We start from the raw sequence: 242500 nt of genomic DNA, 5'->3' as shown, positions 1-242500 counted from the left end.
GTATGTTGAAAGGCTGGAGCGATTGGGCTTGTATACACTGGAATTTAGAAGGATGAGAGGGGATCTTATTGAAACATATAAGATAATTAGGGGATTGGACACATTAGAGGCAGGAAACATGTTCCCAATGTTGGGGGAGTCCAGAACAAGGGGCCACACACAGTTTAAGAATAAGGGGTCGGCCATTTAGAACGGAGATGAGGAAGAACTTTTTCAGTCAGAGAGTGGTGAAGGTGTGGAATTCTCTGCCTCAGAAGGCAGTGGAGGCCAGTTCGTTGGATGCTTTCAAGAGAGAGCTGGATGGAGCTCTTAAGGATAGCGGAGTGAGGGGGTATGGGGAGAAGGCAGGAACGGGGTACTGATTGAGAGTGATCAGCCATGATCGCATTGAATGGCGGTGCGTACAGGCTCGAAGGGCTGAATGGCCTCCTCCTGCACCTATTGTCTATTGTCTATTGTCAGACAGATGCTTGGATTGGACAGGTTTGGAGGGATATGGGCCTAAACGCAGGCAGGTGGGACTAGTGTAGCTGGGACACATGTTGGCCGGTGTGGGCAAGTTGGGTGGAAGGGCCTGTTTCCACACTGTGTCACTCTACGAGACTATGAGTCAGGAGGGGGAGAGAAGGTTGGAGATGGGAACTGAGGCCGGAGTTGATAAGAGGAGGTGACAAAAGGGTTTCCTGAATACTTCCTGAATACATCATCATCAGATCACATTAGTCTGGTCTGAAGATTAGGTCTCAATATCTTTCATTCACAGACGAGGTCACAGAAGCATCTTCCAAGATTCAGTCCAAGGAGAGTATTTTGTGTAGCAAGGAAACTCGTCAGATAACAGGAAGCATTAAACAAGGTCATGTATTTCTGCCTTAAGAATAAGGGGTGGGCCATTTAGAACTGAGATGAGGAAAAACGTTTTCAGTCAGAGAGTTGTGAATCTGTGGAATTCTCTGCCTCAGAAGGCAGTGGAGGCCAATTCTCTGAATGCATTCAAGAGAGAGCTAGATAGAGCTCTTAAGGATAGCGGAGTCAGGGGGTATGGGGAGAAGGCAGGAACGGGGTACTGATTGAGAATGATCAGCCATGATCACGGTGAATGGCGGTGCATACAGGCTCGAAGGGCCGAATGGCCTCCTCCTGCACCTGTTGTCTATTGTCTGTTGTCTAACACGCACACAAAAATATATATATTTCCTTCTCATCTCCTTTTATATAAGGCACTTCCTTTTATTCTGAGGCTGTTCCTTCAGGTGCTTGACTCCTCCACTGTTGGAAGGACATCTTCCTGCATCACTACAGGGTGTGCCTGGCCACGCCTGGAGTACGTGCGAAGCATTTAGAGCTCTGAGCTATGACGAGCATGCACTCAGTTCAGGATGGGACACACATGATGTTCCTCTTGAAGGCAGCCCAATGACACTCGCGCGTTGTTCGGAGGTTGCAGGGTGACTTGGACAGGTTGAGTGAGCGGGCAGATGCGTGGCAGATGCAGTATAGTGTGGATAAATGTGAGGTTAGACTGTATGTTGAAAGACTGGAGCGACTGGGCTTGTACACGCTGGAATTTAGAAGGACGAGAGGGGATCTTATCGAAAGGTACGAGATCATTAAGGGGTCGGACACGTTAGAGGCAGGAAACGTGTTCCCAATGTTGGGGGAGTCCAGAACCAGGGGCCACACACAGTTTAAGAATAAGGGGTCGGCCATTTGGAACGGAGATGAGGAAAAACTTTTTCAGTCAGAGAGTTGTGAATCTGTGGAATTCTCTGCCTCAGAAGGCAGTGGAGGCCAATTCTCTGAATGCATTCAAGAGAGAGCTAGATAGAGCTCTTAAGGATAGCGGAGTCAGGGGTTATGGGGAGAAGGCAGGAACGGGGTACTGATTGAGAATGATCGGCCATGATCACATTGAATGGCGGTGCGTACAGGCTCGAAGGGCCGAATGGCCTCCTCCTGCACCTATTGTCTATTGTATCAGATTTTTGGTTAGGCCCCAATTTGGAGCATTGTTTAGTTGAGAGACACAGCCCCTTCGGAAACAGGCCCTTCGGCCCACCGGGTCCGTGCCGACCAGCGATCCCGGCACACAAATACTATCCCACACACACACACACACACACACACACTGGGGGCAATTTTACAATTACGCCAAGTCAATTAACCTACAAACCTGCACGTCTTTGGAGCGTGGGGGGAAACGGAAGATCTCGGAGAAAACCCACGCAGGTCACGGGGAGAACGTGCAAACTCGAAATACGGTGGATGAATTGAATGCGCTGTTTGGTGGTTAAGGGATGTGATATACACGGTACGCTGGAATTTAGAAGGATGAGAGGGGATCTTATCGAAACGTATAAGATTAAGGGGTTGGACACGTTAGAGGCAGGAAACATGTTCCCAATGTTGGGGGAGTCCAGAACCAGGGGCCACACACAGTTTAAGAATAAGGGGTCGGCCATTTAGAACAGAGATGAGGAAAAACTTTTTCAGTCAGAGAGTTGTGAATCTGTGGAATTCTCTGCCTCAGAAGGCAGTGGAGGCCGATTCTCTGAATGCATTCAAGAGAGAGTTAGATAGAGCTAGATAGGCAGTGTGGGCCCGGACATTATAGGCCCGGACTGTGTAGGCCCGGACGCTGTAGGCCGGATACTGTAGGCCCGGACAGTGTAGGCCCGGACACTGTTGGCCCGGACAGTGTAGGCCCGGACACTGTTGGCCCGGACAGTGTAGGCCCGGACACTGTTGGCCCGGACAGTGTAGGCCCGGACACTGTTGGCCCGGACTGTGTAGGCCCGGACGCTGTAGGCCGGATACTGTAGGCCCGGACAGTGTAGGCCCGGACAGTGTAGGCCCGGACAGTGTAGGCCCGGACACTGTAGGCCCGGACACTGTAGGCCCGGATAGTGTAGGCCCGGACACTGTTGGCCCGGACAGTGTAGGCCCGGACAGTGTAGGCCCGGACAGTGTAGGCCCGGACACTGTAGGCCCGGACACTGTAGGCCCGGACAGTGTAGGCCCGGACAGTGTAGGCCGGATACTGTAGGCCCAGACACTTTAGGCCAGGACGCTGTAGGCCGGACAGTGTAGGCCTTGACAGTGTAGGCCCAGACAGTGTAGGCCCGGCCACTGTAGGCCCGGAGAGTGTAGGCCAGATATTGTAGGCCTGGCCACTGTAGGCCCGGACAGTGTAGGCCCGGATACTGTAGGCCCGGACAGTGTAGGCCCAGAGAGTGTAGGCCCGGACAGTGTAGGCCCAGACAGTGTAGGCCCGGATGCTGTAGGCCGGACACTGTAGGCCCGGACAGTGTAGGCCAGGACAGTGTTGGCCCGGCCACTGTAGGCCCGGACAGTGTAGGCCCGGACACTGTAGGCCCGTACAGTGTAGGCCCGGCCACTGTAGGCCCGGACAGTTTAGCCCCGGCCACTGTAGGCCCGGAGAGTGTAGGCCCGGCCACTGTAGACCCGGACAGTGTAGCCCCGGACAGTGTAGGCCCGGCCACTGTAGGCCCGGACAGTGTAGACCCGGACAGTTTAGGCCCGGACAGTGTAGGCCCGGAGAGTGTAGGCCCCGACAGTGTAGGCCCGGACACTATAGGCCCGGACAGTGTAGGCTAACAGAGTGTGTTGGGGGAGCGGTGGCCGAGTGTGATCGCCTCCCGGAGGTTGCGTAGCAACCCGCCTCCCGGCCCGGGCGGCCGCCATGGCTGGAGCGGGAGCACGTGGCCGCTAGGCCGGGTGGGGTCACGCGGGGCGGTGACGTCACCTTTGGTCCCTTACTTGGGAGTGGAAAAGTTGGCAACTCTAGGAGAAACCGGTCCCTGAATCTGCAGGTGTGCGCTGTCAAACCTCTGCCCCCTCTTGCCCCGATGGGAGAGGGGAGAAGGGGGAGTGACCGGGGGTGAGACTGGTCCGTGATGATGCTGCTGGCCTTGCCGAGGCAGCGTGAGGTGGAGGTGGAGTCAATGGAAGGGGGAAGTGTGGTTTGCCTGACGGTCTGGGCTGTGTCAATACGCTGCAATTTCTTTCGCGGTATCGGATGGGACTGTTCCCAGCCCATGCTGTGGTGCGTGCCACTAAAACGCTAAGTGGGACGCGTCTTTAGAAGTTGGCGTGAGTCGATGGTATTTTTTTCTTGCATTTGTGGCGGATCCTTTTCTCTGGCCTCCGCCAGGCCACTACACATTAATCAAATTGCTCCACAATCTTGCTCGTCAGGGCTTTGATGTTTTTATTTATCACCCCGGTCTGTTTACTGTTCATTGCCAACGAGGAATTTCATTGCGTACGCACGACTGAGATCCTTCACCATTTCCTGACGATGACTACAAAGTGAATTAACCTCTTCACTGCCTCGTTTCAACCATCGAAAGGGAAGCCGATGAGGGACACGGAAACAGGACCTTCGGCCCACCGAGTCCATGCCGACCAAATTTGAGGAAGGATATTCTTGCTATGGAGGGCGTGCAGCGTAGGTTCACTAGGTTAATTCACGGAATGGCGGGACTGTCGTATGTTGAAAGGCCGGAGCGATTGGGCTTGTATACACTGGGATTTAGAAGGATGAGGGGGGGATCTTATTGAAACATATAAGATAATTAGGGGATTGGACACGCTAGAGGCAGGAAACATGTTCCCAATGTTGGGGGAGTCCAGAACGAAGGGGCCACAGTTTAAGACTAAGGGGTCGGCCATTTAGAACGGAGATGAGGAAGAACTTTTTCAGTCAGAGAGTGGCGAAGGTGTGGAATTCTCTGCCTCAGAGGGCAGCGGAGGCCAGTTCGTTGGATGCTTTCAAGAGAGAGCTGGATAGAGCTCTTAAGGATAGCGGAGTGAGGGGGTATGGGGAGAAGGCAGGAACGGGGTACTGATTGAGAGTGATCAGCCATGATCGCATTGAATGGCGGTGCTGGCTCGAAGGGCTGAATGGCCTCCTCCTGCACCTATTGTCTATTGACCGCCGATCACACTAGTTCGTTGTGATCCCACTTTCTCAGCCCAACTCCCCGCACACAGGGGGCAATATTACACAAGACCAATTCACCGACACACCCGCACGTCTTTTGGAAAGTGGGAGGAGACCGGAGCACCAGGAGGAAACCCACGCGGTCACAGGAGAAAGTACTGAGCTGCCAATCCGGGTATTTTTGAGAGCGCAGGTTGGCTAGTTCTTGATTAGTACGGGCGTCAAAGGTTAAGGGGGGAAGGGGTGGAGAATGGGTTGAGGGGGTAAGATGGACAATAGGTGCAGGAGGAGGAGGCCATTCGGCCCTTCGAGCCTGTACGCACCGCCATTCAATGTGATCATGGCTGATCATTCTCAATCAGTACCCCGTTCCTGCCTTCTCCCCATACCCCCTGACTCCGCTATCCTTAAGAGCTCTATCTAGCTCTCTCTTGAATGCATTCAGAGAATTGGCCTCCACTTCCCTCTGAGGCAGAGAATTCCACAGATTCACAACTCTCTGACTGAAAAAGTTCTTCCTCGTCTCCGTTCTAAATGGCCTACTACCCCTTATTCTTAAACTGTGTGAGGCCCCTGGTTCTGGACTCCCCCCAACATTGGGAACATGTTTCCTGCCTCTAACGTGTCCAACCCCTTAATAATCTTATACGTTTAATAAATGGCCGACCCCTTATTCTTAAACTGTGTGAGGCCCCTGGTTCTGGACTCCCCCAACATCGGGAACATGTTTCCTGCCTCTAACGTGTCCAACCCCTTAATAATCTTATACGTTTCGATAAGATCCCCTCTCATCCTTCTAAATTCCAATGTATCAGCCACAATCGAATGGTGGAGCATACGCCGATCAACCATAACATTCTGCCCACCTGCCCAACATGCTGCTGGTCCTCCGTGTGCAGCCCCACACGCAGCAGGGTGCGATGCACTGTGTATTGTGACACATTCCTCCCGTCACCACCATTAACGTTTTCAGTGACTTGTGCCACAGTCGACCCTCTGTCGGTTCGGACCAGACGGGATCGCCTTCGTTGCCCTCGCGCGTCGACGAGCCTCGGGCACCGACTCCTTGTGTCGAGACCCTTCTTCAGGCCGAGAGTCAGGGGAAAGGGAACCGAGAGTTGCAGACGGCATGGACGTTATATAAGACATCGAGATATATATCTCACTCGTTTCCCTTTCTCCAGAGTCTGTCTGAAGAAGGGTCTCGACCTGAAACGTCTCCACGCTGTGTCTCTGAAGTCTAAAGGTGCTTGATAGTATGGATTCAGTGGGCTGAAGGGCCTGGTTCCAGTCTGGGTGAGTCCGTGACTAATAATGGGACTGAACTCCCCCACTGGAGTGTGTCAGCCCGTGTAGAAGGTAAACACATTGCAAGGACAAGCATCCAGCTCTTGGTAATGTCTCGCTTTGTAAGGTTAACTCCAAGCCTCTGTGTTAAACACTTCCCAAATTGCATTGCCTTTTATAGTGAGGTCTGTTTACGTGATCAATGCCAAGTGAGGAGCAGCTCTCTCTGTGAGCCCGGCATCAGGCAGAACAGCAGAATGTTACTTAACTGGCCCGTCTCGCAAGTAGGAGAATGCAAGAGCATTGAGCTTAGGGTTGGCAACTGTCCCGTATTAGCCGGGACATCCCGTATTTTGGGCTAAATTTGTTTGTCCCGTACGGGACCGCCCTTGTCCCGTGTCGGGCCCGGGGGGCGCTGTAGACCTGGACAGTGCAGGCCCAGACAGTGTAGGCCCTGACGCTGTAGGCCCGGACAGTGCAGGCCCGGACAATGTAAGCCCGGACAGTGCAAGCCCGGACAGTGCAGGCCCGGACAATGTAAGCCCGGACAGTGCAAGCCCGGACAGTGCAGGCCCGGACAATGTAAGCCCGGACAGTGCAAGCCCGGACTCTGGAGGCCCGGACAGTGCAGGCCCAGACACTGTAGGCCTGGACACTGTAGGCCCCGACAATGTAGACCCGGACAGTGTAGGCCCGGACCGTGTAGGCCCGGACCGTGTAGGCCCGGACAGTGTAGGCCCGGACGCTGTAGGCCCAGACAGTGTAGGCCTGGACGCTTCAGGCCCGGAGGCTGTAGGCCCGGACGCTGGAGGCCCAGACAGTGCAGGCCCGGACAGCGTAGGCCCGGTTTGTGTAGGTCCGGGCACCGCCTAACGGAGGTTGCGTACAACCCGCCTCCCGGCCCGGGCAGCTGCCATTGTTAGAGCAGGAGCACATGGTCGCTGGCTGGGTGAGGTCACGCGGGGCGCGTACGACACCTTGTCCTGTATTTGGGAGTGAGATAGTTGGCAACCTCTAATTGACCTAAACCAGATCAAGAGGCCCAGCGGGTCGAGCCGCTGCCTCACAGCGCCAGAGACCCGGGTTCCATCCTGACCTCGGCTGCTGCCCCTGTCCATGGAGTTTGCACCTTCTCCCTGCGACCGCGTGGGTCTCGCCGGTTTCCTCCCACACTTCAAAGACGTGCAGATTTGTAGGTTAAAAAACTGCAGACGCTGGTTTAAATCAAAGGTTGACACAAAATGCTGGAGTGTCTCAGCGGGTCAGGCAGCATCTCGGGAGAGAAGGAATGGGCGACGTTTTGGGTCGAGACCCTTCTTCAGACCGGGAAAGGTCTCAACCTGAAACGCCACCCGTTCCTTCTCTCCCGAGATGCTGCCTGACCTGCTGAGAAACTCCAGCATTCTGTGCCAACGTTCAGTCGTCTTGTCGAGTCTCATTGTCTGTAACTCGTTTTCACCTAGCCCACAGTCTCCTTTATCATCGTTACTTTTTTTTGCATTTCTTTCAGTCATTTCATTCAGAGTATTACCTGAATGGTGACCGATTAGGAGAAGGGGAGATGCAACGTGACCTGGGTGTCGTGGTGCACCAGTCATTGAAAGCAAGCGTGCAGGTGCAGCGGGCAGTGAAGAAAGCGAATGGTATGTTGGCATTCATAGCAAGAGGATTTGAGTTTAGGAGCAGGGAGGTTCTGCTGCAGTTGTACAGGGTCTTGGTGAGACCGCACCTGGAGTATTGTGTACAGTTTTGGTCTCCTAATCTGAGGAAAGACATTCTAGCCTTAGAGGGAGTACAGAGAAGGTTCACCAGATTGATCCCTGGGATGGCGGGACTTTCATATGAGGAAAGACTGGATAGACTGGGCTTGTACTCGCTGGAATTTTAGAAGACTGAGGGGGGATCTTATAGAAACATATAAAATTCTTAAGGGGTTGGAGAGGCTAGATGCGGGAAGATTGTTCCCGATGTTGGGGGAGTCCAGAACAAGGGGTCACAGCTTAAGGATAAGGGGGAAGTCTTTTAGGACCGAGATGAGAAAACATTTCTTCACACAGAGTGGTGAGTCTGTGGAATTCTCTGCCACAGAAGGTAGTTGAGGCCAGTTCATTGGCTATATTTAAGAGGGAGTTAGATGTGGCCCTTGTGGCTAAAGGGATCAGGGGGGTATGGAGAGAAGGCAGGTACGGGATACTGAGCTGGATGATCAGCCATGATCATATTGAATGGCGGTGCGTACAGGCTCGAAGGGCCCAATGGCCTTCTCCTGCACCTATTTTCTATGTTTTTCTGTTTCTATTTGCTCCGTACCGACCGTCTGTATCTCTCGTTTTCCCTTTCCCCCTCACCCAGTCCGAAGAAGGGTCTCGACCCGAAACGCCACCCGTTCCTTCTCTCCCGAGATGCTGCCTGACCCGCTGAGTCACACCAGCATTTTGTGTCTACCTTCGATTTAAACCAGCATCTGCAGTTTTTTAACGGAGTTTGTACGTTCTCCCCGTGACCTGCGTGGGTTTTCTCCGAGATCTTCGGTTTCCTCCCACACTCCAAAGACGTACAGGTTTGTAGGTTAATTGACTGGGTAAATGTAAAAATAATTGTCCCGTGTGTGTAGGATAGTGTTAGTGTGCGGGGATCGCTGGGCGGCGCGGACTCGGTGGGCCGAAGGGCCTGTTTCCGCGCTGTATCTCTAAATCTAAAAACGCAGACGCTGCCTGATCCGCTGAGTCGCTCCAGCCCCTGAAGTTCACGCTTGCTTTGTGCCGAGATTCGCAGGGTTGCCGATGAGATGCCATCTGCACATTCCTGGCATGCGTCTCTTGTAGTTTGTAACGCCTCACCCAGCGGTTGTGTTGTGTAAACATGTCTCCCTTGCCAAGTGCTTCCAAAATGGATGAGGGCGAGATTTCCCGACTGGGTAAAAGACTCTGTGCGTCTACCCGATCTATTCCCCTCATGATTTTGTACACCTCTATAGGATCACCCCTCATCCTCCTGCGCTCTAAGGAATAGAGACCCAGCCTGCTCAACCTCTCCCTGTAGCTCACACCCTCTAGTCCTGGCAACATCTTCCAATCGTTTGCTCCACATCCCTCTATATCATCTGTGGAATTCTCTGCCTCAGAAGGCAGTGGAGGCCAATTCTCCGAATGCATTCAAGAGAGAGCTGGATCGAGCTCTTAAGGACAGCGGAGTCAGGGGGTATGGGGAGAAGGAAGGAACGGGATACTGATTGAGAATGATCAGCCATGATCACATTGAATGGCGGTGCTGGCTCAAAGGGCCGAATGGCCTCCTCCTGCACCTATTGTCTATTGTCTACATCTCTCATAGAAACATAGAAAATAGGTGCAGGAGGAGGCCATTTGAGCCAGCACAGCCATTCATTGTGATCGTGGCTGATCGTCCCCAATCAGTAACCCGTGCCTGCCTTCTCCCCTGATATCCCCTGATTTCAATACCCCCTTGAGCTCTATCTAACTCTCTCTTAAATCCATCCAGTATTTGGCCTCCACTGCCCTCTGTGCCAGAGAATCCCACAAATTCACAAATTCTCTGGGTGAAAAAAGTTCCTTCCCACCTCAGTTTTAAATGCCCTCCCCTTTATTCTAAGACTGTGGCCCCTGGTTCTGGACTCCCCCAACACCGGGAACATTTTTCCTGCATCTAGCTTGTCCAGTCCTTTTATAATTTTATACGTCTCTATAAGATCCCCCTCTCGTCCTTCTAAACTCCAGTGAATACAAGCCCAGTCTTTTCAATCTTTCCTCGTATGACAGTCCCGCCATCCCGGGGATCAATCTCGTGAATCTACGCCTCAATTGCAAGGATGTCCTTCCTCAAATTAGGGGACCAAAACTGTGCACAATACTCCAGACGTGGTCTCACCGGGGCCCTCCCGATACAATCGTTTTCCACATTCCCCCCTAACTCCCAGTCTGAAGAAGGGTCTCGACCCGAAACATCACCCTGCTGCTCCTCTCCAGAGGATGCTGCCTGTCCCTCTGAGTCACTCCGGCTTTTCGTGTGGACCTTCCGTTTAAACCAGCATCTGCAGTTCCTTCCTACACCTGACAGGGCCGTCAGTCGGCAGGGCCGGAGAACAGCGAGGAGCAACTAATTTGGGCCGTGGATTTCCGTTTTGCAATAAACTAACCAAGCAGAGATTTAGTTTCGTTTGGAGATACGGCGCGGAAACAGGCCCTTACGGCCCACCGGGTCCGTCCGCGCCGACCAGCGATCCCCGCACACTAACGCCGCCCTACACCCACTAGGGACAATGTTTACATTTACCAAGCCAATTAACCTACAAACCTGTACGTCTTTGGAGTGTGGGAGGAGACCAAAGTTGCTGCCTTACAGCGAATGCAGCGCCGGAGACTCAGGTTCGATCCAGACCACGGGCGCCGTCTGTACGGAGTTTGTACGTTCTCCCCGTGACCTGCGTGGGTTTTCTCCGAGATCTTCGGTTTCCTCCCACACTCCAAAGACAATAGGTGCAGGAGGAGGCCATTCGGCCCTTCGAGCCAGTACCGCCATTCAATGTGATCATGGCTGATCATTCTCAATCAGTACCACGTTCCTGCCTTCTCCCCAAAGACGTGCAGGTACGTAGGTTAATTGACTGGGTAAATGTAAAAACTGTCCCTAGTGTGTGTAGGATAGTGTTAGTGTGCGGGGGTCGCTGGGCGGTGCGGACCCGGTGGGCCGAAGGGCCTGTTTCCGCGCTGTATCTCTAAATCTAAATCTAAAAAATCTCGGAGAAAGCCCACGCAGGTCACGGGGAGAACATACAAACTCCGCTGGTGGTCGGGATGGGACCCGGGTCTCCGGCGCTGCATTCGCTGTGAGGCAGCAACTCTACCGCCGCGCCACCGCGACCGCCCCTGTAGGAATTGAGTCGGAAGGAGCCGAGAGGTTTAAGAGTGAAGTTTGGACCCGTTGAAAGGTGAGATGGGAGTCCCTGGACTGTGGTACTTTATTTAAGGTTCAGAACAAAACAACAGAAAGTGCGATGGCCAGAGTCCAGCGGGTGGTTAAAAGTGGCGGGGAGCGAGGGGGGAGGGGGCTTCACGGCACGGCGGAGGCTGCTCCACCTGCCGACCCTCCGCTCGCTGGCTGTCGCCGCCACTAGGAGCGCTCCTCAAAGGCGGTGTGCGTGTTGGGGAACCGCTGTGGGCTGTACTCGGGGTCTTCTCTGATCCGCTTCTGGATGTCCGACTGGATCTGGAAGGCAGGGGGGAAGACAATCGGCAACGGACACCAGTCAACGGACAACAGGTGCAGGAGGAGGCCACTCGGCCCCTCCAGCCAGCACCGCCACTCACCGCGATCATAGACAATAATAGACAATAGGTGCAGGAGGAGGCCACTCGGCCCCTCCAGCCAGCACCGCCACTCACCGTGATCATAGACAATAATAGACAACAGGTGCAGGAGGAGGCCACTCGGCCCCTCGAGCCAGCACCGCCGTTCACCGTGATCATAGACAATAATAGACAATAGGTGCAGGAGGAGGCCATTCGACCCTTCGAGCCAGCACCGCCATTCAATGTGATCATGGCTGATCATTCTCAATCAGTACCCCGTTCCTGCCTTCTCCCCATACCCCCTGACTCTGCTATCCTTATAGAGGGAGCTCTATCTAGCTCTCTCCTGAATGCATTCAGAGAATTGGCCTCCACTGCCTTCTGAGGCAGAGAATTCCACAGATCCACAACTCTCTGACTGAAAAAGTTTTTCCTCATCTCCGTTCTAAATGGCCGACCCCTTATTCTTAAACTGTGGCCGCTGGTTCTGGACTCCCCCAACATTGGGAACATGTTTCCTGCCTCTAACGTGTCCAACCCCATAATAATCTTATACGTTTCCATAAGATCCCCTCTCATCCTTCTGAATTCCAGTGTATACAAGCCTAGTCGCTCCAGTCTTTCAACATACGACAGTCCCACCATTCCGGGGGTTAACCACAGAGTGACGCAGCGTGGGAACAGGCCCTGCGGCCCAACTCGCCCACACCGGCCAACGTGCCAGCTACACTAGTCCCACCTACCCTTGGCCCATATCCCCCCAAACCTGTCCTATCCATGTACCTGTCCAACTGTTAAACTACCTCCTCCGGCAGCTCGTTCCACACACCCACCACCCTCTGTGTGAAAACGTTACCCCTCAGATTCCAATTATATCTTTTCCCCTTCACCTTAATCAATAAATTAACGTGACATAATTCATTAATTTAGAGTCACAGAGTGACACAGTGTGGAAACAGGTCCTTCGGACCAACTCGCCCACACCGGCCAACATGTCCCAGCTATACTAGTCCCGCCTGCCTGCGTTTGGCCCATATCCCTCCAAACCTGTCCTATCCATGTACCTGTCTAACTGTTTCTTAAACGTTGGGATAGTCCCAGCCTCAACTACCTCCTCCGGCAGCTCGTTCCACACACCCACCACCCTCTGTGTGAAAACGCTATCCCTCAGATTCCTATGAAATCTTTTCCCATTCACCTTGAACCTATGTCCTCTGGTCCTCGATTCCCCTACTCTGGGCAAGAGATTCTGTGCGTCTATCTCTCATAATTGTATACACAATTAATTGAGATTTTAAAATTATTATTAGTCAGTGTGGAAACAGGCCCCTTGGCCCAACTTGCCCACACCGGCCAACATGTCCCAGCTACGCTAGTCCCACCTGCCTGCGTTTGGTCCATATCCCTCCAAACCTGTCCTGTCCATGTACCTGTCTGACTGTTTCTTAAACGATGGGATAGTCCCAGTCTCAACTACTTCCTTGTTCCACACACCCACCACCCTTTGTGTGAAAACGTTACCCCACAGATCCCTATTAAATCTTTTCCCCTTCACCTTGAACCCATGTCCTCTGGTCCTCGATTCCCCTACTCTAGGCAAGAGACTCTGTGCGTCTACCCGATCTATTCCTCTCATGATTTTGTACACCTCTATAAGGTCACCCCTCGTCCTCCTGCGCTCCATGGAATAGAGACCCAGCCTGCTCAACCTCTCCCTGTAGCTCACACCCTCTAGTCCTGGCCACACCGGCCCCTACCCGAGAAGGGCCCCGACCCGAAGCTTCGCCTGTCCACGTTCCCCAGAGATGCTGCCTGACGGAGGCGCGGCGGTAGAGTTGCTGCCTCACAGCGCCAGAGACCCGGGTTCCATCCTGACTTCGGACGCTGTCTGTACTGAGTTTGTACGTTCTCCCCCTTCCATCACAGTGAGGAACGTGGAATCCGCTGTGGTGGATGTTTGTGTCAAATTTTACTTTATGTGGCTGTTGCTTTTCACTTAGTACAGCTGTATGTATGGCAACTCAAATTTGACTGTACCTTAATTGGTACACGTGACAATATATTGATCTTGAAATCTTGACCTGTGTGGGTTATCTCCGGGCGCTCCGGTTTCCCCCCACGCTCCAAAGACCTACAGGTTTGTGGGTTTAATTGGCTTCTGGAAATTGTCCCCAGTGTGTGCAGGAGAGAGCTAGTGTACTGCTGTGCTGGTTCTGTCTCTACCCTAACAGTAAAGCCTGGGTCACCCATTACACGAGATGGGAAAAGGGGACGTACAACGAGATCTGGGTGTCCTAGTGCATCAGTCACTGAAAGGAAGCATGCAGGTACAGCAGGCAGTGAAGAAAGCCAATGGAATGTTGGCCTTCATAACAAGAGGAGTTGAGTATAGGAGCAAAGAGGTCCTTCTACAGTTGTACAGGGCCCTGGTGAGACCGCACCTGGAGTACTGTGTGCAGTTTTGGTCTCCAAATTTGAGGAAGGATATTCTTGCTATTGAGGACGTGCAGCGTAGGTTTACTAGGTTAATTCCCGGAATGGCGGGACTGTCATATGTTGAAAGACTGGAGCGGCTAGGCTTGTATACACTGGAATTTAGAAGGATGAGAGGGGACCTTATCGAAACATATAAGGTTATTAAGGGGTTGGACACGTTAGAGGCAGGAAACATGTTCCCAATGTTGGGGGAGTCCAGAACCAGGGACCACAGTTTAAGAATAAGGGGTAGGCCATTTAGAACAGAGATGAGGAAAAACGTTTTCAGTCAGAGAGTTGTGAATCTGTGGAATTCTCTGCCTCAGAGGGCAGTGGAGGCCAATTCTCTGAATGCATTCAAGAGAGAGCTGGATAGAGCTCTTAAGGATAGCGGAGTCAGGGGGTATGGGGGGAAGGCAGGAATGGGGTACTGATTGAGAATGATCAGCCATGATCACATTGAATGGCGGTGCTGGCTGGAAGGGCCGAATGGCCTCCTCCTGCACCTATTTTCTATGTTTCTATGAAACCGAAGATCCCGGAGTAAACCCGCCGCGCAGGTGACGGGGAGAAGGTACAAACTCTGTACAGTCAGGATGGAACCCGGGTCTCTGGCGCTGTGAGGCAGCAACTCTACCGCCGCGCCGCCCCACTGGCCACCCCCCCCCCCCCCCCACCGCCCCACTGTCTGACTGCTGCCCGGCCCCTACCTGTCCACCCCACCCCCCCCCGCCCCACTGTCTGACCGCTGCCCGGCCCCTACCTGTCCACCCCACCCCACCCCCCCCCCGCCCCACTGTCTGACCGCTGCCCGGCCCCTACCTGTTGTCGGTAGGCCTCCTGAGCCTCTGTCCTCTCCAGGTCCCTGGCCAGACTGTCCGCGCTGGTGACCGGCTTCACGCCCACGGCCTTGGCGGCCTTGCCCACGGCGTCGGCCAGCGAGAGCGGCGGCCCCTCACACTGCATGGTCTGTAACACACGGACAACGCGGCGCACCAAGCTTTCATTTGGTTCGGTTTGGTTTGGTTTAGACATACAGTTCCGAGTTCCAAGATGGCTGTGCTGCCATGGGGCTGCGGCTCACCGGCAGTCTGTTTGTCCTCTTTCTTTTTGTGTCTATGTGTTAGTGTTAGATGTGGGTAGTAGTTTATTTTTAGCTGTGTATATGTGGGGGGGGGGGGTGGGGAAACCTTTCTTTTTTAATAAATCTCTTCCATCGCCCGGCACGGATCGGCCGTGGGACTTTCCATCGCCCGGCGTGGCTCGGCCGTGGGGCCTTCCATCGCCTGGTGTGGCTCGGCCGCGGGACTTTCCATCGTCCGGCGTGGCTCGGCCGTGGGGACTTCCATCGCCTGGTGTGGCTCGGCCGCGGGGCCTTCCATCGCCTGGCGTGGCTCGGCCGTGGGGCCTTCCATCGCCCGGTACGGCTCGGTCGCGGGACTTTCCATCGCCCGGCATGGATCGACCGCGGGACTTTCCATCGCCTGGCGTGGATCAGCCGCGGGACTTTCCATCACCCGGCATGGATCGGCCGCGGGACTTTCCATCGCCCGGTATGGATTGGCCGCGGGGCCTTCCATCGCCCGGTACGGCTCGGTCGCGGGACTTTCCATCGCCCGGCGTGGATCGGCCACGGGGCCTTCCATCGCCCGGTATGGCTCGGCCGTGGGACTTTCCATCGCCCGGCGTGGCTCGGCCGCGGGGCCTTCCATCGCCTGGTACGGCTCGGTCGCGGGACTTTCCATCGCCCAGCATGGATCGGCCGCGGGGCCTTCCATCGCCTGGTACGGCTCGGTCGCGGGACTTTCCATCGCCCAGCATGGATCGGCCGCGGGGCCTTCCATCGCCTGGCATGGATCGGCCGCGGGGCCTTCCATCGCACGGTACGGCTCGGTCGCGGGACTTTCCATCGCCCGGCGTGGATCGGCCGCGGGGCCTTCCATCGCCCGGTACGGCTCGGCCGTGGGACTTTCCATCGCCCGGCGTGGCTCGGCCGCGGGGCCTTCCATCGCCTGGTACGGCTCGGTCGCGGGACTTTCCATCGCCCAGCATGGATCGGCCGCGGGGCCTTCCATCGCCCGGCATGGATCGGCCGCGGGGCCTTCCAGCTCCTTCCATCGACTTCTGCGCGAGTCGGGTGCCTCGGCAGAAGTCGAAACATGTTCCCAATGTTGGGCGAGTCCAGAACCAGGAGCCACAGTTTGAGAATAAGGGGTCGGCCATTTAGAACGGAGATGAGGAAAAACTTTTTCAGTCAGAGAGTTGTGAATCTGTAGAATTCTCTGCCTCAGAAGGCAGTGGAGGCCAATTGTCTGAATGCATTCAAGAGAGAGCGAGATAGAGCTCTTGGGGCTAACGGAATCAAACGATATGGGGTAAAGGGGGTATTTATTTTGGGTGAGCAGCATGATCATATTGAATAGCTGTATCTATTTCACAAAATGGTGGAGAAACTCAGCAGGTCAGGCAGCATCTTAGCAGTGAAGGAATGGGCGATGTTTCGGGTCGAGACCCTTCTTCAGACTGATGTCAGGGGGGCGGGACAACCGTGGAAACAGGCCCTTCGGCCCACCGAGCCCGCGCTGACCAGCAATGCCCGCACACTAACAATCTACACACACTAGGGACAATTTACACTTATACCAAGCCAATTGGTACAAACCTGAGGTATTTATTCACAAAATGCTGGAGTAACTCAGCAGGTCAGGCAGCATCTCAGGAGAGAAGGAATGGGTGACGTTTCGGGTCGAGACCCTTCTTCAGACTGATGTCAGGGGGGCGGGACAGAGGAAGGATATAGGTGGAGACAGGAAGATAGAGGGAGATCTGGGATGGAGGAGGGGAAGAGAGGGACAGAGGAACTATCTAAAGTTGGAGAAGTCAATGTTCATGCCACTGGGCTGCAAGCTGCCCAGGCGAAATATGAGGTGCTGTTCCTCCAATTTGCGGTGGGCCTCACTATGGCACTGGAGGAGGCCCATGACAGAAAGGTCAGACTGGGAGTGGGAGGGGGAGTTGAAGTGCTGAGCCACCGGGAGATCAGGTTGGTTAAGGCGGACTGAGCGCAGGTGTTGAGCGAAACAATCGCCGAGCCTGCGTTTGGTTTCGCCGATGTGGAGAAGTTGACATCTAGAGCAGCGGATGCAATAGATGATGTTGGAGGAGGTGCAGGTGAACCTCTGTCTCACCTGGAAAGACTATTGAATGGCGGTGTTGGCTCGAAGGGCCGAATGGCCTAATCCTGCACCAATTTTCTATGTTTCTATGAGGGGCCTGTTTCCACGCTGTACGACTCTGTGACTTTTAAGGTCTAGGATGCCTAAAATCCATGACCTCCAGGTACAGGAACAGCTTATAGACACAAAACACTGGAGTAACTCAGTGGGTCAGGCAGCATCTGTGGGGATGAGGGTGAGCAGCCATGATCGTATTGAATGGCAGTGCTAGCTCGGAGGGCTGAATGGCCTACGCCTGCAGCTATCTGTCTGTGTTTCGGAGTTGGCTAATCTGCTGCATGGTGGACTGGGCAGCCGGGGGAGGACGGGGAGGGCGAGATGGGGGGGTTCTTACCTTTCTACGCTTGGCTGGCATTCCACTGAGGTAGGCGTCGCTGAGGGGGGGCTGAGGCTTCATCTTCCTCTGGTTCTGAATGTCTTGTCGAATGACCGGCACCCACTCCTGAAACACAAACATCGCACTGTCTCTCTTTCTCACGCGGGGGTTGCCAACTTTTCCACTCCCAAATAAAGGACAAAAGGCGACGCCCAGCCAGCGGCCACGTGCTCCCTCTCCACCAATGGCGGCCGCCCGAGCTGGGAGGCGGGTTGCTAGGCAACCTCCGTTAGGCGGCACCCGGGACTCCGGGCCTACACTGTCCGGGCCTACAAAGTCCGGGCCTACAGAGTCAGGGCCTACAGAGTCCGAGCCTACACTGTCCGGGCGACAGTCCAGGCAAGGTAGCGCCCCCTGGGCCTAATACGGGACAAGGGCAGTCCCATATGGGACAAACCAGTTTAGCCCAATATATGGGATGTCCCGGCTAATACGGGACAGTTGGCTACCCTGGTCACACGTGTCGAACCCGGTGCCCTGTACAACACACGGGCAGGTGGGGTTCAGTTGAGTTCAGTTTCAGTTCACGTGCAGCAAAAAGCTCTTGTTGCGTGCTAACCAGTCAGCGGAAAGACAACACACGATTACAATCGAACCGTCCACAGCGCGCAGATACACGATAAGGGAATAACGTTTAGTGCAAGGTAAAGCCAGCAAAGTCCCATCAAGGATAGTCCGAGGGGTCACCAATGAGGCGGATCGTAGTTCAGCGCTGCTCTCTGGTTGTGGTGGGATGGTTCAGTCGCCTGATAACAGCCGGGAAGAAACTGACCCTGAATCTGGAGGTGTGCGTCTCCACACTTCTGTACATCTTGCCCCGATGGGAGAGGGGAGAAGAGGGAGTGGCCGGGGGGGGCGAGACTGGTCCGTGATTGTGCTGCTGGCCTTGTCGAGGTAGAAGTAGGCCATTCGGCCCGTCAAGTCTAGTCCGCCACACAGTCGTGGCTGATCCATCTCCGTACCCTGTTCCTTCTCCCCGTGACACCCGTCCTGACCAGGAAGGAGGGCGGGATGGGAGGGACAGGGGTGGGGACGGGAGGGACAGGGGTGGGGACGGGAGGGACAGGGGTGGGGACGGGAGGGACAGGGGTGGGGACGGGAGGGACAGGGGTGGGGACGGGAGGGGAGGGGTGGGGACGGGAGGGGAGGGGTGGGGACGGGAGGGACAGGGGTGGGGACGGGAGGGACAGGGGTGGGGACGGGAGGGACAGGGGTGGGGACGGGAGGGACAGGGGTGGGGACGGGAGGGACAGGGGTGGGGGCGGGAGGGACAGGGGTGGGGGCGGGAGGGACAGGGGTGGGGACGGGAGGGACAGGGGTGGGGACGGGAGGGACAGGGGTGGGGACGGGAGGGACAGGGGTGGGGACGGGAGGGACAGGGGTGGGGACGGGAGGGACAGGGGTGGGGACGGGAGGGACAGGGGTGGGGACGGGAGGGACAGGGGTGGGGACGGGAGGGACAGGGGTGGGGACGGGAGGGACAGGGGTGGGGACGGGAGGGGAGGTGGGGACGGGAGGGACAGGGGTGGGGGCGGGAGGGACAGGGGTGGGGACGGGAGGGACAGGGGTGGGGACGGGAGGGACAGGGGTGGGGACGGGAGGGACAGGGGTGGGGACGGGAGGGGAGGTGGGGTGGGACAGGGGTGGGGACGGGAGGGACAGGGGTGGGGGACGGGAGGGACAGGGGTGGGGACGGGAGGGACAGGGGTGGGGACGGGAGGGACAGGGGTGGGGACGGGAGGGACAGGGGTGGGGACGGGATGGACAGGGGTGGGGACGGGAGGGACAGGGGTGGGGACGGGAGGGGAGGTGGGGACGGGAGGGACAGGGGTGGGGGCGGGAGGGACAGGGGTGGGGACGGGAGGGACAGGGGTGGGGACGGGAGGGACAGGGGTGGGGACGGGAGGGACAGGGGTGGGGACGGGAGGGGAGGTGGGGTGGGACAGGGGTGGGGACGGGAGGGACAGGGGTGGGGACGGGAGGGACAGGGGTGGGGACGGGAGGGACAGGGGTGGGGACGGGAGGGACAGGGGTGGGGACGGGAGGGACAGGGGTGGGGACGGGAGGGACAGGGGTGGGGACGGGAGGGACAGGGGTGGGGACGGAGGGGAGGTGGGGACGGGAGGGACAGGGGTGGGGGCGGGAGGGACAGGGGTGGGGACGGGAGGGACAGGGGTGGGGACGGGAGGGACAGGGGTGGGGACGGGAGGGACAGGGGTGGGGACGGGAGGGGAGGTGGGGTGGGACAGGGGTGGGGACGGGAGGGACAGGGGTGGGGACGGGAGGGGAGGGGTGGGGACGGGAGGGACAGGGGTGGGGACGGGAGGGGAGGGGACGGGAGGGACAGGGGTGGGGACGGGAGGGACAGGGGTGGGGACGGGAGGGGCAGGGGTGGGGTGGGACAGGGGTGGGGACGGGAGGGACAGGGGTGGGGACGGGAGGGACAGGGGTGGGGACAGGAGGGGAGGTGGGGACGGGAGGGACAGGGGTGGGGACGGGAGGGACAGGGGTGGGGACGGGAGGGGAGGTGGGGTGGGACAGGGGTGGGGACGGGAGGGACAGGGGTGGGGAGGGGAGGGACAGGGGTGGGGACAGGAGGGGAGGTGGGGACGGGAGGGACAGGGGTGGGGGCGGGAGGGGAGGTGGGGTGGGACAGGGGTGGGGACGGGAGGGACAGGGGTGGGGAGGGGAGGGACAGGAGTGGGGACAGGAGGGACAGGGGTGGGGGTGGGAGGGACAGGGGTGGGGACGGAAGGGACAGGGGTGGGGACAGGAGGGGCAGGGGTGGGGTGGGACAGGGGTGGGGACGGGAGGGACAGGGGTGGGGACGGGAGGGACAGGGGTGGGGACGGAAGGGACAGGGGTGGGGACGGGAGGGACAGGGGTGGGGGCGGGAGGGACAGGGGTGGGGTGGGACAGGGGTGGGGGCGGGAGGGACAGGGGTGGGGGCGGGAGGGACAGGGGTGGGGACAGGAGGGACAGGGGTGGGGTGGGACAGGGGTGGGGGCGGGAGGGACAGGGGTGGGGGCGGGAGGGACAGGGGTGGGGACGGAAGGGACAGGGGTGGGGACGGGAGGGGCAGGGGTGGGGTGGGACAGGGGTGGGGACGGGAGGGACAGGGGTGGGGGCGGGAGGGACAGGGGTGGGGACAGGAGGGGAGGTGGGGACGGGAGGGATGGCGGTGTTGCCGTGCGGCAGGGTGAGGAGGGGCATGGACTCACCGGTGGGACAGCAGCCACCCACGTCTCGGTCTCTGCCTCGGCACCTTCCCTGTGCGCGACGTTGGCGTCGGCTCCGAGCGTCACGGCCGGCTCGCTGGACATCACCTCCTCGGCGGTGGTAGCCGGGGATGGAGAGGCCGTCGATTCCTTCCTCTGTCCCGGGGAGAGGGAAAGACCAGCGGTCACAAAGACGGGCACAACGGGCGGGGAAGGTTCCACGGGACGATCGACACATAATGCCGGAGTAACTCAGCGTGTCGGGCGGCATCTCGGGAGTCAGCCTGAAGAAGGGTCTCGGCCCGAAACGTCACCCCATTCCTTCTCTCCTGAGATGCTGCCTGACCCGCTGAGTTACTCCAGCACTTTGTGTAAGAAAATAACTGCGGATGCTGGTACAAAATCAAAGGTATTTATTCACAAAGTGCTGGAGTAACTCAGGGGGTCAGGCAGCATCTCAGGAGAGAAGGAATGGGTGACGTTTCGGGTCGAGACCCTTCTCTCCAGAGATGCTGCCTGACCCGCTGAGTTTCTCCGGCACTCTGTGTAAGAAAATAACTGCAGATGCTGGTACAAATCAACGGTATTTATTCACAAAATGCTGGAGTAACTCAGCGGGTCAGGCAGCATCTCGGGAGAGAAGGGTCTCGACCCGAAACGTCACCCGTTCCTTCTCTCCAGAGACGCTGCCTGACCCGCTGAGTTACTCCAGCATTTTGTGAATAAATACCAGCACTTTGTGTCTGTCTCTGATTCAAACCAGCGTCTGAGGATCTCGGTGAAAGACACAAAAAGTTGGGGGCAACTCAGCGGGACAGTCAGGCAGCATCTCGGGAGTGAAGGAACGGGTGACGTTTCTGGGCCGAGACCCTTCTTCAGACCCTTGATGGGTCTCGGAGGGTCTGAGCCACAGGGAGAGGTTGGGCAGGCTGTGTCTCTATTCCTTGGAGCGCAGGAGGATGAGGGGCGATCTTATAGATGTGACCGTGCTTTTGCGGTTGCAGCTCCTAGACTGTGGAACAGCATCCCTCTCCCCATCAGAACTGCCCCCTCCATCCACTCCTTCAAGTCCAGGCTCAAAACCTATTTCTACTCCCTAGCTTTTGAGGCCCATCTGAGGGGGCGCTGTGAACTGTTTATGTATGTGCTGTTATGTTTGTGTGCCATTGTATGTTCGTTTTTCTTACCACCTGAACTTAGTACAGCACTTTGGTCAACGTGGGTTGTTTTTAAATGTGCTGTACAAATAAAATTGACTTGACTTGATTTGACTCTGGAGGTGTATAAAATCATGAGAGGAATAGATCGGGCAGAGTCTCTTGCCCAGAGTAGGGGAATCGAGGACCAGGGGACCAGAGGCTCAAGGTGAAGGGGAAAGGATTTAATAGGAATCTGAGGGGTAACATTTCCCACACAGAGGGTGGTGGGTGTGTGGAACGAGCTGCCGGAGGAGGCAGTTGAGGCTGGGACTATCCCAACGTTTAAGAAACAATCAAGTACATGGAGAGGACAAATTTGGAGGGTTATGGGCCAAGCGCGGGCAGGTGGGACTAGTGGGACATTGTTGCCAGAGGAGGTAGTTGAGGCTGGGACTATCCCAACGTTTAAGAAACAGTTACGACAGGAACGTGGATAGGATGGGTTTGGAGGGATATGGACCAAATGCGGGCAGGTGGGACAGGTGTAGCTGGGACACGTTGGTCCGTGTGGGCAAGTTGGGCCTGTTTCCTTGCTGTACGATTCTTTGAGCCTGTACCCCCCATAGTCATCCAGATCCCAAGCGTTCCCGTTACCTGCGGCACTTCCTGCTCGGTCTCTTCAGCGTCCGTGGGACGATCCTCAGTGTGTTCCTCTGAGATGTCCTGGGTTGGTGAGATCAGAGTCAACATCACCGCCGTGACCCGAGATTTGCCCCATGGCCCTGCCCCTGAAACGGTCACTCCAGCTCGGGGCGCCAACTACCTCACTCCCAAATACGGGACAAGGTGAGGTCACCGCCCCGCGCCCCATGTCACCTCACCCAGCCAACGGCCACGTGCTCCCGCTCCACCAATGGCAGCTGCCCAGGCCGGGAGGAGGTTTATCACGCCACTTGCGTTAGGCGAACACACTCGGCCCTGGTCCCCGAACACACTCCGTTAGCCGACACTGTTCCGGCCTACAGTGGCCCCCGGGCCTACAGTGTTCCGGCCTACTGCGCCCCCCGGGCCTACAGCGTCCAGGCCTACAGCAGCCCCCTGGTCTACAGTGTTCGGGCCTACTGAGGCCCCCGGGCCTACTGAGGCCCCCGGGCCTACAGCGTCCAGGCCTACACTGTCCCGGCCTACAGCAGCCCCCTGGTCTACAGTGTTCGGGCCTACTGCGTCCAGGCCTACACTGTCCCGGACTACAGCGGCCCCCGGGTCTACAGTGTTCGGGCCTACTGCGGCCCCCGGGCCTACACTGTCCCGGCCTACCGTGGCCCCCGGGCCTACACTGTCCCGGCCTACAGCGGCCCCCGGGTCTACAGTGTTCGGGCCTACTGCGGCCCCCGGGCCTAGTGTCTGGGCCTACACTGTCCCGGTCTACAGCGGCCCCCGGGCCTAAGCGTCTGGGATTATAGCGGCCCCCGGGCCTACAGTATTTGGGCCTACAGCGCCCCCCTGGCCTACACTGTCCCGGCCTATAGCGGCCCCCGGGCCTACAGTGTTCGGGCCTACTGTGGCCCCTGGGTCTACAGCGTCCGGGCCTACAGTGTCCCGGTCTACAACGGCCCCCGGGCCTACAGTGTCCCATGACAGAAAGGTCAGACTGGGAGTGGGAGAGGGAGTTGAAGTGCTCAGCCACCGGGAGATCAGGTTGGTCAAGGCGGACTGAGCGCAGGTGTTGAGCGAAGCGATCGCCGAGCCTGCGCTTGGTTTCGCCGATGTAAATAAGTTGACATCTGGAGCAGGGGATGCAATAGATGAGGTTGGAGGAGGTGCAGGTGAACCTTTGTCTCACCTGTTTGGGTCCTTGGATGGAGTTGAGGGGGGAGGTAAAGGGACAGGTGTTGCATCTCGTGCGGTTGCAGGGGAAAGTGCCCGGGAAGGGGGTGGTTTGGGTAGGAAGGGACGAGCGGACCAGGGAGTTACGGAGGGAACGGTCTCTGCGGAACGCAGAGAGGGGAGGGGATGGGAAGATATGGCCAGTGGTGGGGTCCCGTTGTAGTTGACGGAAACGTTGGGAGGATGATTTGTTGGATCCGCTGGCTGGTGGGGTGGAAGGTGAGAACGAGGGGGATTCTGTCCTTGTTACGAGTGGGGGGAGGGGGAGCAAGAGCGGAGCTGCGGGATGTAGAAGTGGGATGACGTGCAAATGGTGGACGAAACCCAGGCGGGTCACGGGGAGAAGGTACAAACTCCGTACAGACAGGCACACGTAGTCGGGGTGGAGTATAAGAAGATAACTGCAGATGCCGGTACAAATCGAAAGTATTTGTTCACAAAACGCTGGAGTAAATCAGCAGGTCAGGCGGCATCTCGGGAGAGAAGGAATGGGTGACGTTTCGGGTCGAGACCCTTCTTCAGACTGATGTCAGGGGGGCGGGACAGAGGAAGGATATAGGTGGAGACAGGAAGATAGAGGGAGATCTGGGAGGGAGGAAGGGAAGAGAGGGACAGAGGAACTATCTAAAGTTGGAGAAGTCGATGTTCATACCGCTGGGCTGCAAGCTGCCCAGGCGAAATATGAGGTGCTGTTCCTCCAATTTCCGGTGGGCCTCTCGATGGCACTGGAGGACGCCCTTGACAGAAAGGTCAGACTGGGAGTGGGAGTGCTCAGCCACTGGGAGATCAGGTTGGTTAAGGTGGACTGAGCGATTGGGTTCGCCGATGTAAATAAGTTGACAGAGGCCCATGACAGAAAGGTCAGACTGGGTGTGGGAGGGGGAGTTGAAGTGCTCAGCCACCGGGAGATCAGTTTGGTTAACGCTGACCGAGCGCAGGTGTTGAGCGAAGCGATCGCCGAGCCTGCGCTTGGTCTCGCCGATGTGGATGCCGTAGTCGGGGTGGAGCCCGGGGTCTCCGGCGCTGCGAGGCAGCGACTCTACCGCCGCGCCCGAGGCTTGACCGAGCGTCGTTGTCCCACCGCCCTCTCACCTGCGGAGGCTGAGTGGCCTCCTGTGCGCGAGGCTCCCTCCTCCGGACGTAGTGCAGGATCTGCTCCTCGGTCACCGGCATGTGCTCCATGATCACCTGCAGCCGCATGGCCATCATGGTGGTCAGCCAGTTCACCAGCGAGGCGTTCACGTCCGCGGACATCCGGCGCTGCGGGGCGACAGACGTTCCACGTCAGCGGTGCGTCCTCAGCGCGGCGCCGCGGGGAGGGGAGGCGGCCTAGCGTCGGGAAGCTGGCGGCTGGGACTGCCTCCGGCCTAACGTCGCGCGAGGCCTTGCTCGGGACTGGCTTTGAGCCCCACCACGGACTTGCCTGCGATCCCTCGCCTGGGATCGGCGCTCAAACCGCGCGGCCCGCGGATTCCAACATCGGGGAGCTCGCAGTCTCGGGTGGAGTCCGATGTCGGGAAGCTCCAAAGTGGCAGAAGGTTCGACCAGCCCGGACAGGGGCTCTGATCACCACTGGTGAGCGGGACTGGTGACCGGGGGCACCCCACAGCCAGAGAACCGACCTCCACTGCCTTCCGAGTCATAAACGGCCGACCCCTTATTCTTAAATAGACAATAGACAATAGGTGCAGGAAGAGGCCATCCGGCCCTTCGAGCCAGCACCGCCATTCAATGTGATCATGGCTGATCATTCTCAATCAGTACCCCGTTCCTGCCTTCTCCCCATACCCCCTGACTCCGCTATCCTTAAGAGCTCTATCCAGCTCTCTCTCGAAAGCATCCAGAGAATTGGCCTCCACTGCCTTCTGAGGCAGAGAATTCCACAGATTTACAAATCTCTGACTGAAAAAGTTTTTCCTCATCTTCGTTCTAAATGGCCGACCCCTTATTCTTAAACTGTGGCCCCTGGTTCTGGACTCCCCCAACATTGGGAACATGTTTCCTGCCTCTAATGTGGCCAATCCCTTCATAATGATATATGTTTCCCCTCTCATCCTTCTAAATTCCAGTGTATACAAGCCCAGTCGCTCCAGTCTTTCAACATATGACAGTCCCGCCATTCCGGGAATTAACCTCGTAAACCTATGCTGCACGCCCTCAATAGCAAGAATATCCTTCCTCAAATTTGGAGACCAAAACTGCACACAGTACTCCAGGTGCGGTCTCACTAGGGCCCGGTACAACTGCAGAAGGACCTCTTTGCTCCTATACTCAACTCCTCTTGTTATGAAGGCCAACATTCCATTGGCTTTCTTCACTGCCTGCTGTACCTGCATGCTTCCTTTCAGTGACTGATTTAGATTTATATTAGATTGAGTTTAGTTGAATTTGTTGCCAGGTGTACCGAGGTACGGGGGGGGGGAGGGGGGAGGGGCGGTCACTTACGATCCTGTCGTTGATCACGTTGGTCAGGGCGCTCTGCTCCCCCCGCAAACAGTAGAGGTTCAGCGCCAGGCACTCGAACAACGCACCGTTACACAGCTCCAGCAACCCGTGGCCAAACGTGGCGTCTGTGGCACAGCGAGGGAGGGAGAGGGCAGGGGGGGAGAGAGAGAGGGGGCGAGAGGGAGGGGGAGAGAAGAGGGCGGAAAGAGAGGGAGGGGGAGAGGGAGGGGGAGAGAGAGAGAGAGGGGGAGAGAGAGGGGGGTGGGGAGAGAAGGGGGGGAGAGAGAGAGGGAAGAGAGAGTGAGAGGGGGGAGAGAGATGGGGAGAGCGAGGGGGGAGAGAGAGGGGGAGAGAGAGGGGGGGAGAGGGGGTGAGAGAGGGTGTGAGAGAGGGTGTGAGAGAGGGGGGGAAAGAGAGGGGGAGAGAGAGGGGGGTGAGAGATGGGGGGAGAGAGAGAGAGAAGGGGGATAGAGTGGGGGGACAAGAGAGAGTGAGGGGAGAGAGAGAGGGGGGGGGGAGAGAGAGAGAGAGAGCATCGGTAAGTGGTGGGAGGTCACAAATGAGCAGGTGATGGAGTGGATCGTCACTGGGTCAAGCCGTCCACAGGCTGCCGTTGACTCCACAGGGGCTAGAGGGGCTTTGAGCCCCCAGGTCCACGCTGACCACCGATGCCCTGTACACTTCTGCATCCACTCCCTGCACACGGGGAGGGAGGGAGGGAGGGAGGGAGGGGGGCAATTTTACACAAGAAGCCAATTAACCGACCAACCTGCACGCGTGTGGAGTGCAGGAGGAAACCGGAGCACCCGGACGGAGACAACGCCACGCGGGTCACGGGGAGAACGTGCAAACTCGTGAGGTCAAAGCCGGGTCTCTGGCGCCGTGAGGTGGCAGCAGCTGTTCTACCCGCTGCGCCGCTCGAAAGGCGGAGCAGACTCGATGGGCCGAACGGCCCAACTCTGCTCCGAGAAGGCGGACACAAAATGCTGGAGTAACTCGGCGGGACGGGCAGCATCTGGGAGAGAGGGAACGGGTGACGTTTCGGGTCGAGACCCTTCTTCAGACTGGTGTCGGGGGGAGGGACAGTGATAGGATGCAGTCAGAGGCGGGAAGACTGGCGGGAGAACTGGGAAGGGGGAGGGGATGGAGAGAGAGAGAGGGAAGCGGGGACTATCTGAAGTTGGAGAGGTCAATGTTCATAACGCTGGGGTGTAAGCTACCCAAGCGAAATACGAGTAGGAAAATAACTGCAGACGCTGGTGCAAATCGAAGGTATCACGAAAATGCTGGAGTAACTCAGCGGGTCAGGCAGCATCTAGGGGAGAGGGAATGGGTGACGTTTCGGGTCGAGACCCTTCTTCAGACTTCACCCCCCCCCCCCACCTCAATAGCGAAATATGAGCTGCTGTTCCTCCAATTTGCGCTGGGCCTCACTCTGACAATGGAGGAGGCCCAGAACAGAGAGGTCAGGCTGGGAGTGGGAGGGGGAAGTTGAAGTGCTGAGCCACCGGGAGATCAGGCGGGCTGAGGCGGACTGAGCGGAGGCGTTGGGCGAATCGGTCGCCGAGCCTGCGCTCGGTCTCGCAGACGTGGAGGGGACTCATGAACCGGGGAGTGAAGACGGCAGAACTTGAGGCGGAAGTTACCAGTGCACTGGAGGATGTGGGTGGCTATCCGGTTGAACTGCTCCCGCAGGAAGTCGAGGTTGGTCCTCGTGATGTCCACGTCGTCTCGCACCGCCACCGACGCCTGGGCAGGACAACAGGAAAACACACGGTCAAGCAGCCTCAACCACTGAGAGAGAACCTCCCGTTTACACCGGACCTTCCAGTTTATACTGGACCTTCCAGTTTATACTGGACCTTCCAGTTTATACCGGACCTGTGCGGAACACCACATCAAACAACCGCCACCTCCGGTTTAAATCCCATTTGGAATATTTCGAAGGACCAAGAACCGATAAAAAAAAGGGGAGGCCGTTTAAAACCGAAGTGAGAAAAAAAAACATTTTCCCCCCCAGAGAATTTGTTGTGAATTTGTGGAATTCTCTGCCACAGAGGGCAGTGGAGGACGATTCACTGGGTGGATTTAAAAGAGAGTTAGATCGAGCTCTGGGGGCTAGTGGAATGAAGGGGTATGGGGAGAAGGCAGGCACGGGTTACTGATTGTGGACGATCAGCCGCGATCACAAATGAATGGCGGTGCTGGCTCGAAGGGCCGAATGGCCTCCTCCTGCACCTATTGCCTGTTGGTTTAGTTCAGCATTCAACACAATAGTCCCCAGCAGACTGGCTGAGAAGCTGCTGGAACTGGGGCTTAACACTCCCTGTGTGCCTGGGTCCAGGACTTTCTCACCGCCAGGCCCCAAGTCAAGTCAAGTCAAGTCAATTTTATTTGTATAGCACATTTAAAAACAACCCACGTTGACCAAAGTGCTGTACATCTGATTAGGTACTAAGGAAAAACATGAAACATACAGTAGCATGCAAACAGTTCACAGCGCCTCCTCAATGAGCCTCAAACGCTAGGGAGTAGAAATAGGTTTTGAGCCTGGACTTGAAGGAGTCGATGGAGGGGGCAGTTCTGATGGGGAGAGGGATGCTGTTCCACAGTCTAGGAGCTGCAACCGCAAAAGCGCGGTCACCCCTGAGCTTAAGCCTAGACCGCGGGATAGTGAGTAGCCCCAAGTCGGCCGACCTGAGGGACCTGGAGTTAGAGAGGTGGGTTAGAAGATTTTTGATGTAGGGGGGGGGGAGTGTCCATTTAGGGCTTTATACGTGAATAGGAGGAGCTTGAAGTTGATTCTGTACCGTACAGGGAGCCAGTGGAGAGAGGCCAGAATCGGGGTGATGTGGTCCCTTTTACGGGTACCCGTCAGGAGTCTCGCTGCGGCGTTTTGGACCAGTTGCAGGCGGGACAGGGAAGAATGGCTGATCCCAGTGTATAGGGAGTTGCATTAGTCTAGGCGGGAGGAAATGAAAGCGTGAATGATTTTTTCTGTGTCGTCGAATTGGAGGAAAGGTTTGATTTTAGCTATGGTTCGAAGTTGGAAGAAGCTGGCTTTTACCACAGCGTTGACTTGCTTATCAAATTTTAATGCAGAGTCAAATATCATGCCGAGGTTTTTGACATGCGGTTTGACTAGGCAGGATAGACTTCCAAGACTGCCTGCTATCGATTTGATGGAGTCGGGGGGGGCCGAATAGGATGACCTCAGACTTGCTCTCGTTTAATTGGAGGAAGTTCTGTGCCATCCAACATTTTATGTCCTCAAGGCAGTGTAAGAGGCTGTTTAAATTTGACTGGTTGTTGGATTTCAGGGGGAGGTAAAGCTGAGTGTCATCGGCATAGCAGTGGAAAGAAATGCCGTGCCTTTGAATGATTTGGCCAAGGGGGAGCATGTATAGAGAGAAGAGAATGGGGCCTAGGATGGAGCCTTGTGGAACTCCGCAGGAGAGGCTAGCTGGAGAAGTTGAATAATTGCCTATGTTGATGGCGAAACTCCTATCTTTGAGGTAGGAAGCGAACCAGCTCAGGGCAGTGCCATCAATGCCAACCGCGTACCGGAGACGGTCAATAAGGATGGTGTGGTCCACTGTATTGAACGCTGCGCTGAGGTCGAGAAGGAGCAGGATTGCACAGTCGCCGGTGTCGATGGCGAGAAGCAGGTCGTTGTGTACCTTCAACAAGGCAGACTCTGTGCTGTGGTGGGCTCTGAAACCTGACTGGAAACTTTCCAGGATGGTGTATTGGTGTAGGTAGGGCACTAATTGGTTTAGAATTGCCTTTTCAAGGACTTTTGACAGGAATGGCAGTTTGGAAATGGGTCTGTAGTTGCTAGGCAAGGTGGGGTCTAGGTTAGGTTTTTTCAGTAGGGGCTGGACCACCGCGTGCTTGAAACAGGTTGGAGAAACTAGTGGCCAGGATGGGGGAACACACATCTAGCTCCCTCACCCTGAACATAGGATCCCCCAGGGTTGCGTCCTTAGCCCCCTACTGTACTCCCTGTACACACATGACTGTGTGGCCAGGTTCAGCTCAAACTCCATCATCAAGTTTGCTGATGACACTGTGGTGGTGGGCCGGATCTCCAACAACGATGAGAAGGCCTACCCTACCGGGAGGAGGTGGCTAATCTGGCACTCTGGTGTCAGGACAATAGCCTCCTCTTGAATGTCACTAAAACTAAGGAGCTGATTGTGGACTTTCGAAGGGCTCAACATCCGAGGACGTACACGCCACTGGAGATAAATGGGTCTACTGTGGATAGGGTGAGCAGTTTTAAATACCTGGGAGTCCACATCACAGAGGATCTGACGTGGGCAACGCACATTGCCGCACTAGTGGGTAAGGCAAAGCAGCGCCTTTACCACCTCAGACAGTTGAGGAAATTCAGAGTGTCTCTGAGGATCTTTCATTGCTTCTACTCTGGGACTGTAGAGAGCATCCTGTCCGGGAACATCACAGTCTGGTTTGGGAACAGCTCTGCCCAGGACAGGATGGCCCTGCAGAGAGTAGTGCGTTCGGCAGAACGCACCATGGGAACTACACTCGTCCCCCTGCAGAACCTATACATCAGGAGGTGCAGATCCAGAGCCAGCAACATTATGGGGGACCACTACCACCCCAGCAACGGACTGTTCCAGCTGTTAAGGTCAGGCAAACGCCTCCGCTGTCACGCTGTGAAAACAGAGAGGATGAGACGGAGTTTCTTCCCACAGGCCATCAGGACTGTTAACTCTCATATCACCAGGGACTAAATTGTGTCTTCTCTGTATTAATAGACAATAGACAATAGACAATAGGTGCAGGAGGCCATTCAGCCCTTCGAGCCAGCACCGCCATTCAATGCGATCATGGCTGATCACTCTCAATCAGTACCCCGTTCCTGCCTTCTCCCCATACCCCCTCACTCCGCTATCCTTAAGAGCTCTATCCAGCTCTCTCTTGAAAGCATCCAACGAACTGGCCTCCACTGCCTTCTGAGGCAGAGAATTCCACACCTTCACCACTCTCTGACTGAAAAAGTTCTTCCTCATCTCCGTTCTAAATGGCCTACCCCTTATTCTTAAACTGTGGCCCCTTGTTCTGGACTCCCCCAACATTGGGAACATGTTTCCTGCCTCTAATGTGTCCAATCCCCTAATTATCTTATATGTTTCAATAAGATCCCCCCTCATCCTTCTAAATTCCAGTGTATACAAGCCCAATCGCTCCAGCCTTTCAACATACGACAGTCCCGCTATTCCGGGAATTAACCTAGTGAACCTACGCTGCACGCCCTCCATAGCAAGAATATCCTTCCTCAAATTAACTTTATTTATATGCTGTAACTGTAATTTTTTTTGTGCACAATCCGCAGGCGTTGCCACTTTCATTTCACTGCACATCGTGTATGTGTACGTGACAAATAAACTTGACTTGACTTGTCTAACAGACGAAACTAAGCGGAGCTAAACTGGAGGGCAGGTGGCTGTGTTTCTCGGAGGGCTGGCCATCGTGAAGGACGAAGAGTTGCTGTGGAAGGACTGCCCGCACACGTTGTGGTGGGCACCCCGGGCAGGACCCTGGCGCCAGCTCGCAGCAAGCCCCTCAACCTGACGCACGCCAAGCACTCCATCTTGCGACAAGATGCTCCAGCAGCTGGGTGAGTTCCCACCGCCGCGGCCCGCCGGAGTAGATGGTGCGTTCATAATGCTCTACAACCCACACTCTCGACCCACCTCCAGGCCACGAGAATTGGCTGGCCTCACATCATGGGCCAATGACCACCTCTCACCCACTTAGTTTAGAGACACAGCGCGGAAACAGGCCCCTTCGGCCCACCGGGTCCGCGCCGACCAGCGATCCCCGCACACTAACACTATCCTACACCCACTGCGGACATTTAAAAAAAAACATTTACCAAGCCAATTAACCTACAAACCTGCACGTCTTTGGAGTGCGGGAGGATGAGAGGGATTTTAGAAGGATGAGAGGACATCTTATAGAAACATATAAGGTTATTAAGGGGTTGGACACGTTAGAGGCAGGAAACATGTTCCCAATGTTGGGGGAGTCCAGAACAAGGGGCCACAGTTTAAGAATAAGGGGTAGGCCATTTAGAACGGAAATGAGGAAAAACTCAGTGAATTCCACAGATTTACAACTCTGACTGAAAAAGTTTTTCCTCATCTCCGTTCTAAATGACCGACCCCTTATTCTTAAACTGTGTGTGGCCCCTGGTTCTGGACTCCCCCGACATTGGGAACATGTTTCCTGCCTCTAACGTGTCCAACCCCTTAATAATCTTATATGTTTCGATAAGATTCCACACAGAGATGCCCTATGTCAGAGAGTTGTGAATCTGTGGGATTCTTTGCCTCAGAAGGCAGTGGAGGCCAATTCTCTGAATGCATTCAAGAGAGAGCTAGATAGAGCTCTTAAGGATAGCGGAGTCAGGGGGTATGGAGAGAAGGCAGGAACGGGGTACTGATTTAGAATGATCAGCCATGATCACATTGAATGGTGGTGCTGGCTCGAAGGGCCGAATGGCCTCCTCCTGCACCTATTGTCTATTGTCTATTGAAACCGAAGATCTTGGAGAAAACCGACGCAGGTCACGGGGAGAACGTACAAACTCCGTACAGACAGCACCCGTGGTCGGGATGGAACCCGGGTCTCCGGCGCTGTAAGCACTGCGAGGCAGCAACTCTACCGCCGCGCCACCCCGTGACTGCACGCCTGCTGCGGTTGGTTCTTAAATACTTACAAAACTTTCACGGATGTATTCCTCCAAACCAGATATCAGGATGTCAGTTGATGCCTGAAGAAAAAAGAGAGGAGGTTTCATGAACACTGATCTCCATATTTAGATTCCACCCTGCAACGCAACCCCAGAGTATTCATTATCTGTATACTAAAACTCCCGTTTGTTTGTTTGTTTGTTCCTGAGCTACAGCCAAAACGGTGCGCGATAGCGGGACAATTTTAGGCCCACCTTACTCACCGTCGTCCCTTTGGTGCTAATGGAAGAAGCTTCATTGAAATTGGTGTCATATTTTTAAAGTTATTCACATTTTGAAGTTTAAATCTATCTCCTAGAGAGGGAGGGGGAGGGGTGGAGGATGAGGGGGATGGAGTGGGGGGGGGGGGAAGGGGAGGGAGGAGAGAGGGAGAAGGGGGGAGGGGAGGGGGAGGGGAGAGGGTGCTGCACTAATGCAGGAGAGGTTTGGGCCCAACGGGTCCACTTGGCTTAGTTCGAGACATAGGCTGGCCAAGTCCCTCGATAGACACAAAGTGCTGGAGTAACTCAGCGGGACAGGCAGCATCTCTGGAGAGAAGGAATGGGTGACGTATCGTGGTCGAGACCCTCGATTACATGAGTCTGCTACTTTCTATTTAATATACACCGATCAGCCAAAACATTATGACCCGATGACCCAAAACATTCTGCCCACCCGCCTAACATGCTGCTGGTCCTCCGTGTGCAGCCCCATACGCAGCAGGGTGCGATGCACTGTGTATTGTGACACATTCCTCCCGTCACCACCATTAACATTTTCCTGTGACTTGTGCCACAGTCGACCTTCTGTCGGTTCGGACCAGACAGGATCGCCTTCGTTGCCCTCGCGCATCGATGAGCCTTGTGCGCCCAACACCCTGTCTGTCGCCGGTTTGTGGGTTTTGCCCTCCTCGGACCACTGTCGGTCGGTACTCACCACTGCTGACCGGGAGCATCCCACAAGCCTTGCCGTTTCAGAGATGCTCTGACCCAGTCATCTGGCCACAACAACTTGGCCCTTGTCAAAGTGGCTCAGGTCTTTACTCCTGCCCATTTCTCCTGCATCCAACACGTCAACTTCAAGAACTGACTGTTCACTTGCTGCCTAATATATCCCACCCCTCGACAGGTGCCATTGTAACAAGATAACCAATGTTACTCACTTCGCCTGGCAGTGGTGATAATGTTTTGGCTGATGGGTGTATAAGCCTCCTGAGCCCACCATTACATTACAGCACAGAGCTGGCACCCAGTAGCTCATTAACTCAGCTGAAGCTCAAATAAGATTCCAACCTGTGGGTGATTCTGAGATTAGCCGCTGTCAGACATTGAAGCAGGGTGGTGGAGGGGAGGGAGACGGAGCAGGGTGGGCAGGCAGCAGAGGATGGGGAGAGGGAGAGAGAGAGTGAGGCAGGAGGGAGGGAAGGAGGGAGAGAGAGGGAGGGAGGGAGAGAGAGAGAGAGAGAGAGGGGGATGAAGGGGGAGGAGAGAGGGGGATGGAGGGGGAGGGATGGAGGGGGAGGGAGTGGTAGAGAGAGAGGGAGGAAGGGAGGGGGAGGGAGGGAGGGTGGGGTGGGAGGGGGGGAGGAGAGAGGGAGGGGGAAGGGAAGCAGTGAGTGGGAAGGGGGGAGGGAGAAAGGGAGTGGGAGACGGAGGGAGAGAGGGAGGGGGAAGGAGGGGGTAGGGAGGGAGGGAGTGGGAGAGGGAGAGAGAGGGGGCAGAGGGGGCAGAGGGGGAGGGAGGGGGGGGGAGTGGGACAGGGATGGCGGGCGAGTGCTTACCTGGATGTTGTGCGGGGTGGGATCCTGGTTGTTGAGGTGGTGCTGCTGGGAGGGAGGGAGGGGGACAGGGAGGGAGGGAGGGGGACAGGGATGGCGGGCGAGTGCTTACCTGGATGTTGTGCGGGGTGGGATCCTGGTTGTTGAGGTGGTGCTGCTGGGAGGGAGGGAGGGGGACAGGGAGGGAGGGAGGGGGACAGGGAGGGAGGGAGGGGGACAGGGAGGGAGGGAGGGGGACAGGGAGGGAGGGAGGGGGACAGGGAGGGAGGGCCTGTGCTCACCTGGATGTTGTGCGCTGTAGGCTCCCTGTTGTTGAGGTAGTGTTGCTGGAAGAAGCGGTGGAGCTGGGGCTGGATGCGTTGCAGAGGTTGGAACTGCCCGTGCAGGAGCATGATCATGTCCACCATGGAGAAGTTCTGGCAGATGAGCGACAGGAGGTCCCCGAAGAACCCTAGCGAGGGGGGGGAAGAGGGAGCGGCTCGTTTAGAGAGAGAGGCGGGCGCGGAAACACGCACGAGGCCGAGCGGTGACGGAGCAGGGAGCACGTGGCCACGGACGAGCGAGACCCAGCACGACTAAAAGACAACAGATGGACACAAAACGACGGAGTAACTCAGCCTGTCAGGCAGCAACTCTGGAGAGAAGGAACTGGCGACGTTTCGGGTCTTCAGTCTGAAGAAGGGTCACGACCAGAAACGTCGCCCGTTCCTTCTCTCCAGAGACGCTGCCCGACCCGCTGAGTTACTCCAGCGCATTGTGCCTGTCTTCGGTTTAAACCGGCGCCTGCAGTTCCTTCCGGCACATTAAAAAACAGCAGTTCCGTTTAGTTTTTTGGTCACAGGGATGTAATGCTGAGGCTCTATAAGGCGCTGGACAGGCCAAAGTTGGGAGTGTTGTCAGCGATTCTGAGCCCCATATCTGAGGAAGGGTGTGCTGGCTCTGGAGAGGGTCCAGAGGGGGTTTACCAGAACGATCCCAGGAATGAGTGGGTTAACGTACGATGAGCGTTCGTCGGCACTGGGCCTGTACTCGCTGGAGTTTAGAAAGATGAGGGGGGGGATCTCATTGAAACGTGCAGAATAGACAATAGACAATAGGTGCAGGAGGAGGCCATTCGGCCCTTCGAGCCAGCACCGCCATTCAATGTGATCATGGCTTATCATTCAATAGTGAGCGGCCTGGATAGAGTGGATGTGGAGAGGATGTTTCCACTAGTGGGAGAGTCTAAGACCAGAGGTCACGGGCCTCAGAATTAAAGGACGTTCTTTTAGGAAGGAGATGAGGAGGAATTTCTTTAATCAGAGGGTGGTGAATCTGTGGGATTCTTTGCCAACAGAAAGCTGTGGAGGCCACAAGTCAGTGGATAATTTTAAGGCAGAGATGGATAGATTGTTGATCAGTGCGGGTGTCAGGGGTTATGGGGAGAAGGCAGGAGAATGGGGTTAGGAGGGAGAGATAGATCAGCAATGATTGAACGGCGGAGTGGACTTGATGGGCAAATGGCTTAATTCTGCTCCTACAACCTATGAATCCAGAACAAGGGACCACAGTTTAAGAATAAGGGGTCGGCCATTTAGAACTGAGATGAGGAAAAACTTTTTCAGTCAGAGAGTTGTGAATCTGTGGAATTCTCTGTCTCAGAAGGCAGTGGAGGCCAATTCTCTGAATGCTTTCAAGAGAGAGCTAGATAGAGCTCTTAAGGATAGCGGAGTCAGGGGGTATGGGTAGAAGGCAGGAACGGGGTACTGATTGAGAATGATCAGCCATGATCACGTTGAATGACGGTGCTGGCTCGAAGGGCTGAATGGCCTCCTCCTGCACGTATTCTCTATTGTCTATTGAATGGCGGTGCTGGCTCAAAGGGCCGAATGGCCTATTCCTGCACCTGTTATTTATTGAATGGCGGTGCTGGCTCGATGGGCCAAATGGCCTTCTCCTGCACCTATTCTCTTGTCTATTGAATGGCGGTGCTGGCTCGAAGGGCCGAATGGCCTTCTCCTGCACGTATTGTCTATTGTCGAAGAAGGGTCTCGACTGGAAACGTCACCCATTCCCTCTCCCCAGAGACGCCAGAGTATCTGTGCGGGATAGGGGGCGTCTCTGGGGAGAAGGAATGGGTGACGTTTCCAGTCGAGACCCTCCTTCGACAATAGACAATACGTGCAGGAGTAGGCCTTTTGGCCCTTCGAACCAGCACCGCCATTCAATAGACAATACGTGCAGGAGGAGGCCATTCGGCCCTTCGAACCAGCACCGCCATTCAATGCGATCATGCTGATCATTCTCAATCAGTACCCCGTTCCTGCCTTCTCCCCATACCCCCTGACTCCGCTATCCTTAAGAGCTCTATCTAGCTCTCTCTTGAATGCATTCAGAGAATTGGCCTCCACTGCCTTCTGAGGCAGAGAATTCCACAGATTCACAACTCTCTGACTGAAAAAGGTTTTCCTCGTCTCCGTTCTAAATGGCCTACCCCTTATTCTTAAACTGTGTGTGGCCCTTGGTTCTGGACCCCCCCAACATCGGGAACATGTTTCCTGCCTCTAACGTGTCCAACCCCTTAGTAATCTTATACGTTTCGATAAGATCCCCTCTCATCCTTCTAAATTCCAGCGTATACAAGCCTAGTCGCTCCAGTCTTTCAACATACGACAGTCCCGCCATTCCGGGAATTAACCTGGGAAACCTACGCTGCAAGCCCTCAATAGCAAGAATATCCTTCCTCAAATTTGGAGACCAAAACTGCACACAGTACTCCAGGTGCGGTCTCACTAGGGCCCTGTACAACTGCAGAAACATTTAGACAGGTACATTCAATAGACATTAGGTGCAGGAGGAGGCCGTTGGATGGGAACCAGCGCCCCGCGCGGTCGGTCGGATCTTTCGGGGCCGTGACTCACCGATCGCCCCGTCGGCGCCGGGCTCGAAGATGTTGCTGGTGCCGCTGAGCCTCTGGATGAAGTCGGCGATGCTCTCGGTGCTGCCCTGCTGGGCGTGCAGCGAGCCCATCATGGAGGACAGGACGCCCTGGACCACGCTGGTGAAGAACTCTGGCGTCAGGGTGTCAGCCCCCGACTGCTGCCGGTCCTGGCTGGGCGCTGGCGGCGGCGGCTGTGCATGGGAAGCCGCCGTCGGCGGGGCCTGAGGAGGGACCGTCGTCTGGGCCGCGGCGGGCTGGGCTGCGGCGGTCTGGGCTGCGGCGGGCTGGGCCGTGCCCGGTGGGATTGTCGACGCTCCCTGCGCCGCCTGGCGGGAGAAGAAGCCCCCAAAGAGTTAATCTGCAAGTAGGTGGTTATCAAACTTCAAAACTCCCCACCCTTGTGTCGTGGCCTAGACTGACCGGACAAAAACCGCGCGCATGCTGATTAAAATCGAAGGCAGACACACGACGACGGATTAACTCATATTTTGTAATCTGGGTTTTTAAGTTTAGTTTAGAGACACAGCGCGGAAACAGGCCCTTCGGCCCACCGGGCCCAGCGATCCCCGCGCACTAACACTATCCTACACCCACACACCCACTGGGGACAATGTTTACATTTACCGAGCCGATTAACCTACGAACCCGCACGTCTTTGGAGTGTGGGAGGAAACCCAAGATCTCGGAGAAAACCCACGCGGGTCACGGAGAGAACGTGCAAACTCCGTACAGACGGCGCCCGTAGTCGGGATGGAACCCGGGTCTCCGGCGCTGCATTCGCTGTAAGGCGGCAACTCTACCGCCTCGCCACCGTGACCGCCCAGTTATTTTTTTTAATGACTTTTGGCAGATCAATTTCCCTCCTGGGATAAATAAAGTTCTATCGTATCGAAGGTGGACACAAAATGCTGGAGTAACACAGCGGGTCGGGCAGCATCTGTGGAGAACATGGATAGGTGACAATAGACAATAGACAATAGGTGCAGGAGTAGGCCATTCGGCCCTTCGAGCCAGCACCGCCATTCAATGTGATCATGGCTGATCATTCTCAATCAGTACCCCGTTCCTGCCTTCTCCCCATCCGCCCAGGATATAGACGGAGACAGGAAGACTGGTGGGATATCGATAGAACTTTATTTATCGCAGGTGGGAAATTGATCTGCCAACAGTCATAAAAACGCGAGATACATGAAGGTCGCTTCAGATTTTTGTGTCTCTCTTCGGTTTATAGACAATAGACAATAGGTGCAGGAGGAGGCCATTCGGCCCTTCGAGCCAGCACCGCCATTCAATGTGATCATGGCTGATCATTCTCAATCAGTACCCCGTTCCTGCCTTCTCCCCATACCCCCTCACTCCGCTATCCTTAAGAGCTCTATCCAGCTCTTTCTTGAATGCATTCAGAGAATTGGCCTCCACTTCCCTCTGAGGCAGAGAATTCCACAGATTCACAACTCTCTGACTAAAAAAGTCTTTCCTCATCTCCGTTCTAAATGGCCTACCCCTTATTCTTAAACTGTGTGTGGCCCCTGGTTCTGGACTCCCCCAACATTGGGAACATGTTTCCTGCCTCTAACGTGTCCAACCCCTTAATAATCTTATACGTTTCGATGAAGCAGCATCTGCAGTTGCTTGCTTCGCAGCTACGGTTGAATGGCACAGTGCGGACTGGATGGGCTGAACGGCCCCCGGTCCTGGTGCACTGCCTCAATAGCAAGGACGTCCTTCCTCAAATTAGTTCAGTTTAGGAAACAACGTATAAGATTATTAAGGGGTTGGACACGTTAGAGTTGGTTTAAATCGAAGATAAGACACAAAATGCTGGAGCAACTCAGCGGGTCAGGCAGCGCCTCTGGGGAGAAGGAACGTGCGGCGTTTCCGGTCAAGACCCTTAAGAATTTAGAGATACAGTGTGGAAACAGGTCCTTTTCGGCCCACCGGGTCGGCGCCGACCAGCGATCCCCGCACACTGACACTACCTGCGCCGCACTCACCTGCAGGAACTCGGTCATGCCCTGCACGAAGGCCGGCATCCCCGGCAGGGTGACGGTGATGGTGGGCGAGCCCACGCTGGCCACTCCGCCCACGTTGGTGCCCGCAGCCCCCAGCAGGGTGCCCAGCAGCTGGGAGAGCTGCACGTCGGGCTGGCCAGGGGGCTGGGGGCCGGGGGGCTGGGGGCCGGGGCCGGGCTCGGCCGTGGCGGTGGCAGAGGTCCCGGTGGAGCTGGAGGTGGAGCTGGACGTGGAGCTGGAGGTGGTGCGGGTGGTGGTGGTGAAGCTGCCGTCGGCGGCCGTGACAGTGGTGCTGCTCGCTGTGGTGGGCTGGGCTGCAGAGAGAGAGAGAGAGCGGGCAGGGAAAGGAGAGGCAAGGTTAGCGTCATAGACAACACACAACAGGTGCAGGAGGAGGCCATTCAGCCCCTCGAGCCAGCACCGCCATTCAATGTGATCATGGCTGATCATTCTCAATCAGTAGCCCGTTCCTGCCTTCTCCCCGTACCCCCTGACTCCGCTATCCTTAAGAGCTCTATCCAGCTCTCTCTTGAATGCATTCAGAGAATTGGCCCCCACTGCCTTCTGAGGCAGAGAATTCCAGATTCACAACTCTCTGACTGAAAAAGATTCTCCTCATCTCCATTCTAAATGACCTACCCCTTATTCTTAAACTGTGGCCCCTGGATCTGGACTCCCCCAACATTGGGAACATGTTTCCTGCCTCTAACGTGTCCCATCCCTTAATAATCTTATATATGTTTCTATATGTTTCTATAAGATCCCCTCTCATCCTTCTAAATTCCAGTGTATACAAGCCTAGTCGCTCCAGTCTTTCAACATACGACAGTCCCGCCTTTCCGGGAATTAACCTAGTAAACCTACGTTGCACGCCCTGAATAGCAAGAATGTACTTCCTCAAATTTGGAGACCAAAACTGCACACAGTACTCCAGGTGCGGTCTCACCAGGGCCCGGTACAACTGTAGAAGGACCTCTTTGCTCCTATACTCAACTCCTCTTGTTATGAAGGCCAACATTCCATTGGCTTTCTTCACTGCCTGCTGTACCTGCATGCTTCCTTTTGGTGACTGATGCACTAGGACACCCAGGTCTCGTTGTACGTCCCCTTTTCCTAATTTGACACCATTCAGATAATAATCTGCCTTCTTATTCTTACCACCAAAGTGGATAACCTCACATTTATCCACCTGCCATGCATCCGCCCACTCACACAACCTGTCCAAGTCACCCTGCAACCTCATAGCATCTTCCTTTCAGTTCACGCTGCCACCCATCTTTGTAATATCTGCAAATTTGCGAATGGTACTTTAAATCCATTCATCCAAGTCATTATAATGTATATTGTAAATAGCTGCGGTCCCAGCACCGAGCCTTGCGGTACCCCACTGGTCACTGCCTACCATTCTGAAAGGGACCCATTTATCCCCACTCTTTGCTTTCCGTCTGTCAACCAATTTTCTATCCATGTCAGTACCCTACCCCCAATACCATGCGCTCTAATTTTGCCCACTAATCTCCTATGTTTTCATTCCAATTTGACCGCAATTGTTCAGTTTACAAGAATCAAGATTTAGTTTATCATCTCCTGTCCACTCCTCTACGTCGGCGAGACCAAGCGCAGGCTCGGCCATCGTCTAGAGAGACCGTTCCCTCCATAACTCCCTGGTCAACTCATCCCTTCCAAGTTAAGTCCAGTCAAGTTGTCACACACACATACACGATGTGCAGTGAAATGAAAGTGGCAATGCCTGCGGATTGTGCTAAACTACAAAACACAATAGATTTTTTTTTTAACACAAACAATAAATGAATACAGTAAATTAAATGAGTCCCTGGTGATATGAGAGTTAACAGTCCTGATGGCCTGTGGGAAGAAACTCTGTCTCATCCTCTCTGTTTTCACAGCGTGACAGCGGAGGCGTTTGCCTGACCGTAGCAGCTGGAACAGTCCGTTGCTGGGGTGGTAGGGGTCCCCCATAATGTTGCTGGCTCTGGATCTGCACCTCCTGATGTATAGGTCCTGCAGGGGGGCGAGTGTAGTTCCCATAATGCGTTCAGACTCTCCGCAGAGCCTTCCTGTCCTGTTCCCAAACCAGATTCCCCACCCAAACCACCCCCTCCCCGGGCACTTTCTCCTGCAACCGCAGGAAATGCAACACCTGTCCATTTACCTCCCCCCTCGACTCCATCCAAGGACCCCGACAGTCTTTCCAGGTGAGGCAGAGGTTCACCTGCACCTCTTCCCACCTCATCTACTGTGTCCGCTGTTCCAGGTGTCAACTTCTCCACTTCGGCGAGACCGAGCGCAGGCGCGGCGATCGTTTCGCTCAACACCTCCGCTCAGTCCGTCTCAACCAACCTGATCTCCCGGTGGCTCAGCACTTCAACTCCCCCTCCCACTCCCAGTCTGACCTTTCCGTCCTGGGCCTCCTCCATTGTCAGAGTGAGGCCCAGCGCAAATTGGAGGAACAGCAGCTCATATTTCGCTTGGTCAGCTTACACCCCAGCGGCATGAACATTGACTTCTCCAACTTCAGATAGTCCCTGCTTTCCCCTCTCCATCCCCTCCCCCTTCCCATTTCTCCCACTAGTCTTCCAGTCTCCGACTACATCCTATCTTTGTCCCGCCCCACCCCCTCCCCTGACATCAGTCTGAAGAAGGTTCTCGACCCGAAACGTCACCCATTCCTTCTCTCCCGAGATGCTGCCTGACCCGCTGAGTTACTCCAGCATTTTGTGTCCACCTTCGATTGAAACTAGCACCTGCAGTTTTTTTCCTGCTGATCAAGAACGTATTGTGTTGTCTCATATTTATTCACAAAATGCTCAGCGGGTCAGGCAGCATCTCAGGAGAGAAGGAACGGGTGACGTTTCGGGTCGAGACCTTTCTTCAGACTGATGTCAGGGAAGGGGGCGGGACAAAGGAAGGATATAGGTGGAGACAGGAAGACAGTGGGAGATCTGGGAAGGAGGGGGGGGGAAGAGGATCTGGGAATGAGGGGGGGGGGAGAGGATCTGGGAATGAGGGGGGGGGAAAGAGGATCTGGGAAGGGGGGGGGGGAAGAGGATCTGGGAATGAGGGGGGGGGGAAGAGGATCTGGGAAGGAGGGGGGGGGGAAGAGAGGGGCAGAGGAACTATCTCACTGACTGGTTAGCACGAAACAGAAGCTTTTCACCGTACCTCGGTTGGAGGTGACAGTGGACAAGAGAAACGAAGCTCGAAACGGCGGACGGAGCGCGAGGCAAGAGCTGCACCGTGCGGACTGAGCCACTCACCGAACACCACAGGCTGCATGAGGAGTTGTCCGACCAGCCCGGTAATCATCTGTGCCAGGGTGGCTGGGCCTGGGGCGGGAGGCGCAGCGGAGGTGGGGCCGGGAGGGGCAGCCGGGGCCGGTGCGGGAGTGGGAGCTGAGCCGGGAGGAACCTGCAATGCAAGAGAGAAACACGAGCTGCCGGTTAGTAAAACAACAACAGCTGCCGCCGAGTGTACAGCTTTGGGACCGGTCGGGAGCTCCGAGCCGCACGAGGTTCGACAAGCCCTGAGATCCCCCCCCCCCCCTCCACACATGCAGGAGCTTGATCACCCCGCCGAGCTCTGGCCTTACCTGTGCCCCCTGCGTCGGTGTCCCGTCTGGCGGTTGAGTCTGCCGTGGGGGTGGTGGGGGCGGCCTAGTTATCACCACACGGGCCGGGGAAGGCTGGAACCCGGACACCGGCTGCCCTGCAGGGGAACGCACACAACAGGAGCAAGGGGTGAAGCACAGGGTCTCACGTGCGCAGACAAAGATGTCTCACCCCGAGCAGTAACACACCCCCACCCCACTCCTTCACACACAATATCCTTCACAGACAGCCTGACGCCACAGCACCCACACAACGACCAGCGACAAACCCAAACCCCACAGCACGACGGGAGGTCAGGACCGCACTCCAGCCGGTGAGAGGACCATTCAGTTTGCACGACACTCTTTTGCTGTTTACACTATTATAATCACCTGGTATTAAGATGATTAATTTATTGTATTTTTAATTATGCAGTATCTGTGTGTTATGTTGTTTACAGGCCTGTTGAGCTGCAGCGTGTAAGAATTTCACTGTTCCGTTATCAGTGCACAGGAGAATTAAAACGCTCTAAGCTTAGTTTTAGTTTAGTGATACAGCGCGGAAACAGGCCCTTCGGCCCACCGAGTCCGCGCCGCCCAGCGATCCCCGCACATTTGCGCCACCGTATACGCACGCAAGGGACAACGCACACTTGTACCAAGCCAAAGAATTGGAGGCCAATTCTCTGGATGCTTTCAAGAGAGAGCTAGAGCTCTTAATGGTAGCGGAGTCAGGGGGTATGGGGAGAAGGCAGGAACGGGGTACTGATTGTGAATGATCAGCCATGATCACATGGAATGGCAGTGCTGGCTCGAAGGGCCGAATGGCCTCCTCCTGCACCTATTGTCTACTGTCTAATTGACCTACAAACCTGTACGTCTTTGGAGTGTGGGAGGCAACGAAGACCTCGGAGAAAAACACACGCGGGTCACGGGGAGAACGTACAAACTCCGTACAGACAGCGCCCGCAGTCGGGATCGAACCCGGGTCTCTGGCGCTGTGAGGCGGCAACTCTACCGCTGCGCCACCCTGAGCACTGCACACTAACACCATCCTGCACACACAATACACAATAGACAATAGACAATAGGTGCAGGAGTAGGCCATTCAGCCCTTCAATCATGGCTGATCACTCTCAATCAGTACCCCGTTCCTGCCTTCTCCCCATACCCCCTCACTCCGCTATCCTTAAGAGCTCTATCCAGCTCTCTCTTGAAAGCATCCAACGAATTGGCCTCCACTGCCCTCTGAGGCAGAGAATTCCACACCTTCACCACTCTCTGACTGAAAAAGTTCTTCCTCATATCATATCATATCATATATATACAGCCGGAAACAGGCCTTTTCGGCCCTCCAAGTCCGTGCCGCCCAGCGATCCCCGTACACTAACACTATCCTACACCCACTAGGGACAATTTTTACATTTACCCAGCCAATTAACCTACATACCTGTACGTCTTTGGAGTGTGGGAGGAAACTGAAGATCTCGGAGAAAACCCACGTAGGTCACGGGGAGAACGTACAAACTCCTTACAGTGCAGCACCCGTAGTCAGGATCGAACCTGAGTCTCCGGCGCTGCATTCGCTGTAAAGCAGCAACTCTACCGCTGCGCTACCGTGCCGCCCTTCATCTCCGTTCTAAATGGCCTACCCCTTATTCTTAAACTGTGACCCCTTGTTCTGGACTCCCCCAACATTGGGAACATGTTTCCTGCCTCTAATGTGTCCAATCCCCTAATTATCTTATATGTTTCAATAAGATCCCCCCTCATCCTTCTAAATTCTAGTGTATACAAGCCCAATCGCTCCAGCCTTTCAACATACGACAGTCCCGCCATTCCGGGAATTAACCTAGTTACACACACTGGGGGCAATTTACAATTTTACAGACACCAATTAACCTGCAAACCTGTGCGTCTTTAGAGTGTGGGAAGAAACTGAAGGTAGGGTTTTAAAAAGCAATCAATGGAGAGATCCTGGGTGGGACACTCAATGCCAAATGCAGGAAATGGGCCTAGTCTCTTATTTGTACCCAAGCATAAATCTTCACGTCCAAACCCTCAAAGTGGCTTTTGAACAAAAAACACTCACCGCTTCTCAACAAATGCCAGCATGCCCAGTAATTATTTCCTGTCTCATCCTGCAGGATTATGCAACACAGATTTGCGGCTTCTGTTCCTGCAAACCACGTCCCACTCTCTGGAACCCCTGGAGCTTAGTTAGGGCGGCACAGTGGCAGAGTTGTTTTTTTAAAAACTCATTGAACTTTTGAAATTTCTTGTGTTGTCTGTGAGCACTCGTTTTCAGACGTGTCGCGCTGCTGCAGGTAAGAATTTAATTGTTCTGCTTTCAGTCGTCACTGATTGGCACGGTGTGGAAACAGGCCCCATCGGCCCAACTCGCCCACACCGGCCGACGTGTCCCAACTACACTAGTCCCACCTGCCTGCACTTGGTCCATAACCCTCCAAACCAATAATGTTTCGGCTGATCGGTGCAGATGACAAATAGTAACGGGCCCAGCACCGAATCCTGAGGAACACCACTAGTCACAGGTCTCCAGTCCGAGAAGCAACCTTCCACCATCACCCTCTGCTTCCTTCCATGATTCCAGTCTCCTGTCTATTCCACATCTACAACTCTGCCCCCATCAACCTTTTTGGTCACGTCTTCATAAAAACTCGTTCAGATCCGTGAGACACGACCTCCCACGTTCAAAACCATGCTCAACCATCCCTGACCAGCCAGAGTCCATCTAAATGCATGTATATCCTATCATAGGGCGATACAACAGTGGAAACAACAGGCCCTTCGACCCAACTTCGACCCAACTTGCCCACATGTCCCAGCTGCACACGTCCCGCCTGCCAGCATTTGGCCCACGTCCCTCCAAACCTGTGCAGCGTAGGTGTAGGAGCCATTTATGCTTAATTCAGTTATTGTCATTGTGTTATGGCTATGTTTTAATGTTTCTAGTTTATGTCTTTTTTGCCTGCTTGTGGGTGTAGAAACATAGAAAAATAGAAAATAGGTGCAGGAGTAGGCCATTCGGTCCTTCGAGCCTGTACGCACCGCCATTCAATATGATCATGGCTGATCATCCAGCTCAGTAACCTGTACCTGCCTTCTCTCCATACCCCCTGATCCCTTTAGCCACAAGGGCCACATCTAACTCCCTCTTAAATATAGCCAATGAACTGGCCTCAACTACCTCCTGTGGCAGAGAATTCCACAGACTCACCACTCTCTGTGTGAAGAAATGTTTTCTCATCTCGGTCCTAAAAGCTTATCCATAAGCTGTGACCCCTGGTTCTGGACTCCCCCAACATCGGGAACAATCTTCCCGCATCTAGCCTCTCCAACCCCTTAAGAATTTTATATGTTTCTATAAGATCCCCCCTCAGTCTTCTAAATTCCAGCGAGTACAAGCCCAGTCTATCCAGTCTTTCTTCATATGAAAGTCCCGCCATCCCAGGGATCAATCTAGTGAACCTTCTCTGTACTCCCTCGAAGGCAAGAACGTCTTTCCTCAGATTAGGAGACCAAAACTGCACACAATACTCCAGGTGCAGTCTCACCAAGGCCCTGTACAACTGCAGTAGAACCTCCCTGCTCCTAAACTCAAATCCTCTTGCTATGAATGCCAACATACCATTCGCTTTCTTCACTGCCTGCTGCACCTGCACGCTTGCTTTCAATGACTGGTGCACCATGACACCCAGGTCACGTTGCATCTCCCCTTCTCCTCCTAATCGTTCACCATTCAGGTAATACTCTGCTTTCCTGTTCTTGCCGCCAAAGTGGATAACCTCACATTTATCCACATTATATTGCATCTGCCATGCATTTGCCCACTCGCCTAATCTATCCAAGTCACTCTGCAGCCTCCTAGCATCTTCCTCGCAGCTAACACTGCCACCCAGCTTCGTGTCATCCGCAAACTTAGAGATGTTGCATTCAATTCCCTCGTCCAAATCATTAATATACACTGTAAATAACTGGGGTCCCAGCACTGAGCCTTGCGGTACCCCACTAGTCACTGCCTGCCATTCCGAAAAGGACCCGTTTATTCCTACTCTTTGCTTCCTGTCCGCCAACCAATTTTCTATCCACCTCAACACTGAACCCTCAATACCGTGTGCTTTAAGTTTGTACACCAATCTCCTATGTGGGACCTTGTCGAAGGCCTTCTGAAAGTCCAGATATAACACATCGACTGGTTCTCCCTTATCCACTCTACTAGTTACATCCTCGAAAAATTCTATAAGATTCGTCAGACATGATTTGCCTTTTGTAAATCCATGCTGACTTTGTCCGATGACTTTGTGTGACTTAATGCGTAATGGGGAGTGTCTAGATGGGGGAGGCTAGTGTGTCGACAGAGGTTGTGGGTCAGTTTAGGCTCGGAGGATGGTGAGCGTACAGATCTTTACCACACCCGCTCTCGTACCATACGCTCACACCAGCTATATTTGTAAGAACCACACGGTAATAACTGCAAGATTTCTAAGATATTGTTTGAAGAAGAAACAGTTGATAAAGTACGGAAAGTGATGAATTACTCTTTGACTCGTGCTACTTTAATAAAACCAATTAATTAAGAAAGGACGTTTGAAGATTCGTTTTGTCATATCAGGGTGTGACGTGTGCGTAAGCTATAAACTACATTTCATCCCCGAGTGGTAATGGCTATCGAAGTGGGACTTTGAGATGGTAAAGAAACTGCCATTACAGTAGGTTTACTAGGTTAATTCCCGGAATGGCGGGACTGTCATATGTTGAAAGACTGGAGCGACTAGGCTTGTATACACTGGAATTTAGAAGGGTGAGAGGGGATCTTATCGAAACGTATAAGATTATTAAGGGGTTGGACACGTTAGAGGCAGGAAACATGTTCCCAATGTTGGGGGAGTCCAGAACAAGGGGCCACACACAGTTTAAGAATAAGGGGTAGGCCATTTAGAACTGAGACGAGGAAAAACTTTTTTCAGTCAGAGAGTTGTGAATCTGTGGAATTCTCTGCCTCAGAAGGCAGTGGAGGCCAATTCTCTGAATGCATTCAAGAGAGAGCTGGATAGAGCTCTTAAGGATAGCGGAGTCAGGGGGTATGGGGAGAGGGCAGGAACGGGGTACTGATTGAGAATGATCAGCCATGATCACGTTGAATGGCGGTGCGTACAGGCTGGAAGGGCCGAATGGCCTCCTCCTGCACCTATTGTCTATTGTCTATCCATGCACCCAACTCCTTCTCTCCCGAGATGCTGCCTGACCCGCTGAGTTACACCGGCGTTTTGTGTCCACCTTCGAGTTAAACAGGAGTGCAGTGTGCTGCCAGAGCTAACAGGAGCGGCGCTCTGACACCTCTGTAAAAATAAAACACCAAAATAAACAGCGGGGAATTTTAACGAGCGGTGAATTTAACAGCGGGCCCTCTGGCACCAGTAGCAGTTCCGGCTCCTAAAAGATTACCACGGCAACACTGGATTTAAACCAGCATCTGCAGTTTTTTTTCCTATCCACGTACCTGTCTAACTTAGTTTTAGTTTAGAGATACAGCGCGGAAACAGGCCCTTACAGCGAATGCAGCGCCAGAGACTCAGGTTCGATCCTGACTACGGGCGCCGTCTGTACGGAGTTTGTACGTTCTCCCCGTGACCTGTGTGAGTTTTCTCCGAGATCTTCGGTTTCCCCCCACGCTCCAAAGACGTACAGGTATGTAGGTTAATTGACTGGGTAAATGTAAAAATTGTCCCCAGTGTGTGTAGGATAGTGTTAATGTGCGGGCGAAGGGCCTGCTTCCGCGCTGTATCTCTAAATCTTAAAAAAAATTAAAATCCCTCTGGTAACTTTCCAACGGCAGACGTTGAGCTGTGACCGGCCCTACCTGTGCTTGCTCCGGCAGCGGCCATGGCTTGCTGGGTAATCTGGTGCATTATGGTCTGCAGGAACTCTGGGGACACCCCTGGGATCTGAATGTGAGGCATCCCACCTGAGAAGAAAGAGCAAAGAGAAAGACACGGGGGTTAGAGGTTGCGGGTAAACCACACAGATGCAAACAAGCGCACCGGAGAGGCACGGTCACTGCCTTACCCGGCAGAGTCAAAGACAATAAGTGCAGGAGGAGGCCACTCGGCCCTTCGAGCCTGTACGCACCGCCATTCACTGTGATCATGGCTGATCATCCACAATCAGTACCCCGTTCCTGCCCTCTCCCCACACCGCCTGATTGTGCACCTGGAGTACTGTGTGCAGTTTTGGTCTCAAAATTTGAGGAAGGATATTCTTGCTATTGAGGGACATTTAGAACGGAGATGAGGGAAATCTTTTTCAGTCAGAGAGTTGTGAATCTGTGGAATTCTCTGCCTCAGAAGGCAGTAGAGGCTAATTCTCTGAATGCATTCAAGAGAGAGCTGGATAGAGCTCTTAAGTCTATTGACTCCGTTATCGTTAAGAGCTCGATCTAGCTCTCTCTTGAATGCATCCAGAGAATTGGCCTCCACTGCCTTCTGAGGCAGAGAATTCCACAGATTCACAACTCTTTGGGTGAAAAGGTTTTTCCTCATCTCCATTCTGAATGGTCTACCCCTTATTCTTAAACTGTGTGGCCCCTGGTTCTGCACTCCCCCAACATCGGGAACATGTTTCCTGCCTCTAACGTGTCCGATCTCTGAATAATCTTATATGTTTCGATAAGATCCCCTATCATCCTTGCATATTGTGCTCCCACATCCCACTTTCTCGACAACCCCTGGAGCTAACTTAGGGTGGCACGGTGGCGCAGCGGTAGAGTTGCTACCTTACAACGCTGGAGACCCGTGTTCAGTCCCGACTACGGAGTTTGTAAGTTCTCCCCGTGACCTGCGTGGGTTTTCTCCGAGATCTTCGGTTTCCCTCCACACTCCAAAGACGTACAGGTTTGTAGGTTAATTGGCTTGGTATAAGTGTAAATTGTCCCCAGTGTGTGTGTGTGATAGTTTAGAGATACAGCGCAGAAACAGGCCCTTCGGCCCACCGGGTCCGCGCTGACCAGCTATCCCCGCACACTAACACCATCCTACACCAACGAGGGACAATTCTTACGTTTACCAAGCCAATTAACCTACAAACCTGCCCGTCATAGAAACATAGAAAATAGGTGCAGGAGTAGGCCATTCGGCCCTTCGAGCCTGCACCGCCATTCAATATGATCATGGCTGATCATCTAGCTCAGTAACCTGTACCTGCCTTCTCTCCATACCCCCTGATCCCTTTAGCCACAAGGGCCACATCGAACTCCCTCTTAAATATAGCCAATGAACTGGCCTCAACTACCTTCTGTGGCAGAGAATTCCACAGACTCACCACTCTCTGTGTGAAGAAATGTTTTCACATCTCGGTCCTAAAAGACTTCCCCCTTATCCTTAAGCTGTGACCCCTGGTTCCGGACTCCAACTTTGGAGTGTGGGAGGAAGCCGAAGATCTCGGAGAGAACCCACGCAGGTCACGGGGAGAACGTACAAACTCCGTACAGACGGCACCCGTGGTCGGGATGGAACCCGGGTCTCGGGCGCTGCATTCGCTGCAAGGCGGCAACTCTGCCGCCGCGCCACCGTGGCCGCCTGAGAGCGGGGAAAGCCGGTCGGTGGGGACTCGGCGGGCTGAGAGGCCTGTTTCCCCACTGCGTCTCCAAACTAAAAACACACAGCGACTGTACCTGGTCCAGTGCTCCCTGCTGTAGAAGACGCCGTTGCAGAAACATTCCCAGGTGCGGCAGAATCTGTCGGAGAATCAATAAAGAGGCTTTAGGATCAACGGCACGGTAGCGTAGAGGTAGAGTTGCTGCTTTACAGCGAATGCAGCGCCAGAGACTCAGGTTCGATCCTGACTACGGGTGCTGCACTGTAAGGAGTTTGTACGTTCTCCCCGTGACCTGCGTGGGTTTTCTCCGAGATCTTCGGTTTCCTCCCACAATCCAAAGACGTACAGGTATGTAGGTTAATTGACTGGGTAAATGTAAAAATTGTCCCTAGTGTGTGTAGGATAGTGTTAATGTGCGGGGATCGCTGGGCGGTGCGGACTTGGTGGGCCGAAAAGGCCTGTTTCCGCGCTGTATCTGAAATATATATATATTTTTTAAACGTTGGGGGAGTCCAGAACCAGGGGCCACACAGTCTTTGCACCAGCATCTGCAGTTATTTTCTTATGCCACACAGTCTAAGTTTATAGGGGAGGCCATTTAGAACTGAGGTGAGAAAAAACTTTTCCACCCAGAGAATTTGTTGTGAATTTGTGGAATTCTCTGCCACAGAGGGCAGTGGAGGCCAAATCAATGGATGAATTTAAAAGAGAGTTAGATAGAGCTCTAGGGGCTAGTGGAATCAAGGGATATGGGGAGAGGGCAGGCACGGGTTACTGATTGTGGATGGTGAGCCGTGATCACATTGAATGGCGGTGCTGGCTCGAAGGGCCAAATGGGCTCCTCCTGCACCTATTTTCTATTTTTCTATATCTCCAGATTCTCTCTCCCCTGAATCTCCGAAATAGACAATAGGTGCAGGAGGAGGCCATTCAGCCCTTCGAGCCAGCAACGCCATCCAATGCGACCATGGCTGATCACTCTCAATCAGTACCCCGTTCCTGCCTTCTCCCCATACCCCCTCACTCCGCTATCCTTAAGAGCTCTATCCAGCTCTCTCTTGAAAGCATCCAACGAACTGGCCTCCACTGCCTTCTGAGGCAGAGAATTCCACACCTTCACCACTCTCTGACTGAAAAAGTTCTTCCTCATCTCCGTTCTAAATGGCCTACCCCTTATTCTTAAACTGTGGCCCCTTGTTCTGGACTCCCCCAACATTGGGAACATGTTTCCTGCCTCTAATGTGTCCAATCCCCTAATTATCTTATACGTTTCGATAAGATCCCCCCTCATCCTTCTAAATTCCAGTGTATACAAGCCCAATCGCTCCAGCCTTTCAACATACGGCAGTCCCGCCATTCCGGGAATTAACCTAGTGAACCTACGCTGCACGCCCTCCATTCCAAGAATATCCTTCCTCAAATAGAGTCAATCTTCTGTTGGAACTATGTTTCTATGGTCCAAGCGATGGCTCCCGCTCCACAGATGGTCGCCGGAGGCTTGCGGACGGACGATGAACGGCGGTCAACACCTGAGGCGTGGTTGAGGATGGGACCCACCTGCTTGCAGGTTCATCTGCATCATGACGACAGGCTCCATGGTCTGGTGGGTGATGCGGATCACCCTGGGATGGGAGGCCTGTCCGGGGCCCGGGCCCTGCTGCTGTCCCTGGCCCTGCTGCTGACCCTGGCCCTCGGGCGGCTCCTGTGTCTCGCCGACCGGTTGCTGGCCGTTGGGGGCCGCCCCTGCGGCGTTGGGGGCCGCCCCGGCGGTGGCGGTGGGGCCCGGCGGAGGCGGCTGGCCCTCGGCCCCGTGCTGCGGCTGGTTGCCGTTGGTGGTCATGGTGACCGTGGTCCCCACGTTGATCTGCTGGAAGGGCGGAGAGGAGCAATTTTAGTTTTCGGAGGAGGAGGGAGGGAGGGGGAAGAGGAACGTTCTTGACCCGAAACGTCGCCCGTTCCTTCTCTCCAGAGATGCTGCCCGACCCGCTGAGTTACCCCACCATTTTGTGTCTACCGTCACCGGGAAGAATAAGGGTCTCCACCCGAAACATGTCTGGAGAAGGGTCTCGACCCGAAACTTGTGTGAGTGGGCGGATGCATGGCAGATGCAGTTTAATGTGGATAAGTGTGAGGTTGTCCACTTTGGTGGTAAGAATAGGAAGGCAGATTATTATCTGAATGGTGTCAAGTTAGGAAAAGGGGACGTACAACGTGATCTGGGTGTCCCAGTGCATCAGTCGCTGAAAGGAAGCATGCAGGTACAGCAGGCAGTGAAGCCAATGGCATGTTGGCCTTCATAACAAGAGGAGTTGAGTATAGGAGCAAAGAGGTCCTTCTACAGTTGTACAGGGCCCTAGTGAGACCGCACCTGGAGTACTGTGTGCAGTTTTGGTCTCCAAATTTGAGGAAGGATATTCTTGCTATTGAGGGCGTGCAGTGTAGGTTTACTAGGTTAATTCCCGGAATGGCGGGACTGTCATATGTTGAAAGACATTGAATGGTGGTGCTGGCTCGAAGGGTCGAATGGCCTCCTCCTGCGCCTATTGTCTATTGTCTGTCAATATGAAGGGTCTCGACCCAAAACGTCGCCCGTTCCTTCTCTCCCTAGATGCTGCCTGACCCGCTGAGATACTCCAGCAATTTGTGTCTACTTTCCACATCCACTCTATCTATGCCTTTCGTTGTTCTGTAAGTTTCAATGAGGTCCCCCCTCAACCTTGTAAACCCCAGCGAGTACAGGCCCAGCGCTAATCCTACGCTAACCCACTCAACCCTGGGATCAGTCTTGTAAACCTCCTCTGGACCCTCTCCAGAGCCAGCACATCCTTCTTAATAGACAACAGACAATATACGCAGGAGTAGGCCATTCGGCCCTTCGAGCCAGCACCACCATTCAATGTGATCATGGCTGATCATTCTCAATCAGTACCCCGTTCCTGCCTTCTCCCCATACCCCCTGACTCCACTATCCTTAAGAGCTCTATCTAGCTCTCTCTTGAATGCATTCAGAGAATTGGCCTCCACTGCCTTCTGTGGCACAGAATTCCACAGATTCACAACTCTCTGACTGAAAAAGCTTTTCCTCATCTCTGTTCTAAATGGCCTACCCCTTATTCTTAAACTGTGGCCCCTGGTTCTGGACTCCCCCAACATTGGGAACGTGTTTCCTGCCTCTAACGTGTCCAACCCCTTAATAATCTTATATGTTTCGATAAGATCCCCTCTCATCCTTCTAAATTCCAGTGTATACAAGCCTAGTCGCTCCAGTCTTTCAACATATGATAGTCCCGCTATTCCGGGAATTAACCTGGTGAACCTACGCTGCACACCCTCAATAGCAAGAATATCCTAGTAAACTTAGTATCTTCCTGAGATACGGGGCAGAAATTTCCTCACGGCGCTCAAAAGTCCGGCCTTAGCATTTTATCTCTCCATCTAAGGTAGACACAACATGCTGGCGTAACTCAGCGGGTCAGGCATCTTGGGAGAGAAGGATCGGGTGACGTTTGCGGGCTGAGACCCTTCTTCAGACTGAGGATCAGACATCTCTCCATCTGCTCTGCACCTGAACCAACGCCCTGACCCACTGAACTACTCCCCCCCCCCCTCCCCCAACGCTCTGGTAACCAAAGATACGAGAGGAGCAAGATAGACCACTCGACCCGAAAAACCATAGTGCGTCGCGGCGCCATTTTAGGATGCAGAAACCTGCAGAAACATTCACAAAGAAAAATAACACAATCTGTGAGTTGATAGATGAGATATATTCTGCATATTAACAGCATCATCACACCTCCAATCGGTCCAAAACGCCGCAGCGAGACTCCTGACGGGTGCCCGTAAAAGGGACCACATCACCCCGATTCTGGCCTCTCTCCACTGGCTCCCAGTACGGTACAGAATCAACTTCAAGCTCCTCCTATTCACATACAAAGCCCTAATCGGGCTTGCCCCCCCCCCCCCCCCCCCCACCCCCACCACCACATCAAAAAAATTCTGACCCACCACTCTACCTCCAGGTCCCTCGGGTCGGCCGACTTGGGGCTACTCACTATCCCGCGGTCTAGGCTTAAGCTCAGGGGTGACCGCGCTTTTGCGGTTGCAGCTCCGAGACTGTGGAACAGAATCCCTCTCCCCATCAGAACTGCCCCCTCCATCCACTCCTTTATGTCCAGGCTCGAAACCTATTTCTACTCCCTAGCGTTTGAGGCCCTCTGAGGGGGCGCTGTGAACTGTAAACTGTTTATGTCCGTGTTGTTAGGTCTGTGTGCTATTTATTTTATGTTCTTTTTTATAGTACCTGCACTGATGTACAGCACTTTAGTCAACGTGGGTTGTGTTTAAATGTGCTATACTAATAAAATTGACATGACTTGACTTGACATACTGTTCCCACTGATTACACTGCGAGAGGCGGGCTTTGCTTACTAAAATGGCGGCCGCCAGGCCCCGTACGGACCGGCCCACCTTGGCCCCTGTGGTATCGTTGCTGGTAAACTCACCTGAATGGGCAGGGCCTGCTGCAGCACCACGGGCGAGGCGTAGTGGGACATGGGCCGCACCACGTGCAGGTGGCGCGGGGCGTTGGCCGCCAGGTTGCACCGGAGGTCGGACAGCGCCACGAAGGTGTTGCCCAGGAAGCGGAGTGCCTCCCCAACGAGGTTGATGATCCTCTGGTCCTCCTCTCTGCTCTCCGTCTGTTGGATGGGAAGACGGGTGTGTGGGAGTGGGGGGGGGAAAGACCCGGTAAACGAGAGACGACACAACTAGCAGTACATTCTCAGGCGGACACTAAAATGCTGGAGTAACTCGGCGGGTCAGGCGGCATCTCGGGGGAGAAGGAATGGGCGACGTTTTGGGTCGAGACCCTTCATATTGACATAGACAATAGGTGCAGGAGGAGGCCATTCGGCACTTCGAGCCAGCACCACCATTCAATGTGATCATGGCTGATCATTCTCAATCAGTACCCCGTTCCTGCCTTCTCCCCATACCCCCTGACTCCGCTATCCTTAAGAGCTCTATCTAGCTCTCTCTTGAATGCATTCAGAGAATTGGCCTCCACTGCCTTCTGAGGCAGAGAATTCCACAGATTCACAACTTTCTGACATAGGGCATCTCTGCGTGGTATCTTATCGAAGCATACAAGATTATTAAGGGTTGGACACGTTAGACGCAGGAAACATGTTCCCGATGTCGGGGGAGTCCAGAACCAGGGGCCACACACAGTTTAAGAATAAGGGGTAGGCCATTTAGAACTGAGACGAGGAAAAACTTTTTTCAGTCAGAGAGTTGTGAATCTGATGAATTCTCTACCTCAGAGGCCAATTCTCTGGATGCATTCAAGAGAGAGCTAGATAGAGCTCTTAAAGATAGCGGAGTCAGGGGGTATGGGGAGAGGGCAGGAACGGGGTATTGATTGTGGATGATCAGCCATGATCACATTGAATGGCGGTGCGTACAGGCTCGGAGGGCCGAGTGGCCTCCTCCTGCACCTATTGTCTATCGTCTATCTCAGCTGCACGGCGGCGGACAGGAGAGCTCTTCAGCGGGTGGTCTGCAGAGCACAAAGGATCATGGGACACGGGTGCCAGCCCTGGAGGACGTCTACAATGCACGCTGCCCCAGGAAAGCCACCAGCATCTACAAGGACCCCACACACCCATGCCACCCTCTGTTTGAACCACATCCACCTGGCAGACGGTACAAGGCCTTCTGCGCCCGCACCTCCAGACTAAGGAACAGCGTTATCTCTTGAGCTATCGCTGCTCTGAATCGGACCTGTGGAGAGCCTCTGTCTCTGCCCCCCAGGCCCATCTGGCACAACTCACCCCTGCATGAACCGTCTTTGCACTTTACCTTGGTTTCCTCCCCCACCCCCCTTTGCTGTTTTCGTTTTCACCGTGATTTATTTAGTATAAGAAAACAACTGCAGATGCTGGTACAAGTCGCAGGTATTTATTTCACAAAATGCCGGAGTAACTCAGCGGGTCAGGCAGCATCTCAGGAGAGAAGGAATGGGTGACGTTTCGGGTCGAGACCCTTCTTCAGACTGATTTATTTATATATTTTATAGCATGGATATGGAAATGGCATTCTTAATCTCGTTGCGCTTGTGCCATGACAATAAAGATATTGTATTGTTCTGCAGACTGATGCCATGGGAGAGGGGTGGTACAGAGATAAAATATAGTCGGAGACAGCAAGACTGGTAGGAGAATTTAAAAGAGAATTAGATAAGTGCTCTAGCGGAATAGACAATAGGTGCAGGAGGAGGCCATTCGGCCCTTCGAGCCTGTACGCACCGCCATTCAGCGTGATCATGGCTGATCATCCACAATCAGTACCCCGTTCCTGCCCTCTCCCCATACCCCCTGACTCCGCTATCCTTAAGAGCTCCATCTGACTCAAGGGATATGGGGAGAAGGCAGGCACGGGTTACTGATTGTTCACACCCCGGCGGTATGAACATTGACTTCTCCAACTTCAGGTAGTCCCTGCTTCCCCTCCCCCTTCCCAGTTCTCCCACCAGTCTTCCTGTCTCCGACTACATCCTATCTCTGTCCCGCCCCCTCCCCTGACATCAGTCTGAAGAAGGGTCTCGACCCAAAACGTCACCCGTTCCTTCTGCCCCGGGATGCTGCCTGACCCGCTGAGTTACTCCAGCATTTTGCGTCAACCTTTGATTTCAACCGGAATCTGCAGTTTTTTTTCCATTGCGGTAATTCTCCCAGCTTTCTACGTCCGCCCTAATCCATCCCCCCCACCCCCCGCCCCTCCCACTTTATAGTACAAATGGCGAAGTCCATAGAAGATCATCGATGGACACAGAATGCTGGAGTAACTCAGCGGGTTGGGCAGCATCTCTGGAGAGAAGGAAGGGGTGATGTTTTGGGTCGGGGCCCTTCTTCAGAACTGAAAGTAGAGGGGGAGGAAACTGGAGGTTGGGAAAGGCCAGAATAAAGCAGGGCCCGGCAACTAATGACCAAAGAAGAGGGGGATCTTATTGAAACATATAAAATTCTTAAGGGGTTGGAGAGGCTAGATGCGGGAAGATTGTTCCCGATGTTGGGGAAGTCCAGAACCAGGGGTCACAGCTTAAGGATAAGGGGAAGTCTTTTAGGACCGAGATGAGAAAATATTTCTTCACACAGAGAGTGGTGAGTCTGTGGAATTCTCTGCCACAGAAGGTAGTTGAGGCCAGTTCATTTGCTATATTTAAGAGGGAGTTAGATGTGGCCCTTGTGGCTAAAGGGATCAGGGGGTATGGAGAGAAGGCAGGTACAGGTTACTGAGCTGGATGATCAGCCATGATCATATTGAATGGCGGTGCAGGCTCGAAGGGCCGAATGGCCTACTCCTGCACCTATTTGCTATGTTTCTATGTTTCTAAGAGTGGAGGCCAGGGTAGACACAAAATGCTGGAGTAACTCAGCGGGACAGGCAGCATCTCTGGAGAGAAGGAATGGGTGACGTTTCGGGTCGAGACCCTTCACAAGAGTGGAGCCCGTCCGGTTTATCCGGAGATGCTGCCTGACCCGCTGAGTTACCTCAGCGCTTTGTGTCCATCTTCGGTGTAAACCAGCATCTGCAGTTCCTTTCCACGCATGTTTTCCACAGATGCTGCCTGACCCATTGAGTTACTCCAGCATTTGGTGCCTTTGGCAGAAACCAGCATCTGCAGTTTCTAGTGTTCAGTTCTGGGCACCATGTTCATGGAAAGATATTGTCAAGCTTGAAAGGCTTGAGAGAAAATTGACGATGATGTTGCCAGGACTAGAGGGTGTGAGCTACAGGGAGAGGTTGAGGAGGCTGGGTTTCTGTTCCTTGGAGCGCAGAAGGATGAGGGGCGATCTTAAAGAGGTGTAGAAAATCGTGAGAGGAATAAATCGGGTTGATACACAGAATCTCTTGCCCAGAGTAGGGGAATCGAGGACCAGAGGACCTAGGTTCAAGGTGAAGGGGAAAAGATATAATAGGAATCCGAGGGGTAACTTTTTCACACAGCGGGTGGTGGGTGTGTGGAACAAGCTGCCAGAGGAGGTAGTTGAGGCTGGGACTATCCCAATGTTTAAGAAACAGTTAGACAGGTACATGGATAGGATAGGTTGGGAGGGATATGGACCAAACACAGGCAGGTGGGACTGGTGTAGCTGGGACATGCAGGCCGGTGTGAGCAAGTTGGGCCGAAGGGCCTGTTTCCACGCTGTATCTATGACTCCATGACGTCTGACCCATTGAGTTACTCCAGCATTTGTTGTCTTTGGTCTAAACCAGCATCTGCAGTTCATTTTGTAGGGAAAACAAAACACAGATGCTGGTTAAAATAAAAGGCAGACACACAATGCTGGAATGTCTCAGTGGGTCAGGCAGCATCTCGGGAGAGAAGGAATGGGTGACGTTTTGGGTCGAGACCCTTGACCCTTGACATCACCCATTCCTTCTCTCCCGAGATGTTGCCTGACCCGCTGAGTTACGCCAGCGTTTGTGCGCCTAACCGCAGTTCCTTTCCCCGGAGATGCTCCCTGGCCCGTTGAGTTACTCCAGCATTTGGTGTCTTCGATGCTTTGTTCCGGCATCTGCGGTTCCTTTTTTTATTGCATTTAATCTTCACCTTGGGGAAGCTGAGAGAGTGAGGGCTTGCAAGTGAAGCTACAGAGAGAGAGGGGGGGGGTTGATGGGGGGGGGAGGGTTGTGAATGGGAGGACGTACGTTGTTGTTGTAGTCTGCAGTACTGGCCGTGCTCAGTATCTCCTGGTACCTCTGCACAAAGGGTTGCAGCCTTGCCTCCACCCGCTGTAGTTCCATCAGGACCTCGAGGTACTCTGTGGGAGATGGGTGACTGGGACAGAGACAGAGCACAGAACACAAGTTCACTTTCCATTTTTAGTTTGGAGGTACAGCGTGGAAACAGGCCCCTTTTTCGGCCCACCAGGTCCGCGCCGACCAGCGATCCCCGCGCACATTAACACCATCCTCCGCCCACGAGGGACAATTTATTTTACACATTTACCAAAGCCGATTAACCTACATACCTGCACGTCTTAGAATATAGGGGAGGCCGTTTAAAACTGAGGTGAGAAAAAAACTTTTCACCCAGAGAATCTGTTGTGAATTTGTGGAATTCTCTGCCACAGAGGGCAGTGGAGGCCAAATCACTGGATGGATTTAAGAGAGAGTTAGTTGGAGCTCCAGGGGCTAGTGGAATCAAGGGATATGGGGAGAAGGCAGGCAGGGGTTATTGAGTGGGGACGATCAGCCATGATCACAATGAGTGGCGGTGCTGGCTCGAAGGGCCGAATGGCCTCCTCCCACTCCACTGATTGTTGCCTGTACCTATTTTCTATGTTTCTATGTCTTTGGAGTATGGGAGGAAACCGAAGATCTCGGAGAAAGCCCCACGCACGGTCATGGGGGGAATGGACAAACTCCGTACGGACAGCGCCCGTGGTCGGGATCGAACCCGGGTCTCTGGCGCCGTGAGGCGGCACCTTTACCAGCGTGTAGCACGTCGTTGGCTTACGGGGTGATCGTTGGTCGGTGCGGACTCGGTAGGCCGAAGGGCCTATTTCCACACTGCATCTCTAAAGTGTAAAGCCACAGAGCTAACATTAATCCTCAACTATTCAGCTTAAATGCTTCACCTCCAATTGGTCTGTTTACATTTCCATTGGAGCGTTCAAGATAAAGATCGCGCTGTGGGTCTGGCTAGATGCGTCGCTGGTTTTCCAAAGCATTTTAAAACATGAACCACTTTAATAATATCACTTTCAACAAGAAGAACGAACAAAGATTTGCATTCTTTTGTGACTGAAAGATCATTGATCTAAAACATCAACTGTTTGGAGATGCAGCGCGGAAACAGGCCCTTCGAACGCGCCGCCCAGCGATCCCCACACATTAACACTATCCTACACATACCCAGGGCAATTTTACACTTAAATTTGGAGCACCGTCAAATTTGGACATCCTTGATATTGAGGCAGTGCAGCGTAGGTTCACCAGGCTAATCCCTCGGGATGGCGGGACTGTCATGTGAGGAAAGATCGGAAAGACTGGGCTTGTATTCACTGGAGTTTAGAAGGATGAGAGGGGGATCGCACAGAAACGTGCAAAATTATAAAAGGACTGGACAAGTTAGATGCAGGAGAAATGTTCCATATGCTGGAGGAGTCCAGAACCAGGGGCCACACAGTCTAAGAAGGGGAGGCCGTTTAAAACTGAGGTGAGAAAAAAAAAATTCACCCAGAGTTGTGAATTTGTGGAATTCTCTGCCACAGAAGGCAATGGAGGCCAAATCACAGGATGAATTTAAAAGGGAGTTAGATAGAGCTCTAGGGGCTAGTGGGATCGAGGTGATATGGGGAGAAGGCAGGCACGGGTTACTGAATGTGGATGATCAGCCATGATCACAATGAATGGCGGTGCTGGCTCGAAGGGCCAAATGGCCTCCCCCTCCTGCACCTATTTTCGTTGTTTCTCTGTTTCCCTGCGGCTGTCAAACTGTACAACTTATCCCCCTTATGTCGTGGGGTAGACCAAAGATACTAGAGGAGCAAGATAGACCACTGGACTCTACAAAAACCGTAGCGCGTCACGGCGCCATTTTAGTAGGCAGAAACGAGCAGAAACATTTTAAAAGAAAAATAACAAAAATCTGTGAGTTGATGGATCAGATATATTCTGCATTTTAATGGTATCATCACACATACTGTCCCCCAAAACACTGATTACACTGCGAGAAGCATAACAACGGGCGCGTTTTGCTTACTAAAATGGCTCCTTTGCGTACTGCACTTCAGTGTCGGCACGGCGGGTTTTGCTTACTAAAATGGCTCCTTGGCGTACTAAAGTATCGGCACGGCGGGTTTTGCTTACTAAAATGGCTCCTTTGTGGACTACACTTCAGTATCGGCACGGCGGGTTCTGCTTACTAAAATGGCTCCTTTGTGGACTATCATATCATATCATATCATATATATACAGCCGGAAACAGGCCTTTTCGGCCCTCCAAGTCCGTGCCGCCCAGTGATCCCCGCACATTAACACTATCCTACACCCACTAGGGACAATTTTTACATTTACCCAGCCAATTAACCTACATACATTTGAGTATTGGCATGGCGGGTTCTGCTTACTAAAATGGCTCCATTGCGGACTACACTTCAGTATCTTATGGCGGGTTTTGCTTACTAAAATGGCTCCTTTGCGTACTACACTCCAGTAACAGGCCATCAGGACTGTTAACTATTATAACTCCAGGGACTAAATTTTATTTTCTGTATTAATTTTAATTTATATGCTGTAATTGTAACTTTTTTTTGCACAATCCGCAGGCGTTGCCACTTTCATTTCACTGCACATCGTGTGCGTGTATGTGACAAATAAACTTGACTTGACTTTCAACGGAGTGGTCCATCTTGTTCCTCTCGTATCTTTGGGGTAGATTGACCGACCGGTGTGAGGCAGCGACTCCGCCGCTGCGCTGCCGCGCCCGTGAGTGAGCGGGAGGAGGCAAGGGGACGATGGCAACTTACTTGGGTCCGGGCGCCGCTTCCTCGGTCTGCGTTGTGGCTGACGACAGGCTCGGCTCGCTGCCCTCCGAGGTGTTGGTGCTCTGGTCGGCCGCGCTGTCCGCTGGCGGGTCTGGCGCCGCCGGCGTGGCTGCCTGCGGCTCTGGGCCGGACGCCTCCATGGGCTCCCCGGCTGCCGGAGGAGCTGTCGGTGGTGCCGGCTCGGCCGCTGAGCTCGCGGCGTCCGCAGGGCCCGGCGCGGCCTCCTGCGTGCTGCCATTGCCGTGGCCCTGGCAAAGGTGGGACAGAATGGACGGGGTTACTTGCAGGAAACGTGCAGCACAAGATCGGCACTAAATGCCCCACTAACTCAGCGGGTCAGGCAGCATCTCTGGAGACAAGGAACGGGTGACGTTTCGGGTCGAGACCCTTCGTCAGACTGACAGACAGGGGAGAGAGAGATACATAGAAAAGGTAATAAAAGGTGTGAAAACAGGTCAAAGGGGGTGGGGATCCAGCAAATAGACAATAGACAATAGATGCAGGAGGAGGCCATTCGGCTCTTCGAGCCAGCACCATCTATCTTCGATTTAAACCAGCATCTGCAGTTCTTCCCTTGACATTGCCGGCTCATGCCGTGAAACTCTGCAAGCGTTTGTTTCTGTTCAACCAGTTGGTCCTATCTTGCAGATGGACACAGAGTGCTGGAGTATCTGCAGGTCAGACAGCATCTCTGGGGAAAAACGATGGGTGACGTTTCAGGCCGTCAGAAATTTTGCCGATCCAATCAGCCTAGAAACCTGTACGTCTTTGGGGAGTGGGAGGAAACCGGAGCTCCCGGAGAAAACCAGCGGGAAAATCACGGGGAGAACGTAAAAACTCCGTAGACAGCGGCCGTAGCCAGGATCGAACCCGGGTCTCTGGCGCTGTTGGACAACAGCTCTACCGCTGTGCTGCCCTTAAAAATGGGGAGTTCAACATTCATACCGCTGGGTTGTAAGGTGGCGCAGCGGTAGAGTTGCTGCCAGCGAATGCAGCGCCGGAGACCCGGGTTCCACCCCGATTACGGGTGCGTACGAAAATAACTGCAGATGCTGGTACAAATCGAAGGAACAATCAAAGTGCTGGAGTAACTCAGCAGGTCAGGCAGCATCTCAGGAGAGATGTACGGAGTTTGTACGTTCTCCCCCCGTGACCTGCGTGGGTTTTCTCCGAGATCTTCGAGCTTCCTCCCATACTCCCAAAGACGTGCGGGTTTTGTAGGTTAATTGGCTTGGTACAAACATAAAAAGAATTGGCCCCAGTGTGCGCTGGGTAGTGTCAGTGTGCGGGGATCGCTGGTCGGCGCGGACCCGGCGGGCCGAAAGGGCCTGTTTCCGCGCTGTATCTCTAAACTAAACTAAAATTAACCTAAGCTAAATACGAGGTGCTGTTCCTCAGATGCTGTGTTGGCATTCATAGCGATGGGATTTGAGTATAGGAGCAGGGAGGTTCTGCTGCAGTTGTACAGGGCATTGGTGAGACCACACCTGGAGTATTGCGTACAGTTTTGGTCTCCTAATCTGAGGAAAGACATTCTTGCCATAGAGGGAGTACAGAGAAGGTTCGCCAGATTGATTCCTGGGATGGCAGGACTTTCATATGAAGAAAGACTGGATAGACTGGGCTTGTACTCGCTGGAATTTAGAAGATTGAGGGGGGATCTTATAGAAACGTACAAAATTCTTAAGGGGTTGGACAGGCTAGATGCAGGAAGATTGTTCCCGATGTTGGGGAAGTCCAGAACAAGGGGTCACAGGTTAAGGATAAGGGGGAAGTCTTTTAGGACCGAGATGAGAACGTTTTTTTTCACACAGAGAGTGGTGAATCTGTGGAATTCTCTGCCACAGAAGGTAGTTGAGGCCAGTTCATTGGCTATATTTAAGAGGGAGTTAGATGTGGCCCTTGTGGCTAAAGGGATCAGGGGGTATGGAGAGAAGGCAGGTACGGGATACTGAGTTGAATGATCAGCCATGATCACATTGAATGGCGGTGCGTACAGGCTCGAAGGGCCGAATGGCCTACTCCTGCACCTATTTTCTATGTTTCTATGTGTTCTATGCGCGTGTCTCCACCACTTTGCTTTCGTTACGATGCCCCGACGGTGGGGTTGTCTTGAGACGGGAGCTTGGTCCTCACCTCCAGCCTGTTCAAGATGCCCTGGATATCCCTCAGCATGTGCTGTGCCAACACCAGTCGCACCCGCGGCTCGCTCTGAGGAAACAAAGACACGTGTCGTCAGTAACCGGGTTCATGTTCATCACTTCCAGGAGCAGAATTGGGCCATTCGGCCCATCAAGTCTAGTCTGCCATTCAAGGTCTATCTTTCCCTCTCAACCCCATTCTCCCCATAACCCCTGACACCCGTACTAATCAAGAACCTGTTAATCTCTGCCTTGAAAACATCCACTGACTTGGCCTCCACAGCCACCCATGGCAACAAATTCCACAGATTCACCACTCTCTGACTAAAGAAACTCTTCCTCATCTCCTTTCTAAAGGTACGTCCTTTTATTCCGAGGCTTCAGACTTGTGGTCTGAAGAAGGGCCTCGACCCGAAATGTCACCCATTCCTTCTCTCCAGAGATGCTGCCTGGCCTGCTGAGTTACTCCAACATTTTGTGAATAAATACCTTCTCTGGAGAACATGGATAGCTGACGTTTCACAGAGTGCTGGAGTAACTCAGCGGGTCAGGCAGCATCTCTGGAGAACATGGATAGGTGACGTTTCACAGAGTGCTGGAGTAACTCAGTGGGTCAGGCAGCATCTGTGGAGAACATGGATCGGTGACGTTTCACAGAGTGCTGGAGTAACTCAGCGAGTCAGGCAGCATCTGTGGAGAACATGGATAGGTGACGTTTCACAGAGTGCTGGAGTAACTCAGCGGGTCAGGCAGCATCTGTGGAGAACATGGATAGGTGACGTTTCACAGGGTGCTGGAGTAACTCAGCGGGTCAGGCAGCATCTGTGGAGAACATGGATAGGCGACGTTTCGGGTTTGGACCCTTCTTCAGAACGTTCCCGACCCAAAACTCCACCTGTCCATATTGTCCAAAACATAGACACACAATGCTGGAGTAACTCAGCGGGTCAGGCAGCATCTCTGGAGAACATGGATAGGTGACGTTTCACAGAGTGCTGGAGTAACTCAGCGAGTCAGGCAGCATCTGTGGAGAACATGGATAGGTGACGTTTCACAGAGTGCTGGAGTAACTCAGCAAGTCAGGCAGCATCTCTGGAGAACGTGGATAGGTGACGTTTCGGGTCACAGCCGTTCTTCAGAACGTCCCGACCCAAAACTCCACCTGTCGATATTGTCCAAAACGTAGACACACAATGCTGGAGTAACTCAGCGGGTCAGGCAGCATCCATGGAGAAAAAGGATGGGTGACGTTTCGGGTCGAGACCCTTCTTTGGACGTTTCCTGCCGAGTTACTCCAGCATTTTGCGTCTTTCTTCGGTAAACCGGCCTCTGCAGTTCCTTATAGTTTTTCTACAGTCTTCTAGACCAAGGTGTTTCGGAGAGTGCAGCAGCATTAGCAGAGGCACCAAGCTGAGAACCAGCGCCCAAAACTGAACGTTTAAACAAGTCATTCAGCAACCTGGTATTTCAAACTTTTTAAATGGACCCTTCGTGAGGAAAGACAAGTGTTCGTGCAGTACCTTACAGGTGTCTCGGAGCACATTGGAGCCAAAGGCAAACGGTTACACTGACATTGATGCAGCAAGCACTACGTACAGAACATGCACCTAGTCACGCCAGGGTGAAAATGTAGGTAGCAACGTCAGACGACCAATACACTTTGGGCAAGAAATTAAGAAGAAAACCCCGTTTTTCATCAAAATTTGTTAAAAGTCATAGTGATACAGCGCGGAAACAGGCCCTTCGGCCCAACTCGCCCAGACCGGCCAACAATGTCCCAGCTACACTAGTCCCACCTGCCTGCGCTTGGTCCATAACCCTCCAACTCTACTATCCATGAACCTGTCCAGCTGCTTCTTAAACATTGGGATAGTCCCAGCCTCAACCACCTCCTCCGGCAGCTCGTTCCACGCACCCACTGTGTGAAAAAGTTACCCCTCGGATTCCTATTAAATCTTTTCCCCTTCACCTTGAGCCTATGTCCTCTGGTCCTCGATTCCCCTACTCTGGGCAAGAGACAATAGACAATAGGTGCAGGAGGAGGCCATTCGGCCCTTCGAGCCAGCACCACCATTCAATGTGATCATGGCCGATCATTCTCAATCAGTACCCCGTTCCTGCCTTCTCCCCATACCCCCTGACTCCGCTATCCTTAAGAGCTCTATCTAGCTCTCTCTTGAATGCATTCAGAGAATTGGCCTCCACTGCCTTCTGAGGCAGAGAATTCCACAGATTCACAACTCTCTGACTGAACAAGTTTTTCCTCGTCTCAGTTCTAAATGGCCGACCCCGATCTATTCCTCTCGTGATTTTGTGTAACACAATTGTGATCTTCTACTTCCAGCCGAGTGAGCAGACTTAGTTTCTCACCAACAAGTGAGCAATCGACGGCACTGTACACCTGTGGCATTTTATTGCATCCTTGAGAAGAGAGTGAACAGAGTGAAGGAGCCGGGGCGAGTAAACATTTTGGCCCATCCTTTATAGGATAGACTGGCACTGGAACCTCTGATTCAGAATACAAACACTCTGTACTTTGCGATTAGATTTTACTTTAGTCTGTAGAGATTCAGCGAGGAAAGGTCCCTTTGGCCCAATGAGCGATGGGGAATCGCCGACCAGCGATTAGCGCTATCCCACACGCTCAGACTGTTTACAATTTTACTGAAGCCAATTCGACCAGCGGCATAGTGGCGTGCTACTGCCTTACAGCGCCAGAGACCCAGGTCCAATCCCGACCACAATACAATACAATACAATATATCTTTATTGTCATTGTACAACGAGATTGGGAATGCGCCTCCCATACGATGCAATAATTTAAGTAATTTAGACAACAGCAACCCAACGAAACAATTGTAACAGTTTTTGTTTTAGACAGGGTAAAGTGCAAGTTGATCTATGCGTTGTGACCATCCGGCTCAGCAGGACCGGTTCATAGCAGCTATGGCCCTGGGGATGAAGCTGTTCCTGAGTCTGGAGGTGCGGGCGTAGAAGGCCTTGTATCGTCTGCCCGATGGAAGGAGTTCGAACAGACTGTTGCAGGGGTGTGAAGAGTCTTTGTGGATGCTGGTGGCTTTTCTGAGGCATCGTGCTTGTCTGTACGGAGTTTGTACGTCTGTACGGGTTTTCATTAGAGATCTTCGCTTTCCCCCCCACACTCCACAGACGTGCAGGTTTGTAGGTTAATTGGCTTGGTATAAATGTAAAAATTGTCCCCGGTGCGTGTAGGATAGTGTTAGCGTGCGGGGATCGCAGCACGGTGTGGACTCAGTAGGCGAGGGGCCTGTTTCCGCGCTGTATCTCTGAACCAAATCCACAAACCCGAACAAGCATGAAAAAGGCACCAATGAAATGGATCTGAAATACCACGAGAATGACGCCAACGTACAAAGCAATTCTTTTGATCAACCCACTTCTCCATTCAGGATGTACAAAGCAAGGTGAAGCCACAACACAACCATTTCCACAGTACTTTGACTCCACAGTCAAAAAGGCCCAACAGAGGATGTACTTCCTGCAGCAGCTGAGGAAACACAATCTGCCACAGGCAGTGATGGTCCAATTCTACACTGCCATCGTAGAGTCCGTCCTCACCTTCTCCATCATGGTCTGGTTTGGCTCAGCCACCAAGCACGACATCCGGAGGCTGCAACGCATCATTCAATCAGCTGAGAAGGTTGTTGGCTGCAACCTTCCCCCCCATCGACGAACTGCGAACTGCCAGCAAGCGAGCGGGCAAGATCATCTCTGACCCCTCTCACCCTGGCCACAAACTCTTCGAAGCACTTCCCTCTGGAAGGCCACTCCGGACTGTCAAAGCAGCCACAGTCAGACATAAACACAGCTTGTTTCCCCGCATGTAGTAGCTCTACTCAACAGCCAAAAGTCTGTAGTCTCTTTTTGCTCTGGTTTATTTCACTCACATGTTTAAACTATCATGTTGTATTCTTAATGTTTGAATGTTTTATGCTTTATTGCTTACTGTATGTTCGTGTTGTTACTTGCGAGCGGAGCACCAAGGCACATTCCTTGTATGTGTAAGAAAATAACCGCAGATGCTGGTGCAAATCGAAGGTATCTATTTCACAAAATGCTGGAGTAACTCAGCAGGTCAGGCAGCATCTCAGGAGAGAAGGAATGGGTGACGTTTCGGGTCGAGACCCTTCTTCAGTCTGAAGAAGGGTCTTGACCCGAAACGTCACCCATTCCCTGTATGTGTACATACTTGGCCAATAAACGTATTCAATTCAATTCTCAATGGTGAAGACTTTTGAGGCGTTCCAGCGCTTCCAGTCTCTCTCAGTATTCCACGACTCGCAACTCCATCTTCCCAAATCCAAAGGAGTTTGGGCCACATTCAGAAGTAGCGCAATTAAATCCCACTCGGCTAAAGTCTCCAGGTAACCAACGCACCCCCCCAAAAAAAAAAGCACAAAGTGCTGGAGTAACTCCGCGGTCAGGCAGCATCCCTGGAGAATGCATCTAAGCCATGCTTCAGGTCAGAACGCTTTTGCAGGGTCGCTACACTGGAATTTAGAAGGATGAGAGGAGATCTTATCGAAACGTATAAGATTATTAAGGGGTTGGACACGTTAGAGGCAGGAAACATGTTCCCAATGTTGGGGGAGTCCAGAACCAGGGGCCACACACAGTTTAAGAATAAGGGGTAGGCCATTTAGAACGGAGATGGGGAAAAACTTTTTCAGTCAGAGAGTTGTAAATCTGTGGAATTCTCTGCCTCAGAAGGCAGTGGAGGCCAATTCTCTGAATGTATTCAAGAGAGAGCTGGATAGAGCTCTTAAGGATAGCGGAGTCATGGGGTATTGGGAGAAGGCATGGGGAGAAGGCACGAACAGGATACTGATTGAGAATGATCAGCCATGATCACATTGAATGGCGATGCTGGCTCGAAGGGCCGAATGGTCTCCTCCTGCTGCACCTATTTTCTATGTTTCTATGTTTCTACGTAACTCAGCGGGACGGGCAGCATCTCTGGAGAGAAGGAACGGGCGACGTTTTCAGGTCGAGACCCTTCTTCAGGATAAACCTATGTCTTCCAACATCCCCTTGGTTGAAATGAAAGGGGGGCAATTGGGAGGGAACAAAAATTGGTGCGGTTGTTAATTGGGGAGTTGAAATGCAAATGCTTTGCAGGAAGCTCTCGCCATGGCCTTGAAGTGGATACTGCATCAGATACATATATAGTATGCAGGACTTTTCAAGGCTACGGAGAATTGGCAGGGGTGGGGTTGTCCGTGGGTGGAATTGGTGAGTTATTGCTGGTGGGAGAGCTCGGACACAGAGGAGCCCGCGCGTACGCTGAGTGGCAGTGGAGGCCAATTCTCTGAATGCTTTCAAGAGAGAGCTAGATAGAGCTCTTAAGGATAGCGGAGTCAGGGGGTATGGGGAGAGGGCAGGAACGGGGTACTGATTGAGAATGATCAGCCATGATCACATTGAATGGTGGTGCTGGCTCGAAGGGCCGAATGGCCTCCTCCTGCACCTATTGTCTATTTGCCCGCTGAGTTACTCCAGCACGTTGTGCCTTGTGGTTTTTTTTTTTGTAAACCAGCATCTGCAGTTGCTTCTTTCAACAAGCAACGCATCGACTGCACTAGGCCAACTACAACCACTCACGAAGACAGAAGCACAGTTGGAGAATCCAGAGGAGATTTACGAGAATGATCCTGGCCACGATTTGGTTGTTGTCGTAAGACGACTTCGGGCCTGTCCTCGCTGGAGTTTAGAAGATTTGAGGGGGGACCTGATTGAAACCTACGAATAATGAAAGGCCTAGATAGCGTTGTGGACAGGATGTTTAGGTAGATAGCCTAGATAGCGTAGTGGGAGGATCTAGAACCACAGCCTCAGATTAAAAGGACATATCTTTAGAAGGAGGAGGAATGTATTTAGTCAGATGGTGGTGAATTTGTAGAAGTCATTGCCACAGATGGTGGTGGAGGCCAAGGCACTGGGTATTTGTAAATTGGAGACCGATGGGTTCTTTACGAGTCAGGGCGTCAAGGGACACTGAGAGACGTCAGAAGAATGGGGTTGAGAGGGCAAAGTCACATCAGCCACGATTGAGTGGCGGAGCAAACGTGACGGGCCGAATGGCCTGATTCTGCTCCTGAGTCTTATGGTCTTCCAGGTGGGAATGGACGAGCAAGATGGAAGAGGGTGGGGGGGGGGGGAAATAGATGGAAAGAAAGTAATAAAGGAGAGAAAGCGAAGTTACCTGGATGGGACTCTGTTCCACATTGATGTGCATATCCACCGAAGATCCGTCACCCTTTCGGAGTGTGAGGGGGGGGGGGGGGGGGGGGGGAGGGGGGAAGGGGAGAAAGCACCAATCATGAAATAAATAGCTGCTCCCAGCCTCAGGTGACAGTCTGCAACCGCAGGAGATGCAACGCCTGTCGCTATACCTCCTCCCTCGACTCTGTCCTCCCAGGTGAGGCAGAGGTTCACCTGCAACCTCCTCCAACCTCACCCACTGTATCTGTTGTTCAAGGTGTGGACTCCTCTACATCGGCGAGGCCGGGCGATCGTTCCACTTAAACACCTTTGCCCAGTCCGCCTGCACCTGTCTGATTCCCCGGCCCATTCCCACACGGAACGATCAATCCTGGGCCACTACAGAGAGTGGTGAAGACGGCACTGGCAACTGTCTCCCGGCCATTCAGGACATTTTAGACAATAGACAATGGGGGCAGGAGCCAGCACTGCCATTCATTGTGATCATGGCTGATCCCCATATCCCTCGATTCCACTAGCCCCTAGAGCTCTATCTAACTCTCTCATAAATCCATCCAGTGATTTGGCCTCCACTGCCCCCTGTGGCATAGAATTCCACAAATTCACAACTCTCGGGGTGAAAAATTTCCTTCTCACCTCAGTTTTAAATGCCCTCCCCTTTATTCTAAGACTGTGTGGCCCCTGGTTCTGGACTCGTCCAACATTGGGAACATTTTTCCTGCATCATGTTTCTATAAGATCCCCTCCCATCCTTCTAAACTCCAGTGAATACAAGCCTAGTCTTTCCAATCTTTCCTCATATGACAGTCCCGCCATCCCAGGGATCAATCTCGTGAACCTACGCTGCACTGCCTCAATTACAAGGATGTCCTTCCTCAAATTAGGAGACCAAAACTGTACACAATACTCCAGATGCGGTCTCACCAGGGCCCGGTACAACTGCAGAAGAACCTCTTTACTCCTATACTGAAATCCTCTTGTTATGAAGGCCAACATTCCATTAGCATCGGCGAGACCGGGCGATCGTTCCACTTAAACACCTTTGCCCAGTCCGCCTGCACCTGTCTGATCTCCCGGTCGCCAAACACTTCAATTCCCCGGCCCATTCCCACACTGAACGTTCAATCCTGGGCCACTACAGAGAGTGGTGAAGACGGCACTGGCAAATGTCTCCTGGCCTTTCAGGACATTTTAGACAATAGACAATAGGTGCAGGAGGAGGCCATTCGGCCCTTCGAGCCAGCACCGCCATTCAATGTGATTATGGCTGATCATTCTCAATCAGTGCCCCGTTCCTGCCTTCTCCCCATACCCCCTGACTCCGCTATCCTTAAGAGCTCTATCTAGCTCTCTCTTGAATGCATTCAGAGAATTGGCTTCCACTGCCTTCCAAGGCAGAGAATTCCACAGATTCACAACTCTCTGCCTGAAAAGGTTTTTCCTCATCTCCGTTCTAAATGGCCTACCCCTTATTCTTAAACTGTGTGTGGCCCCTGGTTCTGGACTCCCCCAACATTGGGAACATGTTTCCTGCCTCTAACATGTCCAACCCCTTAATAATCTTATACGTTTCGATAAGATCCCCTCTCATCCTTCTAAATTCCAGTGTATACAAGCCTAGCCGCTCCAGTCTTTCAACATATGACAGTCCCGCCATTCCGGGAATTAACCTAGTGAACCTAAGCTGCACGCCCTCAATAGCAAGAATATCCTTCCTCAAATTTGGAGACCAAAACTGCACACAGTACTCCAGGTGCGGTCTCACTAGGGCCCTGTACAACTGCAGAAGGACCTCTTTGCTCCTATACTCAACTCCCCTTGTTATGAAGGCCAACATGCCACTTTCTACCGGCGGTGCCTGCGGAAGGCACGCAGCATCGTAAAGGACCACAGCCACCCAGCACGCAGGATGTTCTCCTTGTTACCGTCAGGCAGATGATACAGGAGTATGGCTGCGCGTACCACCAGACTTAAGAACAGTATCCACCATCAGGCTTCTGAACTCATAAACACATTTCAAATCATATATGTTGATTCTTTTTAATATTGTCTTTTTACCTATTTTTTAATATTGTCTTTTTACCTTACTAATATCATTTTTTAAATCTTATTTATCCTTGGAATATTACTGTAAGAAAATAACTGCAGATGCTGGTACAAATCGAAGATATTTATTTCACAAAATGCTTGAGTAACTCAGCAGGTCAGGCAGCATCTCAGGAGAGAAGGAATGGGTGACGTTTCGGGTCGAGACCCTTCTTCAGACTGATGTCAGGGGGGCGGGACAAAGGAAGGATATAGGTGGAGACAGGAAGATAGAGGGAGATCTGGGAAGGGGGAGGGGAAGAGAGGGACAGAGGAACTATCTAAAGTTGGAGAAGTCGATGTTCATACCGCTGGGCTGCAAGCTGCCCAGGCGAAATATGAGGTGCTGTTCCTCCAATTTCCGGTGGGCCTCACTATGGCACTGGAGGAGGCCCATGACATAAAGGTCAGACTGGGAGGGGGAGTTGAAGTGCTCGGCCACCGGGAGATCAGATTGGCCAACGCGGACCGAGCGCAGATGGTGAGCGAAGCGATCGCCGAGCCTGCGTTTGGTTTCGCCGATGTGGAATATTACACCCCAGCAGTATGAACATTGATTTCTCTAACTTCATGTAACCCTCTCATCCCCTCTCTCTCTCCCACCCAAGTCGTATTAGCTTCAAAGCCGTCTTGTTGAGTCCCATTGTCTGTAACTCATTTTCACCTAGCCCCTTTATTAGCGTTACTTTTTTGCAAATCTTTCATTTATTTGTTCTGTATCCCTCTATGTCACCGTCGATATCTCTCGTTTCCCTTTCCCCTGACTCTCAGTCTGAAGAAGGTCTCGATGCAAAACGTCACCTATTCCTTTTCTCAAGAGACCTACTGAGTCTCCAAATTTGAGGAAGGATATTCTTGCTATTGAGGGCTTGCAGCGTAGGTTCACTAGGTTAATTCCCGGAATGGCGGGACTGTCGTATGTTGAAAAACTGGAGCTACTGGGCTTGTATATGCTGGAATTTAGAAAGATGAAGGGAGATCTTATTGATACGTATAAGATTATTAAGGGATTGGACACGTTAGAGGCAGGAAACATGTTCCCGATGTTGGGGGAGTCCAGAACCAGGGGGCACACACAGTTTAAGAATAAGGGGTCGGCCATTTAGAACGGAGATGAGGAAAAACTTTCTCAGTCAGAGTTGTGAATCTGTGGAATTCTCTGCCTCAGAAGGCAGTGGAGGCCAATTCTCTGGATGCTTTCAAGAGAGAGCTAGATAGAGCTCTTAAAGTTAGCGGAGTCAGGGAGTATGGGGAGAAGGCAGGAACGGGGTACTGATTGTGAATGATCAGCCATGATCGCATTGAACGGTGGTGCAGCCATGATCATGGTGAATGGCGGCGCTGGCTCGAAGGGCCGAATGGCCTACTCCTGCACCTATGGTCTATTGTCTATTACTCCAGTTTTCTGTGCCTGCTATTTTTGACTCCTTGTGCACCAGGCTGTGTGACACAAGATGCCCATTGCACTTAAACGTGGCTTCCGATGGAAACAGAAAGCAAGCTCGGATACTCGTGAGACCCTTGGCTTGTACCTCCTCGCCAACTCCAGCCAGGGGGAAAAACTCCAGCGTCAATTAATCAAGTGGACACCCCCTGTCAAGCAGCGGCGTCCTGGAACAGGAACAATCAAGACACAAACGACTACCAAGATCTCCGGCTCCAGTATAAAAGCACTCGTGATGCTGCGCGGCACGGTGGCGCGGCGGTACAGTTGCTGCCCTACAGCGCCAGAGACCCGGGTTCTATCCTGAATACGGGTGCTGTCTGTACGGAGTTTGCACGTTCTGCCGTGACTGCGTGGGTTTTCTTCGGTTTCCTCCTACACTCCAAAGACGTGCAGGTTTGTAGGTTAAATAATATAAGAAAATAACTGCAGATGCTGGTACAAATCGAAGGTATTTATTCACAAAATGCTGGAGTAACTCAGCAGGTCAGGCAGCATCTCGGGAGAGAAGGAATGGGTAGGTACCCATTCCTTCTCTCCCGAGATGCTGCCTGACCTGCTGAGTTACTCCAGCATTTTGTGAATAAATACCTCAGGTTTGTAGGTTAATTGGCTTTGGTAAAAAATTGTAGATTATCCCCAGTGCAATTAGGATTGCATGTCTCGACCCAAAACGTCACTCATTCCTGCTCTTCTCGATGCTGCCTGACCTGTTGAGTTACTCCAGCATTTTATCATACTTACTATACGGGAGGGATCACTGGTTGGCGTGGACTCGAGGGGGGGGGGGGGGGGGTTGGAGGGCCTGCTTCCACACGGTATCTCCAAACTAAACTAAGTTGAGAGGTCCATGTTACAGTTGCACAAGACACTGGTCAGGCCACTTTTAGAGCATTGTATTCAGTTTTAGTCACCCTGTTACAGGAATGATGTCATTAAGCTGGAACGGGTACAGAGAAGATTCACGAGGATGTTGCCAGGACTCGAGGGCCTGAGCTGGAGGGAGCGGGTGAAAGGAAGAGAAATGTTAGTCCAGATGTAGCCCAGTAACTTCAAGGTATTTATTTCACAAAATGCTGGGGTAACTCAGCAGGTCAGGCAGCATCTCAGGAGAGAAGGAATAGTGAGAAAGATTGGGAAGCTCAAGGTGTCTGTGTGTGCGTGTGTGTGTGTGTTTGTGTTTGTGTGTGCGGGTTTTTGTGTGTTTGTGTGTCTGCGTGTGTTTGTGTGTGTGTGCGTGTGTGTGTTTGCGTGTGTGTGTTTGCGTGTGTGTGTGTGCGTGTGTTTGTGTGTGCGTGTGTGTGTTTGCGTGTGTGCGGGTTTGTGTGTCTGTGTGTGTGTGTTTGTGTGTCTGCGTGTGTATGTGTGTGTGTGTGTCTGCGTGTGTGTGTCTGCGCGCGTGTGTCTGCGTGTGTGTGCGTGCACGCGTGTGTGTGTGTGTGTGTGCGCGTGTTGTTTAGTTTAGAGATGCAGCTTGCAAACCGGCCCTTCGACCCACCGAATCCACAGCAACCAGCGATCCCTGCACACCAACACTATCCTACACACACACACACCAAGGACAATTGACAATTTAACCAAGCCAATCAGCCTACAAACCTGCACGTCTTTGGAGCGCGGGAGGAAACCAGAGCACCCGGGGAAAACCCACGCAGGTCACGGGAAGAACGTACAAACTCCGTACAGACAGCACCCGTAGTCAGGATCGAACCCGTGTCTCTGGCGCTGGAAGGCGCGTGTGCGAGTGATTTCCCTCGTCAGACTATCTTACATGGATGGCACCAGGCGATAATGAACTACAGATTCATTCACAATAAATTGTAAGCAATTTTGCACACAGCTTTGGCTCCGACTGCAGTGCACAGCCACTAAGCTATAGAACATTAGCAATAACAGCCACTACCAGCAGTGTCCAGTCACAGGTACACACCGATCAGCCAAACATTATGACCTGATGAGCCAAAACATTATGACCACCTGCCTAACATGCTGCTGGTCCTCCGTGTGCAGCCCCATACGCAGCAGGGTGCGATGCACTGTGTATTGTGACACATTCCTCCCGTCACCACCATTAACATTTTCTGTGACTTGTGCCACAGTCGACCTTCTGTCGGTTCGGACCAGACGGGATAGCCTTCGTTGCCCTCGCGCATCGATGAGCCTTGGGCGCCCAACTCCCTGCCTGCCGCCGGTTTGTGGGTTTTGCCCTCCTCGGACCACCGTCGGTCGGTACTCACCACTGCTGACCGGGAGCATCCCACAAGCCTTGCCGTTTCACAGATGCTCTGACCTAGTCGTCTGGCCATAACAACTTGGCCCTTGTCAAAGTCGCTCAGGTCTTTACTCCTGCCCATTTCCCCTGCATCCAACACGTCAACCTCAAGAACTGACTGTTCACTTGCTGCCCAATATATCCCACCCCTTGACAGGTGCCATTGTAACAAGATCATCAATGTTATTCGCTTCGCCCGTCAGTGGTCATAATGTTTTGGCTGATCGGTGTATGAACCCATGGTGCAGAATCTGCACTAATTGAAGGAAATTAGCCAGGAGCCACTTCAAAAGGTGGAGGACTTCGCCACGTCAAGAGCCAGGTATCACGCCACATCGTGCGTGGTATAAATCTATTGCTTGGGTCCCATCAACTCCTGACATCCATTATCCGATGCAGAACTTTCCCAACTAACCTCCGGTGTGTGACTCACTCCTGATTGTTCCACACCTCAGACGTCTGCACCCACAGAGTTGGCCTGTGGCTTGTTCTGACAGCGCACAGACACATCTACAAGCTCAGCAAAGTGGAGTTGCAGAGTTTAAATCGGCAGATGTGAAATCATGCACTCCAGTAGACGGCGGTGGTTGAAGCACCATCTATTGGCACGCTCATTTATCGCACGATATACTTGGTGGAAACAGGCCCAGCTTGCCCACACCGACCAACATGCCCCATCGACACTAGTTTAGACATACAGCGCGGCAATAGGTCCTTTCGCCCCACTATGTCCGCGCCGACCAGCGATCCCCGCACACTAACACCATCCTACACCGAGGGACAATTTTCACATTTACCAAGCCAATTAACCGACAGACGTGCACGTCTTTGGAGTGTGGGAGGAAACCGAAGATCTCGGAGAAACCCCATGCAGGTCACGGGGAGAACGTGCAAACTCAGTGCAGACAGAGACCGTAGTCGGGGTGGAACCCGGGTCTCCGGCGCTGCATTCGCTGTAAGGCGGCAACTCTACCGCCGCGCCACTAGGGCTATTGAGGGCGTGCAGCGTAGGTTCACCAGGTTAATTCCCAGAGTGGCGGGACTGTCATATGTTGAAAGACTGGAGCGACTAGGCTTGTATACGCTGGAATTTAGACGGATGAGAGGAAATCTTATCGAAACGTATAGGATTATTAAGGGGTTGGACACGTTAGAGGCAGGAAACATGTTCCCAATGTTGGGGGAGTCCAGAACCAGGTGCCACAGTTTAAGAATATGGGGTAGGCCATTTAGGACGGAGATGAGGAAAAACTTTTTCAGTCAGAGAGTTGTAAATCTGTGGAATTCTCTGCCTCAGAAGGCAGTGGAGGCCAATTCTCTGAATGCATTCAAGGGAGAGCTAGATAGAGCTCTTAAGGATAGTGGAGTCAGGGGGTATGGGGAGAAGGCAGGAACGGGGTACTGATTGAGAATGATCAGCCATGATCACATTGAATGGTGGTGCTGGATCGAAGGGCCGAATGGCCTCCTCCTGCACCTATTGTCTATAGTCCCGCCTGTCTACGTTTGGCCCATATCCCTCTAAATCTGACCTAGCCATGCCCCATCCATCCAGTGCTGAACTACCATCTATCAGCCATGATCACATTGAATGGCGGTGCTGGCTCAAAGGGCCGAATGGCCTCCTCCTGCATCTAGTCTATTGTCTATCTCTCTGGTGACCTTCAGACTATCCTTGATCGGACTTTGCTTCCTTTACCTTACCATAACGTGTTATTCCCTTATCACGTATCTTTCCACTGTGGACAGCTCGATGGTAATCATGCTATCTTTCCGCTGGCTGGTTAGCACGCAACAAAAGCTTTTCACTGTACCTCGGTACACGTGGCAATAAACTAAACTGTCTGCCTACCCGTTTAAATGTTTCAGAAACGTCGCCATAGTACCTGCTTCAACTACCCCCTCCGATTTCTCGTCCAAACACACACCACCCTTTGTGTAAAAGTCACCCCTCAGGTTCCTATGAAATCTTTCCCCCCCCCCCCCCCCCTCTGTTGAAATTTATGTTCTCTGGTTCTCAATTCCCCTACTCTGGACAAGAGACTCTGGAAAATGGGGTTGAGAGGGAAGGATAGATCGGCCATGACAGAATAGATTTGATGGGCCGAACGGCTTAATTCAGCTCCTAGAACTTATGAACTTTCCATTCACCACTTTCACAAGCTTATTGGCAGTTCGCATTCTGGCCCCTGCCTACACAGGTAGGAAGTAGGTCTTACAACCAGGTAAAGTGATTGGAGTTGCAAAGACAAACGAGTCTTAATGAAACATCAGGGGCTAATTTTCAAAACAAGAAGTTGCAGACACATTAGGGCCCTGGTGAGACCACATCTGGAGTATTGTGCGTAGTTTTGGTCTCCTAATTTGAGGAAGGACGTCCTTGCTATTGAGGCAGTGCGGCCTAGGTTCACCAGGTTAATCCCCGGGATGGCGGGACTGTCATATGGGGAAAGATTGGACTTGTATTCATCGGAGTTTAGAAAGATGAGAGGGGATCTTATAGAGGGGTATAAAATTATACAAGGACTGGACAAGTTAGATGCAGGAAAAATGTTCCCAATGTTGGGGGAGTCCAGAACCAGGGGCCACACACACAGTCTAAGAATAAAGGGGAAGCCATTTAAAACTGAGGTGAGAAAAGACTTTTTCAGTCAGAGAGTTGTGAATTTGTGGAATTCTCTGCCACAGAGGCCAATTCACTGGATGAATTTAAAAGAGAGTTAAATAGAGCTCTGGGGGCAAACGGAATCAAGGGATATGGGGAGAAGGCAGGCACGGGTTACTGATTGTGGATGATCAGCCATGATCACAATGAATGGCGGTGCTGGCACGAAAGGGCCAAATGGCCTCCTCCTGTACCTTTTATTTATGTCTATGTCTGCAAATCGACAGCTTGGGTTGTGCAAGGACCTGACCTGCATCTCAACTCCAATTATTTATACATTTCATCACAGTGTCTTCTGATGAAAAAATGAACAGGTCGTGTTTCACACGCTCTTGTTCAGAAGCACTTTTACCCGCAATAAATTTCACAACAGTGGATTTTACAAACTGGCATCAGCTTCAGGAAGTGACGGGGTTTTGTTTTGCGTAGGGAAGGAACTGCAGATGCCGGTTTAAAATCGAAGGGAGACACACAAAATGCCGGAGTGGCTCAGCGGGACATCCCTGGAGCGAAGGAACGGGCGACGTTTCGGGTCGAGACCCTTCCTCAGTGTTTTTCTTTCCCGTGTAAAAAGCTTTCCTTCGCACATGGTCACACCCCCTGTGACCGCGTGGGATTTCTCCGAGACCTTCCCTTTCCTCCCACACTCCAAAGGTACAGGACTGTAGCTTAATGAGCTTGGTATAGAAAATGCACATTGTCCCCGGTGAGTGTAGGATTGTGTTAACGCGCGGGGACCGCTGGTTCTTGATCAGCACGGTTGTCAGGGGTAATGGGGAGAAGGGAGGAGAATGGGTTTAAGAGGGAAAGATAGATCAGACATGATAGACAATAGGTGCAGGAGGAGGCCATTCGGTCCTTCGAGCCAGCACCGCCATTCAAAGTGATCATGGCTGATCATTCTCAATCAGTACCCCGCTCCTGCCTTCTCCCCATACCCCCTGACTCCGCTATCCTTAAGGGCTCTATCTAGCTCTCTCTTGAATGCATTCGGAGAATGGGCCTCCACTGCCCTCTGAGGCAGAGAATTCCACAGATTCACAACTCTCTGACTGAAAAACGTTTTTCCTCATCTCAGTTCTAAATGGCCTACCCCTTATTCTTAAACTGTGTGTGGCCCCTTGTTCTGGACTCCCCCAACATTGGGAACATGTTTCCTGCCTCTAACGTGTCCAACCCTTTAATAATCTTATACGTTTCGATAAGATCTCCTCTCATCCTTCTAAATTCCAGTGTATACAAGCCTAGTCGCTCCAGTCTTTCAACATATGACAGTCCCGCCATTCCGGGAATTAACCTAGTAAACCTACGCTGCACGCCCTCAATAGCAAGAATATCATTCCTCAAATTTGGAGACCAAAACTGCACACAGTACTCCAGGTGCGGTCTCACCAGGGCCCTGAATGTCGGAGTAGACTTGATGGGCCGAATGGTCTAATTCTGTTCCTTTCACTAATGAACACGATACAGAAGAACACACAGATGGAAGTGATATCAGCCAAAACATTATGACCTGATGAGCCATTACATTCTGCCCACCCGCCTAAAATGCTGCTGGTCCTCCGTGTGCAGCCCCATACGCAGCAGGGTGCGATGCACTGTGTATTGTGACACATTCCTCCCGTCACCACCATTAACATTTTCTGTGACTTGTGCCACAGTCGACCTTCTGTCGGTTCGTTGCCCTCGCGCATCGATGAGCCTTGGGCGCCCAACAACTCTCTGTCGCCGTTTGTGGTTTAGATTTAGATTTTTAGATTTAGAGATACAGCACGGAAACAGGCCCTTCGGCCCACCGAGTCCGTGCCGCCCAGCGATCCCCGCACATTAACACTATCCTACACACACTGGGGACAATTTTTACATTTACCCAGTCAATTAACTTACAAACCCGCACGTCTTTGGAGTGTGGGAGGAAACCGAAGATCTCGGAGAAAACCCACGCAGGTCACGGGGAGAACGTACAAACTCCGTACAGACGGCGCCCGTAGCCAGGATCGAACCTGAGTCTCCGGCGCTGCATTCGCTGTAAGGCAGCAACTCTACCGCTGCACCACCGTGCCGCCCTCCTCGGACCACTGTCGGTCGGTACTCACCACTGCTGACCGGGAGCACCCCACAAGCCTTGCCGTTTCACAGATGCTCTGACCCCGTCGTCTGGCCATAACAATTTGGCCCTTGTCAAAGTCGCTCAGATCTTTACTCCTGCCCATTTCTCCTGCATCCAACACGTCAACTTCAAGAACTGACTGTTCACTTGCTGCCTAATATATCCCACCCCTTGACAGGTGCCATTGTAACAAGATAATCAATGTTATTCACTTCGCCTGTCAGTGGTCATAATGTTTTGGCTGATCGGTGTATTTTCTACCTATCATTGCTGCTACTCTTACAAACTAGCGTTTTAAGGTGATTCACCTAATCTGAATGGGTTTGCGTGTCATGACAAAATGTGGCTTCTAACAGGGTAAATGAGTTGATTTCCGTGAAGTGCTTAGTCTAGGTGGAACTGCCTTAAAATAACACACTGAATGGATGATTAGATGGAAGATTCCCAACCACAAGCTAATGTTGAAGCATAATAGATTAATTCTGAAGAAGGTCTCCTAATCTGGGGAAGGACGTCCTTGCTATTGAGGCAGTGCAGGGTGGGTTCACCAGGTTAATCCCCGGGATGGCGGGACTGTCATATGAGGAAAGATTGGAAAGACTGGGAGTTTAAAAGGATGAGAGGGGATCTTATGGAGATGTACAAAATTACAAAGGGACTGGACAAGCTAGATGCAGGAAAAATGTTCCCAATGTTGGGGGAGTCCAGAACCAGGGGCCACAATCTAAGAATAAAGGGGAGGCCATTTAAAACTGAGATAAGAAACAACTTTTCCACCCAGAGAGCTGTGAATTTGTGGAATTCTCTGCCTCAGAGGGCAGTGGAGGCAAATTCACTGGATGAATTTAAAAGAGAGTTAGATAGAGCTCTAAGGGCGAGCGGAATCAGGGGGTATGGGGAGAAGGCAGGCACGGGTTACTGATTGTAGATGATCAGCCATGATCACGATGAATGCCGGTGCTGGCTTGAAGGGCCGAATGGCCTCCTGCTGCACCTATGTTTTTACAATAGGTTCAATCTGAGACAGAGTCTGAAGAGAAGGGCCCACACCCAAAATGTCACCTATCCACCTTCGCCAGAGATGCTGCCTGACCCGCTAAGTTACTCCGGCACTTTGTGTCCCTTCTTGTGAAGCAGCATCTGCAGTTTGTTCTATCCACATTCATTATTTTAAATGGGGGAGAAGCTAAATATTTATTTTCTCCTCATACATTAAACCTGAGAGGAATAGCAAAAAAGCTCCAAATTTTGCAATGAGGCTAGAATCTAATTTTGCACAACACGTATCCATAATCCCTATGGGCGGCACGGTGGCGCAGAGGTAGAGTTGCTGCCTTACAGCGAATGCAGCGCCGGAGACTCAGGTTCGATCCCGACTACGGGCGCCGTCTGCACGGAGTTTGTACGTTCTCCCCGTGACCTGCGTGGGTTTTCTCCGAGATCTTCGGTTTCCTCCCACACTCCAAAGACATACATGTATGTAGGTTAATTGGCTGGGCAAATGTAAAAATTGTCCCTAGTGTGTAGTGCAGGGATCGCTGGGCGGCGCGGACGCGGTGGGCCGAAGGGCCTGTTTCCTCGCTGTATCTCTATATAAAAAAAAAAATTTAAATTAAAAAAATTAAAAATCCTTGGATGTTTCGACTGTGAAGAATACAATATATCCTCTCATTAGTTGGCGCGTTTTTTGCCTTCAGTTAAGGCGGCCTGGTGGCGCAGCGGTAGAGTTGCTGCCTTGCAGCGCCAGAGACCTGGGTTCGATCCCGACTACGGGTGCTGTCTGCTCGGAGTTTGCACGTTCTCCCCGTGACCTGCATGGGTTTCCTCCCCCACTCCAAAGTCGTGCAGGTAGGTTAATCGACTTGGTGTGAATGTAAAACTGTCCCCAGTGCGTGTCGGGATAGTGCTAGTGTGCGGGGATCGCTGGTCGGCGCAGACTCGGTGGGTGGAAGGGGCCTGTTTCCGCGCTGTACCTCGAAACTAAACTCAAGTTTAGCAGGTTGTCAAAAGGCTTTTGATTGTGCGCTAACCAGAAAGTCTATACATGATTACAATCGAGCCAAAAGTAAAAGTAGTGGGTCTTTTTAAGGTACTAAAACTGAACCTAGTGTGAAATTTCATTCACACTCCAGGTTCGGGCCAAAGGAATGGTGTTTTTAGCTTCGTTTATAGATATAGCATGGAAACAGGCCCGCCACGTCCACCTCAACCAGCGATCCCCGCACACCAACAATATCCTGCACACACTCGGGACAAGTGTTGTGTACCAAAGCCAATTAGCCGAAAAACAATAGACAATAGGTGCAGGAGGAGGCCATTCGGCCCTTTGAGCCAGCACCGCCATTCAATGTGATCATGGCTGATCATTCTCAATCAGTACCCCGTTCCTGCCTTCTCCCCATACCCCCTGACTCCACTATCCTTAAGAGCTCTATCTAGCTCTCTCTTGAATTCATTCAGAGAATTGGCCTCCACTGCCTCCTGAGGCAGAGAATTCCACAGATTCACAACTCTCTGACTGAAAAAGTTTTTGCTCATCTCAGTTCTAAATGGCCTACCCATTATTCTTAAACTGTGGCCCCTTGTTCTGGACTCCCACAACATTGGGAACATGTTTCCTGCCTCTAACGTGTCCAACCCCTTAATAATCTTATACGTTTCGATAAGATTTCCTCTCATCCTTCTAAATTCCAGTGTATACAAGCCTAGTCGCTCCAGTCTTTCAACATACGACAGTCCCGCCATTCCGGGGATTAACCTGGTGAACCTACGCTGCACGCCCTCAATAGCAAGAATATCCTTCCTCAAATTTGGAGACCAAAACTGCACACAGTACTCCAGGTGCGGTCTCACTAGGGCCCTAGTGGCCCTGACTGAAAAAGTTTTTCCTCATCTCCGTTCTAAATGGCCTACCCCTTATTTTTAAACTGTGTGCGGCCCCTGGTTCTGGACTTCCCCCAACCTTTGGGAAGTGGGAGGAAACCGGAGAACCAGATGTGTGGAATATAGTTTAGAGATACAGGGCCTTCAGCCCACACCGACCAGAAACCCCTGCACACTAAAACTATCCTACACACACTGGAGACAATCAACAATGTTACCAAACCAAGGAGCCTACCAAACCCGTCCGTCTTTGGAGCGCGGGAGGAAATCGGAGCACCTGGGAAAACCTCATGCGGGTCATGGGGAGAGCGTACAAACTCCGTGCAGAAGGCGCCCGTGGTCAGGATCAAACGCGGGTCTCTGGCGCCGCGAGGCAGCAGTTCTACTGCTGCGCCATCGTGCCGCCAACCAGTCCGCTTTTAAACGTGACACCGGGTCTACAAAGGACCGCCTGTCTCCAGCGTGGTTTTGCCAGCACATTCCAATGCTTGTTGTTCTCCCCCCCCCCCCCCCCCCCCACCAGCATCAGATGAAGATCTGAACGCAACACTTAAAGTGTGATGGCACGGAAAGACAAGGCAGGATGTACAGGTGGAGGCAAGTGCGCGGATTATAAACTGCAATCCAAAGTAGGATCTCGTTCGAGGTCATCCCAAGTGCGATGCAGCCCACGGCAATGAGATCAGATATGGCCGCAATCGTGCCCGCAAGCTGACGTGCTGCCAGGCCCGACAATGCAAGGCGGCCTCGGAGAGAGAGAGAGAGAGAGAGAGAGAGAGAGAGAGAGAGAGAGAGAGAGAGAGAGAGAGAGAGAGAGAGAGCGAGACAGAGAGACATTGTGGAAATTCACGACACTGGAGAACACTTGACTCACTGTGTTCATGCTGGACATATCCCGATGAGCCAAAACATTGTGACCACCTGCCCGATATGCTGTTGGTCCTCCGTGTGCCGCCAAGACAGCACCGAGGCGTGGACTCTACAAGACCCCTGAAGGTCTCCTGTGGTATCTGGCACCAAAACATTAGCAACAGATCCTTTAGCAGAGCACCCCACAAGCCTTGCCGTTTCACAGATGCTCTGACCCAGTCGTCTGGCCATAACAACTTGGCCCTTGTCAAAGTGGCTCATGTCTTTACTCCTGCCCATTTCTCCAGCATCCAACACGTCAACTTCAAGAACAGACTTGCTGCCTAATATATCCCACCCCTTGACAGGTGCCATTGTAACAACATAATCAATGTTATTCACTTCGCCTGTCAGTGGTCATAATGTTTTGGCTGATCGGTGTGGAAGGGTGATAGCGAATTGCAGCACTTAATCTGTATCCATCTAACGCACAGTGGCGCAGCGGTAGAGTTGCCGCCTTACAGTGTCAGTGTTGCCGCCTTACAGTGCCAGTGTTGCCGCCTTACAGTGCCAGTGTTGTAGCCTCAGTGCCAGTGTTGCTGCCTTACAGTGCCAGTGTCGCCGCCTTAGTGCCAGTGTCGCCGCCTTACAGTGCCAGTGTCGCCGCCTCACAGTGCCAGTGTCGCCGCCTTACAGTGCCAGTGTTGCCACCTTACAATGCCAGAGTAGCCGCCTTACAGTGCCAGTGTCGGCGCCTTACAGTGCCAGTGTCACCGCCATACAGTGCCAGTGTTGCTGCCTTACAGTGCCAGTGTTGCCGCCTTACAGTGCCAGTGTTGCCGCCTTACAGTGCCAGAGTTGCCACCTTAGTGCCAGTGTTTCCGCCTTGCAGCGCCAGAGACCTGGGTTCAATCATGACTACGGGTGCTGTCTGCATGGAGTTTGTACGTTCTCCCCGAGACCGCGTTGGATTTTCTCCCTTCAGCCCACCGAGTCCGTGCCGACGGGCGATCATCCCGTACGCCAAATCTATCCTGCACACTGGGGACAATTTTGAACCAAAAGCCAATTAACCTACTAACATGCACGTGTTTGGAGTGTGGGTGGAAACTGGAGCACCTGGAGAAAACCCACATGGTCACAGGGAGAACGCACAAACTCCGTTAAAAAAGCACTCAGGTCAGGATCGAAGCTGGTTTTCTGGCGCTGTAAGGCAGCAACTCTACCCACCGTACCACTCGATATCTAGACAAAAACTATACATGAATACAATCAAGCCATCCACAGTGGATATTTAGAGAACGATAAAGTCCAATAAAAGATAGTTCAAATGTCTCCAAGGAGGTCGATATGAGGTCAGGACTGGGGTTTTGCAAATGTTCCATTAAGCTAACATTATATTACGATGTTTAATCAGAAGCAAATAGGAATAGACAATAAATTCTAGCATTGCCAGTAAGATCTCACCCCATAAACAAACAGGTGCGAAGTCATATGAAAATATATAACCATTTTTGGGTAACACACTTCAAATTCACTTAAAGGACAAATCTAAATTTGTATTTTACCACAATGTTAATAGACTGAAATGAACAAGACAGAAAATTTCACATTGCAACCATTTTAATCTCCTTTCTCAGTAGAGTTAGCCAGCAAAATCGCCTCTTGAATAAAGTCTATATCCCACAAGTCAATGAGATGATGTTCTAACAAGGAATGCACAGGTCTCTTGCCCAGAGTAAGGGAGCCGGGGACGAGAGGACATAGGTTTATGGTGAAGGGGAAAAGATTTCATAGGAACCTAAGGGGTAACTTTTTCGCACAAAGGGGTGGCGGGTGTGTGGAACGAGCTGCCGGAGGAGGTAGTTGAGGCTGGGACTACCCCAATGTTTAAAAAACAGTTAGACAGGCACATGGATAGGACAGGTTTGGAGGGACATGGACCCAGCGCAGGCAGGTGGGACTAGCGTAGCTGGGACATGTTGGCCGGTGTGGGCGAGTTGGGCTGAAGGGGCCCGTTTCCACGCTGTATCTCTCTATGACTAATCACAGATGCTGGTTTATACCAAAGATAGGCACAAAGTGCTGGAGTAACTCAGCGGATCAGGCAGCATCTCTGGAGAAAATAGATAGGTGACGTTTTGGGTCGGGACTCTTCTCGAAGTTAACGAAGCTGGTGCAGATGGTATTTTCCAACACAATTGTAATGCACGTCAATTATTTCCAGAAGATGATTGTTCAAACTGACTATAACGGAGCAGAGAATGGTCTCTTCCTCTTCTTCTTGTGTTTGAGGCGGCAGGAGTTATGTAACGGCTTCCAGGCGCTGTAGCCAGTGCAATGTGCTGTTGTCGAGGGCCGTGAGGTCTACCCCTCCACCAGGGGGACGGAGGACAGTGCAGTCGAGAATGCTGTGCTGCGCTGTTTGCCGGTCTGCTCCACACACGCAGGCTGCTGATGGACGCAACCCCCAGCGATGCATGTTGGCGTTGAACCGGCCGACCCCTGTGCGGAGCCTGTTCAGGGCGGCCCACTCTTTGCGGGGCGTGTCCGAGCCGGGGTGGGGCTGTGGTGTTCGGTGCGACAGTGAATTGAGGAGGTCACGATGTCTGTTCCCAGCTGGTTCTCCATGCTCCTAGTATGTTGAAACCGGAGCCAGAGGGTCGCTGCGTGACGGGAGAAGGGGCAACGAGAGGACAGGAGTAGAGGTCCCAGTTGCTGTGAATCCTGGGCAAGGTGGTGCAAAGGATGTTTGGCATCCGATGGGGCCTTGCACACCAGCCTATGAGCGAAGAACTCTCTGCAAAGCTTGGCGGCTGCGATACCTGTGAGCACCGGCAGGAGATCCGTCGTAGTAGGGCGTAGGCAGCCAGTGATGATCCGCATGGTGTCGTTGAGGGTGGCGTCTAGCTTGCTACTATGAGCGCTGTGGCACCATGCTGGGGTGGCGTACTCAGCGGCGCTGTACACGAGTGCAAGAGCACTGGTTCGAAGAGTAGATGTCCTGGCGCTCCAGACGATCCGGCCAAGCAATGCAGGAGGTTGTTCCGTGCCGAGACTTTAGCACGAAGAGCTTCCAGTTGTTGCTTCTATGTCAGCTGCCGATCTAGTTTTACCCCGAGGTATGTGGGAAATGGGTTGTAGGGTAGGGATGACCCATTGAGGGTGATGGTTAGCTGGCGTTGAGCTTCCTTGTTGTTCAGGTTTTTGGTGTTGTGGTGGTTTTTGCCACACTCGGTTTTAGTCTCCAGGTCTCAAGGTAGCCCACGACAAGTTCCATATCCGCCGAGAGCACATCCTCAACATTTGACCAACTCCTGTCCGAGTGCAGTAGGGTCAAGTCATCTGCGTATCCATCCATAGTAGGGGCTCACGTTGTCGACCTCCTCGTGGCGAGCCCTGTCAACTGACCCCCAGTCAGGCAAACGACAACAAACAGAGACAGCAGAAGCAGAGAACGGTGCCCTTTGTAAATGTTTTCAACGATCACAACCTCGAAATGTCGTCCATCCGTTTTCTCCAGAGATGCTGCCCGACTCTCTGAGTTACCCCAGCATTTTGTGCCTTACCAAAGAGATGATGCTGCTCGTCACCGTTACAAAGTGAAACGCGTGTTTTAAAAACATAACTGGGGAATCTCTGCTGGCAAAGTGCTCCATCTACTGGCATTAAGTTGGTTCTGCAACCAAATGCCTAAAAGGACCATGAAAACAGTCAACACAGAAAAAACAATCGATACCAACCCAAGAATCTATCATTCAGTCATGGCTGATCTATCGTTCCCTCTCAACTCCATTCTCCTGCCCTCACCCAGTAACATAGACAATAGGTGCAGGAGGAGGCCATTCGGCCCGTCGAGCCAACACCGCCTTTCATTGTGATCATGGCTGATCATCCCCAATCAGTACCCCGCGCCTGCCTTCTCCCCATACCCCTTGATTCCACTAGCCCCTAGAGCTCTGTCTGACTCTCTTTTAAATCCATCCGGTGAATCGGCCTCCAATGCCCTCTGTGGCAGAGAATTCCACAAATTCACAACAAATTCTCTGGGTGAAAAAGGTTTTTCTCGCCTCAGTTTTTAAAGGGCCTCCCCTTTATTCTTGGACTGTGTGTGTGGCCCCCTGGTTCTGGACTCCCCCAACATTGGGAACATTTTTCCTGCATCGAGCTTGTCCGGTCCTTTTATTTCCGGTGACATTTGACACCCATATTCATCATGAATACATCAATCTCCACTTTTGAAAATACCCAATGACTTGGCCACCACAGCCGTCAGCGGCAATGAGGTCCACGACATTTCATCTACATTGGGGAAGCCTAATGTGGACGGGAGATCGTTTCGCAGGAACAAACCGAGCTTCCTGGAACCTGCTGCTTTAATTCTCTGTCCCACTCAGATATAATGCCCACGGGGCTCCCGCACTGTTACAACTTCGCAAGTCATAGGCGCAGAATTAAGCCACTTGGCCCATCGAGTCCACTCCGCCATTCAATCATGTGTAGGAAAATAACTGCAGATGCCGGTACAAATCGAAGGCGTCACAAAATACTGGAGTAACCCAGCGGTAACTCTAGGAGGGGGAATGGGTGACGTTTCGGGTCGAGACCCTTCTTCAGACTGATGTCAGGGGGGCGGGACAAAGGATATAGGTGGAGACAGGAAGACAGTGGGAGAACTGGGAAGGGGGAGAAGAGAGGGACAGAGGAACTATCTAAAGTCGGAGAAGTCAATGTTCAACCTGATCTTCCGGAGGCTGAGCACTTCAACTCCCCCTCCCAGTCCGACCTTTCTGTCATGGGCCTCCTCCAGTGCCATAGTGAGGCCCACCGGAAATTGGAGGAACAGCACCTCATATTTCGCTTGGGCAGCTTGCAGCCCAGCGGTATGAACTTTGACTTCTCCAACTTTAGATAGTTCCTCTGTCCCTCTCTTCCCCCCCCCCCCCTTCCCAGTTCTCCCACTGTCTCCCTGTCTCCACCTATATCCTTTCTTTGTCCCGCCCCTGACATCAGTCTGAAGAAGGGGCTCGACCCGAAACGTCACCCATTCCCTCTCTCCTAGATGCTGCCTGACCTGCTGAGTTACTCCAGCATTTTGTGATACCGCCATTCAATCCTGGCTGATCTCGGCCTCCTAATCCCATTTTCCTGCCTTCTCCCCGTAACCCTTGACACCCGTTCTGATCATGAATTTGTCAATCTCTGCCTTAAAAATATCCACTGATTTGGCCCCCACGGCCTCTGTGGCAATGAGTTCCACAGTTTCACCACCCTTTGACTAAAGAAGTTCCTCCTCACCTCCTTTATAAAAGAGGCCCCTTTAATTCTGAGGCCTTGACCTCTGGTTCTGGACTCTCCCACCAGGGGAAACATCCTCTGAAACATGTTTAGACCGTAATGTTGTATCCGTATTGTTTTGATGTGGTTATGCTTTATTCTTGATTGTTAACTGTATGTTTGCGTTGTCATTTGTGAGCGGAGCACCAAGGCACATTCCTTGTACGTGCACATATACTTGGCCAATAAACGTATTAATTAATTCATCCTCTCCACATCCACTCTGTCTACGATTGTTGCTTTGTAAGGGCCTATTAAATCCTTTCCCCTTCGCCTTGAGCCTACGTCCTCTGGTCCTCGATTCCCCGACTCTGAAGCTGGGACTATCCCATCGTTTAAAGGAACAGTTGGACAGGTACATGGATAGGAGGGTTATGGAGACAAGCGGGACTAGGGCAGCTGGGACACTGTTGGCCGGTGTGGGCGAGTTGGGCCTGTTTCCACACGGTATCACTCCATGACTCGAAGGGCACTTTATGGGCGACTATTTGCATACCTTGGCAAGATAAGAATTTCACTGTGACTTGCCACAATAAAGTATTCAATTCAATTCAAAAGGGAGCACCCAGTGCACCCGAGAAGTCCACAAGCCCGAATGAAACGCAGTCACAAAAGGACACACACACTCGCACTTACCCCAGTGGATGTTGTAACCCGTGCACTGCGACCGGCCTCGCCCAAACCCGCCATCACCTGTTGCACTGATTGCTGGAACAACACGGAAAGGAAACATCGGTTTCAGTCCAGTTCATTGTCACGTGCGCCAAGGTACAGTGAACAGCTTTTGCTGCGTGCTGACCAGTCAGCGGAAAGACAATACACGATTACAATCCAGCCGTTCGCAGTGTGCAGATGCGTGATAAAGGGAATAACGTTTAGTGCTTCAATAGACAATAGGTGCAGGAGGAGGCCATTCGGCCCTTCGAGCCAGCACCGCCATTCAATGTGATCATGGCTGATCATTCTCAATCAGTACCCCGTTCCTGCCTTCTCCCCATACCCCCTGACTCCGCTATCCTTAAGAGCTCTATCTAACTCTCTCTTGAATTCATTCAGAGAATTGGCCTCCACTGCCTTCTGAGGCAGAGAATTCCACAGATTCACCACTCTCTGACTGAAAAAGTTTTTCCTCATCTCAGTTCTAAATGGCCTACCCCTTATTCTTAAACTGTGGCCCCTGGTTCTGGACTCCCCCAACATTGGAAACATGTTTCCTGCCTCTAACGTGTCCAACCCCTTAATAATCTTATACGTTTCAGTCAGAGGGTGGCTAATCTGTGGAACTCATTGCCACAGAGGCCGTTGCAGGCCAAATCAGTGGATATTTTGTTACGGCAGAGATTGACAAATTCTTGATTAGAACGGGTGTCAAGGTTTATGGGATGAAGGCAGGAAAATGGGATTCGGAGGCCGAGATCAGCCAGGATTGAATGGTGGAGTGGACTCGATGGGCCGAATGGCCTAATTCTGCGCCTATGATGTGAAGATAAAGCCAGACGCTGCCTGACCCGCTGAGTTACTCCAGCAATTTGTGCCTGGCCACGGTTGAACGTTGGAGTCGACTTGATGGGCCGAGTGGCCAGATTCCTATCTCTTCGGACGTGGTTATGCTTTATTCTTAATTGTTAACTGTATGTTTGCGTTGTCATTTGTGAGCGGAGCAACCAAGGCACATTCCTTGTACGTGCATATACTTGTCCAATAAACGTATTCATTCGTTCATCCCCTCCACATCCACTCTTGCCTATGTAGAAAGGAACTGCAGATTGTTGCTTTGGAAGGGCCTATTAAATCTTTTCCCCTTCACCTTGAGCCTATGTCCTCTGGTCCTCGATTCCCCGACTCTGAAGCTGGGACTATCCCATCGTTTAAAGAAACAGTTGGGCAGGCGGGTGGTCAAAACGTTGTCTTTTTGATTGGGGGGGGGGGGCAGGACGGGGGAGAGGAGTGCGGAGCAGCGAATGGGCACGAAGGGTGTGGGGGGCGGACAGGCGGGGGAGAGGGGTGAGGGGCAGCGAATGGGCACCACGGGTGGGGGGGGGAGAGTTGGCACCGTATCTGAAGTGCCCGGCTCCACTTGCTGCCCAATTCCCCCTCTGCTCCCCAACCACTGACCTGTATCTGCTGAGGGTCCAGTAGGTTGACTGGCAAGTTGAAGGTGCCCACCATCACGTAGCTGTTGGCGTTGCGGTCGTGGGGCCCGGCCTGTGTCCCTCGCGGACCCCCGGGGTGGGGCATGGAGGTGCCCGCTGAAGACGAGCCTCCCGTGGCGGGCTGGGCCTGGGGCGGTGCCCGCTCCACCAGGTGGATGACCTTGTGGTGCACGTCTGCAGGGCGAAGATGGAAACATGGAGACACAGACAACAGGTGCAGCAGGAGGGCATTCGGCCCTTCGAGCCAGCGCCGCCATTCATTGTGATCATGGCTGACCATCCACAATCAGTAACCCGTGCCTGCCTTCTCCCCATATCCCTTGATTCCACCAGCCCCTAGAGCTCTATCTAACTCTCTTTTAAATTCATCCAGTGATTTGGCCTCCACTGCCCTCTGTGGCAGAGAATTCCACAAATTCACAACAAATTCTCTGGGTGAAAAAGTTCCTTCTCATCTCAGTTTTAAATGGCCTCCCCTTTATTCTTAGACTGTGTGTGGCCCCTGGTTCTGGACTCCCCCAACATTGGGAACATTTTTCCTGCATCTAGCTTGTCCAGTCCTTTTATAATTTTATACGTCACTATAAGATCCCCTCTCATCCTTCTAAACTCCAGTGAATACAAGGCCCGGTCTATCCCATCTTTCCTCATATGACAGTCCCGCCATCCCAGGGATTAATCTGGTGAACCTGTGCTGTTAACATAGAAACATAGAAAATAGGTGCAGGAGTAGGCCATTCGGCCCTTCGAGCCTGCACCGCCATTCAATATGATCATGGCTGGTCATCCAACTCAGTATCCCGTACCTGCCTTCTCTCCATACCCCCTGATCCCTTTAGCCACAAGGGCCACATCTAACTCCGTCTTAAATATAGCCAATGAACTGGCCTCAACTACCTTCTGTGGCAGAGAATTCCACAGATTCACCACTCTCTGTGTGAAAAAAAACTTTCTCATCTCGGTCCTAAAAGACTTCCCCCTTATTCTTAAACTGTGACCCCTTGTTCTGGACCTCCCCAACATCGGGAACAATCTTCCTGCATCTAGCCTGTCCAACCCCTTAAGAATTTTGTAAGTTTCTATTCCTCAATCTTCTAAATTCCAGCGAGTACAAGCCGAGTCTATCCAGTCTTTCTTCATATGAAAGTCCTGCCATCCCAGGAATCAATCTGGTGAACCTTCTCTGTACTCCCGCTATGGCAAGAATGTCATATGTTATGGCCTGGTGAACCTGCGCTCACATAGGATTGCGTAGGAGAGCAGTGAACGCGGCCTGGGAGCCGGGAGTACGGGCGCCATGGTCAGTAACGGACTTTGCCATGTGCTATTGGTGCTGTGGAGTACCAAGTCGGAGACAGCAGGAGAGGAGCTCCGGCGCGGAGAGCACGGGGTGAGTTCCGACAAGGAGGGAGGTCCGATGCGGAAGGTGCACAGACCCGGAGACCACGGGGAGAGCTCCGAGGTGGGGACCAAGGGGGGAGCTCCGATTTGGAGACCTTTGAGGTGGAGACCGCGGGGGGAGCCCCAGCGTTGAGATCGCGGGGGGAGTCCCAGCGTGGAGATCGCGCGAGAGAGCACCGGCGCAGAGGGAACTCCGGCGTGGAGACTGTGGGAGGGAGCTCCAGCGTGGGGATCACAGGGGGGGGGAGCTCCAGCATGGAGATCGCCGGGGGGGGGGGGGGGGGGGGGTGAGAGCTCCACGGGGGGGGGAGCTCCAGCGTGGGCATGGCAAGGGGGAGAGCTCCAGCGCGGAGATGTGAGATTAACACTTGCCATAATCTTTCAATTTCTTTTCATCTTGCAGCACTCGGCCCTGGTAAATGAGCCGCTGTTTGTCAGCAGGGATGCTCACTGAGCTGGAGATGTGGTCTTTGAATTCTTTCACTGTAATCTGAAAATGGAACAAGCATTAGTAACAGAGCCAAAACAGAGCCCAATGAATGAACACGTGGCCCTCACAGGTCTAACAGCTACAGTGAATACCATGTCCATGCCTTTAAATCTGGTGACACTTCAGCATAGTGTTGCCAGATCAAACCTGAACAAAGGTATTCAAAGGGCCAAAGACACCCACAGGCAACGGGTGGAAGACCACTTCAACACCACGGACACCAGAAGCATGTGGCAGGGTGTCAGGGTGCCTGCCCCCACAGCGATATGGCACTGATCAACGAGCTAAACACCTTTTTTGCCTGCTTCGAAACTGGCAAAACCACCTTGAGTGGAAGAACCCCAGCCGAGGCGGAGGGACAGGTCTTGCAACTGAGCACACAGGAGGTACAACGCGCTCTGCAAAGTGTCAACCCACGCAAGGCTGCAGGACTGGATGGAGTTCAAGGAAGGGTACTGAAGGACTGTGCTGAACAGCTGGCTGAGGTATTCACCAGGATCTTTAACCTGTCATTATCTTTGGCTACGGTCCCCAAGTGCCTGAAGTCGGCTACCATAGTTCCGGTGCCGAAAAAAGCAAAGATCTCCAACCTGAACGACTACCGCCCGGTTGCCCTAACGCCCGATAGTCATGAAGTGCTTTGAGAGGCTGGTCCTCTCACACATCAAATCCAGCATCCCTGACTCACTGGACCCATATCAATTTGCATACAGGGCAAATAGATCCACAGAGGACGCCATCTCTCTGGCTCTTCACACTGTCCTGACTCACCTAGAGAGACAGGGCACGTACGTGAGGATGCTATTCATAGATTATAGCTCCGCCTTCAACACGGTCATCCCCACCAAGCTCATCACCAAACTCCACCAGCTAGGCCTCAGCTCGTCATTATGCGACTGGATCCTGGACTTCCTGCTGGAACGACCGCAGGCAGTGAGAATGGGCCCGCACCTGTCCTCCACTATCACCCTGAGTACCGGCACACCACAGGGCTGTGTTCTGAGCCCCATGCTCTACTCCCTCTTCACACACGACTGTGTTCCTGCATTCGACACCAACACCATTGTCAAGTTTGCAGACGACACAACGGTGATCGGGCTTATCACCAACGGTGATGAAACAAACTACAGAGCGGAGGTTCAGAACCTGGCGGACTGGTGCTCGGATAACAACCTGTCCCTAAATACCACCAAGACCAAGGAGTTGATCATCAACTTCCGTAGGTCACATAACGGGGAATATGCCCCGATCTCTATCAACGGGGACAGTGTGGAGAGAGTGTCCAGCTTCAAGTTTCTGGGCACTCACATTTCGGAGGACCTAACATAGTCCAATAACACTGCTGCGCTGGTCAAGAAGGCACAGCAAAGACTGTTCTACCTAAGAACACTGAAAAAGTCTGGTCTTCCCCAACAGCTGCTGACGACCTTCTACCGCTGCACCATAGAGAGCATCCTAACGCATGGCATCCCTGTGTGGTACCTCAGCTGCACGGAGGCAGAAAGGAAAGCTCTTCAGCGGGTAGTCCATAGAGCTCAGAGGGCCATCGGAACACAGCTACCAGACTTGGAGGGCATCTACAACACACGATGCCTCAGAAAAGCCACCAGCATCCACAAAGACTCTTCACACCCCTGCAACAGTCTGTTCGAACTCCTTCCATCGGGCAGACGATACAAGGCCTTCTACGCCCGCACCTCCAGACTCAGGAACAGCTTCATCCCCAGGGCCATAGCTGCTATGAACCGGTCCTGCTGAGCCGGATGGTCACAACGCATAGATCAACTTGCACTTTATCCTGTCTAAAACTGTTACAATTGTTTCGTTGGGTTGCTGTTGTCTAAATTAATTAAATTATTGCATCGTATGTGAGGCGCATTCCCAATCTCGTTGTACCCCTGGGTACAATGACAATAAAGATATATTGTATTGTATGTTACATGCCCACATCTGAGCGTTCAGGGGCTAGGCATTCAAGAGAGAGCTAGATAGAGCTCTTAAAGATAGCGGAGTCGGGGGGTATGGGGAGAAGGCAGGAACGGGGTACTGATTGAGAATGATCAGCCATGATCACATTGAATGGCGGTGCGTACAGGCTCGAAGGGCCGAATCGCCTACTCCTGCACCTACTGTCTATTGTCTATAATACACACCCGACCTGGATAGAGGAGTGGAGGAAAATAACTGCAGATGCTGGTACAAATCGAATGTGTCACAAAATGCTGGAGTAACTCAGCAGGTCAGGCAGCATCTAGGAGAGAAGGAATGGGTGACGTTTCGGGTCGAGACCCTTCTTCAGACCCGACTCAGCCTGACCCGCTATTTAGTGTCTATCTTTGATCTGCTAATTGGCTAATTGTTCTTAGTGCGTAGAACAATTGAGTTAGTGCGTTAGAACAACAGCCTGACCCGCTGAGTTACTCCAGCATTTTGTGTCTACCTTTGATCTGCTAATTGTTCTTAGTGCGTAGAACAATTGAGTTAGTGCGTTAGAACAACAGCCTGACCCGCTGAGTTACTCCAGCATTTTGTGATACCTTCGACCTGGATAGAGTGGGGTGTTCCTCTCTTCCCACTCCCATTGACACACGATTCATCTCTCTCCCATGTCTGGAGTCGACGAGCTTAAATGTCCCCCCGCCACGCAATTAATAATTAGTCCAAGGATCCGTAAAATAAAATCTATATATAAACGGAAAGATGTTTTGAGTGTGTTATGGAAAGTGCAAATGCCCTCACAACCAGGTCTCCAAGGAGTGGAATGCGATGAAGGAGATGGACCGCATTTTGCTCAGGATAGATGATTTCATAAAATCTGGACTGGATTCAATCTGATTTTGGAATCCAGCCCCAGTTTTTAATGGGTGTGGTTCTTTTTTTCCCCTGAAGATAAAATTCTCACCTTTCAGTGTTTCGTAAAAGAGATTAACAAGCCTTTTGCAGTGCAACGAGAAGCTTGCACCGGCAAAGATCTAACGTGGGCAAGATGATCAAACCCTCTCCTCGATTAATACAGGTGTCAGGGATTACGGGGAGAAGGCAGGAGAATGGGGTTGGGAGGGAGAGATGGATCAGCCATGATTGAATGGCGGAGTAGACTTGATGGGCCCAATGGCCTAATTCTGCTCCTGTCACTTATGAACAATGGTGAGCGCATAAACTTTACAATAATGACCAGCGGCGAGATTGAGGTTACAGAGTGGGTACTTACCTCTTCATCCACTTCATACGTTCGACTCTGAGAGTCGAGCGTCTTCACTGTGACCTCGATCATGGCCATCCCTGGCTTTTACTTCTCTGCAAAACACAAAGGGTTCAGAGTTGAAAACGGCCCCGTACAACCTGTCCATATTAGCATGTCATCCATATACTAACACTCTCGTTTGTTTGTTCCTAGCACGACAATCTTAGGCCCACCTTACTCACTGTCGTCCCTTTGGTGCTAATGGACGAAGTTTCATTGAAACCGGTGTTATATTTTTTAAGTTATTCACATTTTAAAGTTTAAATCCATCTCCGAGGGAGGGAGGGGGGAGGGAGGGAGAAGTTTGAGGATAAGGGGGGTTGAGGGGGATGGAGTCGGGGGGGAGGAGGAGAGGGTGTTGCACCAATGCAGGTGAGGTTTGGGCCCCACGGGACCACTTGGCCTGGTACATTTTTAAGAATGGGATGACTTTGGAGGCGAGTGTAATGCTGTGTTGGATGCAGAGGCTCGTGAAGAAGGGACCCAATAGACAATAGGTGCAGGAGGAGGCCATTTGGCCCTTCGAGCCAGCACCGCCATTCAATGTGATCATGGCTGATCATTCTCAATCAGTACCCCGTTCCTGCCTTCTCCCCATACCCCCTGACCCGACCCAGAACGTCACCTATCCATGTTCACCAGAGATGCCGCCTGACCCGCTGAGTTAGACTTTAGACTTTGAAAACACAGCGTGGAAACAGGCCCATCAGCCCATCGAGTCCACGCCGACCAGCATCACCTCGTACACTCGCGCTATCCTACGCACTAAGAACAATTAGCCACAAAATGCTGGAGTAACTCAGCAGGTCAGGCAGCGTCTCAGGAGAGAAGGAATGGGTGACGTTTCGGGTCGAGACCCTTCTTCAGACTGATGTCAGGGGGGCGGGACAAAGGAAGGACATAGGTGTAGACAGGAAGATAGAGGGAGAACTGGGAAGGGGGAGGGGAAGAGAGGGACAGAGGAACTATCTAAAGTTGGAGAAGTCAATGTTCATACCGCTGGGCTGCAAGCTGCCCAGGCGAAATATGAGGTGCTGTTCCTCCAATTTCCGGTGGGCCTCACTATGGCACTGGAGGAGGCCCATGACAGAAAGGACAGACTGGGAGTGGGAGAGGGATTTGAAGTGCTCAGCCACCGGGAGATCAAGTTGGTTGAGGCGGACTGAGCGAAGATATTGAGCGAAACGATCGCCGAGCCTGTGTTTGGTTTCGCCGATGTAAATAAGTTAACACCTATATCCTTCCTTTGTCCCGTCCCCTGACATCAGTCTGAAGAAGGGTCTCGACCCGAAACGTCACCCATTCCTTCTCTCCTGAGATGCTGCCTGACCTGCTGAGTTACTCCAGCATTTTGTGAATAAATGCCTTCGATTTGTACCAGCATCTGCAGTTAATTTCTTACAAGAACAATTAGCCAATTAGCCTACAAACCCGCACGTCTTTGGAGTGTGGGAGGAAACCGGAGCACCCGGAGGAAACTCACACGGTCACCGGGAGAACGTACAAACTCCGTGCAGACAGCACCCGTAGTCAGGATCGAACTCGAGTCTCGGGCGCTGTGAGGCAGCCACTCTACCGCAGCGCCGCCCCAGCACTTTGTGTCTTTTCTTCAACCTGCACCTGCAGTTCCTTGTATCTGCAAGGCGCTTCTCTGCCCGGTTCCCACAACCCGTAACTCTTGTGCTGTCCAGAAATCGTTCGTGCTCCATGACAGTGTTTCAAGCCTGAAGGGTTCCGACCGGAAACGTCACCTATTCCTTCTCTCTGGAGATGCTGCCTGACCCGCTGATTTACTCCAGAGTTTTGCGTCTGTCTGCCGGGGTGAGGTGTTGTTAGCAGCAAGGCTGTGGGATGGCTCACGAGAGCAAGTGGCATTTACAGGCATGCAGGTGCAGCAGGCAATGAAGAAAGCGAATGGTATGTTGGCATTCATAGCGAGGGGATTTGAGTATAGGAGCAGGGAGGTTCTGCTGCAGTTGTACAGGGCATTGGTGAGACCACACCTGGAGTATTGCGTACAGTTTTGGTCTCCTAATCTGAGGAAGGACATTCTTGCCATAGAGGGAGTACAGAGAAGGTTCGCCAGATTGATTCCTGGGATGGCAGGACTTTCATATGAAGAAAGACTGGATAGACTGGGCTTGTACTCGCTGGAATTTAGAAGATTGAGGGGGGATCTTATAGAAACTTACATAATTCTACAGGGGTTGGACAGGCTAGATGCAGGAAGATTGTTCCCCATGTTGGGGAAGTCCAGAACAAGGGGTCACAGTTTAAGGATAAGGGGGAAGTCTTTTAGGACCGAGATGAGAAAGTTTTTTTTCACACAGAGTGGTGAATCTGTGGAATTCTCTGCCACAGAAGGTAGTTGAGGCCAGTTCATTGGCTATATTTAAGAGGGAGTTACATGTGGTCCTTGTGGCTAAAGGGATCAGGGAGTATGGAGAGAAGGCAGGTACGGGATACTGAGTTGGATGATCAGCCATGATCATATTGAATGGCGGTGCAGGCTCGAAGGGCCAAATGGCCTACTCCTGCACCTATTTTCTATCTTTCTATGAGATGAAGCATCGCCTCAGCTTAGAATCGCTGGTCTCAACAAGATTACCTCTCATTTTCTAACAATTCCAATGGTTGTCATGGCATCGTTCAGAATCATTTCTCACCGACGAACCACTTCATCCCAGGAATCAGCATATTTATTCAAGCCCCTTCAGCCTGCAGTGGCCCGGCTGCAAGCCCCTTACCCTCTCATGTCACAAAGTGACTGTGGATGAGGTCGGCTGTGCATTCAGAAGCAAAGCTGAACCAGCTGCTGCTGCTCCTGTAAGTCAGAGCCATGCAGCAAGCAAACAGGCCTTTCAGTTTATTGTCACGTGTACCGAGGTACAGCGACAAGCTTTTGCTGCGTGCCAACCAGCCAGCGGAAAGACAACGCACGATTACAATCGTGCCATTTACAGTGTACAGATATACGAGAAGAGAATAACGTTTAGTGTAAGGTAAAACCAGTAAAGCCCGATGAAAGATTGTCCGAGGCAGATAGTTCAGCACTCTCTCTGGTTGCAGAGCACCACTTGCCAGAGTACTGCAGAGGGAAGAGACATAGAAACATAGAAAATAGGAGGCTATTCGGCCCTTCAAGCCAGCACCGCCATTCAATATGATCGTGGCTGATCATCCAAAGTCAGTACCCCGTTCCTGCTTTCTCCCCATGTCCCTTGATTCCGTTAGCCCTAAGAGATATATCTTTTTTTTTTGAGTTTGTGTATAAAATCCATGAGAGGAATAGATCGGCTAGATGCACAGTGTCTTTTGCCCAGAGTTGGGGAAATCGAGGACCAGAGGACATAGGTTCAAGGTAATGGGAAAAAGATCTAATGGGAATCCGAGGGATAACGTTTTCACACGGAGGATGGTGGGTGTGTGGAACAAGCTGCTAGAGGAGGTAGTTGAGGATGGGACATGGATAGGACAGGTTTGGAGGGATAAGGGTCAATTGCAGGCATGTGGGATTAGTGTAGCTGGGACATGTGGGCCGGTGTGGGCAAGTTGGGCCGAAGGGCCTGTTTCCACACTGTATCACTCTATGGTGCTGCACTGTAAGGAGTTTGTACGTTCTCCCCGTGACCTGCGTGGGTTTTCTCCGAGATCTTCGGTTTCCTCCCACACTCCAAAGACGTACAGGTATGTAGGTTAATTGGCTGGGTAGATGTAAAAAAAAAAATTGTCCCTAGTGGGTGTAGGATAGTGTTAATGTACGGGGATCACTGGGCGGCACGGACTTGGAGGGCCGAAAAGGCCTGTTTCCGGCTGTATATATATGATATGATATGATATGACATGATAAGGGAATATCATTTAGTGCAAGGTAAAGCCAGCAAAGTCCGATCAAGATGTGTAGGAAAAGAAAAACTGCAAATGCTGGTTTAAATCGAAGGTGGACACAAAATGCAGGATTAACAGCGGGTCAGGCAGCATCTCAGGAGAGAAGGAATGGGTGACGCTTCGGGTCGAGACCCTCCTTCTGAAGAAGGATCTCAACCCGAAACGCCACACGTTCCTTCTCTCCCGAGATGCTGCCTGACCCGCTGAGTTACTCCAGCATTTTGTGCCTACTAAAGTCCGATCAAGGATAGTCCGAGGGTCACCAAAGAGGTAGATAGTAGTTCAGCACTGCTCTCTGGTTGTGGTAGGACGGTTCAGTTGCCTGACACGCGGCCGGGAATAAACTGTCCCTGAATCTGGAGGTGTGCGTTTACACACTTCTGCACCTCTTGCCCCGATGGGAGAGGGGAGAAGAGGGAGTGGGCAGGGTGCGACTCGTACTTGACTGCTGGGCCTTGGTGATGGTCTTGCCGAGCTTGGGCCATTCAGCCCATCATGCCTGTGCCGACCATGATGTACTGTCAACAGTGATTCCATTTCCCCCAACATTCAGAACATTGCTTTCTGCAGCACGATAAGTCAAGCATCTGTCTGGATACTTCATGAATGCTCTGAGTGTCTCTGTCTCCAACGCCCACTCCAGCAGTGCACCTCAGCTTCCAACCACCCTCTGGATGAAAATGTTTAAGTCGGCACAGTGGCGCAGCAGTAGAGTTGCCGCCTCACAGCGCCAGAGTTTCCGCCTCACAGCGCCAGAGTTGCTGCCTCACAGCGCCAGAGACCCGGGTTCAATCCTAACCACGGGTGCTGTCTGTCCGGAGTTTTAAATTTTATTTTTTTTTAGATTTTAGAGATACAGCGCGGAATCAGGCCCCTCGGCCCACCGGGTCCACACCGCCCAGCGATCCCCGCATATTAACACACACAAGGGACAATTTTTTATTTATTTTTACATTTGCCCAGCCAATTAACCTACATACCGATCTCGGAGAAAACCCACGCAGGTCACGGGGAGAACGTACAAACTCCGTAGTCAGGATCGAACCCGGGTCTCCTGCGCTGCATTCGCTGTAAGGCAGCAACTCTACCGCTGTGCCACCCAATGGTGTTGTCCGTACGGAGTTTGTATTTTCTTCCTGTGACTGCGTGAGTTTTCTCCGTGTGCTCTGGTTTCCTCCCACACTCCAAAGACGTGCAAGTTTCTAGGCCAATGGGCATTGGTGTAAATTGGCGTGTCAGGAAGTACGAGTGTACGCGGTGATTGTTTGTCGGTGGGGACTCAGTGGGCTAAAGGGCAAGTTATCGTGCTGTATCAGTAAAGTCTAAAGTAAAGAAGGGACTCTGCATTCTCACATGCAAACACGTCCTCCCATTCTCTGGCAATCAGGACCGCACACAACCCTCCAGTCTTGGCCGAAGCAATAGTTTATAAACTGCATCCAAACCTCCCTGTTGGTATGTTTAGTTTTGTTTTAGTTTTCAAGATACTGCAAGGAAACAGGCCCACTGAGTCCACGCCAACCATCGATCACCGTTCACACTAGTTCTACGTTATCCCACTTTCTCATTCACTCCCGACACCAGGGGCTGCTTTACAGAGCCCAATTAACCTACAAACCCACACGTCTTTGGAGTGTGGGAGGAAACTAGAGCACTCGGAGGAAATTGTACAGGGCCCTAGTGAGTTTACAGGGCCCTAGTGAGACCGCACCTGGAGTACTGTGTGCAGTTTTGGTCTCCAAATTTGAGGAAGGATATTCTTGCTATTGAGGGCGTGCAGCGTAGGTTTACTAGGGTTAATTCCCGGAATGGCGGGACTGTCGTATGTTGAAAGACTGGAGCGACTAGGCTTGTATACACGGGAATTTAGAAGGATGAGAGGGGATCTTATCGAAACATATAAGATTATTAAGGGGTTGGACACGTTAGAGGCAGGAAACACGTTCCCAATGTTGGGGGTGTCCAGAACAAGGGGCCAAAGTTTAAGAATAAGGGGTAGGCCATTTAGAACGGAGATGAGGAAAAACTTTTTCAGTCAGAGAGTTGTGAATCTGTGGAATTCTCTGCTTCAGAAGGAAGTGGAGGCCAATTCTCTGAATGCATTCAAGAGAGAGCTAGATAGAGTTCTTAAGGATAGCAAAGTCAGGGGGTATGGGGAGAAGGCAGGAACGGGGTACTGATTGAGAATGATCAGCCATGATCACATTGAATGGCGGTGCTGGCTCGAAGGGCCGAATGGCCTACTCCTGCACCTATTGTCTATTGAAATACATGCGGTCACAGGGAGAACGTTCGAACTCCACAACCAACACCAGAGGTCCCGACCCAAAACGTCGGCCGCCCATGTTCTCCAGAAATGCTGCCAACCGTCCAGCCATTGCGCAGCCACAACCACTACCTGTTCCCTCTTGGTCAATTAATCCGCCGTCATGGTCTCAACTTCCACTGCTTCGCCGATGATATCCAGCTCCTCATCTCCACCAAGTCAATCTACACCACCACACACTGACAAACTGCATCACTGAAATAAAATCTTGGCTTCAATCAAATTTCCTCAAACTCAACTGCAACAAATCTGAAATAATCATCATTGGTCCAAAAACGCTCACCAAATCCACCCAAAACTTCATCCTCAATATTGATGGTCTCCCAGTATCCACCTCCCCTCACATCCGGAATCTTGGAATCATCTTTGATCAAACCCTCTCTTTCGACAAACACATCACAAAGACAGCCTTCTTCCACCTCAAAAACATTGCCCGTCTCCGTCCATCCCTCTCCTCCACAGCTGCAGAAACCCTCATCCACGCCTTCATCACCTCCCGTCTGGACTACTGCAACAGCCTCCTCTATGGCTCACCCTCTATGGCTCACCCTCAAAAATCATCAGTAAACTTCAATACATTGCCCGTCTACTCACCCACTCCCCGATCCGTGACCATATCACCCCCGTCCTTTACAAACTCCACTGGCTCCCCATCCCCCAGAGAATCCAATACAAAATCCTCCTCATGACCTACAAAGCCCTCCATAACCTGGCCCCATCCTACCTGACTGACCTCCTCCACAGGCACACTCCCACCTGCACCCTCCGCTCTGCTGCTGCCAATCTCCTGTCCCCCCCCCCCATCCGGACCAGATCCTGGGGGGACAGGGCTTTCTCCATCGCTGCTCCCACCCTCTGGAACTCACTACCCCAAACCGTCAGAGACTCCTCCTCACTCACCACATTCAAAACATCACTGAAGTCTCACCTGTTCAGCACTGCCTTCAACCACTGAAGGTCACCTCACCTTCTGTCTCCTTTTTCTGTACGTTTACTTATTTATCTATTTATTCAATTCTCTATGTTCTAGAAATCCCTGTAAAGCGTCTTTGAGTGTTTGAAAAGCACTATATAAATGTAATGCATTATTATTATTATTATTATTATAACCTTCTACCGTTAAGTGTCGGTAGGCATCAAGGACAACAAAAGACCCACAATTTCTGCCACAAGTGGCTCTGGACAGGGATGTGTAGAAAGGAACTGAAGACGCTGGTTTAAACCGAAGATAGACACAAAAAGCTGGAGTGACTCAGCGGGTTAGACAGCATCTGTGGAGAAAAGGAATAGGTGATGTTTCGGGCCGAGACACTTCTTCAGACTGAGAATCAGGGGAAAGGGAGTTGGGTAGATAGGTAGTGCTGAGCGTTTAGAGAGAAACCTCTGGTCCCACTTAACCCGAGGGGTTAAAAAAATGACCTGCTTGTCAAAGGCAGACCTGAGATCAGAAAACCTTCAATGACCCGGGCTCCCCGGACAAACACACAGTGGTTCCCCCTCCACCCATAACTGGCACAGTAGCCGACCACGGTGCCTGAGAGACCTCCGTTATCACAGTACTAACCCCAATGCAAAGCTCTTCCATCTATCACAATACCCCAGTCCACCACCCCGAATAACACTCACACCCCTCTTTAGGGCGGCACCACCCCCCCCCCCTCCTCCCCCCAACCCTTCCTCCTCTTTATCTTCTCCACCCCTCTCCTCTCTCTCCCCCACCCATCACCCCTCCCCCATCCCTCCTCCACCCTCTCACCCTTTTCCCCATCACCCTCTCCTCCACATCCCCCCCTACCCCTCTAACCGAACCATCGCCACTCCCTCTTCTCCCTCTCCCCCAACCATCAATCCCCCCACCCCATCCCTCCACCCTCACCCATCCCCCTCTCCTCCCCATCCCCCACCCATCCCTCCTCCCCCTCTGCACCATCCCCCCACCCCTCCCCACCATCCCCCCTACCCCTTATCTCATCCCACTCCCCCACCCATCACCTCCCACCCATCACCCCTCCCCAAGCATCACCCCTCCTTCTTCTCCCCACCCATTACCCTTCCCCCTCATCCCTCCACATATCACCCTCCCCCTCTCCACCATCCACCCTCTCCTCCACATCCCTCTCCCCCACAACCACCTTTTCCTCCACATTCCCCTCGCCCCCACCCACCCCCTCTCACACCCCTCCCCCACATCCCCCTCTCATCCATCCCTCCTCCCCCTCTCTACACCATCACCCCTCTCCTCCACATCACCACTCCCCATCACCCCCTCCCCCCACCCCTCACACTCCCCCAAACCCCCACCCATCACCCTCCCCCTCCCCCCATCACCCTTCCCTCCCGTCACCCCTCCCTCTTTCCTCCACAACTCCTTCCCTTCCACCATCTCCCTCCCTCCCTCCACCCCCCCTCCCCACCTCCCCCTCCCCCACCCTCCCCCTCTCCCCCATCACCCCTCCCCATCCATCACCCCTCCCCCTCTCCCCATCACCACTCTTCCACCCCTCACCACCCCCTCCCCCATCACCCTCTCCCCCCCACCCTCCCCCTCTCCCCCCACCCCTCCCCATCCATCACCCCTCCCCATCCATCACCCCTCCCCCTCCCTCCATCACCACCCTTCCCCCCCTCACCCCCCCCTCCCCTCTCCCCCTCCCCCACCCTCCCCCTCTCCCCCACCCTCCCCCTCTCCCCCTCCCTCCCCATCCATCACCCCTCCCCCTCCCCCCATCACCACCCTCCCCCCTTCACCACCCCCTCCCCCATCACCCTCCCCCTCTCCCCCACCCTCCCCCTCCCTCCCCATCCATCACCCCTCCCCCCATCACCACCCTCCCCCCTTCACCACCCCCTCCCCCATCACCCTCCCCCTCTCCCCCACCCTCCCCCTCTCACCCCTCTCCCTCCCCCCCCACCCTCTCTCCCCCTCCCCCCCCACCCTCTCCCCCTCCCCCCCCACCCTCTCCCCCTCCCCCCCCTCCCCCATCACCCTCCCCCTCTCCCCCACCCTCCCCCTCTCACCCCTCTCCCTCCCCCCCCACCCTCTCTCTCCCTCCCCCCCCACCCTCTCTCTCCCTCCCCCCCCACCCTCTCTCTCCCTCCCCCCCCACCCTCTCCCCCCTCCCCCCCCACCCTCTCTCTCCCTCCCCCCCCACCCTCTCCCCCCTCCCCCCCCCCCCCATCATCCACCCCTCTCCCCCAAACCTTCTCCCCCCGGTCGGCAGCTCCCCTGGCGCGCATGCGCACTCACCCGCGGCCTTCTCTCCTCTTCTCCTCCTCTCCGTCTCTCTCTTTCTCTCCGTCTCCGCCCGTTCGCCTCCCTCCTCTGTGTCCCTTCTCCTCCTCTCCGTCTCTCCGTGTCTCTCTCCGCCTCCCTCTCCCTCTCTCCGTTTGTCTGTGTCTCGAGCCGCCGCCTGGAGCCGAGGCCGCGCCGCTCCTCCCCCGCCGCTGCCGCGCCTGCGCACTACTCTCCCCCTCCGCCGCCGCGCCTGCGCACTCGCTCCCCCCGGCGCCGCGCCTGCGCACTCTCCCCCCCCCCGCCGCTGCGCCTGCGCACTCTCTACCCACCGCCGCCGCGCCTGCGCACTCTCTCCCCCCCGCCGCCGCCTGGAGCCGAGACCGTGCCGCTCCTCCCCCGCCGCCGCCGCGCCTGCGCACTCTCTCCCAGCCCGGCGCCGCGCCTGCGCACTCTCTACCGCTCGCCGTTGCCGCCTGGAGCCGAGGCCGTGCCGCTCCTCCCCCGCCGCCGCCGCGCCTGCGCACTCTCTCCCCCCGCCGCCGCCGCTGCCGCGCCTGCGCACTCTCTCCCCCCGCCGCCGCCGCTGCCGCGCCTGCGCACTCTCTCCCCCCCCCCCGCCGCCGCTGCGCCTGCGCACTCTCTCCCCCGCACAGCACAGCAGGCAGGCAGGACCCCGCGCTGCCTGGAGACCACGGCTGCCCCGGCGCCCGCCTGCGCCCACACTCACACACATACTCATACACAGATACACACGCACACACTCTCACACAGATACAAACACACACTTTCTCACTCACACACACTCACACACTCACAGACACACACTCACACACTAACAGGCACACACTCACTCACGATACAGACACAGACACACACTCACTCACAGACACACACACTAACAGACACACACACACTCACTGATACACACTCACTCACGATACAGACACAGACACACTCACTCACAGACACACACACACACACAGATACACACACACACACACACCGATACACACTCACACACACACCGATACACACTCACACACTGATACAGACACACACACTAACAGAAACATACACTAACAGACACACACACACACACACAGATACACACTCACACACCGATACACACTCACACACTGATACAGACACACTCACTCACGATACAGACACACACACACTCACGATACAGACACACACACACTAACAGATACACACACAGATACACACACACACACTAACAGACTCACACACACACACTCACACACACACACTCACACATTAACAGACACACTCACACACTCACACACTCACGATACAGACACACTCACACACTAACAGACACTCACACACAGATACACACACAGATACACACACAGATACACACACAGATACACACACAGATAGACACACACAGATACAGACACACAGACACACACTTACACAGATACAGATATACACACACTCACACACAGATACAGACACACACACTCACACACAGATACAGACACACACACCTCACTCACACACAGATAGACACACACACACAGATAGACACACACACTCACAGACACACACACACTCACAGATACAGATACACACACTCACAGATACAGATACACACACACTCATACACGCACAGATACACACACACAGATACACACTCACATACACACACACACACAGACACACAGATACACACACACACAGACACTCACACAGATACACACTCACCACACTCATACCCACATATACACACACACACAGATACAGACTACTGGCAACTACAAGTTCAGGAGAGAGAGAAAGAGTGTGGGGAAGAGGGAGAGGGGGGAGAGAGGGAGCGTGGGCAGAGAGTGAGAGTGCCCCCCCCCCACACACGCACACACACACACAGAGACACACGCAGACAGAGACACACACACACACACACAGACAGAGACACAGACACACCCCCCCACACGCACACACAGACAGAGATACACACACTCACACCCCCCACACACACACACATGGAGACAGAGACACACACACTCACACCCCATACAGACTACTGACCACAAGTACAGGAGAGAGCATGGGGAGAGAGAGAGTGTGAAGAGAGTGGCACTGCCTGCACCCCCACACACTCACAGAGACACAGGGAAGGAGGTGGAGGGAGGGAGGGGTGTGTGGGAGGGAGGGGGTAGTGGGAGGGAGGGGGAGGGAGGGGGTGGAGGGAGGGAGGGAGGGGGTGGTGGGAGGGAGCGGGGAGGGGAGAGGGTGCTGCACTAATGCAGGAGAGGTTTGGGCCCAACGGGTCCACTTGGTCTAGTTCCCTCTAAATGGCTCGATTGTAATCATGTGGTGGACACAAAATGCTGGAGTAACTCAGCGGGTCAGGCAGCATCTCTGGAGAGAAGGAAATGGGTGACGTTTCGGGTCGAAACCCTTCTTCAGACTGATGTCAGGGGAGTGGCGGGACAGAGATAGGATGTAGTCGGAGACAGTAAAACTGGTGGGAGAACGGGGAGGGGATGGAGAGAGAGAGGGAAAGCAGGGACTACCTGAAGTTGGAGAAGTCAATGTTGATACCCGCTGGGGGGTAAACTACCCAAGCGAAATATGAGGTGCTGTTCCTCCAGTTTGCGCTGGGTCTCACCCTGACAACGGAGGAGGCCCAGGACAGAGAGGTCAGTGTGGGAATGGGGGAGGGGGAGTTGAAGTGCTGAGCCACCGGGAGATCAGGTGGGTTTAGGCGGACCGTTCAGCGAAACGATCGCCATGTGTTGTCTTTCCGCTGACTGGATAGCACGCAATAATAATAATAATAATAATACATTTTATTTATATAGCGCTTTTCATATACTCAAAGACGCTTTAACAGAGATTTTGAGAACATAGGGAAATTAATAAATAGATAAATAAGTAAATAAATAAATGAACAGAGAAAGGGAGACAGTAGGTGAGGTGACCTTCAGTGGTTGAAGGCAGTACTGAACAGGTGAGACTTCAGCGATGTTTTGAATGTGGTGAGTGTGGAGGAGTCTCTAACGGTTTGGGGTAGTGAGTTCCATAGGGTGGGAGCAGCGATGGAGAAAGCCCTGTCCCCCCAGGATCTGAGTTTAGTCCGGATGTGGGGGATAGGAGATTGGCAGCGGCAGAGCGGAGGGTGCAGGTGGGAGTGTGCCTGTGAGGAGGTCAGTCAGGTAGGACGGGGCCAGGTTATGGAGGGCTTTGTAGGTTATGAGGAGGATTTTGTACTGGATTTCTCTGGGGGATGGGGAGCCAGTGGAGTTTATAAAGGACGGGGGTGATATGGTCACGGATCGAGGTGTGTGTGAGTAGACGGGCAGCGGAGTTTTGAATGTATTGAAGTTTATTGATGATTTTTGAGGGTGCGCCATAGAGGAGGCTGTTGCAGTAGTCCAGACGGGAGGTGATGAAGGCGTGGATGAGGGTTTCTGCAGCTATGGAGGAGAGGGATGGACGGAGACGGGCAATGTTTTTGAGGTGGAAGAAGGCTGTCTTTGTGATGTGTTTGATGTGTTTGTCGAAGGAGAGGGTTTGATCAAGGATGATTCAAGATTCCGGATGTGAGGTGAGGTGGATACTGGGAGAACCATCAATGTTGAGGATGAAGTTTTGGGTGGATTTGGTGAGCATTTTTGGACCAATGATGATGATTTCAGATTTGTTGCAATTGAGTTTGAGGAAGTTTGATTGAAGCCAAGATTTTATTTCAGTAATGCAGTTTGTCAGTGTAGAGTGTGTGGTGGAGGAGATTGACTTGGTGGAGATGAGGAGCTGGATATCATCGGCGAAGCAGTGGAAGTTGAGACCATGACGGCGGATTAATTGACCAAGGGGGAACAGGTAGAGGATGAAGAGGAGGGGGCCAAGGACTGAGCCTTGGGGGACACCTTGGGGGAGGGGAGCGGTGGGGGATTTACAGTTGTTAATGGAGATGAACTGGTGTCTGTCAGAGAGGTAAGATTTAAACCAGGATAGGGCTGTGCCGGTGATGTTAAGGGAGGTTTCAAGTCGGGTGAGGAGAATGGAGTGATTTATGGTGTCAAAGGCGGCGCTGAGGTCAAGTAGGATGAGGATGTTGAGGTTGCCAGCGTCGGAGGAGAGGAGAATGTCGTTTGTGATTTTGAGGAGCGCAGTTTCAGTACAGTGGTTGGAGCGGAATCCGGATTGGAAAGTTTCATACAGGTTATTGGTAGAGAGGTGGTATTTTAGTTGGGAAGCTACAGCACGTTCCAAAACTTTGGACAGAAAGGGTAGGTTGGAGATTGGTCTGAAGTTGTTTGGGGTGTCAGGGTTGAGACCAGGTTTTTTCAGAATGGGGGTGACAGCAGCGATTTTGAGGGATGGCGGGACGATGCCAGTGGACAGGGAGGAGTTTATTGTTGCAGTGATAAGTGGAGAGAGAGCAGGAAGGCAGGCCTTGACAAAGCTGGAGGGGATGGGGTCCAGAGAGCAGGTGGCAGTTTTTATTCCTGTGAAGAGCTCAGAGAGGTCGGTGGTGGAGATTGGGGAGAACTGAGGCAGGGGTTGACAGGATGAGGGGGGGCAGGTGGTTTGAGGGGGAGCAGGTGCGTTGGTGGTTAAGGTGCTGTAGATGTTGTCTATTTTGCTTTGGAAGAATGAAAGGAAAGTGGTGCATTTGTCAACTGTGAATGATTGGGAGATGGTGTCCAGGGGGCTGAGGAGTTTGTTTATTGTAGAGAAGAGTGTTTTGGGGTTTCCGGAGCCAGAGTGAATTATTTGAGAGTAGTAGGTGGAGTGGGCATGGGAGAGGGCATCTTTATAGTGCTGTATGTGGTCTTTGTAGGCTTGGGAGTGAATTGTGAGACCTGTTTTGTTGCGGAGTCTTTCAAGTTGACGGGCGTGAGTTTTCATCACGCCGAGTTCAGGGGTAAACCAGGGAGCAGAGTGGGTGAAGGAAACTGTTTTGGTTTTTATAGGTGCAAGCTGGTCGAGGCAGGAGGAGAGGCAATGAAAAGCTTTTCACTGTACCTCGGTTCACGTGACAATAAGCTAAACCAAACCAATCCAACCTCGCCCCACTGAAAAATTCCATCGCTGAACTCTTTGTCGCCAATCTTATTACATTAGCTAGACACAGAGTGCTGGAGTAACTCAGCGGGTCAGGCAGCATCTGTGGAGAACATGGATAGGGTGACGTTTCACAGAGTGCTGGAGTAACTCAGCGGGACAGGCAGCATCTGTGGAGAACATGGATAGGTGACGTTTCACAGAGTGCTGGAGTAACTCAGCGGGACAGGCAGCATCTGTGGAGAACGTGGATAGGTGACGTTTCACAGAGTGCCGGAGTAACTCAGCGGGTCAGGCAGCATCTGTGGAGAACGTGGATAGGTGACGTTTCACAGAGTGCCGGAGTAACTCAGCGGGTCGGGCAGCATCTCTGGAGAGAAGGAATGGGTGACGTTTCGGCCCGAGGACCCCTCTTTGGAGATGCTGCCTGTCCCGCCGAGTTACTCCAGCGGTTTTGTGCCTATCTTTGGTTTAAACCAGCTTCTGCAGTTCCTTCCGACTTATTGCATTCGTTGCTGTACAAGAAATGAGAGTTACAGACAATAGGTGCAGGGGGGGACCATTCGGCCCTTCGAGCCAGCACCACAATTCAATATGATCATGGCTGATCATTCTCAATCAGTACCCCGTTCCTGCCTTCTCCCCATACCCCCCCTGACTCCACTATCATTAAGAACTCTATCTAGCTCTCTCTTGAATGCATTCAGAGAATCGGCCTCCACTGCCTTCTGAGGCAGAGAGTTCCACAGATTGACAACTCTCTGACTGAAAAAGTTTTTCCTCATCTCCGTTCTAAATGGTCGACCCCTTATTCTTAACCTGTGTGCGGCCCCTGGTTCTGGACTCCCCCAACATCGGGAACATGTTTCCTGCCTCTAAGCGTGTCCAACCCCTTAATAATCGTATATGTCTCAATAAGATCCACTCTCATCCTTCTAAATCCCAGCGTGTACAAGCCAAGTCGCTCCAGTCTTTCAGCGTAAGACAGTCCCGCCACCCCGGGAGTTAACCTAAGCTGCACGCCCTCGATGGCAAGAATGTCGTTCCATGTTGCCTTATTCCGTTTATCTTCTGCCAAAGAACAGTACGTAACTTCTGAAGGATGTCCGGTGGGAAATGGAAACATGAATCCCGGCAGGTTGTTTCTTTCCGTTCTGAATAATATTTAGCCTCTGAATCCACCGCCCACCCCTAGTCTTGTTTCCAAGGTTTGTTCTTGTTGGGAAACGCAGTTAATGATTGCATCGTGGTTTCGTAACGCGACATTCGGAGTTTGGAACAGTTGCCATTATTCCCTTCAAAGGCTCAACTCCTGGGATTGGCTCGGAACGTTCCTGGCTCCGGACTGTGGGGGGTTTTTTTTTTTTTCCCCCAAAGGTTTCCCGACGATGTACCAAAGAATATGGTTGTGGATGGTGTACCTCTTCGGGCTAACCATGCAGGCTCTCTGGTACTGCGATTATAACGACAAGGTAACGGCAGGAAATCTCAACAAGACCCAGGTCAGTAAGAAGTGCTCCTGAACAGATTTTCTCTTGCAGAGTCAGAGACTCGTACAGAGTTGAAACAGGCCCTTTTGGCCCAAGTTCCCAACATGCCCCATCTACACTTCCCACCTGCCTGCGTTTGGCCCATATCCTCCTAAATCAGTAGGGGGAGAAAAAAGTGCAGACGCTATTTAAAGTCGAAGGTAGACACAAAATGCCGGAGTAACTCAGCGGGTCAGGCAGCATCTCGGGAGAGAAGGAACGGGCGACGTTTCGGGTCGAGACCCTCTCTTCGGTCTGAAGAAGGGTCTCGACCCGAAACGTCACCCATTTTGTGTCTACCTTCCTTCCAAATCAGGACAGGCTAGATGAAGGAAATATGTTCCCCATGTTGGTGGAGTCCAGAACCAGGGGTCACACAGTTTATAGCGGAGTGAGGGGGTATGGGGAGAAGGCAGGAAGGGGGTACTGATTGAGAGTGATCAGCCATGATCGCATTGAATGGCGGTGCTGGCTCGAAGGGCTGAATGGCCTCCTCCTGCACCTATTGTCTATTGTCTATTGTCTATAAAACCTTTTCACCCGGAGAGTTGTGAATCTGTGGAATTCTCAGCCACAGAAGGCAGTGGAGGCCAATTCACTGGATGTATTCAAGAGAGAGTTAGATAGAGTTCTTCGGGCTAACGGATTCAGGGGGTATGGGGAGAAGGCAGGAACAGGATACTGATTCTGGATGATCAGCCATGATCATATTGAATGGCGGTGCTGGCTCGAAAGGCCGAATGGCCTAATCCTACACCTGTTTTCTATGTTTCTATGTTATCCATCTCCCTGTAGAAATGTTTTTTAAACGTCGTGATAGTACCTGCCACAACAGCAATATATAGACACAAAAAGCTGGAATAACTCAGCGGGTCAGGCAGCATCTGTGGAGAACATGGATAGGTGACGTTTCACAGAGTGCTGGAGTAACTCAGTGGGTCAGGCAGCATCTGTGGAGAACATGGATAGGTGACGTTTCACAGAGTGCTGGAGTAACTCAGCGGGTCGGGCAGCATCTGTGGAGAACATGGATAGGTGACGTTTCACAGAGTGCTGGAGTAACTCAGCGGGTCGGGCAGCATCTCTGGAGAACATGGATAGGTGATGTTTACCGAACTCAACTAGAGAGCAGTCCTGAACTACATTGGTGACTCTCGGACTATCGGCAATCAGACTTTGCTGGCTTTACCTTGCACTAAACGTTATTCCCTTATCAGGTATCTATACACTGTAAACGGCTCGATTGTAATCATGCACGTAACTCAGTGGGTAAAGGTATTTCTACGAAAGCACTTTGCATTCCTCGGGAAAGATATCTGGGCAGAAAGCAGAGGGTAGACACGAAATGCTGGAGTAACTCAGCGGGACAGGCAGCATCTCGGATTAATCAGTCTGAAGAAGGGTCCCGACCTGAAACGTCACCCATTCCTTCTCTCGAGAGATGCCGCCTGTCCTGCTGAGTTGCTCCGGCGTTTTGTGTCCAGCCTCAATAGACAATAGACAATAGGTGCAGGAGGAGGCCATTCAGCCCTTCGAGCCAGCACCGCCATTCAATGTGATCATGGCTTCTCCCCATACCCCCTGACTCCGCTATCCTTAAGAGCTCTATCCAGCTCTCTCTTGAATGCAATCAGAGAATTGGCCTCCACTGCCTTCAGAGGCAGTGAATTCCACACCTTCACCACTCTCTGACTGAAAAAGTTTTTCCTCATCTCAGTTCTAAATGGCCTACCCCTTATTCTTAAACTGTGTGTGGCCCCTGGTTCTGGACTCCCCCAACATTGGGAACATGTTTCCTGCCTCTAACGTGTCCAACCCTTTAATAATCTTATACGTTTCGATGAGATCTCCTCTCATCCTTCTAAATTCCAGTGTATACAAGCCTAGCCGCTCCAGTCTTTCAACATATGACAGTCCCGCCATTCCGGGGAAAAACCTAGTCGGTTTTAAACCAGTTCTTTCGGACACAGGGAGCAGAGGGGTTTGAGTTGTGGGTTTAATCAGTTGCCGCGCTGCCTCTCAGGCGGAGATTCCACGTGGGCTATCATCAGACATCTGTCCCAAGGTCTTTGGCTGCGTACATGGCAGGTCAGAGCGAGCTACTGATTATGGTAAGTGTTGCAATGGCTTACTGATAAACACTGCAGGTAAACAGCCCGCTGTAAAAGAAAATATGCAGGACTCCCAAAAAGTTAAATCTGCAAATCGGACCGGTAACTAGTAAATAAAACAAATGCATTTAGTTTAATTTTGGTTAGAGTTACAGCGTGGAAACAGGCCCTTCAGCCCACCGGGTCCGCGCCGACCAGCGATCCCCGCACACTAACACTATCCCACACATGCTCAGGACAATGTTTACATTTACCAAGCCGATTAACCTACACTAGACCAAGGGGACCCATTGGGTCCAAACCTCTCCTGCATTGGTGCAGCACCCTCTCCTCCCCCCCCTCCATCTTCCCCCTCCCCCCCTCTTCCCCTCCCACTCCCCCTCCCACTCGCCCCTTCCCCTCTCCCCATTCCCCTCCCCCCACTCCAACCCCCCTCACCCCCCTTTATCCTCCCTCCTCTTCCCCTCCCCCCACTCCGTCCCCCTCCCCTCCTCTTATCCTCCCCCCTCCTCCCCTTCCCCTCCCCCCCGCCATTCCCCTCCCCCTCCCCCCACTCGCCCCCTTCCCCTCCCGCCATTCCCCTCCTCCCACTCCAACCCCCTCACCCCCCCTTATCCTCCCCCCTCCCCCTCCTCCCCTTCCCCTCCCGCCATTCCCCTCCCCCTCCCCCCCACTCGCCCCCTTCCCCTCTCCCCATTCCGCTCCCCCCCCCCACTCCATCCCCCTCACCCCCCCCCTCTTATCCTCCCCCTCCCCTTCCCCCCCTCCTCTTCTTCCCCTCCCCCCACTCCATTCCCCTCAACCTTCCTTATCCTCCCCCCCATCCTCTTCCCCTCCCCCCCCACTCTATCCCCCTCAATCCCTCTTATTCTCCCCCCCTCCCTCCCTAGGAGATAGATTTAAACTTTAAAATGTGAATAACTTTAAAAATATAACACCGATTTCAATGAACCAAAGGGACGACGGTGAGTAAGGTGGGCCGAAAATTGCCGCGCTATCGTGTACCGTTTTGGCTGTAGTTCAGGAACAAACAAACAAACAAACGAGAGTTCTAGTTATATAGACGCCTGTGCGTCTTTGGCGTGCGGGAGGAGACTGAAGATTTCTGATCTAGGCCACGGGGAGAACGTACAAACCCCGTGCAGACAGCACCCGTGGCCGGGATCGAACCTGGATCTCCTGCACTGTAAGTGCTGTAAAGGCAGCAACTCTTACCGCTAAACTCCTGTTGTTCCTGAAGGAAAAGTGGATTCGGTTCAAGGTGAAGTTGCGCAAACCGTTCCCTGCTCTCTTTCTAAAGGGGTTGGACAGGCTAGATGCAGGAGAAACGTTCCCTGTGTCGGGGGGAGTCCAGAATCAGGCGTCACACAGTTTAAGAATAAGGGGTCGGCCATTTAGGACTGAGATGAGGAAAAACCTGTTCACCCAGAGAGTTGTGAATCTGTGGATTTTTCTGCATCAGAAGGCAGTGGAAGCCAATTCGATGGATATATTCAAGAGGGAGTTAGATTTAGCTCTTAGGGCTAACGTACTCAAGGGATATGGGGGAAAAAGTAGATAGAGTCATCGAGTGATACTGTTTGGAAACAGGCCCTTCGGCCCAACTTGCCCACACTAGCCAACAATGTCATATCATATCATATCATATATATACAGCCGGAAACAGGCCTTTTCGGCCCACCAAGACCGTGCCGCCCAGCGATCCCCGTACATTAACACTATCCTACACCCACTAGGGACAATTTTTACATTTACCCAGCCAATTAACCTACAAACCTGTACGTCTTTGGAGTGTGGGAGGAAACCGAAGATCTCGGAGAAAACCCACGCAGGTCACGGGGAGAACGTACAAACTCCTTACAGTGCAGCACCCGTAGTCAGGATCGAACCTGAGTCTCCGGCGCTGCATTCGCTGTAAAGCAGCAACTCTACCGCTGCGCTACCGTGCCGCCCTAGTTACACTAGTCCCACCTGCCTGCATTTGGTCCATATCCCTCCAAACCTGTCTATCCATGTACCTGTCTGTTTCTTAAACGTTAGGATATTCCAGCCTCAACTACCTCCTCCGGCAGCTCGTTCCATAAACCCACCACCCTCTGTGTGAAAACGTTACCCCTCAGATTCCTATTAAATCTTTTCCCCCTTCACCTTGAACCCATGTCCTCTGGTCCTCAATTCCCCTACTCTGGGCAAGAGACTCTGTGCATCTACCCGATCAATTCCACTCATGGATTTTATACACAAAAAAGATATATCTCTTAGGGCTAACGGAATCAAGGGATATGGGGAGAAGGCAGGAACGGGGGTACTGATAGAGAATGATCAGCCATGATCATATTGAATGGCGGTGCTGGCTCGAAGGGCCGAATGGCCTCCTCCTGCACCTATTTTCCATGTTTCTATGTTTCTATACCGATCAGCCAAAAACATTATGACCACTGACAGGCGAAGTGAATAACATTGGTTATCTAAGGTATTTATTCACAAAATGCTGGAGTAACTCAGCAGGTCAGGCAGCATCTCAGGAGAGAAGGAATGGGTGACGTTTCGGGTCAAGAAGGGTCTGAAGAAGGGTTTCGACCCGAAACATCGCCCATTCCCTTCTCTCCTGAGATGCTGCCTGACCTGCTGAGTAACTCCAGCATTTTGTGAATAAATACCTTCGATTTGTACCAGCATCTGCAGTTATTTTCTTACAACATTGGTTATCTTGTTACAATGGCACCTGTCAAGGGGTGGGATATATTAGGCAGCAAGTGAACAGTCAGTTCTTGAAGTTGACGTGTCGGATGCAGGAGAAATGGGCAGGAGTAAAGACCTGAGCCACTTTGACAAGGGCCAAATTTGTTTCTGGCCAGACGACTGGGTCAGAGCATCTGTGAAACGGCAAGGCTTGTGGGGTGCTCCTGGTCAGCAGTGGTGAGTACCGACCGACGGTGGTCCGAGGAGGGTAAAACCCACAAACCGGCGACAGGCAGGGAGTTGGGCGCCCAAGGCTCATCGATGCGCGAGGGCAACGAAGGCTATCCCGTCTGGTCCGAACCGACAGAAAGTCGACTGTGGCACAATTCACAGAAAATGTTAATGGTGGTGACGGGAGGAATGTGTCACAATACACAGTGCATCGCACCCTACTGCGTATGGGGCTGCACACGGAGGACCAACAGCATGTTAGGCAGGTGGGCAGAATGATTTGGCTGATGGGTGTGCGTGTCTTCTCCCCCGCAGTATTCCGGCAAGTGGTACTTCGTGATGATGGCGGCCGATTCGGACAACTCCTTGCTCAAGTTTGGAGCCATGGACAGCGCTGTCTTCCGCCTGACGCCCATGCAAGACAAAGGGAAGCTTCTGCTGAGGGGAGAGTTCCGACTCAGCGAGTAGGTCCCTCACCGACCACTGGTGCTGCCGAACGCGGTCCCACCAAGCCTGCACCCCGCGACCCCTGCACCCATCAACCATGCACCCAGCAACCCTGCACCCAGCAACCCTGCACCCACCAACCCAGCACCCATCACCAACCCAGCACCCATCACCAACCCAGCACCCAACACTAACCCACCACCCATCACCAACCCTGCACCCAACATCAACCCAACACCCAGCAACCCAGCACCCAACAACCCTGCACCCACCAACCCAGCACCCAACACCAGCCAGGCACCCATCAACACAGCACCCAACATCAACCCAGAACCCAACATCAACCCAGCACCCATCACCAACCCAGCACCCATCAACCCAGCACCCATCACCAACCCAACACCCAACATCAACCCAACACCCACCAACCCAGCACCCATCAACCCCGCACCCAACACCAACCCAGCACCCAACACCAACCCAGCACCCAACATTAACCTGCACCCAACATCAACCCAGCACCCAACATCAACCCAGCACCCATCAACTCAGCACCCACCAACCCAGCACCCAACATCAACCCAGCACCCACCAACCCAGCACCCATCACCAACCCAGCACCCATCAACCCAGCACCCATCACCAGCCCAGCACAAAACACCAACCAGCACCCACCACCAACCCAGCACCCATCACCAACCCAGCACCCAACACCAACCCAGCACCCAACATCAACCCAGTACCCATCACCAACCCAGCACCCAACATCAACCCAGCACCCAACACCAACCCAGCACCCATCACTAACCCAGCACACACCAACCCAGCACCCAACATCAACCCAACATCAACCCAGCACCCAACATCAACCCAGCACCCACCAACCCAGCACCCACCAACCCTGCCCCAACATCAACCCTGCACCCAACATCAACCCAGCACCCACCAACCCAGCACCCATCAACCCAGCACCCAACATCAACCCAGCACCCATCACCAACCCTGCACCCATCAACCCAGCACCCAACATCAACTCAACACCCAACATCAACCCAGCACCCATCACCAACCCAGCACCCAACATCAACCCAGCACCCAACACCAACCCAACACCCATCAACCCAGCACCCATCACCAACCCAGCACCCAACATCAAACCAGCACCCAACACCAACCCAGCACCCAACATCAACCCAGCACCCAACATCAACCCAGCACCCAACATCAACCCAGCACCCATCAACCCAACACCCACTAACCCAGCACCCATCAACCCAGCACCCATCAACCCAGCACCCATCAACCCAGCACCCAACATCAACCCAGCACCCATCACCAACCCAGCACCCAACATCAACCCAGCACCCATCACCAACCCAGCACCCAACATCAACCCAGCACCCAACATCAACCCAGCACCCATCAACCCAGCACCCACCAACCCAGCACCCAACCCTGCACCCAACACCAACCCAGCACCCAACACCAACCCAGCATCCATCACCAACCCAGCACCCACCACCAACCCAGCACCCAACATCAACCCAGCACCCACCACCAACCCAGCACCCAACACCAACCCAGCACCCACCAACCCAGCACCCGCCAACCCAGCACCCAACATCAACCCAGCACCCATCACCAACCCAGCACCCATCACTAACCCAGCACCCATCACCAACCCAACACCCAACACCAACCCAGCACCCAACACCAACCAGGCACACATCACCAACCCAACACCCAACACCAACCCAGCACCCAACATTAACCCAACATCAACCCAGTACCCAACATCAACCCAGCACCCAACATCAACCCAGCACCCAACACCAACCCAGCACCCAACATTAACCCAACATCAACCCAGTACCCATCACCAACCCAGCACCCAACACCAACCCAGCACCCAACACCAACCCAGCACCCACCAACCCAGCACCCACCAACCCAGCACCCAACATTAACCCTGCACCCACCAACCCAGCACCCAACATCAACCCAGCACCCAACATCAACCCAGCACCCAACACCAACCCAGCACCCAACATTAACCCAACATCAACCCAGTACCCATCACCAACCCAGCACCCAACACCAACCCAGCACCCAACACCAACCCAGCACCCACCAACCCAGCACCCACCAACCCAGCACCCAACATTAACCCTGCACCCACCAACCCAGCACCCAACATCAACCCAGCACCCAACACCAACCCAGCACCCATCACCAACCCAGCACCCAACACCAACCCAGCACCCAACACCAACCCAGCACCCACCAACCCAGCACACACCAACCCAGCACCCACCAACCCAGCACCCAACATTAACCCTGCACCCACCAACCCAGCACCCAACATCAACCCAGCACCCAACACCAACCCAGCACCCATCACCAACCCAGCACCCAACATCAACCCAGCACCCAACACCAACCCAGCACCCATCACCAACCCAGCACACATCAACCCAGCACCCAACACCAACCCAGCACCCAACACCAACCCAGCACCCAACACCAACCCAGCACCCAACACCAACCCAGCACCCACCAACCCAGCACCCAACATTAACCCAGCACCCAACACCAACCCAGCACCCATCACCAACCCAGCACCCAACATTAACCCAACATCAACCCAGTACCCATCACCAACCCAGCACCCAACACCAACCCAGCACCCACCAACCCAGCACCCACCAACCCAGCACCCAACATTAACCCTGCACCCACCAACCCAGCACCCAACATCAACCCAGCACCCAACATCAACCCAGCACCCAACACCAACCCAGCACCCAACATTAACCCAACATCAACCCAGTACCCATCACCAACCCAGCACCCAACACCAACCCAGCACCCAACACCAACCCAGCACCCACCAACCCAGCACCCACCAACCCAGCACCCAACATTAACCCTGCACCCACCAAACCAGCACCCAACACCAACCCAGCACCCAACACCAACCCAGCACCCATCACCAACCCAGCACCCAACACCAACCCAGCACCCAACACCAACCCAGCACCCACCAACCCAGCACACACCAACCCAGCACCCACCAACCCAGCACCCAACATTAACCCTGCACCCACCAACCCAGCACCCAACATCAACCCAGCACCCAACACCAACCCAGCACCCATCACCAACCCAGCACCCAACATCAACCCAGCACCCAACACCAACCCAGCACCCATCACCAACCCAGCACACATCAACCCAGCACCCAACACCAACCCAGCACCCAACACCAACCCAGCACCCAACACCAACCCAGCACCCAACACCAACCCAGCACCCACCAACCCAGCACCCACCAACCCAGCACCCAACATTAACCCTGCACCCACCAACCCAGCACCCAACATCAACCCAGCACCCAACACCAACCCAGCACCCATCACCAACCCAGCACCCAACATCAACCCAGCACCCAACACCAACCCAGCACCCATCACCAACCCAGCACACATCAACCCAGCACCCAACACCAACCCAGCACCCAACACCAACCCAGCACCCAACACCAACCCAGCACCCAACATCAACCCAGCACCCAACACCAACCCAGCACCCAACATCAACCCAGCACCCATCACCAACCCAGCACCCACCAACCCAGCACCCATCACCAACCCAGCACCCACCAACCCAGCACCCATCAACCCAGCACCCAACACCAACCCAGCACCCATCATCAACCCAGCACCCAACACCAACCCAGCACCCATCAACCCAGCACCCATCAACCCAGCACCCACCAACTCAACACCCAACACTAACCCAGCACCCATCAACCCAGCACCCACCAACCCAGCACCCACCAACCCAGCACCCATCACCAACCCAGCACCCAACACTAACCCAGCACCCGCCAGCCCAGCACCCGCGACCCCTGAACCCGCGACCCCTGCACCCGCGACCCCTGCACCCGTGGTTACAGGGAGGGGGTCATTTTGGGGTTGTGGAGAAGGTGGGACGGAGGGTCGTGAGGTGGTCGTTGGTGGACTGGCCGAGTTGACTAACTAACCAGGAATGTGTTGTGCGCCTTGATCCACAGCACACTGCACTGCCTGTCCCGCCAGTGGACGTACCACATCAGCAACAAGACCGAGGACATGATCCTCGAGGGTGAGAAACTCAACACCTCCTCCCCAATCAAAGGACTTAGTTCTAGTTTAGTTTAGTTTAGAGACTAGACCAAGTGGACCTGTTGGGCCCAAACCTCTCCTGCATTGGTGCAGCACCCTCTCCTCACCCACTGCCCTCTCCCTCCCCCCCTCTCCTCCTTCTCCCCCCCCCCTCCCCCCCCCCTCTCCCCCTTCTCCCCCCCTACCCCCTCCCTAGATCTACAGCGTCCTGGCCTACACTGTCCAGGCCTACACGGTCCGGGCCTACAGTGTCCGGGCCTACAGTGTCCGGGCCTACAGCGTCCGGGCCTACAGCGTCCGGGCCTACAGCGGCCCCCGGGCCTACAGCGTCCGGGCCTACACTCTCCGGACTTACACTGTCCGGGCCTACCAGGTCTGGGCCTAAAGTGTCCGGCCCTACAGCGTCTGGGCTTACACTCCCCGGGCCTACACTCTCCGGACTTACACTCCCCGGGCCTACACTCTCCGGACCTACACTGTCCGGGCCGACAGTGTCCCGGCCTACACTGTCCGGGCCTACTGCGTCCCAGCCTACACTGTCCGGGCCTACACTGTCCGGACCTACAGTATCCGAGACTACAGCGTCCGGGCTTACACTCTCCAGACCTACACTGTCCAGGCCTACAGGGTCCGGGCCTACAGCGTCCGGGCCTACAGCGTCCAGGCCTACAGCGGCCCCCCCGGGCCTACAGTGTCTGGGCCTACAGGGTCCGGGCCTACAGCATCCGGGCCTACAGCGTCCGGGCCTACAGCGTCCAGGCCTACAGCGGCCCCCCGGGCCTACAGTGTCTGGGCCTACAGCATCCGGGCCTACAGTGCCCCCCGGGCCTAATAGGGGACAAGGGCGGACCCGTACGGGACAAACCAATTTAGCCCAAAATACGGGATGTCCCGGCTAACACGGGACAGTTGGCGACCCTCATGGTGAGTCTTGTTTCTCAGACGCATTCTCTCTGCCTCTTCGTCGAAGGGCGTCCAGAGCAAAAGACAGAGATCTATGTGAAGGAAGGTGATGATTACATTATGCTGCTGGAGATACAGGAAGAAGGACTGGAAAAATTCAAGAGACTGATGCTTTACGGTAAGAGTCAGTCACTAAACCCGCTGTGGGGAAGGAGAGGAAGGACATTCTTACGATTGAGGGCGTGCAGCGTAGGTTCACCAGGTTAATCCCCGGGATGGCGGGACTGTCATACGTTGAAAGACCGGAGCGACTAGGCTTGTATACACTGGAATTTAGAAGGATGAGAGGGGATCTTATTGAAACGCATAAGATTATTAAGGGGTTGGACACGTTAGAGGCAGGAAACATGTTCCCAATGTTGGGGGAGTCCAGAACCAGGGGCCACACACAGTTTAAGAATAAGGGGTCGGCCATTTAGAACAGAGATGAGGAAAAACTTTTACAGTCAGAGAGTGGTGAATCTGTGGAATTCTCTGCCTCAGAAGGCAGTGGAGGCCAATTCTCTGAATACATTCAAGAGAGAGCTGGATAGAGCTCTTAAGGATAGCGGAGTCAGGGGGTATGGGGAGAAGGCAGGAACGGGGTACTGATTGAGAATGATCAGCCATGATCACATTGAATGGCGGTGCTGGCTCGAAGGGCCGAATGGCCTCCTCCTGCACCTATTGTCTATTGTCTATTGCCTATTGACACGTTAGAGGCAGGAAACATGTTCCCGATGGTCGGTGTGGACTCGGTGGGCCGAAGGGCCTGTTTCCACGTTGTATCTCCAGGTAGACACTAAATGTTGGAGTAACTCAGCGGGACAGGCGGCATCTCTGGAGAGAAGGAACGGGTGACGTTTCGGGTCGAGACCCTTCTTCGGACTGATGTCGGAGGAGGGGGGCGGGACAGAGATAAGATGTAGTCGGAGATGGGAAGACTAGTGGGAGAACTGGGAAGGGGGAGGGGATGGAGAGAGAGGGAAAGCAGGGACTATCTGAAGTTAGAGAAGTCAATGTTGGTGTAAACTACCCAAGCGAAATATGAGGTGCTGTTCCTCCAATTTGCGCTGGGCCTCACTCTGACAATGGAGGAGGCCCAGGACAGAGAGGTCAGACTGGGAGTGGGAGAGGGGGAGTTGAAGTGCTGAGCCACAGGGAGATCAGGTTGGTTGAGACGGACTGAGAGGAGGTGTTGAGCGAAACCATCGCCTCTCCTCTCCTCAAGCATCTCCGGGTGCTCCGGATCCATCCCACGCTCCGGAGATCCACAGGTGCGTAGGTTCAACGTGTCGGAAGGAACTGCAGACGCTGGTTTAAACCGAAGGTGGGCACAAAAAGCTGGAGTAGCTCAGCGGGACGGGCAGCGTCTCTGGAGAGAAGGAACGGGTGACGTTTCAGTTCGAGGCCCTTCTTCAGAAGAAGGGTCTCGACTCGAAATACAGTGTCCTTTCCCCGTCTCCGAGATCTTCGGTTTCCTCCCGCACTCCAACGACGTACAGGTTTGCAGGCTAATTGGCTTGGTATAAATGTGACTTGTCCCTTGTGTGTGTAGGATAGTGTTAGTCAAGTCAAGTTAGTGTTAGGCGGCACGGTAGCGCAGCGGTAGAGTTGCTGCTTTACAGCGAATGCAGCGCCGGAGACTCAGGTTCGATCCTGACTACGGGTGCTGCACTGTAAGGAGTTTGTACGTCCTCCCCGTGACCTGCGTGGGTTTACTCCGAGATCTTCGGTTTCCTCCCACACTCCAAAGACGTACAGGTATGTAGGTTAATTGGCTGGGCAAAAATGTAAAAATTGTCCCTAGTGGGTGTAGGACAGTGTTAATGTACGGGGATCGCTGGGCGGCACGGACTTGGTGGGCCGAAAAGGCCTGTTTCCGGCTGTATATATACGATATGATATATGATAAGTCAAGTCAAGTCAATTTTATTTGTATAGCACATTTAAAAACAACCCACGTTGACCAAAGTGCTGTACATCAGTTCAGGCACTAAGAAACGAACATACAATGGCACACAAACGTAACAGCACATACATAAACAGTTCACAGCGCCCCCTAAGAGGGCCTCAAACGCTAGGGAGTAGATATAGGTTTTGAGCCTGAACTTAAAGGAGTCGATGGAGGGGGCAGTTCTGATAGGGAGAGGGATGCTGTTCCACAGTCGAGGAGCTGCAACCGCAAAAGCACGGTCACCCCTGAGCTTAAGCCTAGACCGCGGGATAGTCAGTAGCCCCAAGTCAGCCGACAATAGACAATAGACAATAGACAATATTGTCGGCTGACTTGGGGCTACTGGAGGAGGCCATTCAGCCCTTCGAGCCAGCACCGCCATTCAATGCGATCATGGCTGATCACTCTCAATCAGTACCCCGTTCCTGCCTTCTCCCCATACCCCCTCACTCCGCTACCCTTAAGAGCTCTATCCAGCTCTCTCTTGAAAGCATCCAACGAACTGGCCTCCGCTGCCTTCTGAGGCAGAGAATTCCACACCTTCACCACTCTCTGACTGAAAAAGTTCTTCCTCATCTCCGTTCTAAATGGCCGACCCCTTATTCTTAAACTGTGGCCCCTTGTTCTGGACTCCCCCAACATTGGGAACATGTTTCCTGCCTCTAATGTGTCCAATCCCCTAATTATCTTATATGTTTCAATAAGATCCCCCCTCATCCGTCTAAATTCCAGTGTATACAAGCCCAATCGCTCCAGCCTTTCGACCTGAGGGACCTGGAGATAGAGTGGTGGGTTAGAACATTTTTGATATAGGGGTGGTGTCAGTGTGCGGGGATCGCTGGTCAGCGTGGACTCGGTGGGCCAAAGGGCCTGTTTCCGCGCTGTATCTCTAAACTAAACTAAACTAATGGCTTGCCCTCCCTGTTAATGCCATATATGTTGAAATGATTTATATAAAAGTTGTTCCAAGAGGGTGTCACCCATTCCTTCTCTCCAGAGATGCTGCCTGTCCCGCTGCGTTACTCCAACTTTGTGTGTCTACTATCTTCAGGTGTGTAGGTTAAATCCTTCTAAATTCCAGCGTATACAAGCCCAGTCGACCCATTCTTTCATCATACGACAGTCCCGCCATTCCGGGAATTAACCTAGTGAACCTACGCTGCACGCCCTCAATAACAAGAATGTCCTTCCTCAAATTTGGAGACCAAAACTGCACACAGTACTCCAGGTGCGGTCTCACCAGGGCCCTGTACAACTGCAGAAGGACCTCTTTGCTCCTGTACTCAACTCCTCTTGTTATGAAGGCCAACATGCCATCGGCTTTCTTCACTGCCTGCTGTACCTGCATGCTTCCTTTCAGTAGGAAAGAAAACTGCAGGTGCTGGTTGAGATCGAAGATAGACACTGAATGCCGGAGTAACTCAGCGGGTCAGGCAGCATCTCTGGAGGGAAGGAATGGGTGACGTTTCGGGTCGAGACCCTTCTTCAGACTAGTCCCGATAACGTCACCCATTCCTTCTCTCCGTAGATGCTGCCTGACCCGCTGAGTTACTCCAGCACTCTGTGAAACGTCACCCATCCATGTTCTCCACAGATGCTGCCTGACCCGCTGAGTTACTCCGGCACTCTGTGAAACGTCACCCATCCATGTTCTCCACAGATGCTGCCCGACCCGCTGAGTTACTCCGGCACTCTGTGAAACGTCACCTATCCGTGTTCTCCACAGATGCTGCCCGACCCGCTGAGTTACTCCAGCATTTTTAGTGTCTGCTGACTTTCAGTGACCGATGTACAAGGACACCTGGGTCTCGTTGTATTTCCCCTGTTCCTAAGCTGACACCATTCAGACATTGTGTGTGGGAGGGGGGCAGTGCAGATGCTGGTTTAAACCGAAGGTAGGCACAAACCGCTGGAGCAACTCACCCACCTGTCTCCCAAACACAGGGAGGACCCCGGGCGTGACCGACGACATGCGGCTGGAGTTCGAACATCGAGCCCACTGCCTGGATCTGACCACTCTCCTCGTCCTGAAGCAAGCCCAGCGTGAGTGAACAAACACAGGCCGCTGCCACACGCACGCACACCCACGTTCCTGCCTTCTCCCCATACCCCCTGACTCCGCTATCCTGAAGAGGCTCTATCCAGCTTTCTCTTGAATGCATTCAGAGAATTGGCCTCCACTGCCCTCTGAGGCAGAGAATTCCACAGATTCACAACCTGAGAAGCACCTTCAGCAACAGACTGGTCCCACCAAGATACAGCACACAACGCCACAGGAGATCCATCTTCCCTGTGGCTATCAATAGACAATAGGTGCAGGAGGAGGCCATTCGGCCCTTCGAGCCTGTACGCACCGCCATTCACCGTGATCATGGCTGATCAACCACAATCAGTACCCCGTTCCTGCCTTCTCCCCATACCCCCTGACTCCGCTATCATTAAGAGCTCTATCCAGCTCTCTCTTGAAAGCATTCAGAGAATTGGCCTCCACTGCCTTCTGAGGCAGAGAATTCCACAGCTTCACCACTCTCTGACTGAAAATGTTTTTCCTCATCTCCGTTCTAAATGGCCAACAGCCTTATTCTTAAAAACTGCGCGTGGCCCCTGGTTCTGGACTCCCCCAACATCGGGAACATGTTTCCTGCCTCTGACGTGTCCAATCCCTTAATAATCTTATACCCAAAGAGGACAACCTCACATTTATCCACGTTCAACTGCATCCGCCCACTCACACAACCTGTCCAAGTCACCCTGCAACCTCATAGCATCCTGCTCACAGTTCACACTGCCACCCAGCTTTGTGTCATCCGCAAATTTGCTCATGTTACTTTTAATCCCTTCATCCAAGTCATTGACGTATATTGTAAGTAGCTGTGGTCCTAGCACCGAGCCTTGCGGTACCCCACTAGTCACTGCCTGCCAAACTGTACAACCCTTCCCCCTTCTGTCCTGGGGTAGACTGAGACTGACTCCCCCCTTCCCCCCCCCCACCAATCTTTGCACATCCCTCAAGCCTTTCCACGTGGCACTTTAATTTCATGTATTTTTGTGTTTCTATGACTGACGGCAGATTCATCTCTCTCCTGGGATAATAACGTTCCATCGTATCGCATCTTATCCCTCTCTGCCCGATCCTGCCCACTCCCGACTCTGCCCCCCTCCCACCCAATCCTGCCACCCAACCCTGCCCCGCCCCACCCAACCTTGCCCCCTCCCACCCCTGCCTCCCCACCTCTGCCCCGCCCCACCCAATCCTGCCCCCTCCCACCCAACCCACTGTCCCACCAAACCCTCCCCCCTCCCCTGCCCCCCTCCCACCCAATCCTGCCCCCCTCCCCTGCCCCCATTCCCACCTCTGCCCCTCACACCCAACCCTGCCCCCCTCCCACCCAACCCTGCCCCACCCCACCCTCCCCTGCCCCACCCCACCCTCCCCTGCCCTCATTCCCACCTCTGCCCCACCCACCCAACCCTACCCCCACCCACCCAACCCTATCCCCCTCCACACCCACCCAACCCTACCCCCACCCACCCAACCGTACCCCCCTCCACACCCACCCAACCCTACCCCCACCCCACCCAACCCTGCCCCACCCCACCCAACCCTACCCCACCCACCCAACCCTACCCCCCTCCACACCCACCCAACCCTACCCCCACCCAACCCTACCCCCACCCACCCAACCCTACCCCCCTCCACACCCACCCAACCCTGCCCCCACCCCACCCAACCCTACCCCCACCCCACCCAACCCTACCCCCACCCCACCCCACCCAACCCCCCACCCACCCAACCCTGCCCCACCCACCCAACCCTGCCCCACCCCACCCCACCCAACCCTGCCCCACCCCACCCCACCCAAACCTGCCCCCACCCTACCCACCCAACCCTGCCCCCACCCCACCCACCCAACCCTGCCCCCACCCCACCCAAACCTGCCCCACCCCACACAACCCTGCCGCCACCCCACCCAACCCTACCCCCACCCACCCAACCCTACCCCCCTCCACACCCACCCAACCCTGCCCTACCCACCCAACCCTACCCCACCCCACCCAACCCTGCCCCACCCCACCCAACCCTACCCCCCTCCACACCCACCCAACCCTGCCCCACCCCACCCAACCCTGCCCCACCCACCCAACCCTGCCCCCCTCCCCTGCCCCCATGACACAACCCCACCCCATTCAACCCACTGCCCCCTCCCATCTCCGCCCTCTCCCTGCCCACTCCAACCACCCAACTTAAGATCCACCTGGTCGGCACGGCGGTAGAGTCGCTGCCTTACAGCGAATGCAGCGCCGGAGACCTGGGTTCCATCCCAACTACGGGCGCCGTCTGTACGGAGTTTATATGTTCTCCCCGTGGCCTGCGTGGGTTTTCTCCGAGATATTCGGTTTCCTCCCACACTCCAAAGAGCGCCGGTTTGTCGGTTAACTGGCTCGGCGTGTGTGCAGATCGTCGCGCGCGAGTGTGTCTGTGCGCGCGCGGGATGCGTGCGGGGATCGCCGGGCGGGCCGGTCTAACCTACAAACCCGCACGTCTTCGGAGTGTGGGAGGAATACCGAAGATCTCGGAGAAAAACCCGCGCGGGTCACGGGGAGAGCGGGCAAACCCGCGCACGGACAGCGCCCGTAGTCGGGATGGAACCCGGGTCTCCGGCGCTGCGAGGTGCCGCCAACTCTACCGCTGCGGCCCGCCGCCCTGTCGTGTCTTTACTTCCAAACGAGTGATTATTTTTCCTCCTCTTCCCACAGCGCCGTGCGAGATTTCCTGAAACAGTCTCCCCTCCGACCTTGGGTACCTTGGGCCACAGTGCCACCCACCAGAGGACACCCCACACCAAACACCTTCACCGGCACACGATTCGCTGTTGCATGTGGCGTGAAAACCGTGTTTGTATCTCCATCGTTTGTTAGGTTCCGTTTTTTTATTAGGGGTACAGTTAAAACAAAAATAGAGCAAAATTGAAATCGCCGTTTATAAGTCATAGGAGCAGAAGTAGGCCATTCGGCCCATCTAGTCCACTCCGCCATTCGGTCACGGCTGATCTATCTCTCCCTCCTACCCCCATTCTCCCGCCTTTTCCCCATAATCCCCTGACACTCCCATAACCCCCTGACACCCCCCACTAATCAAGAATCTGCCATTTTGATCAGGGGAGGAGTAAGTGATTTGCTTACACAAGAGGTTTTGGACATTATTTCCAACTATCTTTGCTTACTAATGACAATAGACAATAGGTGCGGGAAGAGTCCATTCGGCCCTTCGAGCCAGCACCGCCATTCGCTGTGATCATGGCTGATCAGTCTGAAGAAGGGTCTCCACCCGAAACGTCACCCATTCCTTCTCTCCCGAGATGCTGCCTGACCTGCTGAGTTACTCCAGCATTTTGTGAATAAATACCTTCGATTTGTACCAGCATCTGCAGTTATTTTCTTACACTGTGATCATGGCTGATCATTCACAATCAGTACCCCGTTCCTGCCTTCTCCCCATACCCCCTGACTCCGCTATCCTTAAGAGCTCTATCTAGCTCTCTCTTGAAAGCATCCGGAGAATTGGCCTCCACTGCCTTCTGAGGCAGAGAATTCCACAGTTTCACAACTCTCTGACTGAAACAGTTTTTCCTCATCTCTGTTCTAAATGGCCCACCCCTTATTAGAAACATAGAAACATTGAAAATAAGTGCAGCAGGAGGCCATTCGGCCCTTCGAGCCAGCACCGCCATGCATTGTGATCATGGCTGATCATCCACAATCAGTAACCCGTGCCTGCCTTCTCCCCATATCCCTTGATTCCACTAGCCCCTGGAGCTCTATCTAACTCTCTTTTAAATTCATCCAGTGATTTGGCCTCCACTGCCCTCTGTGGCAGAGAATTCCACAAACGCACAACAAATTCTCTGGGTGAAAAAACTCCTTCTCACCTCAGTTTTAAATGGCCTCCCCTTTATTCTAAGACTGTGTGTGTGTGGCCCCTGGTTCTGGACTCCCCCAACATTGGGAACATGTTTCCTGCATCTAACGTGTCCAATCCCTTAATAATCTTATATGTTTCCATAAGATCCCCTCTCATCCTTCTAAAGGATAATAGTCCCACTCACCAAATGACACCAAAGGTCTACCTGTGTTCTCGGATGGAGTCATAAAGGCAGAGTCACACGGGACCAAAACAGGCCCTTCGAGCCCATACGGACCAAGGTGCCCCATCTTCAGTTATCCCACCTGCCCACGTTTGGCCCATATCCCTCCAATCCTTAGAGAGACACAAAAAGCTGGAGTCACTCAGCGGAACAGGCAGCATCTCTGGAGAGAAGGAATGAATGGTCCCTTCTTCAAACCTTTTCTGATCCACGTACCCATCCAAATGTCTTTTAAATGTTGCGGGATAAAAGAAAAAATGGCTCTCCGGCCCCTCGTTAGAGAATAACACAGAGTGCCGGAGTAACTTAGCGGGTCGGGCAGCATCTGTGGAGAACATGGATAGGCGACGTTTCACAGAGTGCTGGAGTAACTCAGCGGGTCAGGCAGCATCTGTGGAGAACGTGGATAGGTGACGTTTCACAGAGTGCTGGAGTAACTCAGCGGGTCGGGCAGCATCTGTGGGGAACATGGATAGGGGACGTTTCACAGAGTGCTGGAGGAACTCAGCGGGTCGGGCAGCATCTCAGAAGAGAAGGAATGGGTGACGTTTCGGGTCGAGACCCTTCTTCAGACTGAAATGAAATTCTGGAGAGAAGGTAGACACCTAATGCCGGAGTAACTCAGCGGGACAGGCAGCATCTCAGGAGAGAAGGAATGGGTGACGTTTCGGGTCGAGACCTTTCTTCAGTCTGAAAAAAGGGTCTCGACCCGAAACGTCACCCATTCCATCTCTCCAGAGATGCTGCCCGACCCGCTGAGTTACTCCAGCTTTCTGTGTCTACCTGTCCGTCTACTCTTATCGTTTAGCCCCGCAGAGTTTCATACACGTCTACCAGGCCTCCCTTCAACCTCCAGCGTTCCAGAGACAACGTTTACAAGTCTGCTCACACTCTTCCTGTACAAATATTAGCCCAGACTGCACGCTGCGACTTCAAAGAGCCTTGAGCAAGTTTGTCAAACAGGTTTTCTTTTTCATTAAACGGTGTTAATTCTACTGGCATGTCTCGCGATCTGCTTAAATGATGTCCACAGTACCTCTTGAACAGTGGATAGACATGAGTGCTGGAGTAACTCAGCGGGACAGGCAGCATCTCTGGTCAACTAAAGCAGCATTTTACCATTAGCCTGCCTGTTACCACAGTGTAATGACACAACATTGTTTTCAGTTTAAGCCCTATGCTACTACCAACCTCTATTATTAGAAAATAACTGCAGATGCTGGTACAAACCGAAGGTATTTATTCACTAAATGCTGGAGTAATTCAGCGGGTCAGGCAGCATCTCAGGAGAGAAGGAATGGGTGATGTTTAGGGTCGAGACCCTTCTTCAGACCGATGCTTCACCCTCTCCTCCAACCCCCTCCACCCCTCTCCCTCCCCCCTCCCACCCCTCTCCCTCCCCCTCCACCCCCTCCTCCTCCCCTCTCCTCCCTCCCTCCCCTTCCTCCCCCACCTCCCTCCCTCCACCCCTCTCCCTCCCCCCTCCACCCCTCTCCCCCACCTCCTCTCCCCTTTCCTCCTCCCTCCCCTTCCTCCCCCCTTCCCTCCCTCCACCCCTCTTCCTCTCCCCTCCACTCCCCCACCCCTCCCCACCTCTCCCTCCAGCCCTCTCCCCCACCCCCACCACTCCCCCCTCCCTCCCCCCCTTCCCTCCCTCCACCCCTCTCCCCCACCACCCACCTCTCCCCACTCCCTCCTCCCTTCCCTCTACCCCCTCCATTCCCCTTCCTCCCCCCCTTCCCTCCCTCCACCCCTCTCCCCCACCCCCCACCTCTCCCTCCCCCCCACCTCTCCCCCACCCCCCATCGCTCCCCCACCCCCCACCTCTCCCTCCCCCACCCCACCTCTCCCCCACCCCCCATCGCTCCCCCACCCCCCACCTCTCCCCCACCCCCCACCACTCTCCCCTCCACCCCTCTTCCTCCCCACCCCCCACCTCTCCCCCACCCCCATCTATCCCCCACCCCCCACCTTGTCCCGTACGGGACCGCCCTTGTCCCGTATTAGGCCCGAGGGGGGGGGCTGTAGGCCCGGACAGTGTAGGAAGAAAAACTGCAGATGCTGGTTAAAATCTGTGCCTACCTGTTCCAGGCAGTGTAGGCCCGGACAGTGCAGGGCCCGGACAGTGCAGGCCCGGACAGTGCAGGCCCGGACAGTGCAGGGTCGGCACTGTAGGCCCGGAGGGCCAGGCTCCGCCTAACGGAGGTTGCCTAGCAACCCGACTCCCGGCCCGGGCGGCCGCCATCGGTGGAGCGGGAGCACGTGGCCACCAGGCCGGGCGAGGTCACGCGGGGCCTCATGTGACACGCCACCTTGTCCCGTCTTTAGGAGTGCAAGAGTTGGCACCCCCGGAGAGGGCATGGAGCACACAAGCTGTTATCTTTAATCGTTATCTCCGGGACACATTCCAAGACTCCCGGCTCCAGGCATGGCGGACGCAGCGGGAAAAACGCTAAAGTCGCCATCTCCATGCGAACACAGGTAAAGGAAGAACAATCCGGTAAAAAATCGTTCATGTTACGGGATCCAGTGACTTGCTGACCAGTGCAGTCCAGTGCAGTCCACACACACGAGCTATTTCCATTGTCAGAGGCCACGACTGTAACATCAACGTAAAATGGGGTCAGATTCTGGGTGCTCCATCATCTGACGACGATAAAGGACGGGTGCGCGATCCCACATCTCACCTGCTCTGCTCGACTGTGCATGAGGAGAGGGGGAAAGAAGGGGATAAGGAGAGGGAGGGGTGGGAGTGGGAGGGGGAAGAGAAAATAAAAGGTTCATCAGAGTGGCGCAGCGGTAGAGTTGCCGCCTCACAGCGCCGGTGACCCGGGTTCCATCCCGACCACGGGCGCTGTCTGGACGGAGTTTGTACCCGCGTGGGTTTTCTCCGGGCGCTCCGGTTTCTTCCCACACTCCAAAGACGTACAGGTTTGTAGGTTAATTAGCTTGGTATAAATGTAAATTGTCACCAGTGTGTGTAGGATAGTGTTGGTGTGCGGGGATCGCTGGTCGGCGCGGACCCGGTGGGCCGAAGGGCCTGTTATCGCGCCTGTCATCTCTAAACTGAAGTAAAACTAAATAAGTGATAGGAGTAGAATTAGGCCATTCGGCCCATCAAGTCTACTCCGCCATTCAATCACGGCTGATCTATCTTTACTTCTCAACCCCATTCTCCTGCCTTCTCCCCATAAACCCCTGACACCCGTACTAATCGAGAATCTATCTATCTCTGCCTTAAATATATATCCACTGACTTGTGGCCTCCACGGCTTTCTGTGGCAAAGAATTCCACAGATTCACCGAAGAAATTCCTCCACATCTCCTTCCTAAATGAACGTCCTTTAACTCTGAGGCTGTGACCTCTAGTCCTAGACTCTCCCACTAGTGGAAACATCGTCTCCACATCCACTCTATCCAGGCCGCTCACTATTCTGCACGTTTCAATGAGGTCCTCCCTCACCCTTCTAAACTCCAGCGAGTACAGGCCCAGTGCCGACAAACCCCCATCGTAGGTTAACCCACTCATTCCTGGGATCGTTCTCGTAAACCTCCTCTGGACCCTCTCCAGAGCCGGCACATCCTTCCTCAGTACACCTGCATTAATCGGTGTAAACCAGCATCACCAGTTCCTTCCTGCACCCATTTCTCTTGTGTCTTTAAAACATTTTAGTTGAGTTTAGGTTCAACAGTTCAACAGTTCAACAGTTCAACAGAGCTTTATTTGTCATTCGGTACCGAGGTACCGAACGAAACTACATAGCAGTCACACACAAAAAAGAACACAAGACACATGACCCCAACACAAACGTCCATCACAGTGACTCCAAACACCCCCTCACTGTGATGGAGGCAACAAAACTTCCACTCTCTTCCCCCCGCACCCACGGACAGACAGCTCGTCCCCGACCGACCCGCTCAGTCCCCGCAAGGGGATGGAAGTCCCCGCGGCCGAGTCGCACCGGGAGCTGAAACGTCTCGCGGCCGAGCCGGGCGATGAAAGGACCCGCGACCGAGCCGTGCGCAGCTAAGTCCCGCAGCCGAGCCGCGCCAGGCGATGGAAGGCCCCGCGGCCAAGCCGCACCGGGCGATGTTAAGTCCCGTGGCCAAGCCGCACCGCGATGGAAGGCCCCGCAGCCAAGCCGCGCCGGGCGATGTTAAGTCCAGCGGCCGAGCCGCACCGGGCAGTGTTAAGTCCAGCAGCCGAGCCGCACCAGCGATGGAAGGCCCCGCGGCCGAGCCGCACCCCGCGCCGTGAGGAAGAGACCTAAAAGAGAAAGGTTTCCCCCACCCCCCCCCCACCCCCCCCAACCACACCCACACCACCACCCCCCACACATACACAACCAAAAACAAAAAAAAACATCCGAACACCGACACACAACAACAAAAAAAGGAAAAAAAGACGAACAGACTGCTAGCGAGCCGCAGCCGTTAGGCGCCGCCACTTCCACTTCAATGGAAACAGGTCCTTCGGCCCACCGAGTCCGCGCCGACCAGCGATCCCCGCACACTGACACTATCCTACACACACTGGGGACAATTTACAATCGCACCAAGCCAATTAACCTACCAACATGTACTTCTTTGGAGTGTGGGAGGAAACCGAAGATCTCGGTTGAAGAGAGTTGTGAATTTGTGGAATTCTCTGCCACAGAGGGCAGTGGAGGCCGATTCACTGGATGGATTTAAAAGAGAGTTAGATGGAGCTCTAGGGGCTGGTGGAATCAAGGGGCATGGGGAGAAGGCAGGCACGGGTTACTGATTGTGGACGGTCAACCACACGCAACTAAATTTAAGGCAGCTCTTCTTCTCCAAGAAGCTCTTCTTGCTTAAGTCCATACTCCGCCACCTCCAGTTTAAATGCCATTTGGAATATTGTGGAGGACCGAGAACCAAGAGTAGTAGCTCTATTCAATAACCAAAGTCTGTGGTCCCTTTTTTGCTCTGGTTTATTTTCACCCACATGTTTAGACCGTAATGTTGTATCCTTATTGTTTTGATGTGGTTATGCTTAATTCTTAATTGTTAACTGTGTGTTTGTGTGTTGTCATTTGTGAGCGGAGCACCAAGGCACATTCCTTGTATACGCACATACTTGGCCAACAAACTTGTTCGTTCATTCACTCATTCATTACAACGAACGCAGCGCCGGAGACCCGGGTTCCATCCCGACCAATTAACCTACAAACCCGCACGTCTTTGGAGTGTGGGAGGAAATCGAAGATCTCGGAGAAAACCCACGCAGGTCACGGGGAGAACGTGCAAACTCCGGACAGACGGCGCCCGCAGTCGGGATGGAACCCGGGTCTCCGGCGCTGCATTCGCTGCGAGGCAGCAACTCTACCGCTGCGCCACCGTGACCGTCGCTGGGTTTGAAGTCTCGGCGCTCCACTGCCTTCTCTCCAGATGAGAGGAAAGGATGGATGGATGAGAGGAGAGAGGGGGAGTGGGGGGGGGAAGGGGGAGAGCTGAACCCTACCTGGTTGAACTCCAGAACGTCCAGCAGGTCGAAGAGCTTGTGGTTCTTCTCGTTGTCCTTCAGCTTCAGGTAGTACTGCTGCAGAGCGCGGAGGGTGAGCTTGGTCTCGCCGTCCACGAAGATCTCCATGGGCTGTGGGATAGACGACCGTTAAATGCCCCCCCGAGCCGCCCCACTCCCCACCGGCTCCACCTTCTGCCTCACCCAAAGTTCATGTTGCGTCGGCCATCTTCTATGGAGTGGTCCAGCTGGAGCAGCAGCATCTCAGGGAAGAGACTCGACAAGCCGGTCAGGAAGGCCGGCTCTGCCCTGGGTTGCCCCCTCGACTCAGTGCAGGCGGTGGGAGAGAGGAGGACGACGGCAAAGCTAACATCGCTGCTGGACAACGACCCCCACCCCATGCAGGACACTGTCACAGCACTGAGTAGCTCCTTCAGTGACTGGACTCCTTCACCCCAAGTGCGAGAAGTAGAGATATCGGAGGTCCTTCCTTCCCGCTGCTGTGAGACTGCACAACCAGCACTGCTCCCAGCAGAGGAGTCAACAGGAACAGTTAAGGAATACACAGTAAACTGATGACAATTTATCCTTTTATCTGTACTTTTTATTTATCACGACTTACCTCCTGCTCTCCACTTTGCTGCCGTAACACTGTACATTTCCCCGGTGTGGGACGAATAAAGGAATATATTACATGATACCAGCAGCTAAACTAGTTTGTGGGGGGTGGGACTGGCAGGGAGGGGGGGGTAAAATGCCACTCACCACTGCCCCTAAAAGAGACGTCGGAGGGAGGAAAGAGGAAACTAAGTGGAGATGTGGTGGGGGCCAATAAATAATCAGGAAGGCCACACAGTGGTGAAGGAAGATGCCGTCCACAACACTGGAGACCGGTCTACTATATGAAAACCAAGATAAGGAAAGTGAAAAGATGGAAAAATAGAATACATGTCTTACAACTTGAGTAGACAATAGACAACAGGTGCAGGAGGAGGCCATTCGGCCCTTCGAGCCAGCACCGGCACTCAATGTGATCATGGCTGATCATTCTCAATCAGTACCCCGTTCCTGCCTTCTCCCCGTGCCCCCTGACTCCGCTATCATTAAGATCTCTATCTAACTCTCTCTTGAAAGCATCCAGAGAATTGGCCTCCACTGCCTTCTGAGGCAGAGAATTCCACAGATTCACAACTCTCTGACTGAAAAAGTTCTTCCTCATATCATATCATATCATATCATATATATACAGCGTGGAAACAGGCCTTTTCGGCCCACCAAGCCCGTGCCGCCCAGCGATCCCCGCACATTAACACTATCCTACACCCACTAGGGACAATTTTTTTTTAACATTTACCCAGTCAATTAACCTACATACCTGTACATACCTCATCTCCGTTCTAAATGGCCTACCCCTTATTCTTAAACTGTGTGTGTGGCCCCTGGTTCTGGACTCCCCCAACATTGGGTACATGTTTCCCGCCTCTAGCGTGTCCAATCCCTTAATAATATTATTTGTTTCAATAAGATAACCTCTCATCCTTCTAAATGCCAGTGTACACAAGCCCAGTCGCTCCAGTCTTTCAACATACGACAGTCCCGCCATCCCGGGGATTAACCTGGTGAACCTACGCTGCACACCCTCAATAGCAAGAATGTCCTTCCTCAAATTTGGAGACCAAAACTTCACACACTGCTCCAGGTGCGGTCTGTTTGGGACAAAGACCCAGCATTTATTTATTTGCCTCTGTAATCCACAATTTGAGATTTGTAATAGAAGAAAAATCACATGTGGTTTTAATAAAGGCCATTTTTATGCATTTTGGTTTCACCATGTAGAAATTACAGCAGTGTTTATACATTGTTCCCCCATTTCAGGGCACCATCATGTTTGAGACACATAGCTTCACAGGTGTTTGTAGTTGCTCATTTGTCCCGAACATTATGGAGGTGATAGGAGCAGAATTAGGCCATTCGGCACACCAAGTCTACTTCAATAGACAATAGACAATAGGTGCAGAAGGAGGCCATTCAGCCCTTCGAGCCAGCACCGCCATTCAATGCGATCATGGCTGATCACTCTCAATCAGTACCCCGTTCCTGCCTTCTCCCCATACCCCCTCACTCCGCTATCCTTAAGAGCTCTATCCAGCTCTCTCTTGAAAGCATCCAACGAACTGGCCTCCACTGCCTTCTGCGGCAGAGAATTCCACACCTTCACCACTCTCTGACTGAAAAAGTTCTTCCTCATCTCCGTTCTAAATGGCCTACCCCTTATTCTTAAACTGTGGCCCCTTGTTCTGGACTCCCCCAACATTGGGAACATGTTTCCTGCCTCTAATGTGTCCAATCCCCTAATTATCTTATATGTTTCAATAAGATCCCCCCTCATCCTTCTAAATTCCAGTGTATACAAGCCCAATCGCTCCAGCCTTTCAACATACGACAGTCCCGCCATTCCGGGAATTAACCTAGTGAACCTACGCTGCACGCCCTCCATAGCAAGAATATCCTTCCTCAAATTTGGAGACCAAAACTGCACACAGTACTCCAGGTGCGGTCTCACCAGGGCCCGGTACAACTGCACACAGTACTCCAGGTGCGGTCTCACCAGGGCCCGGTACAACTGTAGAAGGACCTCTTTGCTCCTACTTCACCATTCAATCATGGCTGATCTACCTCTCCCTCCCAACCCCATTCTCCTGCCTTCTCCCCATAGAGTTGCTGCCTTGCTGCAGCGCCGGAGACCTGGGTTCCATCCCGGCTACGGGCGCCGTCTGCACGGAGTTTGTACTTTCTCCCCGTGACCTGCGTGGGTTTTCTCCGAGATCTTCGGCTTCCCCCCACACTCCTAAGATGCGTAGGGTGATTGGCTTGGTAAATGTAAACATCGTCCCTAGTGTGTGTAGGACAGTCATATCATATCATATCATATATATACAGCCGGAAACAGGCCTTTTCGGCCCTCCAAGTCCGTGCCGCCCAGCGATCCCCGCACATTAACACTATCCTACACCCACTAGGGACAATTTTTTTACATTTACCCGGCCAATTAACCTACATACCTGCACGTCTTTGGAGTGTGGGAGGAAACCGAAGATCTCGGAGAAAACCCACGCAGGTCACGGGGAGAACGTACAAACTCCTTACAGTGCAGCACCCGTAGTCAGGATCGAACCTGAGTCTCCGGCGCTGCATTCGCTGTAAAGCAGCAACTCTACCGCTGCGCTACCGTGCCGCCCAGTGTTAATGAACGGGGATCGCTGGTCGTCGCGGACCCGGTGGGCCGAAAGGACTGTTTCCACGCTGCATCATAAGGGATGGGTGACGTTTCGGGTCGAGACCTTTCTTCAAATTCTCATGCCATTCAGCCCATCCATGCTGGCTCCTCGCAGCTCAATTCTTTGCAAAAAAGAAATTGCCGGAGGAACTCAGCAGGTCAGGCAGCATCTGTGGAAGGAAGAGACAGGCAACGCATTGGGTCTACACTGATCTACCGACCCATTCTCCAACACATTTTTACACCATCCAACCACCCTTCCCTCTCCTCTGCCCTCTCCCACCCTCCCTCCCTCTCCCCATCCTGTCTCCCGTTCCGTCTCTACCCCTTCCTCCACCCCTCTCTCCCCGTCCTCCTCCCCTCTCTCCCCGTCCTCCGCTCTCTCTCCCCCCTCCATCTCTTTCCCCCCCCGTCCCCTGTCCCTCTATCTCTCTGTCCCCCTGTCCCCACCTCTCCTTGCCCCCCTCTCTCCCTGTGGCGCCATTTTTGAATGGTGTCAAGTTAGGAGGAGGGGGAGTTCAACGAGATCTGGGTGTCCTAGTGCATCAGTCACTGAAAGGAAGCATGCAGGTACAGCAGGCATTGAAGAAAGCCAATGGAATGTTGGCCTTCGTAACAAGAGGAGTTGAGTACAGGAGCAAAGAGGTCCTTCTGCAGTTGTACCGGGCCCTGGTGAGACCGCACCTGGAGTACTGTGTGCAGTTTTGGTCTCCAAATTTGAGGAAGGATATTCTTGCTATGGAGGGCGTGCAGCGTAGGTTCACCAGGTTAATTCCCGGAATGGCGGGACTGTCGTATGTTGAAAGGCTGGAGCAATTGGGCTTGTATACACTGGAATTTAGAAGGATGAGGGGGGATCTTATTGAAACATATAAGATAATTAGGGGATTGGACACATTAGAGGCAGGAAACATGTTCCCAATGTTGGGGGAGTCCAGAACAAGGGACCACAGTTTAAGAATAAGGGGTAGGCTATTTAGAACGGAGATGAGGAAGAACTTTTTCAGTCAGAGAGTGGTGAAGGTGTGGAATTCTCTGCCTCAGAAGGCAGTGGAGGCCAGTTCGTTGGATGCTTTCAAGAGAGAGCTGGATAGAGCTCTTAAGGATAGCGGAGTGAGGGGGTATGGGGAGAAGGCAGGAACGGGGTACTGATTGAGAGTGATCAGCCACGATCGCATTGAATGGCGGTGCGTACAGGCTCGAAGGGCTGAATGGCCTACTCCTGCACCTATTGTCTATTGTCTATTGTCAAACCTGCAGAAACATTTAAATGAAAAATAATAAAAATCTGTGAGTTGATGGATGAGATATATTGTAGCGACCATAGAGATTGGTCCTGGGAGTCGAACCCTCAGATTGGCCAGCAAGGTCACGTGTGGGTGCGACCGTAGGGATTGGTCCAGGGAGTTGAGCCCGCTGATTGGACAGCGTCGTCACGTGTGGTTTTGCCGCCCAAAACCAGTCAGTTAGGCGAGTTCTTCGAAGTGAACAGTTGGAGTTAATGGTTGTCTGTAATCTCGTCTGTTAAACTTTGTAATCGAATGTTGCTGTCGCAATAAACTTCTTCGACAAAGAACGAGCCTCCAGACTCGCCATATTGGTGACCCCGACGTGATCCAGCCGATCACCTACCATGAGTGAACAAAACGCCTCGTCTTCGGTTCCTACGCCCGGCGCACCGCAGCTAAGCGCGGTCAGCGTTCACCTTCCGCCGTTTTGGGCACATCAACCGCAATCCTGGTTTGTCCATGCCGAAGCCCAGTTTCACCTAAGAAACATCTCGACGGACGCGACAAAGTACTATTACCTCGTCAGCGCTCTACCACCGGAGATGTCCGCGCGGGTGATGCGGTTCATCGTCGACCCGCACTGAAGGTACGCTTGTTACGAACTTTCGGATTCAGTGGGCATGACCGAGCTAAGAGGCTGATGCACCTACCGGATCTCGGAGATCGGCTGCCGTCCGCCCTCATGGCTGAAATGTTGGCGCTGGCAGGTGAACACACGGATTGCCTCATGTTCGAGCAGGCTTACAGAGAGCAGCTTCCCGAGGACGTCAAGCTCATGCTCACGGATTGTTCTTTTAAGGACCCCGTGGCATATGCAGAGAAAGCTGATGCGCTCATGGCGTCCAAATCAAAAAGAAACAGTTCGATCAACAAGGTCTCGGCACCATCAGGCAGCCCGCAGCGGCACCAAGATGGCGCCGCGTCTCCCGCCAATTCTCCAAAAGCCCGCCAAAAAGATCCGCACAAGCGTGGCTGGTGTTATTACCATCTACGATGGGGTGGAGAAGCCCGCAACTGCCGCTCACCTTGCACCTTCTCGGGAAATGCCTCGGCCTATCGTACATAGAGGCGGTTGCGATGGGCCAGAACCAACGCCTCTACGTCCGAGATCGAATCACGGACACGGAATTTTTGGTTGACACGGGAGCCATAGTCAGCATCGTGCCGCCGACCGACCTCGAAACCTGATCGGGTAAGAAAGGGCCTACCCTCATCACGGTTAACGGCTGCCCCATCCGCACGTATGGTACGCGGACAATGTCCCTGGCTCTCGGCAACCGCACGTACGAATGGCCATTCATCATCGCGGAAGTCGGTCAGGCGGTCACTAGGTTGATTCCCGGAATGGCGGGACTGTCGTATGTTGAAAGGCTGGAGCGATTGGGCTTGTATACACTGGAATTTAGAAGGATGAGGGGGGATCTTATTGAAACATATAAGATAATTAGGGGATTGGACACATTAGAGGCAGGAAACATGTTCCCAATGTTGGGGGCGTCCAGAACAAGGGGCCACAGTTTAAGAATAAGGGGTAGGCCATTTAGAACGGAGATGAGGAAGAACTTTTTCAGTCAGAGAGTGGTGAAGGTGTGGAATTCTCTGCCTCAGAAGGCAGTGGAGGCCAGTTCGTTGGATGCTTTCAAGAGAGAGCTGGATAGAGCTCTTAAGGATAGCGGAGTGAGGGGGTATGGGGAGAAGGCAGGAACGGGGTACTGATTGAGAGTGATCAGCCATGATCGCATTGAATGGCGGTGCTGGCTCGAAGGGCTGAATGGCCTCCTCCTGCACCTATTGTCTATTGTCTATTGTCTATCCTGGGCGCCGATTTCCTCTGGGCCTTTTCACTAGTCCCCGATGTCCGCGGTAAAGGCCTTCGACCCTCCGCCAGCAGCGATGAGCCCGCCGCTCCACCAGCCGCCACCCCGCCCAGCCCGACTGTCCAGGCCGTCGTCGCGGCCCCCGACCCATATGCTGCGGTCCTGGCGGAGTTTCCGGAGCTGCTCGTTCAACGGTTCGACGCCCCTTCTGCCCGGCACGGCGTAGTCCACCACATCCGCACCGAGGCACCTCCCGTCTTCGCTAGGGCCAGGAGGTTGCCGCCCGACAAACTGGTGGTAGCGCGGGCAGAATTCCGGAAGATGGAGGAAATGGGCATTGTCCGTCAGTCCGACAGCCCGTGGGCCTCGCCGTTGCATATGGTCTCCAAAGCATCTGGGGGGTGGAGACCATGCGGCGATTACCGGCGTCTCAATGCTGTCACCACGGCCGACCGCCACCCCATACCGCACCTCCAGGACTTCTCGTCTGGGCTGGAAGGTGCCGTGGTGTTCTCCAAGATCGATTTGGTGCGGGGCTACCACCAGATCCCTGTGCGTCCGGAGGACATACCAAAGACTGCCACGATCACTCCGTTCGGGTTGTTCGAATGGTTGTGCATGCCTTTCGGTTTAAAGAACGCAGCACAGGCTTTTCAGCGACTCATGGACCATGTTGGTCGAGATTTGCCATTTGTTTTCATTTATTTAGATGATATCCTGGTCGCCAGCCCCTCGGAGCAGGAACACCTGGCCCACTTGTGGACCGTGTTCCAGTGGCTCCAAGACCACGGGCTCATCGTCCAACCCTCCAAGTGTCAATTTGGCCTCCCTTCTCTCGATTTCTTAGGACACTGAATCACCCCTGCCGGCGCCACCCCTTTGCCCGAGAAGGTGGAGGCTATCTGTGCATTCCCGCGGCCCACCACAGCGAAGGGGTTGCAGGAGTTTGTGGGCATGGTGAACTTCTACCATAGGTTCGTCCTGGCAGCAGCACGGGTCATGCGCCCGCTCTTCCAGTGCCTCGCGGGCAAACCTGTGGAGTTAGAATGGTCTGCGGTCGCTGAGACGGCCTTCGAGGCAGCTAAAGCGGCTCTGGCAGACGCCACCATGCTTGTCCACCCGAGCGCCTCCGCCCCCACGGCCCTGACGGTCGATGCGTCGGACGTGGCGGTGGGAGGGGTTTTGGAACAGCAGGTGGGTGGTTTTTGGCAGCCCTTGGCGTTTTTCAGCCGACAGCTGAGTTTGGCTGAGCTGAAGTCTAGCGCCTTTGACCGAGAGCTTCTGGCCCTCTACTTAGCTGTCCGTCACTTTAGGTACTTCCTGGAAGGCCGCCCATTTGTGGCCTTTACGGATCACAAACCGTTGACTTTTGCTTTTGCCAAATTGTCTGACCCATGGTCGGCCCGCCAGCAGTGGCACCTGACTGCCATCTCAGAGTTTACTACCGATGTCCGTCATGTCGCGGGTAAGCTTAATGCCGTTGCTGACGCCCTGTCCCGGCCTGCCGTTTCCCCCATTTCAGCGGTGGGCTGCGAGGTGGATCTCCAGGAGCTTGCGGAGGCACAGCTCCTGGCAAACACCGCCTCGGCATACCAGTCCGCCACTTCGGGGTTGAAGTTGGCCCAGGTGGCCTGCGGGCCTGAGGGTACAAAAGTCTGGTGTGATGGTTCCCTTCCCCGCCCTAGGCCGGTGGTGCCGGCCTCCCTCCAGCGCCGGGTGTTTGATGCCATTCACGGGCTGGCGCACCCGTCCATCCGCTCAACCTCTGCCTTGGTGGCCGCTCGGTTTGTGTGGCACGGCCTGCGCAAGCAGGTAGCCGCTTGGGCGCGTTCCTGCGTTCCCTGCCAGACCGCTAAAGTTCACCGCCATGTTCAACCCCCGATACAAGAGTTCGCGGTTCCAGCGGTCCGTTTTGTCCATATTCATGTTGATTTAGTTGGACTTTTACCTTCCTCCCGGGGCTACACTCATCTGCTCACGGTGGTGGATCGATTCACCCGGTGGCCGGAAGCTTTCCCGTTGTCCGTTACCTCCGCTGCCTCTTTTGCCCGGGCCCTGGCCCTCCATTGGGTGGCCCGTTTCGGTGTTCCGTCCGTCATTACCACCGACAGGGGATCCCAGTTCACCTCTGCCCTTTGGGCCACGCTGGCGGAGCTGTACGGCTCCCGGTTGCAGCACACCACGGCGTACCATCCACAGGCTAATGGGCTCGTGGAGAGGTTCCACCGGCAACTTAAGGCGGCCCTCAGTGCACGGCTGGAAGGCCCGGACTGGGTAGACCAACTTCCCTGGGTCCTTTTGGGCATCCGGACTGCTCCTAAGCAGGATCTCGGTGCTTCGTCCACAGAACTAGTATATGGCTCGCCACTTCAAGTGCCCGGGGATTTGCTGCCGGAGTCCTCTGGCCAGCAGCCCTCGGTTCCGTCGGTTTTGGCATCACTCCGGGCACGCGTGGGTTCCTTGGCTCCGGTTCCTACTTCGCGTCACAGGTGTTCCATGGTGCACGAACCGCCCACCTTGAAGGACTGTGAGTTTGTGTTTCTGCGTAGGGATGCCCATCGTTCCCCGTTGCAGAGGGTCTATGAAGGCCCGTTCCGCGTGTTGCGTAAAGGGACGGTCACCTTCACCTTGGATGTTGGGGGCAGGAGTGAGCTCGTCTCTGTGTCCAGGCTCAAATCTGCGCACTTGGATCAGGACCGCCCTGTCCTGGTCGGCCAACCGCCTCGGCGGGGCCGTCCTCCTGCAGTTCCACCCGATCCGGGACCCCCTGCTCCCGTGGTTTCGGCAGTCCCTCTCCTTACTCGTTCTGGTCGTGAAAGTGGAAGTGGCGGCGCCTAACGGCTGCGGCTCGCTAGCAGTCTGTTCGTCTTTTTTTCCTTTTTTTGTTGTTGTGTGTCGGTGTTGGGATGGTTTTTTTTTTTTTGGTTGTGTATGTGTGGGGGGTGGTGGTGTGGGGGGTGGTGGTGTGGGTGTGGGTGGGGGAAACCTTTCTCTTTTAGGTCTCTTCCTCACGGCGCGGGGTGCGGCTCGGCCGCGGGGCCTTCCATCGCCCGGCGCGGCTCGGCCGCGGGACCTAACATCGCCCGGTGCGGCTCGGCTGCTGGACTTAACAGTGCCCGGTGCGGCTCGGCCGCGGGGCCTAACATCGCCCGGTGCGGCTCGGCTGCTGGACTTAACAGTGCCCGGTGCGGCTCGGCCGCGGGGCCTAACATCGCCCAGGGATTGGTCCAGGGAGTTGAGCCCGCTGATTGGACAGCGTCGTCACGTGTGGTTTTGGCGCCCAAAACCAGTCAGTTAGGCGAGTTCTTCGAAGTGAACAGTTAGAGTTAATGGTTGTCTGTAATCTCGTTCGTTAAACTTTGTAATCGAATGTTGCTGTCGCAATAAACTTCTTCAACAAAGAACGAGCCTCCAGACTCGCCATAATATTCTGCATTTTAATGGTTTCATCACACATACTGTTCCCCGAAAAAACTAATTACACTGCGAGAGGCGGGCTTTGCTTACTAAAATGGCGCCTTTGCGGACTGCACTTCAGTGGAGGCACGGCGGGTTTTGCTTACTAAGATGGCGTTGATGGGAAATGGGCAGTGGTACACTGTGGGACTGGTTGACTTTTTGCGAGGATGAATTAGACGGTGATGATCATTGTGCTGTTTCTCAGGGCCTAAGACCCAGGGCCATTGTTACCAAGGCTGGGCTGTTGCAGCAAGCAGTTATTACTTGCCAAGCAAGAGGAATGACACAGTCAAATGGCACTTGCATTCCAAAAACCCACGTATTGATGCCCAATTTGGGCTTCTTCACATGTTGATCTGCTTATTCAATATCAAGGCAGTAGTGGAGGTTACTTGATGATTGTGCGAACTATTTTCAACTGGTCAACTAATGAAGAGCAGTTAGTGAGAGGAATCGAGGGGCTAGTCATGGCGGTGCGGGCTCGAAGGGCCGAATGGCCTCCTCCTGCACCTATTGGCTATTGTCTATTGACTTTGTGTGAGGGGGCAGTGGGAGAAAGAGATCGCACATTGTTAACTCTGCAGGAGGGAAATGCAGGTGCTGGTTTAAACCGGGGATAGACAGAAAACCCTGGAGTAACTCCGCAGGTCAGGCAGCATCTGCGGAGAGAATGAAGGGGTGGCGTTCCTCCCCTCTGTGCCACTGCCAGGTGCGGGCCGCGCAGGCGCGTCAAGGGGTTTCAGATGATTGTGACGTGCCCGGGGTTGCCAGGGGCACGGCCAGGGTTGCCAAGGGCGCGGACGACGTTGCCAGGAGCGCGGCCGGCGTTGCCAAGGGCGCGGCCGACGTTGCCAAGGGTGCGGCCGACGTTGCCAGGGGCGCGGCCGGGGTTGCCAGGGGCGCGGCCGGCGTTGCCAGGGGCGCGGCCGGCGTTGCTATGGCGCGGGGAGTGCAGCGTCAGTCAGGGCTACTGTGCGCGACCATGCAGAAAGGGCAGATGCAATGGGCGTCGCTGCGAGCCCGAGCGCTCGGCCACATATTAATGGCGGTGGCTGTTGGTGACATCGAGATGCAACGTTGAATGACTGCCGGCCATTGAACCCTGAGCGGGGAAGTGGCCCCGGCCGGTCCGGGCCGGCCTGCAGATGGGAAGCGGGCTTTTTAAACACATTTGAAAATTTAAATGGAACGGGTTGACTTTCCGCAGGGGTCAATTCATGATGATTATAATCGTCTCGCGGTTCCTCACCAACTAAGACCTAAATCCACTGTCACCGACCGGTGCTGGTTGGCAATTATTACCCACTTCTCTTAGCAGAGTGAAGTTCTTTCGTTATGAGGTCCAATATGCCATTAGCTTTCTTCACTGTCTGCTGTACATGCATGCATACTTTCAGTGACTGGTGTCAAGAACACCCAGGTCTCATTGCACTACCACTTAGCCTAATCTGACACCATTGAGATAATAATCTGCCTCCTTGTTTTTGCTGCCAAAGTGAATAACCTCACATTTATCTACATTATTCTGCATCTGCCATGCATCTGCCCACTCACTCAACCAGTGCAAGTCACCCTGCAACCTCCTCTTCGCAGTTCACACCGCAGTTTTAAATGGCCTCCCTTTTATTCTTAGACTGTGGCCCCTTTCCAATCGGGTGGCTGCTTGGAATACACTGCCGTGAATGGTGGTGGAGTCAGATGTGATGGTGACATTTAACAGGCTTTTACATGTGCAGGGATTGAGTAATATGGATCACATGCAGGCAGAAGAGATTAGTTTAACCTGGCATCATGTCTGGCATGGCCAATTGTGGGCCGAACAGCCTGTTCTTGTGCTGTACTATTCTATGTTCTATCATAATGAACAGTTGCGAATAAACCTGTGACCTCACGATGAAGGAAAGATCATTGACAATAGACAATAGACAATAGACAATAGGTGCAGGAGTAGGCCATTCAGCCCTTCGAGCCAGCACCGCCATTCAATGCGATCATGGCTGATCACTATCAATCAGTACCCCGTTCCTGCCTTCTCCCCATACCCCCTCACTCCGCTATCCTTAAGAGCTCTATCCAGCTCTCTCTTGAAAGCATCCAACGAACTGGCCTCCACTGCCTTCTGAGGCAGAGAATTCCACACCTTCACCACCCTCTGACTGAAAAAGTTCTTCCTCATCTCCGTTCTAAATGGCCTACCCCTTATTCTCAAACTGTGGCCCCTTGTTCTGGACTCCCCCAACATTGGGAACATGTTATCTGCCTCTAATTTGTCCAATCCCCTAATTATCTTATATGTTTCAATAAGATCCCCCCTCATCCTTCTAAATTCCAGTGTATACAAGCCCAATCGCTCCAGCCTTTCAACATACGACAGTCCCGCCATTCCGGGAATTAATCTAGTGAACCTACGCTGCACGCCCTCCATAGCAAGAATATCCTTCCTCAAATTTGGAGACCAAAACTGCACACAGTACTCCAGGTGCGGTCTCACCAGGGCCCGGTACAACTGTAGAAGGACCTCTTTGCTCCTATACTCAACTCCTCTTGTTACGAAGGCCAACATTCCATTGGCTTTCTTCACTGCCTGCTGAACCTGCATGCTTCCTTTCATTGACTGATGCACTAGGACACCCAGATCTCGTTGAACTCCCCCTCCTCCTAACTTGACACCATTCAGATAATAATCTGCCTTTCTATTCTTACTTCCAAAGTGAATAACCTCACACTTATCTACATTAAACTGCATCTGCCATGTATCCGCCCACTCACACAACCTGTCCAGGTCACCCTGCAGCCTTATTGCATCTTCCTCACAATTCACACTACCCCCCAACTTAGTATCATCTGCAAATTTGCTAATGGTACTTTTAATCCCTTCGTCTAAGTCATTAATGTATATCGTAAATAGCTGGGGTCCCAGCACCGAACCTTGCGGTACCCCACTGGTCACTGCCTGCCATTCCGAAAGGGACCCATTTATCCCCACTCTTTGCTTTCTGTCTGTTAACCAATTTTCTATCCATGTCAGTACCCTACCCCCAATACCATGTGCCCTAATTTTGCCCACTAATCTCCTATGTGGGACCTTGTCGAAGGCTTTCTGAAAGTCGAGGTACACCACATCCACTGACTCTCCCTTGTCAATTTTCCTAGTTACATCCTCAAAAAATTCCAGTAGATTTGTCAAGCATGATTTCCCCTTCGTAAATCCATGCTGACTCGGAACGATCCCGTTACTGCTATCCAAATGCTCAGCAATTTCGTCTTTTATAATTGACTCCAGCATTTTCCCCACCACTGATGTCAGACTAACTGGTCTATAATTACCCGTTTTCTCTCTCCCTCCTTTCTTAAAAAGTGGGATAACATTTGCTATTCTCCAATCCACAGGAACTGATCCTGAATCTATAGAACATTGAAAAATGATCTCCAATGCTTCCACTATTTCTAGAGCCACCTCCTTAAGTACTCTGGGATGCAGACCATCAGGCCCTGGGGATTTATCAGCCTTCAGTCCCATCAGTCTACCCAAAACCATTTCCTGCCTAACGTGGATTTCCTTCAGTTCCTCCATCACCCTAGGTTCTCCAGCCCCTAGAACATTTGGGAGATTGTATGTATCTTCCTCAGTGAAGACAGATCCAAAGTAACGGTTTAACTCGTCTGCCATTTCTTTGTTCCCCATAATAAATTCCCCTGCTTCTGTCTTCAAGGGACCCACATTTGCCTTGACTATTTTTTTCCTCTTCACGTACCTAAAAAAACTTTTGCTATCCTCCTTTATATTATTGGCTAGTTTACCCTCGTACCTCATCTTTTCTCCTCGTATTGCCTTTTTAGTTAACTTTTGTTGCTCTTTAAAAGAGTCCCAATCCTCTGTCTTCCCACTCTTCTTTGCTATGTTATACTTCCTCTCCTTCATTTTTATGCTGTCCCTGACTTCCCTTGTCAGCCACAGGTGTCTCTTACTCCCCTTAGAGTCTTTCCACCTCTTTGGAATAAATTGATCCTGCAACCTCTGCATTATTCCCAGGAATACCTGCCATTGCTGTTCTACCGTCTTCCCTGCTAGGGCCTCCTTCCAATCAATTTTGGCCAGCTCCCGCCTCATGCCTCTGTAATCCCCTTTGCTATACTGTAATACCGACACTTCCGATTTTCCCTTCTGCCTTTCCATTTGCAGAGTAAAACTTATCATGTTGTGATCATTGAGAAAACAGTATGCCCAGAATATTGAAATGTCATGCCTTGGAGTTGACGTGGATTCTTTTACTATTTGATTATTTTGTTGGGGTTTGAGTAATGGAAGCTCCTTCAGTGAGTGTGTGTTTAAGTCAACTTCAAAACACACATTTCACGCGCATTTGCAGAAGAGGTAATTTATCTAATTTGCCTAATATCCCTCATTTTTGCTCCAAGTATTTGTGAAGGTAGAATTTATTGAAGATTATTAAGTTTGATTGAAATATAACTATATGGTTGCACTATATAGATTGAATAGGATTCTTTATTGTCTGCCTTGGTTGATTTCCATTTGCCTTTATAGCTTTGCTACTATGTGAATCGCTGCTACAATTAAACTTACTACAGGCAGACTTTATGTTTCATCAAATGAATGTGCTAAGTTATATTGTTTAAATTGGCTTTCTTGTTTTCCTGCATGTTGCTTATATATTTGTGCTACGTTCTTGATAACTATCAATCAGAACACGTATCGATGGAAAGCTGAAGTTCTATAAGTCACGACAGCTCTCATTTTTTTTTGCTTTACTGGCTCAATACTAAATTATTGCTATTTCCAGAACATAATTTTAACAATAAAGAAAAAAATCAATTTCCATCTAAATTGATCATAACAAATTGTGGTGCATTTTGTCATTTGGTTTTTAATCTGCTGACATGTAAGGCTGACATGTGTAATTGGCTTGAACTGCCTGTCCGGGGGGGAAGAGAGTGGAAGTTTTGTTGCCTTCCATCACAGTGAGGGGGTGTTTGGAGTCACTGTGATGGATGTTGGTGTTGGGGTCGTGTGTCCTGTGTTCTTTTCTTTTTTGCTGTCTCTTGTGACTGCTGAAATTTCGTTCGGTATTTATACCGAATGACAATAAAGTTCTGTTATACTGTTATACCTCGAAGATTGTCTAAACAACAGTTGGTCATTATTGAAGAGGAATTTGTGTAGTGTCTTTGAATTGGATATGTTGACAGGGTGTAGAGTAAAGCTCTCTCACACATTGGAGATATTGAGGGGATAGATGCACCAAAGGACAGTGTTCGTTGTTTGGGCTTGAGACCACCTTGTATTTAGAATGAACATGCAAAGCTGCATGTTGCAAGATTACCAACAGCTCCCTTGTACCTGTCTTACAATGAGTGGGTTCATTGGCAACAAAAGCAAAATGACGATAAGGGTTTCCTAGCTTTTCTAGTGGGGAGTCTTCTATTATCGAAAAAAAGATGTGTTGGGAGATTTTGGGAAGTGTCGCTTAAATCATTGCATATTGTTACTTGTAGATTTTTGCATACGTGTCTTCTTCTTCTTGCGTTTGAGGCAGTAAAAGTCATGTAGCGCTCTCCAGGCACCGTAGCCAGTGCAATGTGCTGCTGTTGCATATGTGTGAAGAAGTTTTAGGATGCTTTGTTCAAAGTGGCTGCAAATCAATGAAAACAGTTGCTGAACTGACCAGGTTGAAGTGTTCTTTAGTTGTTTACAAGTTTCTCAGGCAATCCCAAAAGGAAGGTATTTTGTGCCCCTCTCTCCAATATTTAATGTTCATATTTTATGCTTATTTCTTCTCTCGCAGAGTTATTCCATTTGTGTGGAACTCTTGCAATAATTATCTCGCATTTGGAAATGGGTCAAGAGTTAACCTTTTCAATCCAATGATTGTAAATCTTTGAAATTCTCCATGCTAAGGTGTATATGGACCAGTCTTAATCAAAATTGATCTCTTCTTCATCGCATGCATCTTTAGACAATTTTATTCTTTAAAAAAAATACAGCTAATTCCAGTACATTATCTTCTAAAAGCCACAAGCAGTTTCTTGGGTCATATTTTCAACTGCTTATTAACAAAATTATACATGACAAAATACCAAACAACCACTGATTCCTTGCATTGAAGAGCCAGTGTTTATATTGGGCACATTATACATTGTTAGACACAAAATGCTGGAGTAACTCAGCTAGTCAGGCAGCATCTCGAGAGAGAGAGGAATGGGTGACGTTTCGGGTCGAGACCTTTCTTCAGACACTATACCTTCTTCCTCGCCAAGTATCACAATATAGGTAACACAGAGCAGCTGGAAGTCAAAAAACTGGAGTTTGTGGTTTATTATGGTTCATTTGTCGGGGTTTGGTATTGTTTCTTTGGGCGTGTGGCTGACGCTGGATGTACATAGTATTTTGTCATGGGGTGGGAGTTCCCCTGCAGTGCTTTGTTGTCTCCAATTGTGCCATGTAATCAGTTGGACGCTGGATGTCTGGGAAGACTAGACCTGAATAATATCCTTTACACTAGGAAACGTACTGGCCTTAATTACCCACTGAATTTGATTCCCCAGCCTGAAACTAGGAAACCTTTGTCAAACAATAACCATGATCTTAGAATAACTAAAATCCAGGTGTGTTTGAGTGAATTTTACTTTACACAGAGACTATGAGAATTAATTTTATGCTCAAGACTGAAGGAAAAAGTTAATATGATGTGAAACTCCATCAACTTTGTTGCTGTTTTGATTTTGGTTTCGGTGTGATTTTTTAATATTACATTTACAGATGAATTGCTTCAGCTCTTTCGGCCAACTATGTCCCAAATCCATGACCTTCAAAAGAAGATCTAGAAGGAATGGATGGACTTGGCCGTGGCATCCCTTTCACTTCACTTGCTGGGTGCTCTACCTGTTCAATTTCATTGCCATATTTGGCATCCAGATCCCACTTATCCCCGTGCACTGGTCGTATGCTGTGTACATTGTATCCTTTTCAATACAAGCATAAAACTGGATTTTAAAATACTTTTTTCAGGAGCTAGTTGCCATTATTCTGCAGCCTCAAGAGTTATCAGTTCAATGTTGCATGTTGATAAATCGCCTCTTGCACCGTAACTAATTCATGAATAGAATAATAAATCTTCAAAATTTAAATGGCGATTTAAAGCAGGCAGTCATATTTGTGTAAAATGTACTTGAAAGCATTTTATAATTCAGATGGCACAAGAGGCTACAGGTATGGACTACAAATTAATAACGATAAGATCAAATATGATGTGAGAATTGTCCATCAAGAAAGATGAAAAACTGATTAAACAGTCACAAAGTGCTGGAGTAACTTAGCGGGGTCAGGCAGCATCTCTGTAGAACATGGATAGGTGACGTTTCATAGAATGCTGGAGTAATTCAGCGGGTCAGGCAGCATCTGTGGAAAACATGGATAGGTGATGTAAATTAATACTTCACAAACTCTTAAAGCGTACAACATCTTTTAATGATAGCACAGCGTATTACATACATCTTCAAGCACTGGCTACGTTCCTCTACTGAACTGTACCCAGGAAGGGAAGGCGTTATGATTGATGTTAACTAGGCGGGGTTAATGGTACTGAGGTAACTATGTTATTGGTTGCATATAAACCATCTACATCCTTCCCCCTAGAAAATTAAACAGATTGTTGTCACAACAACAGAATTAATAACAGAATTAAGCAAAATCGCCATAGCGCACAGGTGGCTTACTAATCCGGCCCGAGCGCGTACGAATGTCTCCCCCTCCCCCCGAAAGAGCAGAAGAAACCGGAGGACACGAGGCAGCAGGGGAACCAGGGAAGGGAGGTGCGGTGGTAGAACCGGGAGAGTGGGAACCGGCAACAGGGGACCCGCGCAGAGGGGAACCGGGCGCGCGATATGGGGACCGAGGCATACAAGGAACGCTGGCCGGGACGGCAGCCGGCTGCTGGTATGAGAGCGGCGGGGCATAGGGTCCCGGGGGCTGCGGCTTTGGCTCATTAACCGCAAGCAGGTGTTGTCGGCTTCTTCGGTAGATGGTGCCCTCATGGTCCACCAGGTACGAACGAGGTGAGTCGGCCACCCCAACCACGGTGGCCAGACGGGAGTGACCGCCGGCGGTCTGCAACCGAACAACCTGTCCAGGCAAAAGAGGATCGAGTGGTCTGCACGACCGATCGTGGGAACGCCGCTGGCTGTCATGCTTCTCTTGAATACGCCTCTGCACGGAGGCAGGCTCCAGCACCCGAGGTTGCAGCTGGCGCTGGGCAATCGGGATAGTAGATCTGGTATTCCTTGACATCAGACGCTGAGCAGGTGACCCCATGGCCGGATCCCTGGAAACATTCCTGAGGTTTAGGAGATCCAAGTACAAATCAGTGTTGGAAAGTCTCGCCTGTTCCATCAGATGCTTGGCGCTGCGGACGGCCCGTTCTGCAAGTCCGTTGCTCTGTGGGTACTCAGGGCTGCTGGTGAAATGCACAAAATTCCACTTGTCCGCAAAACTTTTGAATTCTCGGCTGGTAAACTGCCTGCCGTTGTCAGTCTGCAGCCTGACAGGGGACCCAAAAGTGGAGAAGTGTTTCCGCAGCTTTCGGATCACCATCTCCGACGTGAGGGATGTCAGTAAATCCACCTCGAACCAGTTTGAGTATGAGTCGACCAGGACAAGGTAGTGGTTACCACGCCACTCGAAGATGTCAGCAGCCAACGAGGACCAGGCCAAGGCAGGGGCAGGCTGTTGCAGCAGGGGCTGTCGCTGCTGGTGTGGAGCAAGACTGTTGCACGTGGAGCAGGCAGAAACTCGGTCTCGGATATATTTGGCCATTCCGGGCCAGTAGAATTGGCACTGAGCGTGGGCGAGTGTTGCATCGACCCCAGGGTGTCCGCTATGGGCTGCGCAATAGTAAGAGTCAAACAGGGAGGACGGGACCACAACTTTATGTCCCTTGACGATGACGCCATTCTGGAGCACCAATTCGTCGCGGACCAGGAAGAAAGGCTGTGTTTCAGATGGCGCAGCGGAGCGCTTTGTTGGCCACCCTGCTTTAATCACAGTGGCAAGCCGCTGCAAAACTGGATCGGCAGCGGTGTGCTCGGCCAACACCTGTAGCTGCTTGGTGGGAATGAAATTAACGCCCAGTACAAGCAAGTCCTCTGTTTCGTAGGGGTGGCGATCACAGGAGGTCCGCGGGGCGCGCGATAGGGTGTCCGCAATGTGCATCTCGGTGCCCTTCTTGTAGATGATGTCGAATTCGAAACGCTGGAGCTGTAGCATCATACGCTGCAGCCTGGCGGGGGCAGCGTGAATTGGCTTGTTTAGGATGGTCACCAGTGGCTGGTGGTCGGTTTCGACCGTAAATCTGCTGCCGAACAGGAAATCTCTGAACTTGGAGCAGGCGAACACCACCGCGAGCAGCTCTTTCTCGATCTGAGCGTACCGCTGCTCGGTGTCCGTCATGGTGCGGGAGGCATAGGAGACAGGATGTAACGATCCATCGACAGACTGAAGGCAAGCCGCACCCAGACCGAACTTGGAAGCGTCACAGGTGACGGTGATGGGGCGACTTACATCGAAGTACCGCAACGTCGGGGTGTCAATCAATTTCGACTTGAGGCAGTCAAAGGCCTGCTGGTGATGTTGGAGCCAGGCCCAGGCAATATCCTTTTTTGTCAATTGCCGCAGGGGAGCACTCAGCTCACTGAGGTTTTGTATAAACTTCCCCAGGTAGTTCACCATGCCTAAGAATCGTTGTAGACCTGGCACGTCGGTGGGGGCTGCCATCTCGGAGATGGCAGCTGCCTTCAAGGGGTCGGGTTTTAGTCCGTTAGAGGTTGCCATCTCGGTGGTCATCTGGCAATACAACGACCTCAGACAATCTGCAGGCATGCATAGCTTTTTCCAACGTTAGATCCGGATCCCTTAGAAGCTCACATCGTAGCTTCTGGTCACGCATGCCAGTTACTAAAATGTCTCTAGTGAGCTGCTCCGTCATGTCACCAAAACGGCACCGCTGGGCGAGATAACGCAAATCAGCAATAAAACATTCAACAGGTTCATCCGGCAACTGTTTTCTTGTAAAGAACCGTGCCCTCTGCAGAATGCGGTTCGAGGGCAGGTCACAAATCTCCCTGAACTTACGTTCTACATCTACAGGTGACGTTTCACAGAGTGCTGGAGTAATTCAGCGGGGTCAGGCAACATCTGTGGAAAACATGGATAGGTGACGTTTGAGAGTGGTGGAGTAACTCAGCAGGTCAGGCAGCATCTCTGTAGTACATGGGCAGGTGATGTTTTGTGTTGGGGCCCTTCTGTAGCCTTTGCGTACTACACTTCAGTGTAGGCGTTTCCAACGACGTGGTCCAGATCGTTCCTCTAGTATCTTTGATATTGCCATCCATTCAGTATGTTGGGCCTTAACTCTTTTACAGTGGTTTGGTGCTGTGTTTTGTACACACATCATCCTGTACATACAGGCATCGACCATAGACCCAGCCGATGACAAAGTTCGAGCCAGGCGCTACAATCGAATATTGCCTTTGTTCAACCGCAGCCTACATCGACACGTCATAGAAAATCACTACTGCCACATCTGTGAGGTCGATGTGTAAGTGCCAAGAATGTTTTATTGTCATATGTCCCGAAACGGAACAATGTAATCCTTTATTGCACCGCCACAACGGATAGTACTCTGGAAACGCCACAATAAACAACAGGAAAAGTTCAGTATACTGAATTTTTATTGTAGCTTATTCTGGTATACTTGTATTAAATATATCAAATACTTGTATTAAATATATTTAGTACATAGTACTCTGTAAACACCATAATAAATGTTTGCAGAGTGGTATCCTTGTATATCTGTTCTGCTGCTATAAGTATATTTAATATATTGAAAACAAGTATTTAATATATTTAATACAACTATACAATTATATACTGAACTTTTGTTGTTTTAATGTTCAGAGTACTGTGTGTGTGTGTGTGTGTGTATGTGCGTGAGGGACACATTCAACTATTTATCATAAATTTAGGATCATAGATATTTATAGATGTTTCTGATATCTTATTCACAGAGGTTTCAAGACCAAACATTGCGGTTTGTGCAATAAATGCGTGGCTCACTTTGACCATCACTGCAAATGGCTGAATAATTGTGTAGGGTCCAGGAATTACCGGTAAGTCTGATATTTGTGTGCTTGCATTAATTTTAAAAATCTAGATTGGGGGAAGGGGAGTGGGGAGAATGAAAAGTGGGATTTTCGCAAGATTAGTTTAAATGGGTGGTTGAATGTCATTGCAAATGCATTGGGTCAAATAATCCGTTTTTGTGCTATATCTTGCTTTGCTCTATAAATGTATAATTTTCTTAAAATTTAATATTTTTAATTCTCTTAATTTTTTATGCATTTTCACTTTTTTTAATGCAGCTCAATAACCAAAGATCTTATTGATCTAATACTGTAAGAATTAGTTAGATTCCACAAAGAGAGCTTCCGATCTCTCTATTTTGAAGATAATTATTTATATTTTTGACTGATATAAAATATTTTTCACTTGCAAGGAAATTCGGTATTAAGTCAGTCCTTTTTCAGTCAGGTCCCCCTGCAGCAGCTCCTCAACCACACATTCAGATCCCCTATCTCCCTGTTCCTGCCCTCACCAGCACCAGGAACAGGAAGCAAACCGGAGATAACCATCCTGGAGGTCCTGCTTTCCACCCTTCTTCCGAGCTCTCTAAAGTCACGCTGCAGAATCTCTTTCCTATTGTTCCTGACGTTATTTGTGCCGACATGCACTACCACTTCCGGTTGCTCATCTTCACCCTGGAGGATGCTCTGCAATCGGTCCATGACGTACGTCCTGGATCCTGGCACCAGGGAGGCAACACACCATCCTTGAATCCCGCCTGTTGCCGCAGAAACCCTTGTCTGTACCTCACTATCGAGTCCTCTACTACCATAGCTTTGCCTGACATCTGTCTCTTCAGCTGTGCTTCCATGACGTGTTTTGATTCGCAGACCTGTCCGCCGCTCAGACTGGCAGTGCCTTCTGTCCCAATGGCTTCCAAGTGGGCGAACCCCTGGGGTCTCCAAGCTTCCTTCCCTTCCTCATCCACACCCACCTTCTCTCTTCCGGCATCTTCCGTGTAACGGTCTCGCTGTAGGTCCTGTTCAGGAAACGCCTCTCTTTCCCGGATGATCCTGAGGCCATCCAGTTGCCTCTCGAGTGCCCCAACATGGTCCTTCAGGAGCTGAACCGGGACACACTTTCCACAGTTGTAACGGCCAGAGGCACCAGCAGTGTCCCTGACCTCCCACATCCTGCAAGCATCACACTGAATCAGCATACCTGTCATGTCTTCACTGCGCCTCACACTCTCCAACATTTGGCATAGTCTCCTCCCTCAGCCTCCTCCCCAAAGACACTCGAGCCACAGACTCGCACATTTCTCACAAGGCACTTCCTTCGACAAGGCCGCTCCCTGATAACTCCAGCATTTGGTGTCTACCCTCGATATAAACCAGCATCTGCAGTTCTTTCCTACACATGGAATTTGAAGAGTTTCAGAGTACTGAATTAATTACAATGTGTATTGTTTAAAGTTCATAAATATCATGGCATGCATTAGTAACATTTGTCTTTCTTTCTGCTGTAGGTTTTTCCTGGGCTGTCATTTCATGGGGGTAATTGGGGCTCTGTTGATTCTCTTCCTTTCCACCTTTGTGATCGCGGTGAACGTCATCAACCGCGATATTCTTCGCACCAACCCACTATATGAGTGTAAGCTAATCTCATTGAGTTTCAATTTCAGTAACATATCTGGTGTCAGGGATTATGGGGAGAAGGCAGGAGAATGGGGTTGAGAGGGGAAGGTAGATCAGCCATGATTGTATTGCAGAGTAGACTCGATGTGCCGATTGGCCTAATTCTGCCTCTATATGTTTGTTATGAACTCTGTACAAACATTTGTTACTTGACTCCCTGCTTTTATCAACTCTGTGAATTTTGTGAGAATTCTTCAGTCATCTCTAATTTGAATTTTTGTCTCCCATTTTTTCTGTCTTTTTCTGATATCCTCACCTGAGTCACTCAACCTAGGATTTGGAATAAAGTTGTATGATTTATTGTTTTCAACCCATTTAGCAATTTAAAAAATATATATATATCCTAGGTCAAGCTGTATCTCTAGTTTTTAGTTTGAGAGATACAGCACAGAAACAGGCCTTTCGGCCCACCGAGTCCACACTGACCAGTCATTCCCGTACACTAGCATTATCACACACACGGGGGATAATCTTACACTTATACCCTGCCAACAAACCGATAAACCTTGCGTCTTTGGAGCACCCAGAGAAAACCCACGCAGGTCACGGGGAGAACGTACAAACTCTGTACAGACAAGCACCCCGAGTCAGGATCGAACCTGCGTCTCTGGCGCTATGAGGCAGCAACTCTAACGCTGTGCCACCATAGACTAAACTAAAACTATCAGTCAGTCAAAGGCCCATTCTATCGGTGGAGGGGGTGAGCCTGGCAGAATTGGGAAGGAGAAGAAGTAGGATTTTATCCAAAGGCATCATCTGGCAGAAGATGTTCACGTGTAATGGGGTAGAGACTGATTGTTGGAATGGAAATATTGAAGGTTCCTCTATTCTGAGTGGTCAGAACTTATACCATCAACCATACAGAGGTAGGTGGGGGAGAAAACTGGTGAAGATTAAATCTAATTAAAATGTTATACTCTTAATTCCAGCAACCGAAGGTGGTCCAGCGGTCTGGATCGTATTCCTCCCGTTAGCTCGTGTTCATGTGAACACGGCTACATTGATTACCATCACCGGGATCACCGCTGGACTAAGCCTGGTTGCACTCGTCGCCGAAACACAGCTCCTCTACCTGCACATCCGCATGTGTAAGTAATGTACTAAATGTCTACTCCGCTATTTATAGCTATAAGATCGACCACTTGTATACTGCTTTGTTAAGGAAATTAAGACCTTCTCACAAATATTAAAATATACCTTAAAAATTCCGGTACAAGTAAATGATTGTTAAAAATTAAACTTGATCACATCTCTGCGATTAATTGGTTAGCATCTACTTTGATAGATCATAGAAAGGATGCCAGTCCATACAAACTAGGCCTCAATTACAGTACAGGCTCCTCGTGCTTGACAGGTGTTTGATTTCATGTGTTTTTGAAATAATGCGCTTCATTTAATACCAAAGCTTATTTTACACGCTTGTACTTTTGGAATAACGCACACAATTTTACACCTGGCAGACAGTGTAGTTGTGTATATGTTTATTTAACTCATTTTTCAATTTATGCGCTGATTTACCAGAATGTAACTCCACGTATAATTCCTGTTTTCGCAGTTACAACATTCCAGATGTACTTTGTTGACATCCAGTCATGAACTGGGGCACTCAGCGTTGGTATATGCATGCAAATTAGACTTAACTGAGGTTTTGCCTGTTATTTTTATGTCCATTAAATTACGCAGTACATCCCAGAGGGTATAAAAGGTACCACTGGCCATGTGTACAGTCATTCAGGCATGAGCATTGAGCTAGAAAATATCTTTACAATATTCCTTCAAGATTCCTCCAGCGTTTGTGTTGGAAAGTTTGGTTTGCAATACAAAAATTAGGCTTCACGCGTGGACGTAGTGAAAACATGGCATGCATGCAAAACCACTGATGTACCACGTGGAAATAAAATAAACACGTTGGCTTTTACCACATGAACTTCACCGTTTCTTTAGTAAAGGTAAGATCATATGCTGGGTTTATGAAGCATACATTTTAATCAAGAGCCTTTAGGGCATTTTTCCTACATTTTTACACCATAATCTATTTTACTCACTGATGAATTTGATTTTTCATGTCCAAAGCCGTCACACAACGATGGCTTTTTAAAAATTTGAATTTTAGTTTGGTTTGTGATAACTTGGGATTCCATTCTTCCCTGATAGTGTGGTACAGACAAAGTACCTATGACCGTGTGTTGAGACAGCGTCGACTGCGTGGGGTGGAAGATCCCCCTGAGCTCCCAAATGCGAATGATGGGCCAAAGTCAGTTCTGGACACCATGCCAACGACTAGTTCCGATCCCAAAACACCAACAACATCTTTTCAGGTAGGAAAGTGCGAGTCTTCTAAAATGTGATGCAGGCGTTTATATTTTTAGATACTGTCATGTTCGGTAAGCGTTTTGCGTGTGTTCTCAGCTTAAGCTGATTAAAATATTCGTGGTGGATTAAACGAGTAGTGGCAGCTCTTGTTCTGATGCAGTTCGACTGATAATGGCAGCTGAATGGAAAATAATCTCCTCAAAGATAGACACAAAATGTTGGAGTCACTCAGTGGGCCAGGCAACATCTCTGAAAAAAATACATAGGTGACGTTTTGGGTCGGGACCCTTCTTCAGTGTGATCCGAAACGTTACCTATCAATTTTCGCCAAGATGTGCCTGACCAGCTGAATTACTCCAGCATTTTGTGTCTTTCATTGGTATAAATCAGCATTTGCTGTTTCTTTTTATTACATTAAATATATTTTTTCAGATTGGATTCAGGTTTCCATATTGCTCCTTATATTCCTCCATTCTGGAATAAATAGTTTCAGATGAGGCAATCGTCATTTTTGGTTCTTGGATTGCATCCAGAATAATTATTTTATTTGGCTTAGTTTAGAGATACAGCGAGTAAACGGGCTATTTGGCCCACCTAGTCCGCACCGACCAGTGATCACCCCGTACACTAACACTATCCTACCCACATGAGGGACAATTTTACCAAGCTAATTAGTCTACAAACCTGTATGTCTTTGGAGAGAGGGAAGAACCCGGAGCATCCGGTTTAAACCTAGCTGGTTCACGGGGAGAACATACAAACTCTGTACAGACAGCACCCGTAGTCCGGATTGAACCCGGATCACTGGCGCTGTAAGGCAGCAACTCTACCGCTGCGCCACCGTGCTGCCCTGTTGTTGAGAAAGGAAAAATGTTGGATTAATAAACTAATGTTAAATAAAAAGTAAACTAAAAACAAAATATTTCAGAGTTACTGAAAGATGCATATGTTTTAGTGAAGATTATTATAGAGACCGAAACTCAAAATTGAATGGTTATTTCTCTATTCTCCAGAATACTGAAAATAGAGGGATTCAGTCGGTTGGCATTGGTGGACTAATGGTCATTCAGACCACTGCACTGACTGGCCCAAACACAATGAAGTAAGTCTAGTTTTCCTCCCCACCTGTAGTTCAATTGATGACCATTGTAACAGAGTAGGAGGGCAATAGCTGCGGGAGTCAGTGGGTTTGTAGTAGATGTCGGTCACTAGTCTGTCTCCTGTGATGGAGATGGTGAGATGATGGGTCTGAAGAAGGGTCTCGACCCGAAACGTCACCCATTTATTCTCTGCACGGATGCTGCCTGACCCGCTGAGTTACTCCAGCATTTTGTGATACCTACCATTTTAACCAATGAAGAAAACTGCATTATGTAAATTTGCCACATTTCATCAATTCAAATCAAAAAGATAAACAGATAACATACGGGAGAACATTATTGATAAAAGATAAAAAATTATATTGGTGGCATTAATATTCTGAACGCATTGTAAGTCTCCAAATTAATCTGACTGGGAGGCTGTAAGTAGTCGAGCTGTAAGCTATTTAGATGGGATGGAGTTTACAGTGCCAGCGTGTGCTGATTTGCCCTGTGGGAGGTTCCTGTCTATCAATCTTTCTCATTGCTCGAGTGTCTAAGTTCTGAACACTAAGTTGGTTGGTCATTGCAAGCATGAATATTAAATTCTTTGTGCCATAAAGAGTCCACATATTTTGGGCAGGTGTTGATTCTCAGTCTATTTTCTAGTCGGAAACCTGTTTAAGGGATATATTGATTCTTTCCAGTAAACTAAGCAAATGTGGAAAGTACTTACAAAGAACTGCAATCAAACATGCTCCATCCACACGGGGGATTATCTGTCGTTTTTATCTTTACTAGCGTGAAAAATCTCACACTTTATTGCTTAAACGGACAAAACGGTCTAGACAACCTCATCATTTCTTCCTTTTCATTGTTACTACTTAACAGTTGTCTGTTTCATTAAAGAGCATTGGAGCAAAATCAGGGCGCTGGCTCAACAGTCATCAACATTGTGGATGAAACGCAGACGATCGAGGAACCTAACCTCAAGGTCAGAGGAGTAAGATTTAATAGGAACCTGAGGGGCAACTTTTTCACATAGAAGCTGGTAGATATTTAAACCGAGCGACCAGAAGTAGTTGAAGCAACTACTGTAAACAACTTTGAAAAGACATTTGGACAGAAACATGGATTGGAAAGGTTCAGCAGGATATGAGCCAAATACGGGCAGGTGGAACTAGTGTAGTTGGGACATCTTGGTCGGCCTGGGCAAGTTGGGCTGAAGGGCCTGTTTCCGTGATATGTGACGGACGATTTCTGATCATATTCCGCAAACTAGGGTAAAAATGTCTTTCAAGGTAAAGGAGGCTGGTGCACAGAAAATAAAAAAAATATGTCAGATAGTTCAGAGAGTAGCTAAAGCAACTGGACTATTGATTTCCAAACAGAAGACCCCATATTTAACATGAAAGGTTGTGTGAAACATGAAAGGTTAACATGATAGCTGATGTTGCTTCTGTAGTCAGTGAGATTTAATAAGTTTGTTACTCATCTGTAGTGTGGTAATCATTCTATTTAGAAACAGTGGGTAGGTGGGGGTTGGGTAGTGGACGAGAGCCCAGACTTTGCAGACTGCAGTCAGGCAGTAAGCAGGTGTGAAGTGGTGATTGGGGAGGAGTGGGTGGGGGAGGGTACTGGGGTTATGTTTCTGTCGATCCAACCTGCAGTAGAACCTGTTCAGGTCGTTGGTCAGCCGAAGATTGTCCAAGGAGTGGGGTGGGGGGGTTTCCACTTGTCGTTGGTGATTTCTTGCAAGCTCTTCCAAACTGAAGTAGAGTCATTAGCTGAGAACTTGCTCTTCAGCTTCTCAGAGTACCTTTCCTTGGCAGCTCTTATTCCTCTTCTCAGCTTGTACTTGGCCTGCCTGTCTGCATCCCCGCTCCAGTTGGCCTCATCTTTAGACTGGCGGAACTGTCTGAGTTCTATCAAAAAACAATTGCAGTATTTTTAAGTGGTGTAAATGAAGTTTGGAGACTATGGAATAATTAAAGTACTGTGTTTGTTTTACATGTGTGGCTCTGTCAAACCTCTAATGGGTGTATAAGTATCCCTCTGGGAGAGCTTTACATTGGACGATCAATCTGAATAACTAATGCTAATCTTTTTTTGTCATTGTCATAGAAGGCGACCAAATCAAACAGTCATGGTGGACGATATGCCTTCAATAAGCGGCAAAATTCCAATCCCTACCATCAATATAGGTAAAGATTAACTAATTAAATGAGCAAAGCTAAAAGTAATGTACTTTTTTACGATATGTCAAATTTCAGGAAATTCATATTGGCTTGGTTTATGTTTATTTTCTTAAGTTGAAATGTGCTAATGTGTACATTAAATAAAACATTTGCCTCATTGAAATCATTATTAAAAAAGACAAAGTGCTGGAGTAATTCAGCTGGTCAGGCAGCATTTCTGGAGAACATGGTTTGCTGACAATTCTTCAGAAGTAGGGTTGCCCACTGTCCCGTATTAGCTGGGACATCCCGTATATTGGGCTAAATTTGTTTGTCCCCTATGGGACCGCCCTTGTCCTATATTAGGCCTGGATGGCACTGTAGGCCCGGACAGTGAAGGCTAACGGAGTGTGTTTGGAGAGCGGGGCTGAATGTGTTCGCTTAACGGAGGTTAACTGGGCGGTCGCCATTGGTGGAGCGGGAGCATGTGGCCACAGGCTGGGGGAATTCACATGGGTGCAGGTGGCGACATCACCGTTTGTCCCTTATTTGGAGTTAGAAAGTTGGCAATCCGATTCAGAAGGGTCCTGAACCTATCCATGTCCTCCAGGGATGCTGCCTGACCAGCTGAGCCATTCCAGAACTTTGTCGTTTTTAATCAGCGTCTGCAGTTCCTTGTTTCTAAATATAAATTCAATGTTTTAAAAATAGATGGCTTGTATTCACTGGAGTTTAGAAGGATGAGAAGGGATCTTATAGAAACATATAAAATTATAAAAGGACAGGACAAGCTAGATGCAGGAAAAATGTTCCCAATGTTGGGGGAGTCCAGAACCAGGGGCCACGGTCTTAGAATAAAGGGGAGGGCATTTAAAACTGAGGTGAGAAGGAACTTTATCACCCAGAGTTGTGAATTTTGGAATTCTCTGCCACAGTGGGCAGTGGAGGCCAAATCACTGGATGGATTTAAGAGAGTTAGAGCTGTAGGGGCTGGTGGAATCAAGGGATCTGGGGAGAAGGCAGGCACGGGTTATTGATTGTGGACGTTCAGCCATGATCACAATGAATGGTGGTGCTGGCTCGTAGGGCCGAATGGCGTCCTGCAACTATTTTCTATGGCAAAACTATCATTCTTACTGCACTTTGTTTCAGCCTAGTGAAATAGTTTCAGCCATAAGAGTCAACAAAGTCTTGTGTTGATTTTCATTTTGTGTTGAGTGTAAGTTACTGTATGGAGTTTACCTGAAGTTTAATTCATTGTGGTGCAGTTCTTTGTTTCTAATATTCCAGGTAATGCGATGAACATATAAATGTAATAAAGAATTTCCAGAATGATTTAGTTATTTAACTCCACCTGTTTGCCCATTCCACAGAAAAGGGTTCTTCATCGCAGACTGGAGCACTGCCTGACCCCGGCCATCAGTCAAAGCCCAGAATTCCCCCCATCCGGAAAGGGGTGAGTGTGAACAAGCAGGAACACTCTGTGCAGGCTGCAGGCCCTCCGGCTGAGGACCATAGCGATTCTGTGGAGCCCATGGTTGCAATGCCAGTGGCCCAGACAAACACGGAGGGCACTGACACAACTGGCAACCAAAGCAACAAAATCGGAAACGACAACATCAGAGAAGCCTTTCAGAGTCGGGTTCCAAGACCACACACGCTGGCTGAAGGATTGGCAGTGCGCCAACTGCATCGAATCAAAAGGAGGAGCGGTAGAATATATCCAGGCTCAGATCTAAAGAACAAGACGCCTGAAACTGCTCCTCCTGTGATTCCCCTTGAAATGACTGATGGCATGCCCCTCGCCAAACCATCAAAAAAATCTCGACACAGGAAGAAGAAATCGAGGAATCGGGTCCACCCAGACCTACCAGCACCTCAAGCCCCAGACACCAAGTAACGTGGACAACATTAATGAGGGTTTCTCAAAATGCTGGAGTAACTCAGCGGGTCAGGCAGCATCTCAGAGGTGTGGGTGACGTTTTGGGTCGAGGCCCTTCTTCAGACTGATGTCGGGAGGGGGTGGGACAAAGAAAGGATGTGGTTGGAGACAGGAAGACAGTGGGACGTTTGAGAGGTCAATGTTCGTACCGCTGGGGTGTGAGCTGCTCAAGCGAAATAGGAGATGCTGTTCCTCCAATCACTATGACAATGGAGGAGGCCCATGACAGAGAGGTCAGACTGGGAGTGGGGGGGGGGGGGAGTTGAAGTGCTGAGCCATGGGGAGATCAGCTTGGATGAGGTGGACTGAGCGGAGGTGTTGAGTGGAACGATCGGCGAGTCTGCATTCAGTGTCGCCGATGTAGAGGAGTTGACATCTGGAACAGTGGGTACAGTAGATGAGGTTGGAGGATGTGCAGGTGAACCTCTCCCTCACCTGGAAACACTGGGTCCTTGGATGGAGTGGAGGGGGGAGTAGGTGTTGTATCTCCTGCAGTTGTTGGGGAAAGTACCTGGGGAGGGGGTGGTTTGGGTGGGAAGGGACGATTGGATGAGGGAGTTACAATAGACAATAGACAATAGGTGCAGGAGTAGGCCATTCAGCCCTTCGAGCCAGCACCGCCATTCTATGCGATCATGGCTGATCACTCTCAATCAGTACCCCGTTCCTGCCTTCTCCCCATACCCCCTCACTCCGCTATCCTTAAGAGCTCTATCCAGCTCTCTCTTGAAAGCATCCAACGAACTGGCCTCCACTGCCTTCTGAGGCAGAGAATTCCACACCTTCACCACCCTCTGACTGAAAAAGTTCTTCCTCATCTCCGTTCTAAATGGCCTACCCCTTATTCTCAAACTGTGGCCCCTTGTTCTGGACTCCCCCAACATTGGGAACATGTTATCTGCCTCTAATGTGTCCAATCCCCTAATTATCTTATATGTTTCAATAAGATCCCCCCTCATCCTTCTAAATTCCAGTGTATACAAGCCCAATCGCTCCAGCCTTTCAACATACGACAGTCCCGCCATTCCGGGAATTAACCTAGTGAACCTACGCTGCACGCCCTCCATAGCAAGAATATCCTTCCTCAAATTTGGAGACCAAAACTGCACACAGTACTCCAGGTGCGGTCTCACCAGGGCCCGGTACAACTGTAGAAGGACCTCTTTGCTCCTATACTCAACTCCTCTTGTTACGAAGGCCAACATTCCATTGGCTTTCTTCACTGCCTGCTGAACCTGCATGCTTCCTTTCATTGACTGATGCACTAGGACACCCAGATCTCGTTGAACACCCCCTCCTCCTAACTTGACACCATTCAGATAATAATCTGCCTTTCTATTCTTACTTCCAAAGTGAATAACCTCACACTTACCTACATTAAACTGCATCTGCCATGTATCCGCCCACTCACACAACCTGTCCAAGTCACCCTGCAGCCTTATTGCATCTTCCTCACAATTCACACTACCCCCCAACTTAGTATCATCTGCAAATTTGCTAATGGTACTTTTAATCCCTTCGTCTAAGTCATTAATGTATATCGTAAATAGCTGGGGTCCCAGCACCGAACCTTGCGGTACCCCACTGGTCACTGCCTGCCATTCCGAAAGGGACCCATTTATCCCCACTCTTTGCTTTCTGTCTGTCAACCAATTTTCTATCCATGTCAGTACCCTACCCCCAATACCATGTGCCCTAATTTTGCCCACTAATCTCCTATGTGGGACCTTGTCGAAGGCTTTCTGAAAGTCGAGGTACACCACATCCACTGACTCTCCCTTGTCAATTTTCCTAGTTACATCCTCAAAAAATTCCAGTAGATTTGTCAAGCATGATTTCCCCTTCGTAAATCCATGCTGACTCGGAATGATCCCGTTACTGCTATCCAAATGCTCAGCAATTTCGTCTTTTATAATTGACTCCAGCATCTTCCCCACCACTGATGTCAGACTAACTGGTCTATAATTACCCGTTTTCTCTCTCCCTCCTTTCTTAAAAAGTGGGATAACATTTGCTATCCTCCAATCCACAGGAACTGATCCTGAATCTATAGAACATTGAAAAATGATCTCCAATGCTTCCACTATTTCTAGAGCCACCTCCTTAAGTACTCTGGGATGCAGACCATCAGGCCCTGGGGATTTATCAGCCTTCAGTCCCATCAGTCTACCCAAAACCATTTCCTGCCTAATGTGGATTTCCTTCAGTTCCTCCATCACCCTAGGTTCTCCGGCCCCTAGAACATTTGGGAGATTGTGTGTATCTTCCTCAGTGAAGACAGATCCAAAGTAACGGTTTAACTCGTCTGCCATTTCTTTGTTCCCCATAATAAATTCCCCTGCTTCTGTCTTCAAGGGACCCACATTTGCCTTGACTATTTTTTTCCTCTTCACGTACCTAAAAAAACTTTTGCTATCCTCCTTTATATTATTGGCTAGTTTACCCTCGTACCTCATCTTTTCTCCCCGTATTGCCTTTTTAGTTAACTTTTGTTGCTCTTTAAAAGAGTCCCAATCCTCTGTCTTCCCACTCTTCTTTGCTATGTTATACTTCCTCTCCTTAATTTTTATGCTGTCCCTGACTTCCCTCGTCAGCCACAGGTGTCTCTTACTCCCCTTAGAGTCTTTCCACCTCTTTGGAATAAATTGATCCTGCAACCTCTGCATTATTCCCAGGAATACCTGCCATTGCTGTTCTACCGTCTTCCCTGCTAGGGCCTCCTTCCAATCAATTTTGGCCAGCTCCCGCCTCATGCCTCTGTAATCCCCTTTGCTATACTGTAATACCGACACTTCCGATTTTCCCTTCTGCCTTTCCATTTGCAGAGTAAAACTTATCATGTTGTGATCACTGCCTCCTAATGGCTCTTTTACCTCTAGTCCCCTTATCAGATCAGGATCATTACACAACACTAAATCCAGAATTGCCTTCTCCCTGGTAGGCTCCAGTACAAGCTGTTCTAAGAATCCATCTCGAAGGCACTCTACAAACTCTCTTTCCTGGGGTCCATTTCCAACCTGATTTTCCCAGTCTACCTGCATGTTGAAATCTCCCATAACCACCGTAGCATTACATTTTTGACACGCCAATTTTATCTCCTGATTCAACTTGCACCCTATGTCGAGGCTACTGTTTGGGGGCCTATAGATAACTCCCATTAGGGTCTTTTTACCCTTACAATTTCTCATTTCTATCCATACTGATTCAACATCTCCTGATTCTATGTCACCCCTTGCAAGGGAATGAATATCATTCCTTACCATCAGAGCAACCCCACCCCCTCTGCCCACCTGTCTGTCTTTTCTATACGTTGTGTAACCCTGAATATTCAGTTCCCAGCCCTGGTCCTCTTGTAACCATGTCTCAGTGATCCCTACAACATCATACTTGCCCATGACTAACTGAGCCTCAAGCTCATCCACTTTATTTTTTATACTACGCGCATTTAAGTACAACACTTTAACTTCTGTATTTACCTCCTCTCTCACATCGTTCACAATTGGCCCTGCCCTTAATTTCTTTTCCGCTCTAGAACTTCTGTTCCCATTCTTCCGAGAGTCTTTTGCAATATCTCCTGTATTCCCTTTGACCTCATCTTCATATTCACAATTTGTTAACCCCTCCCCCCCACTACTTAGTTTAAAGCCACAGGTGTCACACTAGCAAACCTGCCTGCCAGAATGTTTGTCCCCCTGCTGTTAAGATGCAACCCGTCCATTTTGTACAAGTCACCCCTAGCCCAGAAGAGATCCCAGTGGTCCAGAAATCTAAATCCCTGCTCTCTGCACCAGCCCCTCAGCCATAAATTCATACCCTCTATCTCTCTGTTCCTGGCCTCACCAGCACGAGGTACCGGTAGCAGTCCAGAGATAACCACCTTCGACGTCCTACTTCTCAGCGCTTTTCCCAACTCTCTAAACTCCCGCTGTAGCACCTCCTTCCTCTTCCGCCCGACGTCATTCGTGCCCACGTGCACTTACGGTGGGAACTTTCATAGGACAACAGAAGGTAACAAAATACGCGCAATACGGGCTGAAAAGATGAAGTGCGCGGGGAAGCTGGCCAAGAATATAAAGGACAGTAAAAGCTTCTTTGGATATGTTAAGAGTAAAAGAGTAGCAGAGTGAAATGTGGGTCCCTTGAAGGCAGACACGGTGTGAAATTATTATGGGTAACAAAGAAATGGCAGAAGAGTTGAACAGGTACTTCGGATCTGTCTTCACTAAGGAAGACACAAACAATCTCCAGATGTATAGGCGACAGAGGATCTAGGGGGGTAGAAGAACTGAAAGAAATTTGCATTAGGCGAGAAATTGTTTTGGGTAGACTGATGGGACTGAAGGTTGATAAATCCCCAGGGCCTGATGGTCTGCATCCCAGGGTACTCGGGAGGTGGCTCTGGAAATAGTGGACGGATTGGTGATCATTTTCTAATGTTCAATAGATTCAAGATCAGTTCCTGTGGATTGGAGGACAGCTAATGTTATCCCACTTTTCAAGAAAGGAGCGAGAGAGAAAACAGGGAATTACAGACCAGTTAGCCTTACATCGGTGGTGGGGAAGATGCTGGAGTCAATTATTAAAGAGGTAATAACGGTGCATTTGGATAGCAGTAAAAGGACAAGTCTAAGTCAGCATGGATTTATGAAAGGAAAATCACTCTTGACCAATGTTCGGGAATTTTTTGAGGATGTGACAAGTAAAATGGATGAAGGGGAGCCAGTCGATGTAGTGTATCTAGACTTTTAGAAAGCCTTTGATAATGTCCCACACGGGAGATTGGTGAGCAAAATTAGGGCACATGGTATTGGGGGTAGGGTGTTGACATGGATAGAAAATTGGTTGGCAGACAGGAAGCAAAGAGTAGGAGTAAATGGGTCATTTTCAGAATGGCAGGCAGTGGCGAGTGGAGTGCCGAAAGGCTCGGTGTTGGGGCTGCAACTGTTTACCATATATATTAATGATTTGGATGATGGAATTAGAAGTAACACTAGCATGTTTGAGGATGACACAAAGCTGGGTGGCAGTGTGTACTGCGAAGAGGATGTTCGGAGGTTGCAGGGTGACCTGCACAGGTTGAGTGAGTGGGCAGATGCAGTATAATAGAGATAAATGTGAGATTATCCACTTTGGCGGCAAAAACAAGTAGGCAGATATATTAAACAATAGGTGCTGGAGTAGGCCATTTGGCCCTTCTAGTACATCTGGGAGATTGTTTGTGTCTTCCTGAGTGAAGACAGATCCAAGTAGGAATACAGATATCTGTTCAACTCGTCTGCCATTTCCTTAATAAATTCACCTGCTTCTGTCTTCAAGGGTCCCACATTTGTCTTAGCTATTTTTTTCCTTGTCACATACCTAAAGAAGCTTGTACTATCCTCCTTTATATTCTTGGCTTGCTTACCGTCGCACCTCATCTTTTCTCCCCGTATTGCCTTTTTAGTTATCTTCTGTTGCTCTTTAAAAGAATCCCAATCCTCTGGTTTCCCGCTCATCTTTGCTGTGTTATATTTCTTCTCTTTTATTTTCATACTGTCCTTGACTTCCCTTGTCAGCCAAGGTCGCCTCTTACTCCCCTTAGAATCTTTCTTCTTCTTTGGAATGAAGTGATCCTGCACCTTTTGTATTATTCCCCAAAATACCTGCCATTGTTGTTCCACCGTCTTCCCTGCTAGGGTCTCTTTCCAGTCAACTCTGGCCAGCTCCTCTCTCATGCCTCCGTAGCCCCCCTTGCTCAACTGACACTTCCGATTTTCCCTTCTCCCTCTCAATTTATAGATTAAAACTTATCATAATACGATCACTACCTCCTAATGGCTCTTTTACCTCGAGTTCCCTTATCAAATCCGGTTCATTATCGGAGGCACTCCACAAACTCCCTTTCTTGAGTTCCATTACCAAGCTGATTTTCCCAGTCTACCTGCATGTTGAAATCTCCCATAACCACTGTAATGAAACACCTCATCCTGGGCGCAGATGCGGCGTAGACCTCCTCCTACTTATCCTTGGACCATGACCCCACTGATGAGCGCCAGACCTTAATCACTAATACTATCACTGATCTCACCAATTACAGCGCTCTGCCCCCTAATGCCTCCAACCTTTTCGTTCCCCAGCCCCGCACGGCTCGATTTTACCTTCTCCCTAAAATCCACAAACAGAACTGTCCTGACAGACCCATTGTTTCTGCCTGTTCATGTCCCACCGAATTAATTTTCACCGACCTCGACTCCATCCTACCCCCCCGGTCAAATCCCTCCCCACCTATGTCCAGGATACCTCACATGCTCTCCGTCTCAATAACTTCCGGTTTCTAGGCTCCCACTCCCTCATCTTTACCATGGATGTCCGTCACTCTACACCTCCATCCCCCACAAGGATGACCTTGAAGCCCTCCATTTCCTCCTCGACCGTAGAACCAGCCAATCTCCATCTACCAACACTCGCCTCCACCTAGCAGAGGTGGTTCTTACCCTCAACTACTTCTCCTTTGACTCCTCCCACTTCCTCCAAATCCGAGGCGTAGCTATGGGCGCTCGCATGGACCCTAGCTGCCTTTGTCGGGTACATCGAACAATCCCTGTTCCAGGCGTACACTGGTCCCATCCCCGAACTCAACCTCCGCTACATTGATGACTGCATTGGTGCTATCTTATGCACCCATGCAGAACTCACTGACTTCATAAATTTCACCACTAATTTCCATCCTGCTCTTAAATATACTTTGACCATCTACGACATCTGCCTACCGTTTCTGGATCTATCTCCATCAGAGGAGACAGACTGGTGACCGACATCAACTACAAACCTACTGATTCCCACAGCTATCTTGACTACACTTCTTCCCACCCTGTCTCCTGTAGAAAGTCTATCCCCTTCTCCCAATTCCTCCGTCTATGCCGCATCTGTGCCCAGAATGAGGTGTTTCACACTAGGGTATCAGAGATGTCCTCATTCTTTAGGAAACGCGGCTTCCCCTCTTCCATTATAGATGAGGTTCTCACTCGGGCCTCCTCTATATGCCGCAGTCCCGCTCTTGCTCCCCCTCTCCCCATTCGTAACAAGGATAGTTTCCCCTTGTCCTCACCTTCCAGCCCATCAGCCAGCGTACACAACAAATTATCCTCCAACATTTCCGTCAACTCCAGCGGGATCCCACTTTCCCCTTTCCTCCCCTTTCTCCTTTCCGCAGAGACCGTTCCCTCCGTAACTCCCTAGTCCACTCGTCCCTACTTTCCCTTGCAACCGCAGGAGATGCAACACCTGTCCCTTTACCTCCCCCCTCGACTCCATCCAAGGACCCAAACAATCTTTTCAGGTGAGTCAGAGGTTCACCTGCACCTCCTCCACCCTCATCTACTGTATCCGCTGTTCCAGTTGTCAGCTTCTCTGCATCAGCGACACCGAACGCAGATTCGGCGATCCTTCCGCTCAACCCCTTCGCTCACTCTGCCTCACCCAACCTGATCTCCTGGTGGCTCAGCACCAACTCCCTCTCTCACTCCCACTCTGACCTTTCTGTCCTGGGCCTCCTGCATTGTCATGGTGAGGCTCACCGCAAATTGGAGGAACAGCATCTCATTTCGCTTGGGCAGCTTACAACCCAGCGGTATGATTTCTCTAACTTCAGATTGTCCCTCCCTTTCCCCTCCCTTCCCAGTTCTCCCACTGTCTTCCTGTCTCCAACTACATCCTATCTTAGTCCCACTCCCTCCCCTGACATCAATCTCAAGAAGGGTCTTGACCCGAAACGTCACCCATTCCTTCTCTCCTGAGTTACTCCAGCATTTTGTGATACCTTCGATTTTTACCAGCTATTCTCCGACACGTTAATGAGGGTTGATAATTATGCCCCATTTTTAAAATCCATACATCAATAGGGCTGTGGTGTTCGGTGCGACAGTGAATTGAGGAGGTCACAATGTCTGTTCCCAGCTGGTTCTCTATGCTCCTAGTATGTTGAAACCGGAGCCAGAGGGTCGCTGCGTGACGGGAGAAGGGGCAACGAGAGGACAGGAGTGGAGGTCCCAGTTACTGTGAATCCTGGGCAAGGTGGTGCAAAGGATGTTTGGCATCCGATGGGGCCTTGCACTCCAACCTATGAGCGAAGAACTCTCTGCAAAGCTTGGCGGCTGCGATACCTGCGAGCACCGGCAGGAGATCCGTTGGAGTAGGGCGTAGGCAGCCAGTGATGATCCGCATGGTGTCGTTGAGGGTGGCGTCTAGCTTGCTACTATGAGCGCTGTGGCACCATGCTGGGTCGGCGTACTCAGCGGCGCTGTACACGAGTGCAAGAGCACTGGTTCGAAAAGTAGATGTCCTGGCGCTCCAGACGATCCGGCCAAGCAACGCAGGAGGTTGTTCCGTGCCGAGACTTTAGCACAAAGAGCTTCCAGGTGTTGCTTGTAGGTCAGCTGCCGATCTAGTTTCACCCCGAGGTATGTGGGAAATGGGTTGTAGGGTAGGGATGACCCATTGAGGGTGACGGTTAGCTGGCGTTGAGCTTCCTTGTTGTTCAGGTGAAAGGCCGTTGTGGTGGTTTTTGCCACACTCGGTTTTAGTCTCCAGGTCTCAAGGTATACCGCGACAAGTTCCATATCCGTCGAGGAGCTTGTACAGGACACAGAGGAGTGAGATGGGCCGATTGTTCCTTGCGTTGTCCGCAGGCTTGTATGGTTTTGATGGTGGCCTTCCGCCAGATCTTCGGAATGGACTGACCAATGAGCCAAGAGGAGTAAAACTCACGGAGCCAGACCAGGAATTTAGGACCGCAGTGTTTCAGGAATTCTGGGGGGATGTTATCAGGACCCTGGGCTTTTCCACATTTCAGTTGAGAGATGACAGAAGAAAGTTCTGCAGAGGAAAGTTCTGACAGTGCCCATCAGCACCTGGAGCTTTCCAAGGATTAGTAGTTTCCTGTTTGACAGAACAAATATGGTTCTTGTCCGCATCTTTGGAGTGGCCATTGGCCAGGAACTGGTGGGCGATGGAGTTGGCCGTGACAGGGCAATGCTTTGGGCGGGTACTTCGACCGGTGAGGCGATTGAAGGTCTTCCACGCCACCTTCCTGGAGTGTGTGAAGTCGATTCCTTGGACTGTCGCTTCCCACCTCTCTCTGCGTTTCCGAAAAGAAATTAAGAAGTTATTTTCATTGAGTTCCTGGAAACGTATTTTATGTGGCCTTAGCAATCTTTTAGCGGTAGAATAACGGATCTTTTTAATGTTTATTTTATTCCATAGATAAGTTTATGTGCCAATCTCTTTTTTGAAGTACTTTTCATGTTAAGACTATAGTATTGGGGACTTCCGGCTTAGCAATCAATGGAATAGGACACGAATTCAGGGGCTCCTGCAATAATCTAAAAAAAAATCCGTCTCTAGGCACACTTTTTTTTTTGTTTTGTTTTTTGTAAGTTTTACCCAATACTTAAACTTTGATTTCTTGCTGATCAAAATGCCTGCAAAAGCCCAATCCGGGAGCACTTTATCTGCACAACCACAGCGGCCTGCTCCGCAAGCCACATCCCCGTCTCGCAGTGACTCATCTTCCAGTCCGGAATGAGTGGCTGCGCTATCAGGTGTTACTGCCTTATCTGACTTCAAGGCCGACCTGCTCTCCTCCCTTCGCAATGAGATGGCGTCTATTTTTAGGACCGAGCTTCAAGTGGCCTTGAACGAGAATTTATCTTCTATCCAGACGGAGTTACAGGCAGTGAAATCAGATTTATCTGATTTATTTGTTTCTATTACCAACATCCATTCCGACGTGAGTGCGCTGAAGAATACCGTAGGTGAAATGGAAACCTCGCTCTCTACTTGCACCGATGACATCGCCACTCTCCAGACTAAAGTGGATTATCTGTCAGCCGAAATGGTAAGAGTGGAAAATAAATGCGAGGACCTTGAAGCGAGATCACGGCGCAACAATATAAGGATAGTGGGTATTCCCGAGGACTCAACCAACTCCTCCACTGCAGCGGCTGTCTCCACCCTTCTCAAGGGCGCTCTTAAACTTGAGAAAGAGCCTCTGTTGGACCGCGCTCATCGCACTCTCCAGCTAAAGCCGAAGCCAGGTGAGCGCCCCGCCCCATAATCGCCCGACTACATTATCATATAGACTGTGTGGATATTCTGCGGCGAGCCAGAGCCCAACAACGGATCAAGATCGGAGACATAGACATCTCTATCTTTCCCGATTACACAGCGAGGACAGCCTGTGCCCGAGCAGCCTTTAATGATATTCGGCGCCAGCTCCGTGAGATACCGGGGATACGATTTGGCTTGCTATACCCGGCCCGCCTCCTTGTTACGCATAACGGCGCCGAGAGGGAATTTAAATCACCAGAAGACGCCAGATCATTCATTAAAACATTGAACAAGTAAGAGAACTGAAAAGAGATATATAAGGTTGACAAAGAAGTTCTCATTTAGTATGGACATTTATCATTTCTCTACTCTACAAACCAAGTTTTGTGATGTTGAAGTGGATTGGCTTATTTGTGCCTTGTTGTTTATCACCGTTAAATTTGCAGGAGCCCAGATTTATATCTAAGTTATACTATTACCATTAGGTTAAAAGCTGTAAGCATATCTGTTAGGGATTTGACTCCTTGTGGAGTTTGCACTGGGTTCTCCATCATTTGGGGATGGGTCGATGTAAGTGCTATGGGGGGAGGTGGTGGGGTTGTTTTGTATCCGGGGTGTTTTTTGGGGGGGTTTTTTCTCTCTTCTCTCCTTTCTCCTTTTGGGTGGGGGTCCATGTTTACGCTCTTTCTATATCTAACTTCTTAATAAATGGCCACTAATACTAGTAATTCAGTAATCTCACATACTGGCTCTTCTGTGAGGTTTGTAAGCTGGAGTATTAAAGGTATGGGGAGCCCGATTAAGAGATCGAGGGTAATTGCTCATTTGAAACGACTTAAAGCTAACCTAGTGTTTTTGCAGGAAACCCATATGCGCACTAAAGACTAAGCCAGATTAAAATGCCCCTGGGTTTCTGAGGTGTTTCACTCAAATTTCAACTCTAAAGCCAGAGGGGTTGCCATTTTAATCGGGAAATCAATTCAGTTTTCAGCGTCCAAAATTATATCTGACAAAAATGGCTCAGGTACATTGTCTCAGGTTCCCATTTAATTAGTTAATATCTATGCCCCTAATTTTGACGACCAACACTTTATGGATAAGCTGTTTGAATGTCTCCCTTCGTTAAATAATAACTTCCTTACATTTGGTGGTGACATGAATTGTGTAATTGATCCCAAACTAGACCGCTCCAATCCCCGAATCCTGACGCCATCTTTGATGTCAAGATCGGTTTCTGATTTCATGTCTAAGAATGGTTGTATTGATCCCTGGAGATTTTATACAACCAAATTAAAGAATATTCCTTCTTTTCACAGATGCATCAGTCTTTCTCTCGAATTGACTATTATTTCATTGATGCCAAATTAATCTCCAAAGTGTTAACCGCTAAATACCATCCTATTGTTATCTCTGACCATGCCCCTCTTTCTTTGGATATTCAGTTTTCCCCACAACCCCGGTACTCAGCATTATGGAGGTTCAATACTCTGCTTTAGTCAGACGATAAATTCAATATGTTTATTGCAGCCTCAAATTTTGACTTTATTTCTATCAATCAGAATGAGACAGAACCTGTCTCTTGCTCACTGCTATGGGAATCACTAAAAACATATTTACGGGGTTAAATTATTTTGTATTCTGCAGTTGAATAAAACCCGTAAAGCTAAATTGCAAGAGCTCTCTATTAACATTAGTAAATTGGATCAACAACGTTCTTCTTGTCCCTCTCCCAGTTTACTTAAATGTCGTGTTGATTTGCAGACTGAATTCGATCTCATCACAACCACTGATGCTGAGCGCCTTCTTTTGCGTTCGCGCTCCACAAAGTACGAGCATGGCGACAAGGCAAACAGGCTCCTGGCTCACAAATTACGCCACCAGGCAGCCTCACGTATGATCCCCCAGATAAAAGATTCATCAGGCATGTTACATTTAGACCCTACCACCATTAATTCTGTTTTTTGCACTTTTTATTCTTCTGAGTTTCCCTTTTTATTCTTATCAATTTCCCTGTGATAAACCCAGATGTTGCTAAAGACTGCACCCCAGAGTGCTTAAAGAGGTAGCCCCAGAAATAGTGGATGCATTAGTGATAATTTTTCAAAACTCTTTAGATTCTGGAGTAGTTCCTGAGGATTGGAGGGTAGCTAATGTAACCCCACTTTTCAAAAAGGGAGGAAGAGAGAAAACGGAGAATTACAGACCAGTTAGTCTAACATCAGTAGTGGGGAAAATGCTAGAGTCAGTTATTAAAGATGGGATAGCAGCACATTTGGAAAGTGGTGAAATCATTGGACAAAGTCAGCATGGATTTATGAAAGGTAAATCATGTCTGACGAATCTTATAGAATTTTTCGAGGATGTAACTAGTAGAGTGGATAAGGGAGAACCAGTGGATGTGTTATATCTGGACTTCCAGAAGGCTTTCGACAACTTTCGAAGGCAGAAACTTTAAAAAATTCTTAAGGGGTTGGACAGGCTAGATGCAGGAAGATTGTTCCCGATGTTGGGGAAGTCCAGAACAAAGGGTCACAGTTTAAGGATAAGGGGGGAAGTCTTTTAGGACCGAGATGAGAAAGTTTTTTTTCACAGAGTGGTGAATCTGTGGAATTCTCTGCCACAGTAGGTAGTTGAGGCCAGTTCATTGGCTATATTTAAGAGGGAGTTAGATGTGGCCCTTGTGGCTAAAGGGATCAGGGGGTAGGTATGGAGAGAAGGTAGGTACAGGATACTGAGTTGGATGATCAGCCATTATCATATTGAATGGCGGTGCAGGCTCGAAGGGCCGAATGGCCTACTCCTGCACCTATTTTTTATGTTTCTATGATCTCAGTCGACGCTGAAAAAGCGTTCGACATGGTTGTGGGACTATTTGCTTACAGTACTAAGTAAATTTGGGCTGGGAAATGTATTTATTTTGTGGATACGTCTCCTTTATACATCTCCACTAGCAAGTGGCGGAAGTGGCGGCGCCTAATGGCTGCGGCTCGCTAGCAGTCTGTTCGTCTTTTTTCCTTTTTTTTTGTTGTGTGTCGGTGTTGGGATGGTTTTTGTATTTTTTTTGGTTGTGTACATACATGTGGGGGGTGGTGGTGTGGGTGGGGGGTGGCGGGAACTTTTCTCTTCCTCACGGCGCGGTGTGCGGCTCGGCTGCGGGGCCTAACATCGCCCGGTGCGGCTCGGCCGCTGGACTTTACATCGCCCGGTGCGGCTTGGCCGCTGGACTTTACATCGCCCGGTGCGGCTTGGCCGCTGGACTTTACATCGCCCGGTGCGGCTTGGCTGCTGGACTTAACATTGCCCGGTGCGGATCGGCCGCGGGACTTTGCATCGCCCGGTGCAGCTCGGCTGCGGGACTTTACATCGCTGGTGCGGCTCGACCACGGGACTTAGCTGCGCAAGGCTTGGTCGCGGGGCCTTTCATCGCCCGGCTCGGCCGCGAGATGTTTCAGCGCCCGGTGCGATTCGGCCGGGGGGACTTCCATCCCCTTGCGGGGACTGTGCGGGTCGGTCGGGGACGAGCTGTCTGTCCGTGGGCGTGGGGAAGAGAGTGGAAGTTTTGTTGCCTCCATCACAGTGAGGGGGTGTTTGGAGTCACTGTGATGGACGTTTGTGTTGGGGCTATGTGTCTTGTGTTCTTTTTTTCTATGACTGCTATGTAGTTTCGTTCGGTACTTCGGTACCGAATGACAAATAAAGCTCTGTTATATTGTTATACTGTTATTTCCACCAACGGCATTCAATCCAGTTTTTTCACCATGTCTTGTAGCACCAGACAGGGATGCCCCTTATCCCCCCTATTGTTTGCACTAGCTACAGAGCCCTTGTCAATATATTTGAGGTCTTCTCCTATTTTTACTGGGATATCACAATTAGGCATGGAATTTAAGCTATCGCTTTGTGCTGATGATTTATTGTTGTGTTTCAGATCTAAACCAATCTATACCAGCAATCCTATCTATTTTTCAGAGATTTGGCTCATTCTCAGGTTATAAAGTTAATATTTCCAAAAGTGAATGCTATCCTATCAACGCTCCTGCATTACAACTTAAAGTCTGATATACCTTTCAAATTGAGCCCCTCTGAGCCCCTCAGGTGTTATTTAAGCACCTGGGGATCAATGTAACCAGAACTTTTACCTCCCGTTTTTCTGCTAAGGTTTCCTCTTTAGTGTCTAAGATCAAATCTGACATTCAAAGATGGGGAAGTCTACCTCTGTCGCTGATTGGAAGAATAAATACAATTAAAATGAACATTTTGCCCAAATTCCGGTTTCTGTTCCAATGTCTCCCCCTTTTCTTGTCGAAAAGTTTATTTAAAACGATCGAACAAGCTATTTCTTCTTTTTTTATGGAGTGTAAAGGCACCCAGAATCCGTAAATCTGTACTTCAGAGATGCAAATTCAATGGCGGATTATCAATAAGTGGCAATCTTTTTTAACGTTTTTCCACTCTCTGCAATCTCTGCCTCCTGACTAATGGATCCCCCCACCCCTTCTTCCCCCTTTTTTGGGTCTTTTGTTTTGCTTTGTTTTATTATATCTTTGAAACACAGAAAGTATGACTAGTTTTTATTTCAATCTATTGAGATACACTGTACTTTGATTGTAGTATAGTACTGTTTCGTTATTTAAATAAACATTCAAAATTACAGCTTTTTAAAAGTTTATTCCGATATTACTGTAGAATCACTGCTTCACTATAATGTCCCATTGCATACAATTAAGGGTTGTTTCCTCCTGTATTCTATAAAATCTCCGCAAAGTAAAATTAAATATTGGGAAGACCAAACTGATTGTCTTCAGTTCCTTGCCACAAACTGCAACAATATTTGCTCGTCTGTTTGTGATGGCAATGGAATATTCACAGCTCTTTTTCCACATATTTAACACTAAGCTGTGTTTCTGATCCCAAATGATTCCCATCATCCAGCATAAATAATTCCTTCTCCTTCACTGTTTCTGGTCATCTAATGCTAAAACCTCTGATGCCTTTGTTCCTTCCATAATTGACTTTGTGAATGGACTCACACAAATCTCCTTTGTCCTGCATTGTAAACTTAGGTTAACCAATACTCTGCTCCCTATAACCTGTGTGTCAGATCCTGTCCATATGTACTTGATTGTAAAATTCTTGTCCTTGATTTCCACATCCTCCATCGATCTGTGTAAGAAGGAACTGCAGATGCTGATTTACACCAAAGATGGACACATAATCCTGGAGTAACTCACCAGGTCATGCAGCATCTCTGGAGAAAAGGAATAGATGATGTTTCGGGTCGAGACTCTTCATCAGTCTGAGTACTCCACCATTTTGCATCCATCCTCCATGAATCTGCCTCTTTTCTATCTGCCTCTTTTCTATTTTGCAGTTGAAATGTTGGAACTGTATCAAAACGTTAAAAATAAGTAATCAGTTAAAACACGTCATTTAAGTTATCAACTATTTAGTGGATAGTATTTGTGGAGATTACCATTACTCCACCACAGATTATTGTGTTGCCTCAATGTGGCACCTCTGGAGGACTTGGATAGGTGGCATTTTGGGTGGGGGCCCCTTCTCCAAGCTGATGGTATCTACGTATCATAGCATGATGCATGCGTGTAAAGCCACATGTCTAATTATCTGAACACTAAAGTCAACAGGAATTGACTGTCTTCCAACATTATCAAACATAGGTACCCAGGATTTTAGAAGGGAAACATCCATGTCTCGCGACATCAACCACATCTCAGCAAATCCACCAAACTTGTTCCAACATATGATGGAGGAAAAAAAATACATGAACTGCTGGAGTGCTCCTCTGGAGGGCATGGATAAATGACATTTCGGGTCGGGTTTCCTTCTTCACACTAAGTGAACGTTGAGATCTATTTATTTCTATCTTGCCTCAAACACACATTCATATATATTTATAGAAGGTAGATATGTTAAATTTGTGCAGTGTGTGTGTGTTTGAGCAATACAAGGGAAACCACAAAAGAGGGGGCTGGGGAGGAAAATGGGCAGAAACAGTAAGAAATAATACATTCAGAGAAATTAAGCAAGGAAAAACATTTCAAAATAAAAAATAACAAAATGTGAGTTGATAGATGAAATATATGCTGCATTTTAATGGTGTCATCACACATACTGTTCCCCCACAACATTGATCACACTAATAGAGGCGGGTTTTGCTTACTAAAATGGTGGCCATTCAGCTCCGATGCGTGCTACAGTTCAGTACGGGCGATGGCAACGGAGTGCTCCACCTTGCTCCTCTAGTATCTTTGCACCTGACCGCCTGTTTCAGGGGGCGCCTCCTGCAGCCGACCTTCATGGCGCGGGAGGCGACACCAAAGATACTAGAGGAGCAAGATAGACCACTCGGCCCTAAAAACCCTAGTGCGTCACGGCGCCATTTTAGTAGGCAAACCTGCAGTAACATTGAAAAAGAAAAACAACAACAAAATGTGAGTTGATAGACGAGATAAATGCTGCATTTTAATGGTATCATCACACATACTGTTCCCACAAAACACACACATTCATAAATATATATTCACAAAATGCTGGAGTAACTCAGGTCAGGCAGCATCTCGGGAGAGAAGGAATAGGTGACGTTTCGGGTCGAGACCCTTCTACAGACTCTATATACTGATATATGCTGAAGTATATATATATATATATATATAAGTGAAATTTGTGCAGAGAGCAACCCGGCCCGAGAGGGCAGCCCGGCCTGGTGGAGCAACCCGGCCCGAGAGGGCAGCCCGGCCCGAGAGGGAGGGCAACCCGGCCCGAGAGGGAGGGCAGCCCGGCCCGAGAGAGAGGGCAGCCCGGCCCGAGAGAGCGGGCAACCCGGCCCGAGAGAGCGGGCAACCCGGCCCGAGAGGGAGGGCAACCCGGCCCGAGAGGGAGGGCAACCCGGCCCGAGAGGGAGGGCAACCCGGCCCGAGAGGGAGGGCAACCCGGCCCGAGAGGGAGGGCAACCCGGCCCGAGAGAGAGGGCAACCCGGCCCGAGAGAGCGGGCAACCCGGCCCGAGAGAGCGGGCAACCCGGCCCGAGAGAGCGGGCAACCCGGCCCGAGAGAGCGGGCAACCCGGCCCGAGAGGGAGGGCAACCCGGCCCGAGAGAGCGGGCAACCCGGCCCGAGAGGGAGGGCAACCCGGCCCGAGAGGGAGGGCAACCCGGCCCGAGAGGGAGGGCAACCCGGCCCGAGAGGGAGGGCAACCCGGCCCGAGAGGGAGGGCAACCCGGCCCGAGAGAGAGGGCAACCCGGCCCGAGAGAGCGGGCAACCCGGCCCGAGAGAGCGGGCAACCCGGCCCGAGAGAGCGGGCAACCCGGCCCGAGAGAGCGGGCAACCCGGCCCGAGAGGGAGGGCAACCCGGCCCGAGAGGGAGGGCAACCCGGCCCGAGAGAGCGGGCAACCCGGCCCGAGAGGGAGGGCAACCCGGCCCGAGAGGGAGGGCAACCCGGCCCGAGAGAGAGGGCAACCCGGCCCGAGAGAGAGTGCAGCCCGGCCCGAGAGAGAGGGCAACCCGGCCCGAGAGAGAGGGCAACCCGGCCCGAGAGAGAGGGCAACCCGGCCCGAGAGAGAGGGCAACCCGGCCCGAGAGAGAGGGCAACCCGGCCCGAGAGAGAGGGCAACCCGGCCCGAGAGAGAGGGCAACCCGGCCCGAGAGAGAGTGCAACCCGGCCCGAGAGGGAGGGCAACCCGGCCCGAGAGGGAGGGCAACCCGGCCCGAGAGGGAGGGCAACCCGGCCCGAGAGAGAGGGCAACCCGGCCCGAGAGGGAGGGCAACCCGGCCCGAGAGGGAGGGCAACCCGGCCCGAGAGAGAGGGCAACCCGGCCCGAGAGGGAGGGCAACCCGGCCCGAGAGGGAGGGCAACCCGGCCCGAGAGGGAGGGCAACCCGGCCCGAGAGAGCGGGCAACCCGGCCCGAGAGAGGGCAACCCGGCCGAGAGAGAGGGCAACCCGGCCAAAGATACTAGAGGAGCGAGATAGACCATCCGACCCTCAAACCCGTTGCGCGTCACGGCGCCATTTTAGTAAACAGAACCCTGCAGAAACATTTAAAAAGAAAAATAACAAAAAAATGTGAATTGATAGATGAGATATATGCTGAAGTTTAATGGTATCATCACACATAGTGTTACCCCAAAACACACACAATAAGTTAAATTTGTGCAGAGTGTGTGTGTTTGAACAATACAAGGGAAACTGCACAAAAGAGGGGGCTGGGGAGGAAGGATGGGAGGGAAATGGGCAGAAATAGTAAGAAACAATACATTCAGAGAAATTAAGTAGGGGAAACATTTCAAAATCAACTGCGAGAGGCGTAACGAGCGGCGGGTTGTCTGTCCTTACTAAAGTGGCGCCTTTACGCACTACACTTGTCACCCGTGCCTTCTCTCCAGAGATGCTGCCTGACCCGTTGAGTTACTCCGGCATTTTGTGTCCCTTCGGTCTGTACCGCATCCGCAGTTATTTCCCCCCCCACACACTTCAGTCCGGGCGATTTCAACGGACTGCTCCATCTTGTTCCTCCAACATCTGACTTCGGGCAATACCCCGGTCCGTCTCCTCTCCTACCGGCCGCGCCATTCCTCGCATCCGTCGCCATCAGCCGTTCCCTCCCACCCTCGGCTCTCCGGTCTCCATGGTTTCCGAGCTTCTCCCCGCGGGCGGCGGCGGCGGCGGCGGCGGTTGCGTTCCCGCCAAAGCCGTTTCTCGCAGCTTGGAGCGAGCGAGCGATGCGCGCGCAGCCGCCGCCGCCGCACAGACAGACAGACAGACAGACAGACAGACAGACAGACAGACAGACAGACAGACAGACAGACAGACAGGGCCGCCCGCGGGCAACCTGCCGCCTCTTTGTTCCCGTCGGCCGCCGAGTGAGTCCATCCTTGCTCGCAGCCGGCCGGCCGCCCACCCACCGGGTCCGTCCACTCACGGACCCGCTCCACAGCCGGCTATTGCTGCCCGCTTCTTCCCTTCTCAGGCAGCGTCCAATCTGTGTCTCTGGCGTGTGGGGGCGGCAACTCCGCCAGCTGTGCCGCTTGGCCAAAGATACTAGAGGAGCGAAATAGACCACCCGACCCTCAAAACCGGAGTGCGTCACGGCGCCATTTTAGTAAGCAGAACCCTGCAGAAACAATTAAAAAGAAAAATAACAAAAACCTGTAAGTTGATAGATGATATTCTGCATTTTAATGGTACCATCACACATACTCAAAGATAGAGGAACCACTCCGTTGAAATTGCTTATAACTATACATAAGGCGCCATTTTAGTAAGCAAAACCCGCCTCTCGCAGTGTCATCAGTGTTTTGGGGGAACAGGATGTGTGATGACACCGATAAAATGGAGTCCGAGTACACGGCAGCGGGACAGCACGGCCTGGTGGAGCAACCCGGCCAAAGATACTAGAGGAGCGAGATAGACCACCCGACCCTCAAAACCGTAGTGCGTCACGGCGCCATTTTAGTAAGCAGAACCCTGCAGAAACATTTAAAAAGCAATATAACAAAGACCTCTAAGTTGATAGATGAGATTATATGCTGCATTTTAATGGTATCATCACACATACTCAAATATATTAGAGGAACAAGATGAACCACTCTGTTGAAATTGCCTGTACTGAAGTGCAGTACGCAAAGGCGCCATTTTAGTAAGCAATACCCGCCTCTCGCAGTGTGATCAGTGTTGTGGGGGAACGGTATGTGTGATGACACCGATAAAATGCAGAATATACCTCATCTGTCAATTCACAATTGTTTGTTATTATTCTTTTTAATAATGTTTCTGCAGGTTTCTGCCTACTAAAATGGCGCCTTGACGTACTACGGTTGTTAGGGTCGAGTGGTCTGTCTTGCTCCTCTCGTATCTTTTGGCATAACGTATAATTTTGCTTACAAAAATGGCGCCTATACCAGTGTAGGGGGATTGCACGGCAGACGAGGTCACGGCCCCTGACCCGTACAGTTGCCATGCAATGCCTACTGGAGGGCACGCCGTGCACTGCAGTCCAATGTGTTGGGGCCGCACTTTGCCGCAGCTCGGCTTCCCCCGGACCCCCCGGCTGGTCTTCTCCCATCAGCGCGTCTCCGGCTCCCTCCCAGGCACCTCAAGCGTCCCGCCCCCTCCCCTGCTCCTCCAGGCTCGGCGCCTCTTGTTCCGCGCCTCGCTTCCTGTGGCTCTTCGGGCCCTCACTGCTCCTGCTGGCCTCTCCGTCAGCCGGCCTCCGCTTCCACTTGACCGGTTGAACACCTCGAGGCTGGGGCCGCCGAGCAGAACCATGGCCTGGTCCTCCCCCTCGGCTCCCAGCGCCCAGCCCAGCTCTCGATGCTGCTTGGCCTCCGCCGCCGGTCAATAGGTGCAGGAGGAGGCCATTCGGCCCTTCGAGCCAGCACCGCCATTCAATGTGATCATGGCTGAGCATTCTCAATCAGTACCCCGTTCCTGCCTTCTCCCCATACCCCCTGACTCCGCTATCCTTAAGAGCTGTATCCAGCTCTCTCTTGAATGCCTCTCCCCGGCTCCTCTTCCTCTTCGGGCTCGACACTCCGCTCCCCCTCCTCTTCCACCGCCTCCTCCTCCAAGGCCGTCGAGCACGGCTCCCTGGGCCCTTCGCCCTCAGGCGGGTCGCCGACCTCCAGTGCTCGCTGCTTCTGCCCCAGCAGATCCTCCAGGCCCCTCGGCTCGGGTTCTTCCCGCTGCTCCTCTCCCAGCTCGCTCAACCCCTTCCTCTCCTCCTCGTCCTTTCCTCCTCCTCCTCTTCTTCTCCCTCTCCCCCAGGTCAGTGACCCTCTGCTTCTCGGCCTTGCTCTCCTGCCACCCTTCCCGGCCGCCTTTCCCCTTCTCCCGCCGGCTGGCCAGACATCTTCCCAGCTGCTTCTTGCGCCCGCGGGCTTGGCGGCCCTTGTCTCGGTTCCTCTTCCTCCGCCGGATCCTCCAGCTTCCCCATTTTTTTACAGCACAAAAATTGACCTAGTGGCGGCTTTTTCAAGGTAAGGATGTCCGTGTTGCATGTGTTACTGGAGTGCGCTGGAAGCTGCCATGTCCTCCAGGCGGCTTACATAGAAACATAGAAAATAGGTGCAGGAGTAGGCCATTCGGCCCTTCGAGCCTGCACCGCCATTCAATATGATCATGGCTGATCATCCAACTCAGTATCCCGTACCTGCCTTCTCTCCATACCCCCTGATCCCTTTAGCCACAAGGGCCACATCTAACTCCCTCTTAAATATAGCCAATGAACTGGCCTCAACTACCTTCTGTGGCAGAGAATTCCACAGATTCACCACTCTCTGTGTGAAAAAAAACGTTCTCATCTCGGTCCTAAAAGACTTCCCCCTTATCCTTAAACTGTGACCCCTTGTTCTCGACTTCCCCAACATCGGGAACAATCTTCCTGCATCTAGCCTGTCCAACCCCTTAAGAAATTTGTAAGTTTCTATAAGATCCCCCCTCAATCTTCTAAATTCCAGCGAGTACAAGCCGAGTCTATCCAGTCTTTCTTCATATGAAAGTCCTGCCATCCCAGGAATTAATCTGGTGAACCTTCTCTGTACTCCCTCTATGGCAAGAATGTATTTCCTCAGATTAGGAGACCAAAACTGTACGCAATACTCCAGGTGTGGTCTCACCAATGCCCTGTACAACTGCAGCAGAACCTCCCTGCTCCTATACTCAAATCCCCTCGCTATGAATGCCAACATACCATTCGCTTTCTTCACTGCCTGCTGCACCTGCATGCCTACTTTCAATGACTGGTGTACCACGACACCCAGGTCTCATTGCATCTCCCCTCCTAATCGGCCACCATTCAGGTAATAGTCTGCTTTCCTGTTCTTGCCACCAAAGTGGATAACCTCACATTTATCCACATTATACTGCATCTGCCATGCATTTGCCCACTCACCTAACCTATCCAAGTCACGTTGCAGCCTCCTAGCATCTTCCTCACAACTAACACTGCCCCCCAGCTTCGTGTCATCCGCAAACTTGGAGATGTTGCATTCAATTCCCTCGTCCAAATCATTAATATATATTGTAAATAGCTGGAGTCCCAGCACTGAGCCTTGCGGTACCCCACTAGTCACTGCCTGCCATTCTGAAAAGGACCCGTTTATTCCTACTCTTTGCTTCCTGTCTGCTAACCAGTTCTCTATCCACATCAATACTGAACCCTCAATACCGTGTGCTTTAAGTTTGCATACTAATCTCTTATGTGGGACCTTGTCATAGAAACATAGAAAATAGGTGCACGAGTAGGCATTAACCAAACTGATCTCCCGGTGGCCGAGTACTTCAACTCCCCCTCCCATTCCCAGTCTGACCTTTCTGTCATGGGCCTCCTCCAGTGCCATAGTGAGGCCCACTGGAAATTGGAGGAACAGCACCTCATATTTCGCCTGGGTAGTTTGCAGCCCAGTGGCATGAACATCGACTTCTCCAACTTTAGATAGTTCCTCTGTCCCTCCCTTCCCCTCCACCTTCCCAGATCTCCCTCTATCTTCCTGACTCCACCTATATCCTTCCTTTGTCCCACCCCCCTGACATCAGTCTGAAGAAGGGTCTCGACCCGAAACGTCACCCATTCCTTCTCTCCCGAGATGCTGCCTGACCTGCTGAGTTACTCCAGCATTTTGTGAATAAATCGATCTGCAGTTATTTTCTTATACCCCACTAGTCACTGCCTGCCATTCTGAAAAGGACCCGTTTATTCCTACTCTTTGCTTCCTGTCTGCCAGCCAGTTCTCTATCCACATCAATACTGAACCCACAATACCGTGTGCTGAACCCACAATACCGTGTGCTGAACCCATAATACCGTGTGCTGAACCCACAATACCGGCTTGAGCGACTCCGTGCATCCTTACAACCTTACGTGCAATCCCCTAATTGGCGATTTCAACGGAGTGGTCCATCTTGTCCCTCTAGTATCTTTGATTCACAGATTTACCACCGATTCGAAAGAGTCCAGTGGACAAGTTATGTTTGTTGACCCGGCCTGTTGCGTGTCACGGAAGGACCTGGCGAGCCGCTGCCTTGCCCTCGATAGCAGGCTTGGCCGGGAGAGGGAAGCCGCCGAACCCCGGCCCCTGCTCGCTTTTGAAGGCCGGGGGGACGGGGAGGGGAGGATAGGGGGAAAGGGGGGGGGAGAGGGGGAGGGGAGAGAGGGGAGGTGAAGGGGGAAGGGGGAGAGGGGGGGAGTGGAGCGAGAAAGAGACAGAGAGAGAGAGGGGGAGGGTGGAGCGGAGCGAGAAAGAGACAGAGAGAGACAAACAGAGCGATTGGGGGGGAGGGGAGTCGGGGGAGGGGAAAGGGAGAGGGGGAAGGGGAGGGGAGAGAGGGGAGGTTAAGGGGAAAGGGGAGAGGGGAGGAGGTGAAGGGGAGGGGAGAGAGGGGAGGTGAAGGGGGAGGGGGGGACTGGAGCGAGAAAGAGACAGAGGGAGAGAGGAGGGGTAGGGGGGAGGGTGGAGCGGAGCGAGAAAGAGACAGAGAGACAGACAGAGAGCGAGTGGGGGAGGGGGAGGGGGAGGGGAAGGGGAGATGGGGAAGGGGAGATGGGGGAGGGGAGGAAGGGGGGAGGTGAAGGGGAGAGGGGAAAAGGAGGAGGAGGGGAGGGAGGGGGAGGGAGGGGGAGGGGAGGGGAGGTGAAGGGGAGAGGAGCGAGAAAGAGACACAGACTGATAGCGAGACAGAGAGAGAGAGAGAGGGGGGAGGGGGCAGGGGGGGGAGGGTAGAGCGGAGCAAGAAAGAGACAGAGAGAGACAGACAGCGAGACAGACAGAGAGCGAGTGGGGGAGGGGAGGGGAAGGGAGGAGGGGAAGGGGAGATGGGGAGGGGAGATGGGGGAAGGGGACGGGGGAAGGGGAGAGAGGGGGAGGGGAAGGGGAGAGGTGAGAGGGAGGGGGGAGGGGAAGGGGAGAGGGCTGGAGGGGGGGGGGGGTAGGGTGAAATAGAGGGAGAGATCTGCCCATTGTGTTGATTCCCTCCCACAATGTTATCAGATTTCAACTGACCCAGATGCAGAACTACCAATTAGATTGGGTCAGTAGGTTGTTTATCATTTGTCAGAAAAACACTTGATCGGTGATAACTGCGATGGTTTCCTGTGGAACAGTTCAGACCTGTGGTCGGCGAAGATCAAACTGGTTCTCCAGCGAGCGGATGGGACGCTGAGCTTGGACCCAACGAGTAGGTTCTCGTGATTCAATCACGCTAATTTCTGCTCGGCTGCAGAAGCCACAAGAATCTTGACACAGCTCTGTTTTAGATTATTTTAACTCTTTACACTCGGCATTCTGTTAGCTCGCCTATAGGGTTTGTTACCTAGGATTGGTGAACGAGACGTTATCCTTAAGCCCTGGTACTACCACCTTTGGAGTATTGTGCACAGTTTTGGGTCTCCTAATTTGAGGAGGGACATCCTTGTAATTGAGGCAGTGCAGCGTAGGTTCACGAGATTGATCACTGGGATGGCGGGACTGTCATATGAAAGGAAGCATGCAGGTACAGCAGGCAGTGAAGAAAGCCAATGGAATGTTGGCCTTCGTAACAAGAGGAGTTGAGTATAGGAGCAAAGAGGTCCTTCTACAGTTGTACCGGGCCCTGGTGAGACCGCACCTGGAGTACTGTGTGCAGTTTTGGTCTCCAAATTTGAGGAAGGATATTCTTGCTATTGAGGGCGTGCAGCGTAGGTTCACTAGGTTAATTCCCGGAATGGCGGGACTGTCGTATGTTGAAAGGCTGGAGCAATTAGGCTTGTATACACTGGAATTTAGAAGGATGAGGGGGGATCTTATTGAAACATATAAGATAATTAGGGGATTGGACACATTAGAGGCAGGAAACATGTTCCCAATGTTGGGGGAGTCCAGAACAAGGGGCCACAGTTTAAGAATAAGGGGTAGGCCATTTAGAACGGAGATGAGGAAGAACTTTTTCAGTCAGAGAGTGGTGAAGGTGTGGAATTCTCTGCCTCAGAAGGCAGTGGAGGCCAGTTCGTTGGATGCTTTCAAGAGAGAGCTGGATAGAGCTCTTAAGGATAGCGGAGTGAGGGGGTATGGGGAGAAGGCAGGAACGGGGTACTGATTGAGAGTGATCAGCCATGATCGCATTGAATGGCGGTGCTGGCTCGAAGGGCTGAATGGCCTACTCCTGCACCTATTGTCTATTGTCTATTGAAAGACTGAAAAGACTAGGTTTGTATTCACTGGAGTTTAGAAGGAGGAGAGGGGGATCTTAGAGAGACATTTAAAATTATAAAAGGACTGGACAAGCTAGATGCAGAAAAAATGTTCCCAATGTTGGGGGAGTCCAGAACCAGGGGCCACAGTTTAAGAATAAGGGTTAGGCCATTTAGAACGGAGATGAGGAAAAACTTTTTCAGTCAGAGAGTTGTAAATCTGTGGAATTCTCTGCCACAGAAGGCAGTGGAGGCCAATTCACTGGCTGGATCGAGCTCTAGGGGCTAGTAGAATCAAGGGATATGGGGAGAAGGCAGGCACGGGTTACTGATTGTGGATGATCAGCCATGAATGCGGTGCTGGCTCGAAGGGCCGAATGGCCTACTCCTGCACTTATTGTCTATTAAAGTGTTTAGCAGCCAGGAAGCAGGTTTAGGCAGACTGGACATCGCCCGTTCCTTCTCTCCAGAGATGCTGAGTTAACTCCATCCAGATGTGTCTACCTTCACTCCAAACGTGTCTACCTTTGGTTTAAACCAGCATCTGCAGTTCCTTCCTGCACTTCTGTGGGCGAAATGCATTTGACCCAGCTCACATCCGGTTGTGTGCATCGCATCGTCTACGCACTGTGGTTAGTTCCTGAGAAGGGCAGTACTTGCCTGGTGATTTTCCTCCCTCGCCCAGCGCCCAGCAGCGGTGTTCTTGTTACCGCTCAGACCCGTTGGAACGGTGAATTCCAACCAACCAGCGATGCATCTTCGCTCCAAGGCCCTGTTTCTTTTTCTGTGCTGTCTCGTGTTACGAGGTAAGACAATCTGAAATGTCACGAAGTTCATTGCAAAGTCGTACACAATGTCACAGGTGGGGGTGAGCTACTTCTGAGTACTTACGAGGAAAGGTCACACAAGAGAGAAAATGTGTAAGAAGAGACTGTACCTGCTGGTTTATACTGAAGATAGACAGAAAATGTCGGTGTAACTCAGCGGGACAAGCAGCGTCCCTGGAGAAATAGAGCACGGGCGGTCACGGTGGCGCAGCGATAGAGTTGCTGCCTTACAGCGGCGGAGACCTGGGTTAGATCCCGACTACGGGTGCTGTCTGTCGGGGTTTGTACGTTCTCCCCGCCACCCGTGTGGGTTTTCTCCGGGTGCTCCGGTTTCCTCCCACGCTCCAAAGGCATGCAGAAAAAAAACCTGGAGATGTTGGTTAAAATCGAAGGTAGACACAAAATGCTGGTGTAACTCAGCGGGTCAGGCAGCATCTCGGGAGAGAAGGAATGGGTGACTTCAGTCTGAAGAAGGGTCTCGACCCTATTCGTCACCCATTGCTTCTCTCCCGAGATGCTGCCTGACCCTCATTGTGTGTCTACCCCAGGTTTATACGTTAATTGTCCCTCAGGTGCGTAGGATGGTGTTAATGTGAGAGGATCGCTGGTCGGCGCGGACCCGGTTGGCCGAAGGGCCTGTGAGGCAGCAACTCTACTGCTGCGCCACCACCGTGTTCATTCTCACCACATATGTTGCCTGACCCGCTGAGTTCCTCCGGCGCTTTGTGTTCTGTTCACAGTTGTTCTGTGGTGGGGTGATAGATTGCTTTCACCGTATAGGCAGCCGGAGATTGTTGGATGCAGGAAAAATGGTCCCAATGTTGGGCGAGTCCAGAACCCAGGGGCCACAGTCTTAGAATAAAGGGGAGGCCATTTAAAACTGAGGTGAGAAGGAACTTTTTCACCCAGAGAATTTGTTGTGAATTTGTGGAATTCTCTGCCACAGAGGGCAGTGGAAGCCAAATCACTGGATGGATTTAAGAGACAGTTATATAGAGCTCTGGGGGCTAGTGGAATCAAGGGATGTGGGGAGAAGGCAGGCACGGGTTACTGATTGTGGTTGATCAGCCATGATCACATTAAATGGCGGTGCTGGCTCGAAGGGCCAAATAGCCTCCTCCTGCACCTATTTTCTATGTTACTGCCCATTCAGGGCAGCTATTCCCCGCCCGTCTTCCATTTTAAAACCTTCACCTATTAACTTCAAGATTAGCTCGGCTGTGTTGAGTCCCTTCCCCCTTGCCCCCGCCCCCTCTCGTATATCTCTCTACATCAGGCGTGGGCGACCATTTTGTTACTGCGGGCCAGATCATGAATTAATGCACAAGCGGTTAGTTTACATAAAAAAGCAAAAATATACTTATTTTATTAAAACACAACTTATTAAATTCTGCATTAAAAAAATTAATGGCTAAAGCTGATAAAACGATTTGTCCTTAACCAAGGTTCGCCGTTTGTGCTTAAAAACATATTTAATTAATAATTTATTTCGATTAAAAAAATCTTTTTAATTTGTAAAACTACAAAGGAAATTTAAAATGAAAACATTTTAAACTTTCATTATTGAAAACTGGAAAGTCCACATAAAAAGGGAATAGTTTGTTTCAGTTTAAAGATTTAATAAATCATTGAGAAATTTAATGTTTTTTGATGTTTAAAAGCTTGTCAATATTGGGGGTTCTAAATCATTAGCTGTACCTCTGAAAGTTTCCCTTTCCCGCGATTCTTCGTCTGAAGAAGTGTCTCGACCCGAAACATCACCTATTCCTTGTCTCCAGAGATGCTCGTTACTGGTCTTTGCTCCATTTTCTGGGGCAACGAACTAAAATGGAAGCAAGAACAGCGTGGCACCTGGAGTACTGTGTGCAGTTTTGGTCTCCAAATTTGAGGAAGGATATTCTTGCTATTGAGGGCGTGCAGCGTAGGTTCACTAGGTTAATTCCCGGAATGGCGGGACTGTTGTATGTTGAAAGGCTGGAGCAATTAGACTCGTTTACACTGGAATTTAGAAGGATGAGGGGGGATCTTATTGAAACATATAAGATAATTAGGGGATTGGACACATTAGAGGCAGGAAACATGTTCCCAATGTTGGGGGAGTCCAGAACAAGGGGCCACAGTTTAAGAATAAGGGGTAGGCCATTTAGAACGGAGATGAGGAAGAACTTTTTCAGTCAGAGAGTGGTGAAGGTGTGGAATTCTCTGCCTCAGAAGGCAGTGGAGGCCAGTTCGTTGGATGCTTTCAAGAGAGAGCTGGATAGAGCTCTTAAGGATAGCGGAGTGATGGGGTATGGGGAGAAGGCAGGAACGGGGTACTGATTGAGAGTGATCAGCCATGATCGCATTGAATGGCGGTGCTGGCTCGAAGGACTGAATGGCCTACTCCTGCACCTATTGTCTATTGTCTATTGTCTATTGAAAGACTGAAAAGACTAGGTTTGTATTCACTGGAGTTTAGAAGGAGGAGAGGGGGATCTTAGAGAGACATTTAAAATTATAAAAGGACTGGACAAGCTAGATGCAGAAAAAATGTTCCCAATGTTGGGCGAATCCAGAAACCAGGGGCCACAGTCTTAGAATAAAGGGGAGGCCATTTAAAACTGAGGTGAGAAGGAACTTTTTCACCCAGAGAATTTGTTGTGAATTTGTGGAATTCTCTGCCACAGTGGAGGCCAAATCACTGGATGGATTTAAGAGACAGTTATATAGAGCTCTGGGGGCTAGTGGAATCAAGGGATGTGGGGAGATGGCAGGCACGGGTTACTGATTGTGGTTGATCAGCCATGATCACATTAAATGGCGGTGCTGGCTCGCAAGGGCCAAATAGCCTCCTCCTGCACCTATTTTCTATGTTACTGCCCATTCAGGGCAGCTATTCCCCGCCCGTCTTCCATTTTAAAACCTTCACCTATTAACTTCAAGATTAGCTCGGCTGTGTTGAGTCCCTTCCCCCTTGCCCCCGCCCCCTCTCGTATATCTCTCTACATCAGGCGTGGGCGACCATTTTGTTACTGCGGGCCAGATCATGAATTAATGCACAAGCGGTTAGTTTACATAAAAAAGCAAAAATATACTTATTTTATTAAAACACAACTTATTAAATTCTGCATTAAAAAAATTAATGGCTAAAGCTGATAAAACGATTTGTCCTTAACCAAGGTTCGCCGTTTGTGCTTAAAAACATATTTAATTAATAATTTATTTCGATTAAAAAAATCTTTTTAATTTGTAAAACTACAAAGGAAATTTAAAATGAAAACATTTTAAACTTTCATTATTGAAAACTGGAAAGTCCACATAAAAAGGGAATAGTTTGTTTCAGTTTAAAGATTTAATAAATCATTGAGAAATTTAATGTTTTTTGATGTTTAAAAGCTTGTCAATATTGGGGGTTCTAAATCATTAGCTGTACCTCTGAAAGTTTCCCTTTCCCGCGATTCTTCGTCTGAAGAAGTGTCTCGACCCGAAACATCACCTATTCCTTGTCTCCAGAGATGCTCATTACTGGTCTTTGCTCCATCTTCTGGGGCAACGAACTAAAATGGAAGCAAGAACAGCGTGGCATTGGACTCGTATTAGAGTCATAGAGTGATACAGCGTGGAAACAGGCCCTTCGGCCCAACTTTCCCACATCTGCCAACAATGTCCCAGCTACACTAGTCCCACCTGCCCGCGCTTGGTCCATATCCCTCCAAACCTGTCCTATCCATGTACCTGCCTAACTGTTTCTTATACGATGGGATAGTCCCTGCTTCAACGACCTCATCTGGCAGCTCGTTCCATATACCCACCACCCTTTGTGTGAAAAAGTTACCCCTCAGATTCTTATTAAGTCTTTTCCCCTTCGCCTTCAATCTATATCCTCTGGTCCTCGATTCCTTTACACTGGGCAAGAGACTCTGTGCATCTACCCGATCTATTCCTCTCATGATTTTGTACACCTCATCCTCCTGCGCTCCAAGGAATAGAGTCCCAGCCTGCTCAACCTCTCCCTGTAGCTCACACCGTCTAGTCCTGGCAACATCCTAGCAAATCTTCTTTGTACTCTTTCCAGCTTGACAACATCTTTCCAATAACATGGTGCCCAGAACTGAACACAAAATATTCTCAATGTGGCCTCCTCACCAACGTCTTATACAACTGCAACATGTCCTCTTTTTCCCCTTCACCTTCAACCTATGTCCTCTGGTCCTCGATTCACGATTCTCTGTGCATCTACCCGATCTATTCTACTCGTTCCTTTCCAAACAGGGGCGCGATCGCAAAAGGCCCAGGTTCAGCAGATGCCCCGTTTGGCGAGGCGTGTTGAAGGTGAGGCGGTGGGTATGAACTGCACCGCCGATTTTCCCGGACCGTTGAGCATCACCTGGGTGAAAGATGAGCTGCCGATTTCGCAGAGCGTGCGGATGTACCTCAAACGTGTGATCGAGTGGCACAAAATCATTGACCGAAAGCAGGTGTTATTCCTGAAGATCGCGAATCTCACGGAATGCGACTCCGGTACCTATTATTGCAAAGTGGACAACATGGTGAAGATTGTGAAGAGCGATGGGACGAACGTAGCCGTAACGCGTAAGCCTTTCTATCAATGTTGCACGCTAGTCTAACCCTGCTGTGTGTGTGTGTGTGTGTGTCAATAGACAATAGGTGCAGGAGGAGGCCATTCGGCCCTTCGAGCCAGCACCACCATTCAATGTGATCATGGCTGATCATTCTCAACCAGTACCCCGTTCCTGCCTTCTCCCCATACCCCCTGACTCCGCTATCCTTAAGAGCTCTATCTAGCTCTCTCTTGAATGCATTCAGAGAATTGGCCTCCACTGCCTTCTGAGGCAGAGAATTCCACAGATTTACAACTCTCCGACTGAAAAAGTTTTTCCTCATCTCCGTTCTAAATGGCCGACCCCTTATTCTTAAACTGTGGCCCCTGGTTCTGGACTCCCCCAACATTGCGAACATGTTTCCTGCCTCTAACGTGTCCAACCCCTTAATAATCTTATATGTTTCGATAAGATCCCCTCTCATCCTTCCAAATTCCAGTGTATACAAGCCTAGTCGCTCCAGCCTTTCAACATACGACAGTCCCGCCATTCCGGGAATTAACCTAGTGAACCTACGCTGCACGCCCTCAATAGCAATAATATCCTTCCTCAAATTTGGAGACCAAAGCTGCACACAGTACTTCAGTAGGGCCCTGTACAACTGCAGAAGGACGTCTATGCTCCTATACCCAACTCCTCTTGTTATGAAGGTCAGCATTCCATTGGCTTTTTTCACTGCCTGCTGTACCTGCATGCTTCCTTTCAGTGACTGATGCACTAGGACACCCAGATCTTGTTTAGTTTAGAGATACAGCGCAGAAGCAGGCCCTTCGGCCCACCGTGTCCGCGCCGACCAGTGACCCCCCATCACACTAGCACCATCCCACACACACCAGGGACAATTTACAATTTCACCAAGTCAATTAACCTGCACAATGACCCTTCTTCAGACACAAAAAGCTGGAGTCACTCGGCAGGACAGGCAGCATCTCTGCACAGAAGGAATGGGTGACGTTTCGGGTCGAGACACTTCTTCAGACTAGTTAGGGAAACGAGATATAGACGGTGATGTGGAGAGATAAAGAACAACGAATGAAAGATATGCCAACAAGTAACGATGATGAAGGAAACAGGCCATTGTTTGTTTGTTGGGTAAAAACGAGAAGCTAGTGCGACTTGGGTGGGGGAGGGATAGAGAGAGAGAGAGAGGAAACGCCGGGGTTACTTGAAGTTAGAGAAGTCAATACTCATACCACTGGGCTGTCAGCTGCCCAAGCGAAATATGAGATGCTGTTCTTCCAATTTGCGTTTAGCCTCACTCTGAAAATGGAGGAGGCCCAGGGCAGAAAGGTCAGTGTGGGAGTGGGCAGGGGAATTCAAGTGTTTTTGGCAACTGGGAGATCAGGCAGGTTCTGGCTACAAACGGCCCAGGAAACACACGGCTGGTCACGGAGCACTTGTGGAAAGAGAAACAGACTTAGAGTTTCAGGTCCAGAACCATTTGTCAGAACACAAGAGGAGATGAGACCCAGGGCGGATGAACATGTGCGTCACACGACAGGGAAACAGGCCTGTCGGCCCAACTTGTACATGCCGACCTATTCAAAGCGAGTCCCATTTTCCCACGTTTGCCCCATGACCCGTTCCTATCCATGTACATGGCCAACTGTCCTTTAAACCTATGGCGCACCCTCAAAAATCATCAGTAAACTTCAATACATTCAAAACTCCGCTGCCCGTCTACTCACCCACACCCCGATCCGTGACCATATCACCCCCGTCCTTTACAAACTCCACTGGCTCCCCATCCCCCAGAGAATCCAGTACAAAATCCTCCTCATAACCTACAAAGCCCTCCATAACCTGGCCCCATCCTACCTGACCGACCTCCTCCACAGGCACACTCCCACCTGCACCCTCCGCTCTGCTGCTGCCAATCTCCTATCCCCCCACATCCGGACCAAACTCAGATCCTGGGGGGACAGGGTTTTCTCCATCGCTGCTCCCACCCTATGGAACTCACTACCCCAAACCGTTAGAGACTCCTCCACACTCACCACATTCAAAACATCGCTGAAGTCTCACCTGTTCAGTACTGCCTTCAACCACTGAAGGTCACCTCACCTTCTGTCTCCTTTCTCTGTTCGTTTACTTATTGACTTATTTATCTATTTATTCATTTCCCTATGTTCTCTAAATCTCTGTAAAGCGTCTTTGAGTATATGAAAAGCGCTATATAAATAAAATGCATTATTATTATTAATAAACGAATCTAAACTAAGCATTTTGCGGGAAGACTAATGTTCGTTTGATTTATATTTTAGGTGCCACTCAGAATGTTTTGTGCAAACCCATTCACACTATATTCATTGGAGTATCTGCTGGAGTAACGGCCGTGCTGGTCATCGCATTAATTATTGTGTCTCTACGACTTAGGCGGAGCATGAAAGGTATGGAATCGTAGAGTCACAGAGTGATACAGTGTGGAATTCGGCCCTGCTTGCCCACACCGACCAACATGTCCCCATCTACATTAGTCCCACCTGCCTGCGTTTGGCCCATATCCCTCTAAACCCTCTGTCATGGAGTCATAGAGTGATACAGTGTGGAAACAGGCCATTCGGCCCTGTTTGCCCACACCGGCCAACTTGCCCCATCTACACGAGTCCCACCTGCCCACGTTTGGTCCATATCCCTCTAAACCCTCTTTGATAGAGTCATAGAGGGATACAGTGTGGAAACAGGCCATTCGGCCCTGGTTGCCCACACTGGCCAACTTGCCCCATCTACACTAGTCCCACCTGCCCACGTTTGGCCCATATTCCTCTAAACCCTCTATGATAGAGTCATAGAGAGATACAGTGTGGAAACAGGCCATTCGGCCCTGGTTGCCCACACTGGCCAACTTGCCCCATCTACACTAGTCCCACCTGCCCACGTTTGGCCCATATTCCTCTAAACCCTCTATGATAGTCATAGAGAGATACAGTGTGGAAACAGGCCCTTCGGCCCTACTTGCCCACACCAGCCAACATGTCCCGATCTACACTAGTCCCACCTGCCTGCGTTTGGCCCATATCCCTCTAAACCCTCTATCATAGAGTCATACAGAATGGAAACAGGCCATTCTGCCCTGCTTGCCCAAACCGGCCAACATGTCCCAGCTGACTGATGTACCGAAAGCCTTTTTGACCACCCTATCTACCTGCGATGCCACTTTCAAGGAACTATGCACCTGAACTCCGAGATCCCTCTGATCTACAACGCTCCCCAGAGCCCTGCCATTCATCATGTAGGTCCTTCCCATGTTAGACATCTTAAAATGCAACCCCTCACACATGTCCCAGCTATCCATGTACCTGTCTAACTGTTTCTTAAACGTTGGGATAGTCCCAGCCTCAACTACCCCCTCTGGCAGCTTGTTCCATACACCCACCACCTTTTGTGTGAAAATGCAACCCCTCTGATTCATATTAAATCTGTCCCCCCTCGCCTTAAACCTATGTCCTTTGCTTCTCGATTGGCCCACCCTGGGTAAGGGACTCTGTGCATCTACCCGATCTATTCCTCTCATGATTTTGTATACCTCTATAAGGTCACCCTCATCCTCCATTTATACAAAGCCAATTAATCTACAAACCCTTATCTACAAATCTTCCTCTCCCCCCTTCCTCTTTGGAGTGTGGGAGGAAACCGAAGATCTCGGAGAAAACCCACGCAGGGCACGGGGAGAACGAACAAACTCTGTACAGACAGCACCCGTAGTCGGATTGGAACCCGGGTCTCCGGCGCTGCATTCGCTGTAAGGCAGCAAGTCTACCGCTGCACTATTAAGACACTGAGCATTGACTTTATCCCTGCCCCTCATGAATGAGTACACTTCAATAAGGTCACCCCTCAGACTACTAGGCTCCAAAGAAAAAAGTCCCATCCTATCCAACCTCTGCCTGCAACCTCAGCTCATGGGTCTGGGTAACATCCTGGTGAATCTCTTCCGCACTCTTTCCAACTTAATGGCAACCTTCCTTTCGTTGTACATCCATGTGAGTTCAATAGACAATAGGTGCAGGAGGAGGCCATTCGGCCCTTCGAGCCAGCACCGCCATTCAATGTGATCATGGCTGATCATTCTCAATCAGTACCCCGTTCCTACCTTCTCCCCATACCCCCTGACTCCGCTATCCTTAAGAGCTCTTAAGAGTTCAGTTATAAAATACCTGAATCTGAAATGTCCGAAGAAGGGTCTCGACCCGAAACGTCACCTATTCCTTCTCTCCAGAGATGCTGCCTGTCCCGCTGAGTTACTGCAGCTTTTTGTGTCTATCCTCGGTTTAAACCAGCATCTGCAGTTCCTTCCAACATATAAAATATCAAAGTTCATTCCCACACACGTTTAAGCATATGACATATTTTATTTGTAGTCGGAAAAAAACTGCAGATGCTGGTTAAAATCGAAGGTAGACGCACAATGATGGAGCAATTCAGCGGGTCAGGCAGCATCTCGGGAGAGAAGGAATCGGTGACGTTTCGGGTCGAGACCCTTCTTCAGACTGATGTCAGGGGAGCGGGGCGGGGCGGGACGAAGATAGGATGTAGTCGGAGGCAGGAAGACTAGTGGGAGAACTGGGAAGGGGGAGGGGATGGAGAGGGGAAAGCAGGGACTATCTGAAGTTGGAGAAGTCAATGTTCATACCGCTGGGGTGTAAACTACCCAAGAGAAATATGAGGTGCTGTTCCTTCCATTTGCGCTGGGCCTCACTCTGACAATATTTTACTGTCTATCACACCTCCTAATCACTGTCCGGAGAATATTAAATGGTAGAGTTATTCATGGACTGAAAACTAGAGATTAAATTATAATTATAATTAGGTTAATTGTCTTCGGTAAAATTGTCCCTCTTGTGTGTCGTGTGTGATAGTGTGCGGGTACCGCAGGTCGGCGCGGACTCGGTGGGCCAAAGAGCCAATTTCTGCGCTGCATCTAGGGTTGCCAACTGTCCTGTATTAGACGGGACATCCCGTATTTTGGGCTAAACTAGTTTGTCCCGTATGGGGACCGCCCTTGTCCCGTATTAGGCCCGGACGGCGCTGTAGGCCCGGACACCTTAGCCCAGGGACAGCTGTCGTCCAGGACAATGTAGGCCCGGGCGCCGCCTAACGGAGGTTGCGTAGCAACCCGCCTCCCGGCCCGGGCGGCTGCCATTGATGGATCGGGAGCACGTGGCCGCTGGCTGGGTGAGGTCACGTGGGGCGCGGGGTGGTGAAGTCACCTTGTCCCTTATTTGGGTGTGAGGAAGTTGGCAATCCTAGCTATATCTCTAAACTCAACTAAATTGAGGTGCCGAGCATTGGCCTTAAGATGTTAGAAACTCCAAACGATCTTATCAGAGTTTTAGGCATCATTAATATTTCTCTTTCTTTTACAGTTTGTCTTGCGCTTCGACGGTAAGTAGATATGTTACATTCAGTGAGGCAGAAGTTCACTTGCACCTCCTCCAACCTCATCTACTGTATCCGCTGTTCCAGGTGTCAACATCTCCACGTCGGCGAGACCAAGCGCAGGCTCGGCGATGGTTTCGCTCAACACCTCCGCTCAGTCCGTCTCAACCAACTTGATCTCCCGGTGGCTCAGCACTTCAACTCCCCCTCCCACTCCCAGTCTGATCTTTCTGTCCTGGGCCTCTTCCATTGTCAGAGTGAGGCCCAGTGCAAATTGGAGGAACAGCACCGCATATTTCTCTTGGGTAGTTTACACCCCAGCGGTATGACCATTGACTTCTCCAACTTCAGATAGTCCCCGCTTCCCCTCTCCATCCCCTCCCCCTTCCCAGCTCTCCCACTAGTCTTCCTGCCTCCAACGACATTCTATCTTTGTCTCGCCCCCTCCCTTGACATCAGTCTAAAGAAGGGTCTCAACCTGAAACGTCACCCATTCCTTCTCTCCAGAGATGCTGCCTGACCCGCTGAGTTACTCCAGCATTTTGTGTCTACCTTCGATTTCAACCAGCATCTGCAGTTTTTCTCCTACACATGTTAAATTCATTTGTGTTTTATATCTTGCATTCTTTCTAAATTGGAAACTAACCGTTTCACTTGTGTTCCTCTAATTCCTACCAAACAAGAACTTCGTCTTCTGGTTAAACAAATTTGCTAAAAAATGTGTTTTTTTTCTCCTGCTGCAGGCAATTCATTAAATACTTCACTGAAAAATCAACAGGTAACAGTCTTCTGAATTGCTAAATGAAATGTGGGGGGGGGGGGGGGGTATCAACAATTGAATTGAATTGAATACGATATTGTCACATGTGACAAGCCACAGCGAAAATCTTTGCATGGTATGTTGAAAGACTGGAGCGACTGGGCTTGTATACACTGGAATTTAGAAGGATGAGAGGGGATCGTATTGAAACAAGAAAGATTATTAAGGGATTGGACACATTAGAGGCAGGTAACATGTTCCCAATGTTGGGGGAGTCCGGAACCAGGGGCCACACACAGTTTAAGAATAAGGGGTCGGCCATTTAGAACGGAGATGAGGAAAAACCTTTTCAGTCAGAGAGTTGTAAATCTGTGGAATTCTCTGCCTCAGAAGGCAGTGGAGGCCAATTCTCTGGATGCTTTCAAGAGGGAGCTAGATAGAGCTGTTAATGATAGCGGAGTCAGGGGGTATGGGGAGAAGGCAGGAACGGGGTACTGATTGTGGATGATCAGCCATGATCACATTGAATGGCGGTGCTGGCTCGAAGGGCCGAATGGCCTCCTCCTGCACCTATTGTCTGTTGTATATAAATAGTCGCCTGTAAAGGGCGCTTACGGAGTTGAATGGAGGATATGAATCAGATGGAGTTTAGTTTAACTTGCCATCATATTGGGCGCGGACATTGTAAACCAAAGTGTCTGTTCCGTTCAGTTTAGTTTAGAGATACAGCATGGAAACAGGCCCTTCGGAATTCAAAAAGGGTCTCAACCTGAAACGTCACTTGTCCATGTTCTCCAGAGATGCTGCCTGGCCCGCTGAGTTACTCGAACACTTAGAGTCATGGAGTCATAGAGTGATACAGTGTGGAAACAGGCCCTTCGGCCCAACTTGCCCACATCGGCCAACATGTTCCAGCTACCCGCGCTTGGTCCATATCCGTCCAAACCTGTCCTATCCATGTACCTGTCTGACTGTTTCTTAAACCGTCAGTTTGCGATAGTCCCGATCTCAGCTACCTCCTCTGGCAGCTTGTTCCATTCACCCACCACCATTTGTGTGAAAAAGTTACCCCTCAGATTCCTATTAAATCTTTTCCCCTTCACCTTGAACCGTTGTCCTCTGGTCCTCAATTCCCCTACTCTGGGCAAGATACTCTGTGCATCTACCCGATCTATTCCTCTCATGATTTTTTGTACACGTCTATAAGATCACCCCTCATGCTACTGCGCTCCAAGGAATAGAGACCCAGCCTGCTCAACCTCTCTCTATAGCTCAGACCCTCTAGTCCTGGCAACATCCTCGTAAATGTTCTCTGAACCCTTTCACTATGTGTCCTTTTGTGCATTAACCAACATCTGCACATCTTTGTTTCTGCACTTCTAAACTGACAATAGACACAGAATGCTGGAGTAACTCAGCGGGGCAGGCAGCATCTCTGGAGAGGAGGATGTTGTAAGCCAATAAAACTGCCCGATCAAACTATTTTTTGTTAAACTGTGGTATTGTAAATGTTGTGACTTTTCTCTGCCCATGATAAGTGTGACATGATTAGGTATCTGAAGCAATGAAAATACAATTTCCTTCCACAGAATACATCAATATGAATGAGCAAAAGAAGCACCAGGTAATTTAGATCTTGTCTATTTACTTTTTTTTTGTGTGTTGTCTGAGCCTTTGTGCCCACAAGCAAGATTTTCTTTACAGCTGTACTGCACTGTGCTTGCATATCTATATACTAAAACCCGTTTGTTTGTTTGTTTGTTCCTGAACTACAGCCAAAACGGTACACGATAGCGCGACAATTTTAGGCCCACCTTACTCACCGTCGTCCCTTTGGTGCTAATGGAAGAAGTTTCATTGAAATCGGTTATATTTTTAAAGTTATTCACATTTTAAAGTTTAACTCTCTCCTAGGGAGGGGGGGGGGGGAGGGAGGGAGGGAGGAGGGAGGATAACGGGGGTTGAGGGGGATGGAGTGGGGGGGAGGGGAAGGAGTGGAAGGAGGGAGGGAGGGGGGAAGGGGGGAAGGGGGGAAGGAGAGGGTGCTGCACCAATGCAGGAGAGGTTTGGGCCCAACGGGTCCACTTGGTCTAGTATTACAATAAAGATGAATTCTTTTTTCTGCCTGCAGTCCATGGATTATATAATTCAGAATGAGATTAGAACTATTGATTAAGATTATTCATCTTCATAAGTTATAGGAGCAGAATTAGGCCATTCGGCCCATCAAGTCCACTCCACCATTCAATCGCGGATGATCTATCTTTCCCTCTCAACCCCATTCTCCTGCCATCTCCCCATAACCCCTGACACCCGCACTATCAATCTCTGCCTTAAAAATATCCACTGACTTGGATTCCACAGCCGTCTATGGGAAAGAATTCCACAGATTCACCACCCTCTGGCTAAAGAAATTCCTCCTCATCTCCTTCCTAAAGGTACGTCATTTTATGCAGAGGCTGTGGCCTCTGGTCCTAGACTCTCCCACTAGCGGAAACATCCTCTCCACGTCCACTCTATCCAGACTAAATTTAATCTCTGTCCCGCCCACTCCCCTGACTTCAGTCTCGACCCGAAACGTCACCCATTCCTTCTCTCCAAAGCTGCTGCCTGGCCCGCTGAGTTACTCCAGCATTTTGAGTTAATCCAGATATCTACTCTATCCAGGCCTTTCACTTTTTGGTACATTCCAATGAAGTTCCCTCCTCATCCTGGAGCGACTAGGCTTGTATACACTGGAATTTAGAAGGATGAGAGGGGATCTTCTCGAAACAAATAAGATTATTAAGGGGTTGGACACGTTAGAGGCAGGAAACATGTTCCCAATGTTGGGGGAGTCCAGAACCAGGGGCCACAGTTTAAGAATAAGGGGTAGGCCATTTAGAACGAAGATGAGGAAAAACATTTTCAGTCAGAGAGTTGTAAATCTGTGGAATTCTCTGACTCAGAAGACAGTGGAGGCCAAGTCTCCGAATGCATTCAAGAGAGAGCTGGATAGAGCTCTTAAGGATAGCGGAGTCAGGGGGTATGGGGAGAAGGCAGGAACAGGGTACTGATTGAGAATGTTCAGCCATGATCACATTGAATGGCGGTGCTGGCTTGAAGGGTCGAATGGCCTCCTCCTGCACCTATTGTCTATTGTCCTTCTAAACTCCAGCGAGTACAGGCCCAGTGCCGTCAAACGCTCATTGTATGTTAACCCACTCTTTCCTGGGATCGTTCTCGTAAACCTCCTCTGGACCCTCTCCAACTGCTCAAGGGAAATGAATTATACTGTGTCTGGCAAGATTGGGAAGATTAGTTTAGCTTAGAGATACAGTGTGGAAACAGGCCCTTTGGCCCACCGGGTCTGCACCGACCTGCGATCCTCCTGTACACTAACAATATCCTACACATTAGGGAGATTTGCAGAAGCCAATTAATTTACAAATAGGGTTGCCAACTGTCTCATATTACCCGGGACATCCCGCAGTTTGGGCTAAATTGGTTTGTCCCGTATGGGACCGCCCTTGTCCCGTATTAGGCCCGGTGTGCGCTGTAGGCCCGGACAGTGTAGGCCTGGACGGTGTAGGCCCAGATGGTGTAAGCCCGGATGGTGTAGGCCCGGATGGTGTAGGCCCGGATGTCTAGGCCCGGACGCTGTAGGCCCGGATGCGGTAGGCCCGGACGCTGTAGGTCCGGAGGCCCGGGCACCGCCTAACGGAGGTTGCGTAACAAAATGCCTCCTGGCCCGGGCGGCCGCCATTGGTGGAGCGGGAGCATGTGGCCGCTGGCTGGGTGAGGTCACGTGGGGCGCGGGGCGATGACGTCACCTTGTCCCTTATTTGGGAGTGAGATCGTTGGCAACCCCTACTTACAAACCTGTACGTCTTTGGAATGTGGGAGGAAACCGGAGCACCCGGAGAAAACCCACGTGGTCACGGGGAGAAGGTACAAACTCCATACACACGGCACCTGTAGTTGGGATTGAACCTAGGTCTCTGGCCCTGTGAGGCAGCAACTCTACCGCAGAGCCACCGCCCATTTTAAGAAGTGTTGTTAAATTGCACATAAGATTCACACAGGAAGTGGAAAGATATTTCCTAATCATTTCTGCGAAAACCAATTGCGAGCAGACTGAACAATGTGGCCTCAACGAAACAGAAACATAGATAGACAATAGACAGGAGGAGGCCATTCGGCCCTTCGAGCCAGCACCACCATTCAATGTGATCATGGCTGATCATTCTCAATCAGTACCCCGTTCCTGCCTTCTCCCCATACCCCCTGACTCCGCTATCCTTAAGAGCTCTATCTAGCTCTCTCTTGAATGCATTCAGAGACTTGGCCTCCACTGCCTTCTGAGGCAGAGAATTCCACAGATTTACAACTCTCTGACTGAAAAAGTTTTTCCTCATCTCCGTTCTAAATGGCCTACCCCTTATTCTTAAACTGTGGCCCCTGGTTCTGGACTCCCCCAACATTGGGAACATGTTTCCTGCCTCTAACGTGTCCAACCCCTTAATAATCTTATATGTTTCGATAAGATTCCCTCTCATCCTTCTAATAGATAATAGGTACAGGAGGAGGCCATTTGGCCCTTCGAACCAGCTGATCATCCACAATCCTGCTTTCCCCCCATATCCCTTGATTCTGTCAGCCCTAAGAGCTAAATCTAACTCTCGAAAATATCAAGTGAATTGGCCGCCACTGCCTTCTGTGGCGGAGAATTCCACAGATTCACAACTCTCTGGTGGAAAAGTTTTTCCACATCTCAGTCCCTAATTACCTACCCTTTATTCTTAAACTGGTTCTGGACTCCCCCAACATCGGGAACATTTTTCCTGCGTTTAGTCTGTCCAATCCTTTAAGAATTTAATATATTTCTATAAGATCCCCTCTCATCATTCTAAATTCCAGTGAATACAAGCCCAGTCGACCCATTCTTTCACCATATGTCAGTCCCGCCTTCCCTGGAATTAACCTGGTGAACCTACGTTGCACTCCCTCAATAGGAAGAATGTCCTTCCTCAAATTAGGAGACCAAAACTGCACACAATACTCCAGGTGCGGTCTCACCAGGGCCCAGTACAACTGCAGTAGGACCTCCGTGCTCCTAAACTCAAATCCTTTCGCAATGAAGGCCAACATGCCATTTGCTTTCTGCACTGCCTGCTGTACCTGCACGCTTACTTTCAGCCTCAATAACACAGGCATTCTCATCTCAGTCTGTTTCCACTGAGAGTCCCTGATGTACTTGATATTCAATGTCAGTCCTTAATATTCTACCCAAGCAACCATTGTGGCTTAATCCTAATTTGGTTGTTTTAAGACTGCTGTACCATCACCATTTAAAGAAGGTCAAGTCTGAGGACAGATCTTGACCTGAAACGTGCTCTGTCCATTCCTACTGGATCGGTAGAGTTGCTGCCTCGAAGGGCTGAATGGGCTTGAAGGGCCGAATGGCCTACTCCTGCACCTATTTTCTACTAGACCAAGGTAGATAGATTCTTGATTAGTACGGGTGTCAGAGGTTATGGGGAGAAGGCAGGAGAATGGGGTTAGGAGGGAGAGAGGGCCGACCGCGGGTGGTTCGACTGCCCCGACCGCGGGAGAATAAAGAGGGAAGATTAGACTTTATTGCCTTCCATCACAGTGAGGAGTGTGGGAAATACGCTGTGGTGGATGCTCATGTTAACGTTTATGTAGTTATGTGTCTTGTTGCTCTTTGAGTATGGTTGTATTGTAATCAAGTTTCACTGTACCTTAATTGGTACACGTGACAATAAACAGACCTTTGACCTTTGAAACCTTTGACCTTTTGAGATAGATCAGCCATGATTGGATGGCGGGGTAGACTTGATGGGTTGAACGGCCTCATTATAGACAATCGACAATAGGCAATAGGTTGCAGGAGTAGGCCATTCGGCCCTTCGTGCCAGCACCGCCATTCACTGTGATCATGGCTGATCATCCACAATCAGTACCCTGTTCCTGCATTCTCCCCATACCCCTTGACTCCGCTATCTTTAAGAGCTCCATCTAACTCTCTCTTGAAAGCATACGGAGAATTGGCCTCCACTGCCTTCTGAGGCAGAGAATTCCACAGATTCACAACTCTCTGGGTGAAAAACTTTTTCCTCATCTCCATTCTAAATGGTCTACCCCTTATTCTTAAACTGTGGCCCCTGGTTCTGGACTCCCCCAACATCGGGAACATGTTTCCTGCCTCTAGCGTGTCCAATCCCTTAATAATCTTATATGTTTCTATAAGATCCCCTCTCATCCTTTTAAATTCCAGCGTATACAAGCCCAGTCGCTCCATTCCTTCAACAAATGACAGTCCCGCCATTCCGACCTCCAGTCCTAGATAGCTGCTATCACTTATGATCTGATGAACTCCACATTTATCATTAACATTCTTCTCTCTGTTCTCTAGCCCAAAGGCAATGTGCCTTCAGGCTCCAACCAAGGGAGAAAGAAGAGGAAACGGAAATCACAACAGTCTGACAGGGTGGAGAATATGCAACGTGGCAACTTCCAGTAACCAAAGACAACCCTACTCTTATTCAAAAAGCATGCGCCATATTCAACTGAGTCATGAGCAAGCAATAGTTATACATCTATTATTCTACGGTGTAGGAAACAAACTGCAGATGCTGGTCTAAATCGAAGGTGGACACAAAATGCTGGAGTAACTCATCAGGTCAGGCAGCATCCCTGGAGAGAAGGAATGGGTGACGTTTCGGGTCGAGACCCTTCTTCAGACTGTCCTATCCTACACACACTAGGGACAATTTTACACCCAGACCAAGTCTACAAACCCAAGCCAGTTAACCTACCCGCCTGCACATCTTTGGAGTGCGGGAGGAAACTGAAGATCTCGGAGAAAACCCATGCAGGTCACGGGGAGAATGTTTGCTTCTCCAAGCTAACATTGATCTATTCCACATTTTCCTTGAACCGCATCTCTTTTGATCTCTCGTTTTCACACCTCACACTTCCTTACTTCTGTGTCTCCCTCTGCCCTGCCTCTCAGTCTGAAGCGAAGATACCAGAGGAGCAAGATGAACCACTCCGTCAAAATTGTCTATACTGAAGTGTAGTACGCAAAGGAGCGTAACGTCCGCCATTTTAGTAAGCAAAACCCGCCTCTCGCAGTGTAATCAGTGTTTTGGGGGAACAGTATGTGTGATGATACCATAAAAATGCAGAATATATCTCATCTATCAACTCACAGATTTTTGTTATTTTTCTTTTAAAATGTTTCTGCAAGTTTCTGCCTAATAAAATGGCGCCGTGACGTACAACGGTTTTTAGGGTCGAGTGGTCTATCTTGCTCTGCTCTATTATCTTTAGTCTGAAGAAGGGTCTCGACCCGAAACGTCACCCATTCCTTCTCTCCCGAGATGCTGCCTGACCCACTGAGTTACGCCAGCATTTTGTTTCTACGGCCTCCACCTGAGATTTTTTTTTTGTATGGTTTTGTTTTGTACTTTCCCATTTTGGTCAAGGAAATGTGAATATTATTTTCCTTTGGAAACGGCGCCAAAATATGCCGACAGAGCATTTGTGGGACAAGTAAAAGAATTTCACTGTGCTGTGGGTTCGTGGCGATAAAGAACCATTGAACCATTGCACTAGGAGCAAGTAACTCAAGGGCCGGCACGGTGGCGCAGCGGTAGAGTTGCTGCCTTACAGCGAATGCAGCGCCGGAGACCCGGGTTCCATCCCGACTACGGGCGCTGTCTGTACGGAGTTTGTACGTTCTCCCCGTGACCTGCGTGGGTTTTCTCCAAGATCTTCGGTTTCCTCCCACACTCCAAAGACATGCGGGTTTGTAGGTTAATTGGCTTGGTATAAATGTAAAAAGTGTCCCTAGTGGGTGTAGGATAGCGTTAGTGCGTGGGGATCGCTAGTCGGCGCGGACCCGGTGGGCCGAAAGAGCCTGCCTCCGCGCTGTACCTCTAAACTAAACTAAACTAAACTAAACTAAACTGCATTTCTGCCCAGCAGAAGACAGTGAGGTTGCAATGGAGGTCTCAAAAGACAAAATGTGGAAGAAGGAACTGCAGGTGCTGGTTTAGATTGGATAGACACAAAATGCTGGAGTAAATCCACAGATTCACAACTCTCTGGCTGAAAAAAAATTCTGTATCTCCTTAATGCAGGAAAGGTGGAAAATGATGGATAGTCCCTTGCAGTAACGATTGTTCTTAGATAAAACTTTGATTTTTGTCATAATATAAATATAAACGTATGTACACACATATATTCCTGTATATATACACACCGATCAGCCAAAACATTATGACCTGATGGGCCAAAACATTCTGCCCACCTGCCTAACATGCTGCTGGTCCACCGTGTGCAGCCCCAGATGCAGCAGGGTGCGATGCACTGTGTATTGTGACACATTCCACCCGTCACCACCATTAACATTTCCTGTGATTTGTGCCACAGTCGACCTTCTGTCGGATCGGTCCAGACGGGATAGCCTTCGTTGCCCTCGCGCATCGATGAGCCTTGGGCGCCCAACACCCTGCCTGTCGCCGGTTTGTGGGTTTTGCCCTCCTCGGACCACTGTCGGCCAGTACTCACCACTGCTAACCGGGAGCACCCCACAAGCCTTGCCATTTCAGAGATGCTCTGACCCAGTCATCTGGCCACAACAATTTGGCCCTTGTCAAAGTCGCTAAGGTCTTTACTCCAGCCCATTTCTCCTGCCAACCAACACGTCAACTTCAAGAACTGACTGTTCACTTGCTGCCTAATATATCCCACCCCTTGACAGGTGCCATTGTAACAAGATAACCAATGTTATTCACTTCTCCTGTCAGTGGAAATAATGTTTTGGCTGATCGGTGTATGTTCATTCCTTTCACAGATACTGCCTGACCGCTGTGTTCCTCCACTGAAAATGTATGAACAGTTTTTGCACTTTTATATAATTCTTTTAATTCTGATTAAGGTTCAATTTTGCAGCTAAACCAAAACGTTGTTGTTTGCCGGAGGTCAGTTCCAAGTATAACCAGCTGGTCTGTAAGTTGGGTTTACTAGAAATCTTCACTTCCAATTTCCATCCTGCTCTTAAATATACTTGGACTATCTCCGACATCTCCCTACCATTTCTGGACCTCACCATCTCCATCACAGGAGGCAGACTAGTGACTGACATCTGCTATAAACCCACTGACTCGCACAGCTATCTGGACTACACTTCCTCCCACCCTGTCTCTTGCAAAAAGTCTATCCCCTACTCCCAATTCCTCCGTCTACGCCGCATCTGCGCCCGGGATGAGGTGTTTCACACTAGGGCATCAGAGATATCTTAATTCTTCAGAAAACGGGGCTTCCCCTCTTCTATTATAATAATAATAATAATAATAATACATTACATTTATATAGCGCTTTTCATATACTCAAAGACGCTTTACAGGGATTTAGAGAACATAGGGAAGTGAATAAATAGATAAATAAGTAAACGAACAGAGAAAGGAGACAGAGGGTGGGGTGACCTTCAGTGGTTGAAGGCAGTACTGAATAGGTGAGACTTCAGTGATGTTTTGAATGTGGTGAGTGTGGAGGAGTCTCTGACGGTTTGAGGTAGTGAGTTCCATAGGGTGGGAGCAGCGATGGAGAAAACCCTGTCCCCCCAGGATCTGAGTTTGGTCCGGATGTGGGGGGGATAGGAGATTGGCAGCAGCAGAGCGGAGGGTGCAGGTGGGAGTGTGCCTGTGGAGGAGGTCGGTCAGGTAGGATGGGGCCAGGTTATGGAGGGCTTTGTAGGTCATGAGGAGGATTTTGTACTGGATTCTCTGGGGGATGGGGAGCCAGTGGAGTTTGTAAAGGACGGGGGTGATATGGTCACGGATCGGGGTGTGGGTGAGTAGACGGGCAGCGGAGGTTTGAATGTATTGAAGTTTACTGATGATTTTTGAGGGTGCGCCATAGAGGAGGCTGTTGCAGTAGTCCAGACAGGAGGTGATGAAGGCGTGGATGAGGGTTTCTGCAGCTGTGGAGGAGAGGCATGGACGGAGACGGGCAATGTTTTTGAGGTGGAAGAAGGCTGTCTTTGTGATGTGTTTGTCGAAGGTGAGGGTTTGATCAAAGAGCCTCTCACTAGGGCCTCTTCTATATCCCGCAACTCCGCTCTTGCTCCCCCTCTCCCCATTCGTAAGAAGGACAGAGTCCCTCTTGTTCTCACCTTCCACCCCATCAGCCAGCGTATCCAACAAATTATCCTTCAACATTTCCGTCACCTCCAATGGGACCCCACCACTGGCCACATCTTCCCATCCCCTCCCCTTTTTGCGTTCCGCAGAGACCGTTCCCTCCGTAACTCCCTGGTCCACTCGTCCCTTCCCACCCAAACCACCCCATCCCCGGGCACTTTCCCCTGCAACCGCACGAGATGCAACACCTGTCCCTTTACCTCCCCCCTCAACTCCATCCAAGGACCCAAACAGTCTTTCCAGGTGAGACAAAGGTTCACCTGCACCTCCTCCAACCTCATCTATTGTATCCGCTGCTCTAGATGTCAACTTATTTACATCGGTGAAACCAAACGTAGGCTGGTCGATCGTTTCACTCAACACCTTCACTCAGTCCGCCTCAACCAACCTGATCTCCTGGTGGCTGAGCACTTCAACTCCCCCTCCCACTCCCAGTCTGACCTTTCTGTCATGGGCCTCCTCCAGTGCCATAGTGAGGCCCACCGGAAATTGGAGGAACAGCACCTCATATTTCGCTTGGGCAGCCCAGCGATATGAACATTGACTTCTCCAACTTTAGATAGTTCCTCTGTCCCTCTCTTCCCCTCCCCCTTCCCAGATCTCCCTCTGTCTTCCTGTCTCCACCTATATCCTTCCTTTGTCCCACCCCCCTGACATCAGTCTGAAGAAGGGTCTCGACCCGAAACGTCACCCATTCCTTCTCTCCTGAGATGCTGCCTGACCTGCTGAGTTACTCCAGCATTTTGTGAAATAAATACCTTCGATTTGTACCAGCATCCGCAGTTATTTTCTTACACAAATGTATACAAAGTCAAACACCTCACGTCTGTGCTGCCAGCTAACCTCGCGCTGAAACAATCCACTCGCTTTTAAAGTTCACACATTTTTTAAAATCTCGATATGTGGTTGGTGGCTGGGCGGATGAGCGTAACATTTGTGTCCGTTGCAGTCAGTTCTGGTCACACTAACCCAATCGTACCAGAAATCGGCCCCTGGACTCACACACTCCCCATTCTCGCTCGAACCCCCCACATCCGCATGGTATGGTATAACAGTCTAGATTTTGGGAGGTCATGTTGCAGTTGGACAAGACGTTGGTGAGACCGCATTTAGAGTATTATGTTCAGCTCTGGCCACCGTGTTGCAGGAAAGAGTTCAAGCTTGAAAGGGCACAGAGAAGATTAATGAGGATGTTGCCAGGACTAGAGGGTGTGAGCTACAGGGAGAGGTTGAGCAGGCTGGGTCTCTATTCCTTGGAGCGCAGGAGGATGAGGGGTGATCTTATAGAGGTGTACAAAATCACGAGAGGAATAGATCGGGTAGACGCACAGAGTCTCTTGCCCAGAGTAGGGGAATCGAGGACCAGAGGACATAGGTTCAAGGTGAAGGAGAAAAGATTTAATAGGAATCTGTGGGGTAACTTTTCCACACAAAGGGTGGTGGGTGTATGGAACGAGCTGCCAGAGGAGGTAGTTGAGGCTGGGACTATCCCAAAGTTTAAGAAACAGTTGGACAGGTACATGGATAGGACAGGTTTGGAGGGTTATGGACCAAGTACAGGCATGCGGGACTAGTGTAGCTGGCACATGTTGGTCGGTGTGGGCAAGTTGGGCCGAAGGGCCTGTTTCCACGCTGTATCACTCTATGACTCTCTGACATCCATCTGAGCTATCACCTAGAACTCTGACCTTCAGCTCATCTCAGAGCTGAACCAAAGGCACGGGTTACTGATGGTGGACGATCAGCCATGATCATAATGAATGGCGGTGCTGGCTCGAAGGGTCGAATGGCCTCCACCTGCACCCATTTTCTATGTTTCAAAGATAGGCGCAAAAAGCTGGGTCAGGCAACATCTCTGGAGAAATGGAGTAGGTAACGTTTTGGGTCGAGACCCTCCCTTGAGACTGAGTCTGGGGAGGGAAACGTGTAAATTTCCCCAGTGTGGGACAAATAAAGGAATATATTAGAGGGATGAAAAGGTACAGGACTGACAAAAGAGCCCACAATGGTCCTTTGTTGGCTGTGGAGGAGGTTATAGTGAGTGGGTGCGAACAGCGAAACTAGCAGGATGTCCAGTGTGGGGAGGGACGGAGAGGGAGAGAGAGGATGCAAGAGTTACTTGAAATTAGATAAATTGGAGAAATGTGGAAACAGAATGTGTAGGAAAGAACTACAGATGCTGGTTTAAATCGAAGGTAGACAAAATGCTGGAGTAACTCAGCGAGTCAGGCAGCATCTCGGGAGAGAAGGAATGGGTGACTTTTCGGGTCGAGACCCTTCTTCAGACTGATGAATGGGTGACGTTTCGACTGAAGAAGGGTCTTGACCCGAAACGTCACCCATTCCTTCTCTCCCGAGATGCTGCCTGACTCGCTGAGTTACTCCAGCATTTTGTGTCTACCTGTGGAAACAGTTCTCTTCGGCCTGGAGAAAATTAAACGGTGATGTTTTGGATCGTCTACCTTCTTGAGATTGAGAGGACTGTCTGAGAGAACTTGCTCTTAGACCTGGTCTGGACCCAAAATACTCTATAGATTCAGGATCAATTCCTGTGGATTGGAGGATAGCAAATGTTATCCCACTTTTTAAGAAAGGAGGGAGAGAGAAAACGGGTGATTATAGACCAGTTAGTCTGACATCAGTGGTGGGGAAGATGCTGGAGTCAATTATAAAAGACGAAATTGCTGAGCATTTGGATAGCAGTAACAGGATCATTCCGAGTCAGCATGGATTTACGAAGGGGAAATCATGCTTGACAAATCTACTGGAATTTTTTGAGGATGTAACTAGGAAAATTGACAGGGGAGAGTCAGTGGATGTGGTGTACCTCGACTTTCAGAAAGCCTTCGAAAAGGTCCCACATAGGAGATTAGTGGGCAAAATTAGAGCACATGGTATTGGGGGTAGGGTACTGACATGGATAGAAAATTGGTTGACAGACAGAAAGCAAAGAGTGGGGATAAATGGGTCCCTTTCGGAATGGCAGGCAGTGACCAGTGGGGTACCGCAAGGTTCGGTGCTGGGACCCCAGCTATTTACGATATACATTAATGACTTAGATGAAGGGATTAAAAGTACCATTAGCAAATTTGCAGATGATACTAAGCTGGGGGGTAGTGTAAATTGTGAGGAAGATGCAATAAGGCTGCAGGGTGACTTGGACAGGTTGTGTGAGTGGGCGGATACATGGCAGATGCAGTTTAATGTAGATAAGTGTGAGGTTATTCACTTTGGAAGTAAGAATAGAAAGGCAGATTATTATCTGAATGGTGTCAAGTTAGGAAGAGGGGATGTTCAACGAGATCTGGGTGTCCTAGTGCATCAGTCACTGAAAGGAAGCATGCAGGTACAGCAGGCAGTGAAGAAAGCCAATGGAATGTTGGCCTTCGTAACAAGAGGAGTTGAGTATAGGAGCAAAGAGGTCCTTCTACAGTTGTACCGGGCCCTGGTGAGACCGCACCTGGAGTACTGTGTGCAGTTTTGGTCTCCAAATTTGAGGAAGGATATTCTTGCTATTGAGGGCGTGCAGCGTAGGTTCACTAGGTTGATTCCCGGAATGGCGGGACTGTCGTATGTTGAAAGGCTGGAGCAATTAGGCTTGTATACACTGGAATTTAGAAGGATGAGGGGGGATCTTATTGAAACGTATAAGATAATTAGGGGATTGGACACATTAGAGGCAGGAAACATGTTCCCAATGTTGGGGGAGTCCAGAACAAGGGGCCACAGTTTAAGAATAAGGGGTAGGCCATTTAGAACGGAGATGAGGAAGAACTTTTTCAGTCAGAGGGTGGTGAAGGTGTGGAATTCTCTGCCTCAGAAGGCAGTGGAGGCCAGTTCATTGGATGCTTTCAAGAGAGAGCTGGATAGAGCTCTTAAGGATAGCGGAGTGAGGGGGTATGGGGAGAAGGCAGGAACGGGGTACTGATTGAGAGTGATCAGCCATGATCGCATTGAATGGCGGTGCTGGCTCGAAGGGCTGAATGGCCTCCTCCTGCACCTATTGTCTATTGTCCAGCATTTTGTGGCAATCTCCGGTATAAACCAGCATCTGCAGTTCCTTCCTGCCCCCGTGTTTATGCCTGTTCAGCTTTTGAGCACATTTCACTACTTCGTCCAAATTAGGTCAGTAAAAACACCCCTCACTTTGCAAACGGGCAGCACGGTGGTGCAGCGGGTAGTGTTGCTGCCTCACAGCGCCAGAGACCCGGGTTCCATCCCGACTACAGGTGCTGGCTGTACGGAGCTTGTACATTAGAAATACAGCGCGAAAACAGCTCTTTCAGCCAACCGAGCCCGTGTCTCTGGAGCTGTAAGGCAGCAACTCTACCGCTGCACCATCGTGCCGCCCATATCTGACCGTTGACTTAACGCTGTGATGCTTTGTTGTGAGATGTAAAGCTTCCACACTGATAGTCCACCGTTGAATAAAATCTTAAAAGAAAAGCACGGTGGCGCAGCGGTAGTGTTGCTGCCTCACAGCGCCAGGGACCCGGGTTCGATCCCGACCACGGGCGCCGCCTGCACGTTCTCCCCGTGACCACGTGGGTTTTCTCCGGGTGCTCCGCTTTCCTCCCACACTCCAAAGACGTGCAGGTTTGTAGGTTAATTGGCTTGGTATAAATGTAACAATTGTCCCTAGTGTGTGTAGGATAATGTTAATGTATAGGGGGGAATCGCTGGTCGGCACGGACATGGTGGGCCGAAGGGCCCATTTCCGTGCTATATCACTAAACTAAACTCAGTAAAAACACCACAACAGTGTACTTATTGTTAAGGGGCCACACACAGTTTAAGAATAAGGGGTCGGCCATTTAGAACGGAGATGAGGAAAATCTTTTTCAGTCAGAGAGTTGTGAATCTGTGGAATTCTCTGCCTCAGAAGGCAGTGGAGGCCAATTCTCTGAATGCATTCAAGAGAGAGCTGGATAGAGCTCTTAAGGATAGCGGAGTCAGGGGGTATTGGGAGAAGGCAGGAACGGGGTACTGATTGAAAATGATCAGCCATGATCACATTGAATGGCGGTGCTGGCTCGAAGGGCCGAATGGCCTCCTCCTGCACCTATTGTCTATTGTCTCAGAGATGCTTTGTGCACTGAATTTGAAGACAGTGAGTTGAAGGCCCTGTTTCCGCGTAGTTTAGTTTAGTTTAGAGATACAGCGCGGAAACAGGCCCTTTCGGCCCACCGGGTCCGCGCCGACCAGCGATCCACGCACACTAACACTATCCTACACCCACTAGGGACATTTTTTTCAACATTTACCAAGCCAATTAACCTGAGGTAGGCACAAAATGCCGGAGTAACTCAGCGGGTCAGGCAGCATCTCTGGAGAGAAGAAATGGTTGACGAGAAGGAATCGGACTGAAGTAGGATCTCGACCCGAAATGTCACCCATTCCTTCTCCCCAGAGATGCTGCCTGACCCGCTGAGTTACTCCAGCATTTTGTGTCTACCTCCGATTTAAACCAGCATCTGCAGTTTTCTTTCCTACACAACCTACAAACCTGCGCGTCTTTGGAGTGTGGGAGGAAACGGAAGATCTCGGAGAAAACCAACGCAAAGGCTAAAGTAAAGGCAAAAGTAAAGTCTACTCGGTGTTGCTGCCTTGCACCTTGGAGCCCCTCCTGTGGTGTTTACGCCAGTCTGTGTGTTGCAATAAGTTCCCACTTCATTGTTGAGGCCCAAGTTGGTTCTGTGTGACGACCAACGGAAACTGTGATGCAGACAGAACTGGCTCACCGTTTTCTAGCTCAAGGTTTCAGAGAAACCATTAACCTGTTTATGACCTTCACCATTTCAGCCATTTGGCCACGCTGTGAATCATGTTGAGGATTTAAATTTAGGAGTAAAGAGGTCCTTCTGCAGTTGTGCAGGTGAGACAACATCTGGAGTACTGTGTGCAGTTTTGGTCTCCTAATTTGAGGAAGGACGTCCTTGCTATTGAGGGAGTGCAACGTAGGTTCACCAGGTTAATCCCCGGGATGGCAGGACTGTCATGCGAGGAAAGACTGGAAAGACTGGGCTTGTATTCACTGCAGTTTAGAAGGATGAGAGGGGATCTTATAGAAACGGATAAAATGATAAAAGGACTGGACATGCTAGATACTGGAAAAATGTTGGGGGAGTCCAGAACCAGGGGCCACAGTCTAGGAATAAAGGGGAGGCCATTTGAAACTGGGGTGAAAAAAAACTTTTTAACCCAGAGAGTTGTGAATTTTGGAATTCTCTGCCACAGAGGGCAGTGGAGGACAATTCACTGGACGAATTTAAGAGAGAGTTAGATAGAGCTCTAGGGGATAGTGGAATCAAGGGATATGGGGAGAAGGCAGGCACGGGTTACTAATTGTGGATACACAATAGACAATAGGTGCAGGAGTAGGCCATTCGGCAGTGAATTCCACAGATTTGCAACTCTCTGACTGAAAAAGTTTTTCCTCATCTCCGTTCTAAATGGTCTACCCCTTATTCTTAAACTGTGGCCCCTTGTTCTGGACTCCCCCAACATTGGGAACATGTTTCCTGCCTCTAATGTGTCCAACCCCTTAATAATCTTATATGTTTCGATAAGATCCCCTCTCATCCTTCTGAATTCCAGTGTATACAAGCCTAGCCGCTCCAGTCTTTCAACATACGACAGTCCTGCCATTCCGGGAATTAACCTAGTAAACCTACGCTGCACGCCCTCAATAGCAAGAATATCTTTTCCTCAAATTTGGAGACCAAAACTGCACACAGTACTCGAGGTGCGGTCTCACTAGGGCCCTGTACAACTGCAGAAGGACCTCTTTGCTCCTATACTCAACATCTCTTGTTGTGAAGGCGAACATTCCATTGGCTTTCTTCACTGCCTGCTGTACCTGCATGCTTCCTTTCAGTGACTGATGCACTAGGACACCCAGATCTCGTTGTACGTCCCCTTTTCCTAACTTGACACCATTCAGATAATAATCTGCCTTCCTATTCTTACCACCAAAGTGGATAACCTCACACTTATCCACATTAAACTGCATCTGCCATGCATCCGCCCACTCACACAACCTGTCCAAGTCACCCTGCAACCTCATAGCATGATCAGCCATGATCACAATGAATGGCGGTGCTGGATCGAAGGACCAAATGGCCTCTTCCTGCACCTATTTTCTATGTTAACCTTCCTACCCTGTCCTCCCTACCCTGGGCCAAAGGACCTGATTCCACGTGTGTCTAAATCTCTAAAAGCAGCAGAAATATGTGGGAATGGAGTGCAGATGCTGGTTTAAACCGAAGATAGACACAAAATGCTGGAGTAACTCGGGGGGACCGGCAGCATCTCTGGAGAGGAGGAATGAGTGACGTTTCGGGTCGAGACCCTTCTTCAGGCTAAAAGTCACAGGAAAGGGAAACAGGAGTCACACCTGTAGACGAGGATCTAGAGAGATATAGAACATATAGAATGAAAGATAGGCAAAAAAAACTAATGATGATAAAGGAAACTGGCCTTTCTCAGCTGTCTGCTGGGTGGAAACGGGAAGCTGGTGCGACTTGGGTGGGGGAGGGGATGGAGAGAGAGGGGAAACAGGGACCATCTGAAGTTAGAGAAGTCAATGATCATACTGCTGTGGTGTAAACTGCCCAAGCGAAATATGAGATGCTGTTGCTCCAATTTGCGCTGGGCCTCACTCTGACAATGGAGGAGGCCCAGGACAGAAAGGTCAGATTGGGAGTGGGAGGGGGAGTTGAAGTGCTGAGCCACCAGGAGATCAGGTAGGTTGACACGTACTGAGCGGAGGTGTTGAGCGAAACGATCGCCGAGTCTGCGTTTGGTCTCGCCGATGTAGAGGAGTCCACACCTGGAACAGCGGACACAGCAGATGAGGTTGGAGGAGGTGCAGGTGAACCTCTGCCTCACCTGAAAGGACTGTCGTGGTCCTGGGACGGAATCGAGGTGGGGAGGTAAAGGGGCAGGTGTTGCATCTCCTGCGGTTGCAGGGGAAGTTACCCGGGGAGGGGGTGGTTTGGGTGGGAAGGGCCGAGTTGCCGACAAATGTTTCCTTTTGAAGAGCTGCACATATTTCCGAGCTAACGGGATGAAGTCACTGAGTGTATCAAAGTCTGAGGAAGGCTGCATACAAGCGAACATATTTATAAATGCTGACTCCTCATTCACGTAGAGAAACAGGCACCCAATCTCTGGCACGCGGTGAGTCAGTGTGTCACACACTATTCAGGGCGTGCAGCGTAGGTTCACTAGGTTAATTCCCGGAATGGCGGGACTGCCGTATGTTGAAAGGCTGGAGCGATTGGGCTTGTATACACTGGAATTTAGAAGGATGAGAGGGGATCTTATTGAAACATATAAGATAATTAGGGGGTTGGACACATTAGAGGCAGGAAACATGTTCCCAATGTTGGGGGAGTCCAGAACAAGGGGCCACAGTTTAAGAATAAGGGGTAGGCCATTTAGAACGGAGATGAGGAAGAACTTTTTCAGTCAGAGAGTGGTGAAGGTGTGGAATTCTCTGCCTCAGAAGGCAGTGGAGGCCAGTTCGTTGGATGCTTTCAAGAGAGAGCTGGATAGAGCTCTTAAGGATAGCGGAGTGAGGGGGTACGGGGAGAAGGCAGGAACGGGGTACTGATTGAGAGTGATCAGCCATGATCGCATTGAATGGCGGTGCGTACATGCTCTAAGGGCCGAATGGCCTCCTCCTGCACCTATTGTCTATTGTCTATTGTCTCCCCTTCTGGGTCTGGGTGGGGCAGTGCGTCACACACTATCCTCTCCCCCTCTGGGTCTGGGTGGGGCAGTGCGTCACACACTATCCTCTCCCCCTCTGGGTCTAGGTGGGGCAGTGCGTCACACACTATCCTCTCCCCCTCTGGGTCCAGGTGGGCAGTGCGTCACACACTATCCTCTCCCCCTCTGGGTCTGGGTGGGGCAGTGCGTCACACACTATCCTCTCCCCCTCTGGGTCTGGGTGGGGCAGCGCGTCAAAAACTATCCTTTCCCCCTCTGGGACTGAATGGGGCAGTATGTCACACACTATTCTTTCCCCCTCACGGACTGTGTGGGCCAGTGCGTCACATACTAGTTTTCCCCCTCTGGAACTGTGTTGGGTGGGGAACAGGTGTCACATACTATCCTTTCCCCCTCAGGGTCTGGGTGGGCCAGCATGTCACACACTATCCATTAGCAAATTTGCAGATGATACAAAGCTGGGTGGCAGTGTGAACTGTGAGGAAGATGCTATGAGGTTGCAGGGTGACTTGGACAGGCTGTGTGAGTGGGCGGATGCATGGCAGGTGCAGTTTAATGTGGATAAGTGTGAGGTTATCCACTTTGGTGGTAAGAATAGGAAGGCAGATTATTATCTGAATGGTGTCAAGTTAGGAACAGGGGACGTACAACGAGATCTGGGTGTCCTCGTGCATCAGTCACTGAAAGGAAGCATGCAGGTACAGCAGGCAGTGAAGAAAGCCAATGGAATGTTGGCCTTCACAAGAGATGTTGAATATAGGAGCAAAGAGGTCCTTCTGCAGTTGTACAGGGCCCTAGTGAGAGCGCACCTGGAATACTGTGTGCAGTTTTGGTCTCCAAATTTGAGGAAGGATATTCTTGCTATTGAGGGCGTGCAGCGTAGGTTTACTAGGTTAATTCCCGGAATGGCAGGGCTGTCGTATTTTGAAAGACTGGAGCGGCTAGGCTTCTATACACTTGAATTTAGAAGGATGAGGCCAGTTCATTGGCTATATTTAAGAGGGAGTTAGATGTGTCCCTTGTGGCTAAAGGGATCAGGGGATATGGAGAGAAGGCAGGTGCGGGATACTGAGTTGGATGATCAGCCATGATCATATTGAATGGCAGGCTCGAAGGGCCGAATGGCCTACTCCTGCACCTATTTTCTATGTTTCTATGAGAGGGGATCATATCGAAACATATAAGATTATTAAGGGGTTGGACACGTTAGAGGCAGGAAACATGTTCCCAATGTTGGGGGAGTCCAGAACCAGGGGCCACAGTTTAAGAATAAGGGGTAGTCCATTTAGAACGGAGATGAGGAAAAACTTTTACAGTCAGAGAGTTGTAAATCTGTGGAATTGTCTGCCTCAGAAGGGCAGTGGAGGCCAAGTCTCTGAATGCATTCAAGAGAGATCTAGATAGAGCTCTTAAGGATAGCGGAGTCAGGGGGTATGGGGAGAAGGCACGAACGGGGTACTGATTGAGAATGATCAGCCATGATCACATTGAATGGTGGTGCGTACAGGCTCGAAGGGCCGAATGGCCTCCTCCTCCTGCACCTATTGTCTATTGTCCATCCCTTCCCCCTCTAGTACTGGGCGGGCCAGTGTGCAAGGTACTATTTCTTCCCCCTCTGGGACTGGGTAGGCCAGTGTGTCACATGCTATTCTTTCCCCCTCTGGAAATGTGTTGGGCAGTGAACGGGCGTCACAAGCTATCCATTGCCCATTGGGACTGGGTGGGCCAGTGTGGAACACACTATCCTGTCCCCCTCTGGGACTGTGTGGGGCAGTGTGTCACACACTATTCCTTCCCTGTCTGGGACTTGATGGGTCAGTGTGACACACATTATTCTTTCCCCCTCTGAAACTTTTGAGTAGGGGTGGGGGGGGGTCACACACTATTCGTTCCCCCTCTGGGACTGGGTGGGCCAGTGTGTCGGCCTCCTCCTAAATCTAAAGTTAAAGTCTAAATGTGCCACACCTTACATGTAGTGCAATCTCGGGACCCACTGACCCTCAGCATAGGAGCACCGCAAGGCTACGTGCTCTCCCCTCTCCTTTACTCTCTCTACACCAACGACTGCACCTTCACTGACTCCTCTGTCAAGCTTCTCAAGTTTGCGGACGACACAACCCTGAGTGGACTGATCCAGGATGGGGAGGAATCTGCCGACAGATGGGAAGTGACACAGCTGGCGTCCTGGTGCCATCGCAACAACCTGGATCTCAATGCTCTTAAGACAGTGGAACTGGTGGTAGACTTTAGGAGAGCTCCCCCTCCCCCCCCCCCCCCCCCCCCCCCCACTCACCATCAACAACACCACAGTCACATCTGTGGAGTCATTTCTGTTCCTTGGGACCTTAAATGGGGGGGCCACCATCGACTCCACAGTCAAAAAGGCCCAACAGAGGATGTACTTCCTGCGGCAACTGAGGAAACACAATCTGCCACAGGCAATGATGGTCCAATTCTATACTGCTATCATTGAGTCCGTCCTCACCTTCTCCATCATGGTCTGGTTTGGCTCAGCCACCAAGCACGACATCCGGAGGCTGCAACGGATCGTTCGATCATCCGAGAAGGTTGTTGGCTGCAACCTTCCCCCCATCGACGAACTGTACACTGCAAGGGCCAGGAAGTGAGCAGGCAAGATCATCTCTGACCCCTCTCACCCTGGCCACAAAATCTTCAAAGCATTTCCCTCTGGAAGGCGACTCCGGACTTTCAAAGCAGCCACAGCCAGACATAAACACAGCTTTTTTTCCATGAGCAGCAGCTCTACTCAACAGCCAAAAGTCTGTAGCCTCCTTTTGCTCTGGTATTTTATTTTATTCTTCACATGTTTAAATTATAATATTTTATTCTTAATTGTTTACTGTATATCGTGTGGTTACTTGCAAGCAAAGTTACCTATGCACATTCCTTGTGTGTGTACACATACTTGGCTAATAAAACTTATTCAAATCAATTCAATTCAGAAAAGGTGAAGATGTAGGAGTGTAATGTTACAGATACTGTGAAAGTGCAGGTTTAAAAAGTGCAAGGGTCATAATAATGTTGACTGGAAGACTAGAAATACCTCCTTAGCATTTTCAGGAGGATATTTCCAGGATTTTAGACTTTACTTTAGACTTCAGAGATACTACACGCAAACAGGCCCTTTGGCCAACCGAGTCAGTGCAGACCAGCGAACACCCCGTACACTAACACTATCCTACACACGAGGGACAATTTACAATTTTACAGAAGCCAATTGACCCACAGACCTGTACATCTTTGGAGTGTTGATGGAAACTGGAGCCCCCGGAGAAAACCCATGCAGTCACAGGCGGTCAGGCACAGGATCTCTGGGGAAAAGGAATAGGTGACGTTTCTGGTCAGAACGTCTGAAAAAGGGTCCCGAACTGAAACGTCTCCTATTCCTTTTATCCCGAGATGCTGCCTGACCCGCTGAGTTACTCCAGCTTTTTGTGCAACACATCATTGGCACGGACTGTAGTAGTGTGTTGTCTTTCCGTTGACTGGTCACGACGCAACAAAAGCTTTTCACTGTACCTCGGTACACGTGACGATAAACTAAACTGAACTAAGTAGTAGAGCTACTGCCTTACAGCTTACTGCCTTACTGCCTTACTGCCTTACAGCGCCAGAGACCCAGGTTCGATCCAGTCTACGGGTGCTGTTTGTACGGAGTTTGTACGTTCTCCCCGTGACCTGCGTGGGTTTTCTCCGAGATCTTCGGTTTCCTCCCACACTCCAAAGACGTGCGGGTTTGTAGGTTCATTGGCTTGGTATAAATGCCAATTATCCCTAGCGTTCTTCAGCCAAATCCCTGGAAGACTTTCACCCCAAGACAGTGGCGCAGAACCCGGAAAGATGCCAACAGCAACAACGGAGAGGCCATCGCAGACCGCACAGTGAAACCACCGAGATTTGACCCCCATCGCAAGCAATGGCTGATCCTGAACAGGATCCGCACCCTCCATGCAAGAACAGCCCATCGCCTGCACAAGTGGGGGGTGACAGACAGACAGCCCTGCTTGCGACTGCGGATATCCAGACCAGACCATCCCACACATCGTGAATGGCCGCTCACTGCGGCTTTTCCCTGGTGGCATCAAGGCCATCCACCCAGCAACTGATGCTAAACCTGGCCTGGATGTCTACCCTTGGCCTACAACTTTAGGCTGTGCACGCCGCACGCAAGAAGAAGGAGAAGATCCCTAGTGGGTGTAGGGTAGTGTCAACTTCCGTAGGTCACACAACGGGGAATACGCCCCGATCTTTATCAACGGGGTCAGTGTGGAGAGAGTGTCCAGCTTCAAGTTTCTGGGCACTCACATTTCGGAGGAGCTAACATGGTCCAATAACACTGCTGCGCTGGTCAAGAAGGCACAGCAACGACTGTTCTACCTAAGAACACTGAAGAAGTCTGGTCTACCCCAACAGCTGCTGACGACCTTCTACCGCTGCACCATAGAGAGCATCCTAACACATGGCATCCCTGTGTGGTACCTCAGCTGCACGGAGGCAGAAAGGAAAGCTCTACAGCGGGTAGTCCATAGAGCTCAGAGGGCCATCGGAACACAGATGCCTCAGAAAAGCCACCAGCATCCACAAAGACTCTTCACACCCCTGCAACAGTCTGTTCGAACTCCTTCCATCGGGCAGACGATACGAGGCCTTCTACGCCCGCACCTCCAGACTCAGGAACAGCTTCATCCCCAGGGCCATAGCTGCTATGAACCGGTCCTGCTGAGCCGGATGGTCACAACGCATAGATCAACTTGCACTTTACCCTGTCTAAAAACTGTTACAATTGTTTCGTTTCGTTGGGTTGCTGTTAATTACTTAAATTATTGCATCGTATGGGAGGCGCATTCCCAATCTCGTTGTACCCCTGGGTATAATGACAATAAAGATATATTGTATTGTATTGTATTGTGTGCGGGGATCGCTGGTCGGCGTGGACTCGATGGGCCGAAGGGCCCGTTTCTGCGCTGTATCTCAAAACTAAACTAAACTAAAGACTTTTCACTGTACCTCGGTACATGTGACGATAAACTAAACTGAACTAAGTGGTAGAGCTACTGCCTTACAAAGACCCAGGTTTGATCCTGTCTACGGGTGCTGTTTGTACGGACGTACGCATGTTTTCTTTGTTTGCAGAAACAGCCCACCGAGTCTGCACCGACCACCAAACAACCCATACACCATGTTTGTACGCATGTTTTCTTTTTAACAAATGTCCTTGGGGGGGGGGGGGGGGGGAGAAAAATAGGAACATTTCCCTTCAAAAAGCAATGAGAAAAGTGAAGTGTAAGCAGCTAGCCAATGACATCAGCAGCAGGAAGTTAAACTGTTTCTGTACGAATCAGTGTTTCCTGAGTATCATCCAGTTCCTTGAGATCATCCAGTCACACTTTGGAGCGAGAGAGAGCGAGAGAGGGAGAGAGAGAGAGAGAGAGGGGGAGGAATAAGGGAACGGAGAACAGAACAGTCTCCTGAATGGATCGTCAAGGTAGGAAGATCCTTTGTGGCGGGTCTTATGTCGAATGGGTCGACTGGGCTTTTATTCACTGGAATTTAGAAGGATGAGAGGGGATCCTAAGTTCACTGGGATTTAGAAGGATGAGGAGATCTCACAGAAACATGTGCAAATTCTTAAGGGATTGGACAGGCTAGATGCAGGAAAAATGTTCCCCGTGTTGGGGGAAGTCCAGAACCAGGGGGAGTCACACAGTTGAAGAATAAGGGGCAGGCCATTTAGGACTGAGATGAGGAAAAACCTTTTTCAGCCAGAGTGTTGAGCAGTTTTAGTCTCCAAATTTGAGGAAGGATATTCTTGCTATTGAGGGCGTGCAGCGTAGGTTTACTAGGTTAATTCCAGGAATGGCGGGACTGTCGTATGTTGAAAGACTGGAGCGACTAGGCTTGTATACACTGGAATTTAGAAGGATGAGAGGGGATCTTATCGAAATATATAAGATTATTAAGGGGTTGGACACTTTAGAGGCAGGAAACATGTTCCCAATGTTGGGCGAGTCCAGAACCAGGGGCCACAGTTTAAGAATAAGGGGTAGGCCATTTAGAACGGAGATGAGGAAAAACCTTTTCAGTCAGAGAGTTGTGAATCTGTGGAATTCTGTGCCACAGAAGGCAGTGGAGGCCAATTCACTGGATGCATTCAATAGAGAGCTAGGGCTAATGGAATCTAGGGATATGGGGAGAAAGCAGGAACGGGTTACTGATTCTGAATGATCAGCCGTGATCACAGTGAATGGCGGTGCAGGCTCGAAGGGCCGAATGGCCCACTCCTGCACCTATTTTCTATGTTTCTATGTGTCCATTCCTGTCTCTTGTCTTTATATAAAGCAGACTCATCCAAAATTCAGACACTTTGTTCAGTTCGGCGTAGTTCGGTTTGGTTCAGTTCGGTTCAGTTTATTGTACTAAGGTAGAGTGGAAAAACTTTGATGCGTGCAAACCAGGCAGTGGAAACACTACCAACCAACCTGATCTCCCGGTGGCTCAGCACTCCAACGCCCCCTCCCACTCCCAGCCTGACCTTTCTGTCCTGGGCCTCCTCCATTGTAAGAGTGAGGCCCAGCGCAAATTTGGAGGAACAGCACCTCATATTTCGCTTGGGCAGCTTACACCCCAGCGGTATGAACATTGACTTCAAAATGCTGGAGTAACTCAGCGGGACAGGCGGCATCTCTGGAGAGAAGGAATGGGTGACGTTTCGGGTCGAGACCCTTCTTCAGACTGATGTCAGGGGGAGGGGGCGGGACAAAGATAGGATGCAGTCGGAGACAGGAGGACTAGCGGGAGAACTGGGAAGGGGAGGGGATGGGGAGAGAGGGAAAGCAGGGACTATCTGAAGTTGATGTTGATACCGCTGGGGTGTAAACTGCCCAAGCGAAGTATGAGGTGCTGTTCCTCCAGTTTGCGGTGGGCCTCACCCTGACAATGGAGGAGGCCCAGGACAGAAAGGCCCGATTGCTTCAAGTTTGCCTCCGGTTTTCCAGCCTCATTATTTCTCAGTGAACAACAACGTGAAAATAGAAATGAAAGGGAAAAATATAGTGAAAATGAAAATAATTTTTTCTTGCCCATCCAGTTTTCCACATCGCCTGCAAAAATTGTTGCCACAATGTCTAAAACTTTGAAGGACAACTTGCTAACTAATTATTTTTATCCCACTCACGACAAAATTAGCAACTCTGGAGAAGCAAATATAATTTTGCTACAGTTTTGCAAAGTTGCATGCCGACCAACATGTCCCATCTACACTAGTCCCACCTGCCCGCGTTTGGCCCATATCCCTCCAAACTAAACCTTTCCTTTCATAGAAACATAGAAACATAGAAAATAGGTGCAGGAGGAGGCCATTCAGCCCTTCGAGCCAGCACCGCCATTCATTGTGATCATGGCTGATCATCCACAATCAGTAACCCGTGCCTGCCTTCTCCCCATATCCCTTGATTCCACTAGCCCCTAGAGCTCTGTCTAACTCTCTCTTAAATCTATCCAGTGAATTGGCTTCCACTGCCTTCTGTGGCAGAGAATTCCACAAATTCACAACAAATTCTCTGGGTGGAAGACAGATAGAAGACAGAGAAATCTGGAGTAACCCAACGGGTCAGGAAGCATCTCTGGTGAAAAGGAATAGGCGACGTTTCGAGTCTAGACCCTTCCTCAGACTGAAGAAGGGTCTCGACCTGAAACATCACCCATTTCTAAACTGTATTTATGGATGGACAATGTTTATTGCTTGACCACATTGCCATAACAAAGCATTAAAGACGACCGCAAACAATAAGACCAGAGTTACGTGCAGGCCACACCGCAGTCTTGACGATCTTGTGTTCTCATGAAGAAAGACTTGTGTTCCTCTTGTGTGCTCACCACAAAACCCTTCACCTCAAATATCTCTTATCATATCATATATATACAGCCGGAAACAGGCCTTTTCGGCCCTCCAAGTCCGTGCCGCCCAGTGATCCCCGTACATTAACACTATCCTACACCCACTAGGGACAATTTTTAAATTTACCCAGCCAATTAACCTACATACCTGTACGTCTTTGGAGTGTGGGTGGAAACCGAAGATCTCGGAGAAAACCCACGCAGGTCACGGGGAGAACGTACAAACTCCTTACAGTGCAGCACCCGTAGTCAGGATCGAACCTGAATCTCCGGCGCTGCATTCGCTGTAAAGCAGCAACTCTACCGCTGCGCTACCGTGCCGCCCTTGCGATAGAGTTGCCGCCTCACAGCGCCATAGACCCAGGTCCGATCCTGACCACGGGTGCTTGCCTGCATGGAGTTTGTACGTTCTCCCCGTGACCTGCGCGGGTTTTCTCCGGGTGCTCCGGTTTCCCCCCCACACTCCAAAGACGTGCTGGTTTGTAGGATGATTGGCTTTGGTAAAATTATAAATTGTCCCCTCGTGTGTGGAGGACGGTGTCCATGTACAGGGTGATCGCCGTTCGGCGTGGACTCGGTGGGCCGAAGGGCCTGTTTCCATGCTGTATCTCTAAAGTAAAGTACGAAAAGTCTCAGGATTTCAGTGAAGCAAGTTCACCGATGATGCAAGACCTCAGGTGGACACTACCAGCAAAATTCTAATCCTCACATCTTGCCCTAAGCTCACTCTTGGACAAACAATCATTATTATTGTGCATGTGGGTGCCTGTGTGAGCGTATATATATGTGTGTGTGTGTGTGTGCGCGTGTGTATGTGTGTGTGTGCATGTGTATATATGTGTGTGTATTTGTGTGTGTGTGTGTGTGTGCGCATGTGTGTATATTTGTATATACATGTGTGTGCGTGCGTATATATATATGTGAGTGTATATATATATATATATGTGTGCATGTGTATGTATATGTGTGTGCCTCTGTGTGCACGTATATATATATGTGTGTGTGTGTGTGTATGTGTGTGTGTGTGTGTGTGCGCATGTGTGTATATTTGTATATACATGTGTGCGTGCGTATATATATATATATGTGAGTGTATATATATATATATATATGTGTGCATGTGTATGTATATGTGTGTGTGTGTGCCTCTGTGTGCACGTATATATGTATGTGTGTGTGTGTGTGTGTGTGTGTGTGTGTGTATATGTATGTATGTGTCTGTGAAGATATATAAATCTATCTGAAGAAGGGTCTCGACCAGAAACGTCACCCATTCCTTCTCTCCAAAGATGCTGCCTGTCCCGCTGAGTAACTCCAGCATTTTGTGTCTATCCATATAAATATATATATATATATATATATATGTGCGTGTGTTTGTGTGTGTGAGTGTGTATATATGTATGCATGTGTGTGCGTAAATGCATATATATATGTGTGTGTGTGTGTGTGCTTATATATGTGTATCTATATATACAGAAGTGAAGAAGGGTCTCGACCCGAAACGTCACCCATTCCTTCTCTCCTGAGATGCTGCCCGACCTGCTGAGTTACTCGGCATTTTGTGATACCTTATATATATATATATATATATATATATACACATATATGTGTGTGTGTGTATATACACACACGCACACACACACACACACACACACACACACACACACATATATCTGAAGAAGGGTCTCGACCCGAAACGTCACCCATTCCTTCTCTCCCGAGATGCTGCCTGACCTGCTGAGTTACTCCAGCATTTTGTGAATAAATTGATTTGTACCAGCATCTGCAGTTATTTTCTTACACATATATATATATGTGTGTGTGTGTGTGTGTGTGTGCGTGTGTGTATATATACACACACATATATATATATATATACAATACAATTACAATACAATATATCTTTATTGTCATTGTACCCAGGGGTACAACGAGATTGGGAATGCGCCTCCCATACGATGTAATAATTTAAGTAATTAACAGCACCTGTCCTCGGATTGTGTGTGTGTGTGTGATTATATAAATATGTATATTTGCATGTTTTGTAATATATTTGTATATCTATACACTGAACTGTATTTTCTGTCCTTGTTTATGATATTGTTGACAGTGCACTATGTTTACATATTGTGTTGTGCTGCTGCACGTAAGAATGTCATTGTTCCATTTGGGACACATGACAACAAAACACGATTGACGACCCCACTCACAATCCCAGAGAGGTTTGCCGCCACCCCGGTCGAGACGCCAATACCAAAACCCCTTCGGTCAGCAGGACCGGTTGCAACCGCAGTTGTGACTAATTGTGACCGAAGGAACATTGCACAGAAACCACATCCTCAAAAAACGCTCCGGACCACATCTGACTGCAGATGTACTGGAGGTTTACACACACACACAGTGAAACAGGTTCTGGATCAACAGTTCAGAACGGTTTCACTCTGTGTGTGCAAACCACCAGTAGCTCAGCGGGACGAGCAACATCTCTGGTGAGAAAGAATGGGCGACGTTTCAGGGCGAGACCCTTCTTCATTTTGTGTCTATCCATAAAACCGTTAGTTTAGTTTAGTTTAGTTTAGTTTAGATTAGTTTAGTTTAGTTTTATTTAGAGATACAGTGTGGAAACAGGCCCTTCGGCCCACAGAGTCCGTGCCGACCAGCGATCCCCACACACTAACATGATCCTCCAAACAAGGGCCAATTTACACAAGCCAATTAATCTGCAACCCTATGGGGAATTTTATGTATTTTACACCTGAGTTGGCAGATTATCAGTTAGCTTGCTTCGCTGAAAATCCGAGACTTTTCGTGCTTTTCGTTAGAGGTGCAGTGGGGAAGCAGGCCCTTCGGCCCATCGAGTCCATGCAACCAGCCACCACCCGCATACACCGGTACTATCCTACACACTCGCGATGATTTACAGAGGCCCAATTAACCTACAAACCTGCAACAAACACAGAGATGCAACACTGAGGCTCTACAAGGCGCTGGTCAGGCCGTATTTGGAGTGTCGTGAGCAAATGTGGGCCCCATTATCTGAGGAAGGATGTGCTGGCTCTGGAGAGGGTCCATGGGTGAGAATGCTGCCTGTCCCGCTGAGTTATTCCAGCGATGTTGTGGCTATCCCCGGTGTGAACCAGCATCTGCAGTTCCTTCCGAAACAGAAAAATGGGTTGGATCCAGAGTGCGCCTCTTTCTACACTGACACCAATAAATAGACTCAGGGCAGTGATACAGAGTAAAGCTCCCTCGACAACACCGTCCCATCAAACATCCTCTGGACAACAATGGACCCTGAATGTCCACTTACAATAGACAATAGACAATAGACAATAGGTGCAGGAGGAGGCCATTCAGCCCTTCGAGCCTGTACGCACCGCCATTCAATGCGATCATGGCTGATCACTCTCAATCAGTACCCCGTTCCTGCCTTCTCCCCATACCCCCTCACTCCGCTATCCTTAAGAGCTCTATCCAGCTCTCTCTTGAAAGCATCCAACGAACTGGCCTCCACTGCCTTCTGAGGCAGAGAATTCCACACCTTCACCACTCTCTGACTGAAAAAGTTCTTCCTCATCTCCGTTCTAAATGGCCGACCCCTCATTCTTAAACTGTGGCCCCTGGTTCTGGACTCCCCCAACATTGGGAACATGCTTCCTGCCTCTAATGTGTCCAATCCCCTAATTATCTTATATGTTTCAATAAGATCCCCCCTCATCCTTCTAAATCCCAGTGTACGCCGAAGATAGACACCAAAAGCTGGAGTAACTCAGCGAGTCAGGCAGCACCTCTGGAGAGAAGGAATGGGTGACGTTTTTGCCCAGCTCACAGCTAACAATGGCCTGTTTCCTTTATCATTGTTACTTTTTTGCATGCTGTGTCTTTCATTCATTTGCTCTATATCTCTCTACATCTCCGCCTATGTCTCTCATTTCCCTTTAGACAATAGATAATAGTCAATAGACAATAGGTGCAGGAGGAGGCCATTCGGCCCTTCGAGCCAGCACCGCCATTCATTGTGATCATGGGTGGTCATTCACAATCAGTACCCCGTGCCCGCCCTCTCCCCATACCCACTGACTCCGCTATCTTTAAGTGCGCTATCTAGCTCTCTCTTGAAAGCATCCAGGGCATTGGCCTCCACTGCCTTCTGGGGCAGAGAGTTCCACAGCTTCACAACTCTCGATCTCGACCCGAAACGTCACCCATTCCTTCTCTCCAGAGATGCCGCCTGACCCGCTGAGTTACTCCAGCATTTTGTGTCTATCTTCAGTGTAAACCAGCGTCTGCAGTTCCTTCCTACACAGGCAGCAAGGTAAATATACCCAAAGTATCAAGTATCCTTTCATGAGCTAGGGTACTGTCCGATTCACCTCTACCCCATTGCAGACATTGGATTTTGTCTCTGGAACTGGTGCGCTACACAATGCTGAGAATTACACCGATCAGCCAAAACATTATGACCGCTGACAGGCGAAGTGAATTACATTGATTATCTTGTTACAATGGCACCTGTCAAGGGGTGGGATATATTAGGCAGCAAGTCAAGTCAAGTCAAGTCAATTTTATTTGTATAGCACATTTAAAAGCAACCCACGATGACCAAAGTGCTGCACAAGTGAACAGTCAGTTCTTGAAGTTGACGTGTTGGATGCAGGAGAAATGGGCAGGAGTAAAGACCTGAGCCACTTTGACAAGGGCCAAGTTGTTATGGCCAGACGACTGGGTCAGAGCATCTGTGAAACGGCAAGGCTTGTGGGGCGCTCTGCTAAAGGATCTGCTGCTCATATTTTGATGCCAGATACCACAGGACACCTTCAGGGGTCTTGTAGAGTCCATGCCTCGATGGGGCGACGCTGTTTTGGCGGCACACGGAGGACCAACAGCATATTAGGCAGGTGGTCATAATGTTTTGGCTCATCAGTGTATATTCTGCACTCTGTATCTTCCCCTTTGCTCTGCCTATTGTTCTTGAGTTTGATCTGATTGTATGTATGTCTGGTATTTTCACTCTACCGTGGTAGACGTGACAATCTGTATACTAAAACTCTCGTTTGTTTGTTTGTTCGTTTGTTTGTTCCTGAACTACCGCCAAAACGGCGCACGATAGCGCGACAATTTTAGGCCCACCTTACTCACCGTCGTCCCTCGTTTGTTTGTTTGTTTGTTTGTTCCAGAACTACCGCCGAAACGGTGCACGATAGCGCGACAATTTTAGGCCCACCTTACTCACCGTCGTCCCTTTGGTGCTAATGGAAGAGGTTTTTGAAATCGGTGTTATATTTTTTAAGTTATTCACATTTTAAAGTTTAAATCTATCTCCTAGGGAGGGAGTTTATTCACAAAATGCTGGAGAGACTCAGCGGGTCAGGCAGCATCTCAGGAGAGAAGGAACGGGCGACGTTTTCGGGTCGAGACCCTTCTTCAGACGGGGGATAAGGGGGGGTTGAGGGGGATAGAGTGGGGGGGGGGAGGGAGGAGGAGGGGAAGGGGGGAGTGGAAGGGGGAGAGGGGAGGGGAGGGGGGAGGGGTGGGAAGAGAGGGTGCTGCACCAAAGCAGGAGAGATTTGGGCCCAACGAGTCCACTTGGTCTAGTTATAAACTAAAATTAAAACGACACTTTACCGAGGTCATTTATTGTAGGTCGATACAAAAAGCTGGAGTAACTCAGCGGGACAGGCAGCATCTCTGGAGAGAAGGAACGGGCGACGTTTGGGGTCGAGACCCCTTCTTATCGTCGGTTCTGCATCACCCGTTCCTTCTCTCCAGAGATGCTGCCTGTCCCGCTGAGTTACTCCTGCGCTTTGTGTCCATCTTCGGTCCATCTGCAGTTCCTTCCTACACATGTCGTTAACTCCTGTCCTTTGAACATCCCAGGTGGAAAAGCCTTTGGAATCCTGAAGGCACAACAAGATGATCGGCTGGAAGCTATCAACAAGGTATGGAGGGGAGAGACGGATTCAAACTGTGGTCAAAGCACCAAAGATAGACACAAAATGCTGGAGGAGGAACCGCAAGGCCACGGTGGCGCAGCGGTAGAGTTGCTGCCTTACAGCGCCGGAGATCCGGGTTCGATCCCGACTACGGGTGCTGTCTGTACGGAGATTGTGCGTGGGTTTTCTCCGAGATCTTCGGTTTCCTCCCACACTCCAAAGGCGTGCAGGTTGGTAGGTTAATTGGCTGGGTGTATGTGTAAGATTGTGCGTGCGGGATAGAATAAGTGTGCGGGGATCGCTGGTCGGCGCGGACTCAGTGGGCCGAAGGGCCTGCTTCCATGCTGTGTCTCTAAACTAAAGTAAACTCAGCGGGTCGGGCAGCACCTCTGGAGAGAAGGAATGGGTGACGTTTCGGGTCGAGACCCTCCTTCAGTCCGAGAGTCAGGGGAGAGGGAGACACAGAGATATGGAAGGGCAAGGTGTGAAAACAGCAGATCAAAGCAGATGCTGCTCAAGGAACTGTAGAATGGTTCATTGTTGGCTGAGGGGGGAGGTAAACAGGAGGACAGTGAAACTGGTCAATAGACAATAGACAATAGACAATAGGTGCAGGAGTAGGCCATTCAGCTCTTCGAGCCAGCACCGCCATTCAATGTGATCATGCTGATCATTCTCAATCAGTACCCCGTTCCTGCCTTCTCCCCATACCCCCTTCACTCCGCTATCCTTAAGAGCTCTATCCAGCTCTCTCTTGAAAGCATCCAACGAACTGGCCTCCACTGCCTTCCGAGGCAGAGAATTCCACACCTTCACCACTCTCTGACTGAAAAAGTTCTTCCTCATCTCCGTTCTAAATGGCCGACCCCTTATTCTTAAACTGTGGCCCCTTGTTCTGGACTCCCCCAAACATTGGGAACATGTTTCCTGCCTCTAATGTGTCCAATCCCCTAATTATCTTATATGTTTCAATAAGATCCCCCCTCATCCTTCTAAATTCCAGTGGTCAGGGAGGGGATGGAGAGAGAAGTTGGAGAAGTCAATGTTCATACCGCTGGGGGTGTAAGCTAACCAAGCAAAATATGAGGTGCTGTTCCTCCAATTTGCGCTGGGCCTCACTCTGACAGCAAAGGCTGGTCCTTACCAAATCAATCTGAATGGTGTCAAGTTAGGAGGAGGGGGAGTTCAACGAGATCTGGGTGTCCTAGTGCATCAGTCAATGAAAGGAAGCATGCAGGTACAGCAGGCAGTGAAGAAAGCCAATGGAATGTTGGCCTTCATAACAAGAGGAGTTGAGTATAGGAGCAAAGAGGTCCTTCTACAGTTGTACCGGGCCCTGGTGAGACCGCACCTGGAGTACTGTGTGCAGTTTTGGTCTCCAAATTTGAGGAAGGATATACTTGCTATGGAGGGCGTGCAGCGTAGGTTCACTAGGTTAATTCCCGGAATGTCGGGATTGTCGTATGTTGAAAGGCTGGAGCGATTGGGCTTGTATACACTGGAATTTAGAAGGATGAGGGGGGATCTTATTGAAACATATAAGATAATTAGGGGATTGGACACATTAGAGGCAGGAAACATGTTCCCAATGTTGGGGGAGTCCAGAACAAGGGGCCACAGTTTAAGAATAAGGGGTAGGCCATTTAGAACGGAGATGAGGAAGAACTTTTTCAGTCAGAGAGTGGTGAAGGTGTGGAATTCTCTGCCTCAGAAGGCAGTGGAGGCCAGTTCGTTGGATGCTTTCAAGAGAGAGCTGGATAGAGCTCTTAAGGATAGCGGAGTGAGGGGGTATGGGGAGAAGGCAGGAACGGGGTACTGATTGAGAGTGATCAGCCATGATCGCATTGAATGGCGGTGCGTACAGGCTCGAAGGGCTGAATGGCCTCCTCCTGCACCTATTGTCTATTGTCTATTGTCTAAGGTGCCTGAGATGATTATGGGTTTAAGAGGTATTTGGACAGGCAAGGAAGAGAGGGATATGGATCATGTACCGGGAGATGAGATCTGTTGAACTTGGCACCGTCAGATCATGATGCCATAAGGTCACAAGTGAGAGGAGCAGAATTAGACCACTGGACCCATCAAGTCTACTCTGCCATTCAACCGTGGCTGATTTAGCTCTTTAGTTTCGAGATACAGCGCAGAAACAGGCCCTTCGGCCCACCGGGTCCGCGCCGACCAGCGATCCCCGCACACTAACACTATCCTACACACACTATATTTACACTTATACCAAGCCAATTAACCTACAAACCTGCACGTCTTTGGAGTGTGGGAGGAAACTGAAGATCTCGGAGAAAAACCCACGCAGGTCACGGGGAGAACGTACAAACTCCGTGCGGACAGCACCGGTAGTCGGGATGGAACCCGGGTCTCCGGCGCTGCATTCGCTGTAAGGCAGCAACACTACCGCTGCGCCACCGCGCCACAGTTGCCTGATAACAGCCTGGAAGAAACTGTCCCTGAATCTGGAGGTGTGCGTTTTCACACTTCTGTACCTCTTGCCCGGTGGGAGAGAGGAGAAGAGGGAGAGACCAGGGGTGAGACTGGTCCTTGATTATGCTGCGGGTTTGCCGAGGCAGTGTGAGGTGTAGATGGAGTCAATGGAAGGGAGGTGGGTTTGTGTGATGGTCTGGGCTGCTGGCCCTGCCGAGGCAGCGTGAGGTGTAGATGGAGTCAATGGAAGGGAGGTTGGTTTGCGTGTGTGATGGTCTGGGCTGCTGGCCTTGCCGAGGCAGCGTGAGGTGTAGATGGAGTCACTGCTATGCTCTCTAAGCGGACAGAAACGTCTGACAAGTGACTTTGTCCAAGGGTTAGTTGGGAATTGGCAATAATTGGCGGCCTGTAATTGGCAACACACACATCCCGAAATGGAGAGGGTGCTGCACCAATGCAGGAGAGGTTTGGGCCCAACGGATCCATTTGGTCTAGTACACAGATAAAAGTTAATCAGGGTAACAGTCGGACTGGTAGGAGAACTGGGAAGGGGGAGGGGATGGACAGAGAGGGGAAGCAAGGGTTACTTGAAGTTAGGGAAGTCAATGTTTATACCGCTGGGGTGCAAGCTGCCCACTCACATCCCGAAACCAGCTTTTGCTTTGAAAGAAAGGGGAATCTATAAATGACAAGATCGACACAAAATGCCGGAGTGGTCAGGCAGCATCTCTGGAGAGAAGGAACGGGCGACGTTTCTGGTCGAGACCCTTCTTCAGACCGAAGGCTTCTTAAGTCTGGAGGAAGGGTCTCGACCCGAAACGTCGCCCGTTCCTTCTCTCCAGAGATGCTGCCTGACTGTCCCGCTGAGTTACTCCAGCGCGTTGTGCCAATCTTCGGTATGAACCAGCATCTGGAGTCCCTTCCTTGTTTACGCACTTTGAAACGAGAACGCACATGAGAGGACTGAGTCAGCGGGTTTATAACGCAACAATGACAATTATTCACTTTGAAATAGTTTCGTTTGAGAAAGTTTCCGCGTGACTCTTCCGCGTGACTCAGTGGGTATAAATATAGCAGAGATGATTAATCATTTGTGTACCAAGGAACTGCAGATGCCCAAGAGAGACACAAAGTGCTGGAGTAACTCAGCGGGTCAGGCAGACAATAGACAATAGACAATAGGTGCAGGAGGAGGCCATTCAGCCCTTCGAGCCAGCACCACCATTCAATGCGATCATGGCTGATCACTCTCAATCAGTACCCCGTTCCTGCCTTCTCCCCATACCCCCTCACTCTGCTATCCTTAAGAGCTCTATCCAACTCTCTCTTGAAAGCATCCAACGAACCGGCCTCCACGGCCTTCTGAGGCAGAGAATTCCACACCTTCACCGCTCTCTGACTGAAAAAGGTCTTCCTCATCTCCGTTCTAAATGGCCTACCCCTTATTCTTATCTCGGGAGAGAAGGAATGGGCGACGTTTCGGGTCGAGACCCTCCTTCAGACTGAGAGGCAGGGGAGAGGGAGACAAGGAGATAAGGAAGTGCGGGGTGTGAAAACGAGAGATCAAAAGAGATGCGTTTCAAGGAAAACGTGGAATAGATCATTGCCAGCTCGGAGAAGTAAACATTCTCCCCGTGACCAATGTTGGTTTTCTCCGAGATCTTCGGTTTCCTCCCGCACTCCAAAGACATGCAGGTATGTAGGTTGACGGGCTACAAGCCAATTAACCTACAAAACCTGCACGTCTTTGGAGCGTGGGGAGGAAACCAAAGATCTCGGAGAAAACCCACGTGGGTCACGGGGAGAATGCACACTTGGTATGAGTGTAAAATTGTCCCTAGTGGGTGTAGGATAGTGTTCGTGCGCGGGGATCGCTGGTCGGCGCGGACCCGGTGGGCCGAAGGGCCTGTTTCCGCGCTGTATCTCTAAACTAAACTTGTATACACTAGAATTTAGAAGGATGAGGGGGGATCTTATTGAAACATATAAGATAATTAGGGGATTGGACACATTAGAGGCAGGAAACATGTTCCCAATGTTGGGGGAGTCCAGAACAAGGGGCCACAGTTTAAGAATAAGGGGTAGGCCATTTAGAACGGAGATGAGGAAGAACTTTTTCAGTCAGAGAGTGGTGAAGGT

General features: G+C 51.2%; 4 protein-coding genes across 13 annotated transcripts in view; 2 read left to right on the top strand and 2 right to left on the bottom strand.

Moving 5' to 3' along the window:
• Positions 1-11171: 11171 nt before the first annotated feature.
• LOC144603142 (large proline-rich protein BAG6-like) lies at positions 11172-107587 on the bottom strand. Of its 4 annotated transcripts, none has more exons than XM_078416299.1 (27): positions 107387-107587; positions 97893-97978; positions 94564-94681; positions 92753-92964; positions 91274-91345; positions 70973-71026; positions 64727-64801; positions 62573-62838; positions 59748-59877; positions 55538-55732; positions 52593-52902; positions 51112-51174; positions 49303-49407; positions 43422-43537; positions 43090-43240; positions 39794-40125; positions 37780-38125; positions 35161-35330; positions 33090-33143; positions 27985-28087; positions 26339-26463; positions 24986-25153; positions 22661-22729; positions 20871-21023; positions 17608-17715; positions 14860-15006; positions 11172-11479 (listed from the first exon to the last, which is right to left on the bottom strand). In XM_078416299.1, exons 2-27 carry the CDS (start codon positions 97959-97961, stop codon positions 11384-11386), a joined length of 3807 nt encoding a protein of 1268 aa, XP_078272425.1. In that variant the 5' UTR covers positions 97962-97978; positions 107387-107587; the 3' UTR covers positions 11172-11383. The 4 variants fall into 4 exon arrangements, with proteins under 4 accessions (XP_078272425.1, XP_078272426.1, XP_078272427.1 ...); XM_078416300.1 differs by having other exon boundaries at positions 52593-52899; XM_078416301.1 differs by lacking the exon at positions 70973-71026.
• A 6107-nt stretch (positions 107588-113694) lies between these two features.
• LOC144603141 (apolipoprotein M-like) lies at positions 113695-133297 on the top strand. Its single transcript, XM_078416298.1, has 6 exons — positions 113695-113916; positions 119283-119431; positions 123490-123560; positions 124551-124661; positions 128424-128522; positions 131238-133297. The coding sequence occupies exons 1-6, from the start codon at positions 113803-113805 to the stop codon at positions 131255-131257; spliced, it is 564 nt and encodes a 187-aa protein (XP_078272424.1). The 5' UTR covers positions 113695-113802; the 3' UTR covers positions 131258-133297.
• Positions 133298-153921: 20624 nt separating this feature from the next.
• LOC144603140 (uncharacterized) lies at positions 153922-187345 on the bottom strand. Of its 7 annotated transcripts, none has more exons than XM_078416291.1 (4): positions 186867-187345; positions 183609-183762; positions 176433-177406; positions 159495-166097 (listed from the first exon to the last, which is right to left on the bottom strand). In XM_078416291.1, exon 4 carries the CDS (start codon positions 160339-160341, stop codon positions 159751-159753), a length of 591 nt encoding a protein of 196 aa, XP_078272417.1. In that variant the 5' UTR covers positions 160342-166097; positions 176433-177406; positions 183609-183762; positions 186867-187345; the 3' UTR covers positions 159495-159750. The 7 variants fall into 7 exon arrangements, 6 of the variants coding, with proteins under 6 accessions (XP_078272417.1, XP_078272419.1, XP_078272421.1 ...); XM_078416293.1 differs by having other exon boundaries at positions 186933-187345; XM_078416295.1 differs by having other exon boundaries at positions 186955-187345.
• A 42108-nt stretch (positions 187346-229453) lies between these two features.
• The window catches only part of LOC144602690 (allograft inflammatory factor 1-like), a 24400-nt gene continuing 11353 nt past the window's right edge, over positions 229454-242500 (top strand). The window contains exons 1-2 of the mRNA XM_078415818.1: positions 229454-229581; positions 237870-237931. Coding sequence (XP_078271944.1) covers positions 229569-229581; positions 237870-237931 — 75 coding nt within the window. The 5' untranslated portion in view covers positions 229454-229568. The remainder of the gene's footprint in view (positions 229582-237869; positions 237932-242500) is intronic.

Source organism: Rhinoraja longicauda, chromosome 19 (genome assembly GCF_053455715.1).
Source record: "Rhinoraja longicauda isolate Sanriku21f chromosome 19, sRhiLon1.1, whole genome shotgun sequence".
NCBI classification, from domain to species: domain Eukaryota; kingdom Metazoa; phylum Chordata; class Chondrichthyes; order Rajiformes; family Arhynchobatidae; genus Rhinoraja; species Rhinoraja longicauda.
The sequence above is the reverse complement of the archived record's forward strand: the minus strand, read 5'-3'. Positions and strand labels throughout refer to the sequence as shown.

Coding starts and splice junctions, on each gene's coding strand:
- LOC144603140 (XM_078416291.1), bottom strand. CDS start 160,341: ATGTTGGAGAGTGTGAGGCGCAGTGAAGACATGACAGGTATGCTGATT.
- LOC144603142 (XM_078416299.1), bottom strand. CDS start 97,961: ATGGCCATGATCGAGGTCACAGTGAAGACGCTCGACTCTCAGAGTCGA. Junction 43,241..43,421: donor CACCGACGCAGGGGGCACAG/GTAAGGCCAGAG, acceptor CTTGCATTGCAG/GTTCCTCCCGGCTCAGCTCC. Junction 11,480..14,859: donor AGGAGGCCTACCGACAACAG/GTAGGGGCCGGG, acceptor CCTGCCTTCCAG/ATCCAGTCGGACATCCAGAA.
- LOC144603141 (XM_078416298.1), top strand. CDS start 113,803: ATGTACCAAAGAATATGGTTGTGGATGGTGTACCTCTTCGGGCTAACC. Junction 113,917..119,282: donor GAAATCTCAACAAGACCCAG/GTCAGTAAGAAG, acceptor TCTCCCCCGCAG/TATTCCGGCAAGTGGTACTT. Junction 128,523..131,237: donor CGTCCTGAAGCAAGCCCAGC/GTGAGTGAACAA, acceptor CTCTTCCCACAG/CGCCGTGCGAGATTTCCTGA.